This window comes from Dromiciops gliroides, chromosome 4, assembly GCF_019393635.1.
Source record: "Dromiciops gliroides isolate mDroGli1 chromosome 4, mDroGli1.pri, whole genome shotgun sequence".
In the NCBI taxonomy this organism is placed as follows: domain Eukaryota; kingdom Metazoa; phylum Chordata; class Mammalia; order Microbiotheria; family Microbiotheriidae; genus Dromiciops; species Dromiciops gliroides.
The window spans coordinates 226111375-226340585 of NC_057864.1; the positions used below are offsets into that span (position 1 = coordinate 226111375).

The following is a 229211-nucleotide window of genomic DNA, read 5'->3' on the forward strand; positions in this document are numbered from 1 at the left end:
GTACTACTAGACCACCTTCTTTTGTATCAAATATATATATATATATATATACTCCTTTACTGATTCCCTTGATATCCTTGAGGTTTTGCTTTTCCAGATGAATTTTGTTATTGTTTTTTCTAGATCTATACATTTTTTGATAGTTTGATTTGTATAGCACTAAATAAGTAAATTAACTTAGGTAGGATTATCATTTTTATTATATTGGCTCAGCCTATCCATGAGCAATTAATATTTTCCCAATTGTTTAGATCTGATTTTATTTATGTGAAAAATGTTTTATAGTTATGGGGTTTGTCTTGGCAGGTAGACTACCAAGTATTTTATATTGTTCACAGTTAGTTTAAATGGGATTTCTCTATTTGTTATTGCTTGACTTTGCTTGTAATATATAGAAATGCTAATGATTTATGTGGGTTTCTTTTTGTATCCTGCAACTTTGTTAAAGTTAATAATTTTAAGTAGATCTTTAGCTGATTCTCTGGGATTTTCTAAATATAACATCATATTATCAGCAAAGAGTGACAGTTTCTGTTCCTCATTACCTATTCTAATTCTTTTAATTTCTTTTTCTTCACTTATTGCAATAGCTAATATTTCTGGTACAATAGTAAATAAGCGAGGGGGTAATGGGCATCTGTGCTTCACCCTGATTGTATTGGAAAGGCTTCTAGCTTATCTGAATTACAAATAATGCTTACTGATGGTTTTAGATTAGTATTATTTATCATTATAAGATAAGCTCCTTTTATTCTTATGGTCTCTAGTGGGTTTTTTTGTTTGTTTGTTTGTTTTTTGCAGAGCAATGGGGGTTAAGTGATTTTCCCAGAGTCACACAGCTAGTAAGTGTCAAGTGTCTGAGGCCAGATTTGAATTCAGGTACTCCTGAATCCAGGGCTGGTGCTTAATCCACTGTGCCACCTAGCTGCCCCCGTCTCTAGTGTTTTTAAGAGGAATGGGTGTTTTATTTTGTCAAAGCCCTTTTCTGTATCTACTGAGATAATGATATGATTTCTGTTGGTTTTGTTATGGATATGGTCAATTATGCTGATAGTTTTTCTAATATTGAATCATCTCTGCCTTCCTGGTATAAATCCCACCTGATAATAGTATATGATCCTTGTGATATATTGCTCTAATATTTTTGCTAGTATTTTTTTTAATAAAGTAATTTTTTCCCCAGTTACATGTAAAGACAGTTCTCAACTTTTGTTTATACAAGCTTTCCAATTTCAGATTTTCCTCCCTCCCTCCCCTCCCTCCCCCCTCCTCCAGACAGCAGGCAATCTGATATAGGTTATATATATATATATATATACACACATATATATGTATATATATGTATATATATAATAACATTAAACATATTTCTGTACTAGTCATGCTATAAGAGAAAAAAACAGAGCAATGAGGAAAAACCTCAAAATAGAAAAAGAACAGCACCAAAAACAAAAGAAATAGTATGGTTCAATCAGCATCTATACTCCACAGTTTTGTTTTGTTTTCCCAGGATTTGGAGATCTTCTTCCATCATGAGTCCCCTGGAACTCTTCTGTACCATTGCATTGGTGAGAAGAATATAGTCCATCACAGTAGATCAACACACAATGTTGATGATACTGTGTACAATATTCTTCTGGTTCTGCTCATCTCACTCATCACCAGCCCACGGAAGACCCTCCAGGTTTCTCTGAACGCCTCCTGCTCATTGTTTCTTACAGCACAATAATATTCCATTACATTCATATACCACAACTTGTTCAGCCATCCCCCAATTGATGGGCATCCCCTCAACTTCCAATTCCTTGCCACCACATAAAGAACGGCTATAAATATTTTTGTACATGTGGGTCCTTTTCCCTTTTCCATGATCTCTTTGGGAAAAAAGACCCCAAAGTGGTATTGCTGGGTCAAAGGGTATGCACAGCTTTATGCCCTTTGGGCATAATTCCAAATTGTTCTCCAGAATGGTTGGATCAGTTCACAGCTCCACCAACAATGCATTAGTGTTCCAATTTTTCCACAACTTCTCCAACATTTATTATTTTCCTTTTTTGTAATTTTAGCCAATCTGATAGATGTCAGGTGGTACCTCAGAGTTGTTTTAATTTGCATCTCTCTAATCATTAGAGATTTAGAGCATTTTTTCATATGGCAATAGATAGCTTTGATTTCTTCATCAGAAAACTGCCTGTTCATATCCGTTGACAATTTCTCAATTGGGGAATGACTTGGATTCTTATAAATTTGATTTATTTTCCTATATATTTTAGAAATGAGGCCTTTATCAGAAGTACTGGCCTCAAAAATTATTTCCCAGCTTTCTGCCTCCCTTCTAATTTTGGATGCATTGCTTCTGTTTGTACAAAACCCTTTTAATTTAATGTAATCAAAATCATCCATCTCTTGTTTGGTCATAAACTGTTTTCCTTTCCAAAGATCTGATAGGTAGACTATTCCTTTCTCTCTTAATTTACCTATGGTATCACCTCTTATGTCTAAATCATGTATCCATTTTGACCTTATTTTAGTATAAGGTGTAAGATGTTGGTCTATGCCTAATTTCTGGCATACTATCTTCCAGTTTTCCCAGCAGGTTTTGTCAAATACTGAGTTCCTATCCCAGAAGCTGGAATCTTTGGGTTTATCAAACATTACATTACTAGTGTCATTTACTACTGCGTTTCCTGTGCCTAGCCTATTCCATTGATCCTCCACTCTATTTCTTAGCCAGTACCAGATAGTTTTGATGACTGCCGCTTTATAGTAAAGCTCCAGGTTTGGTACCACTAACTCACCTTCCTGTGTATTTTTTTTCATTATTTCCCTGGATATTCTTGATTTTTTGTTTTTCCAGATGAATTTTGTTATTATTTTTTCTAGCTCTATAAAATAATTTTTAGGTATTCTGATTGGTATGGCACTGAATAAGTAAATTAATTTAGGTAGTATTGTCATTTTTGCTATATTAGCTCTGCCTATCCATGAGCAATTGATATCTTTCCAATTATTTAGATCTGATTTGATTTGTGTGAAGAGTGTTTGGTAGTTGTGTTCATAGAGTTCTTGGGTTTGTCTTGGCAAGTAGACTCCCAAGTATTTTATATTATCTACCGTTACTTTAAATGGAATTTCTCTTTCTATCTCTTGCTGCTGGACTTTGTTGGTCATGTATAGAAACGCTAATGACTTATGTGGATTTATTTTATATCCTGCTACTTTGCTAAAGTTGTTAATTGTTTCAAGTAATTTTTGAGTTGATTCTCTAGGATTCTCTAAGTATACCATTATATCATCTGCAAAGAGTGATAGTTTTGTTTCCTCCTTGCCTATTCTAATTCCTTTAATTTATTTTTCTTCCCTGATTGCTAAAGCTAACACTTCTAGTACAATATTAAATAATAGGGGTGATAATGGACATCCCTGTTTCACCCCTGATCTTATTAGGAAGGCCTCTAACTTATCTCCATTGCATATAATACTTGCTGATGGTTTTAGGTAGATACTGCTTATTATTTTAAGGAAAGCTCCACCTATTCCTAAGCGCTCTAGTGTTTTTATTAGGAATGGGTGCTGTATTTTGTCAAAAGCTTTCTCTGCATCTATTGAGATAATCATATGATTTTGGTTGTTTTCTTATTGATGTGGTTGATTATGCTGATAGTTTTCCTAATGTTGAAAGAGCCTTGCATTCCTGGTATAAATCCCACCTAGTCATAGTGTATTATCCTGGTGATCACTTGCTGTAATCTCTTTGCTAATATCTTATTTAAGATTTTAGCATCAATATTCATTAGAGAAATTGGTCTATAATTTTCTTTCTCTGTTTTTGCTTTGCCTGGTTTTGGTATCACCACCATATTTGTATCATAAAACAAATTTGGTAGAACTCCTTCTTCACCTATTTTTCCAAACAATTTGTATAATATTGGAATTAATTGTTCTTTAAATGTTTGGTAAAATTCACCTGTAAATGCATCTGGCCCTGGGGATTTTTTCTTGGGAGTTCATTAATGGCTTGTTCAATTTCTTTTTCTAATATGGGCTTATTTAAGGATTTTATTTCCTCTTCAGTTAACCTGGGCAGTTTGTATTTTTGTAAATATTCATCCATTTCATTTAGATTGTCAAATTTATTGGCATACAGTTGGGCAAAATAATTCCTAATTATTGATTGAATTTCCACTTCATGGATGGTAACATCACCCTTTTCATTTTTGATACTGGTAATTTGGTTTTCTTCTTTCTTTTTTTTTAATCAAATTAACCAATATTTTATCTATTTTATTGGTTTTTTCATAAAACCAGCTCTTAGTTTTATTGATTAATTCTATAGTTTTCTTGCTTTCAATCTTATTAATTTCTCCTTTAATTTTCAGGATCTCTAATTTAGTGTCTAATTGGGGATTTCTAATTTGTTCTTTTTCTAGCTTTTTAAGTTGCATGCCCAATTCATTAATCTCCTCTTTCTTTTTTTTATTCATATAAGCATTTAGAGCTATAAATTTTACCCTAAGCACTACTTTGGCTGCATCCCATAGATTTTGGTATGTTGTCTCATTATTGTCATTCTCTTGGATATAGTTATTTATTGTTTCTATGATTTGTTGTTTGAGCCATTCACTCTTTAGAATTAAATTATTTAGTTTCCAATTGAATTTCAGTCTACTTTTCCATGGCTCTTTTTTACAGGTAATTTTTATTGCATCTTGATCTGAGAAGGATGCATTTACTGTGTCTGCCTTTCTACATTTGACTATGATGTTTTTGTGCCCTAATACTTGGTCAATTTTTGAAAATGTGCCATGTCCTGCTGAGAAAAAGGTATATTCCTTTCTATCCCCATTCAATTTTCTCCAGACATCTATCATGTCTAACTTTTCTAGTAATCTATTCACCTCTTTCACTTCTTTCTTATTTATTTTTCAGCTAGATTTATCTAATTCTGAGAGGGGGAGATTCAGGTCCCCCACTAGTATAGTATTACTATCTATTTCCTCTTGTAACTCATTTAACTTCTCCTCTAAGAATTTGGATGCTATACCACTTGGCGCATACATATTTAATATTGATAGTACTTCATTATATATAGTACCATTTAGCAAGATGTAGTTTCCTTCCTTATCTCTTTTAATGAGATCTATTTTTGCCTTTGCTTTATCTGAGATAAGGATTGCTACCCCTGCTTTTTTTACTTTAGCTGAAGCATAATATATTCTGCTCCAGACTTTTACCTTTACTCTGTGTGTATCTCTCTGCTTCAAATGTGTTTCTTGTAAAGAGCATATTGTAGGATTCTGGTTTTTAAATCCACTCTGCAATTCGCTTCTGTTTTATAGCAGTGTTCATCCCATTCACATTCACAGTTATTATTACTAACTGTCTATTCCCCTCCATTCTATTTACCCTCTTTATACTTTTTCCCCCTTCTTTCACCCTATTCCTCCTCACCAACATTTTTCTTCTTACCCCTGCCTCCCCCAATCTGCCCTCCCTTTTTATCACCCCCTCTCTTTTCTTTACCCTTTTCTCCCTTGCTTTTGTCCTCCCTTCTATCAGTCCCTGCTCCCTTTCCCTTCCCCTTTTACTTCCCTAAAGAATAAGCTAAATTTCTTTATCCAAATAAGCGTATATGTTATTCCCTCTTTGAATCAAATCTAGTGATAGTAGGGTTGAAACAATGTTTACCCCTCCTTTCTTTCCCTCTATTGTAATAGGTTTTTATTTATCCTCTTCATATGATGTAATTCATCCCATTCCACTTCCCCTTTCCTCTCCTCCCCATAGACTCCCTTTTTAACCCCTTAATTTTCTTTGTATCATCACATCAAAGACAATTTATATTTTTACCCTCTGTGTATAGTCCTTATCTCTACCCAAATACATTTACAATTCTTAAGAGTTATGAGTATTATCTTCCTGTGTAGGGATGTAAACAGTTTAACCTAATTGAGTAACTTTTTTCCCTCTCTGTTTACCTTTTAAAACTTCTCTTGAATCTTGTATGTTAAGATCGAATTTTCTATTCAGTTCTGGTCTTTTCATTAGGAAACACTGAAAGTCCCCAGTGTCATTGAATGTCTTTTCCCCTGAAAGAGAATCCTCAGTTTTCCTGGGTAATAGATTCTTGGCTACAATCCAAGCTCCTTTGCCTTCTGGAATATCATATTCCAAGCCTTGCGGTCCTTTAATGTTGAAGCTGCCAGGTCCTGAGCAATCCTGAGTGTGGCTCCTTATTATTTAAATTGCTTCTTTCTGGCTGCTTGGAGTATTTTCTCCTTCACCTGATAATTCTGGAATTTGGCTACAATATTCCTTGGAATTTTCCTTTTGGTGTCTCTTTCAGGAGGTGATTGGTGGATTTTTTCAATGATGATTTTATCCTCTGATTCTATAATATCAGGGCAGTTCTCCTTAATAATTTCCTGGAATATGGTGTCTAGATTCTTTTCCTAATCATGGCTTTCAGGCAGTCCAATGATTCTCAAATTGTCTCTTTTGGATCTGTTTTCCAGATCAGTTGTCTTTCCAATGAGGTATTTCACATTTTCTTCTATTTTTTCATTCTTTTGATTCTGCTTGACTGATTCTTGGTGTCTCATGAATTCCTTATCTTCCAACTGTCCAATTTTAATTTTTAAGGCATTGTTTTCTTCAGTGAGATTATGCACCATTTTTTCTATTTGGCCAGATGAATATTTTAAGGAATTGTTTTCTTCAGTCAATCTTTGTGCTTCCTTTTCCAAGCTGCTGATTCTTTTTTCATAATTTTCTTGTGTTGTTTTCATTTCTCTCAATTGATTTTTAAAATCCTTTTTGAGCTCCTCCCAGAAGGCTTTTTGTTGATGAGACCAATTCATCTTCCCTCTTGAGGCTTCACATGTAGGTAATTTGGGAGTATTGTTCTCATCTGAGTTTGTGTTTGCTTCTTCCCCGTCAACACAGAAGCTCTCAATGGTGAGAGTTCTTTTTTGTTTTTTGCTCATAATGTAGCTTATTTTATTGTTGATGTCTCCTCTGGAGGCACCAGGGTCCCTGTTTCAAGCTTGTCAAGCCTGTGTCACTGGCTCTGTACACTAAGGCCTCTATGGCTTGTAGATTTTTCATGCCCTGGGCTTCCTGTCTGAGTGCGCTAGGATCAGTAGGCCTTCTGGCACCTGTCCTGTGAGTATCCCTCCAGCTGGCAACCTGCCTTCTCGGCTGGTGCAGGCGGGTTTTGCCACTGTTCTGATGCACCACCGGCTAGTTGTGCCAGGATACAAGGGCCTCAGTTGCTCAGCTGTGTCCCACAGCTTCCTGCTGATTTGCCCCACCCTCTCCTGCATGCTGTACTGTAGTGACCTGAGCCTCCCTTTTGCCCGAGTGAGACCGACCTTTCCTGAAGTCTTCTAAATTATCTCTGGTTGGAAGACTGTGTCTCTGTCTCTTTGCAGGTTCTGTAGTTTCAGAATCTGTTTAGAGTCTCGATTTAATGTTCTTTTTGAGGGAACAGAAGGAGAGCTCACGTGATTTGCTGGCTACTCTCCCCCATCTTGGCTCCCGGCGCCCCCCCCCCCCCCCCCCCCGCTAGTATTTTATTAAAATTTTTTGCATCAATAGTCATAAGGGAGATTGGTCTTTCTCTGTTTTGGCTCTTCCTAGTTTGGATATCAGCACCATATTTGTCTCATAAAAGGAATTTGGTAGGACTATACTTGTTTTCTGAAATAATTTATGTAGTATTGGGATTAATTGTTCTTTAAATGTTTGGTCCTAGAGATTTTTTCTTAGGAAGTTCATTGATGGCTTGTTCAATTTCTTTTTCTAAAATTGGGTTATTTAAGTATTTTATTTCTTCTGTTAATCTGGATAATTTATATTTTTATAGATATTAATCCATTTAATTTAGATTGTCAAATTTATAGCATATGGTTGGCAAAATAGTTTCTAATAATTGTCTTAATTTCTTCTTCATTTCCACTTTCATTTTTCATATGAGTAATTTGGGTTTTTTCTTTCCTTTTAAAAATCAAAGTAACCAATTGTTGTTTTTATTTTTTTTTATAAAACCAGTTTCTAGTTTTATTTATTAATTTAATGGTTTTCTTACTTTCAATTTTATTTATCTCTCCTTTGATTTTCAGGATTTCCCATTTGGTGTTTAGTTGGAGATTTTTAATTTGTTTATTTTTTAGTTTTTTTTAGTTGCATGTCCAATTCATTAATCTGCTTTTTCTCTATTTAATCATGTAAGCAGTTAGGGATATAAATTTCCCCCTAAGTACCACTTTGGTTGTATCCCACAAATTTTGATATTTTGTCTCATCATTGTCATTTTTCCTCAATTTTTCCTCAATTGTTTTTTTTGTTTGTTTTTTTGTTTTTTTGTTTTTGCTGGGCAATGGGGGTTAAGTGACTTGCCCAGGGTCACACAGCTAGTAAGTCAAGTGTCTGAGGCCGGATTTGAACTCAGGTACTCCTGAATCCAAGGCCAGTGCTTTATCCACTGCGCCACCTAGCTGCCCCTTCCTCAATTGTTTTTATCATTTGTTCTTTGATCCACTTGTTTTTTAGGATCAGATTATTTAATTTCCAATTGATTTTTAATCTCCCTTTCAATTGTCTATTATTGAATGTAATGTTTGTTGCATGCTGATCTGAGAAGGACAGAAGGCAAACATTTTGGTATAGGTTATACATATTTCTTCACCTTTTTATCCTTCTTTTTTTTCCCCCTTTTTTCCCCCTTTTTGTTTTGGCCAGGCAATGGGGGTTAAGCGACTTGCCCAGGGTCACACAGCTAGTAAGTCTTAAGTGTCTGAGGCCGGATTTGAAATCAGGTCCTCCTGAATCCAGGGCCGGTGCTTTATCCACTGTGCCACCTACCTGCCCCTTTTCTTTTTTATTCCATCATTTTTCAAAAGTGTTTTGCTTCTTACCATTGCTTCCCCTAATCTGCCCTCACTTCTATCAGCTCCCTCTTCTTTTATCCCATTCCCCTCCTACTTCTCTGTAGGATAAGATTCATTTTTATAACCAACTGTGTGTACATTATTCCCTCTTTGAGTCAATTTTGATGAGAGTAAAGTTCAAGTGTTGCATTCCCACCCCATCCTCCTCTCCACTGTAAAAGCTTTTGTACCTCTTTTAGGTGAGACAATTTACCCCATTCTACCTCTCCCTTCCCTTTTCTTCTAGTGGATCCCTTTTTCTCACCCCATTTTTTTTCGTTTGGATATCATCCTAACATAGTCAACTCAAACCTGTGCCTTCTGGCTATATATACTCATTTTAACTGCCCTAATAATGATACAGTTCTTAGTAGTTATGAGTATCATTTTCCCATTTTTTTCAATGGATATATTAAATTTAACCACGTGTCTGTTATTTTGCAGCCTTTTATTTCCTGAAAGTGGTCTATGGATTTAAACATTTTTATTTAAAGTTTTGATTCAAAATTTGGTTCTCCTTGCCTTCCTTCTCCTCTCCTCCAAGGTGGTTAGTAATGAGATATATGTTATACGCATGCAATTGTGTAAAACATTACCATATTAGTCATTTTGTATAAGAAAACTTGAATGAATGTACGGATTTTTAAAAAAATGGTGTTTTGACTTCTTTTTTCAGCAATCCTGGGTGGTTTTCTTGTATTATCTTTTTCATTATACTTTTCAGATTTTTTGATGTGTCATGGTCTTCTGTGTTCCCTATAATCCTTAGGTTGTCTCTATGTATCTTGTGTTTGAGATCAATATATTTTGCATCACTATAGAGTTTTCTTTTAATGTTATTGCTTTTTGCTTCTTCTAGATTTCCTTCACTTCTGAGTATTTGCATTCCTACTTGTCCTTTCTTTTGTTTCTTTGGTGAGATTAGCCATTAGAGATTCAAGATTTTCTATTCTTTTAATTATTTCTGCAATGCAGGCCATAAATTCTGCTCTCACAAGTCTCATTTTTCTTTTAAACTACTCAGGAACAGTGCTGTGGTTCCATATTCTCAAAATCCTTGGAGTTCTCTATCTGTCTCATCAAGTGTTTAATTATTTTCCTTTGTTTTACAGTTGTGCAGTAGTGCTTGATTCTCTGTGGCCCCACTGGGAGTTTTCTTGGCAAAGATATTGAATTGGTTTACCATTTCATTCTCCAGCTCATTTTATAGATGAGGAAACCAAGGAAAATGGTTAAGTGACTTGCCCAGGGTCACATAGTAAGTATCTAAGGCCAGGTTTGAACTGAAGTCTTCTTGACTGCAGGTTTAGCTGCTCCATCCACTGTGCCACCCAGATGCCTTTGGTTTACAGTATTTGTTCATAGATACCTGAACTCAATTACTAGATATAAAGGTCATATTTCCTCCTATTGTTAATGATTTTCCTGTTAATGATTTTTCTGCTCATGCTTAAGGTCTTTGAGTTTTCTTCATCTTGATATTCTGTTAATTTCAGTCTATTCCCCTTTATTTCCTCCTATTGTCCACTTTCTGACTCTTCCCTTTGATGACAGTTTCTCTGGAGGCTGGATCTCAAAGTGTTACAGCCTCTTCTCATGCTGAGCAATTCATGATTCAGCAACCTAGGTCTCTACCCTAAATGATTCTTGAGGGAGTCAGAACTTTTCCCAGTGGACACTAGGCTCTTTTCCTTGGGCTTTGTGGATTGCTACAGAATGCTTTCCCTCCTCTCCCCTCTCCCCCAGTTCAAAATGTTCCATTTTGTTCCCTGTTTCTCAGATTTGTGGCCTGTCAATACCACTACACTGTCATTGTCACACTGGTGCTACTACAGCCTGGGGGTGATTTCTGTCATTTGGAGTTTCTATCTGCAAGGTTCTTCTGGGTTAGGGGGTTGAGGTGTGGGGCTATTCTCTGGGTTTTTTGGGTTTTTTTGGTGAGGCAATTGGGGTTAAGTGACTTGCCCAGGGTCACATAGCTAGTAAGTGTCAAGTGTTTGAGGCTGGATTTTAACTCAGGTCCTCCTGAATCCAGGGCCAGTGCTCTATCCACTGCCCCCCTATTCTCTATTTTAAGCCTAAATATATATATATATATATATATATAATTTCTTCCTTCTCTTTCAGAAATTATTTTCCAGCACAGAATACTACAATGTTTGACTCTTGAGACCTCAGCAAATTTCTTCAGTTGGGAGCTTGAATCACAGCAGCACTGGAAAAAGGGAAGGAGAACTATATTAGGTTGTGTTTTGTTGCAAGCCTGTGGGTTGGATTGGCTGGTGCAGTCTTGCTGCTGATTGTTTGGTAGGCAGTGGGATACTGAGTAAGCTTAAGGTACATTTTTTTTTAGCCTTTTTAGTTCCTGGTGTCCTAGACAATGGAAAAAAGCTAGAAGTTGATTTATTTTTGTTGTATAATCTCTGTTTTGGAGAGGTTTTGAGAGCTCATGAGGATCAGAGAAAATCTTGTTGGTCATGTGACCCAGAAGTCTTCAATCAACTACTTAAACTCACTTTGTTCAAAATGGAAATGGTTTTTCTCCCTAACCTTTTTCCCCTTCCAAACTTCTCTATTACTGTCATGATCAGTACCATTTTCTCAGTCTCTTGTACTCATAACCTAAGTGTCATTTTCAATTACTCACTCTCACTACCCATAATTTCCATTGTAGCACAAGATGAGAAAATCAAACCTATAAAAACCACTTTACCCTGAGAGAAAAAATGAACGAAAATCTATTTGCCCCATTCTTCACCCCTACTATCCTAGGTGTTACAACATTACCAATTATTATATTTTTCCCATGCCTATCTAGTCTATTGTGGAGCTATGTTGATTTTTACCTTTGTAGCATCTCTTGAATAAATTCCCTTTTCTCTTCTAATATTACCAGTACTTATCACTACACATCTGAACTATTGCAATAACTACTTGGTAGGTCTCCTTGCCACATATCTCTCCTTTTCACTCTTCCAATTTATCTTCTGCTCACTCATTGTCAAAGTGATTTCCCTAAATTATAGAAATGACCATGTTACATGTCTTCTCCCTATTCAATCAGCTCTAGTGCCTCCCTTCCAGGACCAAATATAAAATCCAGGTAATTTGTTGTTGTTTTAGTCTTTTTCAGCTATGTCCAACTCTTCTCAACCCCTGATGGGATTTTCTTGTCAAAGATATTGGAATGGTTTGCCAGTTCATTTTTACAGATGAGGAAACTGAGACAGACAAGGCTAAGTGACTTGCCCAGGGTCATACAGCTAGTAAGTGTTTGAGGCTGGATTTGAACTTCCTGACTGCAAACCCAGTGCTCTATCCACTGTGCCATGTAGCTTCCCTGAAAATCCAGGTCATCTTGTGCTATATCCTGAACTTCATTTCTCTTTGGAACACATTATTTCATTCTCTCCTGCATTTTCTTGTGGGTGTCCTTCATAACCTGTTCCCACTGCCACCACCTTTCCTCTCCTTTTCTCCTTACACTCTTCTCCAAGGCTTTAATCTATTGGCACTGGCCTACTTGCTTGTTTTTGAACAAAACACTACACATCCCAACTCCAGACATTTTTCACTGATTTGTCATGAAATTTTCTAAATCCAATGAAGGAAAAGAAACAGCGAAGTCTTCAAGCCATAGAAAGATAGATTTATTGAGAGAGGGTACCAGTCTCACAATAAAGCTGGTCTCAGGTCCTTACTTCCATGTCTTTCTCTACCAAAAACTCTAGGAGGGAGTGGTAACTTTTCTCCAGGATTATCATCATTTTGACTCCAGTAATTTGTTCCTCTCAGTTGGTGAGAATTAGATTGAGAATTCTCTTATTGTTTGCTCCAACTTTTGAAGTATTAATTTATCACTAAAGACAGTCTAGCAATGATTGGCTGCTCTATTTTTTAAAGCAGATAGATCATTTCAATAGATGTCTGAAAAAATTTAGTGTCCTATCTACTATATCATGCCTTTTTGCCAGGATTTTTAGCTGTATCCTCAATTCCTCATCTATTTCCTCATTGTCATTGGAATATAATAAAATTACTCTTGTTTTTCTTTCTACAGATCTTATTAGATGCATACTTCATCTCCCTGGTTCCTGGATTTCCTCATTTGAGTATATTTCTTAATTTGCAATGCAGCAATCTCCCTCCTCCAACTTTTACTTATATTGTTTCTTCTGAATAAGATAATACCCATTCAATATCCTTGGTCCCGACAGAAGGGGCTGTTGCATAGTGGTATATTTATCAACAAAGCTAATTTTTTTTGTCCCTAAAAGCAATTTGGGTTATATTATCTTTAAACTAATATTGCATATAGTAAAAAATAATAGTTCAAAGCATTACTTTAAAGGCTGTGCATAGGGGCAGCTAGGTGGCGTGATGCATAAAGCACCTGTTGCAAAAATTTCTAAGTCTGACGAAGAAACAGAAAGCAAAGTCTCCAAGCCACTTAAAGATAGGTTTATTGAGAAGGGTACCAGTCTCACGATAAAACCGGTCAGTCAGGGGTAGGACCTGAAAGACCTTGAGCTGAGGACTCAACAGGATTTTGTACCCCTACAGGGCTTAAATGTTTATATACCACATTAATTTTAGAGAATCTAAATTTAGACACTTTTCTTAGAAAATATTGAAACTGCCTATGTGACAAAGTCATCATCATTTTCCAATAACCTTATCAATATTCTTGCAGCAACAGGTCATAACTCTAATGCATGACCCCTTTGTTGAACATGTACTCATGATTTCTAGGGAAACTTAAGTCATATCATATTGCTGACTATAATATCATCTGATATTGCTTAATATTGTTAAGTGTAAGAAAGACTTAATCTACTAATACAAAAAAAAGATATCTGAACAAAATAAATCACAATTTTTAGTTAATATGCTAATCATTATGATAATTAAATCCCTTTAAATCTCTTATAACTAAGGGGTGGGGAAAATCTCACTCACACACAGGCCCTGGATTTGGGAGGACCTGAGTTCAAATCCGGATTCAGATACTTGACACTTACTAGCTGTGTGACCCTGGGCAAGTCACTTAATCCTCATTGCCCCACAAAAAAAGGCTGTGTCTAAAACTGAACAGAGTAATTCATACTGGAAACATTATAAGCATTGATAAAAAACACATTGCAACAGTATCTATAATTAAACAATGAACACCTCCTGTCTCCATGAGAAACTACTTCAACATCATAATTTAGTGTGGTTTCATGATTCTAAATTTTTTATACTCTATTAATTGTTTTATACATGCATGTGAAATTTTTGATGTTATAGGTTCACTGGCAGTATTTTAAAAGTGTGGTTTGTCAACCTATCATAGGGCAAGGCTCTGGGCAGCAAAAGTTCTACCTCATGTTTTAGTACTCACTCTTTGTCTTCCTTGTGGTGTCACACAATCCTAGGAAAAAGTTATTCAGTGACTATTCAGTTTTTCAGTTCTTATTTATACCTAAAATGTGAACATTGATTTCTTGTCAAAACATGCCTTTATTCTACTCCACTTTCCAATTTCTTCTCCAGAAGAAATCTCACATTCATGTTATCTCACATTCATGTTTTTCTGTTGTTTTTTTTTTCCCCCTACTTTGGATATTTGTTAGCAAAGCTCTCATCTTGCTTCAATTCTCAAAAACAGACATAATACCATTAATTATTTCATCATATTCGCTTCATATGAACAAATAGCAATTCTTCTCCTGAATGTTAAGATGTCATTTGATCCAATTTTGTAACAAAATAGTTCTAATTAATGTTGAGGTTATGTTTACTGTTTTCTTGGTCCAGAATGAACCCCATCCCAGACTCAATCTATATCCATATTTGTAATTCAGCCTCTTGCACTAAGACTATATGTTCCTTTTTTGGGTACATTCATCATGCATATGTGCATGAAGGACATGATTATAACATATAAATAATATATGTGAAAATAATTATAGCAATTGAGTTTATTAATCTTGCTGGAATACTGTTTTATGGTACTGCTTTCTTTCTTATTTAGTCTGTGTTGCAGATCTTTCTAAAATTTCATAATTTAATAATATAGTATAAGAATTATTCAAATTACTTATTCTTAATTAATGTTTTTTCATAATTTCATTTGAGAATTTAGGCCTTTTGTTCCTCCAAATAAATCTTAGTCATTTTGACTCATTCAATAAAGTAGACTTTTGGAAGTTTGATTAGTAGAGTAGCAAATCTATAAGTGGTATCATTTTTTGTTATAGTGATGTGACTCAATATGAATCCTGAAAAATCTATCCAAAATACTATTGTAAGTCCATCCGGACTCTGTTCTTTTTTTCCCCTTTTGACAATCTATTTATATCTTCTTCAATATTTTTTTTACTAAGATTTGATTGTTTAATGCCTCTATTTCTTGTTTTATAATTGAGGGATATTTGTTTTTTGTGCAGCTGGGTAGTGCAATGGATAGAACCTACTTTAGCTACATCTCATAAATTCAGGTATATTTTTCCTTGTTATAATTGTATTAAATATGATTATTTGTTGTTTCTATGAAGTTTTTTGTCTCACTCATTGTTTGAGATGTTAGTCTGCAATTGCTTTATTCACTACTACTTAAAGTTATATTATGATCTATTGCTTAGTTTATATCTCAGCAAAGGATTATTTTTATAAAGATATCATAAGATGCTAATAATTATGTGCATTTTAAGTTTCTTGCCAATCTATTTAGTGCTATTTTCTTCTTATTTACTTTTTTGTTAGATTTATTCTAAACCCAGGGAGAAAAATTAAAATCTCTTACTACTTTTTTTCTTATTTATTTTGAGGTTGAAAACATCTTTTGATCTAGCAGAACAAAACAGCACTTTAAGAGATCTTTTTGAACAGGACTTTGAGAGAGACAGAAACAAAGACAGGGACAGAGGGACACAGAGACAGAGATAGAGGGAGGAAGGAGGGACAGAGAGAGATAGAGACAAAGACAGAGATAGACAGACAGATCAACACACAGAGTTTGGTAAGTGCAGGTGCAGATATGTAGGGGAAACTGGTTCTTAAATATATCCCTGATTTGTAGCTTGCCTTTTGAAGCTACAAGGAATTTCCCCTTGAGCAAGCCAGGGGCTTCTCTCCTGTTTTTAGCTGAGATAGCTTACTCCTTGGAGGAGAGCTTGTATTTTCTGGTATAGTCCATACTGTATATATAACTTCTCTGACTTCTGTTTGCTACTTGCTTAGATAAATAAGTTTACTAACTTTTCATGATTTGTGATGATTTTTTTAAATGGGGGCCAAACTGATGGGTAAGCTCTGGATAATCTTCTGTTTCTTTATCTAATGGATAGTGACTAAATAAGTAGCTTTTTATTTTGAACAAAAGTCATGCCCCAAGACCAGCAATATGTAAGCATGTGGTGTGTGAACCTAGATAGTCAAAGTGTAGTCCATTACACCTTTCAAAGTCTATGAGAAAAAAACATCCAGAATCATTACTCTTCTCCCAACCTGGTGAGACAGGAATCAGTCTCCTTTCTTTGGATAAAGAATAAGCAAAATTCTAGAAATATTTATCAGTGTTTCTCCCAAGCAATATGCTTCCTGGCAATAAAACCCATGTAGATATACATGCTTTACATGGCAAGATTATCTTTACTATCATAGAAGGCATAAAATAGAGAGACAGAAACTGATACTCAACAAAAGTGTGCATTACTATTGAAAAGTTAATCCAGTGCAGAAACCAAGTACAAGAGGGATTCTGTATATATCCTTCATATTCTTTTTGTGAATGACATTGTGATGTTTATGTCATACCCTGGAACTTTAGAGAGTCTCCTAGATAAACTCTATAATAACTCAAAAGAGTTTGAATTTACTACTCACAAAGGAAAAAAAACGAAGTGAAAAAAGAATTTCTACTTTCCATATTTATTGTTTTTCATTAGATTAACAACCTATAGATTTTGTTCATTAGTTTATACCTTTTTGTACAGATACTGCTAATAGATGAGTTGGGACTAGAATTAAATAGTAGGAGAGTAGGCTGAATTGACTTTGGGAAATTAAAAAGCTCTGTTAATAACCCCAAATGTCATCCTGAATTGAAGGTCCATCTTTCTGACAATTTTATTTCTAATAAAAATATTTTAATGCAAGATCTATTTTTAATAAAATACCATTCTGTTATGTGGCTATCATTCCATACTCTGAATAATTAAAAATTAGTACTATTCAGAGGGTTATGATTGTAATAATACACAAAGAACTATGAAGAACATCAAACAACTGTTGGAAAAGGAAGGTGGGTTGGTCACATCTAAAGAGCAGGGTATACTCGATGGATGACCCACTTAATCTACTGTTATCTTTATGATGTCAAGAAAAAGTGAAAAAAACATCAAGCATGCTGATGACGTTACCTATGTCAAACTTGATGTAGTCAAGAGTCACATAGGAGAGGTTGTTATAGCTGAGTTGCTGTCTGTATCATTGAAAGTAATATCCATATCGATGAGACCGTAGGTCCATTTGAGTGTTCAAGTGATAGTATTGTCATTGAGAGGTATCATAGCATAGTAGATAGAATTGTTTACATTAAGACATGAAATTTTGTTGTTGTCAATGGTATCTTTAAGCATAATGTAATTTCCCTGTTTGTCTCTTTTGACATTTTCGATTTTAGTTATGTCTACTATGTGCCAGCACTGTAACAAGCATTTTATAAATATTGCCTCATTTTTTTTTTCTCACAACAATCTTGGAAGGTAGGTGTCATTTTATTCCTGTTTTACAGTTGGTAAAACTGAGGCAAACAGGCATTGTTAAAGGTCGCCCAGCCAGAAAATGCCTGAATTTGAACTTGTCTTCCTGATTCTAGGCCCATCGTATCAACTAGCTTCCTCTTGGCAACTGTTCATACCTCTTTTCTCTTCCTATTGGGAAAGCTTTGGGAGCCCAGTCCTAGAGACCTTGCATTATACTCTTTATTTATTCTTCATGATGTCATAGCCTCATCTCTTCAAAAACACGTCCCATTGTTCATCTCTCTTGCAACTGTGTAACTCTAAAGTCCCAAATAGTCCCTACCCCATAGTGGAATAAAAAAAGGTATTCTGGTGTCCAAATGTTCTCAGTGGAATTTCTTGTAGAACCCTTGTCTTGCCACCTCCTACCTCTGTGAGATTACTTTAAAACGTTGTAAGAATTTCTCCATTTTTTTGCTGAGATTCAATTTCAAGTCATTTTTGTTAGTTGTTCACCAAGGATATTTCTCTGCTCTTCCACTACCTGCAAAACAGGAGGAGAAACTGAAACCATTACCTATCTATATCACCACAATTGCTATTAAAGTTTTGATCCCTGTAATAATAACTCATTTCTTCCTCCCACTTTCCTGATTTTATAACCCTATATCTTTTAGTTTTTGATCATTTTACTTATTGGTTATTTTTTCTATTCTCTTAATGCCTCTCTACATGTAAGTTTTTATCAGGGAAAATCACAAACAACTCCCACACTCCACACATATCCTCTTGCCTACCACTAATATATGAAAATATTAATTTCACTTCTTAGCCTTTCATTGCTATCTGGACTAAATATTACCACATACCACCTACAGATTAATTAGTGCATTTGTTAGATGCAGAGAGCAAAGGTTAATAATGAACTACCTAGTCAGGGACATAGGAAAATTGTCCCTATGTTGGAGCAATAACCTCTCTATCATTTCAAATCTCCAAGAGCAAAGCACAACAGAAAAAAGGGAACAGAGGGCAAAATCTACAAGGCAATAATAAAGAAACAGTTTAGAAAGAGTAACCCAAAATTGATACCTTTGAAGCTTTAATTACATAAGAAATATAGGGACTAAAGAAGGGATAATTAAAAGTACCATGAACTAATGAATAAAAGCCTAGCATCAAGAGAAAGGGAAATAATTACTGAAGAGAATAAGGGGAAGAAATCCTTTATAGAAAAATCACAAAAATTAAAAATCTTATGAACAAAACTATAATGTATAATTATAGCTATGTAATGATTGGAATGACTCCACCAATATGAGGAGAGGGCCTCTGAGGGCAGGACCATGCAGCTTTCTTTGGCATCAGGAAGTGACATTGGTTTGTGGGAGGAGGAAGGGGGAGGCTGGCATGCTGGCTCTCTCTCTTTCCTGAGGACTTTGCTGGAGAAGGGAGCTACAAATGCTCTCTCCCTTTAATAGATGAATCTAGGCCTTTCTCTCCCTCTTTACCAAATTCTTATTCTCCTTAATAAATGCTTAAAAGTCTAACTCTTGCTAAAGCTTATAATTTATTGGCAACCACTCATTAGATATTTTAGACAGTATAGCTAGAATTTTTGCCCTTACAGCTAGCATTTGTATATTGCCTTAATGGTTTACAAAGCACTTTACAAAGATTATCTCATTTTATTCTCACCATAATTTTGGGAGTTAGTTGTTATTATTGTCGTCATCATCATCATCATTTTTACAGATGAAAAAGGTGAGGCAAATAGACATTAAATGACCTGCCCAGGGTCACACATCTAGTAAGTGGCAAGTGTCTGAGACCGGATTTGAACCCAGGTCCTCCTGAATCCAGGGCCAGTGCTTTATCCACTGCACCACCTAGCTGCCCCTGAATTGATGTATTTTTAACCAAAAACAAAATAGAGGCAGAAATACAGAAGAAAAATATAGATAACTGATTTACATAAAAATGAAAATCTTCTACTAAACAAAATAATTGCAATTAGGAAAAGATGAGAAGCTGTCAAATGGGGAAAATCTATGTAAAATTTCTCTGATAAAGGTTGGATATCTAATATATATATATATATATATATATATATATATATATATTTCTTTTTTTTTTTTAGGGCAATGGGGGTTAAGTAACTTGCCCACAGTCACACAGCTAGTAAGTGTCAGTGTCTGAGGCCAGATTTGAACTCATGTACTCCTGAATCCAGGGCTGGTGCTCTATCCACTATACTACCTAGCTGCCCCCATCTAATATATATATTAAACAATTTACATATCTATATTTATATATTGTGTATATACATACATGCATACACATATGTACATAAAACTAAAGGCTGTATTTCAATGGATAAGTGATCAAAGAATGTGAAATAAAAGTTCTCAAAAGAATTAAAAACTAATAACTGCCATATGGATATTCTAAATCACTAATTATAAGAGAAATGCAAATTAAATTTATCCTGAGAGTTTTTACCACACTCTCTGCAAATTGGCAAAGATAACAAAAAATTGGAATAGCTAATGTGACAGGGTTTATAGAAAGACAGGCACACTAGTGCATTGTCAGTACAAGATTTTGGACAGCAATTTGGAATTATGCAAATAAATGCAATCCAGTAAATATTTATTAAGTACTTATAACATTCCAGTCACTGTAGTAAGCACTGAAGATACAATTAATAAAAAGATAGTCCCTGCCCTTAAAGAGTTTGCAATCTAAAGGTGAAGACAACATACAAAAGGAGGCAGGAAGCCAGGGTGAGGAGGAAGACACCAAGGAATATATTGTTCCACAAAGTTGAAACCAGTCAAGGCAGCAGATGCAAAGAGGAGTAATCTTAGAATCCAGTTTTTTCCCCCTCTATAAAGGAAAGCAGTGCAAGGAGTTTGGTACCCCTTCTCCAGTCTTCCACACTTAGGGAAGAAGAGGCAGAGAGAGACAGTGTCAACCAAGGCTTGAGTCAGCAGCATGTTGATGAGTTTAGAAGTGATGAGCTTATCTTGGGAGGGGTATCTTGTATTTTGGAATTGAAAACAAATAGGACAGTATATGCAGAGTAGAATTTAAATAAAGTGAAAATTTCTATATCTTTTGACCTAGAGATCCCATTACTATGCTTATACCCTTTGAATGCCACTGATAAAAAGGAAGTCCCACAGCAGAAAAATTTAGGACCAAAGAATATCTAGAGAACAAAATAAAATGTAAAATAGATCATTTTAATTATATAAAATTAAAAAGCTTTTGCACAAACAAAACCAATGCAAACAAAATTATAAGGAGAACAGAAAACTAGGAAAGAATTTTTGCAACAAATATCCTGATAAAGGCATCATTTATCAAATATATAGAGAACTGAGTCAAATTTACAAGAATGAGCAGGCAGTTTTCAGACAAAGAAATCAAAGCAATCTATAGTCACATGAAAAAATGCTCTAAATCACTATTGATCAGAGAAATGCAAATTAAAACAATTCTTAGGTACCACCTCACACCTATCAGTGGCTAATATAACAAGAAAAAAAATGGAAAATGTTGGATTTTGGAAGGGATATGGGAAAACTGGGCCACTAATTCACTGTTGGTGGAGTTATGAATGGATCCAACCATCCTTTCCATTCTGGAGAGCAATTTGGAACTATGTCCAAAGGTCTGTACATACCCTTTCATCCAGCAATACCACTGCTAGGTTTATATCCTAAAGACAACCCTCAAAAGAGAAAAATACCTATTTGTATAAAAATATTTATAGTGGCTCTTTTTGTGATGGCTAAGAATTGGAAATCTAAGAGATGCTCATCAATTGGGGAATAAATAAGCTGTGGTATGTGATTGTAATGGAACATTATTGTGCTTTAATAAATGACAAGCAGGATGATTTCAGAAAGGCCTAGAAAGACTTGTATGAACTGATGTATAGTGAAGTAAGGTGAACCAGGAAAACATTGTACACAGTGACAGCAATATTGTTTGATGAATAACTGTGAATGGCTTAACTATTCTTAGAAATACAATGATCCAAGACAATCCCAAAGGACTAATGATGAAACATACTATCTACCTCCAGAGAAAGAACTAATATTGATTGAACACAGGCTGAAACATTCTATTTTCACTTCTTTCATTTTTCTTTATTCAAATTTTCTTATACAAAATGCCTAATATGGTAATGTTTTACATAATTGCACACACATAACCTATATATATCTGCTTACTGCCTCGGGGAGGGGGGAAGGGAGGGGTAGAATTTGGTACTCAAAACTTTAAATAAAAATATTTATTGTTTTTAAAGTCCTGATAAGACAAAATATTTATAGCAGTACTTTTTATGAAGGCAAAGAATTGGAAACAAAGTAAGTGCTCATGCATTGTTAAATGGTGAAGTCAATGTTGGTATCTGAATGATGAAATATTATTGTGCTATAAGAGATAGTGTATATAGTGATTACAAAGAAACATGGAAGTATTCACATAACTGGTACAGAATCAAATAAGCAGAGCCAAGAAAATCATATGCACACTGATCAAACAATGTAAACAGAAAAAATAACTTTAAAAAAAGAAATCAAAAGTGAATGTTGAAAAATTACATGGAAGAAGCATGGTTCAAAAGAAGAGATATGGGAAGATACCCCCAACCCATCCCTTTGTGGAGGTGGAAGGTCCAGATTTTTTGACCTTTCTATGTATCAATTATGAAGATTTTCTTCTACTGTTTCTTTTCTTTTCATTTTTTATCTTTAAAATTCTATTTATTATATGGAATGACTCTTTGGGAGGGGAGGGGGACGAAATGCTAGGGGAAATTATGGCAGAGTAAAAAAAGATATCAGTAAGAACTTATTTAGAAAAAATAAAATCATGCTTATAATACTTATTACTTGTTTGACACTGGAAAAATCTCTTGACCTCTCTCTACCTTAGTTTCTTTATATAAAATGAAGAGGTTGAACCAGATGGCCCTTGAAGTCCTTTTCTGTTCTATATCTATGATTATGTGATTCTAATTCAACATTTTCTATTCTCACATTAGACTTATTGCTCTTGTTATTGAGAGCCCTAATTTCTGTCCTCATATCTTCATTTAACTATTTTTTCTTTTCTGACCCATTCTGGAAGGTCTTAGAATTGCTTATTTCTGGGAACTTCATAGAATTTAACTCTATTTCTTTGGAAATTTTTCGATCAATTTAGCCATAAGGTGCTTGTTCATTGTAAAGGCTCTTTTAAAAAGATCATTTGCTCACTTTCCCTTCCATGTGAATATCATCTGTTGTAATTCCCTTCCTCTAATCCCTGATTTTCTTCAGAGTAACAAGGTTCCCTAAATTCTGTGGCCCTAAAGGTGCAATGGTAAACATTTTCTATACCATTTAGCGTTGATGTTGAGGCAAAATGAGGTACATAATTATAGTTGCACAGCTAACAAAAGAGGATTTACTTCACCTGAACCCAGAAAGGAAATTCAGTGCAGATACAGTAGCACTTAGCTTCTAAATATCTATGTCAACTTCCTTCCCCTAAACTACTCATGGAAACGCATCTGGTCAGCAGGGCAGGATATGGCAATTTGTGTGGTCATCAGTCATTCACCAAGTCAGAATTTTTATGTCCATTCATGACCAGGAAGCTATTGGAATAGCTTTGTTGCATCTTAGGAAAACTAATCCCAGTTTTGGGGAAATGATGAAAGCATCTCTGGTCTTATCATATTCCACCCCCATGGTGATAAGGTCCTAAAGATCTTCTAGAGGACTTTCTACCATTTAAATACTTTTGAAGTTTTTACTGTATGGCATTCTGTTAAAAACAATAAGTGCTAAGAAAAAGAAAACATAACTATACCCCTACTCCCTCAGGAGGGAAAAAGGATAGGAAGAAATGAGGAAGAGGAGGATGATAAAAGACAGAAATCCTAGATTTCCTCCCCCCTCTCCTTTGGAAAAATTGAGTCTCAGATCTTGATTATCTGTTATGTATGTTGGGTAATGTCACATCTTTGCCACATCAGTTCACAGTGGATTTACTAATGTAAGATGGTGATGATGAACTGATGAACCAGAGTAGCAGCAGGAATATCAGAAACATATTGCAGATTATGACACTTTTGGCAGTCAGAAATTCTTCAAAGGTAATCTGTAGTAAAGTGGTCATGTCTCTTGCATGCAACTTCTCCCAGATAAGTTAAATGATTGCAAAAGAAGTAAGCATCAGAGTGGAATTTGAACCTCAAAGTCCTCTGACTTTGACTTCATGATTCTTTCTACTATACCAAACTGCTTCCCCAAAAGGAGAGACCTGGATTTGAGTGCCTTATCCTTTTGAGTCTCACACTATGTCCTGTCCTGTCCTGTCCCTGCTAAGTATGTACAGAGGACCAAAGTATTTAATGAGTGAGCTGATTAAAAATAAGTACCAACTGCTAGTCTAGGATGGTACTTGTAGAACTTGTGCAGTTACATGATGCTATTAACATTGCCTTTTATGTTAGAGGACCAGGATTCAAACTCTGACTTTGCTACTTTTAAATCTATGTTACCTTGGCCAAGCCACTGTTTTTTTCTGAGCCTCAGTTCCTTAATCTTTCGAATTGGATGGGATTGTATTGTCAATCTGGGAGGCAATGCAGTTGAAGTGATTAAAATAGTGCTGATTTATATTTTAGAGGACCTGAGTTCAGATTCCATCTCTGCTACTTAATACCCATGTAATCCTGAGCAAATATCCCTTTTCCACCCCAATTCCCCTGCCAAATAAGAATCAGTTACCTCTAATTCTAGGATCTTATAAGTTGACTTTGGGTTTTATTGTTTATCCAAATGTAAAAATTTTCTGAGATATTTTAGCATCATAAAGTGCTCAATGAAAAAAATATGCAACTCTCCCACCCCCAAACCACCACAGAAATAAGTGAAGCTCAAACTACAATACCTTCCTTCCTTCCTTATTTTCTGAAATTAGTCAACATTTATTCTTTCTTCTCATTGTCTTCTGTGAGGCTCCTTTACCCTTGCACTGTTGCTCTCTGAACCAATGTTGCAGTCACTGGTACCTTCTGCCATACTATCTACTGTCTCTTGGCAATTCTTATCTTCCGGGGTAAAGTTATCATTGACTTTCTACTGTTTCCTGTAGGTGAGTCTCCTCTATCTCCATTGAAGTCTTGGAAATCTGGTCCAACTGGGCATCCTCAGCTGTGGCAGCAGCAGCAGTGACAGGGCTGATGGCTCTGCCTGCTTCACTGCTTCTTTCTCTTATTCTCCCTGAAGTTTGGGGGCTTGTTCCTTTGCTTGGGCAATTTCAATGGCAATTTTTTCCATGTCCACATCTAGCTTTAAGCTACAGACCCTCTAGAGATTATTGTTAAATTAATTTCTGCTTTTTAAAGAACTTCCTCTCCTTTTCCTGATAACATTATTTTATTTGTAAGAGTTCAACTTCTAGTTTTCTCTGATGAACAATCAAGCACAAAACCTATTGCTCGAGAACTTTCCTTTCTTCTATGGCAATGACTGAATAAACACCTGGCTCTGTACTTTCACTTAATATTTCATTTAATTAGATGGTGGTTTCTCTGGAAATGGACAATAACCATGCGGTTCATTGAAAAACCATCATCATAATCCTCTGGAAGTGGGATGCTCATATAAGGTTCTCCTCTCTCCATTTGGGATTGACTCTTGTTGACTTTCTTCCTCTAATACAGCTTTAGCTCAAGTTTTTACATTGATATAAGCAAGATATGAAGGTGAATTATGATAGACTTTCATAGGTTCATTATACTCTAACTTTTCAGTTTTTTATTCATTCAAATATCCTTGTTTCTTTTTATGAGTGGAGTCTCACCAATAATAATTTTGCCAATCTCCCATAACTTTAGGTTAAAGTTGGAAACCTTTACTTGGTTCCACTGCTTTCTTTTCTTTCTTTCTTTCTTTTTTTATTGAATAGAATTTTATTTTCCAAAATATGTGTAAAAACAAATTTTAATATCAATTAAAAAAAATTGTGTTCCAACTTCTCTTCCTCCTCCATTCCCACCCCCCCACCCACTAGAACTCAAGCATTTCAAAATAAGTTATACATGAGTAGTCATGGAAAACATTCCCACATTAGCTAGGCTGTGAGAGAAAACAATAAAAAACCCCAAAACTTCAGATTGAGGAATTGTCAAAGAGGAAAAAAAAATTTTTTTAAATGTGTTTCCATATATTTTCAGATACTATCACTTCTTTCTCTATAGATGGGTTGTTATTTTGATAAGTCCTTCAGGGTTATATTGGATCATTGCCTTGCTGAAAATGACCACAAGCTTCCCAGAAGATCATCTTACACTATAGCTGTTATTTTGTATACAGTACATTTCACTCTGCTTCAGTTCATGTAGGTCTTTCCAGGTTTTTCTGATAGTATCCTGTTCATCATAACCTGAATAAAGTACCTTAAACTTGACAAAGAATTTTCTTCATATCAGCCCAGCAAAGTAGGTACCATATGTTTTGCCATTATATTCAATCATCATAACTATTTCCCTCCATCCTATTCCCTTCCCATAATATTTACTCTATTTTCTATCTTCTTTTAACCTATTCCTCTTCAAAAGCGTTTTACTTCTGACTGTATCTTCCCCTACTCTGTACTCCCTTTTTTTCACCCTTCCTTCCTGGTACTCTTCCCTTCATACTTTCCTGTAGGGTTAAATAGATTACTCCTCCCAACTGGGTGTGAATGTTATTCCCTCCATGAGCCAAATCTGATGAGTTTAAGGTCTTTGAGCTAATTCTGTGTTCCAAATTTTCTTCCTCCCTCCCTCCTCAACCCTCCCTATGAAATAAAGCAATTCAATATGTCATACTTCTGCGGTTATGCAGAACATCTTTACCTTCCTTGAAAGTGTTTTGCTTTTTACTGCTCTCTCCCCCAATCTGCTCTTTCCTCCTTCTCCTCTCTCTCCCCTTATCTTCCTCCTCTACCTCAGGGCAAAAATATATTACTATACCTACTTGAGTATGTATGTTAGTCCTTCTTTGAGTCAATTCTGATAATATTAAGGTTCATTCACTCCCCAATTCCTTCCCTCTCTTCCCCTCCCCTCCATAAGCGTTTTTCTTGTTTCCTTCATGTGAACAACTTCTCCCCAGACCATCTCTCCCCTTCCCCCTCCTCCAGTCTATTTCTCCTACACTTAAACCCTATTTTAAAGATATCATTATGGGTTAGTTAGGTAGCACAGTGGACAGTACACCAGCCCTGGACCCTGGAGACCCCAAGCCCAAATCCGGATCCAGACATAAGACTCCTCACTCTGTCTTCCCCAGAAAGAACAAAACATAAATGCTTTACAGATATCATCCCTTTGTATTTAGTTCAGAACTGTGTCCTCTGTGAATTCCTTACTGAGATAGTTCTTATAAGTTTGAAGTATTATCTTTCCATGTAGGAACATGTTTGATCTTTTAATATCCCTCATGAAGTCTTTTTCATGTTTATCTTTTTATGCTTCTCCAGGGTCTTGTATTTGAAAGTCAAATTTTCTATTCAGTTCAGGTCTTTTCATAACAAACGCCTGAAAGTCTTCTTTCTCATTGAAATTCCATTTTTTCCTCTGAAAGTTGATGGGTACATGATTTTTGGCTGTAGTCCCAGTTCCTTTGCCCTCTGTAATATCATATTCCATGCCCTCTGGTCTTTTAATGTAGAAGCTGCTAGATCTTGCTTTATCCTTATTGGAGCTCCACAGTACTTGAATTCCTTTTTTCTAGCTGCTTGCAATATTTTCTCCTTGACTTGGGAGTTCTGGAATTTGGCTATAATATTCCTGGAGGTTTTCCTTTTGGGAATCTCTTTTAGGAGGTGATCAGTGGATTCTTTCAATTTGTATTTTAGCTTCTGCTTCTAGAATATCAGGGAAATTTTCCCTCACAATCTCTTGGAGGATGGTGTCTAAGCTCTTGTTTTGGTCATGATTTTCAGGTAGTCCAATGATTTTCAAATGATCTCTCCTAGATTTATTTTCCAGGTCAGCTGTTTTTTCAAGGAGATATTTCACATTACCCTCTATTTTTTCATTCAATTGGATTTGCTTTACTGTGTCTTGGTTTCTCATAAGGTCACTAGCTTCCATTTGTTCAATCCTAATTCTTAGGCAATTATTTTCAGCAGACAGTTTTTTAATCTCCTTTTCCGTTTGGCTTTTCAAACTGTTGATTTTTTTCTCATGAATCTCCTGCATTGCTCTCATTTCTCTTTCCATTCCTTCCTCTCTTTCTCTACATCTTTGTTCTATCTCTCCTACTTTCTCTTCGAAGTCCCTTTTGAGAGCTTCCATGACCTGAGACCAGTTCATATTTTTCTTGGAAGCTTTGGATGTTGGAGCTTTGACCCTATTATTATCTTCTTCTTCTGAGGATGTATTGTGGTCCACCTTTCTCCCAAAGAAATTTTCGATGATCTTCTGCTTTCTCTGCCTACTCATCCTGGCTTACTATTTCTTGGCTTTTTACTCCTTCTTAAAGTGTAGAGCTGCTTCCAGAATACACTGTTCATGCTACAGCATGGCCCAGGGAGTGATTGGGCTTCTTCTCAGCCTGCCTGGCTTGTGAGTAATCACAGACACTTTCTCTTTGAGCTGGAAACAGAAGTCTGATTGAACTCTGATTCTCTATGGTCAGAAGCTTGGTGTGCTTTTGCCCCTCCCGCACTAGGCCACCACCACTCGATTCAACTCACTGGTTCAGACCCAGGGCGCTTTGCCCCAACTCCAGTAGATACTGCCTCCACTTCATCCCGGCCTACTGCCGAACCCCCTCACCAGTCCGTCATTGGAACCTCAGAAGCTGCTGGTGCTGAAGACTCTGACATGTGCTGGAAGCAGTGTCCCTGGCTGGTTCTGGACTGCATGCTGAGCTGTTCAGCCTGATCAGTAGGTGATTGGAATTGCCCTCTTTTTTGGAGAAATAGTCTCACTCTGTTCTTATGTGCATTAGGCTGTTCTGGGTTTTGATTTTTTACTGCATTATTTGGGCATGAGTGGACAGGTTTATCTGGAGCTTGTGGGAGTTACAGCCTCTCCTCCACCATCTTGGCTCTGCCCCCAGTCTCATTGCTATCTGTTCCAGGGTTGTGGCTTTGGGAGTTTAGGAACTATAACTCCAGAAGAAGCTGTGACTGGGCTGTTGGTGTGCAGATTCCTTCCCCATCCAAAGCTGTTGTAGACCAGATAGGTGTGTGTCTTACAAACCCTAGTGTGCTAGACATTTGTGTTTTAGAAGCTGGAGGCATAAAAATAGTCTTTTTGACATTGTAGAAGATTAAGTTTTCAGTCTTTTAACAGTGAACCTGGGACACCAGGTTCTGTAGAATGTTTTCCAGTTCTCTTCCTTTTCTTTATCTCTTTTTTAAAAAAAAATAAACATTTTTATTTAAAGTCCTGAATTCCAAATTTTATCCCTTCTTCCTTTCTTTCCTTCCCCCTCCCTGAAGCAATAAGCAATCAGATATAGGTTATACATGTGCAATTATGTAAAATATTTAAAATATTACATGTGTAATTATGTAAAATAGTTATTTTGTATAAGAAAGCTTGAATAAAAGAAAAAATGAAAGTGAAAAATAACATGCTTCAGTCTGTATTCTTTGTCTGAAGGTAAATAGTATGCTTCATTATTAGTCCTTTGGGATTGTTTTGGATCATTGTATTGAGAATAGTTAAGTTCTTCATCAAACAATATTGCTGTCACTGTGCACAATGTTCTCCTGATTCTGCTCACTTCACTATACATCAGTTCCTTCTGAAATCATCCTGGTTGCCATTTCTTATGGCACAATAATACTCCATCACAATCATATACCACAGCTTGTTTAGCCATTTCCCAATTGATAGTCATTCCTTTGATTTCCAATTCTTAGCCACCACAAAAAGAGCTGCTACAAATATTTTCCTTACATTATCTTTTGCAGAAGATGAATTAGAGAAATTAAATTTTAAAAAGCCAAACCATCAAAAGCATTTATTAAGTGACAGCTATGTGTCAGGCACTATACTAAGTGCTGGAGAAACAAATACAAAAACAAGACAGGGATTGGCTTCAAGAAGATTATATTTTAGCAGGGGGATTCTCAATAGATTCTCAAATATACAAATAATGACAGGGAGAATCAAGAAAGGGTTTTTCAACTAATAGTACTTGAATTGAGACTTGAAGGTAGATAGGGAATGTAAGTAGCAAAGGTGAGGAGAGACTACAGTATAGACATTGGGGAAAATTTGTGTGAAGGCACAGAGGTGAGAAAGGAAATGCAGAGAAAAGTAAATGGACCAGTTTTATTGAAATGTGTATTGTGTGAAGAAGAACAACATTTCATCCATATGGTTAGACCTAGATTTTTATGGGCTTTAAATTCCAAATAGAACAGCTAGGACTTTATCCCAAAGTCGATAGGGATCTAGTGGAGTTTTTCAAATTGTAAACAACATGATCAGACTAACCCTTTTACAATACCAATTTGATGTATGTTATGAGGATTGATTAAAGAGGGAAAAGACTAGATATAGGGAAACCAACCAGAATGTTATTTAGATATTCCAGGTAAGAGACAATGTGGGACTAAACTAGTGTAGTTGTATTGAGAGTAGAGAAAAGGAAGGACATGAGATGTAGAGGAATTGGTATTGCTAAAACTTGGCAACTAATTGGATACAAAGGTGAATGAGAGTGAAGTCAAGGTAATTGGAATAATGGTGATACCCTTTATAGAAGTAGGGAAGTTATAAAAAGAGAGAGATTGGTGTGTTGGTATGAAGGTAGATATTTTGGACATATTGATTATGAGATGTCTATAGAACATCCATATTCTGAAATACAGCAGGAAATTGGAGATATAGGACTGGAGGTCAGGAGAAAGTTAAAGAAGGATCATATAAATTTAGAATGATCTGCACAGAGACAACATACATGGAATCCATGGGGGCTTATGCTCTCACCAAGAAAGATGTAGAGATAAAATAAAGGATCCAGTTCAGAGTCATCAGGTAAATTTTCATATAGGTTACAGGGTGCGGATGATATTGCAAAGTACACTGAGAAGGATTGGTCAGACAGCAATAGTACCACAATAGAAGTGTCATGAAAGGCAAAAGAGGCGAGAAATTTAGAAACAGGCAATGGTCAACAAAACCAAATACTTCAAAGGGCTCAATAAGGATGAGGATTGATAAAAAACATTAGATTTAATAATAAAAGTATCATTGGTGATCTTGAATATAGTATTTTTAATCAAGTGGCACATAATGAAGACAAATTATCAAGGGCTGAGAAGTATCTGGGACATGAGAACTTTCTCATGCAAGTGACAAGGATAAAGAAATATTTCTAGGAGTTCAGGAAAGAAAAAGTGATATAAGATCATAACTTGAAAGGGATGGTGAGGACAATTGAAGGGTTTTCTTTTCTTAAGTTGGGGGAAATCTGAGAATGGATAAATAACTTAAGGAAGGAACCAATGGATGAGAAGAGATTGAAAACTAGAATAGAAGGGATGAATGAAGGTATAGGTTTGTCAGAGAGATGGAAAAGGATGGGATCAAGGGTGTGTATAAAGAGGTTAGTATTCACAAGAAGAAGAGCCACTTCATCTCCAAGACTGAAATGATGGATCATAGAATAGGGGAAGATACAGCAATAATTTGAAGAATGGAATTGGAGAAAATGGGGTTTGGGAAGGATGGCCTTCAATTATTCTCTTTTTTTTTGGCGAGGCACTTGGGGTTAAGTGACTTGCCCAGGGTAACACAGCTAATGTCAAGTGTTTGAGGCTGGATTTGAACTCAGGTACTCCTGAACCCAGGGCCAGTGCTCTACCCACTGTGTGACCTAGCTGTCCCAATTATTCTATTTTTAAAAATTTAATTTCCTTTTTGTTTTTATTGTGAATTTGATTAACACTTAATTGAATGGGTATTTGCACATACATAGTAGAAGAGAAGGGAACCTAGGTGGCACAAGGGATGGAGTGCCAGCCCTAGAGTCATGATGACCTGAGTTTAAATCTGGCCTCAGGTACTTGCCAGCTGTGTGACCCTGGGCAAGTCACTTAATGTTGTTTTCCTCAGTTCCTCATTTGTAAAATGTGCTGGAGAGGGAAATTACAAACCATTTTAGTATCTTTGCCAAGAAGATCCCAAATGGGGTCATGAAAAACATAATTGGAAAATGAACAACAAAAAGTAGAACAGAAAAAGAGCAAGTTTCATACACAAAACTGCTGATCTCTGTTATATAAAGCTTTTCTTCCAAAGTATATTACTATGATCAACCTAAAGCTTTCAAAGTGGTCCTGCTTTTCAGGACTTTTTTCTGGTTTTGCTTCCTTTTTTTCCCTTTTAAAAAGTTGTTTCAATGTCTCTTTCTTTCTTTCTTTCTTTCTTTCTTTCTTTCTTTCTTTCTTTCTTTCTTTTTCTTCCTTCCTTCCTTCCTTCCTTCCTTCCTTCCTTCCTTCCTTCCTTCCTTCCTTCCTTCCTTCCTTCCTTCCTTCCTTCCTTCCTTCCTTCCTTTCTTTTTTTCTTTGTTTTAGCTCTCTTAGCCCTATCACCCTTTATAATCCTACTCTGTTCCATTTTTGCTAGTTTGTTTGAGGTGTCTCACTCCCCAAAGTAGAGTTCCTTCAATCTACATTGCCTGGCATATATTCTCATGTCTATACTTTCTCTGATTTGTTTTGCTATCAGTGTAAATAAATGGATTTCCTTGCCATTTACTATGTATGTCCATTATGGAAATGGTATTTGGTGGTAAGGGGAACAAACCTTGGATATAAAGGTTGGGATCTCACTTTCCCAATTAAGAAGCAGCGATCAGGAGATTAGCTTGAAACTGAAAACTATATCCCTATATCAAAATAAAATAGAAACTAAGAATTACAGTTTTTGTTGTTTATTTACTTATTTATTTTGTGGGGCAATGAGGGTTAAGTGACTTGCCCAAGGTCACACAGCTAGTAAGTGTCAAGTGTCTGAGGCCAGGTTTGAACCCAGGTCCTCCTGACTCCAGGGCCAATGCTTTATCCACTGCACCACCTAGCTGCCTCAAGAATTACATTTTAATCTGACTACTTGTGAGTTTTGGAGATACATGGATTCCCTCTTGCCCATTGCCTCAGCCCAGCAAGTTTGACACCTATCTCATAAACTAATAATTAAGGAGCAAAGAAATATAATTGGGGCTACTTTTGAATACACTCTTTAGATAAAATTGCCTCAGGCTTTTGCTGAATGTTCATTAAAAGATCTAGCCTTTAATTTCTATAGGACTCATTATTTTATACATATTTTTTATACATCTCCTGACTTGTAATGAATTTACATAGGAATCGTTTTCTACAAACAACCTGGTTTGCAGTTAAATTTGTAAGCTGCAATTTTTTGGTAAGAAACTGCATTTTTTTCTTTTTTCCTTTTCCTTATAAGAAGCAATTTTTCTTTGAATTCACAGATAGGTTTGTTTCCCATTCCATGAGAATAATAAAAAAAAATTCTAAGGAAGGGTTTCTAGCTAGCTGGAATGCTACTTGACCTTTATTCTATTTCAGTGAATTCTCACATCATTTCTCAAGTCTCTGTTCAACATTTCACAAACATTTATCCAGTGGCTACTTTGCAAGAAATTCTTGCAAAGGCTATCCTCATTTCTGAAATAAAGGGCAAATGAAAAGGGGTGTGTATGTGTGTGTGTGTGTGTGTGTGTGTGTGTGTGAGAAAAATTTTGTACCTCAAGGCATATTTCTCTACTTATTGTTGTTGTTTGTCCTTTTTCAAAGAGGACCAGGACATTGAGAGGTGATGTTATGACTTGCAGTGAACTGGATTTAAGTGACGGAGGGCTGTGCAGAGTCATCAGCCTCACTCTCTCCTCCAGAGCCATTTGGGTCCAGTGGCAAGACATAGATCAGGATTACTGGAGATGGCCCCAGATGTTTGAGGCAATCAGAGTTGCCTAGGGTTACACAATTAGCAAGTGTCAGGTGTCTGAGGTCAAATTTGAACTCAGGTTCTCCTGACTCCAGAGCCGGTGCTTTATCCACTGTGCCACATAGCTGCCCTTATATTTCTCCTCTACATTGAACAAAAGTGATTATAGAGTTGAAGGAGTTGTCATTTACTAATGTATTATCTTGATCTTTAAATTTTATTTTATTTTTGTCTAAACAACTTTTAAGACTTCTGCTTCCCCCCCCCACTATGATTTGATTGTTTCCAGTAACTGAACTGAATTTGATGGTCATTGCTAATTGATGGAATGATCAGTCTTTATCTTTTCCATGAAGCCAAATTAATGCACTATAAATTTACTATGAGTAAGAAAGAAAAGAAAAAAACAACAACACTAGACAGTAGCAATTTATTTACAAGGCATCAGACTATATATATATATATTTTGCAGAGCAATGAGGGTTAAGTGACTTGCCCAGAGTCACACAGCTACTGTCAAGTGTCTGAGGCCACATTTGAACTCAGGTCCTCCTGAATCCAGTGCCAGTACTTTATCCACTGTGCCACTTAGCTGCCCCCCATCAGACTGTATTTGATGATAGATTTAAATAATTCCTTAAATGTAAGACTTTACTGTAATTTAAAGACATTCATATGAAATAGAGGCGATACAGCTACAGAGATCGCACAGAAAATGGCTTTAAACTTCAACCAACCATTACCTTATATGATCATTTTTTCCCTAACCCGCTGTGCTTTTCAAAAACAAAGTTGGGACTGAAATTTGGTTTCCACTGTAAAATGAACCTTTTGGACCTTTCCCTTTATAAGGAACCCAATAGTATGAAATTTAATCAAGAGTTGTAATGTTTACGAAAGCCCTGACAAGATTGGAGGTGAATGCCATAATACTTAGACATTTATTATTCAGGTTTTCTACTCCTTGAGAATAATTATTTCTACTTATCTAGTAGTAATTATTACTACTTTCTCAGGAAAGATTTAGAAATTAGTTTCCTGTTATGCACATTTAAAAGAATCAGGTAAATGACTTTGTACTTCTGTCAAAGCTACAATGGCACACTGTACAAAGGCTGATAAGTGGACAAAGATGAGTTCTTGAGATACTTTTTGCTTTAGTATTCTCTGACATTAAGATCTATGTGACTAGAATTTTTTTAAATGGTAAGAATGAGAGAACTTCTCAAGTACTGTGCTTTCCAGTCAAACTGGCCTACTTTTTATTCTTTGTAAATGATTGCATGTCTATGAAAAGACATGTTTAGGACTTGTGCAATTCTGCACCATCCTGGTAGGTGTGGATCATGGCTCTTTATGCTTGTTTTTTTGCATTCCATGAATCTGACCCATAAGTCCCCCTATCTTTCACTTTCTTCTTTTTCCCCAAAGAGGGAATGCTGCCACTCTAATGCTCATGTCATAGCATTTTTTATAATAGGTTTTATTATTGAGATGTGAGAATGGTAAATCTATACACAAGAATATCTTCTCCCAGCATCTGTTTTTACATGTTAACTCCTAGAAAATCTACCCAATGGTTAAGTCACTCTGTTGTTCAGCAGTTGCTCAAAACCCTATCTTATTAATCCCCTTTAATATGTTTACTTTTACTAACCACCTAGTGGACATATTAGTTCAAGTTTAGAGACAATCATATACGGAAAATGAAATGAGAAGAATAAGTTTCCCAATGTATACATGTGACAACCATGAATAAGGGAGGACACAAAAACACAGAGAATACGTATACCCAAGGAAAATATATGGAAGGGTACATGTAGAAGAAAGTTTCATGGCCTACTAGAAAGAACACTGGAGAATTTACACTTTTGGTTCTTACTCATTGCACATCCTAGTTTAAGAATGAAGCACAATTTTCATTTGACCCTGTTTTGGTACTGTGTCTGCTACTAGTACTACCACTTGATCAGGACTCTGTCACTGTTCCCAACATCCAGGGGAGTATGACAGAAGCATGTACACTATACAGGTTGTTAACAACCCCATTTAATGATAAGCTTCCAAATACTCAGAGAAAATATATTCTCAGAAATTCCATAGGTGCAAATTAACACAGAGCTAGACAATAAGGAACATGCCTTTTTTTTTGCCTTTAGCATCACATAAGCTTCTCATTCAGTGAAAGAAAAGAGACTCCATTCTAATTAAAGATTCTCATTTATTCATCACTTTATGCAGTATAAAGCGTTTCCACATGCTTTATCTTAGTTGATCCTCATACCTTTCCTGTGATGTTGCCAATGCATGCATTATGTCCAGTTTATGGATGAGAAAACAGTCTTGCAAAAGATAAGTTGACTTCAATTCCATTCAGTAATATATTAAGTGCTTACTTATTAAGTTAGAAAGACATAGGTTTAAATTTTACTTTTGATACAACAGGTTATAACCAATAGGTTATGTGATCCTGGGAAAGTTACTTTATTGCTAAAATTAAAAGTTATAGGGGCAGCTAGATGGCGCAGTGGATGGAGCACCGGCCCTGGATTCAGGAGTACCTGAGTTCAAATCCGACCTCAGACACTTAACACTTACTAGCTGTGTGACCCTGGGCAAGTCACTTGACCCCGGTTGTCCTGCCAAAAAAAAAAAATTAAAAGTTATAGGTGATTACTCGTTCTGCATTAGTAGAGGGAATTTCCACACTACAAAGCTTTTTATTTGGCTCAATCAATGGTCAGGAGCTTCCCCAAAAGTCCTACTTTGTTAGGACAAACAGGAATAAAAAAAAGCAAATACAAATTACAAGCACAGTCATTTTGGGAAAAGGAAAACAATAATAACTAGGGAGTTCAGGAAAGGTCTATGTGGGAAATGGCACCTGAGGAGAGGAACTAATGAATCTAAGAAATAGAGATGAAGATGGTGAGTGTTCCAAACAGAGGAGACAGATTTTTCAAAGCCACAGTGAGGGAAATGTCATTTACAAAGACAAGAGTCAAATTGACTGGAAAGCAGAGTGCTTGAGGAGAAGTAATGTGAAATGCCTAGAAAGATAGGCTGGAGCCAGATGACATAGGGTTTTAAATGGCAAATGGGGATTTATATTTTATCTTAGAGGCAATGGAAAGCCATTAAAGCTCCGTGAGCAGAGGACGTCAGATCTGTTCTTTTAGAATGTCATCTTGGCAGCTATATGGATGATGGATTAGAGAGGAGAGGCTCTAGGTAGAGGGAACAATTAGGAAGCCATTGCAATAGTCACAGTGAGAGGTAAGGAGGCATTTTCATTTATGTGATGGCCATGTGAATAAAGAAAAGCAGAAATAGAAGAGAAGTTGTGGGAGTAGAACCAACAACACTTGGGTTATGCAGATTGAAGGAGAATGAAAACTAAGAAGATCACTTTGGGTTGTAAACATGGGTGACTAGGATAGTGAATTCTTTTTGGGGCATATTGAGTCTTAGATGCCTATGGATCATCTAAATAGAATTCTTGGGGAAAAAGCACTTAATTCAATTAGTGGAGTTGGAAACCTGATTGCAAGTTTTGCTGAGAAATGAGTTCAATGTCAGGATGTGGAGGCAGTGAGTTTTATGGATTTTTTAAAAAGAGTTTGTACAAAGAAGGAGAGATATAGGAAAATGACTTGAGATAATGTAATGATCAAATGAAGGTGTTTTAAATTGGGGGTTGATCTTGAACAATCATATACTTTTAGTAACATGGATTTAGGTCTATAACTAATATAAGGTTCTTTGTACTGTACTACACTGTTTTATTGATGGATATGGGGATTACTGATCACAGCCCATTCAAAGTACCACTTATCCATATACTCCATATCTCTTCTAGAAGAAGGTGTCCTGAATTTTGGGACAGTCTCTGGTTCTCTAGTAATTGCATCTTTTCTCCTTGGTGTTCACTTTCTTCCAGATGTATCAATTTCTTCACCTAACAAATTGATGGTGTTGGGTTAGACTTCCAAATTCTCATCCAGTTCTACTATTCTCTAAGCATGCAACCATACAACTTCTAGAATTTCCATTTGAGTTGTGATCTTTCCTCTTTCAGGTCAGAATAAAAATGATGGAGAGGAAATAAAAATCATACTGTTTCATTTTCTTCATTTGTGCAAGGTTACTCTTGATTCTGTGATTAGGAGGATGATTACATAGGTGAATAATAATGCTCACAGTTGTGACCCTTAGTCAACAAGAAAAATTGAAATGAAATTAATTATGGAAGTGATAGTATAGACATACTCAGCATTTTATTTGGATCAGATCTGAGATATTGTGTTTTTTTTCTGAAATTCATTTTAAGAAGGACACTGATAAACCAGACTTTCCAGAGCAAGACAACCAGAATGTTAAACGGACCTTGCAATCTGATTGTACAAGGAACAATTGGAGGAAATGATTAGAATACTAAGGAAGAATGTTATGTTAAAGAGATTATGGTGTTAAGGAGAATATCAGAACTGTCTTCCAAAATTGGAAGGACTATTATATTAATGAGGGATTTGTTCTGCCTCCCATATGGAAGAACTAAGAGCAATTGGTAGAAACTTCAAAGGAATAGGTTTAGGCTAGAGATAAGAAAAACTTTCTAACAATTAGAGCTATCCAAATATTAAATAAACCACCCTGAAAGGTAGGCAGGAGATTTCCTCTCTGTGGAGACTATAATTTCTTTAAAAAAACACATTTTTAGTTTTTATGTCACGTTTCCTACTATATCCCTTGCACTCCCTACCCAGAGAACTATCCTTTGTAACAAAGAATAACAAAGAAAAAACAAGTGCCACAAAATTAACCAACAACCAACCAAGACCAATATGATATGTATGTACCATATCCAAAGAACCCCACCTCTGCACAAATACAATCTTACATCTGTGTTTTGGAGCTAGATTAGATTTTGTAATTTCCACAACATTCATTTTTTATTTTTGGTTCAAATGGCTTTTTTCCATTTACATTGTTGTGGTCATTATGTGTATTGTTTCTTGATGCTGTTTAATTCACTTTTCATGAGTTCACATGTCTTGTATCATATTCATTGTTTCTTTAAGTGCAGTAATATTTCATTATACTAATGTATTACAACTTGTTTAGCTTTTTCCCAGTTTATGGGGTATTGACTTTGTTTTTAGTAGTTTGTTACTACAGAAAATACAGATAAAATATGTGTTGGTGTGGTTTATTGGAAAGTGAGCTGGTTGCCTACCCAGCAAGGCCTATGTTCAATTCCCACCTTTGAAATATGACAGTGTGAATGTGGTCAAATTACTCAAGCTCTACATATAACTCTCTAAAATCCTGAGTTGCAGAAATAGTACAAATATATATATTCATCATGTTAATATATACATGACTATTTTCATTATGAATCTCCATTCTAGACAGTTTACTTTTTTTTACTGGTCATTTTTACTTTCTACATTAAAAAAAATCAGCTGAATCTCAATATTCCAGATGATTTTATTATTTTTTCTAAGCTTTATAAAACAAGACTTCAGCTGTTGGATTTCTTACAGCATTGAAAAAGCAAATTAGGGGAAATCATCTTTAATAAATTTCATGGCCCGTCCTATATATAGGAAACAATTTGGGTTGATTTCTTTTATATTCTGAAAATTTACTGAAGTAATTATCTAAATTAGTTTTTAATGTGGATTTCAAGATTCCTCTCAATAGACTATTGTATTATCTTCAAAAAGTAATAATTGTGTTTCTTTTCCCCCTGTGCTTATTTACTCAATGATTTTCATATATTTAAAGCTTTCTCACAAGACAGAGATTGGAGTAGGCCTATAATTGAACAGAAAGGAAACTGAGTTAGATTCAGAATTGAGTCACAAAATGAAGAGAGTATGCTTCACTCAATTCACACAATTCCCTCAATTCTTTCCCTTTGATTCCTTGAGGATGGGGTCCCCATGAATCACTTACCTATAAGCCAAAGCTATAAATTTCTTTCAAATATTCATAATACATAAGTCAGACTACAGATAAAACTATTTTAGAGGGCTCACTATAGACTAATTTGAGAGGGGACAGTTACATGTCACCAAAGAAACCAAGAAAACTCAGCAAACACCATGAAACAAAACATTGAAGTAATGCAATAATGATCATAAATATGAACTAACATCAAGTTTACCTGTGTCCTCCTAATCCACTCCCAATGTCTACTTATTTAATCATTTTATCTTGAGTACCAGTTGTCCCATATGGTTGAGTCTATGGATATCTTCTCTTGGACGTTCTGGAATAGGCATCATTCTCAGGGTAGCTCTGAAGGTCACTCAGCTTCTCTGGTTCCAAATCATTCATAGAAATTCTCAGAGAATTCTGCTAAATCTGCCAGTAACAAGACTTAATACAATTTAATTGTTATTCAGTTCTTCAGTTGTGTCTGACTCTTTGTGACCCCATGGACCATAGTATGTCTAGACAACATTTTTTTGGTGAGGCAATTAGGGTTAAGTGACTTGCCCAGGGTCACACAGCCAGTAAGTGTTAAGTATCTGAGGCTGGATTTGAACTCAGGTCCTCCTGACTCCAGGGTCAGTGCTCTATCCACTGCACCACCTAACTTCCCCTGGACCATAGTATGTCAATACCGTCAATTAGGTTTTCTTGCGAAAGATTCTAAAGTGGCTTGCTATTTCCTTCTCCAATGAGGCAAACAGAAGTTAAATGACTAGCCCAGGGTCTCACAGCTAGTAAGTATTTGAGGCTGGATTTGAATTCAGGTTTCCCGCCTGCTTTTTTTTTTTTTTTTTTTTTTTTTTGCAGAGCAATGAGGGTTAAGTGCCCAAGACTACATAGCTAGCAAGTGTCAAATGTCTGAGGATGGATTTTAACTCAGATCCTCCTGAATCCAGGGCAAGTGCTTTATCCACTGCACCACCTAGCTGCCCCCTGAACTCAGGTCTTTCTGACTCCAGACACAACACTCTATACACTGAGCCACGTAGCTGCCCCTAATACAATTTAGAACAATTCCTTAAATTTGGTTCTCCAAACCTGAAGCTTTGGAGAAATTCATTTTTTCCCATACCATTTGTTATTTCTTTCTTTACCTAAACCCTGTACCTGATATATTTTTAAAATTCTTTTTAAAAATTCATGAGGGTCTAACTTGAAAAATGAACTTTCTGTCTTTTAAATTTTTCAGACATTTTAAAATGGGAAAATAATTTTATTTTCTCTACAATTATCAATGCAATTTTATATGTAAAATCCTTAATACAATTTTGAGAGTTTGTTACTAAAACATACTCAAAGCCTGAATTTCCAATTATAAACATTTGGAAGTCAATTATACACACACATATGTGTGTGTATATCTCTATATAAATACGTGTGTGTATGTATATATATTTCCTAAAGAAAAATCTAATCCTGTTGGTTTCTCAAGAGTTACTATTCCATGAATATGGGATGGGGTAAACAGATTTTTATATATTAAAGCAGATCAGGATACAAGATTAGGTTATGTGATTTCTAATTGGAGAAAAGATTAAGGACTTTACAAGTTGGGAGGGGGATGAGTGAGTTTTGAGGGTTAGGATGGGGGGAGAGTGAACAGGTGGACTTTTCTAGATGTGAAATAGGATATCATTCAATTCTCATGATTAGCAAGCAGGTAGAATTTATAGGAAAATGAAACAGTCAGTTTTATAAGCTGGAGTCAGTTTGGTTCACACAATTCTCTCAGATTTGTAGAATAAAGAAAAATGATTCAATACTAGATAAGACAGGACTTTGTGGATTTTGAAGAGAGCATTGAACCAAAATACACTGTTCTTGAGTGGTTTAATAGAAAAATAAGAATTGTGACAGCCAAATTTATGGCCTGCAAAGCATAAATGATGGGCAGAATAGAAAAATCTGCATCTGTATTGACAAATCTCACCAAAGAAACAAAAGAGAGGACAAATGTTTGGGAATGTGAATACAAAGTAAAGGAAGAAGAGAAACAAAACATAATTGCATTAAGCAGTGGGATATGATGGTGATGGAATATTATTGTACTATAAGAAATGACAAACAGGATTAATTCAGAAAGGCCTGGAAAAAACTTTATAAACTGATGTATAGTGAAGTGAGCAGAACCAAGAGAACACTGTGCACAGAGACAGCAATATCATTTAATGAAGAACTGTGAATTACAACTATTCTTAGTAATACAATGATCCATGACAATCCCAAAGGACTGATATTGATTGAACACTGAAGCATGCTATTTTCACTTTCATTTATTTCTTTTATTCAAGTTTTTTTTTATACAAAATGACTATAATTGCACATCTGATTGCTTACCACTTTAGGGAGGGATTAAGGGAGGGAGTGAAGGAAGGATAAAATTTGGAACTCAAAACTATAAATAAAATGTTTATTATTAAAAAAAGAAAACTTGCTCTCCATTTAAGGAAAAGATATTGATCTCAAAGACAGGATGCATATACTATCCACCTCCAAAGAAAGAATTGATACTGACTGAACACAGACTGAAGCGTACTGTTTTTAATTTTCATTTTTTCTTTTACTCAAGTTTTCTTATACAGAATGACTAACATTGTAATGTTTTATATAATTGCACATGTAAAACCTATATTTGATTACTTACCACCCTAGGGAGGGGTTAGGGGAGGGAGGGAGGGAGGGAAGGAGGGATAGAATTTGAAACTTGAAACTTTAAATAAAAATGTTTATTATTGTTTTAAAAAGGCAGGATGCATAAAGACAACTTAAAGTTATAAGTCTCCCAGAAGAATACTCTGTGCACTTCTGGGGAGAATATCTGGCCTGAATTTATATCCTTCTGTTATTTTCACAGCTCAAGGTGGAGACCCACAAGTTTTTAATGCTCTCAAAATGATGTGATTCAAAGTAAAGTCTGTTCACTGCCCCCTTTGCTGAGCTTTCCAAGTTCCTGATCCAGATTTAGATCTGTTGGTTTGTTCTATTTGGAAGTTTCAGCAGATTGCTGCTACACTTAGCCACTATTAGTCTTCTGGGAGGCTCTAAGTTCAGAGCAACTGAACTTTAGGCTCCTCTTTAGTCTGGGATTTCTGTTCTTGTTACTCCATTCAGGCTTCTGTGATGTAGTAGAGGCTGGAGCTGAGTGTCTACTCTTTCCTGAAATCAGAAGCAGAAAGCTAGTTTGCTTCAGGAATTTGTTGCTTGCTTAATATACTAAGACCAACACTCACTACTTCTCTTTGCCCTGAATCCGTCACCTGCAACTAGTCAGTGTAAAACAGAAGTAGTGGATGGCACCTATTCCTGTGCAAGTTGAAGGGATCCTCTGGCATAGTTTTCAGCTGTGGTGCTTCCTGCCCTGGTTCCTAGTCTCAGTCCTCTTTCATTCTTTGGACACTGGAATGCTTAGCATGAAGTGAGTTCCTGGACAGACTAGACTCCAATGTTTGCAGAATTCTCTGCTTGTCTCTCTAAGTTGCCCTGGACTAGAAAAATGGCTCAATGTGGGTTTTTTCCTTGTTTTTTTTTTTCCCAATAAGAATTTGGTCTGATTGTGTTTTCTAGATCTTTGTGAAGGAGATATGTTAGTATAAGCCGTATTGCTTCCTCATACTTGACTATGCAACCCTCCCCTCCCCCCCAATGCATTTTATAGTAATACATTTTGCATAAACTTGCATTTAGCAATTAGTTTGAATGTGACTTTCCTTTCTCTTATTTCCTCCTGGATATTCCATTGCTCTGTAGAAATTATGTTGGTTTCTCTATGTTTATTTTGCATCATTATAGATTAATGAATTGTCTCATTTATTTTCTTTGCATGGATGTTCCTTTCTCCCAAGGGTGGCCTTGTTGATTTGGAATTACTGCAAAGACATAATTCTAAATACCCAGAGCCTGGAATATGGTCTGACTTGTGTGCTCATGTGTGCTAATGTCTGGTTCTGGGCTGTAGCTGTAAGGACTGGTCTTTTCAGCCTCTTCACCGATCTTTCCAGAACCCTTGCTCTCAGATCCCGCATTTTGTATATTTCTTCCCTCTCATCAACACTGATCCTGCTTCTAGCCTGGCCCTCAAAGCCTTCACCCAGAAGGGCCAACAAACTACATTAGAGAAAGGGCTATTCATCCCAAATAATTAACATTTGTTGAGCAGGTGAATCAGCCTTGCTAAAGAAGCAAGGGATCCTAAGGGAGAAAGAGGAGGCAGCATATCCCTGGCAGGTCAGAACATCACACTGATCATCATCTCCTCTCAGACCCTTATGGAGATAGCTGAAGATCCTTAAACCATGAACCTTGGGAGGGGCAGTTTCCACCAGACTGCCAGACTTGTTTGTAATACTTCTTCCTCAGACATTGTTGAAAAGAAAAAGGAAAAAAAAATGTGGAGAAGGGACACACCTTCCTCATCACCACCACCAACAACCGCTGACCTACTTGCCAATAGGTAGGTGGGCACAAAAGCCATAGCAGTATTATCATACCCTTAGACCAAAGGTTTTGATCTTAGCCCAGCACTCACAGTAATCATTCAGGGAAACAATTCTTATGGAGAAGGGGCCAGCTATCCTTACCAACTGCAAACCAAATGCTATACACAGGATATGCAAGCCAACCTAACTGAAGCAGCAAGGCACCTGATGGAGAAGTAGGTGGCAACATGTGATAGGAAAGTAAAACCACCACTATGACCTTGACCACTATATCCTCCCTGACCGCTAAAGAAACTGCTCAGGACCATGAGCCTCAAGAGCCTTTGGAATAGTAATACTTTCCAGCTCAGTGTCCAAAGCTGCCATCATGGGAAGCAACTACTCTAGAGACACAACCTTGTAGTTGTTCCTGCAGGTGCTATAGCCACATCTATTAAAGATCCATAGTCATTGGCACTATCAAATGGCTCAGCATCAATAATTGATATGATTTTGTCAGTGGAAATGAAATTTCAAAAGGGGCATTATCTACTTTGCCATTATATTCTTTGTTTTTGTTTTTTTTTAGTGAGGCAATTGGGGTCAAGTGACTTGCCCAGGGTCACACAGCTAGTAAGTGTTAAGTGTCTGAGGTCGGATTTGAACTCAGGTACTCCTGACTCCAGGACCGGTGCTCTATCCACTAGCTGCCCCTATATTCTAAGGACCATGGGATATTTTTATCTATCATGCAGCTGAAAACTTCTATCATCATCATAGCTAACATTTACATAGCAATTAGTATATGTCAGGCACTATGCTAAGTGCTCTATAATTATTACCTTATTTGATCTTCATCATCATACTAGGAGGTAGGAGCTATTATTATCCCCATTTTATAGATGAAGAAACTGAAACAAACAGTGCCTGGGTTCACACTGCTAATAAGCTTATATATTTTTTAAAAATATAAGATAGTATGTATCTTATATATGGATGTGTATATATATGTATATGCATATATGTGTGTATATATACATACATATACACACATATACATTGTTGTTTTTTCATTGTGTCTGACTCTTCATGACCTTGTGGACCACAGCATGCCAACATGCCAACTTCATCCATGGGGTGGTTTGCCATTTCCTTCTCTAGTGGAGTAAAAAAAACAGAGCTTAAGTGACTTACTCACAGTCACACAGCTAGTAAGTGTCTGAGGCCAGAATTGAACTCAGGTCTTCCTAACTCCAGGCCCACTACTCTATCCATTGTGCCACCTAGGGTGGTATTTCCTTTTTTAGAATGTGAACTCCCTGGGAGCATAGACTATTTTAGTTTCCTACTTGAATCCCTAGCACCTAGTACAGTTTTGCACAGAATAATTCCTCAACAAATGCTTCATTCATTCACTGGCATAATTTTGTCTCTTCTCTGTGTTTGTGATTTCATTTCTTGGATTGGTAATTTTGTCAGTCTTTCTGGCATGCTACAACTCCATACTACTTGCTTACCTCACCCCATGAGAGTAGTGGCCTCCTTCCCCTCACCCCAAGTTCCCTGCTTTTAACAACAAACCTATGTAGAGTCATCCTGGGATGACTCTACCTGAGGCTGACTCGATTGGTAAGTCCTTGCTTGGAATCCCCATATCATGAGATGACCTAGCTTCAACTTGTCGTTCACTGTAGCATGGCAATTCCTTTACAATGTCCTAACTGGTTCACTATCTTGCTCATCATAGCAGTTTTTCCAGACCTCTTCATTCCCACTTAAATCTCTAATGGATTCCTCTCCTCTTACCCTTTCAGTTGAGAACTTATTTTACTGAAAAAAATGACTGCATTCTCTGAGAGCATGTTCTTCTTGTCTCCTCACCTCACTTGGATACCTTTCTCACTATTTCCTCCCATCCTCTCTCACATGAGAAGGTGAACCTTTTCATTGCCAAGGCAAACCTCACTAAATGCATGTATTCCTAATACATCCCATCTTTTCTAGCATATTGCCCCCTCTATTGTCCTCACTCCCTCACTTATTCCAATCTCTCCTTTTCTACTGGCTCTTTCCTTACTGCCCACAAACACATTCATGTCTTCATCCATCCTCAAAAACCCTCACTTGGTCCATCACATCCCTGACTGTTCTCTGAATCATCTAGCTCTGGGTGGGCAATACTACTTAGGGGAGAAATGGGCTCTTAGACTCAACATGTGCTTAAGATTTGTAAATAAAATCAAATCTAACAACTGCAAGTAAACAGTGCATGGTGTGTGTCTTCTGCTTAAATCAGACTGTAGAAAAAGAGAATCTTTAGTTAGTAAGAGCTAAGTGTGTTGTAAGACCAAATATCTTTGAGGTCAACAGCATAGCATTCTAGTTTAGAAATTCAGGACCTTGGTAGTCATATTGAAAATAAAAATTCTCAGTATTAACAAAAGGATTTAATATAAATAATGGGACAGCCGTAGCCAATACTTGTTTCCAAACTCATGCTGCCTGGAAGAGCTTGCTAGTCTTCAAAACCATGAACAATCACAAGACATGTAAATCTATCATGTAGGTTCAATTATTTCATCAGCAAATCCATGACAAAGTTTTTGAAAATCATGCTTTCCCCAATTGAAGTTATTAAAAAATAAATATGTGTACTCTGATAGATTGGCCTACTGTCCCCTATATAAAACTTTTTAATCTTAGAAATAAAAATTATGCAGAAAACTATAACAATAATCTCTGTTTATATAGTACTTTAGGGTTCCAGTTCTTTGACATCTCTTCTTTTCTCGTCTCTCAGTCCAAAAGACAGAAGTTATAGGGAGGTAGATTTCAGTTTTGTATGGGGAAAAACTATTAAAAATAGAATGGAATGCCTCACAAAGCAATGAGCTCTCTTTCTTTGGAAGTGTGAGTGCAGAACCCTTATCAGATAAGTTGTTGAAGAGTTTTATGGTTTGGGCAAGAAGTGGTACCAGATGATCTTTTTTAGCTCAATCTAGGATTACTAATGATATCATCACTACTACAACTACTACAAATAAGGACAACTGATTTTACATATCATTTAAGATTTTTAAAAGAACTTCACATATCTTTATCCTCACAAATAAACTCATGAAGTGTAAATATTATTGTTTTCAATTTTTAACACTGAGGAAAGTATAGTCAGAATTACTGACAAAGCCAGGACTGAAACACAGGTCTTTCCTCCAAAATCATAGAATTTTCAACTTGGAAGGAGAATTCAGTGTTCAAGGATTCTTCACTTGATGTCTATAAACTTGGGACTTTTTAATATCCTAAATATAGTATTTTAGTATAATTGATTACCTTTGCAATCCTATTTATTTTAGGCTTATAAAAAAATTCTGAGGAATCTATAGACTTTATCAGACTGCCAAAGGTATCTACCAGAGTTAGTTAATAAACACTTATTTAAGCACCAGTCACTGTACTAAAAGCTGTGAATATAAATATGAAAAAGAAAGTCACTCCTTGACATCAAAGAGTTTACAATATAATGGGAGAAAACAACAACTAAAAGGAAATTTTAAAAAGTTCAGAAGAGGAACAGTCACCAGCACGGGAGCAAGATGGAGGAAAATGCCAAAAAAGATTAAGAATCCTGATGTAGTATAACCTGTTGCTGGAAAGGAATTCCCTTTACATTATACCCAACAAGTAGGTATCTAACATTTGAGTGACCTCAAATGAGGGGGAACACAGGCAGCCCATTCTTTTTCATAGGTAGTCCTAAATATGAACTAGAAACAATTTCCAAACATGCAATTTCAATTTGCCTCTTTGTAACTTCCCCCCAGTGCTCCTTGTTTCTACTGTTTTGGCCACAGAAACCAAATCTAATACCTCTTTCAGGTGACATTTCTATGAACATTTAGAAAATAGCTGTCACATTCCTGGTAATTATCATCTTTTCTAGTCTAAGTATCTTCTTTTCTTTCATAAGATTCTCACATGTCATGAACTTCACCATTCTAGTTGTCCTTCTTTAGAAATGTAACAGCTAGGCAGCTAGATGGAGCAGTAGTAAAGCACCGGCCTTGGATTCAGGAGTACCTGAGTTCAAATTCGGCCTCAGACACTTGACACTTCCTAGCTGTGTGACCCTGGGCAAGTCACTTAACCCTCATTGCCCTGCAAAAAAAAAAAAAAAGAAAAAAAAAAGAAATGCATCAGCTTAGGGGCAGCTAGGTGGCACAGTGGATAGAGCACTGGCCCTGGAGTCAGGAGGACCTGAGTTCAAATCTGGCCTCAGACATTTAACACTTACTAGCTGTGTGACCCTGGGAAGTCACTTAACCCCAATTGCCTCACCAAAAAACCAAAACAAAACAAAACAAAATATGAAATGCATCAGTTTAGCAATGTCCTTCCTAAACTAAGGCTTAGACCTGGGTCTTTTAGGGGACTTAATTTAAGCTCAATGTGAGAAAATGTAATAATGCAACCAAAATGATGATATCTGTATTTTATATGGTGCTTTAAAATTCCCAAAGTGCTTTACACACTTTTTTCAATTGAGACTGACAATAATCCTGTTTTTATAGATATTATTATCCTTATTTTACATATGAGAAAACCAAGGCCCAATGAAGTTAAGTGATCATACCTCAATCACACACTTATTGAGTGTAAGAGGAAGGATTTCATTTATCTTACTCCAAGTTTAGAACATTATTCACTACTCCAAGCATGGAAAAAATTTTTGTTAGATAGTAAAATTGTTTATGACCAAAGAGATAGAGAATATCACAGGAGATAAAGTGGAAAATTATATTATATAAAATTAAAAAGGTTTTGAACAAACAAAACTAAGTGCAGCTAAAATTAGAAGAAAAGCAAGAAAATGGGGGAAAATCTTTACAGTGTATTTGTCTAAACAATGCAACATTTCTAAAATATGTATGGAACTGAGTAGAACCATTCCCTAATTGATGAATTGTCAAACCTATAAATACCAAGAAGAAGAAATTCTCTGTGATGAACCACACAGCTAGTAAGTGTCAAGAGTCACACAGTTAGTGTCTGAGGTCGGATTTGAACTCAGGTCCTCCTGAATCCAGGGCCAGTGCTCTATACACTGTGCTACCTACCTGCCCCTTCCAGGGTTACTTTAACTTGTATTTTTCCAATTCTAAGATATTTCAAATTTTACCTTTCTTGACCTCTCTGCAGCTTTTAGCTCTGTCAATCATTCTTTTCTCTGTAGATTTTCATGACACTATCCTTGCTAGTTCTTCTGCTGTCTGTATGACTGACCCTTCTCAGCTGTTTGCTAGATATTTGTCCAGATAATCCCCATGAACTGTACATAACCACTAAGGCTCTGTACTGAATTCTATGCTCCTCTTCCTCTAAGTCATTTCACTTGGATCTTATTGACTTTCTTTTTTTTCTCCTTTGATCTTATTGACTTTCATGGTTTCAATAATCATCTCTATGCAGATGATTCTCAGACTTCTTTTCCCAGTTCTAACCTTTCTTCTGAGCTCTAGCCTCAAATCCACAAGGCTCATTGGACATTTCAAACTGCTTGTCTTTTTTTCCTAAGCTGACCTGGATCTGAAAAATGACTCACTGTAGTTTGGTTTTGAATTTCCCAATCAGAGTTCAGTCTTATTGTTTTCTAGGTCTGTTTGGAACATGTGTGGTAGGGGACTCTTGGCTGCACTTCTTCCTGCAACTACACTATCTTTTGAAATATCATATTCAGGCTCTTTTTAAACATCCTAGCTCTAATGTGTTATAGTGATTCTTGAGTTATTTCACCTTCATCTTTTTTTCCAGATCAGTTATAAATAATAAGATATTTATCAGAGATATTTTACATTTTATATTTTTTAACTTTTGGCTCTATTTAATATTTCTTAGTAGTCTCTCTTGGAAATGTTAACTTCTGTTTGATAAATTCTAATTTTCAGGGAGTCTGTTATTGGGTTAAGGATTTGTATTCCTTGTAGTAAGTACTTCTCTTCTCATCTTTCCTCCAAAGACTTAATTTCTTTTTCAATTCTTTACTCTAGTGTTTTTATTTTATCATATTTTAACATATTTAAAAGAACTCTTGATTCATGTCTTTGAGGAATTCCAATCTTGTGCTAAAGGTTTGATTCCCTTTGAAATTTAGCTTCTAGGTATTTCAGAGATATTCTTTTCTGAGGTTGAATCTTGGACACCCTTACCACTTTAATAGCTCCTTAGCTTTTATTGTTTACTCATTTTTATAGTTTTAGTTCACAGATTGAGACTTTGTGTTAGACTGGCTCTGGTAACTTCTAAAAAGATTCTCAGATAATGATAAATCATTATTTTTTAAAATAAATTTTAAATTACTTTTTGTCTTTTTAAATATCACTATAGTTTTCCTAAGTAGCATTCCCACTTTTTCTCACAGAAAGCCATTTCATATAAGAAACAGCATTTTTAAAGTCAAAAAGAAAAAAAGAATAAAAGTTAGTACAACTGATTAATTTTTTTTCTGGCAGGGCAATGAAGGTTAAGTGATTTGCGCAGGGTCACACAGCTAGTAAGTGTCAAGTGTCTGAGTCAGGATTTGAACTAAGGTCCTCCTGAATCCAGGGCTGATGATTTATCCACTGTGCCACCTAGCTGCCCCCACAACTGAATAATTGAATGGAAAAGTCTGAAAACATTTGTAATGTGACACATTACTTCTGATTTGTGTGTATTTGGCTTTTATTTCCATTTATATTTAGTTATAGTCATAGTCTATATTGCTTTCTTGACTCTTGTAGATCTTTTCATGCTTCTTTGTGTTCATTCCATTTACCATTCCTTACACAGTAATATTCCATAACTTTCATGTACCACAATTGTTTAGCCATAATTCAATCAATGGACATCTACTTTGTTTCCAATTGTTTGTTGTCACAAAAATTGCTGCTATAAATATTTTTGTGTATATGGAGTATGGCTATTTTAGTCACTTCATTTGCCAAATTCCAAATGGCTTTCCAAAATGGATGTACCAATTCAGAGCTTCACCTACAAAGCATCACTGATCATACTATCCCACAATCCCACAATCCCACAATCCCTACAACATTAATTAATTGCTCCTTTTGTCATCAGGGTATGAGGTGAGACCTCAGACTAACTTTGATGTGCATTTCTCTTATTGTTAATTACTTGGAGCATTTTTAATGTAGTTCTTGAAATTTTATAATTTTTCTTTTGAGAAATGTTAATATCCTTTGACCACTTTTGTATGGCATAGGGAGGAGAAGACAGAGTTTAATTCTGTCAGAAAACAGTGGGTTGGCTTGTGTAGCCCTGCCAAAACATGGTGCCTAGTTGTGAAGGAGGTGCTAAACAAGCACATTAGGGGTTTGGGATTATTTCCCTCTGCTGTTATCTCATTGAGTCATTATCTGTTTAGAATTGTTGTGTCAGCCTATAGAGACAGATGAAAATGCTTTATTTCTTATGCAAAATTCTTATTTTGGAAATGTTTAAGAAGTTGTGAGGATTGTAAAAAGTGTCTAGTGCTCCATGTTGGTCACATGATCCAGAGGGTGCATACTTTTATTATTAAACAAGTATTTATTTTGCCAGTATTAAAAGGGTTTTGATTTTGAAGTTGGATTTTCCTTTCCCTTACTTAGATCTTTCATCTTAATAATTCATCCATTCATTTTTTTCTTTTACAGTTTGTGATGAATTTAGTATAATACAGTGTGCTTTTGAAGAAGTCTATTATGTATTGAATTTTCTTTTAATACTAGTTTTTCAATTTTAAAATTTTATTCTTTTGATTTTGATGTGATTTCCTTCTGATGTACCATTTTATTTTTAATAATAATTTTTAATAATAATAATTAGCTGCCCCCAACAATACTTTTTAATTTTCCTCCTCCTCAATGAAATTATTATTTAGATTTTCTTTTTTAATCAATGCTATTGTTTTGTTTTTGTCCTTTTGGGGGAGTATTTTTTAATTTTTAAATTGAATTGTTTTTACACCTTATTAGTGTATTGCCTGCAGTGAATTGAACTCCATTTACCACTTGATCATTTATGAATGTTAATGCTTGTCATCTGAAGATTGCAAGGAATATAGTATGACAACTGTTTTATGACTTCTATTTTAATCTAATTATTTATTTTAATATATGATGCTAATTTGACTTGCAATTCAACCAAGTTTTGTTAAATGGTATGTTACTCTTTAGTGACTGGATAAATGTTGTGAAGATATGGATGTAATATTTAGAAAATGCTATTGATTTATGGATATTAATATTTAGAAGGGATAAAGATCAGAGTGAGAACGTTAGAGAAAAGTAGAAAAGTATGTATGGGAATGAGGTCAGGGAACCCACTAAGGAACAATGACACTGAGGATTCCCATACTCATTCGATCATTTACAAGCTCTGAAAATGCCCAGTTGTGGGACAATACTTAATCTCTATCTGAGACCAAAGAGTGATGTGGTAAACTTGCAGCATTAATGAATCCTCACTACAACTGAGGTTGAAGTTTATAAATATGTTTGAGTTGTCACCTAAAAAGAATATTACACCAAAACCTGTTCATACAGAAGAGGAAATCTCTTCTGTGAATGATTCTGAGCCCCTGGAAGAAATAGCAGCATAATATCATGGAGATGATCTACATCTAGTTCCACTAAGGTTGTGGGAGAAAAATCACCTTTAATAGAGTTTTTGAAGGGGAGTTCTATGTACAACAAGAATGTCCTTAAAAGAGTACTGGACCACAGAAATGGAGACACTATAACATCCTCAAGAGAAAACCAGATTGACATGCTTTCTTTACATCATTACCCTGAATAAGATGTGAGACATAGCAACATATACCCAAGAAGAGACTACTATATTGGTACAGCAGAATCTTTTTTAGAGTAAACATTTTTATTTATAGTTTTGGGTTCCAATTTTTATCTCTCCCTCCCTTCCCTCCACCCTCCCTAAGGTGGTAAGCAATCAGATATAGGTTATATATGTACGATTATGTAAAACATTACCATAAATTTTGTGTAAGTACACTTGAATAAAGGAAAAAAATGAAAGTGAAAAATAGCATGCTTTAGTCTGTGTCCCAATAATATCAGTTCTTTCTCTGGAGGAAGATAGTATGTTTCATGGATAGTCCTTTGGGATTGTCTAGGATCATTGTATTAAGAATAGTTAAGTCTTTCACAGTTCTTCATCAAACAATATTGCTTTCTCTGTGCACAATGTTCTCTTGGTTCTCCTGTCTTCGTTATACATCAGTTCATACAAGTCTTTTCAGGCTTTTCGATGCAGCAGAAATTAAAGAAATGAGACCATTCCTCTTGATTCCTCTGCAGGCTTTGTCACTGTTGATCACTCTCTTTACCTTGATATTCTCTACTCTCTAGGTTTGGGGGAAAATATTCTCACTTCTTATCTATCTATCTAGTCATTACTTCATTACTTCATCCATTTATTTATTCATCCATTCATTTTTCCATTTATTTATTTAGAATTTCCCTCCAGTTACATATATAAATAAATTTTCACATTGTTTTTTGTTTTTGTTTTTGTGAGGCAATTGGGATTAAGTGACTTGCCCAGGGTCACACAGCTAATAAGTGTCAAGTGTCTGAGGCTGGATTTGAACTCAGGTACTCCTGAATCCAGGGCCAGTGCTCTATCCACTGCACCACCTAGCTGCCCCTCACATTGATTTTTAAAACATTGTATTCCAAATTATCTTCCTCCCTCCCTCCCTCCCTACCCCTCCTTAAGAACTCAAGAAATTCAATATGTTATACATGTGCAGTCATGCAAAACATTTCCCCATTAGTCAGGTTGTGAAAGAAAACAGACAAAAAAGCTTTAGAAAGAGGAATTAACAAAAAAAAATTATACTTCAATCTGTATTCAGATACCATCAGTTCTTTGTAGATGGAATGCATTTTTCGTAAGCCATGAACATCCTGCTCATCATTTCTTTTTTTAAAAAAAAATTTAAATTTATTTTTTTCCTTTTCTTTTTTATTTATTTTCTATTTTGCAATGTTTTTTTTACAATATTTAAGTTTTTTGATGTTTAGATGTTTTTCTTCTGGGAAGCAGAGGTTCTATTTCATGGTTCCTGATCTTTTCTTTTAAACAGTCGGAACTCCAGTGGCACTGTTAACTGCTTTCTGGGCAGCTTCTTTAGCTTGGTGAGCTTGCAGTATGGCTACAGCTTCATCAGTCTTAGAGCAGAGAGACTTGGGAGACTCAAGCATATGAAGAAGCTCAGAGTTGTCAATTTCTAGCAACATGCCAGTGATTTTAACAGCCAGGGTAGGGTGCATAGCCTGAATGAGTGGAAACAGCCATTCACCTAGCATCTGTTTTTGCTCTTGAGGAGGGGCAGATGCCAATATGGAAGCAGTTAAAGGTTCTTGACCTTGCACATGAACAGCAGGGTGCTGCATGGTAACCTGTGGCTGTGCATTAAGATGCTGTTGAGGATTGCGAACACCTGCAGCATACTTATAATGTGGAACTGTGCAGACAGCAGGAGTAGCTGCTGCAGCATCTGCTGTGGGACATAGACCCATTGTCTGAGTTAATGTGTTTGCAACACACTGTGTTGACATGACTCGTGGAACCTGTGGAGAAGCTGGTCTCGTTGTACCAAATGGTGGCCTAGGAGCTGCTGGGTGGATAGCACCGGGCATGTTCTAGAATGGATGAGGTCTGGCACCCTGAGCAGTTCAGTGAGGACTTGGTCTGAGTTGAGCAATTTGGTTAGCAGGATAGTATGCAGCATGGTTCTGAGTCTGAGGAATAGCTGCCATGAAGTAACCTGAAGGAGGTTGATAGGGGTTGATTTCAGCGTTGGGCACGGCTCTGATGCTCACCATTCTCTGCATATACTGGTTTGTGAGGTGAGCCTGCCGCTCTTCTTTGTGCTGGGCTAAAGCTGCATACAATGACTTAGTGGCAACAATCCTGCCATTCATTTCCGTGCCTGCTTTGGTAGCTTCCTCTGGCGAAGAGAAACATACAAACCCAAACCCTTTGCTGCGGCCACCTTCCATCATCACCTTTGCACTAGTAATTGTACCAAATGGTGAGAACTCTTTTCGCAGATGCTCATCATCAATACCATCATCAAGATTTTTCACATACAGGTTAACACCCTGGTATCTGGTGATCCTATCCTGCTTCATTTGTTCAAATTTGCGCTTGAGTTCTGTCTGTCACTCCACTTTTTTCTGAACTCGGGCAACATAAATTTGCTTCCCATTCAGTTCTTTTTCATTCATCTCATCTACAGCTTTTTGTGCACCTTCATGTCTTTCAACTGCTCATCATTTCTTACAGCACTATAGTGTTCCATCCTAATCCCATCCCACAATTTGTTCAGCCATTCCCCAATTGATGGGCATCACCCCAACTTTGAATTCAACTTTTTAAAAAAATCTCTTTTAGGATACCAACCTGGTAGTGGTATTGCTAGGTCAAAGAGTATGGATGGTTTTATAGCCCTTTGGCCATAGTTCCAAATTGCTTTATAGAATGTTTGAATCACTTTACAACTTTACCAAGAGTGTATTGATGTCTCATTTTCCTCATATACCCCACAACATTTTTCATTTTCCTTTGTTGTCCTATTATCCAATCCAATAGGTATGAGATAGTACCCAGAATTGATTTGACCTGAATCTCTCCAATCAATACTGAGTTAGAGCTTTTTTTTTCATATGGCTTCAGGTGGCTTTGATTATTTCATCTGAAAACTTGCCATAAAAAAATTGGGGAAATGACCTTTTTCAATGACCAAAGTCCTCGAGAGAGGACCAACAAGGTCTTATTTATTTATTTGGGGGGGCAATCAGGGTTAAGTGACTTGTCCAGGGTCACACAGCTAGTAAGTGTCAAGTGTCTGAGGCCGGATTTGAACTCAGGTCCTCCTGAATCCAAGGCTGGTGCTTTATCTACTGTGCCACCTAGCTTCCCCCCAAACTTCATGTCTTTTGATCATCTATCAACTGGGGAATGGCTCTCATTTTAACAAATTTGGCTCAGTTCTCTATGTGTTTGAGAACTGAGGCCTATCAGATAAACTTGCTTCAAATTTTTTTTCACAGTTATTGCTAACCTATTTCCTCCCCTTGATATTTACTCTATTTTATATCTTCTTTCACCTTACCCCTCCTCAAAAGTATTTTGCTTCTGACTACTCCCTCCCCCAATCTGCCCTCCCTTCCTTCCCTCCTCCTCCCTTATCACCTTCTCCCCCCCCACTTTCCCACAGGGCAAGATATATTACAATACACAATTGAGTGTCTATGTTATGCCCTCTTTGAGACAATTCTGATGAGAGTAAGGCTCACTAACTCCCCTGTACCTCCTGTAACTTCCCCTTCATTCCTTAAGCTTTTTCTTGATTCTTTTATGTGAGCTACTTTAACCCATTCCAACTCTCCCTTTCCCTTTCTTCCAGTGCATTCCTCTCCCCCCTTAATATATTTTTTAAAAGATACCAACAGGGGGCAGTTAGGCCACATAGTGGACAAAACACCAAACCTGGACCCAGAAGGACCTAAGCCCAAACCCGGCCTCAGATACCTGGCTATATGACCCTGGGAAAGCCACCCAACCCCAACTGCCCCACAAAAAAAATCAATGAAAATGCTTTAAAGTTATCATTCCTTCATATTCAACTCACACCTATGCCCTCTAAGTATATTCCATTAAGCTGCACTAATAATGAGAAAGTTCTTATGTTAGAAGTATCATCTTTTCATGTAGGAATGCAAACAGTTTAAACTTTTAATATCCCTCATGATTTCTTTTTCCTGCTTACCTTTTTATGCTTCTCTACAGTCTTGTAGTTGAAATTCAAATTTTCTATTCAGTTCAGGTCTTTTTCATCATGAATGCCTGAAAATCCTCTCTTTCATTGAATTCCAATTTCCCCCCCTGAAAGATTATAGCAGTTTTTCTGGCTAGGTGATTTTTGGTTGTAATCCTATTTCCTTTGCCCTCTGGAATATCCTATTCCAAGCCCTCCAATCCTTTAATGTAGAAGCTGTTAGATCTTTATTATCCTGACTGTGACTCCACAGTACTTGAATTGTTTCTTTCTGACTGCTTGCAATATTTTCTCCTTGACCTAGGAGCTCTGGAATTTGGCTAAAATATTCCTAGAAGTTTTCATTTTGAGATGATTGGTGGATTCTTTCCATTTCTATTTTACCTTCTGTTTCTAGAACATCAGGGTACTTTTCCCTGACTATTTCTTGGAGGATGATGTCTAAGCTCTTCTTTTTTTTTTTTTTTTATCATGGTTTTCAGGTAGTCAAATGATTTTCAAATTATCTCTCCTGGATCTATTTTCTATGTCAGTTGTTTTTCCAAGGAGATATTTCACATTTTTTTGGTTTTGCTTTATTGTGTTTTGATTTCTCATGAAGTCATTAGCTTCCATTTTGCTCAATCCCAGTTTTCAAGCCATTATTTTCTTCATAGAGCTTTTGTACCTCCTTTTCCATTTGGCCAATTTGGCTTTTCAAGCTGTTGACTTTTTTTCATGACTTTCCTGCATCTCTCTCATTTTTATTTCTATTTTTCCCTCTCACTCTCTTACTTTATTTTCAAACTGTTGACTTTTTTCTCATGAATCTCCTGCATTGCTCTCATTTCCCTTTCCATTCTTTCCTCCTTTTCTCTACATCTTCTTTCTATTTCTCCTACTTTCTCTTCAAAGTCCCTTTTGAGAGCTTCCATGGTCTGAGACCAGTTCATATTTTTCTTGGATGCTTTGGATGTTGGAGCTTTGACCCTGTTATTATCTTCTTCTTCTGAGGTTGTATTGCGGTCTACCTTACCCTCAAAGAAGTTTCCAATGGTCTTCTGCTTTCTCTGCCTACTCATCCTGGCTTACTATTTCTTGGCTTTTAACTCCTTCTTAAAGTGTGGCTCTGCTTCCAGGACACACTGTTCAAGCTACAGCATGGCCCAGGGGATGGTTGGGCTTCTTCTCAGCCTGCCTGGCCTCACTTTCATTTGATTTTATACTCTCCACTGGGGGGTGAGGGGTGGGGTGGGGGTGGGGGCTGCTCCTCAGCTCTGCTCATGTTCTCAGCTTCAGAGGGTCCCAGGTATTTGGGGTTGAGGAGGGGAAAGTTTTAATCTCACTTGGCCTGTTCTCAGGTCCAGAGATAACCTCAGGTCTACTTTACTAAGAAACCAACCAGCAAAGCTTTCTGTGGTGTGGTTGTCAGCTTCTGATGAGACTGCTCCCCTGCTCCCCGCCCCCACCTGGGCCTTTAGCCGCTCAGGATTTCTTCCTGGTTGCCCACTGGGGTGGGATAGTTGAATCCTTCCCCCAAGTCCACTGGTACCCCTTCACTTACCCCCCTGGGACAGTCATTCAGTCCGACCACGCGAAGACACTAGTGCTGCAGCCAATTCTGAGGCACTGGGGCAAATTCCTCTGGCAGGTGTCTGGTGTGTCAGCCCAATTGCAGGGCTAGGCTTTATTCGTGGCCCAGCACAGCCCCCTGAAATCTATCTATAGCTGGAGAAAACTCTCAGCCCATATTTTTGTGTGATTTTCTGCCCCAAGGGTTCTTTTATTGCTATTTTTGGGGTTATTATATCAGGAGCCCTGTGCATTTAATGTCTTTCCTCCACCATCTTGGCTCCGCCCCCCCCCCTTACTTTATTTTCAAAGTCCTTTTTGGGCACTTCTTTGGCCTGAGACCAATTCATATTTTTCTTGGAAGCTTTGGATGTTGGAGCTTTGACCTTTTTATCTTCTTCTGAGGGTATATTTTGATCTTCCTTGTCAGCAAAGAAGCCTTCTAGGGTCAGCAATTTTTTCTGTCTGCTCATTTTTCTAGCCTATTTCTTGACTTTTAACTCCTTTTAAAGTGGGGCACTACTTCCAGGACACACTGTTCCAAACTTCAGAGGGTCCCAGGTGGTACTATTTAAGGAGAGGCATGTTCTACATTCCTCTGACCTGTGTTCTGGTCTATAAGTAACCACAGGCCTGCTTGCTCTTTAACCTGGGAACAGAATTCTGTTTCACTGTAGTTGCAAACTCTGGGGTTCCTGCACTCCTCCTTCACCTGGGCTGCCCCTCAAGACTGCTTCCTGGTTCTGAGCATGGGCAAAACAACAGAGTTCTGCCTCAGTGTCAGCAGAGACCCCTACAATCTCCCCTTCTCCAACCACTCTACCCCTTCACTGGTCCATGAGCTGAGTTCCAGAAGTAGTTGTTGCCTTAGCTGAATTCTGAGGCTCTGGAGGCCTGTTTCTCTGGTTTGCCCTGCCTGGGACTAGATTTGTGCCTGCGCGGCCTGGGACTGGGTCCTCACCACAGTACAACAGACCTTTTCTGCCAACCTTCTAAGTTGTCTTTGGCTGGAAAATGATCTCATCCCATCCTTTTGTGGGTTCTGCTGCTCTAGGACTTGTCTTATGGCAGTATTTGAAGGCATTTGGACGGATCATGGGGTAGCGCTCTGGGAAGTCACTGTCTTTCCTCCACCATCTCGGGGGATAATATTCTATTCTGATTCTCCTCTTACACATCTGACTGCTGGTTGTTTGTCTCCTTTAAGGGATCTTTAACCTGGTTGTACCTACTAACCATGGGCATCCCATGTGGTTGTGTTCTGGGCCCTTTTGTCTTCTTCCTCTTAATTATTTCCCTTGATAGTTTCATCTGTCCCCTTGGATGCAATTATCATCTCCATGTAAATGATTCTCAGATTTATTTGTCCAGCTCTAATTTTTTTTGCCAATCTCCAGTCTCACATTTCAAACTGCCTTTCAGACATCTCGATATAACCATCCAGTAGACATCTTAAATGCAAAAGTGTACAAAACTGAACTCATTATATTTCTCCCTAAATCATCCCTTTTTCAAATTTCCCTACTACTGTTAAGGGACCATGATTCCAAGTTCCCAGAATAAAAATCTAGGGGTTATCCTCAGCTTCTCACTATCACTCACCCACAATATCTAATCTCTTACCAAGGCCTGTTAATTTTACTTTTGCAACATCTCTCAAATATGCTCCCTTCTCTCCAGTCTGGGTCAGTCCTTTATCACCTTTATCATCTCACACCTGGACTATTACAAAACCCTGACAGTTCTACCTCCCACAAGTCTCACCCCACTGAAGTCTATTCCATCAGACTTCACAGTGATTTTTGAACCATGTCAGCCTCTTTATCAATAAAATCTAGTGGCTCTCCATCACGCTCAGGATCAAATACAAAATTAACCTGGAATTCAGAGCCTTTTTTAACCTACCCCCACCATCTTTCCAGTTTTTTTTTATACTTTAGAACCTATTACATACTCTGTGATCAAGTGACACTAGCCTTCTTGCTATTCCACGAATAAGACACCCCGCCTCTTATCGCCAGGTATTTTCTAGGAGCAGGTAGGTGGAACAGTGGATAGAGCACTAGGCTTAGAGTCACAAAGTTGTTGTTACTGTTGTTCAGTCATTCAGTCATGTCTAACTCTTTGTGACCCCATGTTAGTTGCTTCCATGACACTCATCTTATTCTCTGCTGTGTCCTTCTTTTGCCTTCAATCTTTCCCAACATCAGGGTCTTTTCCAATAAGTCCTACCTTCTTACTATGTAGCCAAAATATTCAAGCTTCATCTTCAGTATTTGACTTTCCAATGAATGGCCTGAATTAATTTCTCTAAGCATTAGCTAATTTGATCTCCTTATTGTCTAAGGGACTCTCAAAAGTCTTCTCCAGCACCACAACTTTCAATAATAATTTCAGCTTTCCTTATAATCCAGAAATTGGAATAGAGTAGATTTCATTTGATGGAACAAAAAAAAGTGGGGCTCCCCCTGGGATAGCCAATATCATATTCCATAGCAGGCAAACAGGACTGGGCATAGTGTATTTTCCCTGACTTGGCTATGAAGCTTGCTGGCTGAGGGGCATCTTCCTTTTCCCTTCCCTCAGTCTGATTAGCCAGAGCTGAAAAAATTCTGACTCTTCTCCACTACTACTTGTGATATTTTGCAAGCCTGAATTTCTTTTTATAAATTATTTCATTCCTATTGCTCATGGGCATGATTCTTCTTTAAAAAAGACTAGAGGGGCAGCTAGGTGGTGCAGTGGATAAAGCACTGGCCCTGGATTCAGGAGTACCTGAGTTCAAATCTGGCCTCAGACACTTGACACTTACTATCTGCGTGACCCTGGGCAAATCACTTAACCCTATTGCCCCGCAAAAAAAAAAAAAAAAAAAAAAAAAGACTAGAGATATTCTTGAAGGGTTTTGTATTTCACTGCTATGCTATTTCACTGTCTGAAGCTATTAAGTAACAGGTTAGGTTTATGAATGATTAAAAAAAAAACCCTTTCCAAGCAAGATACTAAAACTTGAACTCAAGATTCACTCAGATTTCCCTGGAAAAATTAACTGAAGCATGGTGCCACTGAAGATGTAGTACAGGTACTAGAGGCAAAACTCCACCTGAAGGTAAAAGAAAGGGAGGTCACAGACTCTTGGGTTTCACATTGACACCCAGTGGTATAAAGTGGGAAGCTCAGCCTGGAAACATTTTTTCTACAATTTTATTTCTTTTCACTTTCATTTGGAATTATTAGTAATGCTATACTTGTTTCTTTTGCTTCTAGATGATTTCTAAGGTATTTTTCATCTCTGAAGCTTATGAGATAGGGATTATAAACATTATCGTCATAATTTTACAGTTGAGAAAAGAAGTTCAGAAAGATTTGCCTCTGTAGTCATGTTATGTAAACATATAAACAAATATGAGGTACTTTGAGGATGGAGAGAACACCAGCAATTGAGTGGGAAGGTATAGTGAAGTTAGGAGAGGAGGTGAAGCCAAGAAAAATTGAAAACAATAAGTAGCCCTTGAATTGACTTGGAAGGAAACTAAGAATTCTTAGAAATAGTTTTCATGAAAGGAACAAAAGGGGGAATGCAAAAAAGGGGGATATTGAATGTCAATTTTGGGGAACAGCTAGTAGAAGATAGGGAAGATGGGAAGGAGGGGATTAGAAGATGTACTCCCATCAAGTCCCCTCTCCTCTTCCTTCTCCTCTTCTTTCTCCTCTACCTTCAGGTGGAGATTTGCCTCCAGTACCTGTACTTATACTCTCAGTGGCACCATGCTTTAATTTTTCATTTTGGAAATATCCCTGAAGAGTTTTGTATTTCAATTTGTTATTTGATTTTCATAATAATTATGAGAGGTGGGTAGCAAATATGCTATAAGCTCAAAGATTTAACTAATATCATGTAAATATATTTAGAACTTAAGTTGAAGTTTTCTGATTCTAAGTCCAGCTCCCACACTCTCTTTGACTTGCTTACTCTTAGTGTGGACCACACCAGAATGAAACACAGATAATCAAAGCAAAAGAGACACAATCAAAACAAGATATCAAAATAAATCACATTGAATTAAGTAATGACATTATTGGCACCCATCCCAAATGTCTACATACCCCTTTCAAAGTTTCTAGGAAATACTCATCTGTACCCCCAATTAATCTCCCAGTAATTGCTAAATAAACATGAGTATTACACATGGCAGGGATATAACACATCAGCAATCACAGCATCTCTCTCCTGAGAAATTATCCTATTCCATTTTTGAGTGTCCTTATTTATCTCCTACACCTCTATTCTCTCTCAGATATGTCTGTGTCTCTCCTTTTACAAGACTCTTCCACACTCACTTATACTCCCCACATGCTGGGAGACCTCATTTTGTTACAGGTTCATGTACAATCTTTAAAGACCCCCCCCTCCTTATTTTTTTTAAAGCTCAGTTGTAGACAAGAGGAAAATTACTACTGATGTGGGATTCTGGCCCCAGGAATGGGGAATCAGGCACAACTTCACTCTAGTCAGCAGAGAAAAACAGCATAAACTTAGAATTTACTTTTGGGCTATCCTCTAGAGATCTTTTACCCTTGGTGTCAGGACGTTTATCCTCTCTAATCTCAAAGTGTCTCTAGTGACTCTGACCTTGATCGTGTAGCTCTTTCTAATTGTGAAAAACTTGGAGAAAGGAGAGCTGCTATCCCCATAATAACAAACTCAACTAATTCAATTCTATCCTACTGCAAAAAGAAAGAAACAAAAAAGAAAAGGAAAAGGAAAAAAATCTAAAAAGGTTTTGCCAGTGTGTTACTGGATTTATTATTTTCTATAGGTTTGGTGTCTTTCTATTTTTGCTTTACTTTTCAGGGTGATTTGAATGGCATGTTGGATTAGATGACCTCTGAGGTCCCCTTTGCTCTAAGATTCCCTATTCCCAAGGCTCTATGAGAAGAGCCATAAATATTCTTCTCATAGAGACTGCCATTTTATGTCAGCAGATTATGTACTCAGCCGTCTAAAGCAGTAAGAATGCCAAAACCCCTATCACAGTCCAAACAATTTGTGGGTTATGTCTAAATAGTCTGATGTGCTAACCACAACTAAGGAATTTATTAGGGATTTAAAGTTCTGTAACTAACATTTTATCATTCATTGTCCTGGGGTATGTTTCAAAATTGTAGAAACTCAAGCTCTGGCAAGACTACAGGAAACATATCAATACACTGGAAGCAAAAGGTCATTAAGAAACATCTAATGAAGTAGTGTAGTTCTGATACTTGCAGCTTACTTTCAAGAAATGGAATTTAGTGGAGCTCTTTGATTACTAATGCAAGCAGTTCTGGGGTCCTTGAAGAAGACTAGTTGAGATTCCTTGAAGTTCCAAACAATGGGAGATCCCTGCCTCCCTCCTTACAGTATTCAACATAGCTATCTTTAGCTAGAGTCGGAGTTCTCAACCAGGCCTTTACTTACAAGTATCAAAACTCTACCTGAAAAATCTGTAAGTTGGTTTCTAGAGCTGTACCATTTTTCTGTCATACATAGTGATCTTCACAATTTATTGGAATTCTTAGGGGGAAAGTTTAAAAAGTGATTTTTTTCATTTAATCCCTACCTCCAATAGCAAAGATAAAGAGAAATGAATATACAGAATGAAGCATATACACAAAGACACATCATGCACTCAAGAATATGCAGAGACATACAGAGAAGACCTACACAATCAACATTTCTTCCTTTGAGCTTCCCATAACTGGATATATCACCTTACCCAGATCTTGGTGGCTTTTTGATACTTCTTTTCTCCATGTTGATTCAAAATCTTTCTTTTCACCTTAAGCCCTTCCCTTAGACTGGGAGACTTTAAAACACATGTTGCTGTTACCTTTAATACCCTTACTTATAATTAATCAACATCCTCAGCTTTCATTATCTAAATCTTTTCTCTACATTAGCCACACATGCTCATCATCATTCACAATTGTTCCAGCTCTATCATTCACAACTCAAAAGTTCCTCTATCTGAATACAACTGCTTGTCATTCTACCTCTCCCTAAGTCTCATCCCTCTAAAACCTATTCTTACTCTTCTCCACAACATCTCTATTTGCCTTCTTGCCTTTACTGTGGCTAGGCAATTCTAATATTCCTACTTTATCAACTCATTATCCCACTCTCCACAGCAGCTCTTCCTAACCTTTTCATCCCTCTCCAAACCTCCCATGGCTTCTCCTCCCTCCCATGTCTCAGCAGACCATTGAAAGATAGTGTGGAATAATGGATAGACTACTGGAATTGGAATATCTGAGATCAAATCCTACTCCTGAAATATGTGACCCTGGGCAAGACACTTAATCACTTTCAGTTTCAGAGTTAGAAGAGACCTAAGAGGCCATCTACTCCAATCCCTTGATTTTGCAGATGAGAAAACTAAGGCCCAAGGAGGCTAAGTGATCTGTCCAAGTTCATATGAGGGACAAATGTCAGAGGGGGTATTTGAACACATGTCCTCTCACTGCAAAGTCAAATCATTCCCTCATCTCCAAAAGTAGGATAATGGTAGCACCTACTTCACAGGAGTGCTATGAGGATGAAATGAGGTAATACATGTAAAGTGTTTTATAAACCTTAAAGCACTATATAAATGTTAGCTATTGATAGGGATAGGAATTGGGCTTATGATTTTATTTCTATAAGCAATGCCCGGATGAGGAAACTCCCCCTACTAATGCAAAGTTGAAAAATGTGAAGAAGTAAGATATGAAGTATAAAATACCCAGAAGATAGTAGATGGCCTCTCTGGCAAGTTGTGGAATGATGAGCATGGTACTGACCAAAATATTATCCATGCATCCACTGGTGCTCCTAAGGCTGTAGGCAAGGTCATACCCAAACTGATAGGAAGCTTACTGTCATGGCCAATGAATGTATCTGTTGTGGATCTAACCTTTTGCCTGGAGAAACCTGACAAATATGATGATATCAAGAAAATGGTGAAGCAAGCATCTGAGGGACCCTTGAAGGGCATCTTGGGTCACCCAGAGAACTAGGTTGTAACCTGTGACCTTAACAGAAATACCCACTCTTGTGCCTTTGATGCTGGTGCTGGCATTGCCCACAATGCCTATTTTGTCAAGCTCATTTCCTGGTATGACAATAAATATGGTTATAGCAATCATGTAGTAGACCTCTTAGTCTACATGGCCTTCAAGGAGTAAAGTGGAAATCCATGGATCATCATCCCCAGCCAAAAAAGGAGTTCCACCACTGGGGAGCCCACATCTCTAAGCTACATGTCCTATACTGGTGATCCCATGTCCCATTCATGTGCCTTTCCCAAAGCACCCATGTAGTAGGGGGGAGAAGCCTAGAATCCTATATTGTGTATCATCAACGAAGTCACCATATTCAGTGTAAAAAGGTAGCTGAAGACTGGACAGTACCTTCCAATTCCAAGGCGAGCAAAACTCAATTTTAATATATAGTTAAAAGTTAAAGAATAGACTGGAAAAATGAGTAAATAATACAAAAAGAGCCTGACCATACAAAGCTTCTCTCTCTCTCTCTCTCTGTCTCTCTGTCTCTGTCTCTGTCTCTCTCTCATTTTTCCAACATTCTCAAAGAAGACTGACATTGTGGTTATGCCATGACTTGAAATGAATTGGATTTAAATGAGGGAGGGCTGTGCAAGGTGACCAACCTTACTTTCTTCTTCAGAGCCATCTGGGTCCAGTGACTGGAGATGGCCCACAATGTTTTAAGGCATTGGGGCTAAGTGACTTGCCCAGGATCACACATCTAGTAACTGTTTGAGGTCAGATTTGAACTCAAGTCCTCCCAACTTCAAGGCCAGTGCTTTATCCACTGCACTACTTAGCTTCCTATGGTGGCAGGGAAGACCAAGAGCAACTCAGAATACAACAATGTGAAAACAGCTACAAAAACCCTCAAAGAAACATGCTAATTGGATCCAAACCCAACAAAAATTCTTGGAAGAGTTAAAGAAAGAGAAGACTGGTAGAGAAAAAATTGGGAAAAGGAATGAGAGTGCTGAAGGAAAATTATAAAAAAGAGAATTAATAGCTTGGTAAAAGAGGTACAAAAATTACAGAAGGAAACATCTTAAAAAACAGAATTAGCCAAATGGTAATAAAAAAAAGAACAAAAATCAATTGAAGAGAAGTATGGTGGGTAAAAGATGAAATGACTGAAGAAGCAAAGGTTTGACCTTCCAAGCATATCAATCTATTCATAGGATTTAGACCTGAAAGGGACCTTCGAGCCCACCACGTCCAGCATCCTCATTTTTTTTTATTTTAGTGAGGCAATTGGGGTTAAGTGACTTGCCCAGGGTCACACAGCTAGTAAGTGTTAAGTGTCTGAGGCTGGATTTGAACTCAGGTACTCCTGACTCCAGGGCTAGTGCTCTATCCACTGCACCATCTAGCTGCCCCCCATATCAATTTATTAAGCAATGCATACCAATTGTCTAACAAATCAGGACCAGATTACCTCAGCTTAGGGCAGGACCTAAATAGAGGGGAAACAGATTTTTATACATTAAAAATTATTAATCAAATAAGAGTAATTAATTAATAAAACAATTAACCAGGATATAAAGTTAGGTTATCTGATTTTAAATTTTTTAATTTATGGAAAAAACCCAAGCATTTATGTAACACAGTACAATAAGAAAGATGATTGCACAAGAAACCACAAATCTACTACATACAACTTGTTATTCCCTTCAGATATACATTATCATGTAGATTTATTTTTTCTTCCTTCCTCCTTAGATACAGCTACCATTAGACACAAATATATATATATATATATGTATATATATATATACATATATATGTATGTAAAGTTATTCTGTACATGCTTCTATTTCTCAGTTATTTCTCTGGATACAGATAACATTTTTCTTCATATGTCCTTTATAGTTAACTTGGCTATTTATAATGGTAAAAATAACTTATTTACTCAATGTTCTTCTTAAAATAATATTACTGTTAATGTATACAATGTTCTTTTGGTTTTGCTCATTTTGCTCTTCATTATTTCATGAAAGTCTTTCCATGTTTTCCTAAAATCATTGAGCTCATCATTCTTATAGCACAGTAGTATTCTGTCACAACCATATACCACATTTTTTTTAGCCTTTTCCAACTTATGGGCATCCCTTCAATATCAACCTCTTTGCCACCACAAAGATTGCTGCTACAAACATCTTAGAACATATGGGATCTTTTCCTTTTCCTGTAATTATCTTTGGAAATAGACCAAGTAGTGCTATTGCTGAGTCAAAGGCAGTTTAATAATTCTTTGGGTATAATTCCAGATTGCTCTCCAAAATGGTTGGATCAGTTTAAAGTTCCACCAACAATGAATTAGTGTTCCAATTTCCCCACATATTCTCCAACATTTGCCACTTTCTCCTTCTATCATTTTAGCCAATCTGGTAAGTATGAGAGGATATTTCAAGGTTGTTTTAATTTGCATTTCAATAATCAATAATGATTTAGAGCATTTCATATGACTATAAATGGTTTTAATTTCTTCATTGGAGAACTGAATATTCATATGCTTTGACCATTTGTCAATTGGAGAATGATTTGGATTCTTATAGGTTTGACAAAGTTATTTATATATTTTAGATATGAGACCTTTATCAGACAATCTATAAATTTATCCTCAATTTTCTGTTTTCTTTCTGATCCTGGCTACATTTGTTTTATTTGTGCAAAATCTTTTTAAATTTAATGTAATTGAAATTATTCATTTTACACCTGATGCTGCTCTTTATTATTTATAAAATGTTTACCTTTCCATAAGTCTGATAGGTAATATGTTCTATGTTTTTCAAATTTTCTTGTAATATCTCTCTTTATATTTAGGTCATATATCTATTTTGACCTTATCTTGGTAAATGGTATAAGGTATTTGTTTATGCCCAATTTCTGCCAGACTGCTTTCTAGTTTGCCCAACAATTTTTACCAAATAATGAATTATTATACTTGTCAAATACAAAGTATATAGATTTCCTGCTATAAATTATATGTCTACTCTGTTTTGACTGATGTACCTTTCTATTTCTTATCCAGTACTAGATAGCTTTGATAATTACTACTTTATAATATAGTTTAGGATCTGGAATCCTAAACCTCCTTCCATTACTGATTTCTAATTGTAGAAAAAATTAGAGACCTCCCAATTTGGGAGGGGGAGAGCAAACAGCTGCAATTTCCTAAAATCAGAAAAAGATGTGTTTCACTTCCCCCAAGTGTCTGTATTCAATCAAAGGAATACAGAAATAGTAACTGATTGACTAGTGTGGAGCCAGTTTTCAGATAAGACATATGTGTTGCTTGAGATGTAAAACTGTGAGAAAACTCCTTCCAGATCTTTGGATCTGGGTTTCTCATTATCATTACCCCTATAAGTCCTTAGTTAAGGGTCTCTAAGCAGCAGGTAGAGGTGGTCAAACTTTCCAGTCATGCATAGATAGATAGGTTCAAATATGCAATAAATTTTTCTCACAAGACAGAAATTTTACTAGACCCATAATGAATAGAAAGTAAACTAAGTTAGCTCTAGAATTGAGTTGCAAGATGGAGTCAGTGTGGTTCACTCAAGTCCCACTACCACTTGCTGTTGTAATCCCCTTAATTCCCTCAGGAGAAATCCTCAAAAACAGAATTGGCCAAATGTAAAAAGAGGTACAAAATATCAGTGAAGAAGATAATTCCTTAAAAATTAAAATTGGGCAAGGGGCTCCCTGAGACATCAAGAAACAGTAAAACAAAGTCAAAAGAATAAAAAAATGGAGGAAAATGTAAAAATCAAAAAATGGTTGACCAGTTTGAGGATTTGGGGACTACCTGAAAGCCATAATCAAAGAAAGAGCCTAGTGGTAAGTGTCAAGTGTTAGATATCATAGTTCAAGAAATTATTGGGGCAGCTAGGTGGCGCAGTGGCTAGAGAACCTGCCCTGGATTCAGGAGGACCTGAGTTCAAATCCGGCATCAGACACTTGACACTTACTAGCTGTATGATCCTGGGCAAGTCACTTAACTCTCATTGCCCGGCAAAAAAAAAAAAAAGAAAGAAAGAAAAGAAAAGAAAAGAAAAGAAAAGAAAAGAAAAGAAAAGAAAAGAAAAGAAAAGAAAAGAAAAGAAAAGAAAAGAAAAGAAAAGAAAAGAAAAGAAAAGAAAAGAAAAGAAAAGAAAAGGAAAGAAAAGGAAAGAAAAGGAAAGAAAAGAAAAGAAAAGAAAAGAAGAGAAGAGAAAAGAAAAGAAAAGAAAAAAAAGAAAAAGAAATTATTAAGAAAAACTGCCTTGATATCTTAAATCCAGAGAGTAAAATAGAAATGGAAAGAATCCACCCCTGAAAGAGATCCCAAAACAAAGACTCCCAGGAATATTATAGACAAATTCCAGAACTCTTAGGTCAAAGAGAAAATACTTCAAGAAGCCAGAAAGAAACAATTCAGATATCATGGGACCACAGTCAGGATTACACAAGGTTTCTATATTAAAGGAGTGGAGGGTTTGTAATGTGATATTCTGGAAGGCAAGGGAGCTAAAATTACAACCAAGAATAACTTACCCAGCAAAACTGAGTGTAATCCTTTGGTTGAGTGGGAGGGTGGGAGATAAATATTAAAAGAAGTAGAAGAGTTTCAAACATTTTTCTGAAAAAGACTATAGCTTGTTAGAAATTTGACATTCAAATAGAAGACCCAAGGGAAACATAAAAAAGTAAACATGAAAGATAAAGTCTAAGGGACTCAAAGTTAAAATGCTTACATTCCTATATTGAAAAATGATACATGTAATTGCTAAGAACTTTATCATCATTAAGGCAGTTAAATGAAGTTTAAATAGATAGAGGGCATTGCTATAAATTTGTTGTATTTCAATGATCTAGAAAAAATGAAGGGGCAAGAGGGATGCACCAGGAGAAGGGGGAAGGGAGAGGTAGAATGGAGAAAATTTTCTCACATAAAAGGGGTGCACAAAAGGAATTTTTGCAATGGAGGGGGAAATGAAGGCAGGGGATGGTGGGCAATGCTTGAACCTCACTCTCACTGGAATTAGTTCAAAGAGGAAAATATGTAAATTTATATATTCAGTTGTGCATAGAAATATAACTTACCCAATAGGGAAATAGGAGAGGAAGAGGATAAAAACATGGGGGATGATAAAATTAAAAAGAGGGATTTAAGGGAGGCAGTGGTTAGAAGTAAAATAGACTTTCAAGGAGAGGCAGGATTAAAATAGAGAGTGAAAAGAACAAAAGATAATGGCATGGAAGGAAATACACAGCAATCATAACTGTGAATATGAATGGTTTGTACTCATTCATAAAATAGAAATAGATTAGCAGAATGGATTAAAAATAAGAATCCAATATTCTGTTTATAAGAGACATACTTAAAACAGAAAGACATGCATGCATAGAGTTAAAATAGGTGGAGCAGAATCTGATATGCTTCAGTTGAAGTAAAAAATGCTGAGGTAGAAATCATGATCTCAAAGTCAAAGCAAAAATAGACTTACTTAAAAGAAATAATTAGGGAAACTACATTATGCTAAAAGGTATCATTGACAATGAAATAATACGAAAAATTTTTACAGTAAATTTCTCTAATAAAGGCCTCATTTCTCAAATAGAGGGGGCAGTTAGGTGGCACAGTGGATAGAGTACCGGCCCTGGATTCAGGAGGACCTGAATTCAAATACAGCCTCAGACACTTGACACTTGCTAGCTGACCAAGTAACTTAATCCTCATTGCCCCACCAAAAAAAAAAATTAAATATATACTGAGTATAGAACTGAATCAAATTTATAAAAATAAAAGCCATTCACCAATGGTCAAATATTAAAAGATATTCATTTAACTGCCCTAATGATGATAAAGTTCTTAGCAATTACATGTATCATTTTTTGATATAGGAATATAAACATTTTAACTTTGAGTCCCTTAGGCTTTATCTTTCATGTTTACTTTTTTGTTTCCCTTGGGTCTTCTATTTGAATGTCAAATTTCTAACCAGCTTTAGTCTTTTCAGAAGAATGTTTGAAACTCTTCTATTTCTTTTATCCTGTGACAGTAAAGCGTAACAAAATCCATAGATCATTGAGAAATTCATGATAAAAATTACTTTTACTTTTTAAGGTGACAACTGTTTTATTTAAACTATTTGGGATTGTAACCTTTCTCATTTATATTAGACACATTCATTCTTCTTATACTCAGTTTATAATAATCATCAATATAATCTAGTGACATCCTCAAGAACTATTGAACATAAAGATCACTGTGCTTTCTTAGTTCCTCATCAAAAAGTAGAATGTATTGCCTGAGGATGTTTGGCCAATGGTAGATGAACCCTTATTGGGTTTGCAGCAGGTATTTGTATTCAGGTATGGACTAGTCTCTTAGTTATCTTCTGTCTTTGATAGTCTGTGACTATTGTGTATACCTTTTATATACTTAGGTCTCCTCCCCTATTGTCTAAGTTTTACTTCTCATTGATATAAGAAAGTCTGCTTCTTGCTGCCCTTTTATTTTCTATTTTCTGCTCCGAATTTGCCATGGAGAGAGAGACAGACAGAGAGACAGAGAGACACAGAGAGAAACTGAGAGAGACAGAGACACAGAGACAGAGAAAGACAAAGACAGAGAAACTGTGACAGACAGACAGAAAGACAAACAGAGAGACAGAGACAGAGAGAAAGCTACTTTGGAATGTGTGTAAATACTCTTGAGTGAAGACCAGGGATAATGTAGATGAGCTTTAGGGCATCTATTTTGGGTGTGTGGAGGTTTAAAAAAATATTATGGTGATTAATTTTATTATTGTTATTGTTCAGTTATTTCAGTTGTATCTGACACTTTGTGACCCCATTTGGAGTTTTCTTGGCAAAGATACTAGAGTGGTTTGCCACTTCCTTCTCTCATTTTATAGATGAGGAAATGGAGGCAAACAGGGTTAAATGACTTGTCTAGGATCACAGAACTAGTGTCTGAGGCAGGATTTGAACTCAAGAAGATGAATCTTCCTGACTCCAGGCCTGGCACTCCATCCACTGTTTCACCCAGCTGCCCCTATGATTTTATAATGGGTATTAGCTATGTTCCAAATAGTTAAGGTTACAAGATAAGTAACTTCTTAATGGATAAATGAATCATGACTACGGTCATAGAACAAACAATTCTAATTAGTGAGAGCTGAAAGGTTCCAGTCTCTGTAATAGGGACAGGAAGGCATTTCTCTGGAAAGTAGAGTCTCCAAGTTAACAAGGCGATCCCCTTATGTGTGTAGAGAATAAGAAACTACTCTATCCACAATGTTAAAATTATCATTGTAAATGCTTTGAGGGTTATAAATAGGTTGAAGTGGGTCCTTTTAAGTCCAGAAACTCTAAATGGAAAAGTGTTATTCAGGCCTATTGGTAGCATCACAGAGACAAGAGGATTAGTTGCCAAGAGTAAGCTTGGAATGCCCAGCTTGGCTCTTTCTATTTGCCAACTTTTATCATAAAACTCTGACATTTAAAGATTTAACAAGCAAGTGGCTGTGACCTAGGTCAAGTCACCACACCTCACTAGGCCTCAGACATGTTACTCCCATAGAAATTTATACCTACAATCTTATGGCTTAGAAGGAACATAGGATTTTAAGTCAGAAATGAACAATTCCTTAAATGTAAAGGCCCAGAGTTTAAGTGACTTTTTACAATCCCACAACTAAGAAGAGAGCCAGTCTTCTGATTCTAAATCCAGCATACCACCTTTCTTATAGCAATTCTTGGCAAATACTTTGTCATCCTAATTATTCTAATGGCTGGCAAGGCACATTTGGATTTAATTCTCTCTTGTTAGTCTACTATTTCAATCCTTATCTCATGGGATGTATTTCCAGGGCAACATTCCCTATCAACTCTTTACTTACATCTCTCCCTACTATTTTCCTGTAGGTTTACCACTAATAAGATATTAAATTAAATATTATTAAATTATAATTAAATATTAATATTAAAGGATTTTGTTAAGTACAGATTTTAAAAGACTGCTAATTCTTCAGTATTTGCAACAAAACTTTCTAATCCCAAAATGAACACCCATGTTGTAAGTATTGGGGTGATGGCACAGTAAGGTGATGATTGCCAGTGTATATATAATGAGTTCTGTCTGCTCTGAGACTAGTACAGTAGCTATGAAAAGTTTAGCAAGAACCCTGAAATAAAGACCAATTAGACTCTGGTGATACCATTGGTTTGGTAAGTATCTCAGCCAGAATGAATATTACTGCTTCTTTGAATGAGAAATAGATGGACCAATGTTGGGTTTCAATTTAGCCCTACTCAAAAACATTGAGATGAAGATATCAGAGTAGGGCTACATCATATTTTTATGCCACAATAAGTCTAGAAAAGCTGGAGTATATAAAACATTGTTGTTGCTGTTTTGTGTCATGACCCCATTTGGGGTTTTCTTGGTGAAGATACTAGAGTGGTCTACCATTTCTTTCTTCAGCTCATTTTACAGATGAGAAAACTGAGGCAAGCAAGGTTTAGTGACCTGCCCAGTCACTTAGAATGTAGGAGTTGAATTCAAGAAGAAGAGCCTTCCTGACTCCAGGCCTGGCACCCTATCCACTGTGCCACCTAGCAGTTCAGATAGCATAGTGAGTACTATTCTCAATTGTTGCAAAGTGTGGAGATCCTGCATTCAAATAAAATATACTGACTCTCTAACTGGCTAGAAGATGGTGCTGACCACTCAAAGGGCAAACCATGAGTGTTCATGAAATGGACTGAAGAAATGAATACTTTTATTATGTACCAATGTTATATCTTAATTATACTGAAAACATCTTACTAGTTATAAAGACTTTAGACTACTTTTTTGTCAACAATATCTTCAGCTCTATGTATTTTTAAAAAGTTAATATCACATGCTACTATAATATGTAACAGTATAAAATGACTTTAGAATATACACATAACAGTATATCTTATAAGTACCATAAGTACACAATAAGTTACATAAAAGGAAAGGTGCCATTGTTTAAGAGAAGAATACCATTATGGAGGATTTTATTGGTGTCATTGTTAGGCAGCTAGGTGGTTCAGCAGATAGATCACTGGTCCTGAAGTTGGGAGTACCTAAGTTCAAATCTGACCTTAAACACTTACTAGCTGTGTGACTCTGGACATGTCACTTAACCCCACTTGTCTTAAATATCTTGGGCCATTTCCAGTTTATATCTTGCCACTGGACCCAGATAGCTCTGGAGGAGAGAGTGAGGTTGGTGAACTTAGCTTGCACAGCCCTCCCTCACTTAAATCCAATTCATTGCAAGTCATGACATCACCCTGATATCATAGTCCTCTTTGGGAATGAAGGACAAAACAACAACAATCATTATGGAGGCAGAAGAAGCTTGAAAACACTATTAAAATTTTATGAATACTAGTAAAGATAGTGGAACAAGACGAAGAAGTACTTTCCAGTTTACTCCTATAAGTACTCTAGTAAAGATGAAGTGAGAACATTATGCCAATAGTAGTAGAAAAATACAAGAATAAACCAAAGCAGATATTTTCCAGCCTAATATAGGAATATAACCAGAAATCTCAGAGCACTGGAGAGGAGGTTTCATCTAAGAAGGTCTATGAAAAGCCTTTCAGCACTGGGACTAGGTTGGAACTAGTGGATGTATCATAGGACAAGAAACAGAGATGGATCCAACAGTAGAAAGCTGGCAACTGCCACTCGTTCCTTGAATGGAGTCTTCAATCAAAACAGATAGAAAATGGACTGAAGCTTTAAAAGGGGTTAAGGAACAGAGTCACACATCCAGCACTGCTTGGGGCTATTGGGCAGGGAGTAGGAACCAGAGTACGTTAGCAACTATATCTCTCTAATATGAATGGGATCTCATATTCAGCCCTTAGAGCCAGACTAGGTCTTGCAATTGAGTAACTAGGACAGAGAGATCAAAGCAAGGAAAATCCCATCATTCTGTCACTCTGAACCTGTTGAGCCTTTCACTTAGCTGATAAGAACTGGGGCCAACACTTGCCTAATTGAGCTCCAACAAGGGACAAACCTGAAGTGGTGTCTCCTAGAACTAGATCAGGGTCAGGGTCATGCAAAATTCAGTTGAGGAAGGGTATTAATGATCATACTTAACTCTAGAATAAAACTCTTTAGGGCCCACTAAAACATACATGTCTCTGGCTGAGATCCTTGAAGAACACAGAACTCAGTATCCAGAGAAAGCAACAATGAGATACCAGAAACTGCAGGTCAGGAAGAAACAAGGCCCTAATATTGTCTCCAGAAGTGCACAAAGTTATAATATAAGAAGCAACACTGGAAGAAGTAAGCAAAAATAAGCCATCCATGATAAGGAGTTACTATGGAAAAAGTGATGTCCAAGACAAATCCAGAAGAAAAGAATAACTTCACATTTGCAAGCAAAACCTAAATAGAAGAACAACAAACAAACAAACAACTCCACAGCCTCTCTCTTCTTAATTCTTTGCAGTTGGGCTTTTAACTTTATTATTTAAATGAAAGTGTTCTCTCCCAAGTTACTAATGAATGCAAAATTGCCAAATTCAATGTCCTTTTCTCAATCCTTGTTCTCCTTGACTTCTCTGTAGCCTCTGACACCATCAATCACCCTCTTCTCAATGACTTCTGGGTCATGTGAGCAACAAGACGGAAGACTAGAATATTTCTCTGGTACACCCAACCTCTCAAACCTCTCCAAAACAGAAATTATGTGTCAAACATAAAGAAACTTCATCTGTCTTCATGGTCTGGGACACTGTGATAAAATAATGGAATTTGGCAGATGCCCAGGGGTCCCACCTGAATGATTGTACTGTTTAGGAAACTGGCTAGGGATGATTGGATATGGGCTACACCTGGCTTACCCTGAGTGACATATGCTGCTGATGTCAGCAGGGGAACCACTCTCCACATCCAGTTTGAAGGACCTCCCTTTTGGGGAAGGGAAAGTAAAAGTAGAAAAAGGAATGCTCACTGAGGGGAGCTCATCTTTTCCTGTAGGTGAGCTTCTGGGAGGAGACTGCTGAGAGGTGGCACAGCTGTTTCCTATTGAAAACTATGGACCCCAGGTGGTGAGTTAATAAAAATAAATCCGGCTCTTTGAATTAACTGAGCTGGAAGCAAGTTTGGGGATTGTGTTAGTCTTTGATAGAGCCAGGGAGATTATCCATTTTCCTCTTTCTATTCCCTTGTCATTGGCTTAATTAATTTCACCTTTGCTGTGTATTTTATTTCCATTAATAAAACCTGATTTGTTTGTGGAAAAGAGGCTGTTAATTTTCTTTCTTATTGGCCTGGGAGAAATAACTAAAAAGGCAGTTTTGAAGGGAGAAAACTTTGGACCTAGAGGTCCCTCATTAATTTCTTTACCCCAATATTATGGCAAGCCACCCAATTAACTCTCCCCATATTAAATTTGGCCCCTACAACACCCAGAACATTAAGAAAAAAACCCAAACCTATATACTTATGACTCACTAAACCTGAGCACACCCAGCACTTCTCACCCATTCCCCATGCTTCTGGTAATGAGGCTTCTGTAGAAGACCCAAAGACATAATACAAGATAACAAGAAAAGCTACCCTTGAAGTCTGGTTGACTCTTTGTCTTTTCATTGCTGTCACAGAAATTTATCCAGTCCATGACAAAGAGCCAGTACAGCTACAGGAGCTGTGAGATTAAAATTGGATATTAGATCATAAATCTACCCTACTTAACCTTTCCCTTAATTTATCTCCCAGACTAGTAAATGGAAGAAGCTTCTGGTTTTCTAGATAGACCTTTTATTGTATGGTAGTCACAAGGTGATGTTGATTAGAAGGATAGGAAAGTAGAAATACAATACAAATCGTCTTAAGTCTAGGCTTAGTCTACATTCCGTATAAAACTCACCAAAAGCGGAAGGCCACATTTGGGGTGAGAGACCGAGTCAAGCGCGTGCTTGTTAACCGAGAGCCAGGCCGAGTCAAACTCCAGTCCGCGTCTGTCTGTGCAGCGCAGCCAGGAGACCAGCGGAGCAGGAAAAAAAGGCCCCACTTCCGTTCTCTCCTTGCCTTTTAAGCTCGCACCCTGGAAGTCGAGTGCTCAGCAGGCAATCTGGCGTGCATCGCAGGCAGACTGGTGTGCGTAGCTCATGCTGTTGGTCTCCTCCCCAAAAGGGTGGTCCTAAAAAAAAAACTGGCGTCTCTCCATTATCTAACCGACTGTTAAAACTTTTTACCACATTCCCCCCTTTTGTTCCTCAAGAAACAAAATATTTCCTTGACGGAACAGTAAAAAGAATATAACTATTGCTAACTAATAATATGTGAACAACAATATAGAAAAGGAAGAGAGGAAAGTTTTGTCCAGAGGGGCGATTTTTTTGTCCTCATGAACCGACGCTTTGACATTAGTCTTGCAAAGGGAGAGCCTCTGCAGAGAGTACATGTTACAGATAGTGTATATTATAACAGAAAGGAGATAGTAAAAACTAGCAAAACATATAAAGTCTCTGAGTTCTCTTGTCTTCTTGAAGTGGTAAGATGTCATCAGGAGGAAACTGGATTCTGGACTCTGGTCTGGATTCTGGTCTGGAAAAACTGGATTCTGGACTCTGGTCTGGAAAGCTGGATTCTCTTCTTTAACTGTTTGAATTGCTATATTTTTACTAAACCTTAGCATAGCATTGTCAATGATCAAATTAATAAATTCCATTACAGAGCAAAAGCCTATTGGGGGCCTGTAGCACCAGTGCTGCAGAGCTCTGTACTGCCTAAGGTAAAAGAACTAAGGAATAATGAAATAAAACACTGTGGGTGGGGTGAGGGGGATGGTGCTGTGCAGCACTCCACTAAGCTTGAGGGAAAGAGAACAGCATTAAGCTGGGGCTAGTTCTGGCCACCCAAAAGTCACCTGGGGCAAAGATCTATGTTGGTGAATCATGAATTACCCACTGTGGGTGGGAGAAACCATGATCAGAGGGAAGGGAGTTGGGAAGTATGTGATAGGGGAAAATAAAGGGAGTGTGGGAAAAGCCTGAAGTTACCAAGGATTTCAGAAAGAAGAAAGTTCAAAGACCTTGAATATAAGCAGATAAACAATAAAAATGGTAACAACAAAAGGAAATATGGCTTCCAGATCTAGTAAATGAATGATTCAACACTTAATGAGGCCCTATACAATGTGAAGAGAATATAGCACTCAACACACTCTTCTTGAATGGTTCAAAAAAAGAAGTTAGAATTATGAGAGCAAAAGTTGAGAACTATCTTTACATGTAACAGAAAAAATAAAATACCTTATATATAAAATTAAATTAAATTACAAAAAAAAGAATTATGAGAGCAGAATTTATGGCCTGCACAGCAAAAATAATGGGCAGAATAGTAAAATGGAATCTGCAATGGCAAGTCTCATGAAAGACACAAAAGAGAGAAGAATTGATTGGGAATGCAAATACATAAAAGTGAAGGACAATCCAGAAGAAGAGAAAAAACAGTAACATTAAAAGAAACTAAGTTAACTGTGAAGTTTTTCAAATTTTATTTTTGGACCATTTACCAAAAGGATTTATTTCACTCTCTTCATTACTGGCCATTTTTTCTCTCTACTCTAGACCCTCATTCTGATTTATTATGACTATAATTACCTGGCCTCTCTCTTTTCTCTGTATTCTTCATGCAATTAAAGCTTCCAAGGTAGCCATTATAGGTTCTCTAGGAAGTTTCTGCTACTGCCTTGTGGAGCTTGCCCTGTGGATTCCCTTTTTCCATTGTGTCTCAGTCCCATTACAATACCAAATATTTAGAGATATCAGAGAGGACACTGTCCCATAGTATGGCCCTTCCTCCACTACATCCTTTAATATAGTTTACCACTGATTTATACCTTTCATTTACTTCATCATCTCCTCCATGGGTCCATGATCTGCCAGTTGCTCTCAGGAGTTCCATTCCTCCCCTTCCAAATACACTAAACTATACCCAGTTTAAGTTCCCTATCTCCTTTCATAAACCATCTGTCTCCAACCTTGAGTATTCATCAGTGGAAGCCCCACTCACCACCAAAGTAAAGCTTCCTTTGTTTCCTCCCTCCTCCTTTGCCACTACCCTATAGGCTCTTCTCTTTCTGAGATCATAGAGGTCATCTTTCCTTCATTGCCAGTCCTTGATTTAGAACATCATACACTCTTTTCTATCCTCCTCCTCCCTTCACCCCCTTTCATATACTCTCCTATGTTTTAATGTAGTACCCCCCACAAATAAACCATTGATTTGCCTGTAGGCAGGGTGTGGCCAGGTTCTGTCTAAAATGCCCCCATCCTCCTCATAACTGTTACTGCTACTAGATTTCTGCCCTGCCTCCTTCTTTACATTGAGAAAAAAACCCACCTCGTTGTTGTTACTCTTGCTGTTCCTGTCCTAGTCTGCTGCATTTATTCAATCCTGAATTTCTGTTGTTTGGCTTGTTCAATAAACAAATAATCTCTTCATGTCTGGCTTTCTTTAAAGGTATTTTAAATGTCTCTTTCTTATTTAACATCTATCTTTTCATGGAGGGGGGAAGATAATGAATTCTGTTTGGGACATCCAGTTTGAGATGTCTAAAAGACAGTTAGAGATGCAAGACTGGAGGTCATCAGAGAGGTTAGGGCAGTATAGGAAGATTAAGAATCACCAGCACAGAGGTTATAATTAAATTCATGAGGGGGCAGCTAGGTGGCACAGTGGATAGAGCACTGGCCCTGGATTCAGGAGGACCTGAGTTCATATCTGACCTCAGACACTTGATACTTACTAGTTGTGTGACCCTGGACAAGTCACTTAACCCCAAATGCCTCACCAAAAAAAAAAAATTAAATTCATGACAGTTAATGAAATCACCAAGTGAAGTAAGGAGAAGAGAAGAGAACCCAGGACAGTATCCTGAGAAATGATAGAGGGCAAGATCTGGATGAAGATTTAACAAATGAGAAGAGAAGGAATGACTAGATAATCTCCTGTATTTGTTATGTTGGGTACTCTATTTCATTTCAAAGTTCATTTCCCCCCATGTAAGCTTATGCTCATTTTTTTCTGGTCAAGCCATTTGTGGTTGTAGGCCTATATCTAAAATCTCTGCTTATATATAGAGGTGGCTATTAAATCCTGTGTGATACTGACTATGGTAGCTTGGTACTTGAATTCTTTCTTTCTGGTTGCTTGCTATACTTTTTCTTTAACCTGGAAACTCTGGATCCTGGAAGTTTTATTTTGGAGTTTCTTTTGTGAGGTGACAGATTTTGTCCTATTTTGCCCTCTGGTTCTAAGAGACCTGGATAATTTTATGATTATTCGAAATATGATATGTATGTTCTTTTTTAGTCATGTTTTGCATGAACTACAATGACTCAAATTATATCTTGGTGGAGTTGTGAAAAGATCCGACCATTCTGAAGAGCAATTTGGAACTATGCCCTGTAATGACTGGAATGATGCCACCTGCTGGAGACTTACTGTAGAAAAGCTCCACCATGAAAGGAAGGTCTTTGAGGGCAAGACCATGAGTCTTTTCTTTGGCATCAGGAAGTGACGTTTGCTGGTGGGAGGAGGAAGGGGGAGCCCGGCGCTCTGTCTCTCTCTCTTTCCTGAGGACTCTGGTGGAGAAGGGAGCTAGAAATGCACTCTCCCTTTAATAGATAGATGAATGTAGGCCTTTCTCTCTCTCTTTACCAAATTCTTATTCTCCTTAATAAATGCTTAAAAGCCTAACTCTTGCTAAAGCTTATAATTTATTGGCGACCACTCATTAGATATTTTAGACAGACTAGCTAGAATTTTAGACTTGGCAGCCCAAAGGGCTATAGAACTGTGCATACCCTTTGATCCAGCAATATCACTCCTAGGTTATATCCCAAAGACATCCCTCAAAAGGCAAAAAGACTTATTTGTTCAAAAATATTTATAGCAGCTCTTTTTGTGGTGGCTAAGAATTGTAAATCAAAAGAATGCCCATCAAGTGAGGAATGGCTAAACACACTTTGGTATATGATGGTGATGGAATATTATTGTGCAGTAAGAAATGACAAACAGGATGATTTCAGAAAGTCTTGTATGAACTGATGTATAGTGAAGTGAGCAGAACCAAGAGAACATTTTGCACAGAGATAGCAATATTGTTTCAAGAAGATCTGTGAAAGACTTAACTATTTTCAACAATATAATGATCCAAGCCAATCTCCAAAGACTAATGATGAAACATACTATCCACCTCCAAAGAAAGAACTGATATTGATGGAACACAGACTAAAGCATGCTATTTTCTGCTATCTTACCTCCTCAGGGAGGGTAGAGGGGAGGAGGGATAAAAATTTGAACCCCAAACTATAAATAAAACTATTTATTACTTTAAAAAACTGTATCTTCTCAATATCTTTTTAGATCACTTTGTTTTTCTAGGGATATCTTTCATTTTCTTCTATTATTTCAGTCTTTTGACCGTTTTAATATTTCTTGTTTCATAGAGTAATTACTTTTGACTTACTCCATTCTATTTTTCAAGGAGCCTATTGGATAAGGTTTTTACATCTCATATCTTCCAGAAATTCTAGTTGAATTTGTGCCTAGAATTCTGAATTAAGATAATGCTCAGCTTTACCCCTGCCCCTGACTTTATCCCACCAAATTACTAAACAACCCCTTGTCACACATCCAATCAGTCCATTGGTTTCATGTGGTCCCCAACACACTTGAGTGTGGCCCAAGCAAGATTAAAATGTAGTTGTGAAATATTTAACAAAATAAATAAAATGAAGTAAAACATAAATATTACATTTTAAAACTAAGTCAGTATGTGACCTGAAAGTATGTACATATTATTTGCTCCTGTTTCTATCTGAGACTGATACCACTGTATTCAACAAGCAGCAAATATAATCCAGATCCCCTTAGGAATGAAAGTGAAAGACTTCAGACCTCAGCTATAAGAATTCACTTGAGGGGAAAAAGTGAAAGTAAAAGACTAAAGGCCTCAACTGACAAGTTAGCCTCAAGGGAATGAAGGGGTGAATCTGATAGCCTTCTAGTGTAAAAATAAACACATACAAACTTTTTTTTTACTAAAGAAACATTTCAGCATTAAGCAAAGGAGGCCTCAGCTCAAGCTATTTATTTTTTAAATTCTCAAATGCCCAGCAGGAAGAAGTCCCTTGAGGGGCGAAAGTGAAACTGAAAGATTTTGGATGCTAAGAAAAAGGCTTCAGTCAGGTCTTTTCTACCAAAGAAGGGTGTCCTCAGAATTAACTGATGATTAAAGAAAAGGTCTCACCTTCCTTTGTCTCCTCAACCAAAGGAAAGGGCTTTAAATCAGGCTGATAATATGAAAGCATAATTTTTGATGAAGGAAAATGCCTGAAGACCACAAAGGGTATTTAAAGGTCTTTAATGTGATTTGGTCCCCAGAGTAGAAAAGACATTAGAATTCAATTCTCGAGTCCTCAGCAACAAAAATGAATACCTGTGCCCTACCCCACCTCCAATACATAATTAAAGGACCTTTTCAATGCCAGGGATGACCAAGACACAAACCCAGAACAGGAGAATGAATCAAAAACACCTATAATAAAAACTTTTTAAAAATACATGCAGGGGTTGGGGAGGGGGGGCAGCTAGGTGGCCCAGTGGATAAAGCACTGGCCCTGGATTCAGGAGGACCTGAGACACTTACTAGCTGTGTGACCCTGGGCAAGTCACTTAACCCTCATTGCCCTGCCCCCCCCCAAATGCATGCAGGAACAATTAGAGTTCTTTGAAAAAATGATGGAACATAGAGAAAGACAGAGAGACACACAATAATGGAGAGAGTGAAAGAGACATACACAGAGAGAAACAGAGAGGAGGAGGAGGAGGAGGAGGAGACAGAGAGAGAGGGAGAGAGAGAGAGGGGATCCAAAACCTTAACCTAGTAACAATCTCCCTAAAAATCAGAATGGACCAAATTGAAATTAATGAATCCAGAAGACAAGAATTCCTAAAACAAAAACAAAAGAATGAGAAAATGGAGGAAAGTGTAAAACATCTCATATTTTAAAAATTGAACAGGAAGACAGATATAGATCATTGGATTACCTGAAGTCTATGATCCTTCAGAAAAGAACCTGGATATCATAATTTTAAAATATTATTATTAAATGTCAAGACATTAGCAGATGGCAAGCTGACATTAGAAAGAACAGACAATTTACCTCCTGAAAAATGAAACCTTTCAAGAATGTAATTGCCAAAATTTAGAACTTCCAAATGAAAGAAAAAAATAATAAAAGTAATTAGGAAGAAAGAATTTGAATAGTAAAGAAACACAATCCCAATTGTACAATATTTATCAACTATCATTTTTATTTGTTTGTTTTGTGTGGTTTTGGGGGGGGGCAATGAGTGTAAAGTGACTTGCCTAGGGTCATGCAGCTAGTGAGCATCAAGTGTTTGAAGCCAGATTTGAACTCAGATCTTCCTGAATCCAGGGCCAGTACTTTATGCACTGTGTCACCTAGATGCCCCCAACTATCATTATTTAAAAACAGAAACCATAAAACAAAATATTCCAAAAGACAACTAAGAATAATTTTCTAGCAAAACTGAATATCCTCCTATAAGGAAATATGTGTGTATATATGTATGCGTGTATTATACATATATATTTATTTATATACACTTTCTTTTTTGACATATATATGTATATATACATATATACTTTCTTTTTTCTTTTCTTTTTTATTATTTTTTCTGTATAGAATTTTATTTTCTAAATTACATGTAAAATCACATTTTGACATCAATTTTAAAAAACTTTTTGTTCCAACCTCCTTCCTGACTCCAGACTATATGTTAGTCCTAGGCTCTGGGCACTTCAGGAGGGAATGTCTGGGCTGAACATGTGTCCTCTAGGTCCTGATGTTACTCTCTTCAGGTATTGATTAAAAGGTTATTTCTTGGGGCGGCTAGGTGGCGCAGTGGATAGAGCACCGGCCCTGGAGTCAGGAGTACCTGAGTTCAAATCCGGCCTCAGACACTTAACACTTACTAGCTGTGTGACCCTGGGCAAGTCACTTAACCCCAATTGCCTCACTAAAAAAAAAAAAAAAGGTTATTTCTTGAACTAAACTGCCAAATGTTCAAACTATACTACAGAGAGTGCAACCCCTATGGGTTGACCACATTGTTCAAATGTCAAAAGTAAATTTGCCTAAAGTACTATTTTTTTCTAAAGTAATATTTTACAGAAAACTAACACAAGGAAAACACTAACATAGTGGTCAGAAAAATTGATACAAGGACACACTCAAGGTTTCTCTTAAGACTGCATGACATGGAAGACACTGGCACAGGACTGCCCAACATGGCTTGCCCTCATCAGATAAAGGTACTGTGTTTTATGAGCAAAGCAGAATTGAAGTAGCTAAAATGAAATGTGAGGTTTGCAAATTTAGGGAATCCACCCCAAATGTTCACATGGACTTTTGTGCCCTAGCATTCCAAGTTCATATTGGTCTGATCAGTCACAGTCGGTCACACTGTAACTTGAGTCTAACATAGTGATGTCATTTTGGTCCACTTTGAGAATGAGGGACAACAATCACTAAATCTAGGTTCTTAGGGAAAACTGAAGATAGGTATCTGCAAGCTTTCAATGTTCCCAAAGTATCATCAATGCCCTTGTGTGAGCTCTGTAATCTCCTAACTTGGGTTTGGGTCTGAGCAACACAACTGTGAGTTTGCTCCTGTTTGGAATTTCCACAGATTGTGCCTGATTCAGCCACTACCATTCGGCTTTCCTTTACTCTGGACTGGAGCCAGAGGCACAAAGGTGTTGCTTACTTCTGAACTTGCTACAGCCTATGATCTACAACTACTCCTCTCCAAGGTTATGATTCCCTAGGCACAAGTCTTCTCTTCAGTTCTATACTGGATCTGGACAGTGAGTAACAGTATCTGCAGCTGACACCTGACTAAGTGACAGTGAGTAACAAAATCTGAAGCTGACAGGAGCTGACACCTTATGCTCTCTGCACAAGGTCATGCCACTTTCTGTGGGTTTTGCACTTTTTACCTTGGTGTATAGACACAGTCCTCATTTAATCCCTTTATTATAGTCACTCACTGTTCCTGACTAGACTCTATCCAGTGTCTGCAGATCTCTCTGTCTCTGTATGCTGACTTGGGTTAGAAAAAGAAAAAGACTCATTGTGATTTTGTCTTGGAATTCCCAATAAGAACTCCGTTTAATGTGTTTTCGGTACATTTGTGAAGTTGTTATAGAATCCAACTGCGCTTCTGCCTGGTATGCTACTATACTGGATGTTCCCCTTTCTACTTTAAACTTATGATTCCATACTTTAGACCAGATAGGTGGGAGTGGAATAAATATAAATTGTCCCTGATTCTATCTGTGCATTGCCCTTTCAAGGCTCCCTGCCTTCTTCACTGCCCATAATTAGGCAAGACTAACACCCTCTACCACCCACAAAAGGAACTATGAGCTCTTCATGAAAGCATAATGGCTCCATAGTCTGTGTTTCATGACATAGGATGAGTTAGTGTCTAACCATGACACTTGCTTTTTTTTTTTCCTTTCCCCTTCACCTGCATCACCCACCCACAGAAGAAGAAAATTATTTTTAAAACTACATTTGTTTTATATGTAACATGAAAAAAACATTGTACCTTTTCAGGGAAGTTGATCATAAGGAATAGATTGTATAACAATCTACACAGTTTATTATACAAATTGAGGTTTTTTATTGTTGAGCCAAGTCCAGTTACCAAATGGGATAAAGAATTTAATGTACTTCATGGTACCCATCAGAAAATAGGAAAAAGTATTGATTAGAATTCAAATATCTATTTTTTTGTTTGTTTCTTGGTTGGGCAATGTGGGTTAAGTGACTTGCCCATGGTCACACTGCTAGTAAGTGTCAAGTACCTGAGGTCAGATTTGAACTCAGTTCCTCCTGACTCCAGGTCCAGTGTTCTATCCACTGCACCACCTAGCTGCCCCCTTCAAATAGCTATTTAAAATATAGTAATTTGATTTAGAAAGCCTGGCAATATACAGTTTAGGAGGATGAGATTAGCACTAAAAATATATTTGTATCAGGAATAACTCCTAGATTTTCAAGTATCTTGAGCATCATCCCAGAGTCATATGTTTTGATATGGTAATGCTATAATAATGATACCATAAATGACCAACCTAAAATCATTCGTAATCACACAAGGCCTCTGAATCAAAATGTGACCCTGCTTAGTGTTAGACATAAATCTGTGGCCTCAGTGTTTGGGAATCAATGGGTTTTTTTTAATCACATAATACTACCAAGAAACATTAGCTATACAAATAATCTGGCCCCTCTTCTCATCCTGAGGCACACAGGCCAGTACAATCAAATTAATATTTGGTACTACTGGCCTCAAAGTATGTGACCAGTAGAGGGTGACTTTCACGAAACATTCTGGACAAGTCCCCATGATGACATAAAAAGATTCTGGTGGTTATGGGTGTCCATTTCTTTTTTCCATTCCCATTCTCATTTGGGTTCAGATGATCACAAATATCTTTTGTTTGATAGGTGCATCCCAGAAAAGCTGCTGTCAGTTGGGCCTATGATCCATCTCACTTGAATAAATTTGGCTCTCTGAGAACTGTTCAGTGTTCCCAAACCTTTTTTTGCCCAAACATGCCATTTTCCAAATAATCTATAGCTCCAAGCCCAGCCAACAATGTAGTCAATCTGATAGTCCTAGGGGATGATGGGCTGTAGTCTTGAACTTCATGGATTAATTATCCAGACTTAAATGCTACTCAGTTCAGAATGTAACTAAAAGAATCTTTGGAATCTAATGATATAAATTATATTTTTAGAGCTATGAATGACTTGAGAGAGTGAAACAGTACAGTGACTAAAGATAGCTCTAGCTTGTTTTTCCATGATTTGAAAGAGGAAAGTTCATTGTAGGCTAAAGCTATTGAATGTTGTGATAACATGCATACTGAAAAGGTTTCAAGAATACTCATTCAGAACGTGTTTGTTACAAATCACAATTTCCATAATAGAAGTAGGGACAATGAAATTTGTTGCAGCAATCCATAATGTGAATGTCTTCTTGGAACAGACCAAGTTGTAGAAGTGTGAAATTTCCATGAAATGGATAATGGGTGATTCATCCTACTCCTGAAATTTCAAGTCCTCATTGATTCAAGTACTCTCTTACATCCTAGGACACATAAGAAATATACTTTGGATGAATGGTTATGAGTTTGGAGACCAAAATTCCACCATCACCTCCTCTCTCCATCTCCTATCTTCTTTCTTATCTAAGACCCATTATAGTTGATTCAACCACTAGTTGCAGACTTTTTCAAAATACAGAACCATTCAAGTTATAACCCTTTCAAGATTTCTGAGTAGTGCACTCTAAGTGGACGGTGGCCCAATCTTCTGACATTTCTTTCTAGTACTGTAGGGAAATTTTGTATTCAGATTAGAGTTGGCATAGAATGTATTCTCTCCTCATTTCTATCTCAGAATACATAGTTGCCTTCTGGATTTATCTCAGATTCCACCTCTTATAAAAGGCCTTCCTGTTTCCCCCAATTTTTAATGCTATTTCACTCCTGAAATTACTTTGTGTTTGATAAAATATACAGATACAGATACAGATACAGATACAGATACATTATGCTTTGCATATACTTGATATATGCTTCCCTGTGAACATGTTGTAATTCACCAATCAGATGTGAGTTCTTTGAAGACAAGGTATTATTTGTTTCATTTTGTTTTGTCTTTGTTTCCCCTAACAGCAGAGTGCCTGGACAAAAATGTTAATATTTAATTTATGTTTGTTTTTTTATGATTGTTGAAGAGCTTCAGTATATCTTTTACCTGTGTTGGCAAAATCTTAATAAAAAGAAACAACAGTATCTGCCCATCATATTGCCTTCTGTGATATATAAGGGGCTAAAATTCTAGCTATGATGTCTAAAATCTACTAAAATCTAATGAGTTGTCACCTTAAATTAGAAGCTTTAGCAAGAGTTTAGACTTTTAAGTATTTATTAAAGTCCAATCAGAAGTTGGTGAGGAGAGAGAGAGGCAAACTTCCTCTAACTATCTAAATAGACTCCTGATGGGGCAGCTAGGTGGCACAGCAGGTAGAGCACCAGCCCTGGAGTCAGGAGTACCTGAGTTCAAATCTGGCCTCAAACAATTAACACTTACTAGCTGTGTGACCCTGGGAAAGTCACTTAACCCCAATTGCCTCACTGATTTTTTTTAAATTAAAAAAAAATTAAATAGACCCCTGCATCTGATCCCTCCCCCCCCCCCAAACTGAGGTCAGGAACCCAAAAGGCCAATGCTTCAGTGGCTATTCCCGGAACCTCTTGTGAAACAGGATAAAGGGTTGTCCACACGCGCACACACACACACACACACACACACACACACACAGCTCCAAGCTAATTGGCTGGTAACACTGATTGACAGGACCCACGAGCAAACATCACTTCCTGATATCTAACTGACCTTTGAAACCCCAGAAAAGGTCACTTCCAGACGCTAAAGTCACATGGTTTCTTCTTATGGCCAGAGCTCACAATATTCCAGCAGGGGGTGTCATTCCAATTCTCACAGATAGGAGCAGCATTTCCCTGATCCAACTTATTTCCTCACATCCAGAACATGGGAAGGCTTTATCTAAGAGATGACAATGTTACCTCCAGGACCTGATATGGTCTGATTTTCCACTGGCCATCTAGGGAATTAAAAAATGCCAGCAGTGTAGAATCTAGATCTCTGATACTTTTTGGGTGCCTAAGGTCATAGGAGGCACTGAACCCCAAAGATCTACTGATCAGATACATTTCTGTGCTGAGGCAAGTAAAGACATGTTTATCAAAGCTGAAGATAAGTGCTATCCTTGTTTCATATCCCTGCTATATTAGGGCAAAATGAGTCTTCATTTGTTAAATGTTCAATGACTTGGTGTTTCATTTTGACCCAAAACTGAAATTGAATTAAAAGTCCTGGTATGGGGGGCCACATCTTTAACGCTTTGGTAGGGTTGTTGCTGTGTATGGATATATGCTGTGAACATATCTGAGCAACAACAAAGGGTGCAAGAAGGTCTGGAAAAGAGTCCTTTCCCAGCCAAAAATGGGGCACTGTTCTGGAAGAAGAGTTCCTTTAAGCTTTACTTCTCATTGCCAAAGTTCATAAAGGATTCCTTATTTCAGTTTTCTCTTTTTTCTTGTACTTCTAAGATATTTGAATTAATAATACAATTTGTGATTTTTTTCTTTAAAAGTGGAGTAAAATAATTTGATATCCTTGCACCTCATTTTACACTGTGACATTTTCAGAGATGATCTGAAGAGATACAATATTTTAGTGTTGCAAAGTACCTCAGCAGAGATACAGAGTTTCTTAATGTAGAGTCTGTAAATATGTTTTTTTTCTTTTTTATAGAGAATTTTATTTTTCCCAAATTACATGTAAAAACAAATTTTAACATTGATTTTTAAAACGTTGTTTTCCAAATTCTCTTCCTCCCTCCCTCCAGACCCCCACTTTAAGAATTCAAGCAATTCAATAAAAGTTATACATGTGTAGTCGTGCAAAACATTTCCACACTAGTCAGGTTTTGAAAGGAAACAGACAAAAAAGACTTTAGAAAAAGAAACTTTAAAAAATTATGCTTCAATCTGTATTCAGATGCCATCAGTTCTTTCTCTGTAGATTGATTGCATTTTTCATAAGTCCTTGAGAGCTTTCTTGGATCATTATATTGCTGAAAATAACTAAGTCATTCACAGCAGATTATCTTACAATATTACTGTTATTTGGTATACAGCAAATTTCACTTTGCATCAGCTCATGTAAGTCTTTCTAGGTTTTTCTGATAGCATCTTGCTCATCTTTTTTTAAAAATAGTAAATTACATTAATATAGTACCTTAAAGAGAGATTTCCTTACAATAAACCCATGAGGTTCATTATTGCAACAACAATAATGGATAACATTTGTATAGTACCTTATACCTGAAAACAAATTTTCTTTACAATAGCCCAGCAAAGTAAGTACCATATGTTTTATCATACTCATCCTCATTGCCTCAGGCTCTTGCCTCTGCTTCAAACTTTTTTTTTTTTTTGCAGGGCAATGTGGGTTAAGTGACTTGCCCAGGGTCACACAGCTAGTAAGTTTCAAGTGTCTGAGGCCGGATTTGAACTCAGGTACTCCTGAATCCAGGGCCAGAGCTTTATCCACTGCACTACCTAGCCGCCCACTCAAACTTTTTTCAAAGTTACTATTGATAACTGTGTTTCCCTCCATCCTATTTCCTCCCCATGATATTTATTATATTTTCTATTTTCTTTTTCCCTATCTGTCCTCAAAAGTGTTTTGCTTCTGACTGCCCCCTCCCCCAATCTGCCCTCCCTTCTTTCAAATGCCCCCCAATCCCCTTCCCCTCCTACTTTCCTGCAGGGTAAAATAGATTACTATACTCAATTGAGTGTGTATGTTATTCCCTCTTTGAGCCAATTCTGATGAGAGTAAGGCTCACTCACTCTCCCACACAATCCCCATTTTCCCCTCCACTCCATAAGCTTTTTCTTGTTTCTTTTATGTGAGATATGTTACCCTATTCTACTTCTTCCTTTCCCTTTCTCTCAGTGCATTCCTCTCACCCCTTAATTTATTTTTTAAAAAGATATCTCTTCATATTTAACTCATACCTGTGCCCTCTGTCTAAATATACTCCATTACGCTGCCCTAATAATGAGAAAGTTCTTATGAGTTACAAGTATCATCTTCTCATGTAGGAATTTAAACAGTTTAACCTTTTAATATCCCTTATGGTTTCTTTTTCCTGTTTACCTTTTTATGCTTCTCTAGGGTCTTATATTTGAAAGTCAAAATTTCTATTCAGTTCAGGTGTTTTCATCATGAATGCCTGAAAATCCTCTCTTTTATTGAATTCCAATTTTTTTTCCCTGAACAGTTATACTCAGTTTTTCTGGGTAGATGATTCTTGGTTGTAATCCCATTTCTCTTGCCCTCTGGAATATCCTATTCCTAGTTCTCTAATCCTTTAATGTAGAAGCTGCTAGATCTTGTGCTATCCTGACTGTGGCTCCACAGTACTTGAATTGTTTCTGACTGCTTGCAGAAAAAATATGAATTGGTCTCAGGCCATAGAAGCACTCAAAGAAGACTATGAAGATAAGGTAAGAGAGGTAGAGGAAAACGTGGAAGGAGAAATGACCTAGGAGTTCTGGAATTTGGCTATAATATTCTTGGAAGTTTTCATTTTGGGATCTCTTTCAGGAGTTGATCAGTGGATTCCTTCAATTTCGATTTTACCTTCTGTTTCTAGAATATCAGGGCAATTTTCCTTGACAATTTCTTGAAAGATGATGTCTAAGCTCTTTTTTTAAAATCATGGCTTTCAGGTAATCCAAATATTTTCAGATTATCTCTCTTTGATCTGTTTTCCAGGTCAGCTGTTTTTCCAAGGAGATATTTCACATTGCCCTCTATTTTTTCATTATTTTGATTTTGCTTTATTGTGTCCTGATTTCTCATAAAGTCATTAGCTTACATTTGCTCAATCCAACTTCTTTTATCTTTTTCTTTTTTTTCTTTTTTTTGCGGGGCAATGGGGGTTAAGTGACTTGCCCAGGGTCACACAGCGAGTAAGTGACAAGTGTCTGAGGCTGGATTTGAACTCAGGTACTCCTGAATCCAGGGTCAGTGCTTTATCCACTGCGCCATCTAGCCGCCTCCTCAATCCTACTTTTTAAGCAATTATTTTCTTCAGAGAGCTTTTGTACCTCCTTTTCCATTTGGCCAATTTGGCTCTTCAAGCTGTTGACTTTTTTTCATGACACTCCTGTATCACTCTAATTTCTCCTTCCATGTTTTCCTCTACCTCTCTTACCTTTATCTTCACAGTCCTTTTTGAGTGCTTCTATGGCATGAGACCAATTCATATTTTTTTCTGGAAGCTTTGGATATAGGAGCTTTGACTTTGCTATCTTCTTCTGCGGGTGTATTTTGATCTTTCTTGTCACCAAAGAAGTATTCTAGGGTCTGCATTTGCTTCCATTTGCTCATTTTCCCTGTCTCTTTCTTTACTTTTACCTCCTTAAAGTGGGTCACTGCTTCCAGGGTACATTGTCCCAAGCTTCAATGGGTCACAGGTGGCATGATTTAAGGAGAGACACATTTATGACTCTCCTGGCCTTTGCTCTGGTCTACAAGCAACAACAGGCCTGAATCTTGTTCTACTATGAGCTCTGGCATGACTGTGCCCTTCCCCCACCTGGGCTGCCACAGAAGACTACAATCTGGATCCTAGTTTGGGAAAAACAACAGAGTCCCACCTCACTGACTTTGTTGTCACAAAGACCCCTGTAATCTCCCCTGGCCAACTGCTTGACCCCCCCCCCCCCACCATCTGTGGGATGAGATCTAGAAGCACCTGCTGCAGCAGCCAATTCTGAGACTCCTCTGGGGCAGTCTGTCTGGGGCTGGGTCTGCATAGTGCACTACAGAGCTGTGCTCTACTCTCACCCTGGTAAAACAGATCTCTCCTGCCAACCTTCTAAGCTGTCTTTGGTTGAAAAATGATCTCACCCCTTTCTTTTGTGGTTTCTGCTGCTCCAGGAATTGTCTTATGGCATTATTTGAAAGTATTTGAAGGGGTTTGGGGGAGAGCTCCAGGAAGTCACTGCCTTTCCTCTGCTGTCTTGGCCCCACCTCCTATAAATTTGTTTTTGAAGAAAATATTTGATAACTACATTTCAATAATTGGTTTCCGTTGTAACACAATATATTTTTACTTTCTTGCATTTAAAGTACTGTTCTAAGAAAGAATCTATAGATTTTGTCTGGCTGCCAAAGAGGCTATGACATACAAATAAGTTTAGGAACCTTTGATCTAGTCCAATCCATACCTAAATAACATACCTGACAAGAAGTCATCTAGACCCTGCTCAAAGCCCTCTAATGAAGGGGAGCTCACTTCCTCCAAAGATAGCCCTTTCCACTTTTAAATAGCTCTAATTGGACATATTTCCCAACATCAAACTTAAATATCCTTTCTTGTACCTTATACATATTGATGCTGTTTTTATCCAAACAAAACAAAACTAGTCTCTTGGCCACACAACAGCCTTTTAATCATCAAGCATCATTGTCACCACCACCACCATCACCATTATCCTTCATATAGCTTTTTAAGGTTTACAAAAATGCTTTACAAATATTATCTCATTTTATCCTCACATTAATCCTGGGAGATTGGTGCTATTATTATCCCAATTCTACAGATGAGGAAATATTTGTAAACAACTATTATGCTCCTTCCCCCAAAAGCTTTCTTTTCTCCAAATTACATACCCTCCCCTTACTTCTTCAACACTCATACAACATCTGAGTAGAGAAAAATGTAAAACCTAGTGACCAGAGTCTAGGTGAGGGGAAGAGAGGTAAGGAAATGTAATGAAAGTAGATCACTTCCACTATAGATCATGAGTGCTGATCACTCTTTGACTTTATAAAAAGAGGAGGCAGGGGAAAAGAGGAAAGAAAGCATAAGAGGATATGAGAGAGGATAATATACGATTTACTATGAATGATCATGAAATCGATGAACTAAGCCATAAAAATGAAGAAAGTAGCAGAATGTATTAAAAATTAAAAGTGATAGGGGCAGCTAGGTGGCACAGTGGGTAAAGCACCAGCCCTGCAGTCAGGAGTACCTGAGTTCAAATCCAGCCTCAGACACTTAACACTTACTAGCTGTGTGACCCTGGGCAAGTCACTTAACCCCAATTGCCTCACTAAAAAAAAAATTTTAAGTGATAAAAGAAATATATTTGAAATATAAAGATTTACACAGAGCTAAAGTAAAGTACTGTAGCAAAAATTTTATACCTAAGATAAAAAAAAGACAGAGGCATCAGTCATGGTATCATACAAGGAATATTAAAATAGACATAGGTAAAAGGCAAAAACATGGAAATTATGCTTAAAGGCACATAGATACAAGGAAATAATACCAATACTTACTATATAGGTACAATATTCACTTGAAGGAACAATTATTCTAATCTTAGGGAGATATTAATGATAACTAATAATCCATAATAATTATAACAATAGCTGACATATGTGTAGTACTTTAAAGTTTACAGCATGCTTTACATATATTATCTCATATCATACTCACAATAGGCCTGAGATGTAGGTGCTGTTAGTATCTCATTTTACAGCTGAGGAATAGGCTGGAAAAGTTTAAATGATTTCCCTAAGGCAAAATGGCAAAAACAACAACATTTAATTAGTAAATGTCTAAGGCATAATTAAAACTCAGGTCTTCCTCACTCTAAGTACAACATTCTATCTGGTATATTGCCTAATATATACAAATAGAGAGTATAACTCTAGTAGTTGGTGAACTGAATGTATCCCTTTCAAGTCTAGACAAATTCAACTACATAAACAAACAATAAAGAACTTATGAAACTAAATAGGGCTTTAGGAAAGTTAGATATAAAAATCTCTGGTGATTACTGAATGAGGATAAAAAATAGTATTTCTCAACTGGCCTTGGCATCATCATAAAAATTGGCCATGTTCTAAAGGCAATGCAAAAAGTCAAAGATATTAAATACATTTTTATTGAGTACAAGACAATAATAAATATAATCAACAAAGGGCCTTTGAAGAAAAGATTCTAAATTAAATGAAGGCCAAATAATATAAATCTAAAAATGATGGGTCTTGTAAACCATATAGATAAAAGAGAAAATTTGATCAAAGAAAATGACAACAATAAATCAAAGTACAAAAACTTTGGGGATGCACCCAGAGTAGTTCTTAAAAGACAATTTAAAAATAATAAATGTTGGAGAAGTTGTGGAAAAATTGGAATACTAATGCATTATTGGTGGAGTTGTAAACTGATACAACCATTCTAGAGAACAATTTGGAACTATGTTTCTGTGCATACCCTTTTACCCACTACTAGGTCTGTATCCCAAAGAGATCATAGAAAAGAGAAAAGGACCCACATGTACAAAAATATTTATAGCAGCTCTCTTTGTGGTGGCAAAGAACTGGAAATCAAGGGAATGGTTGAATAAGTTGTGGTATATGAATGTAATGGAATACTATTGTGCTATAAGAAATGATGAGAAGGTAGATTTCAGAAAAACCTGGGAAGACTTAAGTGGACTGATGCTGAATAAGTAAGCAGAACCAGGAGAACACCATACACAGTGACAGCAACATTGCATGATGATCAACTGTGATAGACTTAGCTATTCTCAGCAGTGATCTAAGTGATCTAAGACAATTCCAAAGAACTCATGACTGCTAGGAAAAGCAAGGGTTTCTCACTGGCTATACTGAATAGATCTAAGCTAGGGTTTTCCATGCTATAAGGGATCTGTTTTCAACCTCTCTCTCTTCACTAACTTCTAATACATTTTGATAAATACTTAAAAGCCTAAACTCTTGCTGAATTTATCATTAAATCTCAGCTAGTTTCTCCCTCACACTGGGGTCAGGTCAGGCAACCACACATTAGATTTTAAACATCACAGCTAGAATTTTAGGCTTTACAATAGATTTAGATTTTATGCTTTTTAAGGAATATAGATTTAGTACTGCTATTTTCAGTGCTATGATTGATTTAACTATAATATGGTTTCCCTCATTTTTCTTTTTTCCCCCTCAATTTTCTGTCACCATAAGCCAGTTCTGGATGAAAAGGGACTGATCCTCAGCCACTTTCCCCAGAAGCCCTTTGTGAAACAGGAAGCAGGGCCATTCACATATACAGCTCTAAGCTAATTGGCTGCTATCTTTGATTGACATGACCACAGGTGGTTCTATAGACATAACTTCCAGACACCAAGTCACATGTGGATGCCAAGTCAAATGCTTTCTCCTCAGGGTGGAACTCTGATTCTCACACTGTAAAGGAAAAGTGAACTAGATTTTTTTAAAAGCCAACATAGTACCATAAAAATTATAGGAGATTTTAATGTTCCTCGGTTATAGCTGAATAAAACAAAAATGGAAAATATAGACTGGAACAAATTTAGAATTTGGAGCTGAAAGGCTTCTGAGATCTTCTGATGGAGATGAGCAAAGAATATACATATTTCTCAGCAACACAAATATCATTGCTAAAAGAGGCCATATGCTAAGCACAGAGAAATTATAAATAAAAGTAAAACCAGAAATAAAAACTAGTCTGCTACAGAGCATAAAGAAATTTAAATGGTAATTAATACAGTGAATATAAATTAAAATTGGTTCCACTGCAACATATTCAGTGTTTTCAAATTAGATTTATATCAGGATTGCAAGGACAGTTCAATATTAAGAAAGCAATGAACAGAATCAGTAATTCAACAAAACTTAAGTGAATGCTATGTGCATTCACTGTTACATTCTTGGGATAAAAAGAAAAGAGTAAAACTGTAGCCTAGTGAGGGTAAGAGTGAGCAAAAGTATACATATGTAGTTATAAACAAAACAGATACAAAGTTAAATTGGGTGGATGGGAAAGGCACTAACAATCAGAGCAATAACAAAGGCTTCATGAAGAAGGGGCACTTGAGTTGATCCCTAATAGTCTTCTAGAAAAACTGGGACTGATTGCCTAAGGGGCACTATACTATACCATAGACTCATAGAAGTTGAAGGTGTTTCCAGTATAGTTAGTTTTATAAATCTCTTTGGAGAAGGATGAGAATATATTTCACAATTAAATCAAAAAAGGACACAAGATCTGCATATTAAATATCACAATATTAAAAATAATTGTAAGTGAACCTGATCGAAGAATTCTTAATCACTCAGTGGAAAGCAGAGATCACAAAAGATAAAATAGATAATCTAAATTACATATAATTAAAAAGCATTTGCACTAAGAAAATCAATGCAAAACTATGATAAGAAGGAAAGCTATCAATTGGGGGAAAATCTTTGCATTGAACATTTCTAAGGATCTAATATGCCAGATATATAGAGGACTAGCATAAATATATAGACTAAAAGCTAGTGGCTAAAACAATAACAAAAACAGTTTTCAAAAGAATTGAAAAATATTAATAAAAATATGAAATATAATATAATAATATGAAAGATTGCTCTAAATCACTAAAAAGAAGTGAAATTCAAAATTTAAAAAATAATGACTCAGGTTTCATTTCATGTACAGTAAAATGATAAACATAACAAAATATAGCAATGGTAGCTGTTGGAAGACAAATCCACTAATGCAATGTTGATGGAACTGTGAATTGACTTATGTTGGAAAGCAATTTGAATTTATATGAAGTTTGTGATGAAAATACATTCTTTTTGACCTGGAAATTCCATTATAAGGCAAATGCCCCAGCAAGATCAAGGACATAAAAAGGACATAATCATAGCATTTTTTTTTTTGGCAGCAAAGAATTGGAAACAAAATAGATGTCCAGTAGGTGGGGGAATAAGATAGCTAAGTTATGGTGCATAAATGTAAATTATTAGTATCACACCAAAAGAAATAACGAATATGAGAAATACAGGAAGGCATGGGAAGACTTATATGAACTGATCCAAAGTGAAGTAAACAGAACCAGGAAAACAATATACACAATGTAAATAGAAAAAACACACAGAAAATCAAAAATTAATCTTTTGTACAATTGGCCTCCAGATTAGAAATTGAGGGGATGCCCATCAAGTGGGGAATGGCTGAACAAATTGTGGTATATTAATGTAATGGAATACGATTGTGCTGTAAGAAATGATGAGCAGGAGGATTTCAGTGAAACCTGGAAGGACTTACATGAACTGATGCTGTGTGAGATGAGCAGAACCAAGAGAACATTGTATACAGTATCAGCAACATTGTGTGTTGATCAACTGTGATAGACTTGATTGTTCTCAGCAATACAATGGTCCAAGATATTTCCAAAGGACTCATGAGGGAAAATGCTCTCCAAATCCAGAAGAAAAAAAAGAACTATGGAATCTAGATGCAGATTGAACCATACTATCTCTATTTTTTTTTGTTTTTCTTTTTTGAGGTTTTTCGTTTTTGCTCTGATTCGTCTTGCACAGCATGACTAATGCAGAAATATGTTTAATGTGATTGTACATATATAACCTATATCAGATTGCTTGCTTTCTTGGAGGGGGGGAGAGAGGGAGAAAAAATTGAAACTAGAAATCTTATAAAAACAAATGTTGGGGCAGCTAGGTGGCGCAGTGGATAGAACACTGACCCTGGAGTCAGGAGTACCTGAGTTCAAATCCGGCCTCAGACACTTAACACTTACTAGCTGTGTGACCCTGGGCAAGTCACTTAACCCCAATTGCCTCACTTAAAAAAAATGTTGTGGGGCAGCTAGGTGGCTCAGTGGATAGAGCACCAGCCCTGGAGTCAGGAGTACCTGAGTTCAAATCCCGTCTCAGATACTTAACACTTACTAGCTGTGTGGCCCTGAGAAAGTCACTTAACCCCAATTGCCTCACCAAAAAAAAACCAAAACCCACCACCACCACCACCAACAACAACAACAAAATGTTGCAAACTATCTCTACATGTAACTGGAGAATAATAAAATACTTATATAGAACAAAAAAGATTGGCTTCCAGGATGAATCCTTATATACCAAGTTCTTTGACCTACAATGAAAGTATAAAAGGGAACATTCTCACTGAATGAATGGGATATCAAATCTTTCCAAGGAGCTGCATATAGGATTCATCTCTATGAGCCCTGAGGTTTTCAAGAGCATTTTTGACAAATAAGCTTACAGGAACTGTTATTCAATGATACCATTAAAGAATTCTGTAGTTTATATTCCTTACCCATATTGGTGATACACTAAGAAGATTAAGAAGATTAAGAAGATATAGAAGAAGGGAAGCTAGGTGGGACAGTGGATAGAGCACCAACCCTGGAATCAGGAGGACCTGAGTTCAAATCTGGCCTCAGATACTTAACACTTACTAGCTGTGTGACCGTGGGCAAGTCACTTAACCCCAATTGCCTCACTAAAAAAAAAAAAAAAAGATATAGAAGGTATAGACTAAGAAGATTAGAATGTATATGTATTTCAAATCCTTGAATAAAATAATCAATAGATCCAATCAACATTTCTTAATACCTACCTTGTCTCAGGCACTGTTACAAGATGAGAACACAAATCCAAAATTGAGACAATCTCTTAAGCAGTTTAAATACTACAGGACTTAAGAATAATTTTAAGACATAAGATGTGTCAAATTAGAACTTCTTAGAGCTAATAGGGTTCTGAGAGGCCATCAAGTACAGCCACTAAATATTTTGGATGAGGAAACAGAAGCACAGAGTGGTTAATTGATTTTCTAATACTCACAAAACTAATGAGTATATTACGTGGGATTTGAATTTATGTCTTTCTGACTGGAAAGTCGATGCCTTATACACTACTATATGCTACCTCTATGCTCAGAAGGCCTTACCAAAATTTCAGGAGAGTTTGTACTCTCTGCTGGGCAGCCAAGAGTTCTCAGTGTAGAACCTCTATGATATACTCAAGGCAGAGGAAGATAAGAAGAATACAACATAGATTTGGCCATTGGTATTCTACTAATTTTGAGTCCATGTTCCAAGGAATTTCTGGGACTCTTGCCACTTTTGGGCAGCTCATGGAAAAGCTTATTGTTTATATGAGTTACTTAAAAATGTTGATTTATCTGTATGACCTCATCTTATTTGGGAAGATGTTGGAAAATCATGAGGAGAGACTATCGAAGGTATTAGATTGACTATAAACTGCTGACCTCAAGTTGTCATTTGACAAATGCCAGTTCTGCTGAGTTACTATAGCATTTCAGTATCAAATGAGTACTAATGCTGAGAAAATAGAAGCAATTGTTTACTGGCCACATCTAAATAGTTATGAGCTGAGGGTATTTCTGGGGTTTAGAACTACTTTTAAAAAATTATTGTTCAAAAATTATCAAAACATAAAATCTTTTTTTTTTTTTAGTGAGGCAATTGGGGTTAAGTGACTTGCCCAGGGTCACACAGCTAGTAAGTGTTAAGTGTCTGAGGCCGGATTTGAACTCAGGTACTCCTGACTCCAGGGCCGGTGCTTTATCCACTGCGCCACCTAGCTGCCCCAACATAAAATCTTAAGATCACAATAAAAATAATAGCATTTATAAATAATAAAACCATTTATAAAACATTTTAAGGTTCAGAAAGTGCTTTAGATATATTATCTTATTTGGTTCTCACAATGACTCTGGGAGGTACGTACATATTATCCCTAATTTGCAGATGAGGAAAATTAGGGAAATGAAGATTGTGACTTGCCCAAGTGACCAGGGTCACACAACTAGGACTTCCTTTTTTTTTTTTTTTTTATTTTAGTGAGGCAATTGGGATTAAGTGACTTGCCCAGGGTCACACAGCTAGTTAAGTATTAAGTGTCTGAGGCCGGATTTGAACTCAGGTACTCCTGATTCCAGGGCCGGTGCTCTATCCACTGCGCCATCTAGCTACCCCACAACTAGGACTTCCTGACTCCAATTCTAGTGTTCTGGTCATTGTGTATCTATCTGGGAAGGGGACATCACAAGAAACTATGGACTTCTATCATTTTAAAATATTTTTAATAAATAGAATTTATAGCAATATCTTTTTGTTGAGGTTCTGAAAATAAGAATAGCATTTACATGTAATGGGAAAAATACTTTATTAAGAAAAAAAGAAAAAAGAATAGCATATTATTTTTAAAAATACAAAAATAGAAGAAAATTTGTTAGAATGGAAACAAAATACAACTTTAGAAGAAAACAAAAATGCCATATTGACTTATTTTGAAGAGATGATATATTATAATAATATAAAAGTCATATGTCTTCCATTTTAAAAATGCAAAAAAATTAAAGACCTTAGTATAAAAAATAATGCAATACAACTGCCTATAAGTTTGTTTTGTTTTGTTTTGTTGTTGTTTTTTTTTTGTGGGGCAATGAGGGCAATTTTAACTCAGGTCCTCCTGAATCCAGGGCTGGTGCTTTATCCACTGTCCCATCTAGCTGCCCTGCCTATAAGTTTTGAACATAAATGACAAATTATTCATTCAATATATCCTCAGATCTTCAATATGAAATAATTCAAATCAATATATGCAGTGTTTAAACTTTTTATAGTATTTTTTATAATTACACATAAATATAGTTTTCAACATTCATTTTTGTAGGATTTTGAATTCCAGGGGCAGCTAGATGGCACAGTGGATAGAGCACTGGCCCTGGATTCAGGAGTTCAAATCTGGCCTCAGACACTTAACACTTACTAGCTGTGTGACCCTGGGCAAGTCACTTAACCCCAATTGCCCCACACACACAAAAAAAGATTTTGAATTCCAAATTTTTCTCCCTCCCTTTTTTCTCTCCCCCCTCTCTAAGACAGGAGCAATCTGATATAGGTTATACAGTACAATCATGTTAAACCTATTTCATGTAATGGTTAAATTTTAATATTTTATAGAAAATAAAAATAGAAAATTTTATAAGCAACTTGGTGGGAAGGGCCTTTCATCTATGAAACAAAGTCAGTTCAAATAGTCTAGTACTCCTATACATTCATGAAAAATCAGAAGGTACACTAGAATATGACAGTTTTTAAAAGCAAAGGAGTAAAATGCAGCACAAAAATAATACCCTATAAAGGTAAGCCTTATAATTAAGGGAGGAAAAGATGGACTTTCAACAAAAGAAGAACATTTGATAAAAAGACCTAAGGGCTTAAAGGCTTACGTGAAATGTAAAGAGTCAGAAAAGGATGAAGGTCTGATTTAATATTAGAGATAAATTTTTCATTGTTTTTACAAACCAGCATTATCTGCAAGGGGGGCAGAGGGACAAAGATACAACATACTAGCTTTAGGGGAATGATAATGGTAAATCTAGGGGGTAATACCAGAATTTGACTCAGAATATAAATGCCTATCTCAATCAAATAGTCACTGCCACTCACCAACAGAAATTCACATGATGCCCTTTTAAAATTTGACTTAACCTAAATCAAAGTGATAGTAGGAGTGTAATTATCCCTATAGTATGATTTGCCCCGGGTAATGGTCCTGTCTATAGACTTTTTTGTCATTCTATAGCTTCTATCTTAGACTTGATTCTATTTGGTAAGGGCCAAACCCCTTTTCCTGACAAAGATTTTTTTAATACATTAAATTAGAGCAAAACTAAGTTCGAAAGAGAAAGCTAACATTGGGCAGCAGGCAAGTTGGTCAAAACAGTATTGTGACATAGTCTTTTGAAACCCAACATAAACAGAAATAGTTTTTGTGAGCACTATACCAAGAAGAGAATGTATAGAAAGTCCCTAAGATACCAACATCTACCTTATGTACCAATATGACCAGTGCCTACAAATTTCCCCCTTATCTGTGTAATTTTTAATATTCCTCTAATTAGGCAGGGAAAGACTGGGGAAATGCTTTCTTATGAACTTGGCAAATGTAAGAGACCAAGTACCTTTTTTTGCATGGGATATTTAGTAGAGTACACTCTCACAAATACCAGGAAACCTGTTTTAGGATAGAGGGATACAAGATCTGATGCATGAATCAATTGCCTTTTCTTTCTTCTGTTACCCTTAAGCCTCAGACTTCCTTATCATCATGTGAGTTTCTGTTGGTGAGTGGCAGTGACTATTTGATTGAGATAGGCATTCTTCTAGGAGGTAAACAGGAGCAGCCAGGATTATGACTGAGGTAGACATTGCTAAGACTACTGCTCTGGTCCAAAACTCTATCTGCTAGAGCTTGAGACTGCAGGAGAAGAGCACAGTAGAGAAGATTCTTATCTGAAGTAGGGTTATAGATGAAAGCTTCTCTGAGAACTATGCTAAGAGAAAATTTAGAGTTCTGTGAGTCATTTATTGTGAATCCAGTGGTGATAAGATGAGGAGAGGATGATTTCCAATGTTTGCAACCCCTCTCTTTTCTTCTTTTCCCCTACTATAGTCACAGATCCAGAGATAGGGTCCTGGATACACACAACTCACTAACTCATTTCCATAAACTGAGAGTATATGTAATCTGGGAATTTCCTCTTGTTACTTGAATATGAAAGAGCGTGAACAAGGAGTTATATAAAATGTCTGGAGTCAAATTACTCCATACAGGAGTATATGTACCTGTTTTCTTTCCATTTTTCCACTATGTTCAATAAACTATATATAAAGGAGACTTGACTAATGGAGCCCTTTCCTCATAGTATATACTGTATGCTGTGTCTGCCCACATGAAATGGGCCAGGGATTCTACTTCTGGAAAGTATGATAATGTGTGATGGAGATGGCCTTTCTCCAGTTCTGAGCCTTTGCAGACTTCTGGTAACTAGTTCTAATTATCTGCTAACATGGTAAATAGAGAGTCTTTTGATTGACTACTGAGATAGAATTGGGCTGCATTCAAGAGGCACTAACCAGTCAAATTAAGTCTCTTCCTTTTTCCTGCCTGGATGTCTTGAATGAGAGACATACTGTAATCCTGTGGATAAAAAAGAATTCTCATACCCTCCTCCACCCAAGGCTAACATATGACCAATGAATATGGACCTCTGCTCTTTGCCTATTTGTATCTTTTTCCTGCTTTAGATGGAATATTAGAGGATGCTATGACCTGGTGAGCTTCAAAAGGTTGGAATAGTGAGTGCCAGAAATCTGAAATAAGGTGGCCATTCTGAAATGAGGGAAATTAAGCACAAGTGAGGCAGCCCAGGTAGTTGAGACCCTGATTCATCCTGCACTGGTAAGTAAATTGCTAGGATAAATATTCTGTAGAAACTCAAGTTTGAGTCTATTTCTCCAAAGGACTGAGGTTCTTTAGGAGAAAATATGACCACTGATGTGTGGTGAAATGTTTTATAATTTCTGTTCTTTCCATATCTTTCCAGAAAATATCCTTTTATAAAAAGCTAATTGACATTGATTGGCTAAATAAAACTGGTACACTATCACTGGTGGTTAACATTGGGAAGAACACACTGGAATAGGAGCCCAAGGTGATAGAAAGATAGATAGATAGATAGATAGATAGATAGATAGATAGATAGATAGATAGATAGATAGATATGGAAAGGAAAACAAAAATTATTAAGCATTATTAAACATAGATGATAGTTTACTATAAACAGTATACTATAAGCACTTACAGTGCCATCCTCTGTGTACAGTGCTAGGGATACAAAATCAGGAAAACAAGCTAGTCTCTAACTTCAAGGAACTTACAATCTAATACAGGGATTCAAAACATAAAGGGAGGGCTGATAAGAAGGGAGTAAGGAAAAGGGGGTATCCTCACAGGGATATGTGGGGAGGTGAAGCAGAACAGAAGGTGAGATGGAATGAAATAGGCAGCATGATTGGGGCTGCTCAAGATAAGGCCATCTGAATCAAGAACTCATCAGTCATCAAGGAAGAAATAGGATGAAGTCATCCTTAACTGGGCAAGGAAGATGGTGAAGCAGATCAAAGAATGAACTGGAGGGGCAGCTAGGTGGCACAGTGAATACAACACCAGCCCTGAATTCAGGAAGATCTGAGTTAAAATCCAGCCTCAGACACTTGAAACGTACTATCTGCGTGACCCTGCTCAAGTCACTTAACCCTCATTGCCCCACCCCACCCCCAAAAAAGGATGAGCTGGAAGCGGTGTCAATATTTAAATATTTCCAGTGCTGATATCAAGCCAATAGTATTAGAGAATCACTCAATGACTCCTCAGAAGTACCTCTAGAACCCTAAGGGGAAGATATTGCTAGCCTTGCTCAGTATACTGACCCATTTGAAAAGGGATAGGGTTAAGATAAAGATATATTCATAACTTACCCAGGCTACCTATGAAATATAGTATGTTAGATTGGGGGAGGGGACAGAAAGAAGCAAATCCCTTTTGAACATGGATAGGAAGATGGCAGAGGAAAGGCAATGAGATCTTGAACTCATGACATGATCGCTCCAAAAAACATCCAAATAATGCCACAGGACAATGCCTGGAGCAGCAAAACCCACAGAAGAATGTGCTGAAACCATCTTCTAAACAAGAACAGCTTGGAAGGTCAGAAGGAGGGAGTTGTTGTGTTGAGACAGGAGTGGAGCCCAACCCCACAGCCACCCTGAAACAGATCCAGTCCCAGGAAGGCCTCCCCAGAGAAGGAGACCCCCAGAGCCTCTGAATCAGCTGAAGCACCAGTGTCAATTGGAACTAAGCTCACAGTCTGGTGAGAGGTCTGAGCCGTTGGCAGGGGGGAGACTACTATGCTGGTGCTGAGGCAGAACTTGGATTTTTCACCCCTGCTGGGAACCAGGAGGTAGGCTTGAGTAGCAGTGGCCCAGGTGGGGGAGGGGTACAGGCTCATTGGAGCTGACAACCACAACACACAATGCTGGTTGGTTAGCAAGTTGGTCTGGGGTCATCTACAGACCAGGAAACAGTTCAGGTGAGTCAAGAACCTGATCCTCCTTAAATCATACCACCTAGGACTTCTTCAGCTTGGGATACTGCAGCCTGGAAACAGTGTCCCACTTTAAGGAGATAAAAGAAAAGGCAAGATGAGCAAATGGAAAAAGGTGAGGTCCATAGAAAGTTTCTTCAGTAACAAGGAAGACCAAGGGGCACCCTCAGAGGAAGATGTCAACATCAGGGCCCCTATATCTAAAGAAAAATATGAATTGATCTCAGACCATAGAGGCACTCAAAAAGGACTTTGAAGATAAAGTTAGAGAGGTAGAGGAAAAAATGGAAAGAGAAATTAGAGTGATGCAAGAAAGACATGAGAACAAAATCAACAGCTTGAAAAATCAAATTGGCCAAATGGAAAAGGAGGTACAAAGGCTCTCTGATGAAAATAATTGCCTAAGAATGAGGATTGAACAAATGGAAGCCAGTGACTTTATGAGAAACCAAGACACAATAAAGCAAATCCAAATGAATTTTTAAAAATAGAAGGCAATGTGAAATATCTTCTGGGAAAAACTGCTGACCTGGAAAATAGGTCCAGGAGAGATAATTTGAAAATTATTGGTCTACCTGAAAACCATGATCAAGGAAAGCACTTAGACATCATCTTCCAAGATATTCTCAGGGAAAATTGCCCTGAAATTCTAGAAGAAGAAGCTAAAATAGAAATTGAAAGAATCCACTGATCACCTCCAGAAAGAGATCCCCAAAGGAAAACTCCTAGGAATATTATAGCCAAATTCCAGAGCTCTCAGGTCAAGGAGAAAATATTGCAAGTTGCCAAAAAGAAAGCATTCAAGTACTGTGGAGCCCCAGTCAGGATAACACAAGATCTAGCAACTTCTACATTAAAGGACTGGAGGGCATGGAATATGATAGTCCAGAGGGCAAAGGAATTGGGATTACAACCAAGAATCACCTACCCAGCAAAACTGATCATAATCTTTCAGAGGAAAAAATGGAACTTTAATGAAAAAGAAGACTTTCAGATATTTGTGATGAAAAGACCTGAACTGAATGGCAAATTTGAATTTCAAATACAAGACCCTAGAGAACCATAAACAAAATTGGAGTTGGGGGACATGCCTGGGGTCATGCAGTGGGTGAATGTCTTGTGTCTGAGGCCAGGTTTTGGCTGGGATCCCCCTGGGTCCAGGGGTGATGATTTGTCCACTGTGTCACCCAGATGCCCCGTGATGACATCTTTAGGGTTAAATTGTGGGGTGAGGGAAATGCACTGAGGGAGGGGGAAGGGCAGAGGTGAAATCCTACATAATAGAAACAGGAAAAGACTTATGGAGTGGGGGAAGAGATGGGAGAGGAGCAGGGCAGAAAATGAATTTTACACTCATCAGAAAAGGCTCAAAGACCTTAAACTCATCAGAGTTGCCTCAAGGAGGGATTAACACACACACACACACACACACACACACACACACCCAACTGGGTGGAGTAATCTATTTAATCTGGGCAGTGAATGAGCCTAACACTCATCAGAATTGGCTCAAAGACCTCAATTTCATCAGAATTGGTTCAAGGAGGGAATAACACACACACTCAATTGGGTGGAGTAATCTCTCTAACCCTGCAGGAAAATAGGAGGGGAAGGGGATAAAGAGAAAGGGGCAAGAAAAGGAAAGGCATATTGGGGGAGAGGACAGACAGAAGCAAATCCCTTTTGAAGAGGGATAGGATGAAAGAAGATGGATAATAGAATAAATATCATAGGGAAGGGAATAGAATGGAAGGGAAACAGTTAACAATAGTAATCATGAATAAGAAAAAAGGGGGAAATTGTACAATATATATTTATAGCAACTCTTTGTGGTGGCTAAGAATTGAGAATCAAGGTAATGTTCATCAATTGAGGAATGACTGAAGAAGCTGTGGTATATGATTGTGGTGGAATGGTCTTGTGCTACAGGAAATGACAAACTGGATGATCCCAGAAAAACCTGGAAAGACTCATGAACTGATGTATAGTGAAGTGAGCAAACTGGGAGGACATTGTGCATAGTGACAGCAGTATTGTTCAATGAACAATTGTGAATGACTTAACTACTCTCAGCAATACAATGATCCAAGACAATCCCAAGGGACCAATGATGAAGCTTAGTATCCACCCCCATTGAAAGAACTGATAAAAAGAGCACTTGTGGATTGTACATATATAACCTTGTTGCTGTCTTGTGGAGGGGGAAGGAAAGGGAGGGAGAGAGGGAGGGAGAAAAATTTGCAACTCTAAATTTTATGAAAATGAATGCTAAAAAAAAAAAGAAAGAAAGAGAAAATGAATGCTGAAAACTACCCTTACATGTAACTGTAAAAAATAAAATAAATGTTCGTTGCAAAAAAAGAAAGAAAGAAAGAAAGAAAGAAAGAAAGAAAGAAAGAAAGAAAGAAAGAAAGAAAGAAAGAAAGAAAGAAAGAAAGTGTGTTAAGTATAAGAAACCCATGTATGTTAAGAGGGCATGACCAGAGAGTTGAGAGTCCACATACATAGATTTTTTTTCATTTTTTGAGTTATAGCTCATTTCATCCCGTAGATAACTTTGGACCCACTGTTTGGAACTGCTGAGGTACAGAAGTGCAGGTTCAATTATGGTGGTAGGCAGGGGTCAGAGGGAATACTCTGGACATCTTTGAGCTGAGCATCCTTTGTTATCCAGAGCGAACAATGCCACCTTTAGGAGGGTTATCCCATATATGCCCTTAAAGAGAAAATTAGGTAACTATCTGGTTAGTGTTCTGGGAGAATGTACTCTCTTAACTGAAAACCTTGCCTAATATTTCACTGAAGAAATTGGAGCCATTCACCAAAATCTCCCTCTGCTCCCCTCTTTTCATCTCACATCACTCAGATGTTTTCTCCCACTAATTCCTCATTAACTCTTGTTTTGCATGAGGAGATAATCCTTCTCCTTGCTAAGGTAAAACCCTATATGTGTGCAAATGATCCCATTCCCATCATCTCAGCAGATTACCCCATATTTTTCCTACTCTCACTAATCTTCAGTTTCTCCCTATCCACTGACTATAAATATGCCCATTACTCTCCTAGCCTCAAAAAACCTTTACTCAATTAATTCATCCCTGATAACTAACTTCTTATATCTCTTCTCTTTATTATTAAACTTAAAAAGGCCACCAACAAGAGTTGTCTCTACTTTCCTCTAATTCTCTTAACTCTTTGTGGCTTGGCTTCTAACCTCATCATTCTACTGAAACTACTCTCTCCAAAAGCATTAATGATCTCATTGCTGAATCTAATGGCCTTTTCTTAATCTTCATTCTTCTTCATTTCTCTACAGCCTTTGGTCACCCTCTTTTTAATTCTCCCTTACCTCTAGTTTTTTTTGTGACACTACTCTCTTGGTCCTCTTCTTATCTGTCTGTCTACTCTTTGTCTCCTTTACTGGATCTTCATCCATGTCATACCTGCTAATAGTGAAGCTACCCCAAAATTCTACCTTGGGCCCTCTCCTTTAATGAAATTTCACTTGGTGATTTCATCAAATCTAATGTTGAAATTGTCCTCTGTCTGAAGATGACTCCAGCCCCAACTTCTCTCTTCACCTTCAGTCATATCTCCAAATGCCTATTGGATATCTCCATCTTGATATTTTAAAATCATATATCTAAATAAGTTTTGGACAGATAAATCTCATAAAGTTCAAGTGACTTGCCCATATTCACACAGCTAGTGTCAGAGTCAGTATTTTGATTTAAATTTTCCTGATGTCAAGTTCATCCCTCTATCTACTATATCACTGCCTCTCAATGAATAGGGAAGTAGTTAAATATTTCTCAGTATCTGGATTTGCCAGTGAAAGATCTTACTCTTCAGACTGAAGCTAAACTGCTCACCTCCCTGGAGGAAAGGGGAGAGTAAATGTCCTCAAACCAGAATCCTCTGTTGATTGGTATTCTTTGGCTACAGAATTAACCCTTTTGGCTGGGTGAATAATTTTAGTACCTTCTTTCTTATCTACCTCACAGCTGGCCTACTGTGCCACCAGCCTGCTGAACCAGGGGCTTCAGCTGCTGATCCATGCTGTGGTCAAGAGCCTCCTGCTGACTTGCCCATCTAGACCCACTCCATGCTGCACTCAGCTGCACTGCACTCCCCTTTTGCCCTTTTCCTGAAGTTTTCTAAATTATCTCAAGTTGGAAGATTGTGTCTCTGTCTTTTTGTAGGTTCTGTGGTTCCAGAATGCATTGATTAATTTAATGTTGTTTCTGAGGGAAACTCTGGAGAGCTCAGGAAACTTCCTGGCTTCTCTCTGCCATCTTGACTCCTGAAGCAAACTATTCTAAAGTGATAGGCAGATTTTCTAATTAAACTTTTATTTCTCTGTGTAATTGTTGTTTCAATAATAGCTTTTTATAATTATTTTATTAAAATAGTTAAATAGATCTTTGGGGGCTAGAAAAGAAAGCTAACCACTATTTATAAAATTACTTCTGTGGGAAAGTAGGTTTTGAGTTCCAAACAACAAATTTAAAATTTTTGTTTTGAACAGTTTTTAGTAATGTTCATGTATAGGAATTATCAGATTATGGGTAATAATTTGATTCAACACTTCAAAGTTACCAGAGCAACTTTCTAAAACCCAATTTATCTCAGTTATGCAACAGAACTACAAAATTCCATTGGAATATAAGACTTCATTTCAAAGATAACTTTTTAACTAGAAAATAAAAGCAGATTAGCATATTTCTAGGACTGGAAGTTTATTTAAACATGTGATAAAGTTATTGGTATTCAAAGAATTAACATTTTTTGAATTGTGGTGCTAGAGAAAATTTTAGGAGTCCCTTGGACAGCAAGGAGGTAAAATCAATCAATACTTGAAATTAATTCAGACTATTCATATACTGAAATTAAAGCTCAAATACTTTAGCCACATAATGAGATGTCCTATCATTGGAAAAGGCCCTGATGTTGGGAAAAATTGAGGTAAAAAGAAAAGGCATAGCAAAGGACAAGATGCATAGATAGTATCATGTAAACAACAAACATGAACTTGGACAGACTGACAGTTGAAAATAGAAGGGCCTGGAGTGCTATGGTCCATGGAGGTCATGCAGAGTCAGACATGACTGAACAACAATAATTTATCCTGTATATAACTTTTTTGTATATATTTATATGCTTATTGTCTCCTCTATTAGACTGTGAGATCCTTAGGGCTAGGATCTTTTGTCTCTTTTTGTTTCTCCAGTACTTATTATCATGCCAGATACATAGTTGTTGTTTGCCCTTCATTTTTGAAGAGAACCAATGGCATCATGGGGCCATATCTTGACTTGTGTGTGAATTGGATTTAAGTGAGTCAGAGTTGCACAAAGTTGGTAGCCTCACTCTCTCTTCCAGAGTCATCAAAGTCTGGTGGCAAGACAAAAGTCGAGATGACTAGCAATCCCCAGGATATGTATAACTTTGGCATTTTCAATATCTAACCAAGCTCTAAACACTCCATAGCTCCTGCTTCAGCCACCTTCATGAATGTTTGAACAAATTGTTCTTATCCAATCTGCCAGAGGAAGTCTTCAAATGCTTGGGGTAGACACCTTACTAACTCACCAACAGGTTTGAAGTCTGTTGGTTACCCTCAACTTGGTTTAGCCTGTCTGCTGAAATGGTTTACTAGGATGTAGCTGCTGTGCAGGCTAATGTTTCTTGGAACCACAAGTGAGAATTGAGTGTCATGTGGACCATCAAAGGCGGATGAGCAGCCCTGGAAAGGGCTTAGCAAACTCTCACACTAGAGGTCCTAGTCCTTCTTGAACACCCCTTATACTCCTGAATGTTCCATACAACCCGAGGCACATTGTGAGCACTTAAAAATGCTTATTAACTGCCTGCCTGCCTGACATTTCAAACTAGATGAATTGCAGATAGTTCAAACCAATGTATCTAAAATAGAATTCATTATCTTTCCTTCTAAACATGAAACTCTTTCATCTTCCTGTGGATTATTATTAATCATTTATTGTTCAAAAAACATATTAATTTTTATACTGTTTAAATTCAACTTTATATGATTAAAGATTGAACTCAGAATGTTGTCCTGACCTTAGTAACTCTCCAGGAATGCTGGATATGGCTACAAGGAATTCTGGGTTCTTCCAGGTCCTGCATCTACCCCAAAACTTTCTGCTTTTGGTTCTCCACACCCAAGTCTTATTTTGAGTCCGCTCAAGCTTGTGTTTTGGTTTCCCTTGTATTTTGACTTCATTCAAATTTTATTTAATGTTTATATTCACTAATATCCATTTCAATCTACCTTGCTTTCAATTTGCCCTCTGAGCAAAATTGCGGTTCATTTGTCTGTACCCTTGTCTAAATCTTATGTAATGTAAACCTTCCAGAACCTAAATGGAAGGAAGCCACATCTCCTTTCCACATTCTTCTCTTCCAAACAACTCAATAAATTTCTTTCTAAAACTCTTTCATTATTTTGAGGTTTTTTTCTCATGGACTACATTTCTTATTTCTGTCAAATACATTATCATTATTTTCGTCTCCCAGGTTTGTAACCTCATTGTTATTCTCAACTCCTCACTCTCCCAAATAGCTGATAATTCTTGCTATTTCTACCTCCACAAAATCTCTTGCATCTGATCTATTCTCTCTACTCATATAACTACTACTTTATTTTAGGCCCTCACAGACTCTCACTCAAATTATTCTAACAGCTTCCTAATAAGTATACCTGCTTGCTGTCTCTTTCCACTCCATTCCATCCTACATATTACTGCTGAAGAGATTTCTCTTAAAGCACAAATCTAACTGTGTCATCCACCACCCCCATAGATTCAAATGCATCCCTATTGCCACTAAGGTATCAACTCCTCTGTTTAATTTTTAAAGGCTTTTGCAACCTTGTGCAAACCTATCTTTCAAGCTCTATGGGATATTTCTTTCCCTCCTTTAGTCTGTGCTCAAAAACAAAACAAAAACCAACCAAACAAACAAAAACAGACCTTCTCTGTATTCCTCAGTTTACATAAGTTTAGGGCAGAGTCCAGATAAATGTCATGTAACTTCCAATCCCTTTACCATTCATTTGTTTTCCAGGCCATCATCACTGTACTGGTTAAACTCTCCTCCATCTTTTGGTAAACCAGTTCAATGATGCACTACCTTCTACATTGGAGTCTTTTTATTTTTTAATCTTATTGCTGATCAAGTGTTCCCAAGCTCCAACCTTTGATTATTGTCAGCATCTGCTTGCTCCCTCCACTGTCATTCACATTCTGTTTAACAAAGCAAGAGATAATTATATGCTAACTTGGTCCACTATAAATTTATGTTACATAATCTCAATCAAACCCTCATTGCAGGAAGGTATTCCTTTCACTTTTCCACAATCAATCACTATTCCTCTCACCTCAGTGGTTATTCCAAATTTCATCATACCACCTGAAGCTTCCCACAGAACTCTCACCCTGAATACTCTCAGCTGAGAACCTGACCTCATATTTTATTGAAAAACAATGAGGCCATTCTCTGAAAGCTCTATCTTCTCCTTTCTTCTCCCTTCAGTGTACTTCACTCAGATTTCTTCCCCTGCCATCTAATCTTTCATCCCTATTTCATAAGAAGAGGTTGCCCTTCTCCTTGCCAAGGAAAACCCCTCAACATGTACAAGTGATTCCATTCATCCTGTATTTTTCAAATTACTTCCTCTATCATTCCCACTCCTGCTAATTTTCAAGTTTTATCTATTACCTATTTCTTTGCTGCTTACAAATTCTCTAATAGCCCCATTCTTTAAAAAATAAAATCAACAAAACAAAAAAACCTCTCAACTATGCCACTCTCAACTATAATATATCTTTCCTCCCATTCTTATGTAAACTCCTTGAGAAAGCTTCCTACAATCATTGCTTCCATTTTGTTTCCTCTCACTCTCTTAATAATAATATTCTGGCTTTTTCCTTCAATAATAGTTTGTTTTCTGCCAATTACATATTAAAACATTTTTTGACATTTAAAATTTTTTTTGAATTTCAAATTCTATCCCTCACTTTCTCGCTCCCCTTACTCCTCCTTGAAAGAGTAAGCAATCCAATATAGATTATACATGTCAATCCTGTAAAACATTTACATATTAGTCATTTTGTACAAGAAGAAAAACAAGAAAGAAGGAAAGAAAGAAAGAAAGAGAGAGAGAGAGAGAAAGAAAGAAAGAAGGAAGGAAGGAAGGAAGGAAGGAAGGAAGGAAGGAAGGAAGGAAGGAAGGAAGGAAGGAAGGAAGGAAGGAAGGAAAGATGAAAAATAGTTCTTTCTCCGGAGGAGGATAACATGCTTTATTAATTCCTTTGGGATTGTCTTGGATTACTGAATTGTTCAGCCATTCCCCAATTGCTGGGCATCCCCCTTGGTTTCCAATTCTTAGACACCACAAAAAGTTGCTGTAAATATTTTTGTGCAAATAGGTCCTCTCCCCCTGCCACCCCCACCCCAACCTTTTAAATCTTTTGGAGATACAGACCTAGTAGTAGTATTGCTGGTTCGAAGGGTATGCACAGTTTCATAGCCTGTAGGACATTGTTCCAAGTTGTTTTCCAGAATGGTTGGCTCAGTTCACAACTCCAACAATGTATTGGTGTCCTAGTTTCCCACATCCTCTCCAACACATATTAGTTTTCTTTTTTGTTGTATTAGCTAATCTAATAAGTATGAGGTGGTACCTCAGAGTTCTTTTAATTTAATTTACATTTCTTTAATCAATAGTGATTTACAGCATTTTTTTCAAATGACAGATAGTTTTGATTTCTTTGTCTGAAAACTTCCTGCTCATATCCTTAGACCATTTATGAATTGGGTAATGACTTTTATTCTTATAAATTTGACAGTTCTCTATATATTTGAGAAATGAGACCTTTATCAGAGATACTTGCTATATTCTTCACCACCACCCCCAGTGTGATACTTTCCTTCTAATTTTGGTTGCATTGATTTTGTTTGTGCAAAACCTTTTAAATTTTATATAATCAAAATTGTCTCCTTTACATCTTATAATGCTCTCTATATCTTGTCTGGTCCTAAATTCTTCCCTTATCCATAGATCTGACAGGTAATTTATTTCATGATCTCTTAGTTTGTTTATGGTATCACCCTTTGTATGTAGATAATGTACTCATTTTGACCTTATCTTGGTATCTGGTATGATATGTCGATCTTTTACACTGCACTATGTACATAATAGTTTTCTTATTTTCTCTTCCATTAGAATGTGATTTCTTTAAAGGCAAAGACTGCTTTTGCCTCTTTATTTCATCCCTAGTGCTTTAAACTGTGCCTAGAAAAAAAAAGTTTATTGACTGACCCAAATGGTGGGGCCTAAAAAGACACTTCAGGTGGTGAAAACTCTGTATAATATTTCCCATCATTAAGGTCAAATGATGAAAAAGGACTGAAATCAGAGGCAATATATTTTCTACTTAATATTTTGATCATTGAGTATCTTATAATACAGTTAGTTGCACCTCTGAAATAACAGCAACATGGCTAAATAGCCAAGGCTCTTCACAAGTTCAAATTTAGGTAAGCAAGTAGTTCTGCTAACAATTATGACAAACCCATTTCATCAAACTGCATAGAAATAGGTATTGATAGGTCAATTGTTCACAGGAGAATCTTATGATGATTAAAGGGAAATTCATGAAAAGGTTATACAAGTAGCTAGAAAAGAATGCTAATGTTAATCACGGCAATGTAACCCTTGATATTTCATTTTCTCGCTGGTTCACTTATTAACTGCTGCATATTTAAGCATGTCTCTGTTTCTTGTCATTTTCTTGTTACATTTATTTGCTTTGAATTAGTCTTATATGTGTATAAATTGTGACTATAGTTGTCTATTAACTTTGCATGATATTACTGTTTCATATATTTGCTTTTTCTGTATACATATGGATTAATGCTGTATACATGTATTACATATGACATGTAATTTGAGTCTTAGTCACTAAAGCAGCCTGGTAAGTAGTGCTTTATTTTGTGTTATGTCTATTTCATATATTGTTGCTCTCCATTTGCTATAAATGACACTCTATCATAATTATTTGGGATCCTGGGTTAATAACTTTTATTCTGTAATATGCTAATGTTCAAATTGATTCTTATATAGTTACACATCAATCAATAAACATTTGTTAAGTTCTTACTATGTGCCAGGTACTGTACAAAGCATTGAGGATACAAAAACAAAGAAAAAAAGTAGTCTCTGCCCTTAAGGGGCTTAGAGTAGATTTTGCAGGAGATTCTAAAATTCTAAACCCTGAGAATGAATGTAGGACAATATTGGCAATGAAAATGTCTGTGAAATGTGGTTTCCCTGCTGTAAAGAGAGTCTTAAAGATCAGGGGAGGTAGAAGTCTTATAGAATGGGATGTCTGGGAACTTTTCACCCCTACATAGAAGCCAGTACTCCCAGAGTGTCTACAAGTGCTAGGAATGGAAGGTATTTGCAATTAAAGGCACTGCTACCTGGAAATGTCCAATATACTTAAAGACTTATCTGGCTTGCTCATATACTTAGGAGTGAAGGAGCCTGAACAGAGCTTGATGTTTGCCTGAACGTGTCTGCCTTTTCATGTTGCTGGGAAGTGATGAATTCATTCACTCTGTACTTTCTCCCTCCCTTACTGTCTGGAAAGCTGGCATTACTTACACTTTGGAGTTCTATGTTTTTTTAAATTTTTGTCTACTTTCTATAACTGCTTTTATAATGGATTTTGTCTCCAGGTAACAATAAGCTGACTTTTATTATGTTCTAAGTAAGTGTTTATAGAGAAGGTAAAAAGGGAAAATAAATGTTTATTTACTGATTGATCGACTGACAAAAGTGAAATTTTGTGACCATTTGCTCTGGACTTTAAAGAGAAAAAAAAATCATAAGCCTATGATAAGCTTTCTGAAGATCCAAAGGGAGGGGCAGCTAGGTGGAGCAGTGGATAAAGCACCGGCCCTGGATTCAGGAGTACCTGAGTTCAAATCCGGCCTCAGACACTTGACACTTACTAGCTGTGTGACCCTGGGCAAGTCACTTAACCCCCATTGCCCCGCAAAACAACAACAACAAAAAAAACCCAAACCAACCAAACAAACAAACAAAAAAAGATCCAAAGGGAAACTTCACTTTGATAAAAACCACATCTATATCTATCCATCTATCTATCTATCTATCTGTCTGTCTGTCTGTCTGTCTTCCTGCCTGCCTGCCCATTGCATGGCTTTTTGTGGAGAGAACCCAGGACAAATAATTAATGAACAATTAATTCTAATAATACTATGTCAACTATTTGGAAAATAGGTAAAAGAGAAGTCCTACAAATTATTTATATGACATAAATATTATTCTGATACCTAAATCAGAGAGAGTAAAAACAGGGAAAGAAAAATGTAGACCAATTTTACCAATGAATTTATGTAAAAATTTAAAATAAAATACTAGATAGGGGATTATAACAATATATAAAAAAGAATAACAGGTTGGGTTTATGTTAAGAATGCAGGGCTGGTTCAATATTAGGAACATTATGAACATAACTGACCTTACTGATAATAAAGACAAAAACCCCATATCATTATATCCATAGATGAAGGGAAAGCTTTTGGCAAAATACAACACCCATTTCAATGAAAAACACCAGAAAGCATAGGAATAAATGGAGCTTTCCTCTAAATAAGTAGTTTGCTCCAAGAGCAAGAATTATCTACAATGGGGATAAACTAGAAACCTTTCCAGTTAGTTCAAGGATAAAACAAGGATGTTCATTATCACTATTATCCTTTATAAAATGATCATTTATTTTCTTCTTTCTCTGAATTTATTCTTTCAATTTCTTTTTCATATCTTTTGCAATCATTAGCATTTCATGAATGATATTAAATGGTGTGGTAGTCATGATAATAGGAAATCTAGCTTTATTTGTAATTTTATTGAAAAGGCTTTCAACCTCTCTTCATTATATGTAATTGTTGCTCTTGGTTTTAGATAGAAACTACTTACCATGTGTCGTATCTTAACTTGTTCATCCCCCCCCCCCCAAGAGCCTTTTCATCATCTGGTTTATATCAGAATGTGATTTTTATTATTTTTATAATTTATATGGTCTCTAATAATTATTGTTTCCTTATATTAAAACAATACTGGTATAAACTCAACCCAGATCTAGTATATAGCCTTTTAAAAATATGTTGCTAGGGGCAGCTAGGTGGCGCAGTGGATAAAGCACTGGCCCTGGATTCAGGAGTACCTGAGTTCAAATCCGGCCTCAGACACTTGACACTTACTAGCTGTGTGACCCTGGGCAAGTCACTTAACCCCCATTGCCCTGCAAAACAAAACAAAACAAAACAAAACAAAACAAAACAAAACAAAACAAAAAATATGTTGCTGTAACATAATTGTGAATACTTTTGAACTGGTATTCATTAAGGATATTGGTCTAGAGGGTATTTTGTTTCTATTGTGTCTTTTCCTTGTTTAATTATCAAGACCATATTGATATCATAGAATTTTGCAAGGTTCCATCTTTTCCTCATTTTGTTAACAGTTTATGTAATATTGGAATTAATTGTTCATTGAATGTTTGATAGAATTAACTAGTAAATCCATTTGGTCCTGTAATTTTTTTCTCTTGAAGTTGATTTATGGCCTATTCAACTTCCTTCTCTGATACTTAACTATTTAAATTATCTATATGTATTTTTAATTTGAGTGCTTTACATTTTTCTGAGTATTCATTTCACCAAAGTTTTCAGTTATTGACATATATTTTGGCAAAATAATTCCTGATAGTTCCTGATAGTTTCCACTGTAGATAATCCTTGCTCTTAGTTTTAGTTATATACTTATGATTTTAAGAAAAGATCAGGGTGGGGTGGGGGCACAGCTAGGTGATGCAGAGGTTAAAGCACTAGCCCGGGATTCAGGAGGACCTGAGTTCAAATACAGCCTCTGACATGACACTCACTAGCTGTGTGACTCTGGGCAAGTCATTTAACCCTCATTGCTCTGCAACAAAAAAAAGAAAGAAAGAAAAAGAAAAGATCAGTTTATTTCTATGCTTTCAAGTGTTTTTTAATTGAAATGGCTAATTGATTGTATTTTGTCAAAAGCTCTTTCTGCATCTATCAATATGATCATATTTTTGTTTTTATTATTGATATGGTCAATTCTGTTCATAATTTTCCTAATATTGAATCAGCCCTGCATTTTTTATTTCCCCAATTTCTGATATTTCCCAAAATAATTTCTAATTATTTTCTCTTCAGTTATTTTGAATTTATTTCATTGTGAATCAGAACAATTTGGTTCTCCTTTTTAAAAAAATCTTACTAGTTATTTTATTAGTATTTTTCTTATTTTAAAAACCAAAATCCTAAGTTTTTGTCATGTTTAGTGAGGCTTCATTTTTGTTAATTCTTATTTAACTCACAGGAAAAAAGTTCTTTTTAATTTACTCCTTTTCAAGTTTTTTAGTTGTATGCCCAACACATTGTAATGTAATTTTGTATATGACTCTAGGCTATTAGGACTCTGAAAGGACATTTGTGTGTTATTCTATTAGAGTGTAAACCAATCATATAGTCCCTACCAATTAATCAAATATTCTGTATCTTTCAAGGTTTCTTTTCTCTTTTGCAATTCAATTTCAAAATATTTATTAAACTCCAGCTTTTCATCAGGAATTCAATTATTAGTTGTAAGATTTTATCTTTTTAAACTTTTGAATTATTGGATTCAAGGTCTTCTTCCTTAAAATGTAGATGCCAAGTATGTGTGATCTGACTGTGTCTACTTGGGACTTGATCTCTTTTTTTTGCTTGTAGTGTTTGGGATTTGTTTGAGGAAATGATCAATAGATTTCACCAATTTACATTTGCCCTCTGTTTCTAAAACATCTGAAACATGGTATCCAAGCTTTTTTGGGGGTGAGGGGTGAGGAGAGTGTCATGATTTTCAGTCAGTAAGAAAATTCTTAGATGTTCTGTTCTTGACCTCTTTCACAGGTTTTGATAATATATACTTTCCATTTTCTTCTATTTTGTCCTTAGTATTTTTATTTTGTTTTAATGTCTTCTTATCTCATGTAGGTGTTTTCTTTTGGGCTCATTCTATTTTTCAGAAGTTCAATTTTGGTGAAAGATTTGCCACATTGTCTCTTCTAAGGTATTAATTCTCCTTGGCATTTTTTCCTTCCTAGCTACTTAATTTTTTATCTTGATTCATTTTCTAAGTCCTTATGTATTTCTTTTCTTCAGGACACTCTTTTTTTCCTGGAGCAATACTAAGACTTATTAAAGATACCCCTTCTGGAGTGGCTAGGTGGCGCAGTGGATAAAGCACTGGCCCTGGATTCAGGAGTACCTGAGTTCAAATCCGGCCTCAGACACTTGACACTTACTAGCTGTGTGACTCTGGGCAAGTCACTTAACCCCCATTGCCCTGCAAAAAAAAAAAAAGAAAAAAGAAAAAAAAGATACCCCTTCTTCTGCATCTTCCTTTTGGGCTTCTCTCAGTTTACTCATATCTTGAAATTCAATTTATAAATTGAGAGGATTTTACTTGGACCCAACTGTTTCTATGCTCCTGGATGACAACATATACAGGCACTGTTTGATCTTTATTTAGTTCAGTGGCTAAGACTAGGCCTCAACTTCTGCAAGAAATTGCTTCCTATTCTGATTCTGGGCCATACTGCCTACATGTTATCTGGGCCTGAGGTTGCTACATTGGGCATGGGATGCCTGGTCTTTTTTCTTTGTTTTATTCAGATTGCATGGGTGTTTATCCAGTCCCATCTAATGCTCTTCATCTACCTTTTACCATCCTGGGAGGCACTCTTGCCATATGTCCTGCTAAGGATAGGAATCAGGATATTCCTAGAGCACTCACTCTGCCCTGGATACATCTCCTACTATATTGCACTGAGTATGCTGTGCTATTTTGCACCATGCCTAGCTCCATTGTTTTTTATGATTCTTGAAAAATTTTGTTCATTGCTGCACTGGATAAAGAGATTTATATCCATTTCGCTTTATTTTTTTTATCATTGTTCCTCCTGTTGCATTTTTAAGGCTTTACCAAGGTGTTTGTGAGGGAACTGGGATCCTCTAGGCCCTACCACACCTCCATCTTCCTTTATAGTCCACCTTTTATTCAGTGGTGCATTTAAACCATGCATGTCATCTCTAGCTAAAGAAAAGAAAGTTTCCATTTAGTTTTGTTTTAAACAATGATGCAATAGCTGCATTGCAGCAGAATATGTTTGATCCAAAATTTTGGGTAAACTTATTGACTATGTTTCCATCTTTGTGATTGGCAGATACCTGGGAGTATCATACTCCTGTGTAGAAGAACTTTGGCTTATCAATTTGATTGAAAGTTAAGTTGGAATGATTCAGAAAATCATGCCTTCCTATCCTCATAAAACACAGGAAGGGGACTCAAGAAGGGCTTTAATCTGTAACTAGTTTTGTGAATAATCAGGTTTGGTGTTTCATTTTTACTGCTGTGAATATTCTGAAAATGAGAGGGTCCTCTTAATTTCATTCCACTTATTATTAGTTTTGACTTTTATTTTATATATGAATTGATTTTCTACTTTAAAAAACAAATATAAAGGCAAGGTCTGCCACAAACGCAAAATCCCTTTTTTCTCCTAGGCATTCTCTTAGACATAGTGATCCCTCTTGGAATGTTATTTCAAACTTACAATGGATTTTAAACCTTGTGTATTTTTTTAAGCATCCCCTGAGAAGGATAAGTTTAAACTTAGTAAATGTCTTTGCTTTTTAAAGCATTTCCTTAAAATAGTTAAAATAAATCTTGGTGGGAACTTTTTAGGTATCTCAAATAGACTGAAAAATAGACATGTTAATGGAAATGGCATTTAAGAAGATTTTTTTTTTCAACTTCATTCAGGCCTTGACCCTCATGGAACTTCTGTTGTGGGTGCTTCTATTGGCTGACAGGAAAGGTGAAGTTTAGATAAGAGAAGGTGGCATTGGAAATGGAATCTTAATAAGAGGAAGAGGAAGTAAGACAGAGTCCTTCTCTTTCCTCTTTATACTCTCTCTCAGTAACATCAACAGCTACCATAACTTGAACTATCTTCTTTTTAACTATGAAATGACTCTCAGTTCTGTAGATCAAGCTTCAGTCTCATTCCTGAACTTCAGACCGACATCATCAATTGCTTATTGGGCATTTCAAGTGGAAAGACCTAGGGACATATGAAATTCAACATATTTAAAAGTCAACTCATATTTCCCTCCAAAATTTACCTTCCTACCAACTTCTTTACTTTTGTTATTCCAAGATCCTCATATTAGTGACTTTGATAATATCCATGATTCCTTAATCTCCCTTACCCTACACTTCTATATATCGATTTCTATGTCTGGATTCTGGAAAAGATTGTGGAAAAAAATCAGGATAAGGGAGATGGAATTGAGCTAATGAAGAAGAAAACTGTACAGCTGATTTATAGGGGTTAGGACAAGGGAAATAAGTCAGAAGGTTGAATTTGTGGAGATAAAATTCATCAAAATTTGAGAGAAATTGAAGGAAATTTGAAAAACAATTTCCAGGTCCAAGATACTTGGTTCCAGGTTTAATACTTCCCCTACCGAAGCAGATTGCCACATCTTCTACAACTTAAAGTCTTAGAGCACTGACTAGAACATGGAAAGGTTAGTTAGCATACTTATCCAGCATCACAATTTTCATAGCCTCAAATCCAGCTTTCTATTGAATAAATGCCATTCTGCCTCCTTAAACAGTATCAAGGAGGATTAGGGAATAGAATGTAAAGAACTAGACTCAAAAATAAAGTAGTTGACAAATAAGGGAAGGCATATAAGAAAGGAAAGCAGAATAATTTTAAACAAACAAAGAATGTTGGGTGAGGCAAACTGGCAAAAACAGGAAGGACATTGGTTCAAAATGTGGCAGCAACTGCATAATTTTTGTTGAGATAAAGAAATTTGACTGGGGTTGTTGATAAAAAGTTCTATCTAGGTTTTTAGGGCTGAAGTATAGAAACTCAAAAGCAGTTTCAAGATACAAGTTTAAAAATCTTAGCCATGATGTGGAGTAGAAGAAATTGAATAGTCACTTACTTCCATTGAATGGGTTATGTTTGTATTTCTGCTTTAGCTTTGGTGATGGTTTTCTATGTTCCAAGTGAAGACTGATTTCTTTCGAGAGGAGAAGGTGGAAATATTCAAATAATGGCTTTCCATATTCGAGGTAGTTACTGAAAAAAGGAGGGTGCTAAAGGCAACAAGAAAGAAAGCTCCAATGGAAGGTAAAATTTAAGGCTGAAGAAGGATCTTTAATCCTTGTCAGGATAATAGAGAATGGAAGAATTTTACAATGGAGAGAAATTGGGAAAACATCATAACTATACACTTAGAAACTTGTAACACTATTACTGTAGGTAACTCATTTTAATACGATAATGGGCATCTAAGAGACGCAGTGGATAGAGTGCCAGGCCTGGAGCCAAGAAGACTTGAGTTCAAATCTGGCATCAGAAACTTATTAACTTATTATGATCCTGGGCAAGTCACTTAACCCTATTTGCCTCAGTTTTCTCATCTGTAAATTGAACTGAAGAAGGAAATGGCAAACCAATTTAGTATCTTTGCCAAGAAAAGCCCCAAAGGGGTCATGAACAGTTAGACATAACTGAAAAATGGCTAAACAACAACATCAATCCCATAATAGCCAATAATATAAAGGTCCCATGGTCTCCTCTGTAGCTTTAGGAAGTTTATTTTAGATGAAAACTAGGAGTATAATCACAATTATGCTGAATTCCCAGTTAGGAGAATTCCTAACATTTAATTAGAAGTTTGGCTCCTCATTATAATTTATCTTTATAATATACTTTTTTTGTGAGGCAATTGGGGTTAAGTGATTTGCCTAGGGTCACACAGTATCTGAGGCTGCATTTGAACTTAGGTCTTCCTAACTCCAGGGCCGGTGCTTTATCCACTGCACCACTTAGCTGCCCCTATAATATACTTCTGTTTAACCTCTGTCCTCTTTCCATTTTTCCTCTACCTCTCTAACTTTATCTTCAAAGTCCTTTTTGAGCACCTCTATGGCCTGAGACCAATTCGTATTTTTCTTGGAAGCTTTAGATATAGGGGTCCTGATGTTGACATCTTTCTCTGAGGGTACACCTCAGTCTTCCTTGTTACTGAAGAAAATTTCTATAGTCCTCACCTTTCTCTGTCTGCTCATCTTGCCTTTCTTTTCCTTGACTTTTAGCTCCTTAAAGTGGGGCACTGTTTCCAGGCTACAGTATTCCCAGCTTAAGAAGTCCCAGGTGGTATGATTTAAGGAGGATCAGATTCTTGACTCACCTGGCCAGCTTCCTGGTCCGTAGATGTGGGGTCATCTTGCTAATCAACCAGCTTTGTGTTGTCAGCTCCAATGAGCCTGTACCCCTCCCCTACCTGGGCCACTACTACTCAAGCCTACCTCCTGGTTCCCAGCAGGGGTGAAAAACCCAAGTTCTGCCTCAGCCCTCTCACCAGACTGTGAGTTTAGTTCCAGATGACACTGGTGCTTCAGCTGATTCAGAGGCTCTGGGGGTCTTCTTCTCTGATGAGACCTTCCTGGGACTGGATCTGTGTCAGGGTGACTGTGGAGTTGGGCTCGACTTCTGTATCAGCACAGCAGCTCCCTCTTTCTGATCTTCCAAGCCATTCTTGGTTATAAGATGATTTCAGCACATTCTGTGAGTTTTGCTGCTCCAGGCACTTTCCTATGGCATTATTTGGATGTTTTTTGGAATGCACTGGGGGAGGTAGAAGGGCAGAGGTGAAATCCTACATGAAAGAAACAGGAAAAGGCTTATGGAGTGGGGGGAGAGATGGGAGAGGAGCAGGGCAGTAAATTAATTTTACACTCATCAGAAAAGGCTCAAAGGCCTTAAACTCATCAGTGCTGCCTCAAGGAGGGACTAACACACACACACACACACACACACACACACACACTCAAATGGGTGGCGTAATCTATTTAATCTGGCCAGTAAATGAGCCTAACACTCATCAAAACTGGCTCAAAGACCTTAATCTCATCAGAATTGGCTCAAGGAGGGAATAACATACACACTCAATTGGGTGGTGTAATGTCTCTAACCCTGCAGGAAAACAGGAGGTGAAGAGGATAAAGAGAGAGGGGCAAAAGAAGGAAGGGCAGAGTGGGGGAGGGGACAGACAGAAGCAAATCCCTTTTGAAGAGTGATAGGATGAAAGAAGATGGATAATAGAATAAGTATCATTGGGAAGAGAATAGGATTGAAGGGAAACAGTTAACAATAGTAATCATGAAAAGGAGAAATGAGGAATGATGGGAAAAGCTGTGCTATATGATTGTAGTGGAATGGTCTTGTGCTACAGGAAATGACAAACAGGATGATCCCCGAAAAACACGGAAACACTAATGAACATCGATGTATACTGAAGTGAGCAGAGCATAGTGACAGCAATATTGTTCAGTGAGCAATTGTGAATGACTTAACTGCTCTCAGCAATGCAATGATCCAAGACAATCCCAAGAAACTAATGAGGAAGTTTACTACGCACCCCCATAGAAAGAAGTGATAAAAAGAACACTTGTGGATTGTACATATATAACCTGGTTGGAATCTTGTGGAGGGAGGAAGAAATAGAGGGAGGGAGAGAGAAAAATTTGCAACTCTAAATCTTATGAAAATGAATGTTGAAAACTACATGTAACTGGAAAAAATAAAATGTTTGTTGCTAAAAAAAAAAAAAGTTGGAAGGGACTTTACAAGTGAACCAGTCCAATCCTTTCATTTTATATATGAAGAAACCGAGGTCCACAAGATGGGAAGAAAATTGTGCAAGGACACATAGTAACTTTGTGGTTAAGAATAAAGATACAGGGGCAGCTAGGTGGCACAGTGGATAGAGCACCAGCCCTGGAGTCAGGAGTACCTGAATTCAAATCCGGCCTCAGACACTTAAGACTTACTAGCTGTGTGACCCTGGACAAGTCACTTAACCCCAATTGCCTCACTAAAAAAAAAAAAAAGAATAAAGATACATACAACCAAAAAATGTTAGAGCCAGGTCTACCTAATACCGGGTATGTTGCTCTTTCCACTGTATTACAGTGTCTGATTTTTAAAGTCCAGTTCTCTTGGTTCCTAATTCAATTAACTTTCTACTAAATGGTATGATCTTCAAGGAAGGAAAAGAAAGAGTTTCGGAAAACCAAAGTCTGAAAAAACATTCACAACTAAATAATAATGTATTGTTATAAAAGTAAAAGTTGGAAAGAGAAAGAAGAGTAGAAAAATGAAGAACAAAAAAAGCAGCATTATCTGGAAGTTGATTCTTCATAAACTGCAAGAAAAAGATGTGTTCAAATAAAATTAGGGCAAGCTAAATTTTGGCCATTGTAAAATGCCATATAAACCATTAATTAATATTAACATTGACAGTAAGAAAAACATTTAAAACAACTGTAGGAATGCAAAATATTATAGCTTTTATATGGCATACTGCTTCAAGAAAAATTTACCAGCTTTTCCTTATTATCCTTTGCAGTTTTAATTTATCAGAAGTAGAAAGAAAAATAAAAGAGTTTTCTAAATCTATTATGTAAAGAAGTGATTTGTCCAACTGAGTAGATAAATAAATGACAAAGTTCTCTAGTTTTATTGTTGGCATTAACATAAAGAACATACTGTGCTTATTATCTGGTAACAGATTTCTTGCAGTGTGATGTTGAAGTGAATCATAATCCATAATAAACAATGTCAGTATTTTTAATGTCCACAGCCATTAAAGATTATAAGTTCCACCACCACCACCCCCTGTTAGTATTTTTTTTTAATCAGAAATATTTTGTTAAGTCACAAAACCTTGTATCATCTACAGGCACATTGTCCTAGAAACATTTCTAAAAACCCACCATTATCTTTTCCCATGTCTTTGCGGGGGAATATCTATAGTGAAATGGAAGAAATGGAAGCAGTGTTAGATTTTATATTCTTGGACTTGAAAATCAATGCAGCTATGAAATAAAGACATTTGTTCCTTGGAAGGAAAGCTATGACAAATCTGGATAGTATACTAAAACGTAGAGATATCATCACCTTGATAACAAAGGTCCAAAAAGTCAAAGTTATGGGTTTTTCCAGTAGGAATATATGGCTGTGAGAGTTGAATTTAGAAGGAAAGCTGAAACATGCAAAATTAACACTTTCAAATTGCATTGAAGAAGATTTCTGAGAGTCCCTTGGACACCACAGAAATAAAATCAGTCAATACTTAAATTAATTCAAACTATTCACTATAAGGTTATATACTGAAGTTGGAGCTTAAATGAGAAGATGGGATTTACTAGAAAAGTAATGTTGGGAAAGATTGAAGACAAAAGGAAAAGAGGATGGCAGAGTATGTAATGGATAGATATTATCATGCAACCATAAACATGAACTTGGACAGACTTTGAGAGATAGTGGAGGATAGAAAGGACTAGCATGCTATGGTACATGGGGTCAGGAAGATACAAACATAACTGAACTACTGAGTAACAATAACAACCTGTAGTGAGCAGAAGCTGAATCCACATTCTTGAGTTAGACATTATACTGAGGCTAGAGACATGACAACCTCTAGGTAACAAAGCTAGGGAGAATAAGGTCATGTTCTTGCTTAGGCATAACTAGAATAAATTACATTAAATAAGAATTTATCATGCATATGTAATACCATGATATAAAAATTAGTTTGTTTTAAGCCTAGCATGCAATATAAAATCATCTAACCTACTTGGTTGCTTTTTCTTTGGTTTTAGGGAGTTTAAAATGGTCTGACTTCAGACACAATCATCCTGATCTTCTATTTAGTAAAAATTCCTAAGACTCAGGCAGAGGTCAGATTCTTTATCTATCTATGTACCTATCTATCTATCTCCTTCTCTAGTTAACCAGTTAGTAAGCATTTATTAAGCACCTTCTATATGCTAGGCACTGTGCTAAGTACTAGGATTACAAAGAAAGATAAAAGAATCCCTGCCCTTTTGGAGATCACAAGCTAATGGGAGAGATAACAAATAACAAAATAAATTATAAAGTTATATTGAAAAGAAAATAGGAAATAATTCATGGAGGTAAAGCACTAGAATTAAGAGGTATTTTGAAAGATTTCTTGTAGAAGATAGGATTTTGGTTAGGACTTGAAGTAAGTAAGCTAGGGAAGCCAGGAGGTAAAGATGAGGAAGGAGAGCATTACAAAGATGGGGGATGCCAGAGAAAACGTCCAGAACCAAGTGGAATGTTTTGTTCTTAGAACAAGGAGGCTAGAGCCATTGGTTTGTATAGTATATGGCAGGTGTGTGTGTGTGTGTGTGTGTGTGTGTGTGTGTGTGTGTGTGTGTGTGTATGTATGTAAAGTAGGAAGTCTGGAAAGTTGTGAGAGAAGGGGGAATGGTTATGAAGGGCTTTGAATGCCAAATGATTTTGTATTTGAATGTGGAGGTGACAGGGAACAACTGAAGTTTATTGAAATGGTGGGGTATGGGGAGATTGATGGTATGATCAGATTAAATTTAGGGGGATAACTTTAATATTTGAGTGGAGGATGGATGACAGTGTGGAAAGATTTGTGTCAGGGAGACCAATCAACATGCTATTGCAGTATTCTATACATTAGGTGATTATGGCCTATACCAGTGTAAAAGGGGTAAAGAGTATGTATTTGAGAGATCTTGCAAAAGTAAAGTTTACAGTCCTTGGTAATAGATTAAATATGGGGAGTGAGAGGTAAAGAAGAGTCAAGGATGATAACTAGGTGGTGAGCATGGGGGACTAGGGGGATAGTGGTTCCCTTTACAGTAATAAGGAAGTTTGGAAAGGGTGGCATTAGAGGTAAAGATAATGAGTGCAGTTTTGGACATATTGAGTTTAATATGTCTACTGTTCAAGATATCTGATAGCAGTTGAAGATGGAGATGAGATCAATAGAGAGGTTACAATTGGATATGTGGAGTTGAGAATTATCAGTATAGAGATTGATAATTCAATCCTTGGGATCTGATGAGATCACCAACTGAAGTAGTATAGAGGGAGAAGAGAACCTGTGGGACACCTGTGGGACCTGAATGAGGATCTGGCCAAGGAGACTGAGAAGTGGTCAGAGAAGAGGAGAATATCAAAGAAAAGAAGGTGATAAACAGTGTCAAAGGTGCTAAGATGTCAAGAAGAATGAGATTTAAGAAAAATCCATTGGATTTGACAACTAAGAGATTATTGGTAATTTTGGAGAAAGCAGTTTCAGTGGAAAGATGAAGTCAGAGGCCAGATGGTAGAGAGTTAAAAAGAAAGTGAAAAGAAAGGAAATAGAGTCTCCTATTGTAGATAGCCTACTTGAGGAATTTAGTGACAAAAGTCAGAAGAGATATAGGACAATAATAGGGATCATAGGATCAAACAAGTATATTTTCTTGGTTGTTTGTAGGCTGTAAAGAATGAGCCAGTAGACAGGAAGAGATGGAATATAAGTGAGAGAGTAGGAATGACAGAGGGGACAATCCATTGTATGTAACAGGATTGAAAACTATTACTTATGTAGGTAGAGGGATTTGTCTTAACAAGTAGTGGGGCCACCTCTTCATGTAAGGTAGTGTTGAAGGAGGAAATGGTGGCAGAAGGCATCTGAGTGATATAAGATGAGGAAGAGGGGAAAAGAGGATGTTCTAAGTGAATGGCCTTAACTTTTTTCAATAAAAGGCTGGGGGGTGGGGGATAACTAGGTGGCACAGTGGATGAAGCACTGGCCCTGGATTCAGGAAGACCTGAGTTCAAATCGGACCTCAGACACTTGACACTTACTAGCTGTGTGACCCTGGAAAAGTCACTTAACCCTCATTGCCCCACCCCCCAAAAAACAAAAACCATAAGTAAATAAAAGGCTGAGAGGGTAGTTGGAGTAGAAGCCATATAAGATTTGAACAGGAATGAAAAGGTTTGGAATAACTGTTGTGGAGAGTGGGAGAATGAGTTGATAAGGTATATGTGAAAGAATTTCCTAGCAGCAATGAGGGCCCAATGGAGATCATATAACAAATTTGTAGTGTACCTAGTCAGAATGATTATGTGATTTTTCTCCATCTTTATTGAGCAATGTGTATAGAAGCAAAGGCAGCAAAATGGTGGGAGTGTTTCAAACTGATGCTTGGGAAGGTATAATCAGCAATATGATAAAGTGGCCAGGGATCCAAGATGGAGAAAGATGACAGAGTGACCAGGGGCTGGTGATGGCCTGGGAGAGAATTTAGGAATTGAAAGATTAGAGAACACAGTTTGAATGAAAAGTAGAGTTTGGAATATAAAGACAGAAGTAGAAAACCAATAGATTATGATAAGACAAGGCATCTTCAGAGTTCTTGAACATGGAGGTGCTGCATTTATAGGTGATGGCAAGACCAAGAGTAGGACCATCTTTATGTTTGGCTAAGAGGGGTGAAGGAAAAGATCATAAGAAGTGAGTAGGTTGAGAAACTGAGTTTGAGGGAGTTTCAATATGTATGTTGAAGTCCTCCAGTATGAAGGCAGGATCTGGGGAAGAGAAAAACATTGTGAGGCAGATAATGACCTTGTTGAGGAAGGAAAGGGAATGTCTTAGAGGACAATAAGCCCCAGGATTTTGATTGGATAGAAGATGTGTATTATATATACCTCAAAGGAGAAGACATTACCGAGTGGTGGCAGTAGAGGGAAGAACCTGGAAATGGCAATGGGAATCAATTTAAATACCCCCACCTAGACTCGGCAAGTCAATTAACCCTTGTTTGTCTCAGTTTCTTCATCTGTGAAATAAGGGTAATATCACCTATTTCCCAGGGTTGTTGTAAGGATAAAATTAGATAATCATTGTAAAGCACTTAGCGCAGTGCCTGACAAATAGTAAGTGCGATATAAATATAAATAAAATATAAATATAAATATTATTCATATATATATAGATATAAATGTTATTTTATTATTATTTTGTGTTATTATTAAATGTTAATTGTTATTATTGTTACATAATAGTGTCTGTGAATCGGCAACATCAGGGAGGGAAACTGGGGAAAAAACGGACCATTTCTTGGAGTTCTCTCACCATGGGTCCTCTGCTGTAAGATGCTTGTAGAGCCCAAAACACCTCAGTGTCTTCCTTTGACAAAGCTGTCCTCCCTTAGCTCCTCAAAGGCATGCTAGAAATGCCATTCTTGCTCTAATTCCTAGAGATCTTCCTCCCAGTTCTTTTTTTTTCTTTTTTTTCCCTCCCAGTTCTGAGATGGCTACTTCCTTTTATACAAATTATTATAATTTGTATAATTAGACATTGGACTCAGTCTTCCAAGCAATGGCATTATCAAGAGCATAAACAGGTACTGCTCATACTCCATTCAAATTGATTCAAACAGAGTATTTTTCTCTAACAAATATAATTACTTTTAAAAAGGTAAGATAATTGTGAAGCCCCACCTTTATAGATTTAATATATGTAAGGCATTATGAAAACTCCCTGGGCCCTCAAAATACACACCACAGTCTCTGCCCTAAAGAAACTTACATTCTACTAGGAAGAGATTAAAGATACAGTTCTAATGTAAAGAGAGTAGAAAGGCTTTAAGATGACTGTACATTTTTCTTTATTTAAATACTTGTGGCTGTAATGGTAATTATTAGTAGTACCTTTTAAAGCTTTTTTTTTTTTGTGGTGAGGCAATTGGGGTTAAGTGACTTGCCCAGGGTCACACAGCCAGTAAGTGTTAAGTGTCTGAGGTCAGATTTGAACTCAGGTCCTCCTGACTCCAGGGCTGGTACTCTATCCACTGTGCCATCTAGCTGCCCCTAGTAGTACCTTTTAAAAATATTAATTTTGTCTTTTATATTGCTTTCATTTCCAAATATATACTCCTTCTTCTTCTTCACAGAGAGACTAAGAATAAAAGAGGCAGGAAAGCAATTAAGAAAAACTTAACAACACTTCAACCAATTTTAATAGCATATGTAATGTTCCATGTCTATAGTTTCTGAGCTCTTGCAGAAGCTTCTTTAAATATGCAGGATTAAGTTCTATTGTCTGTGTGTGTGTGTGTGTGTGTGTGTGTATATATATATATATACATATACTTAAATTTAACAGAGGTAGTTTTGGCCCATTGCCAATTATCCTGACATTCTGACACAATTTTATTCACATTTTTGGTGTCGAAAGATGGTGTAGCTTGCACTAAGGGATAGTGATCTCAGATGCAGGCTTGTATGCACATTTTTAATATGAAAGAAATAGGTTTGGAGGAAAACAGTGTTAAAGGCTAAAATTCTAGCTATATTGTCTAAAATATCTAATGAGTAGTCACCAATAAATTATAAGCTTTAGCAAGAGTTAGACTTTTAAGCATTTATTAAGGAGAATAAGAATTTGGTAAAGATAGAAAGAAAGGCCTACATTCATCTATCTATTAAAGGGAGAGCACATTTCTAGCTCCGCTCTCTGCCAGAGTCCACAGGAAAGAGCTCCAGTAAGAGTTCCAGGCTCCCCCCTTCTTCCTCCCACAGGCAAACGTCACTTCCTAACGCCACAGAAAAGACTCCTGGTCTTGCCCTCAAAGACCTTCACTTCATGGCGGAGCTTTTCTACAGTAAGTCTCCAGCAGGTGGCGTCATTCCAATCGTTACAACAGTGATTTTTGGAATTACGAACATCTCCTGGCTCCTGTAGGCTTCTGATTTGTTTTTCAAAGGAGATATTTCACATTGCCTTCTATTTTTTTATTCTTTTGGTTTTGTTTTATTGTGTCTTGATGTCTTATAAAGTCATTAGCTCCCATTTGCTCAATTCTAATTTTTAAGCAATTATTTTCTTCAGAGAGCTTTTGTGCCTCCTTTTCCATTTGGCCAATTTGGCTTTGCAAGCTGTTGACATTTTTTTTTCATGATTTTCTTGCATCACTCTCATTTCTCTTTCCATTTTTCCTCTACTTCTTTTACTTTATTTTAAAAGTAATTTTGAATGCTTCTATGGCCTGAGACCAATTCATATTTTTCTTGGAAGCTTTGGATGTAGGAGCTTTGACTTTGTTATCTTCTTCTGAGGGTATGTTCTGATCTTCCTTCTGTGGATTCAGGAGTACCTGAGTTCAAATCCGGCCTCAGACACTTGACTTACTAGCTGTGTGACCCTGGGCAAGTCACTTAACCCCCATTGCCCAGCAAAAAAAAAAAAAAAGAATTCCCAGAAGAACTCAAAAACTACCTTGGTAAAAAGTCAAATAAGAGAGGTAAAAGAAAAATTGGGGAAAGAAATTAGAGTGATGCAAAAGAATCATGAAAAAAGAATCAATAGCCAGATAAAAGAAGCACAAAATGGATAAAGATGTGCAAACATTTACTGAAGAAAGTGACTATTAAAAAGTAGAATTGGGGGGCAGCTAGGTGGTGCAGTGGATAAAGCACTGGCCCTGGATTCAGGAGTACCTGAGTTCAAATCTGGCCTCAGACATTTGACACTTACTAGCTGTGTGACCCTGAGCAAGTCACTTAACCCCCACTGACCCGCAAAAAAAAAAAAGTAGAATTGGCCAAATGGAAAAGGAGATAAAGAAGCTAACTGAAGAAAATAACTCCTTAAAATTAAAATTGGACAAGTGGAAGCTAATGATTCCATGAGACATCAAGAAACAATCAAGCAAAATAAAAAGAAGAAAAAATAGAAGAAAATGTGAGCTATCTCATTGGAGAAACAACTGACTACAGATAATTTAAGAATTATTGAACTACCTGAAAGCCATAAGAAAAAAAGGAACTGAATATCATATTTCAAGAATTTATCAAAGAAAATTACCCTGAAATTCTAGAACCAGAGAGTAAAATAGAAATTAAAAGAATCTACTTATCATGTCCTGAAGGAGATACCAAAACGAAAACTCGCAGGAATATTACAGCCAAATTCCAGAACTCCCAGGTAAAGAAGAATATTATTGCAAGTAGCCAGAAAAGAAACAATTCAAATATCATGGAGCCACAGGCAGGATTACACAGTACTTAGCAGCTTCTGTATTAAAGGATTTAAGGGAACAGAATATGATACTCTAGAAGGCAAAGAAGCTAAAATTACAACCAAAAATCATCTACCCAGCAAAACTGAGCATAATCCTTCAGAGGAGGAAATGTTCATTCAATAAAATAGAAGGACTTTCAAGCTTTCTTGATGAAAAGACAAGAGCTGAATAAAAAAATCTGATGTCCAAATATAAGATTCGAGAGAAGTATAAAGGAAAGGCAGTGAGCTCCTGAACTCATGACATGATTGCTCCAAAAACCATCCAAATAAGGTCATAGGAAAATGCCCAGAGTAGTGCTGAAATCATCTTCTAACAAAGAACGGCTTGGAAGGTCAGAAGGAAGGAGCTGCTGTGCTGAAACAGGAGTTGAGCCCAACCCCACAGTCACCCTGAAACAGATCCAGTCTCAGGAAGTCCTCACCAGAGAAGGAGACCCCCCAGAGCCTCTGAATCAGCTGAAGCACCAGTGTTGTCTGGAACTAAGCTCACAGTCTGGTGAGTGGGCTGAGCTCTGGGCAGGGGAGAGACTACAGGTGTCTATGCTGGTCCTGAGACAGAACTTGGATTTTACACCCCTACTGAGAACCAGGTGGTAGGCTTGAGTAGAAGTGGCCCAGGTGGGGGAAGGGCACAGGCTCATTGGAGTTGACAACCACAACATACAAAGCTGGTTGATTGGCAAGTTGGTCTGGGGTCATTTAGGACCAGGAAACAGGCCAGGCAAGGGAAGAACCTGATTCTCCTTAAATCATACCACTTGAGACTTCTTAAGCTTGGGATACTGCAGCTGAAACAGTGCCCCACTTTAAGGAGCTAAAAGTCCAGTAAAAGAAAGGGAAGATGAGCAGACAGAGAAAGGTGAGGACCATAGAAAGTTTCTTCAGTAACAAGGAAGACTAAGGGGCACCCTCAGAGGAAGATGTCAACATCAGGGCCCCTATATCTAAAGCTTCCAAGAAAAATATGAATTAGTCTCAAGCCATAGAGGTGCTCAAAAAGGACTTTGAAGATAAAGTTAGAGAGGTAGAGGAAAAAATGGAAAGAGAAATTAGGGTGATGCAGGAAAGACATGAGAAAAAAGTCAACAGCTTGAAAAGTCAAATGGAAAAGGAGGTACAAAAGCTCTCTGATGAAAATAATTGCCTAAGAATTAGGATTGAACAAATGGAAGCCTATGACTTTATGAGAAACCAAGACACAATAAAGCGAATCCAAATGAATAAAAAAATTTAGGGCAATATAAAATATCTTCTGGGAAAAACTCTTGACCTGGAAAATAGGTCTAGGAGAGATAATTTGAAAATTATTGGTCTACCTGAAAACCACAATCAAGGAAAGAGCTTAGACACCATCTTCCAAGATATTCTCAGGGAAAATTGCCCTGAAATTCTAGAAGAAGAAGATAAAATAGAAATTGAAAGAATCCACTGATCACCTCCAGAAAGAGATCCCCAAAGGAAAACTCCTAGGAATAATATAGCCAAATTCCAGAGCTCTCAGGTCAAGGAGAAAATATTGCAAGTTGCCAAAAAGAAAGCATTCAAGTACTGTGGAGCCCCAGTCAGGATAGCACAAGATCTAGCAGCTTCTACTTTAAAGGACTGGAGGGCATGGAATATGATATTCCAAAGGGCAAAGGAAATGGGATTACAACCAAGAATCACCTACCCAGCAAAACTCAGCATTATCTTTCAGCAGAAAAAATGGGACTTTAATGAAAAAGAAGACTTTCAGATATTTTTGATGAAAAGACCTGAACTGAATGGCAAATTTGACTTTCCAATACAAGACCCTAGAGAACCATAAAAAAAAAAATGGAGCTGGGGGACATACCTGGGGTCATACACTGGGCGACTGTCTTGTGTCTGAGGCCAGGTTTTGGCTGGGATCCCCCTAGGTCCAGGGGTGATGATTTGTCCACTGTGTCACTTAGCTAGATGATAACATCTTTAGGGTTAAATGGAGGGATGAAGGGAATTCATTGGGGGAGGGGGAAGGGCAGAAGTGAAATCCTACATGAAAGTAACAGGAAAAGGCTTATGGAGTGGGGGAAGAGATGGGAGAGGAACAGGGCAGTAAATTAATTTTACACTCATCAGAAAAGGGTCAAAGATCTTAAACTCATCAGAGCTGCCTCAAGGAGGGACTAATAGACACACCCAACTGGGTGGAGTAATCTATTTAATCTGGCCAGTAAATGAGCCTAACATTCATCAAAACTGGCTCAAAGACCTCAAACTCATTAGAATTGGCTCAAGGAGGGAATAATGTACACACTCAATTGGGTGGAGTAATCTCTCTAACCCTGCAGGAAAATAGGAGGGGAAAGGGATAAAGAGAGAGAGGCAAAAGAAGGAAGGGCAGAGTGAGGGAGGGGACAGACAGAAGCAAATCCCTTTTGAAGAGTGATAGGATGAAAGAAGATGGATAATAGAATAAATATCATGGGGAAGGGAATAGGATGGAAGGGAAACAGTTAACAATAGTAATCATGAAAAAGAGAAAAAGGGGAAAAATTGTACAAAAAATATTTATAGCAACTCTTGGTGGAGGCTAAGAATTGAGAATCAAGGGAATGTCCATCAATTGAGGAATGATGGAAAAAGCTATGTTATATGATTGTAGTGGAACTGACTTGTGCTACAGGAAATGACAAACAGGATGATCCCCGAAAAACCTTGAAAGACTAATGAACATCGATGTATAGTGAAGTGAGCAGAGCTGAGAGGACATTGTGCATAGTGACAGCAGTATTGTTCCATGAGTAACTGTGAATGACTTAACTACTCTCAGCAGTACAATGATCCAAGACAATCCCAAGGAACTAATGAGGAAGCATACTATGCACCCCTATAGAAAGAACTGATAAAAAGAACACTTGTGGATTGTACATATATAACCTGATTGTGATCTTGTGGAGGGGGGAGGAAAGGGAGGGAGGGAGGGAGGGAGAAAAATTTGGAACTCTAAATCTTATGAAAATGAATGTTGAAAACTACTCTTACATGTAAATGTAAAATAAAATAAATGTTTGTTGAAAGAAAAAAAAAATTTAATCCCCCCTCAAAAAAGAGAAGCATAAAACGATTTAAAAAGGAAAGAGAAAACATAACTGAATAAGGCTAAACTGTTTATATCCCTACATAGAAAGGTGATACTTGTAATTATTTTTATTAAAAAATTAATTATTTCATTGGTTTGTTTACTTATTTATTTTTTAAATCATAAAAGTATTTTATTATTTTCCAGTTACATGTAAAGATAGTTTTCAATATTTGTTTTCATAAGAATTTTTTTTTTTTAGTGAGGCAATTGGGGTTAAGTGACTTGCCCAGGGTCACACAGCTAATAAGTGTTAAGTGTCTGAGGCCGGATTTGAACTCAGGTACTCCTGACTCCAGGGCTGGTACTCTATCGACTGTGCCACCTAGCTGGCCCCATAAGATTTTTAATTCCAGATTTTTCTCCCTCCCTCCCTTCTGTCCTCCCTCCCCAAGACAGAAAGCAACATAGGTTATATATGTACAATCACATTAAATATATTTCTGCATTAGTCATGTTGTGAATTTGGTATTTCTGCTTTTTTTGCACTCAACTGGGAGATTTTTAAAAATGTATATTATTTAATTATATGCAAAGACAAATTTTAACATTAATTTTTAAATTGAGTTCTAAATTTTCTCCTTCCCTCAGTTCCCTCCTCCCTAAGATGGTAAGCAATTTGACATAGGTTTTATACATGCAACCATGTAAAACATATTTCTATATCAGTTATATGTGTAGGTGTTCAAATCTATAAGAATATGAGTCTTTTCCTAATTAATAAATGGTCAAAGGCTATGAACAGGCAGTTTTCCAGTGAATAAATCAAAATAACTTATAGTCATATGAAAAATGTTCTAAGTCATTATTGATTAGAGAAATGCAAATTAAAAGAACATTGAGATATAAATTTAAGCCTATCAAATTGGCTAAAATGATTGAAGGAGAAAGGACAAAGTGACAAATTTTTGAAGGAATGTGGAAAAATTGGGACACTCACTGTTGGAGGAACTGTTAACTGATCCTACCATTTTGGAGAGTAATCTGGAATTATGGCCAAAGAGTTATTAAAATGTCTATACCCTTTGACACAGAAATACCTCTATGTGTTTCTCAGGATGATTAGGGGAAAAGGAAAAGAATCTATATGTTCTAAAGCATTTATAGCAGCTCTGTTTGTGGTGGAAAAGAACTAGAAATTGTGGTGATGCCCATCAATTAGGGAATGACTGAACAAGTTGTGGTATGTGATAATCTGGAATACTACTGTTCTATAAAAATGATGAGCTCAATGATTGTAGAAAATCATGGATAGACGCCTGAAATAGTGAAGAATGCTTTAAGCACAACTCTGAGCTACTAAATCATTTTGACCATTACAAATACCCAAATTAATTATAAAGGACATACAAAGAAAGACGCTATCAGCATCCAAAGAGAGAACTCATAAATAAAAGTATGTATAGTATGGTTTTACATACATATACATATACATACATACATACATATATACACATACTTATACACACACACACACACACACACACACACATTTGTGCCTAATGGTAGCTTTCTCTAAGGCAGGAGGAGTGGGGAGGGAAGGGAAGGGGAAGAAATTTCCATGATAACTTTATTATATATTTAAAAGGAAAAGCAAGTTGTACATAACAGATATGTAGTTTCATGTGTGATCCTCCCCCCCCACCCCATTTTGCTTTGTTATGGAAATGCTTGTTTTATTTAAGTTCAGAATAAAAAGAAAGAACATTATTTTGTTTTATAAAAATATATTTGACTAGAATTTTAAAATTACTATCTGATATTTTTGTTTTAAACTATATTTATACTATTTTAACTTTTTTCCTTCCACTAATATTATTTTGTTTCATTGCCAGGTTTATGAACTTTGGTAACCAGTGTTCTGTTTTTAGCTTTTGTATTTTTCTATGGTATTTTTAGCAAATTTCATTTTCATACCAAGTGTGACTTAGATACAACCTTAATGAGATACAGTCTATCTTTATTTTTTCTTTCCTCTCTGAAAGGTAATTATTTACCTGTAAGGCTAGCCCAATATTGAATTACTTATAAGCAGCCCTGGTATTAGGTATACCTGCTCAAGCAATTTCTGATAATTACTATTCCAATTAATTTCTAATGAAAATGTAAAAAAGATACTGCTAAAAGCATCACACATTTAATGAAATCAAGATGGCTAATCCTTTTAGCTTTAACTACTGCTCTATGAATCAATGCCAAATGATTTAAAGGCCATCAAAACATTTCAATCAATATTAAAACTTTACATAAGCCAGTGTGCCTGCCTGTTCTTTCTTTCTTCCTTTCTTCCTTCCTTTCTTTCTTTCTTTCTTTCTTTCTTTCTTTCTTTCTTTCTTTCTTTCTTTCTTTCTTTCTTTCTTTCTGAGGCAATTGGGGTTAAGTGACTTGCCCAAGGTCACACAGACAGCTAGTAAGTTTCAAGGGTCTGAGGCCAGATTTGAACCCAGGTCCTCCTGAATCCAAGGCCGGTGCTCTATCCACTGCACCACCTAGCTGCCCCATGCCTGTTATTTCTGACAGCACACATCAGTAAGTTCTTCATTGAATACCTGGTAACAATTTAAAATAAAGCACATGTAAGGTACTGTTAGCCTGTGGGGTTCAATCTTGTAAGTGTGTATATATATGTGTGTGTTTATATATGTAAACATACAATACAGATATATGTGTTATGTATGTATGTGTATATATTTATATATGCATATACACATACATACATACATACACATATTTGAGAATTTGGTTGTAGATTATCCACCCTGAGCACTTATATGTACATTTTGCTATTAATTATCACACAAATGACACAAGATGTTTTTTATTAAGTTTATATAATGGTAATAGTGTTGCCAAATTAATTATTTGAATATTTTCATGGAAAATATCAAATGTCAAATGCCAGAGCCCACACATTCTTATTCTTTCCAAGACACTGTGATTATGAACAGTAGAATTTTAATCTCCTAAAAGATGAATCTCCCAGATATCACTCAGGAGCACATGATAGTGGGAAGAATAAGGAAACTCATGAACTGAGGTTTATATCTCTACCTTGGCCACCACACTGAAACCAGTTGCTTCAGATCCCTGAGTGGCTAGCCTTCCTAACCTTATCCTCTGCCTTCTGGACCAAGGTTCAGCAGTTCCTTGAACTCCCCAATGCTTTCTTGTTCAGTGACAAAACTAATTTTTTATAAATAATAAACATTTTAATTTTTATCATTCCTTCTCTGCCTCCTCTCCCCCTCCCTGAGGTGATAAGCAATCAGATATGTTATACATGTGCAATTATGTATAACATTACAATATTAGACATTTTGTATAAGAAAACTTGAATAAAAGAAAAAAATGAAAGAAAGTGAAAAGTAGCATGCTTCAGTCTGAGTTCAATCAATATCAGTTCTTTCTTTGGAGATGGGTAGCAAGTTTCATCAATAATCCTTTGGGATTGTATTGGATCATTGTGTTGTTGAGAATAGTTAAGTCAATCACAGTTCTTCATCAAACAATATTGCTGTCTCTGTGCACAATGTTCTCTTGGTTCTGGTCACTTCACTATACATCAGTCCATACAAGTCTTTCCAGGACTTTCTGAAATCATCCTGCTTGTCATTTCTTACAGCATAATAATATTCCATCACTATTACATCCCATAGCCTGTTTAGCCATTCCCTGATTACAAGGGCATTCCTTTGATTTCCAGTTCTTAGCCACCACAAATAGAGCTGTTATAAATATTTTTGTACAAATAAGTCTTTTTTCTCTTTTGGGGGATGTCTTTGGGATATAAAATGTGGCAGTGGTATTTCTGTGTCAAAGGGTATGCACAATTCTATAGCCCTTTGGGCATAGTTCCAAATTGCTCTTCAGAATCATTGGATCTTTTCACAAAACCAACAGTGGAGTAGTGTCCCAGCTTTCCAACATCACCTCCAACATCCAATATTTTCTATTTTTGTTATATTTGCCACTCTGATAGGTGTGAGGTGATACCTGAGTTGTGTTAATGTCCATTTCTTTCATCAGTAGTGATTTACAGCATTTTTTCAAATGACCATAGATAGCTTTGATTTCTTTGTTTGAAAACTGCCTGTTCAGATCCTTTGACCATTTATCAATTGGGGAATGACTTGTATTTTTATAAATTTGACTCAGTTCGCTGTATAATTTAAAAATGAGACCTATATCAGATACCTATTTCAAAAATTCTTTTCTTTTCTTTTTCTTTTCTTTTTTCTTTCTTTTTTTTTCTTGTGGGGCAATGAAGGTTAAGTGACTTGCCCAGGGTCACACAGCTAGTAAGTGTCCAGTGTCTGAGACCAGATTTGAACTCAGGGCCTCCTGAATCCAGGGCCGCTGCTTTATCCACTGCACCACCTCGCTGCCCCCTCCCCCAATTCTTTCCCAGTTTTCTGCTTCCTTTGTAATCTTGGTTACATTAGCTTTTGTTTGTGGAAAAACTTTTTAATTTTATATAGTCAAAATGATCTATTTTGCATTTTGTTTTGCTCTCTACATCTTCTTTCTTCATAAATTCTTCCTCTGTCCATAAATCTGACAGATAAATGATTTCATGCTCTCTTAATTTTCTTATGGTAGCATCCTTTATATGTAAATCATGTACCTATTTTGACCTTATTTTATTATATGGTGTGCAATGTTGGTCTATAACTGTTTTCCAGTTTTCTCAGCAGTTTTTGTCAAATAGAGTTTTTGTTCCAAAGCTTTGATCTTTGGGTTTATCATATACTAGATTACTATAGTTATTTACCATAGTGTAATTTTTTTTTTTTTGGTGAGGCAATTGGGGTTAAGTGACTTGCCCAGGGTCACACAGCTAGTAAGTGTCAAGTATCTAAAGCCGGATTTGAATTCAAGTACTCCTGAATCCAGGGCTGGTGCTCTCTCCACTGTGCCACCTAGTTTCCCCCTATAGTGTAATTTGTACCTATTCTTTTCCACTGATCCTCCTCTCTATTTCTTAGTCAGTACTAGATTGTTTTGATTATTACCCCTTTATAATAGTTTGATATCTGGTACTGCTAGACCACCTTCTTTCATATTTTTTTCATTGATATCCTTGAGCTTTTGTTTTTCCAGAAGAATTTTGTTATTATTTTTTCTAGATATATAAAATATTTTTGATAGTTTGATTGATATAACACTAAATAAATTAATTAACTTAGGTAGTATTGTTATTTTTATTGTATTGGCTCAGCCTACCCATGAGCAATTAATATTCTTCCAGTTTTTTAGTTCTGACTTTATTTGTGTGAAAAGTGTTTTATAGTTCTGATCATAAAGTTCCTGGATTTGTCTTGACAGGTAGACTATCAAGTATTTTATATTGTCCACAATTATTTTAAATGGAATTTCTTTTTCTATCTGTTGTTGCTGGATTTTGTTGATAATATATAGTAATATTGATGATTTATGTGGTTTATTGTTTATCCTGCAAATTTGCTTTAAGTTGTTAACAATTCCAAGTAGCTTTTTAGTTGATTCTCTAGGATTTTCTAAGTATAACATCATCAGCAAAGAGTGATAGTTTTGTTTCCTCATTACCTATTCTTATTCCTTTAATTTCTTTTTCTTTTCTTATTGCTATGGCTAGCATTTATAGTACAAAACTAAATAATAGCGGTGATAATGGACAGCCTTGCTTCACCCTCTGATTGTATTGGAGAGGCTTCTAGGGTGTCCCCATTACAAATAATGCTTGCTGATGGTTTTAAATTAGTATTATTTATCATTATAAGATAAGCTCCCTTTATTCCTATGGTCTCTAGTGTTTTTAATAGGAATGGTGTGCTGTATTTTGTCAAAGGCCTTTTTTGCATCTACTGAGATAATCATATAATTTCTGTTGGTTTTGTTATTGATATGGTCAATTATGCTGATACTTTTCCTAATATTGAACCAGCCCTGCATTCCTGGTATAAATCCCATTTGGTCATAGTGTATGATCCTTGTAATGTGTTGCTATAATCTTTTTGTTATTATTTTATTTAAAATTTTCGCATTGATATTCATTAGCAAGATTGGTCTATAATTTTCTTTCTCTGCTTTGGCTTTTCCTGGTTTCAGTATCAGCACCATATTTGTCTCATAAAAGGAATTTATTAGGACTCCTTCACTTATTTCCTCAAATAATTTATCTAGTATTGGGATTGATTATTCTTTAAATGTTTGGTAGAATTCACTTGAGAATCCATCTGGTTCTAGGGTTTTTTTCTTACAAAGTTCATTGATGGGGGAGGCTAGATGGTGCAGTGGATAGAGCACCGGCCCTGGAGTCAGGAGGACCTGAGTTCAGGTCCGGCCTCAGACACTTAACAGTTGCTGGCTGTGTGACCCTGGGCAAGTCACTTAACCCCAATTGCCTCACATACACAAAAAAAAGTTCATTGATGGCTTGTTCAGTTCTTTCTCTAAAATTTGGTTATTTAAGTATTTTATTTCTTCTTCTGTCAATTTGGGTAATTTATATTTTTGTAGATATTCATCCATTTCATTTAGATTGCCAAATTTATTGACATATAATTTGGCAAAACTGTTCCTAATAATTGCCTTAATTTTCTCTTCAGTGGTGGTGAGTCACCCTTTCATCTTTGATACTAGTAATTTGATTTTCTTCTTTCCCTTTTTTTGATCAAATTAACCAATAGTTTATCTATTTTATTGGTTTTTTTCATAAAACTAGCTTCTAGTTTTATTTATTAATTCAAAAGTTTTCCTTTAATTTTCAGGGTTTCCAATTTGGTGTTTATTTAGGGATTTTTAATATATTCATTTTCTAGGTTTTTTTAGTTGCATGCCCAATTCTAATGAATAATAATCTTTTACTCTATTTTATTGATGTATGTAGTGAGGGGTATAAATTTTCCCCTAAGTACTGCTTTGACTGTATGCTATACATTTTGATATGTTGTCTCATCATTGCATTTTCTTTAACGAAATCATTGTTTCTATGATATGTTCTTTGGCCCGGTTGTTTTTTTAGGGTCAGACTATTTCATTTCCAATTGATTTTTAATCTCTATTTCAGTTGGTCATTATTGAATATAATTTTATTGAATTATGATCTGAAAAGAATCTGTTTACTATTTCTGCTTTTCTGCATTTAGTTGTAAGGTTTCTATGTCCTAATACATGGTCGATTTTTGTGTAAGTCCCATGTGCCTCTGAGAAGAAGGTACATTTCTTTCTATTCCTATTCAGTTTTCTCCAGAGATCTATCATATATAACTTTTCAAGAATCTTATTAATTTCCTTACCTTCTTCCTTATTTATTTTTTTATTAGATTTATCCAGTTAAGAGAAGGGAAGGTTAAGGTTCCCCACTATTATAGTTTTACTATCTATTTCCTCCTGTAACTCATTCATCTTCCTCTAAAATTTAGATGGTATACCATTTGGTGCATGTATGTTAAGTATTGATATGACTTCATTGTCTATGGTACCTTTCAGCAAGATTTAGTTGGGGCAGCTAGGTAGCACAGTGGATAGAGGACTGGCCCTGGATTCAGGAGGACTTGAGTTCAAATCTGGCCTCAGACACTTATCACTTACTAGCTGTGTGACCCTGGGCAAGTGATTTAACCCCAACTGCCCTGCAAAAAGAAAAAAATATTTAGTTGCCTTCTTTATCTCTTTTAACTAGGTCTATTTTTGCTTTTGCTTTCTCTGAAATCATGATTGCTACCCCTGCTTTCTTTGCTATAGCTGAAGCATAATAGATTCTGTTCCAGCCCCTCATGTTTATCTTCATGTGTTTTTCTCTGCTTCAAATGTATTTCTTGTTTGTTTATTCATTCATTCATTTGCTTGTTTATTAGCTCATTTATTTATTTATTCATCTATTTGTATTATTTGTTTATTATTTATCTATTTATTCACTCACCCATTTATTTATTTATTTGGTTATTCATTTGTTTGTTTATTTATTTATTTGCAGGGAAATGGGGATTAAGTGACATGCCCAGGGTCACACAGCTAGTAAGTGTCAAGTGTCTGAGGCTGGATTTGAACTCAGGTCCTCCTGAATTCAGGGCAAGTGCATTGCCCACTGTACCACCTTGCTGACCCTCAAATGTGTTTGTTGTAAACAACATATTGTAGGATTTTGGTTTTTAATCTATTCTGCTATCTGCTTCTTTTTAATGAGTTCATCCCATTTATATTTGTAGTTATGATAACAATTTATTTTCCTCCATGTTATTTTCACCTGTTTATCCCCCACTCTTATCCCCCACCTTTTCCCTCCACACCAGTGTTTTACTTATGATCACCACCTTCCCCAATATCCTCTCCATTGTATCAGTATCCCTTCTCCTTTTATTATACCTGTCTCTTTTTTTTAACTTCCTTACAGGGCAAGACAGATTTCTATATTCAATTGAGTATGTTTGTTATTCCCTCTTTGAGCCAACTTTTATGAGAATAAGGTTTAATCTTTGCCCCCCCCCCTCACCCCCTCCATTATGATAGTTCTTTCATGCCTCTGTTTTTCGTAGGACAATTTACTCCATTCAATTTCCCCTCTCCTTCCATGCAGTTTTTTCTTATTCCTTTATTTTGTTTTTTGGGGTGTCATCCCATCAATGTCACCTGATAACCACACCCTCTGTCTACATATACTCCTAATTATTCTTAGAATAAAGTTGTATCATATAAAAATATAAACAGTTTAACCATGTTTAATTACTTAAAGCTTTTCTTTCTTGTTTCTTTTTTACCTTTTTATGTTTCTCTTGAGTCTTGTATTTGAAAGTCAAATTTTTTATTCAACTCTGGCCTTTTAATCAGAAATGCTTGAAATTCCTCTATTTCATTAAATGTCCATTTTCCCCCTGAAAGATGCAATTTTGCTTGGTAGGTAATTCTTGATTGTAAACCTAACTTCTTTGCCTTCCATTCTATCATATTCCAAGTCCTGTGGTTATTTAATGTGGAAGCTGCCAACCTGTGTAATTCTGACTGTAGCTCCAACACTTTCTCCTTGATCTGTGATTTTGAAATTTGGCTATGATGTTTGTGGAAGTTTTCATTTTGGGATCTCTTTTAGACAGTGATCAATGGATTATTTCAATTTCTATTTTGCCCTCTGGTTCTAATATATTAGAACCAGTTTTCTTTTATAATTTCTTGAAAGATATTGTCTAGGCTTTTTTTTTTTCATCATGACTTTCAGGTAGTCTCATAATTCTTATATTATCTCTCCTGGATCTGTTTTTGTTTGTTTGTTTGTTTTTTAAGGTCAGTTGTTTTTCCAATGAGAACTGTCACATTTTCTTCCATTTTTTTTTTTTTGCTTTTAAAATTTTGTTTTATTGTATCTTGATGTCTCATAGAATCATTAGTTTACATATGTTCAATTCTAATTCTTAAAGAATTCTTTTCTTCAGTGACCTTTTGTAATTCCTTTTCCATTTGGCCAAATCAGTTTTTAGGGAGTTATTTTCCTCAGTAAAAATTTGTATTTCTTTTTTATGGTTCTCTGGCATTACTTTTATTTCTTTCCCTAATTTTTCTTCTACTTCTCTAATTTGCCTTTTAAAGTCCTTTTAAACGTCTTCCAGGAATTCTTTTTGGGCCTAAGACCAATTTATGGTTTTTTTTTTATGCTTCTCCTGTAGCCATTTTATTACTATTGTCCTCCTCTATGTTTATGCCTTGTTTGTCCCTATCACCATAGTAACTGTTAATACTCAAACTTTTTTTTTTTTTGCTCATTTTTGTGCCTTGATGTTTTCATGAGAGAGTTGGGCTCTTTCCTATACTGTCCCAAGTTTTTGTTTGGGGGCTCTGGGCTTACTTCTGGCTTTCACTGAGCTTCAGGGCTTAGCCGCTTGCTTTCTCTATAGAGTAAGCTTCCCTTCTGAGTGGTATTGTGGGTTAGTCCTCCCTTTTGGCACCCTTAGGTGTGAGCTGACCTTTTCCAGGGGTGTTCCTGGTGCTGGGTTGCTCTGTTAGCAGGGCCTCTCTGTAAGCAGTCCCTGGAGGAATAATTTTGTTGCCAATCTGCCCAAATATGAAGGTTCTGCTGCTGGGTTGCTATGGTAGCTGAGTCACTCTGCTAGCAGACCCTAGAAGGGTAATTTTGTTGCATATCTACTGAGGGTTGGAGCCCCTTGATGTTGGTTTACCATGAAAAGAGTCTCTCTGATGGTAGGTCCCAGGGGTGGGAACTTGCTGTTAACTAATCTTGCATGGAGCTTCACTACTGGTTACCAGTGAGGTCAAGGCCTCCCTGGTTGTCTATGCTAGTTGTAGGGTGCCTATGAGGGTTCCTACTATGCTGCCAAGACAGTTCACTTGCCTAGGGGGCTGTTGGTTTTCAGGAAGATGGACTCTCATTGGTGATTTGTCCCAGGCTCATATCCCTGCTTCAGGTTCCCTGCTGTGAGCCCAGAATCTGCTGCTGCTGCTACTGTTGCTCTTGGACCTCACTTCCCTACTCCTGGAACAATTCAGATGCAATTTTCTATTGGTTTGGAGGGGAAATTTGGGAAAGCTTCAGAAGGTTCCTTCCTTACTCCACCATATTGACACCAGAAGTTCAAAACGCATTTGTAAAACTTAAATTTATTTATTCATTCATTCATTCATTCATTTACTTGTTTATTTATCTATCTATTCATTCATTCATTTACTTATTTGTTTACTTATTTATTTTTATTTATGGAATAAAACAAGCATTTCCATAAGAGTAAAAAAATCTGATTATACATGAAACCACAAATTTTTATGCACAATTTGCTATTCCCTTTCACTACACTAAGTTAGCATGTACATTTCCTTCCCAACCCATTTGTTTCTTCCCTCCCTCATCCCCAGACTCAGAGATGGCTTCCATAGACACACATATGTAAATAGATGTATATATGTAAAATTATTCTGTACACATTTCTATTTATCAGTTCTTTCTCTGGATACAGATAACATCTTTCTTTATGTATCTGTTAATAGTTAATTCGGATATTTATAATAGTTAAAATGACTTATTCACTCAAAGTCATTCTCAAAATAACATTATTGTTACTGTATACAATGTTCTCTTCATTCTGCTCACTTTCCTCTTCATTATTTTGCCTTTCCCTATTTTTCTAAGATCATCAAGCTCATCATTTTTATTGCACAGTAGTAGTATTCTATCACAGTCAAATGCTACATTGAAGGCTTAGGAGGCTTAGAATATGATATTCTGGAGGGCAAAGAAGGTAGAATTACAACCAAAAATCACCTACTCAGCAAAACTCAGGGGGGAAATGGACATTCAATGTAATAAGGGTCATTCAAGCATTCATTATGAAAAGATGAGAGCTGAATAGAAAATTTAACTTTAAAATACAAGATTCAAGGAAATATAAAAAAGATAAACAGGAAAGAGAAATCTTAAGGGATTCAATAGGATTAAACTCTACACAGGAAGATGATACTTGTAACCCCTAAGAACTTTATCATTATTAGGGTTGTTAGAAGTAGTATATGTAGATAAAAGGCATGGATGTGAGTTGAATATGATGGGATGAAATCTAAAAAATAAAATTATGGGGTGAAAAAGAGAGATGTAAAAGGAGAAAGGGAAGAGAAAGGTAAAATAGGGTAAACTACCTCATATAAAAGAAGTGGGGGGAAGCTTTTCCAAGTGAAGGGATGGTAGAGGAGATGGGGGTAATGCTTGAACCTTACTCTATTAGAATTGGCTCAAAGAGGGAACAAGTTACAAATACAGTTGGATTTAGAAATTTATCTTATCCTGCAGGAAAGTAGTTGGGGAAGCGGATAAGAGAAGGGAGGGGGCAGCTGATAGAAGGGAGGACAGATTGGGGGAGGTAGAAGTCAAAAGCAAACACTTTTGAGGAGAGAAAAGAATAAACAGATGGGAAAATGGGATGGAAAGAAATACATAATAAGTTATCATAACTGAAAAAAAAAAGTTTTTATAGAAGTTTCTCTCATTGTAGTTGTTCAGTTGTTTTTCAGTCATGTCCAATGCTTCATGACCCTATTTGGGGTTTTCTTAGCAAAGATACTGGAATGGTTTACCATTTTCTTCTCTAGTTTATTTTACAGATGAAGAAACTAAGGCAAACAAGGTTAAGTGATGATAACTGCAATTTACTGAGAATTGACTGATCCCCATCTACTCCCCATTCCCAGGTCAATGAATTGCCTGGGGCTGGATCTCTCCCAAACAAACTATCCCCCTCCCAAAGATTCCCCACCTTACATTAAGTAGTTTCTATGGAAAGCTAAGTAGTTTATAGTTCCCTTTGTTAAAGGTTCATTTACATTAAGTAATTAAGTATTCTCTACCCCTTTGTTCTTTTACCCCATAAAAAGCCTGTCCTTGGTTCCAATCTTTGGGTACTACTAGCATCTTGCTTTGTGATACTACCAGCTATAGTTCCTCTGCCCCATTAAAGACCTTATTTCTCCTATATTGATTTTTTTCTTTAATTTACAGGTTAACCATGACTCATTCAGTGCACACAGCTACTAAGTGTCTGAGGCCATAGTTGAACTCAGATCTTCCTGACTCCAGGCCTAGTGCACTATCCACTGCCCCACCTAGTTGCTCCTGCTGCTTTTATAGACAGGAATGAAGCAAAAGTATATTGATTTGTTACACATAATTATGAGGAGATGGGATTAGTGCTCATATATGCTGCCATCTCATGGAAGCTAGCAGCCATATATCCAGAGTCTAATGATCATGAAGTCACTCAGAGTGACTTCACCAGGGGCTGATTTTGCATATTGTCTGTTATGGGGGAAACAGGTGGGAGTTTGGGATAGGGGCTCTTAGGAATTCCTCTTTAAAGAATTATACCCTCTTATACACAAATCCAATTAGAATAGAATAATAGTTTATTCATGGTCCTAGGGAAAGGAAATCACAAGAGAAATCCTTGGACTTCTTCTCATGGGGAGAAGCATTGACACAGAGGCATGGCTCTGAGATACCTATGTCCTTGAGCAGAAGACAGGAAGATACTTTTAGAGGAACCATGGTGGTCTGATGAAGTGATTTGATGGTGGTCCAATGAGGTGATCATCTGACTGTGGAAAGTTCCCTTATTGGGGGGAGACCATCCCCCACTGGGGGTGGCTGGGGGAAGTTGGGTGAGGGGTGGCTCTGGATCTCTCAAGCCATCTCTCTCCCCCTCCACACAAAGGCAGCAGACACATCTATTCTTATCTCCCTGAGGGGTGGAGAAGACTGGTTATGTGTGTCTGTCCTTTGGTTTAGTTTCTCAAGGAGAAGGTTCTTTTAATTTACCCCAGAGAACTTCTGGGGTACTCTAGGCCCATAACATTCCCCACTTTTCTATATATAAGGAAAAGGGGAAAATATTCTTCTTCTGTAACTGCTTCATCCTGAGCAGGGTCAAATAAATCATGGGGGGAGAGGGGTTGGGGGGAAGTGGGGAAGACCTGGAGATGTGCAAGGAGATGTAAGGTCCAGAGGGTGGAAGATGTATAGGCACCAGCTGTAGCTGCCATTAGGTTGAGTCCCAGGCAAAAAAAAAAATCAAAAAGGACTTAAGGTGACAAGAGTGCCTGTCAAATAAGTTGTTCTTAAGGTATTTCTGATTCAATTTTAAAATGCATAATTAATAGCAGACAGATGACAAAGCCAGATTCTCATACTAGAATTTCTATGTCTGCATCTTACCATCCAGATATAAGAGAAATTCCTTTTCCATCATAGTTGATACTATTGTTCACCAATTTATACATTATAAGAAAATTTAGAAACATAACACCTTAAAACAATATTAGGATTTTTTTTTTAACTTGAAACAAAACCAATCAATTATCAATCAGGTTTTCCCAATTCAGTTTGAATGTGCTACACTTCATATGCAAAACTTTCCACCCATACCTCAGAAATTTATCAGATAAGGAGCAAAGAGTAGCCACTTTTTTTCTTTTCTTCAGTGGAGGCCAACAAGCCTTAATGCAAGACAGGGCATGCCCTGCTTTATCAGAGTTAAGTAATTAGATCAAAGCTTAATTCTGTGCAGTTCAATGGTTAGACTAAAAAAAATATTTTTCTTTGCAACTTTTACACGTTACAAATAATTCCTGATTTTAAACTATTCTACTAGGAAAGAGTTTAAGAGTAGCAGTAAATAGATCAACAACTGTGAGATAGCTACAGGTTATTTCTTCTGGTCTATGCAGTGAACTAAGAGCCCATAAACTAGGAATTTCTTTTTCATTATCTTTTACAAAGCCAAGGAATTATTACTTTGTTCCAATCTTGGAATAAGAAGGCAAGTAAATAGACTTATACATAGCTAACTGTAGATGTGCCCCATGGCTCTTTCCTGGGCCCTCTTCTTTTTTCTGTGTATACTAGTTGCCTTGGTAATCTCATCATAATCTCAATGGATTAAATTATTATCTCCTTGTAGATAATTCTGAGATCTATTTATCCAGCCCTAAACTTTAGTCCTGTATCTCTACCTTTTCGATATCTTGGATGCCCTATAGACATCTTAAACTCAACATGTTTAAAACTGAACTCATTATCATTCTCCTCCCACCCTTTTCTTCCTTTCCTAACTTTTCTATAATTGTAAAGGGCTCTACTATCCTTTCAGTAACCTAGACTTGCAACCTAGCTATTATGCTAAACTCCTCACTCTCTTACTGCCCCCTTCACCATATAGTTGCCAATTCCTGTCAATTCTATGACAGTCCATATAACAGGACATGACAGGATAGTGAGATCTTTTTTATATGTCCCCTTCTCTCTTCTGATACTACAACTACCCTGGTGTAGGTCCTCATTCCTATACTATTTCAATAGCCTTATGGTTGAAATCCTAACTCAGGATTCTCTCCATTCCTACTGATCCTCAATTGAGTTGTCAAATTGATCTTCCTAAAGTGGTGAGACAATGCTAATGTTCTCCCCCTCTTAATAAATTCCATTGATTCCCCATCACCTCCAGAGTCAAATATAAAGTCATCTCTTTGTTCTTTAAAGGTCTTCATAATCTGAACTCAACACTGGTCTCATTCTTCCATCACCTGACTACATTCATTTTCACCGTATTTCCTCCATATCTGAAATGCTTTCCATTCTTGTCTGGTTTCTCTGAATTCCTTCAGGGACCAACTAAAATCCCATCTTCCACAAGAAGCCCTTTCCAATACCCCTTAATACTAGTCCTTTCCCTTTAGCAATTATCACTGATTTATTCTATATATACATAATTGCTTGCATGTTGTCTCATTCATTAGATTGTGAGCTCCTTGAAAGTACTGGTTTTGTTGGTGGTGCTGGTGGGCATATTTTGGGAAAAGGGGAACCTTTCCTTTTGTTCTGGACCTGGGAAACATGTATCCTTATAGACAATCCTGAATTTAAAAAAAGACATGCCTCAATCTCTTTGTGCTTAGTATATTTTAATAACCTCACAGATCTGCTTGCCTCCTATCAATACCCTCTTCAATCGATCCATCCTTTATGCCAGGCAAAACATTAAGGAATATATTTCTATGATCCTTTTAATTCTCCTCTAATGGTTCCCCTTATCTTTCAAAGTAAAACTCAGTCCTGGTATTCCATCTTCATTCTGTCTTCTCCCATCTGTGCATCTCTGAAGCAGCTTTGTGGATAAAGTGCTAGATTTAACATTAAGGTAAACGAAGTCCAAATCCCATCTTACACACTTAGACACTCACTTACTAGCTGTGTGACCTTGAGAAAGTCATTTAAACTCTCTCAACATCAATTTCTGCATCTATTCCTCACAGATGTCTTTTTTTTTAAACTTTATGCTTTTGTTTGAATGTTATCATTTCATTCAGAATTAAGCATCACATAAGGGCATTCCTATCCACATAAAAAACATAAAAATGGGTTCTATATGAAACCATGAAACTCCACTTCTTTTTTAAAAGTATATAATAAATTCTACATATTATTTTCAAAACTTCCTTGCTTAACTGTGTTTCCTTCTAAACTTCCTTCTGTTCTCTTCTCAATGACCCCTTTTTGGGGGCATCACAATTTATACAGTCACATCATCTTGACCCTGCCCATTAACCAAACTAACTGAAACATAAAAACCAAAAACTTTGCAACAAATCAGCATAGTCAAGCAAAATGAATCCAAACACTGGCCATATTCATAAATGTATATCTTTTTCTGCACTTTGTGTTTACAAGAGTTCTTGCCCTTAAAAATTGTTTTTCTTTACAATTTTGTTGTCTCTGTATAAATTGGTTTTTTGGTTCTGCTTACTTCACTTGATGTTGGTTCACATTACCCTAGAGTCTATGAAAACAATTTTTTTGTCCTTTCTTATGGAGCAAAAATATTCTATTACAGGGACAGCTATGTGGCACAGTGGATAAAGCACCAGCCCTTGATTCAGGAGGACCTGAGTTCAAATCTGGCCTCAGACAATTGACACTTACTAGCTGTGTGACCCTGGGCAAGTCACTTAAGCCTCATTGCCCCCCCCCAAAAAAAACCAAACATAATTAACAAATATATGAGTGTAATAGATTTTTTTTTTTTGCGGGGCAATGAGGGTTAAGTGACTAGCCCAGGGTCACACTCTCCTTTGTCCCTTTCCAATTCTTTCCTCAGGCACTCCAATTATGAGAAAGCAATTTCCACCTCATCCTCTTCTCTATAATAGTATATTCATTCCTTTGCCTTCCTTTCTGTTTTCACTCTTCAGATCCTCAGAATAGAACCAATCCACCCCTCTCCAGAACCTCAGGCTTATTTAACTTTCTTATTGCCTTTGAAGATATTAAAGTTCTGAAAAGACATTTTTTTTTCTTCTCCTATTAGAATGTTAGCACTTTATCATGATACAACTTTTTCCCCCTAATTGTTCAAATAAATATATTTTTCTAAGTTTCTTTTGACTCATGGTTGCATTGTAAAGTTCTTATTCAGTTCTGGTCTTTTCATTAGAAGGCTTGAAAGTTCTCCATTCTATTAAAGATCCATTTTCCCCTCTGTGGGATTATACTTAACTTTTCTAGGTAAATTGTAAATTATAGCTTTTGCCTTTTGTGATATTGTATTAAAAATCTCCTCTGGCTTTTAGTGGAAGCTGCCTGGTCTTGTGTGAATTTGACTATAGATGTTTGGTACCTGAACTACTTTTTTTTTTTCCTGAATGCTTGTAGTATTTTTTTTTCCTTTTATTTTGGATCTCTGGATTTGAGCTATGACATTGCTGGGACTTTTCTTTTCTTTTGGCGGTTCCTTCAACAAAGTTTCTATTTCTTTTCTTGCCCTCTGGTTCTCACACATGAGCAGTTTTCATTTATGATTTCTTGACATATAGTGCCTATGGTTTTTTGTTTGTTTGTTTGTTTTTGTTTTTGTTTTAATCATGGCTTTCAAGGCATCCAGTGGTTCTTAAATTATCTCTCCTTGATCTGTTGTTCAAGTCAGGTTTTTTCTATCAAGTATTAATCCTCCAATCAGTTGTCAAAGTAATTATCCTAAAATACAATTCTGACAATGTCTCTCTCTCTCTCTCTCTCTCTCTCTCTCTCTCTCTCTCTCTCTCTCTCTCTCTCTCTCTCTCTCTCTCACACACACACACACACACACACACACAGACATACTCAATAAACACAAATAGCTCACTATCACATCTGGAATGTAAAATCCTCTGCTTTGGCACTCAAGACTTTTCATACTGTTCTCCTCCTACACCATCTTTTTACTCATATTATAACTTACTCAACTTGCACATACTCTGTGATCCAGTGCACTGGCCTCCTTGCTGTTCCTCACACAAAACACTCCATCTTCTGATGATGGGCATTTACACTGACTTTACCCTATGTAAGGGAAATGAGAGAGAATTCTCTCCCTCTTCATGTCCCACTACTTGCTTTCCTGACTTCTTCAAGTCCCAGCTAAAATTCTATCTTCTATGAAAAGACTTTTATGATTTTCTTTAAGGATAATTAAAAGAAGGCAGGCCCTAGGATTAATTTATCTTCTGTAATTCTTGTTTATATATAATTGTTTGTGTGTTGCCTCTCCCATTTTAGACTGTGAGCTCCTGGACAGTGGAGACAGTCTCCTGACTCTCTTTGTATTATCAGTACTTAGCACAGTGCCTGACCCATGGTAGGCACCTAATATTAACAACCAGATAATCTTACATTATCTTCTATTTTTTATAATCTTTTGTTTTCATTTTGCTGTTTCTTGTATGTTATCTTGTACAGCAATTGCTTTCTTTGATTTATTCTAATTTTCAGGGATTCCATTCCACTTTCTTTTCTAACCTACATTTTTTTTCCTCTTTCCAATTCTTTTAAAGAACATTTATTTCAGTTTTTATCTCTTACTTAATTTCTTCTAGTTATTCAGATAGTCTTTATGGAAAATCAGTTTTGTTTTGTCATTCAAAGAAGGTTTGCAATTGTTACAGCATCACTCACACCTTCATTGGGGAGGGGTGTGCTATAGATTTACAATGACTTTTTATACTGTTTGATGTCTTTATTTGGTTTGTTCATCCTCTTAGCTTTAGTTACTAAATTTGGGATTTTTGCTGGAGTCAGTTTCTACCTTGAACTGCATTTTTTGGGTGGTTGAGCATGTCTACCTTTTTTTTCTCACTGTGACTCTCCTGGGCTTTGTACTAATCTCCATATCTTGGGTTAAAGGGCCAATTTAGCTATAGCCTCTTCTTCCCTTCCTTGACCTCCTCCAGGTGAAGACAATCTCTTCATTCTTAAATCATTAATAGTATTTTGCCTAGACTTAGACCTATGCCTGTACTTCTTTAAACTTGGAACCCCAGCTTAAATATCCCCTCTCACAAAGATTTTGGATTAAGGTTTCTTTAAGAGAGAAAGAATTGAATCTTTGGAAAGGATAGTTAATTGTTATGGCTGGAGGTAGTCTATAAGACGGACTGGAAGAGAATGAAAAGAAATTCTTTACTGATGAGACCCAGGCAATTAAATACCACTGAAGAATGAGTCTGTGAAAGATTGCAAGAGCTAATTGTCATCTTTGACAGAGTAGTGAAACTACTCAGAGGACTGAATTTTACTGTTATTCCATGGAGAAGACATCCTAAGGAATATTCCCAAGACAATTAAACTGTCATTCTGAGAGAACTGAATTGTTCTGTTGTCCTGGTGTCCTAGAAAGGAGTCAACAAGTGTTACTTAGAGGCAGAAGTGTGCTGGTACATTTTCAAAAACTGATTCTCAAAAAAGAGTACACTTTAATCTGAATTATTAATATTTTATGCATCACTTCCTTAAGTCTGGAATTCAACAAAATCATAAGTCAAGCCCAGATTTATAGCATTTGTCAACTGCCCAGATGTAAATGCTCACATTGAACATTTAACAATCTACTCATATGACTTGGTACAAGGTGGCTCCAGCACACCCTCGCAGAGGTGACTTTGGCTGTTCTCCTTCACAGCAGATATCTTGTTGAAATATTTAAGTGTTTGTATTGTTTGTTACTGTTGACAAATTATATAAGTAGTAACAAAAATGACTTTTCTAGAGATAGGATTCTGAGATGAAGATATGAGAGAAAACTTAGAAAAAGAGATTTGACCATTAAAAAACAAAAGCAAATGGGGGGGGTGCTCAGAGATAACTAGTTTATTAATAAGAGAAATTTGGAATTTTCAGTAACTTATGATGAAATATCAGAACATATTCTATGATTGGCTTTTAATTCATTGTGATAGAAGTCATAAAGTAACAAGTCAAATAGCAGGGTAAGGGCAGGGATTTGCTGTGTTTATCTCTGAGAACATCTGAGAGGTATTGCTCTCATCTTGCAACACATACCCACACTCTTGTCCATGGGATTGTTATAGGTGGGTTAACAAAAAGCCTGCTACACCTTTCTTTTATCTTCCTCCTATGATATTGTAGTTATTTATGTAGATGTTCTTTTTAGATTTTAAGCAACTGGAGAATAGGAGTCTTTGTCCTTTTTATCTTTGCATCTTTACCTCACTCTCTCTTACTAGGGTGCTTCATGGTGGAATGTGATGCAGTATAAATTTACTGGTCTTAGAATTAATAGATCTGATGTCAAATCTCAGCTGAGATTTACTAGGTCTATTCCAGGCAATACATTTCCCAGTATCCTCCCTTTCTCTGTTTCACTTTTCCTGACTATAAAATAGAGATAATAGCCCTTTCATAACTACCTAACAGATTGCTATAATTTTTTTTATAAAATGTATTAAAATGTGCTACTATAGTATGCAATAAATATTGAATTGTTTGATAAATGAATATTGCAGCTAAAATCACCTCCTTAGATAGGAAGAGCCTTTTTAGGATTAGAAAGTCTATGTCTAACTTACCTCTAGCAATTCCATGGACAAAGGTATGGGTGGGTGCTATAAAGTGAAGGCAACACTTCTCAAGTGCTCGCAGATGTAAACACATCAACCTAACAACCCAAAAAGTGCTATAATAAAAAGAGGTAATAGAAAAACACAAGTACTAGAACTGGAACTTCAAAGGCAAAATCAAGCCCCAAGGAAGGAGGTCAGTCATGAGAGAAAAAGAAAAAAAGGGGGAGCTCAATAAGAGATCAAGATGATAATGAAAACAATGATGGTCACAAGGGCAGTTTCAGCAAAGATATACCCTGAATGAGTATTAGATTCAGAATTTCTAGCTTTGAATCTCAGTTTGGCCTCTTACTGTCTATGTGACCTAAGACAAGTTTTCTAATCTCTGTTGTCTCATGTGTAAAATAAAGAGGTTTATAAAATCATAGATTTAGAGCTGGAAGGGACCTCATAACTTATCTGACCAAAACCCCTCATTTTACAGATGAGAAAACTGAGGCACACAGAACTTATGTGACTTGCCCAATGTCATGTAGACAGCAGGTTTCTGAGGTAAGATTTGAATTCATGTAATATAAGTAATAAGTGTTAGAGGTGAGATTTAAACTCAGGTCCTCTGATTCCACAGCTCTTTCTGCTAGTCTATGCTGCATCAAATTTAGATATGATGGCCAAGCTCTCTTCTAGCTTTAAAATTGTGATACTATGAATGGATTCAGCAGAGGCAAACATGTGGTCCAGTGTCCTAAATGGCGATATCTCTCTTTGACTTGTTCCATGAGTGACATGACTTTGGTAAAATTGGTAGATTAAGAATTTTGTTTTAGGTGTGCGCATCATTACTACTACCCTGACTGATCAAGAGATAGAGAAATAAGAGGTAGAAGGGCAGAGAACAGTTGTGTAATACAGTAAAAAAAAAAAAAGCATTTATTAAGTATCTACACTGTTTATGTACTATGCTAGGGGTTGGTAAAACACTGACAATAATGAAACAGCTTCTGCCCTCAAGGAGCTAATATTTTATGAGGGAAACAACATGTTCATATAAGTATAAACAAAATGAGAAAAACACCAAGATATGGAGGTGAGAATGAAGAATAACTCTAAATAAGCAGCATCACCCACAATGCACTTTCTCCCCAAAATTATTCCAAATTTATCTAGAAGACACACCAAACCAAATCTTCATTGGATCTGGAAAAGATAAAGGTACAGTGAGTCATTTGTTCATCCCAGGTCAGTACTGAGAGATAGATTGAGAAGTTTGTGGACATTGAGGACAAAGTTTAGCCAGGGGCAATCAAGAATATTCTAGCCCAGGAAGAGGCTGTGCATCAGGGCAAGAGGAGATACTAGGCCTATATTGAGTTACCTAGCAGGAACTGGTACCAACTGGCAGCTTTGCCACCTACTACTTAATTCCCAGTCACTGATTAAGGACAGAATAAGGAGGAGAACTTTAATCATAGTGGCATTCTGGGGTAAGGAACATTCACAGGCCCTAGGCAGGATATTGAGAGAGGAGCAAGTTCAGAAGTAAGCAGAACTTTCCTGCTGATGTTCAAAGTTTTCTTAGGCTGGAAGGATGTCTCACTCTTACTTTTTATTGGCTCAGCCACACCAAAATTTTATTTGAGGCATTATTTTAAAGTTGTTTGGGGCAGGGGGAGTCAGGAACTTTTAAGAACTCAGACAATGTGGACAAAGGGGTAAAGATAGGGGAAGGATAGGAGACATTGCCTTGTACCAGGCCATTTTGGACATACTGAACATTAGTTGGTCCCCACCCTAAAGTGTCCCTGATATCCTAGAATAACATAATATTCAATATCCCAAGAAAAGAGTAACAGGCCTGGCCTAGAATTTTCCTCCAGAAATGCAGAGCCTGGCCCTAAAATCAAGTATAAAGTTAGGAAATAGACTGGGAAAATGAACTTTTTTTTTTTTTTGCAGGGCAATGAGGGTTAAGTGACTTGCCCAGGGTCACACAGCTAGTAAGTGTCAAGTGTCTGAGGCCATTTTTGAACTCAGGTCCTCCTGAATTCAGGGTTGGTGCTTTATCCACTGTGCCACCTAGCTGTCCTGAACAAAATTTTAAAAAAGAGAATCCCACCATAAAAAAGATATTATGGCAATAGGCACATTCAAGATACAAAACCCAAAGAAGAGAATGACACCAAAATATCTACAAAGACTCAAAGAAAAACAGTTTGAGTACAAATTCAACAAGAATTCTGAGAGATAAAGCAAGAACTGTTAAAAGAGTTAAAATATTTTTGTAAATAAAATGAGAATGCTGGAGGAAAATATTGGAAAAGAAAGAGAGCTATGGAAGAAAGAATTGGAAAGAGAATTGATTGATTTGATTCCATGAGATGATAAGAAATTAAAAGCACATTAAAAGCACAATCAAAAGACTGAAAAATAATTAGTTCTTTTATGTCTTGATGATCTTAAGAGAAGAATGGGAAAAAAGGGCAAGAGACATACTTTGGGAGATCAGAAAGGGAAAATTTTCTCACATAATCAGGGTGTGCAAGGAAACATATATGTAAAAAAGTAGGAGGCAGTGGAGATGAACAACTGACACTTGAGGCTCACTCTCATCCGAACTGATCAAAGGAGAAAAGAACAAAAACACACACACAAACACAACTATTTCCACAGTTGAGTAAAGAAATACATTTCACTCAACAGGGAAATAGGAAGTAAAGAGGTGAAAAGGGGAGGGCAGATTATGGGAGAGATAAGTCCTAAGCAAATGAAACTCTAACTAAGGATGTAGAAAAATTATAGTTCTTTTGGAGATCTCAAAGAATAGAATCTGAGGGGATGTCCATAAATTATGGAAGAGTTGAATAAGTTTTGGTATATAAATATGACAGCATACTATTATGCTTTAAGAAATGATAAAGGGGAAGATTTCAGATAAACCTGGGAAAACCTATATGAACTGATTCAGAAAAAAGTGAACATAACCAGGAGAACAAGTTATATATAATAACAATATGATAAAGGCAAGCAACTTTGAAAGAATCAGGAATGTTGATCAACATAATAATCAACCATGATTCCAGAGGACTAATGAGGAAACATAGTATCTACCTTCTCATAGAGAAGTGAAGGATTCAGAATACAAAATTAAACTTTTGGTGGGGAGGCATAGAAAATGCGGAAATTTGTTTTGCTTAACTATACAATGTTTGTAATAAGAGGTCTTATCTTCCTTACATTCTCAATTGGGGGGAGGATTAGTGTGGAAGGGAGAAAAGGTGAATATTTGCTGATTTAAAAATATGATTTTTTTAAAAAGTAACTTTTACTGGAAGATTTCAAAGTCCATTAATATTAATACTCAGAAGGCAGATATCATTAACTCTGTCCTAATGAAACACACAAAAGGTAAAGATGTTCCTAAGATCATCAATGTCTGAAGCCAGTGAGCACCCCAGCCCGGCCTAGAATCTAGATAGCTTAGGTGAGCATGCTATCCACTGCTGCACATAAACTCTCAGAGGACAAACACTTCAGGCCAACTAGTTGAGGTCATGCAGACCCTTACATTTTATGTTTGCTTCAGTTGCTTTTACAACTTTCACCAAAAAATAATTCCCTGTTGAGTTGACATGCACAGTATTTGCTCTTGACCCAAAAGCTCTCAGGATAAAATCTATTTGGCTGTTTTAAAATAGTCACATAGAACAAAACTTTTTATTTAGATTCACTAATTCAAAAATAAAACATCCTTCCCCCCCCAACCCCGACCCTTTACCAGAGCATCCCAGCTTTTATTCCTTGTCCTCCATCCTTAACTTTGGGAAACAGGCAACTTGTCAGTGAAGGGTTTGGGAAGGGGTTGGAAACAAGAGAATGAGGTGACTTCAAGTTTCTGCGCAAGACCTGAAGTGCTGACATACATTCAATCAATAGTATCCCCTACCCTCCTTCCTTATCCACCAATAGGAAGTCACATATCACATAATTGAATCATAAGAGGAATCCTTAAGCCCTTACCTGTTTTCCCTCCATGTTGTCTTTTAGACTTCCCCCAATCCACACACCTTTAAAGTTTCACTTGATGCTCAATTTAATTTGATTTCTCTGTCATAGAAGTGTTCAAACAGGAGTGAACACAGCATGATTTGCCAGAATAAACTACCTCTCAGGTCACAAACAACTTGATAAGAATTTAAGTTGCAAAAAAAGTCACCTATTGGCATGGGTGAAAAGATCTCCATTTCCAGTGGAGGAAGTACCACTGACTAGCCCTCCCAAAATACATTCACTAACCTGCTAGGAATAACTATATTCATTTCACTAACCTGACTTATTCCTGGAGAATCAGTTCTCAGATTTAAGGAAATAAATTGTTCAAATTTTCTGGAACCTACCTATACCCTGTTCTTCAGTGCTACAAACTGAGATTCAGAATTTGAGTATCATAATTTCATCTACCATTCACCAAAAAAACATTAGCTATTTCCATTTCATAATTTTTTTTTGCTAAATTTGGAATGAATCATTCTTCATTTTCACACATTACTAGTTTTAATATAAAAGGAAGTAAATGCAGAAGCTGTGGTATACCTTGGAACTTGTAGCAGTGAGGTTTAGAGAGAAACTTTAAATGTGACAAAACCCTATTAACTTGGAACAGAGCTCATTCATAGAAAGAACATAGCTTTGTTTCCAAATGCCTGTGGACTTTTCCCCTTTGCAATCACCTATTTGGTAAGATCTGCTGCTGGATGCAGATCTTGCTTGGTGACTTCAGTATATCCCCTTTTCTGTGTCCAAGATAGGTTTTGGTTCAGTATGACAAACAACAGAGCTCAGTGTGTGTGTAATGTATTTCATTTGCAAAAATCAAGTTAGAAAACCTAACAAATGGTGTGATTTTTTTTTTCATTGAAGCTGCTTAAGATTTGATTCTTGAGAAAAACTCCCAATATAAAATAATCTCCCAGGTCTAACTGTACTAGGCCCTGTGGGACCAAGAGAAGATAATGAGGACAGTATGTTCCACTGGAAGTTTTGTTTATTTTGAAGTGCTTCAGCTTATCTCTTTTCTGAGTGCTTCAAATCCAAACCGCCCAGCAGGCACGCAAACATGTTGAAAACTGAGGGCCCCCAAACCAGTTTGGGGTTTTTTTCCCAATAGCCCCTAATAAAACTAAGCTCCTAAAAACAATTGATTCCTAGAAAATCTACTATCTGTTTCTTACTTTAAGGTCAGAACATAGACTAGGAAATCCTTGGCTTGTTTTTTCATATTCCTAGTCCCTGAAAGGTCATGTCTTATTACCCATGCACTGACCACAATTTTAAAGCCTCACCAGCTTGTAAACCTTCATTTCTTAAATTTTCTAAGGTCCAAGTTCCTAAAGACCCATTGTCTTTCCTTTCCCTTCTCGCCCCAATTCATACATTTACAGTCTCTGGGATAGCTCAGCATGCTACAAAGAGTTAAACCAGCTGTACTGATAGTCTTTTGGCCACTCCAAATCCCAGGTCCAAGCAATAAGCTTCTGATTGGCTGAGCTCCTGTCAGTAGTAATGGGTATCAGATATCAAACTTGAGACCTTCCTAAAAACTTGTTAGCAATACTCTCTGATCCCTGGTAGGCTATGACATCAGCCAAGAAAGCCTATGATGATCATGGTAACCTCTGAGGAGGAGGAGGATCCTGCTGGCTGAGTAATTAGCTCTGCACAGCAAGGGGTGAGCAGTTAGTTTTCTGTTAGTATCAGTGTTCACTGCATCCAAACTGGTTTGAGGCACTGGCTGCTGCGAGACAAGTCCCCAGGAAAGTACAACAAACATTGGATGAATTCTGAGTTATTAGCTGTGGTCATTTTGCCTCCTGGTTGAAATCAGGGTGGGGTTTCTGGCACAGGACTGCTTGCTGAGAATCACCATGACGCTCCTGGGGTCTGAGCATTCTTTGTTGATTCGGAGCAAGTTCAGATCAGGTAGGGCTAATTTGGTATTGCTCCTTACACTTTCTTCTGCAAGTTTCATTTGCTTTTCATTAAATGTGTCCGAAGCCCCAAACAAGGCAAATAATAACAGATTGCTAATACTACCACAGTTCTGTTCCCCCTCCCAGCCCCCAATAGTCTAGAGCAAGCTTGCATTTAAATGGTGTGTGTGTGTGTGTGTGTGTGAGAGAGAGAGAGAGAGAGAGAGAGAGAGAGAGAGAGAGAGAGAGAGAGAGAGAGAGATTGTATTGTTCCTATTTCTTCGCTTTTAGTTCATCTGTGTGGTTCATATTTGGATTGTAATAACTCCTATTAATTTTCATTTTCTATCATGCCTAGTAAATTGGGTCATATATATATGAAAGAGTAGGTTCTGAACAGGAACAAAATAAAGAATCTCCAATTTGTACTTTGGGGTATATAAGTTTATAATTCCTGAGAAGATGAATCTAGTACTAATGGATTAGAGATCAGTTAGGATACAACTAATTCAAATAAATGCATTTCCAAAAAAGAAAAGTCACTTGGGGGAAGTAAAAATAGAAAATTTATTTAAAATGACATCACTGCAGAAAAAAGACCCAGTGCCACAGTTCCTCTACAACCATCTGATATTTATAAACTGAGAATCTATCCCAAATCTTCTGTGTTAGTGGAGAGAAGAGAAACTTCTAAAAGAACATTCACTCTGAGTGAAGGTGAGTGAAGGGACCTGAAGGGGCCAAACCCTCCTCAAATTTATTCAAATTCCTACAGATAAAGTCCAGCAAGTGAGTATTCATACACACCTGTGCACATTTTCCTCTAATAATTGCTAATTAACTTTACACATAAAACAGGTATGATTCAATGGACTATGCAACTCAATAGCTGGGGAATTATTATTGTATGATGTTTTTGTTAGGATTCTATATGCATATTTACCAAAATGTGTTTAGAAGAACCCTATAGAGTTTTCTAATTTCTAACCCTAAGTTTAAAAAAATGCCTCTTGTTCTTGTTCCTCCATTTTATTTTTTATTGTGACACCTGAGGTTTGTAAGAATAATGATGGGAGTGAAGTGTTTACCAGAAGTGACTTGGGTGGCTCTGGAGTTACAGAATTAGCAATGTTATCAAAACTCCAGGATGTAATTGTAAACCACAACTCCAAGGGGGTTCTGGTGTATGTGTGTGTGTGTGTGTGTGTGTGTGTGTTTCTGTTCCTTGAGATCTTAACATTGCAGTTGATCAAGTCATTTCTCTATTTGGTGAAGTGTGACAGTGTATTATTCATTCAAAGGCATCCCAAAGATCTTAGATTTCTATCAAGAATTGTGAAGCAATACTGCCACCTTTCTGAAGAAGAGAGGATGCAGCCTTGTTTTGAGGGCAGCCACATTCTTTTCAAGTGAGCCATTCCTGTTTTTAAAACTAATTTTTGCCTGGTTTGCCTGTAAAAGGATTTTGTGATGTTCTTGATAGTTGACTTGCAAAACATACTTGCCAAATGAATCTTTCCTTACAGTAAATTTCAAGGGGGTAGTGAGCACATTAAATTCTTCCACAATTCATGTGTCTCATCTTAGCGGATTTATGGAGTCATCTTCTTTGCTAGTATTATTCCCCACCATATTCTCATGAATTTGAAGTTGATTGTACTGGTATCTGCGGTAATGCTTTGCAATCCCTGATCAAAAGGATATTTCATACCGAAGATCTTATTCAGCATATTCATCTCATGTTTTATCTGCTAGGACACTCTCCTATGGCAGGCAGTAGGGTTGATTTGAAAATATATGAAAATAAAGATAGCAATAAATATGATTAAGTGAGAACTTCAAATATAGAAACATTCAAACTGTCTTGGCAATCAGAAACATACAACGAGGCTGGCAATATACTAATTAATAGCACATAAAATAATATAATTTAATAAAATAATCACTTATAATATTTTTATAAGTTAAATTATCATACTATATATAGAGTTAGCACAAGGTAAGGTTTATGAAAATGGCTATAATTAATATTACTTATAATTAAATTACATTTTTGTCATTTCTCTCTTTTTGTTAGTTTTCCTGTCTGTGATTGGCATCAATATTGGAAATTTCCTTTCATATCATATACATTTTAATCCTAATCTCACACACAAACAGAATATTATATCCATACACATTAAAATACAGAGATCTTCTGTCTGACTCTCTAACACTCCTGTACCCTACCATCATGGCCCAGGCTGTTATTTCCTATAATATTTCCATAGGTCTCCATATCATATCCTGGAACAGAGGTGGGGACATTGGTTGGAAATTGAGCAGTATATGTAGCTCACTGAGCAGTCCAAACTAAAGAGTGTTGGGTATCTCAGCGCCACAAAACTGTACAGTTGGTCATCTTTTTTTCTTTTTTTTTTTTTTTCAGTGAGGCAGTTGGGGTTAAGTGACTTGCCCAGGGTCACACAACTAGTAAGTGTTAAGTGTCTGAGGCTAGATTTGAACTCAGGTACACCTGACTCCAGGGCTGGTGCCTGTGCTCTATCCACTGTGCCACCTAGCTGCCCCTCAGTTGGTCATCTTAATGGAGCATAGACCCAGACTGAGAACAGTGACATGGGAAAGGAGAAAATATGCTGAGAAAGGATATGAATCCTTGGCATCTGAGAATCTTGGTCAAGAGGAAAGGTAGGCATAAGAGTTGGGAAAATGGGAAAAGATTTTATTTATTTTCAAGCAGGGAAAGTAGTGAGGAAGAAGGTATATAGAGGCATTAAAGTAGCCAGGATCATCTGTACTTGAACAGGTGAGCACTAGCTATAAGAAGTAGTTGGCTTTCTTTGCCCCTGTTAACTCTCAAAAAAGGTCTCCCACAGCTTAAGGCTTGCCATTCACAGCTTGTCAACTCTGAGTGAACCAAGGAACTACTGCCTGGGAGGAATTAAAAATCACTCCTTTTTAATTCCACCACTAATCCTAGGAATTCTTAAAATGTGGCTTTTTCATGACTTAGGACAAGTTGCTTTGGATAAGTTGTATGACTCTGGACCTCAAGCTTTTTGGTTTTTATATTTGTTTTTGTTTGTTTTGTGGACTTTATGATCTCATAGTATAGGACATTGCTGGCAAAGAAATCTTATTTATGCAAAAGGGAGGATGACCTCATAAATCAGCTCCTACTCTGCAATTTATAGTTTTAGTATGTCTAGGGAACTGAAAAAGTTAAGTGACTTCTTGTTTTTCAGTTGTGTCTGGAGCTTTATGAACCCACTTGGGATTTTCTTGGCAAAGACATTGGAATGTTTTGCCATTTCCTTCTCCTGATTATTTTACAGTTAAGGAAACTGAGGCAAATAGGGTTAAGCAACTTGCCCAGGATCACATAGCTAGTAAGTCTCTAAGGCCAGATTTGAACTCATGAAGGTAAATTTTCCTGACTTTAGGCCCAGTGCTGTATCTACTTGCCACCTAGCTGTCCATTAAGTAACTGATCTAAAGTTAATGGCTGCCTGTATGTGTCAGAGTTGGGACTTGAACCCAAGTTTTCTAGATTCTAAGTCTAGTTCTCTACCCATTCATTATACAACATTGCTTCTCATTTCTTTGGTCCTCGGTTTATCCACTTACAAAATGAAGAGATCAGAATAAGTTGATTTTTATGATCTCTTAAAGAGTGAATATTCTATGTTCTGAGAGAAGCCATCTCTGAGAAAAAAAATCTTTATACATATTTGTGCCTAATGGTAGCCATCTTTAGAGCAGTGGCAGGGTAGGGGTGGGGATAGGGGAAAAAGAAAGTTACATGATAACTTTATTATATATTTTAAAAGAATAGCAAGTTGTACATAATAGATTTGCAGTTTCATGTATAATCATCTTTTTTCCTATTCTATTGTTATGGAAATGTTTGTTTTATTTTCTAAGTTCAGAATAAAATAAAATTTTTAAAAAAGAAAAGGAAAAAACTTCTTAAATTCAATATCATAAAATATCTTTCACTTTATCAGTTGTTTAGAATATGATTTTTTTTTCTGTGTGTAGATCACCCAATGGACTGATGGAAATCAACAACTTCTTTTTAACTTAGATAATTGCCATGAGGCATTGAGAGATCAAACAGCTCATACTCACACAACTAGTAAATATCAGAAGGATAATTTGGATCCACGTCTTCCTCATTCCAAAACTGATTCTCTATCCATTAGGCCTTGTTGCCTTTAAGAAAAAAAAAAACATGTCTATATATCTTTGCTAGATGGTACCATAAGAAAAAATTTTCCCATTAAATTATAAGAATTAAGTCAAACATAAGCAACATATCAGATTATTTCTTGTGTGATTGAAGAGAAAGACTTAGACTGAAGGATTACTCTGATTACCTGAAGAGAAATGGGAGGAGAAAAGAGGGAGAACAGATAGGTGGGTAGAAGCACAGAAAAGAGAAGCTGAGGGCAAAGACAAACTTCACCAACTGCACTGCGGCACAAATGTTCAAATTTCATGGGAATGGCATACTATAGGCAACTAATTGATGGAGCCTAAACAAAAGAGGAAGATCTTCAGTGTCATTTTTCATTAGCAAGGTATGTATAATAATTAGAAACATAACTAAAAGGGTTGATGAGACAATTTGCTACAACTCATGAAGATGTCTCATAAGTGAGAGGTACTAACAATTTGATTCTGTGGAAAGAGTACTGTCTTTTGTTTTGTTTTGTTTTTGTTTTTTGGTGGGGCAATGAGGGTTAAGTGACTTGCCAAAGGTCACACAGCTAGTAAGTATCAAGTGTAAATGACTTGCCTAGGTTCATATAGCTAGAATGTGTCAGAGGTGGGATTAAAATGCAGGTTTTCCTGATTCTGAGAAGCTCTAAAAGATATTTATATGGCACTTAACAGTTTGTAAGGTACTTGTCATTCATTATGTCACCTGAGCTTCACAAGCCTGTGTAATCAAAAATGTTATATCTATAGTCATGGCCATTTTAATGAAGAAAAACTGAGGCTCAGGAAAATTTTCATGACTCAGCCCTACATTCTATCCACTGCACCATAGTCCCTCTCCTCTCACTCAGGAACATTGAAAACCATCATGGCCATTATAAGGAATTGATTCATCATTCAAAGTCACAAAGTCATAGAATTAGAATCATAGACTGCCAGAGCTGCAAATCATTTCAAATGTATCAACTAAGATTAGAGAGACATAATTGACAGAAGTGGGACCCAGGCTACTGATACCCAGTCCTGTCCAGTTCTCTTTCTAATATACCACACTGCACTTCTCAAAGTTTAAATATCCACTAGACCCATGGAATCTAGAATCAATCTAAATGACCAGGGAATCTGGCTCTTACAACTCTTTGATACTATTACTGCTTATGTAGGAAATGCTTGACTTGCCACAACTCCACAACTCTTAGCTAGGGTTCTGTGACATGTTGGCACTAGCAGCATTCTAAACCTATGATTACATGATCCATATGCCATTGTAAGTACTATTAGTTTCATCAATAGGAACAGCAGAAATGGAAGCTGAGGAGCATAAGAGACCGAGTGAATACATCTCTCCCGCCCCCTTGCTAAACAGAGGCTTTACACTTTAATGATTTTAATCTGCAGGAAAAAAAAACTTATTAAACTTATTGTTGATTCAAAATCTCATTTCATAAAAGCAATTGCTACCTTAATTATATCTAGTCGAGTCGTATATGTGCCCTATTGTCCTTTAATTTGATATTCCAGTTCCTCTCCAATTGCAGTGCCCTTCCTATCTTGCATTTATTTTAAATTTTTCCACTCTTCTCCTCTCCCTTCTTCTCATTTCCCCTACTTTCCTCTCCCCTCCCCTTCCTTTCCTTCCTCTCCTCTTCTCTCTCCTCCCCCCTCCATCATGGCCTTTGTGATAAGCTGAACTATTTTGCAGTTTTTCCAGAACAAGAAAAGCAACAGGAGTGAGCTGCCACCCCCTGGAATTCCTATCTAATGTCTATAAGCATACGAATTTTCCCAGCATCTTTTGTGAAGATATTTGCAATTAAATGCTGAGGGTGCCTTGGTTTTATTGTGGTTGCTTCTAAAGTACCACCTATTTATCTGAGGTACCTCTTGATTTTAATTCAAACAGCACTGGTTAAATATCTACATTTGTTAAGTGAATATAAGTGCTAGGGATTCAAGGACAGAAAGAAAGAAAGAAAGAAAGAAAGAAAGAAAGAAAGAAAGAAAGAAAGAAAGAAAGAAAGAAAGAAAGAAAGGAAGAAAGAAAGGAAGGAAGGAAGGAAGGAAGGAAGGAAGGAAGGAAGGAAGGAAGGAAGGAAGGAAGGAAGGAAGGAAGGAAGGAAGGAAGGAAGGAAGGAAGGAAGGAAGGAAGGAAGGAAGGAAGGAAGGAAGGAAGGAAGGAAGGAAGGAAGGAAGGAAGGAAGACAAAGAAAAAAGCCTGCCTTGGAGTGCTCGGATATTACTGGGGTTCATCCTTTTCAAGATTAATGAATCCTTGTTTTTTTTCTAGCCTCCACACGACTAGTGAAATATTCATATAACCACAAACTTGTTTATTGCAGGGACACATTATACTTAGAATCCAGCCTTGTCTTACATTTGGGGCCACCACCAGTGGGCCACTTTGGGTACCAATTAAACTAACTTGTTATTTTCCATCAGATTTCTCAACACAATTGTTTTGTCACTTATCCATTACTTCCACTCCCTATGAAGGTTAATTAGGGTTCTCATATAAGTCTAAAGGTATTTGTGTGTGTGTGTGTGTGTGTGTGTGTGTGTGTGAGAGAGAGAGATATCACACACATATACATCTGCAGCTACCAATCAAATCACATATGTCCCTATTCACTAGCAACCTTTTCCTTCCTTTCAAGCTTCCAAGCAAAAGAATTATCTTAGTAAAGAGTTTCATTTGAATAGATAAAAAGGTAGTTTAAAAAATAAACAGTTACTTATATTTAAGAAGCAGCAACCATATCAATTCACTCTTCTATCTCTTAGATAGAGGTTAACTCTCAGTGTATTCTGCTGTTCATAACAAAATAAATAGAAATCTCAGGTGCCTTAAGCTCTCCTGAGTCTTATGGCAACAGCTTGGGGTGAATTTGAATTAATTCTCATTTATCATTCTAACACTGTCAGGAACCTGGATCCAGTCCCTACTCACTCCAAAATGCTTATCAATGACTCATCTATATAGGAATTTATTCACTGTGCTGCTTAAGCGTGTTGGCTTTTCTGATAGTGAAACTAAGACATTTCTTCACAGAGAGCAGAGGAAGGCATGGAAAGAAAATTTTTCCCATGGTTGCCAATCCCCCTTTATCTTGAAAGCCCGCAATCTAAAAACATCCATATATGTCACAAAGGCCCTTGGGAAAATCTACAGCACTCAAGTAATTAGGTATCCCACAACCTCCTGGAAGATATACCAACCCTAGGGTAAAAAACACACAAGCTCCCCACACCAGATCGATTAGATATGTATTTCTTGGTCTTGGGTCCCTTTCTCTAATTCCCTAAATCAAGACCTGTCCTGGTCCAGGTCCTCTTCTATTTGGCTCTGTAAGAAATTATTTTATCTTTTCTACCTCCTACCAAACCTAAAGTCTGTTCTCTGAATTATGATCCAAATAATTAGAAAATTTTTGACTCACAGTTCAAATTAAACTTGAATTTTAATTACATCTGATCAGGTTGGAAAGTACCAAGGATACCCTTAGTTGACCAATACTTACTGTGGCATTAGGTGCTTTTTAAAAAATGTCAATCGTAATTCTCATAAGATGACCATGGTATTCCATAAAAGTAGTTCTATGTCTTTATGTATCTCTTGCTGTGATTCTTTCTATCTCTGCATTTTCTAAGACTTTGTCCATCAATCTGACTTTCCTTTTCCCTCTTTCCTCTATTTCTTTTGCCCTTCCTCTGCTACCTTTCATACTCTTTCTCTTATTGGCTAGAATATAAAACTAAATTGTGTTTTGTGTTATTTGCTACATTTTTCTATCTTAATTTGGCTTCTGATTTTTATTTTTCTGTGTATTTTCCATATGTCTTACAGAAATTTAGAGCTTTGTCTCTGCCTTATTTCACAGTCTTTAACTTTGCCCCTCTCCACACCAACCTGGTTATGATATAAAAGTAATGTATACTTTTTTATTGTTTGTTAAATTTATTGACTAAATTTCCTTGTCAAATTTTAAAGTAGAGAAGTTTTCTATTCTATCCTCCCTTTGAAATCAAGCAAATAAAAAATCTTTTTTGATGATTTAATGACCTTTTATTCTTTTAAAACCATGTTGACCAGATTATTTCTTTTTTCTTTTTTTAAAAATAAAATTATTTTATTATTTTCCAGTTACATGTAGAAATAATTTTCAACATTTGTTTATATAAGTTTTCCAATTTCAAATTTTTCTCCCTCCCTCCCCTCCCTCCCCCCCTTCCCTAGATAGCAGGCAATCTGATATAGGTTATATATACATAATAACATTAAACATATTTCTCCATTAGTCATGTTATACGAGAAGGATCAGAGCACAAAGGAAAAATCTCAAATCAGAAAACCAACAGCACCAAAAACAAAAGAAATAGTATGGTCCAATCAGCATCCATATTCCACAGTTCCTTTTTTTTTTCCCTGGATTTGGAGAGCCTTTTCCATCATGAGTCCTTTGGAACGTTCTTCTACCATTGGATTGGTGAGAAGAATCTAGTCTATCACAGTTGATCAACACATAATGTTGATGATACTGTGTATAATGTTCTTCTGGTTCTGCTCATCTCACTCATCATCAGTTTATGCAAGTCCTTCCAGGTTTCTCTGAACTCCACCTGCTCATTGTTTCTTATAACACAATAGAATTCCATTACATTTATATACCACAACTTGTTCAGCCATTCCCCAATTGATGGACATCCCCTCAATTTCCAATTCCTTGCCACCACAAAAAGAGCAGCTATAAATATTTTTGTACATGTGGGTCCTTTTCCCTTTTTTATGATCTCTTTGGGGAAAAGACCCAAGAGTGGTATTGCTGGGTCAAAGGCTATATACAGCTTTATAGCCCTTTGGGCATAATTCCAAATTGCTCTCCAGAATGGTTGGATCAGTTCACAGCTCCACCAACAATGCATTAGTGTTCCATTTTTTCCACAGCTTCTCCAACATTTATTATTTTCCTTTTTTGTCATATTAGCCACTCTGATAGGTGTCAGGTGGTACCTCAGAGTTGTTTTAATTTGCATCTCTCTAATCAATAGTGATTTAGAGCATTTTTTCATATGGCAATAGATAGCTTTGATTTCTTCATCAGAAAACTGTCTGTTCATATCCTTTGACCATTTCTCAATTGGGGAATGACTTGGATTCATATAAATTTGATTTAGTTCCCTATATATTTTAGAAATGAGGCCTTTACCAGAGGTACTGGCCATAAAAATTGTTTCCCAGCTTTCTGCATTCCTTCTAATTTTGGATGCATTGCTTCTGTTTGTACAAAACCTTTTTAATTTAATGTAAGCAGTTAGAGCTATAAATTTTCCACTAAGCACTGCTTTGGCTGCATTCCATAGATTTTGGTATGTTGTCTCATTATTGTCATTCTCTTAGATAATTTTTTAGAATTAAATTATTTAGTTTCCAATTGATTTTCAGTCTACCTTTCCATGCCTCTTTATTACATGTAATTTTTATTGCATCATGATCTGAGAAGGATGCATTTACTATTTCTGCCTTTCTACATTTGACTGTGATGTTTTTGTGCCCTAATACATGGTCAATTTTTGAAAATGTGCCATGTACTGCTGAGAAAAAGGTATATTCCTTTCTATCCCCATTCAATTTTCTCCAGACATCTATCATGTCTAACTTTTCTAGTATTCTATTCACTTCTTTCAATTCTCTCTTATTTATTTTGTGGTTAGATTTATCTAATTCTGAGAGGGGAAGATTCAGATCCCCCACTAGTATAGTATTACTGTCTATTTCCTCTTGTAACTCATTTAACTTCTCCTCTAAGAATTTGGATGCTATACCATTTGCCACATACATGTTTAATATTGATATTACTTCTTTATCTATAGTACCTTTTAGCAAGATGTAGTTTCCTTCCTTATCCCTTTTAATTAGATCTATTTTTGCCTTTGCTTTATCTGAGATAAGGATTGCTACCCCTGCTTTTTTGACTATAGCTGATGCATAATATATTCTGCTCTAGCCTTTTACCTTTACTCTGTGTGTATCTCTCTGCTTCAAATGTGTTTCTTGTAAACAGCATATTGTAGGATTCTGGTTTTTAATCCACTCTGCAATTTGCTTCCGTTTTATGGGAGAGTTCAGCCCATTCAAATTCACAATTAAAATTATAACTGCTTATTTCCCTCCATCTTCTTTTCCCCTTTGTACTCTTTTTTCCCCTTCTTTCCCCCTATTCCACTTGACCAGTGTTTTGCTTCTGACCACTGCCTCCCTCAATCCACCCTCCCTTTTATCAGCTGCCCTTTTTCTTGCCCCTTTTCCCCCCACTTCTGCACTCCCTTCTATCAATATCACCCTTTTCCCCCTTCCCCTTTTGTCTTACAGAGTAAGATAAGTTTCTTTATACAAATGGGAGTGTATTTTTTCCCTCCCTGAATCAAGTCTGATGAGAGTAAGGTTGCAACAATGTCCACCCCTCCTTTCCCTCTGTTGTAATGGGTTCAGTTTGTGCCTCTTCCTATGATATAATTAACCCATTCCACCTTTCCCTTCCTCTCCTCCCCCTAGTCTTCTTTTATTCTGTCCCTTAAGTTTCTTTATATCATCACATCAAAATTTATTTAATAACAATACCTTTACAGAGATACAGATCTCAAGAGTTAAAAGTATTATCCTCCCTTATATGGACTCAAGCAGTTTAACATCACTGAACAACCCTTTTCTCCCCCTTGTTTACCTCTTTATATTTCTTTAGAGTCTTGTATTTGGAGATCAAATTTTCTGTTCATTTCTGGTCTTTTTCTCAGGAAGCCTTGGAAGTCCCCTAATTCATGTACATCTTTTCCTCTGAAAGAGAATTCTCAGTTTTGCTGCATAGTTGATCTTGGGTTGTAATCCAAGCTCCTTTGCCTTCTTGTATATCATATTCCAAGCCCTGTGATCCTTTAATGTTGAAGCTGCCAGGTACTGAGCAATCCTGACTGTGGCTCCATGGTACTTTTTTTTTTTTTTTAGTGAGGCAATTGGGGTTAAGTGACTTGCCCAGGGTCACACAGCTAGTAAGTGTTAAGTGTCTGAGGCCAGATTTGAACTCAGGTACTCCTGACTCCAGGGCCAGTGCTCTATCCACTGCGCCACCTAGCTGTGACCTTGGGCAAGTCACTTAACTCCAATTGCCTCCAAAAAAACCAACTGAGAGTTCCCTTTTTATCCCTGCTGTATTTTATCATGTAAAAGTTTTAAATTTTTGCTTATTATTTTAAAATTACCTAATATTTTGTCATATTCTCTTTCCCTTATTTTGTTAATTCTTTAAATTAAAAGAGAAAGAAATCATTCACAGCTTTGGGTAGAAGATGGATTCACTAGAAAACAAAGGATAATGTCAGTTGCACAATTGAAAAGATGATTTTTATCACATGAAATTAAAAATAATTTTGTAGAAACAATATGAAAGCATCTAAAATAAGAAAGGAAAAACTGATTGGTGAAAGATAAAATATCCTTGATAAATGAAAGCCAAGATATATAAAAAATTATGACAAATATAAAAGACCAAAAGAAAAGCAATTAAAGTATATGCTTTTTTAACCCCTAAACTCAATTTTTTTCTAACAATAGCATATAAACATAGTGTGGTTAATTTCATTTTTAGCATTTTGACATTATGATTCTTATTTTTCTTGTGTTTCTTTTGTTTGGGAGTATTTACAAGCTGAATATTCTATATTTTTTGAAGGAAAGTCTCATATGATCTTTTTTTATTGAAAGTCCTTACTATTTCATTAATAATTAGGTTCAAGATAGATACATTATTTCACTTGGAAGTCAAGCTTTGTTGAGTTTTTGTTTTTGAATATATGCCTTTTTCCCTTTTTGAATGTTCAGTGATTCTGAGTAATCTGGAATGTGATTCCTTACTATCTGAAGTATTTTCTCCTAGATGCTAGAAAATATATTTATTTGATATTAAAATTGTAAATATGACCATTACATGATCTGAAGTTTCAAGGATTTGATCCCTGTCTATCCCTAAATCTGCTGGTGATCTGGTGGTAACTTTCTGTAACTTGGTATTTGGGTTTATCGATGAATCATCTTCTGGAAGACATATGATCCTTATCCCTTTTTCTCTTTCTTCTACATTTATTTTCTTTTTGTTATGAACTGTAAGGTTGGTTGCTGTGATGTGGCTAAAATTCTAGCTATACTGTCTAAAATTCTAATGAATGGTCCCCAATAAATTAGAAGCTTTAGCAAGAGTTTAGACTTTTAAACATTTATTAAGGAGCATAAGAATTTGGTAAAGAGAGAGAAAGAGACCTAGATGCCTGCATCTATCTATCTCAGGGAGCTAGCATTTTTGCTCCACTCCCCACAAGGTCCTGACAAAAAAGAGAGAACCTTGCCCCTTCTTCATCCCACAAGCCTCCTGTCTAAACTGGAAACATCAAATGTCACTTCCTGACACCAAGGAACTGACTTTCCAAGCCACATGGCTTGCCCTCAGATGCCTCCTCCTCATGGCGGAGCTTTCCTACAGTAACTCTCCAGCAGTTGGAGTCACTCCAATTGTCACAGAACTGAGCAATTATAAAACAAAATTTTTCTAGCATACAAAAAGAAAAGAGGAGTAAATATGAAATCAGAAACTTCTGTTATGTGGTTTGGTTTTTGTGTACATACTAAATTTAAAAAACTATTTTTATTGATATCTTATATCACCATAGTTTTCCCAGTTATACCTCCACTTCCTTTTGTGCTTCCCAGAAAGTTATTCCATATGGCAAATAGTACTTTTTAGAGAGGAAAAAAAAGTCAACACAACTAATTAATACATTGAAAAACTGAAAATATGTGCAATACCTGTGAATCTCTTACCTGATGAAGGGTGGGGGGGAGATTAGAGTGGCTTCATATATCTTCATTCAAATCCTGCTTGAATCTTTACAAATTCATTACTTTTACTTTTGGATTTTTTTTTTTTTTGCTGTGTAGTTATTCTTTGAAATTTATATTATGGTAGTTACTGAGAATATTGTTTTTCTTGGCTCTGCTTACTTCACTCTGTATTAGTTCATATAGGCCTTCCCATTACTGTTTCATTATTATAATTTTTCTTTTAAATAATTGATAGTTATTTCCATGATGTATTCCTTGACCTATTCATTATTTAGAGTCTCATTGTTAAGTTTCTGAGTCTACATCTTTTGTTTGGGCTCCTTGAGCCAATTACTTATTTAAAATTGTGTTATGATATATAAATGTATATTAACTATTTGTCTTTTTACATTTGTTTGCAATATCTCTGTGCCCTAATATATGGTCAATTTTTGTAAAAGTTCCATATGCTGCTGAAAATTATAGCTAGTTAGCTAGATGGATGGATGGATGGATGGATGGATGGATGGATGGATGGATGAATTCTTTTGTTGTTTCATTTAGAAGATGCCATATGTCCTCTCCAGCAATTTGTTCAATGAAATAGTTTTCCTTTTATTTTCCTGTTAAACTTGTATAAAACAGAGAGAAATATTGAAATCTCCTGTTTCTATCATGTTACTTGTTCTGTTGTTTGAGGTGTTTGAGAAGCAGATAATCTCTTCAGCTCTTATTTTCTTTCTGAAAATGTTTCAAACACCTCTATTCTTGTATGTCTCTCTTTTTCATGTATGATTAAACTTGGATTTGCAAGGTAGGTCACCCAATGTTGTATTCTGAACTTGCTCTTCAGAACACATTATTTCATTCTCTCCTACATTTTCTGATGGGTGCTGAATAGTCTTGCATTTTTCAAATTTCCTTTCTTTTGTATTTGGAGGTCTTTCTCCTGGTTACTTGTAGAACTTATTTCTAAATTAAAATTTTAAATTTAACCTTGATGTGTCTTGGAGTTTGAAGCCTCAGTGTTTTTGTTTTTCCTGGAGATGATCTGTGAATTCTTTCCATTGGTATTTCACTTTCTATGTTCATAAGTTTGGGGTGGTTCTCTTCTATTATTTCCAGCATTGTGGTGTTGTTTTTTATTGTCATGTCTTCTGGGAGACCTATATTTCTTAGATTGTCTCTCCACACTCTATCTTTGATATTAGTATGTTTTGCTTGTACAGTAAAAATATTTTCTTTTAATGTTATTGGTTTTTTGCTTTTCTTCTAGATTTCGCTTCATTTCTATATATTTGTATTCCCAATATATTGTTCTCCCTCTTTTTGCCCTCTTTGGTGATATTCGCCATGGAAAATTCTAGCTTTTCTAATCTACCCATTATTTTTGTTGTGTGAGTCATAAATTCTGATCTCATAATTTTTATTTCTCTTTTGAACCATTCAGGGACAACATGTTGTGGTTCCCTGTTCTTTTCACATTCTGCAATTTCCTCTGTGCCATTAAATGTTGGATCATTTCCCTTTGTTTTGAAGCATTTATTTCTTTGTTTTGCAGTATTACTAGATCTTGAGGCTATGTTACCTTCAGTTGTTAATGTTTTTCCTATTGATTTATCTGATAATGTTCAAGGTCTCTGAATTTTCTTCTTCCTGAAATCATTGGTTATTTTTGTCCCTTTTCCTTCGGATTTTCTCCTATTCACTTTCTGACCCTGTCTTTTTTAATGGTGGTTTCTTTACAGGCTGGATCTCAAAGCATCTCCTCTGGGAAATTCATGGTTCACCAGCCTAGGGCTCTGCTCTACATGACTTTTGGGTGATAAGAACTGGTCACAGTTGGAAGTTGTACTTTTTTTCAGATTTAATGGACTGCTGCACAGCCTCCCCTGCAATTCTCCACACCATTTCCTATTCAGCGATCTCTGTTCCTTAGTCCTCTGTAGTTCAGAGAACCTCTAGGCTACTGCCAGGGGATTATGGCCCTGGCAGTCCTTTGCCCTTGAAGAGCTGTGGACTATGTTGAATCCTTAGACCTATTAGGGTAGTCTTGTTGCCAGTTGTATGGGGAGGGGGATTGCTGAGTGCGTTCAGGGTCAGTGAGAGTAAGTTCATGGCATTTTATAATAACTTTCCTTTGAATTTTTAGTGTCTTAGACCAAGAAGACAACAGATGTTGCTTTATCTTTGTTGAATGCTTTCTGTTTTCAAGAGTTTTGAGAGGTTTTGAGGAACAGAGAAAATGTCTAGTACTCCATCTTGTTTATTGTTATCTCATAAGGCAGCTGTGTAATGCAGTGGATAGAGCACTTAACCTCCATAACCTTAGCCTCATCTGAAAAAAATAGGAATAATTATGGTGCCTACTTCCAAGGGTTATTATGAGAACAAAATGAGATAATATTTGAGGAGCACTTTCTATATAAAATAATAGTTAATAGCAGTTATATAGAGTTTATGGTTTACAAAACTGAGGAAACTAAGAGTTTTCCAGCTAAATGCCTGAGGTCGGATTTGAATTCCTTCCTGACTCCATGCCCAGTATCCTATTCAATGTGCCTATTTGCTGCCTCTGCAAACCTTAATGCACTATATACATGCTATTATTGTTGTTAGTTACTATTATTTTCTTCTGATATCCAGTTATCATGTTCAATCGCTCAAGCATATATAGAATTCATGTGTTATTTTAAAGTTATTGCCTTTTATTTTTGCCAATTTTTCTTCCACTTCTCTTTTTGCATGTGTTTGTGTGAGTGTGTGTGTATGTTCCAACTATTTTTCTGTCTCAGAGCCTCTTCTTTGGAAAAATTATCCATTGTGTTTTCTAAGTTCTATACCTGTTGTTTGTTTTATTTATTTTATTTATGTTATTTGTTTTATTGAGGACTCTGGTTTCTGATGTAATTTCTCCTAATTTCTTTTTTTAAGGTTAATTTCCCTTTTGAGCCATTCTATAATTTGTTGCTTTTGTCTTATGAGTTATACCTTGTTGAAATAATTTTCCTTTTGATTTGAAGAGTTTTGATTCATTTTTCTTCAAAATATAATACTTGTTCATTGTGGTCTGGTTTAGCTGAAGTTTTTACTCATACATCTTTATGATATTTTATGTTGTGTTATCTGCTTGTGAACTAGTTTTTTACTCAGAATTTCTCCCCTGGTCTTTTGGTCTTTCAGCCTTACTCTCATATACCCAGTCAATTTGTCTCTGGTTTCTCTCCTAAGTCTTTGGCTCCTTCCCTTTCCACAGCACTGTCTCCTTGTGATGTAGGAAGCTGGTGTCTAATCCTGCTCCTGACAGAGAGTAAGCTCCTGAGGGAGATGACTAACCCCTGCTGCACTTTCAAAATCCATTCCGTGTGGGGTATGCTGCCTCAGCCTCTGTCATCTCCCCTTGCCCCAGTTGCTTACCCTTTCCTTCCAGTGCCTGATGCTTCTTGTTTATGGGTCAGGGTTGATTCAGCCTGAATAATTTCCATGAGCACCATGCAAAGACTTCTATCTCAACCCCAGAATCAGATCTGTAAGCACAATCTGGTGATGTTATTTGTGCTCACTTTGCCTGGTGGGTGGATTGAATTGGGGCTGGGGTGGGGGGAGATGCTCAGGAGAAGTTCAAAGTATTTTAGTTTTGCAATGTTATTTCACCTTTTTGTTTGGTTTTGTTTTAACCTTGAGTGGTTTTTCTATCTTCTTATGAATTCAGGTCTACTTAAAAATTATAATAATCAACATTTGTTAAGCACCTTGAGATTTAAAAAGCACTTTACATGTGCTATCTTATTTGATCCTCACAACAACTTTATGAAGTGGGCCTATTAATTCCCATTTTACAGATGAGGATACTGAGGCTAAGAGAGGTTAAGTGATTTACCTAGAGTTACATAAGTATATAAGGTAGGATTAAGTTTCAGGCATTCCTGACTCCAATTCTAGCCTTCTATCCACTGTGCCACTTATCTTACCCTATATAGCTAATTTTCTTTTCCTGAGGTATTTGCTTTGGAGAGCTGTGAGGAAAATAACTATACTGCTATCTTACAAATCATAATTCTTCTCTGCTCCTTAATTTGAGGGATTCATTTTCTTACTTGTAAAATGAGAGGAGATTGGACTAAAATATCTGTAAATTCCCTACCAACTCTAAATTCTATAATTTGAGTGAGCAAAAAACCAACAACAACAACCAAAAAACCAACAACAAAAAAAACTGAGTCAGAACACCTGTGTTCTAATGATAGGTGTAGCACTTCATGTTTTCACACACCCTCACATTTGGGGCTCCAAGAATAGACACCACAAGTTCAAGGAACTCTCTGGGTTTGTGTCCACTCAAAATCATAGCTCATTAACTTCCTCAATATGTTCATTTTTTTATAGTCAGCCAGAGGACAAAAATCAGTTCAAAACAAGCCACTTGGGGGTGGGGCAGGGCAATGAGGGTTAAGTGACTTGCCCAGCTAGTGTTAAGTGTCTGAGGCCGGATTTGAACTCAGGTCCTCCTGAATCCAGGGCTGGTGCTTTATCTACTGTGCCACCTACCTGCCCCCCAAAACAAGGCATTTAATGAAATAACATGGTAAGGAATGTAGCAATAGAACATTCTCCCATCTCAAAATGTAGGGAACACTTTATTACAAATCCATACATGTATGGAGGGGCACAATCTACCTCCAATGGTATAGAACCTTTGATTTTGGAGGGGTATTGTTATACTGCTTTCACTTGACTATTTCCTCTGGCTGTGTTTTTTTTTTACTCCCTCTTGTTCTTGTCATGACTTCTGATGAGAAGCTTCAGGTGGGCATCACTTCACTGGTCTCATAGTGACTGCTGGCTATCACTTTGCTGCTCTGAGGTAGAAACCTGGCAGATGGTGGCTGTTGGAATGTTCTTACTATTGGGTATTGCACTCTACTATTGCCAGTTTCTGAGCTCATCTCTTCAGGTCCACTTGCCAGTCTTTTTACATATCCAATCAATTTGCCAAATCTTGTAGTGTCTACCTCCATAACATTTCTCAAATACATAGGCTTCCACATATAACACTCTCATTTGCAAATGCCTCTTAATTGATTTTTTGCCTCATGTCTCTCCCCACACCAATCTAACCCACACAGCTGCCAGTGATTCTTCTCGAGCACAGCTCCACCTCCTAGTTTCCCTGGGATCCTTCCAGACTCAGATCAAATCCCACTTTCTTTAGAAGGCCTTTTCTGGTTCCCCTAAGCCTTACTTCCCTCTACAATTATCTTCATATATGGATAGAGATAGAGATAGAGATAGATGCTAAATATATAATATCTATATGTCATATATTTTATGTATATATAGACATGCTATATAAGCACATATATAACGTATCTATCTTTCTACCTACCTATCAATCTATAAATCTATCTATTTATCTATCTCCTATATGCACAGTTATTTGCATGTCATCTCCCTCATTAGAATGTTGGATGCTTGAGGAAAATGATTATATTTTTCTCTTTCTTTGTATCCTCAGGGTTTAGCATAATGCCTGACTGTCCTGTTTTCTTTTAAAGCATGTCACAACCAAGCCCAACCTGCTTTTGTAGCCATATTATAGAGGATGTCCTCAAAGTTTTAATTCAGGTTTAAGCTGTTTAAAGTGAATTGAGACTTTGGGGACATCTTATCTATTAAATACTACTGTCTTCTCACTTTACAATCCAGTCTGGAGCTTTTCTTTCTCCCATATCACACTCTACTAGGGGAGGGTGGGGGATACAAAGATGTTGACTCTCCTTTAGGATCTCTATGTAATTGCTTCCTAAGACGGGAGGTCAAAGAGGAAATTACTTTCCAGTACATTTACTCCTATTTTTTCGGGTTGTATATAATCTGTCCATTTAATTAATTTGTGATGCTGAACAACAAGAGATCTAAACAAATTGGAGAAAGGTTCTAAGAGCAATCTAAGTGCCTAAATAGAGTCAACTGCTTTCTGCAACATTGTTTGAAATTATGTTAAGTTTTTGGTCTGTACTTTTAAGTATGTGTTTCTGATAGAAAATAAGAATTACTGCAGTGAAATGACTATCTTAATAGTCATGTTGAAAACAAGGAAAGTAAAACATCCTGTACCCTAGTTTTAAGAAGGCAGTGATGTTCACTGGGGCATTACCAAAGTTTTCTTGCCAAATCCGAAAGAATAAATATTCCTTTCACCCTTAGTCACAGAGGGAGACAGTAAGTCCTAGAATGTGCACTTATGGATATAGAGCACCTTTTCTTTGTGATAGCATCTAGTGTAGGTTATAAGATTTTGGCTTTAGAAGAGATGATAAGGATTATCTACTCCAACCTCTTAGATGAGAAGACTGAGGCCTAGGAACATTAATTGATTTACCTAATTAGTACAGCTTGGTACTCAAACTCAGATTTTTGACTCCAAATATAATGATCTTTATACTATAACAAACAACTTTGACATTTTTCATTGTAGCCTTTACTGGAAGGTGGAACTTCAGGCTTCATGATCTGAAGTCATCTGTCTTCTCTAGTTTATAAGATTTTGTTTTTCCTGATTTATTCTGCCAGCTTCTTTTGTTTTAGAGGATTGTTCCTTTCATTACTATTTAAAGTTATTATTGTCACATGTTTTTCTCTATTTATAATGTTTGTAATGATTTTGTTGTTGTTGTTTAGCTGTTTCAATCGTGTTTAAATTTTCATGACCCCATTTGGGGTTCTCTTAGCAAAGATACTTGAGTGGTTTCCCATTTCCTTCTCTAGCTCATTTTATAGATGAGGAAACTCAGACAAACAGGTTTAAGTAATTTGCTCAGAGTTACACAGTAAGTATCTGAGGCAGGATTTGAACTTGGGGCTTCCTGACTCTAGGCCCAGTGCTCTATCCACTTCTAATATCCACTTCTAATGAACATTTTAAACAGCAATTGTTTTGTTTATATTGTTTTGATACTAGCCTACCTGCTGTTTCCTACCTTCTGTTCAACTTCCCTATCCCAAATACCTTGAATTTACTCAAATTGTTCATTCTTCTTTCTTTGTTATTATTCTTTACCCCTTTCCTTTCCCCACCCAGGCTAGTCAAAATCTTTCCTTCCCACCCAACCCTTTAGGTCAAGTCACATTCTTTTGTGGAGCAATACATTATTTCTTTTTTACTATTTTGTCAACTTGCTCTCACAGATTGGGTCCCTCAATGGATTACTACTCCAAATTCAAGATACTTATGCATCCACTATATAGCCACAAGCTCCTACCAGCATGCTCACCTTTAACAGTCAGCCAGTTAGCACAATTATCACAATGAAAAGTTATTTAAAGAAATGGCATAACATGAACTGTAGGAACAAAACATTCCACACATAATCTCCCACAAAAACATGCATTAGTGACGCACATAAAGTATAATATTAAAGAGGTATATATGTAGAGGGCATATAACATTATGGCAGCTCATACTTCCAGCAATGCAAGACCAAGATGTCCTTTCTCTTTTCATGGTTTCATTGTGTTGCTTTCTTTCCACAGAGATTAGAACATCTCTATTGGGCAGGCCAGTTGGCTGAAATCCCTAGGTCTGCTCCTCCCTACAGTTTAGTTCATGGCAGACAAATGTTAACTCTCCTTTGACTTTTCTTGCTCATTCTATTTATTCACAATTGGATTCCATTCCGCTGGACATGGCTGCTAGTATGGAGGGAGAAAAGAAAGAGCTCTCCACCCCCTCTTGACAATCTCTGTTAGAAATGGACCTAAGAGTACTATCTTAACTAACTTACCGATGTGTCTATCTGCAGGTTGTTTGCCTTTTTAAGGGTCACCAGTTGTATGGGTCAATATCTCTAGTTCCATGAAATTGATAGAGGAGCCCACTATGCACACATACTTTAGACTAACACCTTATTGTTTCTATTATCTCTCTCTCACCTCATGTAATTTCATCGGAGGTCCGCTCCTCAACCTTCCTTATATTGATTAATTTTTTTGTTATGTACTTCACAAATATTGACATATGTGAAGATTTCAATATTTAAAGAACAAAAAAGATAATTGTGTATAAAACTGAACTTCTATTGTATACAGTTTGTTTTTAAGAACTACATTTAATATGATAGTAACAAAATAACCCACTCTCCTGTTTCTTTTTGAGATGCTTTCTGCTCTTTTATGTATTTTTAATATTTCATTGATGCTCTTTTCTTTCTTTTCATCTTTCTTTTTGTATCACTGCTGCCAACTCCCTCCTCACTACTCCCTTTCACAAAATAGAAGACTTTCCTTGTAACAAGTATATCAAGAAAAACAAATTCATGCATTGACCACATCCAAAAACTCATGTCTTATTTTGCATGTCTACTCCATCCTTCCCAAGAAGTGCAAAGCATGCTTTATCATCAGTTTTATACAGTCATGACTGGCCTCTGTATTGTAGGCTACATTGATCAGTTATAAGGTCTTTCAAAGTTTTTTTTTTCTTCTTCTCATCACATTGTAGTAGTTGTTGCATAAATTGTTCTAATTCTATTCACTTTACTCTGCATTATCATACAAGTCTTCCCTAGTTTCTCTGAATGTGTGCTTTTTGCATTTCCTAGGGCATAATATAGCTCAGTATAATCATATACTATAATTTCTTTAGCATTTGTCAATGGGTACCACTTTGGTTTTGGTTGTTTGGTATGATAAAAACTGCTTCTATACCATTCCCTAATATATAAATGTCCAGAGGATATCAACAAACAATTCCCAAAAGAAGAATTGCAAAGTATTCACAACCACATGAAAGAAAGCTCCAAGTCACTAATAATTCAAAAATGCAAATCAGAACAACTTTGAGGTTTCATATCACACTCTGAAAATTGTCAAAGATGACAAAATATGGCAATACTAAATGTTAGAGGGATTGTGGAATAATAAACACACTAATATGTTGTTGGTGGATCTGTGACATTTTGGTTGGTTAATTTGTGGTTGGTGGTTATTGTCCTTCTTGCTTGAAAAGGATGATATGTCGGGGTCAAGGTATAGTGGTAGTGGGTTTGACTGTGGCTGATCAGACCAATAGGATCTCTGAAGGCTCCACCAAAGGTTGGGGTAGGTTAAAATGGTAAAATGGTATGGGTGATGTCTTTTTATTCATGTACAAACTGGATTTAAGTGAGGCAGAGTTGGGCAAAGTTGTTGGCCTCACTCTCTCTTCCAGAGTCATCAAAGTTCAGTGGCAAGACAAAAGTCAAGGTGACTAGTGATGGCTCAGGATGCAGTGGATGACCTTGGTGTCTTTGATGTCTAACCAAGCTCTAGGCCCTCCACAGACCCCTAGGCCATGACTGTTGAAATAAATGGACAATTCTGTTGGGAAAGTCTTCACATGCTTGGGTTAGACACCCCACTAGCTCACCAAAAGATTTGAGATCCCTCAGTTACCCTCAACCTGGTTGATCCTATCTGCTGAAATGTTTTACTGGGGTATGACCACAGCACATGCTAAAGCTTCTTAGAGCTGCAGATGAAAGTTGGGTGAATCAAGTGGACACCAAAGATGGAAAGCAGCCCTGAAAAGGGCTCAGCAGCTCTCACAGCAGAGGTACTAGTATTCCCTGAACTATACACCCTACACACCCTATAGTTATGACATGGTACAACTATTTTGAAAAGCAATTTGGAATCATACAAATCAAATGACTCAGATCTCTATAGCTTTTGAACCAGAGACTCCAATACTGATTTTATATGTCAAAGAAGCTATGAATTGGGGTGGGGGGGAAGAAGTCCCCACTTGTGACAGCAAAGAATTGGAAACAAATTAGATGCTTATCAGTTGGGGAATGTCTAAACAAATTGTGGTAGATGAATGTAATGGAATATTATTGTGCTATAAGAAGGGAGAAAGCAGAGAAAGACTTATATGAACTGATAAAGACTGAAATAAGCAGAACAAAGAAAACAATATATAAAATTACTTCAAAAACTTAAATACAGGGGCAGCTAGGTGGCACAGTGGATAGAGCACCAGCCCTGGATTCAGGAGGACCTGGGTTCAAATCCGGCCTTAGACATTTGACACTTACTAACTGTGTGACCCTGTGCAAGTTACTTAACCCCAATTGCCTCACCAAAAAACAAAAACAAAACAAAAAAACTTAAATAGAAAGAACAACTACATATAAAAAATCAAAAGTGAATGTAGTGAAATTGCAAAGATAAAACATGATATAAATGAAGAGATATGAGGAGACAATCCCAATCTCCTTTATGGAGGTTGTGGGTACACATGTGCTAAAACTTGCATATATTTCACTTTTTCAATTGTAAAGTTCTTGGCATAGTGCTTGACACATTGCTGTTTCAGACATTTTTCAGTCATGGCTGACTCTTTGTGACCCCATTTGGAATTTTCTTGGCAAAGATAATGGAGTGGTATATAATTTCCTTCTTCAGATCATTTTGCAGATGAGGAAATTGAGGCAAACAAGATTAAATTATTTTCCCAAGGTCACCCAAATTTGAAGCCAAATTTGAACTCAGAATTTTGTCTTCCTGACTCCAGGCCCAGCACTCTATCCACTGTTCCACCTATCTGTCCCTGCCAGACACATAGTAAGTACCATATAAATGTTAGCTATTATTATTATCATCATTATTGTTATCATTATTAGAGATCAATGGTCCTTATATGTTTTTCCTCTTAAAAATAAGTTGTTATATGAAATACAACAAATATGCTCCTCTCTGAGAGAGGAAAGATACTAGAGATAATGATGATGATGTTAGAAATAAAACACCAATTAAAACATACAAAAAGTGTTGCTATATTTTTGTACATATTAGTCCATTCCTTGTCTTTGACTACTTTGGAGTGTATGCTTACTAGGAGTATCAATGGATCAAAAGATATGCATAATTTAATGACATTTTTAGGCAATGTATGCTTTCCAGAATGAATGGACCAATTCACAGCTTCACCAATAGTTTATTAATGTACCTGTTCTCCTACTGCTCCTGTAATAACTTGCACTTTTCTTTATACTCATCTTTTCCATTCTCATAGTTTTGAAACATAACCTTAGTTGTTTTAATTTGCATTTGTATAATTAATGATTTGGAGTATTTAGTTCGTACTTCTTATTTTGAACCTGATCATATTCTTTGACAATTTATATATTGTTTGGCGGCTCTTTTCCATATATATTTGTATCAATTTTTTACAGATTTTATTATAAGGCTTTTATGAGAGAAATTTGCCTCAAAATTTCCCCCCAATTAACTCATTCAAACCACTGTGGGTCATTCATATGGATATCCCCTCCTTCTATCAGATTGAGCTTCCTTTCCTGCTTAAAGACTACCAACAGCCCTGGCTCCAAAATGACTTCAGCTCTCTTTCAGGGCTAACCTATCCTAAACACTGTCTCTCCAAATCCCATCAGTATCACACCTTCCCAATAGTGAAACTTAAAGATCTATGAACCTTGTCATTGGCCATGCTGCAGCACCCTAGGGACCAAGAGACCTTTCTATTTATTCTGCATATGAGTGCTTCTTCTATAAGTTTTAGCCCCAGTTAGAATGTGAACTTTTTGCAAGTATGGACTGTTGTGCTTTTCTATTTGTATTGTCAGCACTACAGGAATGTGCCAGACATTGGGTGCCTTCATCCAATTGTTCTTTATTCTCTCTGTCTCTGTTAGGAAATTAAAACTTCTAAAACATCAAATTTTATTCCCCCATCCCATTTCTATGTCATTGCATTTATAGGCCTTAACCAATTTGCTTTTCACCTGAGTATTTAATCTTTTTATTAATTCATTTTGTTCTGGATTTGGAGGTGGTATATTTTTCTCCTGCATCTCATGCTTGGCCATATCATAATTTGGAGGAAGCAGTGTCATGAGTCATTCTGTATCCTGAGGCATGAAGCCTCTTCCTTCATTACAGGTTAGGGAGAAGCTCAGCAAATTGCAGTTTGTGTCAGATTCTTGCCTTTAGCAGCAAGAATTAAATTTTCAACTAAGGATTTGTCATCATGCTAAAAGGAAACATAGATTCACTGTATTTATGTGAACAAACATCTTTATAAAACAACTTGAAACATAAACACTGGTGTGGATGCTTGAGCTTTGTGAGTCTGAAAGCTTCGTTCTTAAAGCAGTCCTGTTTTTAAGTCTTTAAGTCCCAAGCATACAAAGTTCTTAGTCTTTGCTGAGTTAGAATGCCTCAGTCTCTTCCATAAAATGTCCCTCAGGAATGGAATATCAAACCCTGGGTATCCACCCTCTGTCTCTTGATTACCAAAAGTCTAGTTCATATATATATATATTTTTGCAGGGCAATGAGGGTTAAGTGACTTGCCCAGGGTCACATAGCTAGTAAGTGTCAAGTGTCTGATGCCAGATTTGAACTCAAGTCCTCCTGAATCCAGGGCCAGTGCTTTATCCACTGTGCCACTTAGCTGCCCCAACTAGTTCATATTTTTAAGGTAAAAACAAAACAAAATGATGCACAAGATATCCATGGTAAAACCTACCCATTTTCCCTTAATGGGATATCAGAGTTGTGAAAGACCTCAGATGTCATCTAGTCCAGGGTTTCTTAAACTCCACTCACAAACCTTTTTTGCCCGGGAAATTTTTATGTGACCTCAGGTATAAAGGTTTATGAAATAGGTATACATAACCTTTTACTATTTCCAAAATTTTCAGGACCCCCACATTCAGTCACGTGACCTAATATGGGGTTGCAACCCACAGTTTAAGAAGCTTTGATCTAGTCAAACACATGCCTATGATCCAACAAGTAATTATTCATTCTTTGCTTCAAGACTCCTAGTAGAGTCACTGCCCATTTCACTTTTAGATAACTCTCATTTTTATAGGTCTTTCTTTACACCAAGGTATCTCTTTGCAACTTCTATCCATTACTTCTCATTTTGCCCTATGGGGTAACAAAGGACTAATTTCTCTTCCACAAGACAGCCTTTCAAATACTTTAACATGGCTATCATATTGCACCCCACCCCAAAGTTTTTTCTTCTCCAGAATAAACATCCCAGTCTCTTCAGCCAATGCTAAAGTGATATGACCTCATGGTCTTGGCTGTGTTTTTTCTGGACATTTTCCAGTTTATCTATGTGTTTCTTAATGTGTGGCATCCAGAATTGAACATGATACACCAGATATATTTGAGATAAAGCACAGTAGGGTAGGAATTTTAATTCCCAATGCTGGATGCCATATTTCTCTTAATGTATCCTAAAGTACAAAAGCTATGTTATGTTCTTATTGAGCTTATATTCCATTAAAAGTATCATTTTTATTTTTTTAATTTAGAATTTTATTTTTTCCACAATTACATGAAAAAACAATTTTCAACATCCATTTTTAAAACTTCATGTTCCAAATTCTCTTCCTCCCTCCCTACTCCCCCATGAATGCAAGCAATTCAATATAAGTTATATATGTGTAGTCATGCAAGACATTTCCATATTAGTCAGGTTTTGAAAGAAAACAGAAAAAAAAACTTAAGAAAAAGAAACTAAAAAAATTATGTCTCAATCTGTTTTCAGACACCATCAGTTCTTTCTCTGGAAATGGATCACATTTTTCTTAAGTTCTTCAGAGTTATTTTGGATCATTGTATTGCTGAGAAAAGCAAAGTCATTCACAGCTGATCATCTTACAATATTGCTGTTACTTTGTATACCGTATATTTCACTTTGCATCAGCTCATGTAAATATTTCCAGGTTTTTCTGAGAGCATCCTGCTCATCATTTCTTATAGCACAACAGTGTCCCATCATAATCTCATCCCACAATTTGTTCGACCATTCTCCAGTTGATGGGCATCTCCTCAATTTAAAACTCTTTGCACCAGAAAAGGGCCACCATAAATGTTTTTGCACATATAGTTCCTTTAACTTTTTTGTTTTTATCTCTTTTTGTATACCAACATAGTAGTGGTATTAAAAAGAGTATGCATGTTTTTATAGCCCTTTGGCCAAAGTTCCAAATTGCTCTATAGAATTTTTTAATCAGTTTACAGCTCCACCAACTGTGTATTAATGTCTCATTTCCCCCATATCCCCTATGACATTTGTCATTTTCCTCTTCTGTCCTATTGTCCAATCCAACAGGTATGAGGAAGTACCCCAGAATTGTTCCTACTTGCATCTTTCTAATCAATAGTGAGTCAGAGCACCTTTTTCACATGGCTGTAGACAGCTTTGATTATTTCACCTGAAAACTTTCATATCTTTTGGTCATTTATCAATTGGGGAATGGCTCTTATCCTAATAAATTTGACTCAATTCCCTATGTGTTTGAGAAATGAGGCCTTTGTCGAACAAACTTGCTTCAAAATTTTTTTCAGTTACTATTGCTAACTGTATTTCTGTCCATTCTATTTCTTCCCCATTACATTTACTCTATTCTCTATCTCCTCTCACCCTGTCCCTTCTCAAAAGTGTTTTGCTTCTGAATGCCCCCTCCTCCAATCTGCCCTCCCTTCTATCACTGCTTCTCCCCCCCAAACCCCCGCCCCTTGTCCCCTTCCCCTCCTACTTTCCTGCAGGGTAAGATAAATTACTATACCCAATTGAGTGTGTATGTTATTCCCTCTTTGAGACAATTCTGATGGGAGTAAGGTTCACTTACTCTCCAGCACCTCCCCCATCTTCCCCTCCACTGTATAGCTTCTTGCTTCTTTTATGAGATACTTAACCCTATTCCACCTCTCCCTTTCCCTTTCTCCCAGTGTATTTCTCTCACCCCTTAATTTTACTTTTTTAAAGATATCATCCCTTCATATTCAATTCACACCTTTGCCCTGTGTCTAAATTTACTCCACCCAGCTGCCCTAATAATGAGAAAGTTCTTATGAGTTACAAGTATCATCTTCCCATGTAGGAAAGCAAACAATTTAACCTTTTAATATACTTTATGATTTCTTTTTCCTGTTTACCTTTGTATGCTTATCTAGAGTCTTGCATTTGAAAGTCAAATTTTCTATTCATCTCAGGTCTTTTCATCAGGAATGCCTGAAAGTCTGCTCTTTCATTGAATGCCCATTTTTTCCCCTGAAGGATTATAATCAGTTTTGCTGAATATGTGATTCTTGGTTGTAATCCCAGCTCCTTTGCCCTCTGGAATATCATATTCCAAGCCCTCCAATCCTTTAATGTAGAAGTTGGTAGATACTGTGTTATCCTGACTGTGGCTCCACAATACTTTGTTTCTTTCTGGCTGCTTATAATATTTTCTCCTTGACCTGGGAGCTCTAGAATTTGGCTATAATATTCCTGAGATTTTTTATTTTAGAATCTCTTTAAGGAGGTGACTGATGAATTCTTTTGATTTTTATTTTACCTTCTGGTTCTAGAATATCAGGGCAATTTCCCCTTAAAATTTCTTGGAAAATGATGTGTAGGCTCTTTTTTGGTCATAGTTTTCAGGTAGTCCAATAATTTTCAAATTAACTCTCTGAGATCTATTTTCCACATCAGTTGTTTTTCCAATGAGATATTTCACATTACCTTCTATTTTTTCATTCTTTTTGTTTTGATTTATTGTTTCTTGATTTCTCATAAAGTCATTAGCTTCCATTTGCTCAATCCTAATTTTTAAGGAGTTATTTTCTTCAGAAAGCTTTTGTGCTTCCTTTTCCATTTGGCCAATTCTGCTTTTTCAAGGCATTCTTTTTTCACTGGCTTTTTGTAACTCTTTTGCTATTTGATCCAGTCTGTTTTTAAGGTGTTATTTTCTTCAGCAATTTTTGTGTCTCCTTTACCAAGTTGTTGACATTTTTCAATTTTTTTTGGCATCACTCTCATTTCTCCTTCCATTTTTCCTCTATCTCTCTTACCTTATTTTCAAAGTCCTTTTTGAGCCGTTCTATGGCCTGAGACCAATTCATATTTTTCTTGGAATTTTTGGATGTAGGAACCATGACTTTGTTATCTTCTTCTGAAGGTGTATTTTGATCTTTCTTGTCACCATAGATACTTTCTTGGGTCAGCATTTTTGTCTGTTTGCTCATTTTTACAGCCTATTCCTTGACTTTTTTTTTAGTGAGGCAATTGGGGTTAAGTGACTTGCCCAGGGTCACACAGCTAGTAAGTGTTAAGTGTCTGAGGCCAGATTTGAATTCAGGTACTCCTGACTCCAGGGCTGGTGCTCTTATTCCTTGACTTTTTACTCTTTCTTAAAGTAGGGCACTACTTCCAGGGTGGAAAGCACATTTTCCAAAGCTTCAGCAGGTATGTGCAGCTGTTTTCAGAGATACTTCTAGGGATTTGTAAGTTTTTAGTTCTTCCAAGGTGGTAAGATTTAAGGAAGGCTATGTTTACTACTCTCCTGGCCTGTGCTCTGGTCTGAAAGCAACCACCACCAGCCTCCTTTTCTGCCCTGGAACTATGAACAGACACACCCACTGCACTGTGGCTGCAAGCTCTGCTATGCTTGTGCTCCTTCCCCAATTGGAACTGCTACTCAAGACTGTGACCTGTATCTTGAGTATGGGTTCTGTTGTTTTAACAGAGTGCTGCCTCAGTGGTAGCAAAAAGATCCTTGTAATCTTCTTCTGGCTAATTATTTGACTCCCTTACCATCTGTGGGCTGAGTTCCAGAAGCAGTTTGTGCCACTCCTGGTTTGCTGTTGCTATGGCTGGGTGTGCTCTGGGGCTGGGTCTGCACTGGCATGGCCTGTGCTAGGCTGTGCTCCACTCTCACCCCAGTACAACAGACCTTTCCTGCTGACCTCTAAGTTGTCTTTGCCTGGAAAAGTATTTCACCCTGTCTTTTTGTGGGTTCTGATGCTTCAGGAATTGTCCTATGGCATTATTTGAATGTATTTGGAGGGGTTTTGGGGAGTACTAAGGCAAGTCACTGCCTTAATTCCTCCTTCTTGGCTCCACCCCCCTCACATATTTTTCCATTAAAAAAACTTTGTAGCTATGGCTTTCCTATCTTGTGAAGTTGATTTTTTAAACCCAAATGTCAGAATTCACATGTATTTTATATAAAATTTCATCCCTTTTAGATTTAGGCCAATATTCCAGTCTGCTAAAAGATGATCTAATAGGTTAACCATCCCTCTCAGGTTTGTATCTTTTGCAAATTTAGTAAACAGTGCTTCAGCAAGTAGTAGTTGGTATCTGTAACTAGAAATGATCTGGAGAAGAAAAAAGAAAATCATTTCAATATCTTTACCAATAAAACCCCAAGTGGGATCATGAAAAGTCAGACACAACTGAAATGCTTGAACAAGTCTTGCATTTCCCCATCATACTTAATTTTAATGTCTTTCTTCTGAGACTAATTTCAATTTATCCTGTGTATGTTTTATTTCTACATAGTTATTTGCATTTTGTCTTCCTCATTACACTGTGAGCTCCTTAAGAGCAGGAATTATCTTTTGTCTTTCTATGTGTTCCCAACCCTTAGCCACCTAATAGATGCTTAAGAAATACTGAGTTTGACTTGTGGCAGGAACTATGTAAGAAACATATACATCCAGGTATTTTTGTATAAGGGAAGGGGTTAATTGAATCAATCACCCCAAACTAATCAATCAGTAAACTTTAATTAAGTGCCTACTATGTGACAGGAACCATTAGTCTTTTCAAAGAACCAGTTTTTAGTTTTCTTCATCATTTCTACATTTTTAGTTTCCAATTTATCTATTTCTCCTCTAATTTTTAATATCTTCTCTTTTGCATTTATTTTAAGCTTATTTATTTGTTGGCCCTCTAAATTTTTAAAAATATATATTCGGGGGGGGGCAGCTAGGTGACACAGTGGATAAAGCACTGGCCCTAAATTCAGGAGGACCTGAGTTCAAATCCGGCCTCAGACACATAACAATTAACTAGCTGTGTGACCCTGGGCAAGTCACTTAACCCTCATTGCCCCGCAATTAAAAAAAAGGCAAGAAAAGAACATTAATATATATATATATTAATATATATATATATATATATATTCAGTTCATTAATCTTCTTTTTCCATTTTGTTAATGTGTATTTGTAAGGATATAATTTTTCACTTGGTGTCTGTTTTAACTAATTTCTAGATATTTTGGTATGTTATTTCATATTTTCATTTTCTTTCACATAATTATTGGCTACTTCTAAGATTTTTTCTTTGATCTACTCATCAGTTAGGATTTCATTGCTTGCTCTTCACTTAAGCTTATATCTTTTTGTCAATTTTGTGGTCCCTGAAGCAATAACTTTTTCTTGTGTTATGGTTTATGAATGTTAAATTTACTAATTTTAGTTTTTTACACTTGTTTACCATATAGAAATATGATCAATTTTTGGCAAAGTTCCATGTGATGCTGAGAAATACATTTATTCTTTTAAAGTCTCATTTAGAAGAAACCATAAGCCTTTTAGCTCTAGTTTCTCCAGCAATTTTTTGATTTATATTTTTTTCTTTATCTTTCTGTTTGACTCATCCAAAACTGAGAGAGGGATATTAATGCCTCTTCTTACTGTATTGTAGCTAAGTTAATGTTTCTGTTGTGAATTTGAATGCTAAGGTATTTGGAGCACATAAGTTTTATACTGATATTGGTTTGTTGTATGTGGTTCTTCTTGGCATAGTGTTGTTTCCTTGTTTATCCCTTTTATATTTTATTTTATTAGTATGTTTGTTTTGTATGATAGCATACTTGCAACTCATGCTTTTTGATTTATTATAATACATTCTGCACAGTTTTATTCTGTGTCTTTGTATTTAAAAGTGTTCCTTACAAGCAACATATTGTAGAGCTCTTTTTCTTATCCACTTTTTTCATTTTATTGGATTGTTTAATCCACTCATACTTAAAGTTATGAGTTAGGCTTATATTTTTTAATATTGGAGTTTTATCCCAATATTATTTTCTTCTCTCCCACTTTAAACACAGTTGAATGTCTCTTACTTTACTTTAGGTTAATCTTTTTAAAGGTGGCCCTATTGCTATTGTCTCTCCCTGATTTCCTTCCCATTTTTCAACCTTTTTCCTTTAGAGTTTTGCTTTATTAGTTTCTTTTTCTTTTCTGCTTTTATTTGGTGATTTAATTTTTTCACTCCTTTTCTCTCCCCTTTCAGTTAGTCAAGTAGATTCCCCTTTGTTTTCCTCCTCTTAATTTTCAGTGGTCTTTTCTAGCACCGAAGCTCCACGGACAACTCTTGGAACAATATCATTTGCCTCTTCTCCCACTATCAAAACAAAGATGCTCCTCACTGCCTCCCCCATCCCATCCCATTTTAAGCCTCTCCTATGCCTTCAGACGCTTCTTTTATTGAGAGACCACTTTAGTCACCTTACCCTCATTACTAGCCTCTGACTTGACCAAAGCATATTATATAATCCTTTCTAAATTCCTTCTCCCTTACAGGAAGAATAGGCTGATGGCTTATCTCCTTCCCCCTACCCCAACAACAACAACAACAACAGAAAAGCTCTTAGTTTAATTATTAGCTCATTTAAAATTTTTCACTTTTGTTCATATGTTTTTCAAGATTTCTATTTAGATGTTTAATTGTTTTGTGTTGTTGTTGTTTTTTAAACTTTCCATGATTATTTTTAGTTATGTGCCCAAATCATTGATCTGCTTTTTCTCTTCATTAGTATGAAATATCATAATGATATAAAAACTTTCTCTAATTACTACTTTGACTTCATTCCAAAAATTTTGGTATATTGTCTCATTATTTTCAACTTTAATGAAATTATTATTTCTATTATTTGTTCTCTGACCCACTATTTTAAGGATTAAATTATTTAGTTCCAAACTCATTCTTAATTTCTGCTTCAAAGACCCATTATTGGGCTTTTTTGTAATAAACATTTTTATTTATAGTTTTGGGTTCCAATTTTTATACCTCTTTCCCTGCCTCCCCTTTCCCCTCCCTGAGGTGGCAAATAATCAGATATGGGTTATACATGTGGGATTATGTAAAAAATTACCATATTTGTCATTTTGTTCAAGAAAACTTGATTAAAGGAAAAAAATGAAAGTGAAAAATAGCATGCTTCAGTCTGTTCCATCAATATCAGTTCTTTCTTTGGAGATGAATAGTATGTTTCATCAATGGTCCTTTGGAATTTTCTTGGATCATTGTATTGTTGAGAATAGTCAAGTCATTCACAGTTCTTCATCAAACAATATTGCTCTCTCTGTGCACAATGTTCTCTTGGTTCCGCTCACTTCACTATACATCATTTCATATGTATCTTTCCAGGCCTTTCTGAAGTGATCTTGCTTGTCATTTCACAGTAATATTCTATCACCATCATATATCACATTTTGTTTAGCCATTCACCAATTGATGGGCATTCCTTTGATCTCCAATTCTTTGCCACCACAAAAAAGAGCTGCTATAAATATTTTTGTACAAATAGGTCTTCTTCTCCTTTTGGGGATGTCTTTGGGATATAAACCTAGCAGTGGTATTGCCCTTTGGGCATAGTTCCAAATTGCTCTCCAGAATGGTTGGATCTTTTCACAACTCCACCAATAGTGGATTAGCATCCCAGCTTTCCCACATTCCCTCCAACATCCAATATTTTCCATTTTTGTTATATTTGCCACTCTGATAGGTGCAAAGACCCATTATTAAAAGTAATTTTATTGTGTTATGCTTGACAAAAGACGCATTTAACATTTCTGCTTTTCTACATGAATTTGTTAGATTTTCAAGCTTAATACATGGCATCAGTTTTTGTAAAGATGTCATATACAGCTGAGAAATAGTTATATTACCATTAGATATTTTCCAGATTTCTAGTAGATGTTTTTGAAGTCAGTTGTGTTTCCTATGAGAGATTTTATATTTTATTATTTTTTTAGAAACTTTTGATTTTGTTGTATTATTTCTTCATATGTTCTGGAGTCATAAGCTTTTATTTAGGCCAGTCTAACTTTTAGGTTTTTCTTTCCTTGGATAATATTCTGTACCTGTTGCTCTAAACTATTAATTATCTTTCTATAGAATGCCTGACTTTTGTAAAATTTTTACTTCATTTCATTTTGGGGATTTAATTTTTGGTTAGACTCTTATAGGTCTAAGAGGGGGTAAATTGGGGTCTCCCATATTATAATTTTACTATGTCTTCCTGTAAGTCATGTAACTTTTCCATGAGGAATTTAAATGCTATAACATTTGGTCCTAAATATATTCCCTGATGTTAATAAAGTTCAAGGGGCTGCATGCATCATTTCCCATATAAGGATGTAAACCATTAAGCCTTGTTTAATCCCTTATGGTTGCTCAATCATGTCTACATTTTCATGCATCTCCTGACTCCTATATGCCAATTTTCTGCTTAGCTCTGGTCTTTTTTTTTTTTATCAGGAATGTCCAGAAGTCCTCTATTTCATTATAGGTATTTTCTCCTATATGATTATACTCAGTTTTACCGACTGTATTATTCTTGCTTATAAGACCAGATATTTTGCCTTCTAGAATATTATATTCCATGATCTCTCCTCTATGATGACTTATAAATCTTGATTCTAGTTCCTCAATACTTGAATTATTTCTTTTTTGTTTACTTGTGATATTTTTCCTTGACCTCAGAGTTCTGGATTTTGGCTATAATATTCCTGGAAGTCTTCATTTTGGGATTTCTTTTAGCAGGTTACCAGTGTATTCTTTCAATTTCTACTTTACCCTCTGCTTCTAAGATATCTGGACAATTTTCTTTTGTGATTTCTTAAAATGTGGTGTCTAAAATATTTTTTGTTCATAGCTTTCTGGTAGGCCAATGATTCTTAAATTATCTCTCCTCAATCTGTTTTCTGCTTCTTCTGTGATATATTTCATATTTTTTCATTATTTATGACTTCATATCAAATATCTTTATTTTACAAATTTTGTTTGGTTTTTATTTGAACAGAGGTTTGTAGTATTTAAACACCAAATAAACGCAGTCTTAAAAATAAATGTACTTAAAGTGTAATTGTATATATTGTTTCCATTTTTAATAATATATATGCATAAAAATGTACTTATACAAACACATATATTAACTTTAATAAAGAAAAAGTATCTTCAATTGTGAATTTCTCCTCTTCTACCCAGTAGTAGCATACTGGCCATACTATCACAGAAGGACTAACCAATATTTTCAACCTGTTCATCCACCAGATAGAAGAATGATGCAAATGATAAATTTTAAACACAAATCAGCCTTAATGATCCAATGAGAGGCAACATAAGACTTGTTTCTGCAAAATATTTGTGAGGGTTTCAAGATAACTTGTAATGCATAAGCACAATGATCATGGTTTTCAAGCAGCTTAACATCTGCCTTGTAATAATATAAGCATTTATAACATCTTGATCTTAATCACACAACTGGTGATATATTATAGCTTAACATGGCTACTTTAGTGCAGTGTGCAAAACATAAATGAAAGTATGCACATGAATTTTTGGAATCCGTTTAAGCTCAAGTGTCAAAACTTTGTGGCAATTTGGAAATATTTTGATAGCAGGTTGAGAAATGATGTGAATATATAATTCTTAGTCAGAAGTGTCAGAAGTAATCAGACTTTGATGTAATTGCTGCATGAACATGAAAATTGTTGTGTGCATGATTACAATGACTTCAAATTGCTGCAGAAACAAACATATCATCCTTCAAACATACTCATACCTTTATATATGTAGATATATTTGTAATATAATCATGCAATTATTTAACATTTTATGCTTAGGGTCTATCAAACAACTTTTAGCATAAATACTGTGAACCATGATCTCAGACCCCTAAGGGATTCAAAAACTACTAAATAGGAATCACTGGACTAGTCAAGGGAGATCCAGGAATAATGCAACTCAATAAATTGGTGTTCAATACACTTCAAAACACAATTGCTTAAGAAAGAATTTCCTATTTGGGATTGGGGGGACTGATGGAAAGATTAGAAAATAGGCATCAGAAATTAAGTTTAAACTAACCTCTCGCACCATATTTCACAACAATCCACAATGGATACAAGACCTGAATATTAAAGATTATATCATTAAAAAGTTAGAAGAGAAGTGAATTATATATCTTTCCTATCTATGGATAGGAAATGTATTCTTTTTTTGTTTGTTTTTGTTTTTTGGTGAGGCAATTGGGGTTAAGTGACTTGCCCAGGGTCACACAGCTAGTAAGTGTTAAGTGTCTGAGGCCAGATTTGAACTCAGGTTCTCCTGAATCCAGGACCAGTACTCTATCAACTACACCACCTAGCTGCCCCAGGAAACATATTCTTTTTTTTTTTTTAATTTTTTTTTTTTGCGGGCAATGTGGGTTAAGTGACTTGCCCAGGGTCACACAGCTAGTAAGTGTGAAGTGTCTTAGGCTGGATTTGAACTCTGGTACTCCTGAATCCAGGGCCAGCGCTTTAACCACTGCGCCATCTAGCTGCCCCCCCCCCCAGAAACATATTCTTAAAGGATAGAGGTGATATAATTTTAATTTCCTGAAATTGAAAGGCTTTTACACAAATAAAATGTAGACATCCAGGAATAAATGGGAAAATAATTGATCAGGGGGAGAAAATAAAAAAATTTTATATTAAAAATTTTAGATACATTTGTTTGATTCCAAGGTATATAAGCTAACACATACACATACATACATATTTAATGCGTGGATATTTGTGTGAATATATATATACACAAATCTCCATATATGTATGTAAAACCAAGAGTCATTTTCCAATATATATGGTCAAAATTATATGCGTAATTATCAAAAGCAAAACTGCTCATTGTTAAGAATAATAATGATAGAAATAATAAGGATAGAAAAATAATAAGGGAAATTCAAATAAAAATCCCTAGGGGGCAGCTAGGTGGAATAGTGGATAAAGCACCAGCCCTGGATTCAGGAGGACCTGAGTTCAAATCCAGCCTCAGACACTTGACACTTAACTAGCTGTGTGACCCTGGACAAGTCACTTAACCCTTATTGCCCTGCAAAAAAACCCAAAATCCCCAGGGTTTCACCCTGCACCTAGAAAATTGGCAAAAGTTGACAAAAGAAGGGAATAGCCATAAATTAGTACAACTGTTTTAGAAAACAATTTTGGGGGGCAGCTAGGTGGCACAGTGGATAAAGCACTGGCCCTGGATTCAGGAGAACCTGAGTTCAAATCCAGCCTCAGACACTTGACATGTACTAGCTGCATGACCCTGCACAAGTCACTGAACCCTCATTGCCCTGAAAAAGAAAAAAGAAAGAAAGGAAGGAAGGGAAAAAAAAGAAAACAATTTGGAATATGAAAATAAATGCATTAAATATACATACATTTTTACCCAGGAGTTCCAGTTATATGTATATAACAAAAACATCATTGATCAGAAAAAAGTTCCCATAACACCAAAATAATTTAGCCACGCTTTTTGTGGTATTAAAGAAATGAAAAGAAAATAGATGCTTATGAATTGAGGACTGTCTAAGCAAATTGTGGCATATGAATATATAAAGATATTTCTGTTATATAAAACAACAGATATAATATATTTCTGTTATATAAAACAACAAATATAATAAATTCAGAGAAGAATAGAAATCCTTCTATGAACTGATGCAGAATGGAATAATCAGAGCTAATCCTTCCCTGTCCCCCCCTCACACACAAACAATACACACATGACTTCAACAATGTAAATAGAAAGAACAATCAGAAGAACCACAATTGAGTGTTGCAAAAAAGTATGGCCACAGAGAAGAGATATGAGGAGGCACTTCCATCCTCTCTTTTGCAAAGGTGGGAGGTCTATCATTATAGAGTGTTGCTTATATTGATTGTTTCTTCTGATTCCTCTTTTTCATAAAAAAAAAAATTCTTTGTTATATGGGATGTCTGTCTGGGAAGGGAAAGGCCTTTGCCTTATACTGACAACTTTAATCTATATTAAAACAAAAAATTGGGGCAGCTAGGTGGCGCAGTGGATAAAGCACTGGCCCTGGATTCAGGAGGACCTGAGTTCAAAGCCAGCCTCAGACACTTGACACTTACTAGCCGTGTGACCCTGGGCAAGTCACTTAACCCTCATTGCCCTGCAAAAAAAAAAATACAATTCACTCAAAAACAAAAAATTAAAATTTTGCTTCAAATTTTTAAGATAGCATACCAGATTTTTTTAAATGCCACAATAAAATTCACATTTACATTATTATTTTCATCTATTAATCTAATAACCCTGCTCTAAAAGAATTGAGATTGGTTTCACAGGAATTAATTTCAATGCAGTTCATTTGTGCTATTTCTGATCAGTTCCTTTCCTCCGCTAGATATTCATTAACTATTGCATTAATAATATACTTTAGGAGTTTGCCAGGAATCAAAATCATACTCACCAGCCTATATTTTGCAACTTTGACTCCTTTCACATTTTTTTGAAAATTAGAAACATTTGATATTTTCCTCTAGAAACTTTCTCATTCTCTACTTTCTTTTTTACTTCAAATCTTTATCAATGTTTTTATGATGATTTTATATGACAGTCATTTATGAATATATCTTCCCTCAAACACCCAACAGTGTTTAACTCTCCATTGAGACAAAGAAAAAGAAAACAAAAGCCAAAGCACCAATTCAACCTAATTGTATATATGTGTGTATGTATCCTTATGAATTATTTTGCTCACATGTATTCATTAAATATTTTGTTTATATATTGCTTCTATCCATGGAATTATCTTCTTGGCTTTGTTTTTTTGTAATGGCTGCTCCTTCATATTTGTGGAACATTTATCATGTACATGTAACATGTGTATAATGTAATACAGCTATATGCATATCTAGAAGAGATGAGAACAAAGAACCAAGGCTACTGGCCAAAGGGCTATTGATTTTTCTCTGATATAAGGGGTGAATATTTTTTATAATTTTATCTTGTCTTCATTATCTTTCTCACCCATCATAACAGCCAGTTCTTTCAATATTCTAGTCTGTAATTCATCTAGGCCAGATGACATAAATGTATTAGGAGCATATAAATCCTTACCTAACAAAAAATAGCCACTGCTAGGTCTGGGGGACTTTGATAGTATCCCTCATTTTCTCCTTCTTCATTTTCACTAAGGCCTCTTTGTTTTGAACCTAACTATATGGTCTAGAACAAGTTAATTTCAAGTATCCTGGTCCCTAATGAGAAGGGTTAAGGCTTCCTTTTCTCGTACTCTTTGGTTATATCCCCTTTCCAGAACTCTGGGGAGAAGTGTTTAAGTTTATATTCTGGTTCATATCTAGGGGCTCACTAAAGGGATAAAGAGGAAGGTACTCAATGTATAATATGAATCAAGTATAGGAGAAAAGTTTATTTCCTACACACAAAAGAAATATAAAACCCTCATAAGCAAACACTGACAAAAAGACTTAAACTAAACAGGCAACAGTACTAGCTAGTATTATATTCTGTTATGAGATTGATACTTAAAATTATTGAAACATGAACATGATACTTAAAACTGTTGAAATAGATCCAATGGGTATATACTATCTCCCTCAAAGTACATGTCTTCTGGCAAGTCAGGCCAAGGATTGGACTCAACTTCTGGACAGTGGTCATCTTCTATAAGAGTAGATGCCAAAGATTCTTCCTGGACCAGGACCAAATGAGGAGCTAGAATCTCCATATCTGAAGATTCTCAAACTCACAAGATGGCCTCCAAGTCTGAACACGATAGGTGCTATTTCACCTATAATCATGAAAGAACAAACAGAGGGAAGATAGCCTGAAACCCAGGAGCAGGCTCCACTAAACAGGGCATGCACTTTAGTTTTCATGTGCCCATAGCCAAATAGCAGCCAATGGGAAGCAAATGCCACCTGGAAGGTCAAAAGAAGAGAGAATCTAGGGCAGAGTCCTTTCCCTTTGTAAACATTCTACTGGGTCATCAGCATTTCCTGTTCAGGGTAAATATGGGGAATACCTTGTTCTATCAAAGCACCAAATCCCCTCATTGCTGATTCAGGAAGAGTAACTCTGAGCATGATCTGTGCAATCTCCAGTTACTTTTCAATTTCCTTTTTTTCCATTTTTGTTTTCATCCTTTTCTTCTACTCTTTACTAGATGATTCTTGTTAGCAGCGAAAAAAATTACAGTTAAATAGTTCTTCACATCATCTATTATTGTCACAGCATGCATCCGCAGTAATGTTCCTATTTTTATTCAATCCTCCTTCCCCCCCCCCCCCCCGCCCCGCCGACAGAGCTATTAAAAAACTATTTTCTTGGCCTTAGCAGTTTCATAAACCTCAATTCAGGCTGAGTTTTAGCACTCTTTTGCTGAATTTGACAAACATTTGTTAAATGCTTTCTTTGTATCAGGAATTATGCTCAGTGCTGGAGACTGAAAGATAAAAACAAAGCAGTTCCTGACCTCAAGAAGCTTACATTAAATGATAGGACTGTGCCACACTTTTGTATTCATCTTCCTTTACCTACCTTTTCTTCTATCTACCTTTCATGAATTTTCTTATCTACGTGTAAGTGTATTGGTTTCTTTAGATAATTCTCCATTTTTGTCCTCAATGTACTTTTTCTTTTATATTTAACAATTCATCCTTTGGCCATGAGATCATATCTGTCTTTTCTCTCAATGCTTAGAATCCTTTCTCTCAAACTGTAAGATTGTATGTCTGGCTATGTTCAACTTTTTTCTGTTGTTTCACAATTCTAAGACTTCCTTCCAAGGTTCACATCAGTTCTCCTTGGGTTGTTAATTCTTTCTTTTCAGTTAAAATCAGTTCTAAAATAGCAGTCCCTTCTGTATTTCCTCCCTCCTCCTTAATCACTAAAGAAAGCCAAGAAGTTGTTAGCTGTTCTGCTGTTGGAGATGTGAACTCAAATTCCTTGACTCCATATCCAGCACTCTCTTTACCACTATTCCACATTCAAGATTATCTAGTCCAACTTCTTCATTTTACAAATAAGGAAATTGAAGCCTGGAGATGTTAGAGACCTGCCCAATGTTAGAAAGCTTATTAATATCAAAGCTAGAATTTGAAACCAAGTCTCCTAACTGCCAAGCAAGAACCCTTTCTACTGTGTCATATTTCAACAGAACTGATGTTAATGGTGTAGTGGTGAACATAGCTGCCTTCCAAGCAGCTGAATGAGGTTTGACTTACTGCCAATGCCACATTTGAGAGGCATTCTGTTATAATGGAATGAGCACTGGCTCTAGAATTAGAGGACCTCACTTTGAATCCCAACTTTACCACTTACTACCTGTGTGACCTTAGTCATTTCATTTTGCCTCTTTTGTTCTTAGTTACCTCCGATGTAAAATGAAGTGGTTGATATTTATCAAGTTCAGAATGATATTCTAACCCCTAATCTGTTTTACATTTAGCAAAGGGCTTTTTTGAGGACAATTCACATAGCAAATGCAAAATTTTCAAGTTCCCTGTATCCTAGCAATGTGACATTTTCAAACAGTAGCACAAAAATCTTTAAATAGAAAAATACTTGTTTCTACCCTGTTGTGACTCAGTAATAGCCACAGAGATTCTTCTCAAACTTTCCTAAAAATGTCATTTTTGAGCTGAACCCAAATAGAATATTTCAGTCAAAGAGACACATTTTCCACTGTCAAGAATGAGTAAACATTGGGTTGGAATGGAATGTGTTTTGAAACCTTCAGAAAAGCATTGGTTTTTTGGCAAAGTTTTGATGATACCTCCTTGTGGTGCACTCAGAGCCTGAGATCTTTCTGTAGTCTCATCATAGGCAAGGTCCATGACATGCCAGGAAAGCAAATAGGTAGCTATAATAGGGTAAAAAAGGAACCTTCTTCAAATGTTGTTATGTCAATCACTGGGGCAGTGGCACCAAAGCCAAGATCCTAGGCTCTGAGATCAATTAGGCTATGTCTATAAATAGGGGGAATAGCATATTTGCTCAAAAATCATCTTTCTCTGGTTCTACATTCATTGTTTACACCAGAGGTGTTAAAACCAGAACTCTTTGCCACACTACATATGTGGAAGGATCAGATTAAAATGTAATTGGCAAATATTTAATAAAATAAATAAAATACAGTTAAAAAGAGATTTTTTTAAGCAGCTGGTGAAGTCTCACTTTTAAAGATGCAGTCAGCCAATCAAGGAAGCCCATGACTCCCATTTCTATTTGAATTTGACAATACTGGTTTACACAAACTGAAAAAGATGAAGAAAAGCACACAAATACAGTAGTATGGATAGACTGGCTATATTCTTGTCCAAATAAATTTTATTTTTTTGCCCTCATATCTTTTCCCTGCTAGGCCCAACCCTCCACACCTTTGTTAATATTTTTTCCTTTCTTTAATTTGCTTCACATTTATTTTGTATTTTATAATCACTTATATATGTTCATTGTGTTTCCCCCTAGTAAAATTGTCCTTGAGGATGGGAAGTTTCATTTTTTTTGTCTTTCTGTTTCTAGTGCCTAACATAGTACCTGGACCACAGAAGGCGCTGGTGAATTGAATTGAATTATATATTCCTGTATCTCACATGTCATTCTCGCATATATAGATAGATGGATGGATGGATCTATAGATATCTGTGTGTATGTGTGTTTGTGTGTCTTACCACAATTAGAGAATAAATTCCATGGAGGCAGAGACTAAATTTTACCTAAGCTTTGTGTCTCCCTTGAGGATAAGCACCGTTTTCTGCACTCAAGATATTTAATTAATATTTTTTGAATAAGAAGGTACTCACACAGTAGTTTTTGACTGTAGCCTAAACAACCTCTTTCTCAGTCATATTCCTTTCTCTCTCTCTCTCTCTGGGCAATGAGGGTTAAGTGACTTACCCAGGGTCACACAGCTAGTAAGTGTCAAGTGTCTGAGGTCGGATTTGAACTCAAGTCCTCCTGAATCCAGAACCAGTGCTTTATCCACTGTGCCAACTAGCTGCCCCCGCCTCATATTTCTTTTTCTGCAACTATACAGAGATGAGTTTTACCAGTAAGTAATTTTTATTAAGAGGTCACATGAGAAATAGCATGGGCTATAGAAAGAGAATAGGCCTTCAAGTCAGGAAGACCTGGGTTTAAGTTCTGCCTTTGTCAAATATGGGTAATATGACCCTGAACAAGTCCCTTATCTTCTCTAAGCAACACTCTAATTTACCAAACAAGTATAACTCTGTATTATTCATTGGGAGCACCCTATTTCTATGAAATCATAGGTCTGGAAACATCAAAAGTTCTTACTAAGCCAAACTTACTTTTCTCTAAAATAAATATTGCCTACCAATGTTGGCCATACACAGAAGCAGAATAGATAGTTGCTTATGGAATGTGATTGAAGGAGTTATTAGGACTGACACTCTCCTGGTCTGAAACTCCCAGCAGTAGAATAAATTCCTTTTGGCTAGTTAAAAAATAACACAGAGACATTATCTATTTATATATTACCTGAAAGGGAATAAAGTGCTAGGATTTTAATCTATAATTAGCAAACAAATTACCTGGTACAGTGGAACTGTCATTTGATTAGGAGTCAAAACTTGGTTCTACCATTAATTCAATGTGAAAGGGATTAATCTAGAAGTCCTTTCCCATTTTAATATCCTATGTCTCTATACCTATATTTTAAGAACGCATAATAGAATTGATAAGTTTTTAGCTGGAGGGATGAGGTATGGAGTGGCAAAGTTCTGATAGTTCAGGAGGACATAGAGGTCCAGTTCACTTCTGGGGAAGGGCTACACTGACCTATCATGAAGTAAGTTAGGTTCTTAACAGCCAAAGGATCATCTGACAGTATTTGGTAGGGTCATCAATGTTTGGGGAAAGGACTCTGAAAACAGAGTGAAAAGATAAAACACATTATGTCCTCATCTCAAAATTTTTTCCTCGGACTGGCACTACTGCTCCCAAAACTATGTGTTCACCAAATCAGGCATTTCTATAATCTAGATGTGGTTTTAAAGGTAACTGAGTCAGGTACAAAGATTGAAAATTTGAGGCCCTACACACATGTGTAGAAAGCATTATTTCAGAACTCTATAAAGTATGATTAAAGAGATCACTAGTGAATATCATGAAAAGGAAGCAAGTGGAAACCTCCAACTTCACTCCATCTTCATTATAATTCCAAGTCCTTTCACCTGTCACTGTTCTCCCAAACCCTATTCTAGCATTACTTTTCTCCTTTAATCATCTTGACAATATAAAATTATGGCATGAAGACAAGATGTCATATACAAAGAGTAGCAAGTAGGTCAGTTTGGTGACAATAATTTGGGGAAATAATAGACATTAAGCCAAACTATGGAGGACCCAAAAAACCCCAAAGATAGGAGTTTGTATTTAGAAGCCATAATGAGATGCTGGAATTTTTTGAGCAGAGCCTCTACTTTAAAAATATCAACTTGGCAGCTGTATGGAAAAATGGAGAGGGAAGATACTACATAGAGACCACTTAGAAGATTATTGAAATGGTCTAAATAAGAAGTGATAAGGCCCTATAGCAGGCTGGTGGCCATGTGAGTGGAAAGAAGGGGATGAGTTCAAGAAATTTTGTGGAGGCAGACTTGAAAAGACTTCTTAGACCATGTCAAATGGATCCACTACAAATTTGTGGCATCTTGTCTCACCAGGACGCTACTGCCATATGACAATGCTTTTATTCTTCCTTAACTGAGTCTTTATCACATTCTCCAAAGCAGATATTCCAAATCTTCCGTCCTCTCCTCAAGCCCCAAACACCACCACTCCTCCTGTTCCTTTTAGCCTCATACTTTAATGGGAAAATAGAGGATTTGTATTGTGAGGTCCTTATTCTCCAGTATTCTATACCTCAAACTCTTCTACATTCTTCTGATTCTGTCCTCCTTTGCTCTACTCTCTGATGAAGTGGCCCTAGGACCAACACTTGTACTCATGCCTTTGATTCTATCCTCTCCAAGGGATGCAATATAGTACAATGGAAAAAATTGGTTTTGCAGTCATATCATCTGGGTTCAAGTCTCATATCTGACATTTATGACTTCTATGATCCTGAGCAAGTCATTTAAATTCCCTCAGCCTTAGTTTCCTCATCAGTAAAATAAAAGGGTTTGACTATATATATGTATATAACTTCTGAGATCACTTTCAATTTTAAATCTATGATTCCATGATCTCAAGGAGCTTGTCTCCCAATCATTTTTCTTTACCCTCTCCTTATCTACATTCATTTGACCCTGCCATTCTTTGAAATTATTTTAACCCAAATCTCCCTGAAACAAAGTCCAGCATATTTAAACATGTCATCATTGGTAATATATTTACTAATACCTACAATGTTTCTGTTGCTTTTTATGTCCTTAAGAATTTCAATTTGTCAGAGATTGGGATGTTTAATATTCTTAGACATATTGCATCACTAGATGAATGCTGATGCTAAAAAGATGGATTTTTGTTTCAGGAAACAGTTTGGGATCATTTTAATAATCACACAGTAATCCAGTCTACTTTTCCCTATTAAATTTTGAATGCAGATAATTTTCCTTCTACAGTACCTATCAAGGATATAGGCCCTGATTTACTAATAGGGTGCCTACCATCTGTGTCATAGTAGACAATAGCTATACTTTATCTTTTTTCATAAACTTATAGGGGAAAGGTTACTTACTACATTCCCTCCAAGAGTTGTCTAAGGGGTAGACTAGATGACCACTGAGATTATTTCCAAATCTTGAATCCAGTGATATATTAGATGACTTACCTAAATTCAGAACTAGTAAGTGGTAAAGAGGAGGCTAGGAGCCTAAGCTCTCCAATTCCAAGTCTAGTTCTCTTTCTAGTGCACCACACTTTTAAAATGTTGTTTTATAACATATTTTTTGGTACCTTACTTGTACCCATCTTCTCACTGAAGACACAAAGCACCAATATCTATGTTGGCTTGGTTTGTAGAATATTACTGAGATCTTTATAGAATTTCCCTGTTTCTTCATGGTGGTCTTTTTTGCTTATGCCTTTCATGGGCAATGTAAAGTAAAATGACAAAGTATCCTGTGAAATGATGTTCCTTCAGAAATAATCTTTTCAACTCCTTTATTATCCTCACCAAAGATAACCTGTGAGCAGTGATTCCATTTACCTATAACTTTTTTATGTGTTTCATTTATAGATGAATGTTAACATTAATATGGTTCAGCATGTTAACTTGTTGATTATTTGACAAAGATCTCAAAGTTAGGGTAAGAATGGCCAAATTTATATTCATAGATAAGTTTAAATCTCCATGATCCTTAGCACTTCCTTGTCATTTTCTGACATCTTCATGACTGAAGCAGAAGGCCACATAGGACTGAGAAAATTGTGTACTTGTCTTTATATAAAACAAAGACCCCATTAGGGGTTTCCATGCCCAAAGAATTCATCAACTGTTACTATTCATCTTACTAGCAATAAGACTCGGTATTGATCCAGGCTGTCCTTAAACCAATGAACCCAGTTTACCAAATGACCATACTCAAAGCTTTACAAGCTCATCAGAACCTGCAAGAATTTATTCTTCACTGTCAGTGCCTTCAGTAATCCAGGATTGCCACTATATAGTGATAATACTCTATAGTAGAAGTTTCCTTGATATTGTGTATTGCACATTAATGAAGAAGGAAATGGCAAATGAAATGGCAAGAAAACCCTAAATGGGCTCATGAAGAGTCGGGCATGACTGAAATGACTGAATAATAACAACATTGCATATTAATTAAATCTTTGTTGGTACTTCATATAAATGGACTATTTACTAGGACTAGCTCCAGACCTACTTGATGACTTTTGCAATTAAGCAAGAAAATGTCATGTTAGCTATATTATATAAGAATTCCTTGTTGAATTGAAATATGTGAATAAAATAGGAATAGAATTATTGTTAGCTCCTCTGCTTTGACTTTTAAATTTTATTTTTGTTTCACTAAATATACATGTAATATGCTAAGTGATGGAGGAGTTCTGACATTAAATAACATGTAACAAGGGGGTTGATGAGAGAGAGGATCCCTAATAAATTGAGTTTTCCCTGGCCCACTTAAAGAGATCATAGGATAAGTAAGGGAGGTAGCAAAGCATCAAGTTCTTAAAAGAAATATTGACTAAGTAAAGGCTCAATCATATTCCTAGGGGGCTTTAGAAAATGAAGTGTTTGTCAAATGCTTTGGAAATCATAAAATACTATATAAATGTGAGTTATTATTTTATTATTGTTATTTTAAAAAAGAAGACACACTTGCTAATGAGTCAGTTGAGGTGAAAGAAACTCTGTCAGTTGAGAAAGATTCAACTCTGCGAGTCAAAAAGAAAGCCAACTGTGGAATAATAACCTAAATCTTGAGAAGGAATAGTGCTACATTTCTCAAGAGTGGGGAGGTTCTTTCTCTTGTCTTCCCTCTGATTGGAAAAGGTGACTTATGGTCACCATCTTTCACACATCAGGTACTACCTCCAACATAAGCTCTCTTCTGTTCTCTTTTTTTTTTTTTTGGTGAGGCAATTGGGGTTAAGTGACTTGCCCAGGGTTACACAGCTAGTAAGTGTTAAGTGTCTGAGACCGGATTTGAACTCAGGTCCTCCTGAATCCAAGGCCGGTGCTCTATCGACTGCGCTACCTAGCTGCCCCCTCTTCTGTTCTCTTTAAAGACTTTCCATCTTGAAATTAATTTGCCTTATTTTGTGTATATATTTAGTGCTTATTTAGTGGAGAACAAAATAGCAAATGACTTCAGTACCTTTGCCAAGAAAACCCTATGGAACAGTTGGTCCATAGGGTCATGAAAAGTTGAACATGACTGAATGACTGAACGATAAAAACAGTACTTATTTACTTGTATAGTCATTGTATGTCCCCAAGAGAATGTAAGCTCCTTAAGAACAGGGGACTGGGAGGCAGCTAGGTGGCACAGTGGATAGAGCACCAGCTCTGGATTCAGGAGGACCTGAGTTCAAATCCGAGCCTCAGAGACTTAACACTTACTAGCTGTGTGACCCTGGGCAAGTCACTTAACCCCGACTACCCTGCAAAAAACAAAAAACAAACAAAAAAACAAGAACAGGGGACTGTTTCATTTTTCTTTTTGTATTTTCAGTGACTAGAAATAATGTTAGTTGGTGATTTATGAATAGTCAAAATTATTTAGAGATTGCCACTTATCTCTTTTTTGTTTGGTTGGTTTTTGTTTGTTTGTGTGTGGGGGTTTTGGGGGGGAGTGAGGCAATTGGGGTTAAGTGACTTGCCCAGGGTCACACAGCTAGTAAGTGTCAAGTGTCTGAGGCCAGATTTTAACTCAGGTCCTCATGACTCCAGGGCTGGTGCTCTATCCACTGCACCACCTAGCTGCCCCCACTTATCTCTTTATAAGGTAGTTAGATCCCAGAGGAAAACGCTGAACCCTGTGTCTTCACATTATAGATCTAAAAACATTTACAGATTTTCCTTTCCTTGGCAAATAAAATATCAATATCCATAAAGTAGTGATATAATCTTGTGATATATATATATATATGTGTGTGTGTGTGTGTGTGTGTGTGTGTGTGTGTGTGTGTGTGTGTGTGTGTGATATTTCCCTACCATGCTATAAGTTCTATGAAGGAAAGAAATCTCCTCCATCTCCTAACCCCACCTTGATGTGGAGAGAAACTCCTTCTCATAAGCTGGATTCTTTTTCAATAACTGGCTCTCTTTGCTATTGTCAGATGCACTCGCAACTGACAAAGCTCCTCCTGACTCAACAAATGCCTTAGAGAGTGTTTTATCTGTTACTTGCTTCTTACATACTATAATTTTATGAAATGGCCTGGCTAAAACTCAATCAATCAGTAATCCCCTAATCATTTCCTGCCCCCCCCACTAGAAGATGAATCTCCTCTATGACATTTGTGCTAAGTGATCAGCTAGTTTATGCCTGAATACCTTCAATGACAAAAAATGAAGAAGTTACTTTCTTAATTGGACAGTTTTTTGTTTGTTTGGGTTTTTGTTGTTGTTGTTGTTGTTGTTTTTCGGGGCAATGGGGATTAAGTGACTTGTCCAGGGTCACACAGCTAGTATGTGTCAAGTGTCTGAGCCTGGATTTGAACTCCTGAATCCAGGGCTGGTGCCTTATCCACTGTGCCACCTAGCTGCCCCCCGGACAGTTCTAATTATTACAGATATCTTCCTCACACTGAAGTAAATCAGCTTCCCTAGAATTTTGGTCATTGGCCCTAGTTCTACCCCTGGAGAAAATAATCTGCCTCCTCTTCTTTATGATAACACCTCAATGTTCAAGAGCAAAATCTATATTTGTAACACTAGTAGGAAACCTAAGCACCCAAACTATGCATATGTTTCCAATAAACCAACAGATATACTGACATTTATTGAATACCTACTGAAGAATATGGGAAGAATTATAATACACATACATGTACATATATATGTACATTTATGTATGCAAATACATATGTACATACATTATATATAATTATGTACTTGATCAATGGTCTCAAATATAATGTCTCAAGTAGCATGAGAGCTGAGAAAAGACCATTAGATTGGTCATTAAGATCTCACCAATAACTTTTAGTTAAATGATGAAGCTAGAAAATATATTTCTATGGATTTGTTATTTGTTGTTGTTGTTGTTGTTGTTTCTCCTTCATTTTCAAAGAGGACCAGGACAGATGTCATGACTTGTAATGAATTGGATTTTAAGTGAAGAAGGGCTGTGCAAAGTCACCAGTCTCACTTTCTCCTCCAGAGCCATCTGGGTCCAATGGCAAGATATGCTATCAGAACAACTAGATATGGCCCTGGATGTTTAAGGCAATTGGGGTTAAGTGGCTTTGCCCAGGGTCACACAGCTAGTAAGTGTCTGAGGTAAGATTTGAACTCAGGTCCTCCCAACTTCAGGGACAGTGCTCCATCCACTGTGCCACCTAGCTGCCCTGTGGATTTGCAAGGGACTAAGAAGAGGAGAAGCAGAATCACTAAGTATGGATGGATCTTGCAAGGAGTTTAGCAGAGAAGGAAATGACAGATAACAAAATGGTGGCTAGTAGGGGTAGCAGTATCAAGTGAAAGGTTTATGCTGATGCAAAAGACAAGGATATGTTTGTAGGCATGAAGCAAGTATCCAGAAGACAGGGAAAGATTAAAGATGAGAGAGAGAGAGACAAAGTCAGAGACAGAGAGACAGAGACTGAAAGGCAGAGAGAGAAACAGAAACAGAGAAAAACAGAGACAGAGACAGAGAGAAAAAAGGGAAAGAAAAAAGATGATGATGATGATAGAATGGGAAATATCCTAGAAAATATGGGAAACACTGGGATCAAGGATATATGTTGTTGGTGAGGAAATTGCTGTGAAGGAGAAGATAATTGGAAATTATATAAGAGGGGTGTTAAGATGAGGGGAGTAGGAAATATGAAAGCTTTTGGTGCTCTTCACCTGAAAGGATGGGAAAAGTGGGTTGGGAGGTTTGAGAATATTTCTAAGAGACCCTATCATCCGATCCACCATGGCAAGGTCAGGAACCAAAAGAGCCAGAACCCCTTCACCCGCATCCACTTCCTACTTCATGTCCTCCTCCCAGAAATGGGAGGCTCCTCAAGTTGATTGGCTAGTAGCCTTGATAGACAGTACCCACGAGCTAACATCACTTCCTGACGCTAAGGACCTTGACCCCATGGCTTGCCCTCAGAGGCCTTCTCCTCATGGCAGAGCTTTTCTACAGTAAGTCTCCAGCAGGTGGCATCATTCCAATTCTTACAGTACCCCTCTTTGTTCCTTCAAGAAACAGGGTGTTTCCTTGATGAAACAGTCAAAAATAACAGAATAACTAACAATATGTTAATAACAATATAGAAAAGGGAGAGAGGAAAGTTTTGTCCAGAGGGGCAGTCCCTCATGAACCAGTGCTTTGACACTAGCCTGCAGAGGGAGGGCCTTTGCAGAGGATACATATTACAAATGGTGTACATAACAACAGAGAGGAATAAAAATCAACAAAACAAAACCGTTCATTTAAAGTCTTTGAAAGTCTTTTCTCAGATGGTTCTTGGGACATCCTCTGGGTGTAGTCATGGAATGGAAGTCTTTTCAGGGGTTGATGTGCAGATGCTGGTAATCAGACAGGAAAATTTCCTACAAAAACTGAGCTTAACACAACTTTAGAATAGCTTTGTCAGTAATCAAATCAAACAATGAAAGTTCTCAAAAACGTGTCTAAGGGAATTCAGAATCTTAATTATACATGAAACATATAATAAAACAAAAAAATTGAAACATTCTTTAAAACTTAATATTACTATAGTCCCCCCCTTGTGGAGGGTAAATTGAGAAGATAATTGCTGCAATATTAATTTTAAAAAATAATTTTTATCTTTGTTTCATCACTTTTTGCATCATCTGCCTAAATATCCTCATGCCATTATGAGAAATTTTAAAAATCTAATATAATTGGTAAAAGATGTCAAGGCCAATTCCAACACTATATTTATCATGACACCTGAGATAATTATGGGGGTTACCATAAAAGAACAGAGAAATGATGGGATATGAGCATTCCCACACTTGAGCAATATATACTGTCCATGCCGTATGCCAGGCTTAAAATAAGTGGATGGAATATATGTCCATGCCACGGAACATATTGGAGGAAACTGAGTCAGACTTAATCAGATGCATGGGATTGAGATGTCCATGGCATCAGGCATATAGGAGGGGGCATAGAAGCCAGGTGTAGAGTGAGATGGGTGGGATGAAAACTTCCAGCCATCTGTACAATATTGTGGGGGAAAAAATTAAACCAATAGAAACCAACCTCAACATTAATCAAAAGCTGTTCCCTCAGCTGTACCTTGACTTCATGCATGTCTCCCCTCATGTGACAGTTCAATGTCTGCTCTTGCATGCATTCATCTTGTGATTGGATGGCATCTTGGCCAACTGGCATCTGATAACTCAGAATGAAGGCAATTAATGTCTTAAATGATAAGTTCTGGGGCAGCTAGGTGGTGCAGTGGATAGAGTACCAGCCCTGGAGTCAGGAGTATCTGAGTTCAAATCCAGCCTCAGACACTTAACACTTACTAGCTGTGTGATCCTGGGCAAGTCACTTAACCCCCATTGCCTCACTTAAAAAAATAAAAAGAAAATGTCAGTAGAGAAAGCAGTGCATGCCCATTAGATCTCTGGACTTCCCTTGCTGGAGGATCAAGGGGGTTGGCCATGGGAGGAGTAGAAGGTGGGGTCTGGAGAGGAGGGGAGGGACCAGGGCAATTTGAAACAGACTTGATTTTGAACTCAGGCCTGGTTTCCCCTTTCCCCACTGCTAGGGGATTAAAGGCTTCTAGAGGTTGGGTCCTAGCCTCCAGGTATGCAAAATTAGAGTACCTCTTAGCATTAGAATTTGAAAAAAATGCAGGAGTTGGAGGTTTCTCTGAAAAAGTATGGTTGGGAGAGGGGGAGATATTCCCTTGTGTGAGCACCTTGCTGGCTCTTCTAACAAAAATAAAAATAGAAACCCCACAAAAACAAAGCATTAACATGATCTTATCCCCCATTTGTCCGGTTAAACAGACTAAAATCAGAAATAGGGTAATTAAGGAGTTTAAAAGGTCCATTTGAAAATTTAAATAGAAAACAGCTGGTACTTCAGCAGTACTTTGGATTTAAAGGGACAGGGTAAGGGTAATTTCTTACCCAACTGGAAGATCAGAAGACAGAGATTCAGCTTGTCCCTTCATGGTCGCTATCTGTAAGGGGCTAAAATTCTAGCTATGCCATCTAAAATCTAATGAGTGGTCGCCAATAAATTATAAGCTTTAGCAAGAGTATTTAAGTGTTTAAGTATTTATTAAAGAGCATTAGGATTAGAGAGAAAGGTAAAAATCTAACTATTTCTAAGAGACCCTATCATCCAATCCACCATGGCAAGGTCAGGAACCAAAAGAGCCAGAACCCCTTCACCTGCATCCACTTCCTACTTCATGTCCTCCTCCCAGAAATGGGAGGCTCCTCAAGTTGATTGGCTGGTAGCCTTGATAGACAGTACCCATGAGCTAACATCACTTCCTGACGCTAAGGACCTTAACCACATGGCTTGCCCTCAGAGGCCTTCTCCTCATGGCAGAGCTTTTCTACAGTAAATCTCCAGCAGGTGGCATCATTCCAATCATTACACTATGTAGGATGTGCCCTGAAATACAATATCATCCAAGGGAAGTCAAGTTTCAATGAATGCTAAACAGAGTTTGAAAGCAAAAGGTTTAAAGATGAAAGGAAGTTTATTATAAGGAGTCGAGTCAAATCAAGTCAATAAGCATTTCTTAAAGGCCTACCATGTCACTACTGGCAGGAATGTATAGATGATGTAAGGATGTAAGAGGCTATTGCACTGGTCCTGGTAAGAGATAATAAAACCTTGGCTGCAATCATAGCAGTGGGACAGAAAAAAAAAAGATAACAGATTACAAAAGTAACTGACAAGTCTTCTTGACTAACTCTGTGTGAAGAGTTCAAGAAGTAGGAATCAAAGCTAATGCCAAGATGTTGAGCCTGGGAAATTGACAGGAAGCTTCTTCAAATAAAAGAATTAGAGAAATAATGAAGACAAACTTATTTTCAGTTAGTTCTCTTATGGACATGTTGAGTTTGAAAGTGTTGGCCACACAGATATCATGTTGGAAATGAATAACAGTTGGAAGTGTTGGACTGGAGCTTAGAAAAGAGTTTCAGACTAGACACATTGATTAAAGAGTCACACATATAGGTAAAGCTATGTAACTGAATAGGACTGAAAAAGGAGATAGCATGTAGAGTAGAGGGCCAAGCATAAAATTTCCAATAATACCTATATTTAGGTATAGGAGGAAGAAAAAGAACTAGAAGAGTATAACATCATCAAAACTAAGGGAGAGGAGTCAACCAGCCAATAAGCCTTTATTAAGGATTTACCAGGCATTGTACTAAGTGTTGGTGATAAAAATGAGGGATGAGGTGGGAAGGAGATAAGCTACTTACCCTCAAGGAGCTCACATTCTAATGAAGAAAACTGTTGTTATTGCATAAATTGTTTTCCTGGTCTGTTTAGTTCACACTGCATCAGTATATACACATCTTCCCAGATTTCTTTTTTATATTTAAATATAAAATTTCAGTCCCAAATTCTTTTTCTCTTGCTTCCTCCACCCACTGAAAAGGCAAGGAATATGATATTCACAATACATATGCAGTCATGCAAAATATATTTCTTCATTAGACATATTCTGGCAAGGGAGAAAAGTAAGAAAAATTAAGAAAGGGAGAAAGTATGTTTCAATCTGAAATCTCCATCCATTAGTTCTCTACCAGGAGGTGTTTAGTATTTTATATCATAAGTCCTTTGGAATTGTGGTGGCTGATTGTATTGATCAGGATTACTAATTCTTTAACAGTTTATTTTCCTTACAATATTACTGTTGTTATGTATATTTTCCTGCTACTGTTCACCTCACTCTGCATCAGTTCATATGTCTTTCTAGGTTTTTCTGAAACTACCCCCTTCATCATTTCTTATAGCAGAATATCATTCCATCACATTCATACACCATAACTTTTTCAGCCATTTCTTAATTGATGGATATCTCCTCAGTTTCCAATTTTTTTGCCATCACAAAAAGAACTGCTATAAATATTTTGTGGTATTTTAATTATTTATTATTATACTATTTTATATATTAATGCAACCATTTTCCCACATCCCCTACAGTATTTTTTATTTTCCTTTTCTGTCATCTTAGCAAATCTGATGTTTAAGTGATAACTCAGAGCTGTTTTGATTTGTATTTCTCTTAGTATTAGTAATTTAGAGAATTTCTGTGGTGATTGAAAGCTTGAATTTTTTCTTCTAGATTCTGCTAAATATACTCTGGATTTATTTGAATGTGCTTTGATCATTTATTAGTTAAAGAATGCCTGTTATTCTTATAAAATGACGTGAAGTCAACAAGCATTTATTAATTGACTATCATGTGCCAGATACTGTGCTAAGCACTGGGGATACATAGAAAAGCAAAAACAATCCTTCCCCTGAAGAAGTTCTCAATCCAATAGGTAGAGGATTGCAAACAATGATGTACAAGCAAGATATACACAGGGTATATTAGACATAATCTCAAAAGAAGACAGTAACATTAATAGGGACCAGGAAAGACTTCTTGCAGAAGATGGAATTTTAGCTGATGTCCAAAAGAAGTTAAGAGGCAAAGGTGATGAGGGAAAGAATTCCAGGTATGGAGGATAGGCAGCAAAAATGCATAGTCATAAAATAAAGGATCTTATTTGAGGAGTATCAAGGAGGCTGGTGTCAGTGGAACATAGAGTATGTGGAGAGTGAATAAGGTATAAGAAGACTTGAAAGCTAGAAAGAAGTCAGGTCATGAAGGGCTTTAAAAGCCAAACAGAAGATTTTATATTTGTTTCTGGATGTAAGAATAAGCAAGAATTCTGGAGGGTTCAATGGAAGGGTCAAGCATAGCTAAACTGGAACACTGGATATTTAGGATTGAGGAAGATAGGACCGCGTAACTGAGGTAGAGGAAAGGGATTAGTTAGTTCTTTGGCAGTCAGGGGTGTAGTGCCACTTGAATACCAAGAGAAAAAGGGAGTGGGATTAGGCTTACCATTGGGGAATGTGTTCAAGAGGAATATCATTGGATAGAGAAAGTCTCTTTAGGGAAGAAGATGATTAGAAGATTTCAGGTTGTCCTTTGTCATAGAAGGAGGAGTTTGGGAAACTTGTCTAGAGGAATGAGATAGAGGGACCAGGTATGAAGCAGATCCAGTACTGAAACTAGAATTAGGCAAGTATCCTAACCAGCTGGAAGCTGGTGATGCAGCCCTACATGAGGCAGAGCCAGGCCAGATGCCAGGGTGGAATCACCTCCCTCTGGAGATGGTCTCATGGGAACTCAGTCTGGCTATGGAACTAGCAGAGGATGTTGGTACTGAATAACCTGGCTTGCCCTTAAGTCAGGTTTGGGAAGCTCTGCCGTTTAGTACAGCATTAGAACTGGCAAGATGGTGGGGATCCCACCTGAATCCAGTTATGCAAAGCAACACCTAGGGTTGATCCTCCAGTAGAGTTGGTATTGGAAAAGGAGGGTTCTGCCTGAAGCCAAAAGCCAATAGACAATTACAGGGAGGGGATGTGGTATCAACATATGTTAAAAGATGGGTTCATGAGTGGAAATGCAGGAATCAGAGATGAGGAAGCATGGTAGAGAGCACTTGGGAATAAATCAATGAAGGAAGAAACAGAGATATTGTTAGTGGATAGAATACAGACCACCTGAAGAGGAAGGGGAAATAGATGAGTTAATAAACATCACTGTCCTGGCACAAAAGCATGTTTGAATTTAGTCCCTCTTTTTTCAATGAGTCAATGAAGAAGCCTAATGTAGAATTAGAAGGAAGTATAAGACAATTTTTCCAGACTATCTTTCTTTTGTATTGTTGTTCACTCCTTTATAGAAAATTCTTGCCCAGAGTGCAACACAAATCAGCTTATCTTCACAAGAAGAGAAAGTGCCTTGTAAAAGTATAGATAGGCAATAAACAAGTTATTTTAATAACTGTTTGCTCATATTCTTTGATCATTTTATTTATCATGGAATTCACCATGGAATTGTTATTTTTATTATTTGCTATCTTATTATCTCATTACTTCTCTATATGTCTTGGCTATCAGGCCTTTATAAGAGGCCTTTATAAAGACCTTTTAAAATATTCAAATGTCCTAAATGGATCTGTGATCATATTCATTTTGGGAGTTCTCTCCCTGCCCATATTTGATGTGAATACTTTTTCCCCCAATTAAAAGCTTCCCATCTTATCCTTCTTATATTGATTTTGTTCTTACAAAAGCTTTTCAGTATCATGTAATCAAAATCCCAGAGAAGACACAATGTCCATAAGGAAAGGGGGGCCAACACCCTCTGTCAAATGCTTCAGAGTGATCAAGAATGGTAAGACTAAGAAAGGCCATTGGGTTTTGCAATTAAAAAATCATTAGTAATTTTAGGGTAGCAGTTATAGTTGAATGATGAGTTCAGAAGCCAAACTTCAAGGGATTTAAAGTAAATATGAAAAGTAATAGAGTGAAAGACTCCAATCAAAAGTTGATGTCTTTTTCCTCCTAAGTTTTACAGTTACGACTTCAGCAAAGAAGGACCCAAGAACAACTGGCTAATCAAGACCTAATGCTGTGTGAGTATCTTCTATCAGTCAAAGATTACTCTCTATTGATAATTTTCCTCCATTATGATCTACCTCTAAGAAATTTCCCTTTAATACCTTAGATAATGATTACATTTACTGTGAACAGGGTGTACTTAGACTTGGATAGACCATAAAGAATTATCTTTGCCTTGAAACATTGAATACCAATTGTTTTTAGGATAAATACAGTGTTTTCGAGTGTCCATTTCCAACATATTTTCTTATAATTCCCTGTCATCTGATTGTAGAGATGTATCACATTTCTAATCTGTAATTGCCAAGTACTTCCTCTCTTTTGGCTAGAATACCAATACTGATACTGCCATATTTGGTACAAACTTATTGTGACAATAAGTTTGAACTAGAAACAAAGAGAAGTTAAAAAACTATATTTCCACCATTATTATTTACTACCTTACCAGAAAAATGTGCAGGTGAATGGATCTTTTTATACAGAACAATTTGCAAAGATGATCTACTAAGTTGTAATGCATTTATCTACATTAATTGAAGGGGTACACCACTGAAAACAAAAAAAATTTCAGGATTTTTTTTTTTACATTTTATCTAACCTGATCTGGTTAAAAGAAAATATTGTTTTAATAATATTGGTAAATGACAGGTATTTGAAACTTTCCCCCTCACGTCAAAGTATCGAAGTATGCATTTACCCAGTTATTTTTTTCCCAGCCATAAAAGATGGAGAAAACCCAAATCAGTGAATCAGTGGTTCTAAAACTCTTTGTCCTTTATGCTTTTAAATAATTATTGAAGACACTACTGGGCTTTTTTCTTCATGTGGGTTATGTCTATCAATATTTATCATATCAAAAATTAAAACATAAATTAAAAAATATTTATTCATTAAAAATAACAATAATAAATCCATTACATGTTAACATAAGTAACATTTTTATGGAAAAATCTTTCTAAAACAAAATAGTGAGATGTAAATTTATTTTACATACTTTTGAAAATCTCTTTACCATCTGACTTAATGGAAGGCATCTAGATTATTTTATCTGTTTCCATATTCAATCTGTTGTGATACATTGTTTTGGTTAAAATATATGAAGAAAATCTGATCTCACACAGATGTGTAGTTGTGAAAAGGCATCTAATGTCTTAATATTGTTGCAAAATTAATTTTGACCTTATGGGCTCTTTGAAAGAGTCTTGGAGACCCTGTGGGGGCCTTGGATCATATATCAATGACCATTGGCCTAGATGATAAAAGCAATTTAATCCTTAATTCTCAGCATAGATATTTGTTTCAATATTCTCCTTTAGAAAATGCATACAATAACACAAGTGTAAATTCTGAGCCCCTGTGGTAAGCCTATAATCATTTTATTATTTTGTGGCAGCAAGTTCAGTATTTATAGCACTTATCTCTCAGAGGTGAGGATAAAATGAGATAATATTTGTAAAGTGCTATGAAAACTTTAAAGGTTATTATAGAGAGCAAGTTTTCTATATAACTTAATGCTAATTTTAAACTATTAATCAGTATCATAGGTGTGAGAAATAATTATTAATAATCAATATCTTGGGGGACCCAAAGATCTCCCCTTCTTTCTTAGTTCTTTCTTACCCCCTCTCAAAGGCAAGGTCTCCTTGAGAGACTCCATCAGATCTCTTCATCTAGGTCAAACTCGGCCCAACCCCAAGCTTACAAAGAATCTTGGTTGGAGACAGACCCTTTTGTCTAGATTGCTTGAAAGACTGATGATACTAAACTACACCTAGAAGGAAATTGTTTTGCCCTGATCACCTTGAGTGGAGGTCTTATATTCTTTCTCTTATGTCATCCCTGGACTTTATTTTAATACAATCCACCTCTAATCATGTCAACCAATTAGATTTGAATGATGTGGAATGGACCTTCTACAGTGGGAAGGGTGTATGAATTAAGACCTGACTGCCATGAGGGGTCTTTGCTCTGACAGAGATGGCCATAGATCTCCTTTAATTAATATCCTGCCATCCATTACCCAGAAACCATGTCTCTCATATTTTGAATTATCACACAGGATTTTGGAATAACAACAGCCTAATCCAAGCTACATACAGTTTGCCAACATTTGCTAAGAGACTTCCAATGATGGGGAATCCACTATGTCCTGAAGCAGCCCATTCCATTTCTGGATAACTTTTTTGTTGTTTTTTGGCAAGGCAATGAGGGTTAAGTGACTTGCCCAGGGTTGGATAACTTATTTTTAAGGAAGTTTTCCCTTATATCCAGCCTAAATTAGCCTTTTTGCAACAACCACTCTTGGTTCTGCCCTCTGGTGCCAAACAGAGTCTAATCCCTATTTTATATCATAGCCTTTCAAATAATTGAAGATAATTAATATGCCCTCCCCCCTGAATCTTCTACAATTTCAATATCTCCAGTTCCTTCAATCTTCATATGATATAAATATAAGATTTAATCATCCTTATTGCTCTTCCCTGAAAACTCTCAAGTTTATGTATGTCCTTCCTAAAATATATCACCCAGAATTTAACACAGTACTTCAACTTTTATTTGACCACAATAGAGTTCAATGATATTATTGACCCCTTCTGAATTATCCCACTTTTGACTTCTAACCCAAGTCTCTTCTCCAGAGTGTAATTGAGATGAACTTTTCTAATTCATCTGGAATACTTCCTTGTAATTAAATTTCTCCCAGAATTTGTCTATGACTCTAAGGCTTCAGTTTGGGCTGGAATCAGAAGCTCTTGCTGGCTAATGAGCCAGTCCTAAAACTCCCTGCTTCTCAGTATCACAGTACCCTCACAGCTTAAAGAATAATTTCTATGACTGCCTTCTTTCACAGTCTGTTCCTGAAATAAGCTCTACCACTTTGCTCCTACACGACAAAAGGAAGGTACAGAGAAAACTAGAACAAAACAACAACAAATTAAAGGCATTCCCCCTCCCCATTAGATAATGAGGTGTGGGGGAGCTACATCTAAATTTTAAAATTCTACTTTACTGCTCTTTCTATCAGATGTTCCTAGCAGCTAGATGAGTATTACTTAAAATTTAAATAGAAAGTATTTTGGTATAATGGAAATAGTATTGGATTAAGAGTCAAGAGAACTGGGTTTGATTCCCAGCTCTGATACTAATGAGCTCTGCCACCTTAGGGTAGTCACTTAACCTTACTGGGCCTCAATTTCTTTATCTGTAGAGTGGAGTTGGATTTTTTACAGCTCTTTGAATCCTTTAATAAGTTTTATAAACTTCCTTGAGAGAATTCTCAGAGAGATCATGAATTCCTTCCTATAAAATATTTTAAAACTCATTTAAATGAGGGGTTTTAAAAACATATATTTAGGGGCAGCTAGGTAGCGCAGTGGATAGAGCACTGGCTCTGGAGTCAGGAGGACCTGAGTTCAAATCCGGCCTCAGACACTTAACACTTACTAGCTGTGTGACCCTAGGCAAGTCACTTAACCCCAATTGCCTCACCAAAAAAAACAAAAAAACAAACAAAAAAACCATATATTTAGAGTGGTTTCATTACAGCCCTAGGCAAAAACATCAGAAAGGGCCCCATCATACCCAACCAACACTGTACACCTGTGTTGAGGAGTAAAAAGATCAAGCCTGTGTTTCACTTATTCTTTCCTCTGCCAAAACTTCTGTGAAGAGGTTAATGAATAGTGAAAGGGCCAAGAAAAACAGTAGAGGAAACGAAGGGTCTGCAGTTCAGGCAAATAATGTTTCCCTTGGGATAAAAGTCTTTCCAGATAAACTATTATAGGATCCTCTCTTGAATCCCACTGTTGCTTTTATAAACCATATTAATCTAGAAGACTAGGATAGAATTTAATTTATACTCTATGATGATGCCCTGGGTCATCTACAAGCTGGATATGTGATATTCATTTTAAAAAATTTGACCATATATGTAATATGTTCATGAAAGATTTGTTTGAGCTTGTTTTAAAAATTATTATGAGAAACTATCTTCCTTTAACTTCAACTAGTTTACTTTGTACTACTAAAGAGGTGTGATTTCTACATTAATCTTAAAATTTCAAAGATTAGTATATTATTTAGTTGTAAAATTATATCCCAGAATGAATGTCCCAATATGAATAAATCTTTCCACAACTTTTCAAAAGAAATCAATTATACCAGAATTTTCATCTTAGTTAAATATCAAATGTATATCCATAGGTATATTCTAGCAGCTTTGTCCCATGTCTTTTAAAAAATCATTAGTTGATTATTCTAATTCTAAATTATGAAGTTTATTTCTTAAACTGAGGTGAATCAGAGTTGCTATACTAAAGTATAAGCTAAAATATTAACTAAAATTTTTCTACTAGACAAGTATAAAATTTTAACATGCTAATTGAAATACTCATTATGAGATTCATGAATGGAAGGAAGCTTAGAAATCATCTAATTTAAAAATGTCAGTTTTACAGATGAGGAAACCAAGGCTCAGAGAGGTGAAATAGTTTGTAAGAAGCAGTTATGATTCAGAACTAAATTAAAATACCATGTTTTTTCCATAAAAGCACATAGGCTTTCCCCCAACACTTTGTTTCCTCCTTTGATTATCCCTTATTACTTTGTTTGTCTCTGATGGAACTTATCCCTTCTTATATTGTAAGTATCATGTCTATATTTTACCTTCCCATTTTATAAGTTATTGAAGGGAAGCCTGTGTATGCAGTAGATACTCAATATGCTTGTTGAGTAAATGAAAAATCATGCACAGATAACAATTGTGTTTTGATTTAGTCAGAAAACTTTAGTTCATTTGCTTCCTCCTCCATCCCTCCCTGCCCAATTCCTCTTCTGACCCTCAGCCACACTCCTGTGACAACTGCTTAACTGCCTAATGTCAGGAAAATTGCCTGGCTAGAGATTGTTTGACCCTCACAGCAGTTAAGAAGAAATTTCTATCATTCCTCCTCCTCTTTAAAGATGCAGAATAAGAGATACCAGTGCTCAGTCATTTACAAACTTATGATAGAGTGTATCCTTTATCTGGAAAGAATCAAGATCAAAATAGGTTTGGAAAGATCTGGCCCTGTCCTTAACATTCCTCATTTCTTAAAATTAAATTTTAATTTAGTTTCAGGTTTGAATTTTCTTCCTCCTACCTCATGCCCAATCTCTATTGAGAAAGCAAGGGGGAAAAAAAGCCTATTGCATGCATGTATAGTCAAGCAAAACAAACTCCAGCATTGTTTATGTCCATAAAACCTCAAAGACATGACAATCTATATCACTTCTCTGTTTGGAGGTGGGTAATATGCTTCATTATGAGTCCTCTGGAATTGTGGATAGTCATTGTATTGATCAGAGCTTAACTTCCTCAAAAGATTACCTTCTGTTACCGGGAAATATAGAGGACTGATGGGGGTGACTGTGGAAAGTTCCTTTAGTGAGGGAGGACCATCCCCCACTGGTGGTGGCTGGGGGAATTGGGTGAGAGGTGGCTGCAGATCTCTGAAGCCATCTCAGGACACAAAGGAAGCAGCCACACCCAAATTTATCTCCCCAGGGTTGAGGGAGACTAGAATGAAGGGTGGTGGTCCGGAAGCTAGCTCAGTCCAATCTGGTTCCACTTCTCTCTTTAGGTGTGTCTGTCCTCTGGTTTAGTTTCTCCAGGAGAAGGTTCTTTGATGTGCCCCAGAGAACTTCTGGGGTGCCCTGGGCCCATAACACTTCCATATCTTCAATTTCATATAACTTAGAAGCAGGGAGTGTTCCAAATATCATTCCTCCTCAAAATTCTTGGATGGAAGGAATAGTTCAGTTATGTTGATAAAACCTTTACAAATTATCCTGCCTTTCCTCCCCACCCCCAAAAAACTCAGAACAGAACAACATTCTAGCTCTCTTCCCACTATCAGATGAACTGTCTAGCAGAATTTATAGTTGCCATGAGAAGATAGAGTGTAAGAGTGAAAAGAGAAGGAAGAAATGATGGGGAAGAATCACCTGGACCTGCAGGGCAATCTAGTCCAATAGCTGGATTAATGTAGATGAATTAACCGATGACAATGACCTGTCTATGAATAGTGCTACCTTTATTTGTTTTGCAGACTAATCCAAGCCACAGAATCCACATATTTACTACAAAGCCTTGGTAAATTCCTAAATTCTGTGATATTCTCATCTCAAATAGCATGAAGACTGAATTGGGCAATTCCTGCACCTCCCCTGCACAACATGTCACATCAAGATAGTTTTAAGATTTTGCCTGGACAAAAAGTCTTTTTCTCCTTTTTTCAGTGCATTCACCTGACTTGGCTTCTCCATGCAAGCATCCCACCCTGTTGGCTGTTTAGCAAAATGCTGCACAGATGGATCAATCTGTCTGCCTCTTTCCTTCTTGCTATTATATAAAAAATTTCAGAAGCAGGTGCCTTGGTCCTTCCTCCCAACCCCATCAATATTCTGACTCTCGTTTATCTTTCTTTCCCCAGATTTTTAAAGGTTATTTCAAAAAAATTTTTTCTCAGGGGAAATTGATCAAAATGATACTTTGAAATTATAAAATATATATAGGTATATGTATGTGTATCTATGTATGAATGTATATATGTATAAGTCTATGTATACATTTATATGTATATGTATTTGTATGTATATCATATTTCTCATATATATCATGTCTCTCTTCCAAGAATTTCAAAACATATCACATGTTGTGACAAATTCCTCCCAGTATTGAAATAATGTCCTGGGTGTATCAAAATGACTTTTGGAAATTTTATCAACTCTCTTCAGTATACTGTCTGTCATTTTCTCCAGGTCCTGGAGAAGTCACTTACTACTTTAGCTTTCAAAGAAGCTTTACTTCCTCAAAGGGGAAAGGAGATTATCATCCCAATTGTTTTTTTTTACAAGCGAAGTAGTGAAAGAACAGGTTTTTTTAATGGGAAACTGAGAGTTAAAAGATTATTTGACTTGCTTAAATTTATCTAAATTAAATGACAAAGCATGGATTGGAGCTTAAATCTCCTTAATTGATGTTTTAGGATTACTTAGCTCAAAATCACACCTCAGTATCCCTGGTGACTTTTTTTTTTAACATGCAAAGTCTTCCCTGATTATAAGTAGAATGGTCTTCACTCCAGTTCAGTCAGTATCTCCAGCAAACCTTACCTCTATGGAAAATGAAGTCATGTTCCACTTTATGGCTTCCCCCTAGACATTGACATTTTATCTTCTTCCTGACTTTTCATGGGCCGGTAGCATGAAATCTATCCACAACTTCCTGAGCCAAAACTGTGCCCCCCATCAACAAAGCAAATGTTTTCCAACACTGCTGACTCAAATTAATCAAAGCAGGAGAGAAAAACTTGGAACATTAGAGGTATGATGATAGAATGATCTTCTAGGAAATATATGACCTCGGGCAAGTTGTTTACTTAACCCTTCCAGATCTAGTGTCAAAAGACCTTGATTTGAATCCTGACTCTGCCATTTACTCCCTTGAGCAAGTCAAAAAATTATCTTTTACCAAGGTTTCATTTGTGAAATGAGAGTGCTGAACTAGATGACCTCTAATGTCCCTACTATATCTAAGTCTAGGATCCTTTGATCTTTAACGTTTCATCCAATTATGAAATCCTATGAGATTATGATTCTCTAGTTCTGTGATTCATCTGACTCAGGAAGAATGTATCAAAAACGTTTCCAATTGAATTAACAACCAAACAGTGTCAGAATTTCAGGGCTAGAAAGGATCTTAGAGATTCACTAGTAAATCTTAGGAAACTGAGACCCAAAGAGGTTAGGTGACATGGGTGGTAAATTGCAGAGTCAGGATTAGAACCCAGTTACTGGGTTTCTGACTCTAAATGTCGGGTCCTTTTCACTGAATCATGTAACACAACCTACCCATTTTGTAAGTGATGAAATTTATACTTGGAGAGGTGAATTGGCTAAGAAAATCCATCTAATTTGTTCTTATTTGAAATTACCTTTACTGTTTTTGCTTTGGAATCACCAAAATTCTTTTCAGCCACAAATTTCAATGACCTTTAAAATGAAAGCATTTGATATTTGAAGTCTAAGGTGCTAAAATGGAAAATAGCAGTTTTATTCATTTTTTTTAAATGCCAAAGTTTGAACAACTCAATTTCTCCATGCTCACTTTTAGAGATTGAACAACATTTTCTGAAGTTACATACTGGAAACAAAAAGGTCTTTCTCCTTCTCCAC

General features: G+C 36.5%; 2 pseudogenes; both read right to left on the bottom strand.

The window, feature by feature from the left end:
• Positions 1–24656: 24656 nt before the first annotated feature.
• On the bottom strand, positions 24657–44127 carry LOC122754870 (annotated as a pseudogene).
• A 10076-nt stretch (positions 44128–54203) lies between these two features.
• On the bottom strand, positions 54204–193485 carry LOC122754871 (annotated as a pseudogene).
• Positions 193486–229211: the final 35726 nt, after the last annotated feature.